Source organism: Adiantum capillus-veneris, chromosome 21 (assembly GCF_014529385.1).
Source record: "Adiantum capillus-veneris isolate H3 chromosome 21, ASM1452938v2, whole genome shotgun sequence".
Taxonomy (NCBI): Eukaryota; Viridiplantae; Streptophyta; class Polypodiopsida; order Polypodiales; family Pteridaceae; genus Adiantum; species Adiantum capillus-veneris.
In genome coordinates, this window is record NC_140951.1 from 130,731,193 (window position 1) to 131,019,550 (window position 288,358).

Here is a 288,358-nt window from a genome sequence, read left to right on the forward strand (position 1 = left end):
CTTCTAGAGGTTGGGATGTCTGCATAAGAGAAGGTGCAACCATTTCCTCATGTTGTCTTATCTTCTCTTCAACTTGGGTGAGCTTCTCAGTATAGATTTCTGCTCTCGTTCCCTACGTTCTTTCATCCTAGCCTTTCTAGCTTTCTAGCTATTCCATTTTCTCTTGGTTTTTTGACTAGGTGTGTCGTTCCTTGGTTCACCCGTCTCTAGACTCGCGTCAGTTTCCATTTTCTCTATTTCTGGGTTCTTATCAGCTTTCTTTTGAGCTTGCGCTCTCGTAACTACATGAACTAGTACGACATTGTCATTTTCCAAGCTATTGGGTAGCTGAATGATTCTTGAGACATTTGTTGTGATCTTTTGACTCGGTTTGGGTTTTTTGGACAATCAGGGATCAAGTGAATTACACCAAAGTCAAGAAAATAGGTGTTTACTTGTGTGATCTCTGTTTGAGGACATTGTTTGACTAAGTGGTTGTCATGGCTCTTGTGACAATCTATCTCTGGTTGAGGAGCTTCTTCTTGCAATTCCTCTTGGCTATAAACAAGCTTTGACCTGCTAAGCCTCTATTAGCAATGAACCACAATGTCCTTTCGTCCATCTTGTATCTTCTTTCTTCAGGTTGAAACGCAATGTCCTTTCGCCCATCTTGTATCTTCTTTCTTCAGGTTGAAACGCAAGAGAGTGGAGGTTGTCGACCTCACCACTCCATGTGTTTCTCTTATCTTCTGTCGCTTTGAAGGGCAGTACCCACTTTGGTTGTTAAAATACATTGTAGCTGGTACTAGTGCTTGTTTGTTGGATGGTTCCATCATCGACGTGTATCTCATGTTTATAGGCATTCTGGCACCTGGCAAGAAAGGTTGTTGTCTTAAGACAAGCTGTGGTCTTGCAACTCCTATTGGTCCTGGTGCATTCCCCATAGCGTATCTAGGTGGAGTAGGTGCTACTGGAACAGGTTGTACATACCTCTCCTTAGCATATTTCATGCATTAGTAACACTCTTCCCTTCTATGGTTTGTCCATTTTCTCTCAATTTCGCACAATTTAAGCTCTCTCGAATCCGAATTTACAAGAGGAGCTAACCTCTTGACCATTTTGTTAATCAATGTTTCTTGATCGATAGGTGCCGTTGATTTTGCAATGGACTCACTCATTTGTGAATCATTGTGCTGAGAGGATGTATCGTCCTCTTGACTCTTACAATCATTTTCTTTATATTTTTCACAGTTATCCACCAAATAAAGAGCTTCTTTGATCAATTCAATGAGCGCCGGGCTCCTTATCATATGAAGATCCTTTTGAAGACTCGCATGTTGTTTGGCGAACGAAATGACGAAGCTACGGTTTCCAAAGAAAGAGTCACATTTTTCAGGGAATCTACATTTTTGCGGAAATCTCATCCTATGTAAAAGAGCTTCTCTAAGCCGAGAACTTGTAAAAAAGAATTTATGATCATTTTTCTGGGAGCAATTATATAGTAGAGAGCCAGTTAGAAGTTTATGAGCTTTTGGCCGGACAAGCCTTTTGTAAAGACCTAAACTATAAAGGTCAATTTTGTAAGTTTGAACATTATCTTTTTTATGAGAAACTGAGAAGACAGTGTACGTTTGAGAGCTTCTTCTTGCTCCAACTTGTAATCTTCGCTATTGTGGCTACGGTAATCCGAATTCAATTTCGTTTATTGCATTGTGTTCCTTTTACTTTGATCTTCCATTCAAGTGTAATCATTCAAGATTTAGTGTAGGTTTTCAACTACGAGTTTGAGACCTTAAATTGCTGTTTTGAGTGTTTAAATGCGTATTTTATGTTGTTTTGACCCTAGGAGAGGCTTTAGGGACCCTAAAACGACCCTTTAAGATCACCTGTTCACTCTTTTGCTGACTTTGAGACGAACAATCGCAATCTTTGTACCTCTCTAGAATGTTGTGACAGTGATAGGATATGCTCCTGATAGTCCCTTGTAGCTTCCCTTCAAGTTTCGTGTGAATCCGACGTGATTTACATGGTAAACGGGCGTGATGACTGTAGAGTTGTGTAGAAGGACATAGACAGATTACTTGGCTTTTGTGTGTATGATTTGCTTGCAGAGTTAGTAGTTGCATCTCATCGAGTTCACTTCATTAGGAATGACACCCTAGTGAGTTTCCATGCCTCATCCTGGTCGCTTCCCTTGTATTGATATTTTATGTTGATGCGTGAGAGCTATGCTATGGACGTCCATCGCAGCGACCCGCAAATATTGGCGCCGCTGCCGAGGAATGCACCTTAGGTGATGAGTGCCGAGTGCGCAGTTAACTTCCTTAAAAGAAGATCAATCCACAAATCCATTTTACACCTCAGTTAGGCTGCTAGACAAGGGTTTAGAGCTTAGTAGAGTCTAGAGTCAGTGGACCGGCTAGATCCTCTCTTAGGAGATTTAGGGAGCTGTGAGTGAGAGTGTTCAAAGCATTTTTTCTCTTCAATTTCTCTAATTCGATTGAGTACTGAAATCTCACTCGAAATCCGTCTTGTTTGTTTTGTTTGATTCGGTTCTTTATGTTCTTTCATTTCTATACTTGGGAGTAGAATAAGTAAATCACATTCCAGTCATATTTGGGGAAAAAGTTAGAGTCGAGAAGCCACAAAACCATAAGTTTGGCAAAAAAGACCATAATACTCTGAAATTTAGAAAATCTGACCAAACAGGGTTGATATTGATTCAAATCACAAAGTGGTAGCACAAAACACTAGGAAACACTTGTCAGAGGGAGCATACAAAATTTCATTAGATTTGGCCCAGGTACTACGATCGCGATCGGTGTACCTCTGTGCCAGAATTGGACAAGATTTGTTGTGTGCATTTCTGATAGGATTCTAAACAAGTTTGTCTAAAGCAATCACACCCAAAAACATCAAAAATCAAGGAAATCGGGCCACTTGGGTAAAACTAGTCTGACAGACCCAGAAAGTGGAAAATCTTGGCTTTTGGTGATCCAAATGCAAAAAGACTTGGGGGGTAGCCTTAAAACATCAGTGTCTACAAGAATGCCAAGTTTGGTCTAATTTGGGCTCAGAACTACGATCGCGACGGTGTACCTAAGTGCCAGATTTTGACCAAATTTCATCTGTGGGATCCTCAGGTGTATACAAACATAAAAGTCTAAAGTACCTAGAGCCAGAAAACTCAAAATACCTGTCAAACCATCTGAACACAGATCCAAGTCAAAAACTACTAAACTGGCATAGAAATTGACTTTTAGTAGATCAAAACTGGGAAGAAACCATAGAGAGGGATAGCATGTACACAGGACAACCCCAGATAGCTTTCAAATCCCAAAACAAACACCAAAATCAAGTCAAACTGACAGATTCAGGAAAACAGACACTTCCAACCAAGAACTGGTAAAAGCTTGACTTTTTGGAATCTGAATACAAAAGTATCAAGTGGGTAGCCTTAAAATAGCCTAGTGAACAAGCTGGTGAAGTTTCATCAAATTTGGGCTCAGAAGTACGATCGCGATCGATGTACCTCTGTGCCAGATCTGACTCATTTTGACCTATTCATAGACCTAGACTATTTAAGATATCAGGAGTTGTCAAAACCCAAATTGGACATACTGTCAATAATTGCAAGCAAAATTGTTGAAGTCATTGTGAAATTTTTGAATGTGCTGACAGTTGGAATGATACAGTGATCTCATAGCCATTAAGTGTATTCATTTGCAGAGACCGATCAAGTAACAATCCATGCAATCGGGAGGTTTGGAAGATAACTCCATTTCCAGGTAAGAGGTTTGGATTCAGTCGGTAAATTCCACTTTCTTCATGTTTTTGAGATCGGGAAAAAAAATCAACAACCAACACCGAAATTTAGCGGATCAAGCAAGTGTTTTATCAACAGAGGAGAGTGTAAACCAAAGTGTAGTACGACCGTTAGAACCGATCCCTGAAGAAAATATTTCCGATACTTCTTCAGAGAGATCTTACGAGTATTTCACGGAACACCTGGGACAGTTAAAACTAAACGAAAGAGAAAACATGGCAGTAGGACCATCAGCCCCTTCGGCCACAATGAAGCTATTGTTCATCAAGCATCAATATGACAACAAGCAAGGTGCCAAAATCTACAAAGATGGTATGGACAGCTACTGTGTGAAAATAGAAGATAGACCAAGTGAGTTCAAGGACTTAGTGCCTGTGAGCTATAGCGGAGATAGGTACCTAGATGACGAAGGTATCATGTACTTGGTAGCCCTGAATCCTAACATTGTGGACAAGTGGGAATTGATGGGCACGAAAGCCAAAGTAGTGAGGAACCTGCGAAGAAGGCACCAACAATGAGCTTTCCTAATGCGAGGTTAAGGCAAGAAAACAAAACTTTGAGAGTCAACAAAGAAAACGTCTACGTGGGGTTACAAAAATATAATAATGGAGAGGAAGATCTCTATTATAGATGCAAGGAACCCTACGTCGATGAGATGACAGAGCGGAAAAGACTTTATGTCTTCACCTACACAGAGAGATCAGAAACGAAAATTGTCACATACTACAAATATGGAAGACGATACGCAACAATCGATAAAAAGGAGTTGAAAGGATATACATAATTTGGTGGACCACTCCACCATTATTATGTCACTCCAATCCCACTGAGACCAGCTCCTACAAGTGTCATGCCAGACCCGATGGCAACAGGTGGAGAGAGGACTCATGTAGCAGATTCTTTTAGTCGACCTCATTATTCTATGCCAAGCCCCATGGGAACATTACATTCCAGAGAATCAATGGCAACGCATCGAGGTAGTGTGGTTCCTATCTCTACACATACCGCAGTAGGTCCGATATTTGCAGCAGCATCATCACATTTGCCTCCTAGTAGTAGATTCGTGGAAGGGGAGCCGACGGGAGCAACCCACGATATCCATGATGTACGAGAACGATTAAGTCAAGACACGTGAGCATTGAGATTGGTCGAAGACAATAGACGGATGAGACCATCCCAGGTAGCGAAGTGCATGTCAAAGAAGTATAGCGGATCAGGGGATTCATATGCCCATGTGTGTCGCTCTTTAAGCAAGTCTTAAGAGCAGAGCAGATCACTGATTTTCATAATCAATATGAAGGATTAGGGGTTGACCTTGGAAGGGACGGCCTTAACATGGTTTCAATCTTTGAACCCTGAAACTTGTCCAAATATTGAACATGAATTGTGGGAGTTCGCGGAGGAATTCTCAAAACGGGGTATAAAGCATAATACCGTATCACAGATATATGCTTTTAAATAAAAGGAGAACAAAAAAGTGAAGGAAGCATCCTTGAGATTCAAGCAATACATCGAGAGGTGCCCAAGGAGAGAATTGCCGCAGGACGAGAGATTGTCTGTGCTCTTTATTGAAGGACTTAGAAACAAAACCTTGAAAAAGGACCTTCACTTGAAAGCCTGCAGCTCATGTGAGCAGGTTACAAGGGAAGCGTTATATCTTATTGATGACTGCAAAGCATATGGGGAAGTGTCAGAGGATGCTGATTCAGTAACCAGTGGCTCTTCATCTATTAAGAGTGAACCCTCTACCAAGAAAGAGGCTCAGGCTTCTTTGATGCTGACCACTAACCAAATGATAGAGGAAGTAACGAAGAGAATGCAGCAACATATGAGATCAAATCCAAGGATGAGACAGCCTCAGATGAGGAAATGTGACATATGTGGAGGGAATCACCCGACGCCGTGGTGCACACAACAGCCGGAAGCACCAGTTGCGAATGGACGAGTACTGAAATGGTGCACCATAGACCAAAAATGGACAAACCATGGCACGGATGAGTGTTTTTACAACAAAAACTATGTGAGAGAAAGGCCGTATGGACCTCCAGCAGGACCACTCGAGCCACCTCCGCCAAGATATCAAGGTGGGCCAAATGTGAATATGGTAGCAGGAGCAGACACACCTCAACCTGTGTTGGGTCAACAACCTCCATTACCACAAGAAAATAGGGCCATGATTAGGTATGCTCAACCTTACGAAGCATCACCAGGAACAAATAGTATGCCTCAAATTTCTTATTACGAGGAACCGAATGAGCCTTACGTAACTGAACTTGAACCACAGATGTACGCAGACTAAGCCTATCAACCATGGGGAAATAACGAGGGTATGGCACCACCAACGTATGTAGCACAACCTTCAAGGGATCAATATTTGATGGACGAAAGAACGCTAGTGTTCATTGCGAACCAGAACTACAAACCGAGAGGATTTCCTAATAGGGCAGGACAACCTATGGGACCACCTCCTCAAAATCAACCACCAATTGGACCGTGCTATAGTTGTGGAAGTACAGATCATTAGGAGCATAATTGTCCTTTCAAAGGCGAAAGAGTGAAAATTTTTGGGTTTTGTGATGGGTGTGGTGTGAATCATATACTGCCCGATTGCCCAAGGAATTCGGACAACAAGGGGAAAAGACCTATAAATATTGTGGGGGTGTTACCAAGTGCAAGCAGTGGATCAGAAACCGAACCCATGATCCAAATCAATGCGGTAACCAGAGCACAAGCCAAGGACTTAGAGAAAAACAAGCCATTGGAAGAAAAGGTCGAGTTGCCAATACCCACAGAAAACGAGAGTTTATCTATGAGAGCCCAGCGGAAATCTTGAAAGGCGAAACAAGACAGAATGAAAACAAGAAGGATAAAAACCCAAATCACCATGCAAAATGAGTTACATGAAACGAAAGAGCAACTGAAATAAGAGAGAGATAGTAAAACTGTTGAGAACAACAACAAGCCGAGGAAAGCATCCTCAAGGGGATCAGTCTTGGTCGAGAAAGTGCTAGAGCCTTTAGATTCTCTATTACGAGCGTATGAAGCGAGGCTAAAAACAAACCAAACCCTAGAACAGAGATGGTTGACTTATCCTCATCCAGAAGTGGAAACGAAGCATTTGGAAATGTGTAAACACCTCATTGAAACAGCCCAGGCATTGATGGAACCTAATGCGATTAGAACCCTAGAACAAGAAGTGTTGATTCACAAAGAGCGAGAAAAATTGAAGATTGATGAATTAGAACAAGTAAACGGACCCGGGCCTGAAACGATAATGTCATTGGATCACCAAGTGGTACCGAACACCACTGATGATGCTAAGTCAATGACTATAATGCCAATTCCAGAAGTGGAAGAACCATGGCCACAACACTTATGGGAAACCATTAAAAATAGAAAGAATGGAAGCGAGACGTTACAGTCTGCACCAATTCCTGAGGTTAACATGGATAACGAATTTTATCCAGGAGATATACAATCGTTGTATGGAGATGCAGGAACGGAGGTTTCGATGGAAAGCAAAGCTCAATCCCTGAAAACCCTGCCTTCATTTATAGGTGAACACGAGGCAAAATCCGAGATAAGATTAGTTCTATCCCAGATGAGAACTATTCCACAAATGATTGACTCAAAAAGTCTTCAAGAGATGCTATCGACACCTGTAACATGCACAATCACCCTGTCAAAACTCTTGAGAGTCAGACCACACTTATGGGAAGACATGGGAAAACATTTGGAGAACAAAAGAATAAAGATTCCTCTTCAGACAAACCCTACGATAGAAGAAAACAAATGGGAAGGTCAACCCAAAGCCCAACCTGTGCCCATAAACAAGGTCGAAGATTACTCTGAAGGTGAGGAAGGTAATACAACCTTACCTGTCGAGTATCGGGATATAAAGATGATAGCTATCCTAGACAGTGGAGCGGGAGTTGCGATTGCTACAAAGAAAATCTGGGAGAAATGGGGCCGTCCAGCTCTCAGAAAGATGAGAATGAAACTGCAACTCGCATGTGGATATGTAGGAATCCTGGACCAAATAGTTGTAACTTCGTGTGGAATTAACTATGAGCACACTTTTGCCGTGGTAGATTTCGGGAAAACGAACAACTTTGACATTATTTTGGGGCGACCTTTTATGCGTCAACTCAAAATGATACAAGATTGGGAGTATGACCACATTTACCTCAGGCATGAGGAGCTAATAACCAAAATCAACATGAAAGATCACAGCTATAGAGACGTTGCAAAAACACCAGTGCAAGAATTTGATTCGACCACGGTGAACGGAAAAGCAATACTTGCATGGTTACAAAACGAAAACACATGTCTGGATGTGTGGAGCATCTGATTGTGGAGACTTAATCAAAGAGGAATGTGTGTTGGAAAGGTCCATAGAAGACGAGGCTTATCTCCCAGAACCTTTCCTAAACATTTATTTGAGCCATTTTGGTGGACTCAAATATTGTCAACCTTGGATGTATGTGTTAATGAATGCACGCCTACAAAATTTTGTGACGATGAAGGATACAATCTAGTAACGTTGCAAATGGCTAGCGTCATCCTTGAGACGAGATCAAAGAGCGAGGAACAAGAAGAACCACTACGTGAGACTGAGTGTAAAAGAACAGTTGATGAGATATCTGCAGTGGACGATAAGAATCGAACAGAGAAAGAATTCACATATTCACTAAGCGGTGACCATCACTGGGTAATGAAATCCAAATGATAGATGTTGATGACAAAAGATCAAGTGGATTAGAGACGAATAGGAAGTACATGTCGAGACCAAACAGGTATTACGAGTTTCCTAACCAAAAACCTAGCTGACAAGAGCGGTGTAGATCAAAGAGAACAAGGAAATCAAGAGCGAATAAGCATAAACCCATGCCTCTTGTCAATGACAAAACGGGATATCTAAGGCTTGTAAAAGCTGACGATTGTGTCAAAGACAAGGTCACTGGCCAGTTTATCAAAACTAAACCATGGAAAAACAACAAGAAGAACGAGCGCGAAAAGCAAATGATTGAGACACATAAGGAGGGAGAAACAGGGTCTAGAATGACCAAAACAAAGAGGAAAACAGCGTACAATAAGCTCAAACAAACCCTCAAAGACATCTGGACAACTCAAATAGAAACCAATGAGGACAGGAATTCTGACAAGATGGATGTGCCGTCCCATTATAAGAAGTATACCATACAAGATAGAAAAATCATAGTGCAACAACCGATGAGGGAATTGAAGGAACCTGGTACATCATATGTTGGTCCTGAAAGAGCCAAACGAATAGATCTAGCGGAGCCAGGAGAAGATCCAAAACCTGCATATATTGCCACGGATCTTACTAAAGAAGAGGAGGAGCTTTTGATAGCTACTCTAAAACAGTATAGAGATGTGTTTGCATGGTCATACAAAGATCTTAAGGGGGTGGATCCAAGTATCTGTCAACACACAATACCCCTTAAGAATGACGCCAAACCAAGCAGGCAACGTCCTTATACTTACAATGAGACGTTTGCAAGGAAGATCAAGGAGGAGATAGATAAGCTGAGAGAGGTAGAGTTTATCTACTAAATTGAGCACACTGACTGGGTTTCACCGATTGTGGTGGTCCTGAAGAAAAATGGAAAGTTGAGGGTGTGCGTCAATCTCAAGAAAGTAAACGTTGCTACAATTCGGGACAGCTATCCACTCCCCATTCCTGATCATGTAATAGAAAGAGTGGTAGGAAAAGAAGCCTACAATTTTTTAGATTGCTTTTCATGCTACAATCAACTCGCAATAAAGCCAGAGGATCAACACAAGATGGCTTTTGCAACCAAATGGGGCATTTTTGCATTCAGGGTAATGGCTTTTGGCTTAACGAATGCACCAGCCACATTTCAGAGGCTGATGGGTCATGCTTTTAAAGAATATCTAAGACAGTTCTTAGAAATTTACATGGATAACTTGTGTGTTCACTCTCTCGTAAGATTGGAGCACATAGAGCATTTGACCAAAGTGTTCGAAAAATGAAGACTGTATCGGATTTGCCTGAATCCGGAGAAATGTGTCTTCATGGTAAGACAAGGCAAAATATTGGGACATATAGTGTCCAAAAACGGTATTTCAACAGACATGGAGAAGATCAGCGTAATTGTTGATCTACCACGACCAGTAAAGGTAAAGGAGATACAAGCATTTATGGACCATTGTGGATATTATCGCAGATTTATCTACTCGTACGCTATAATTGCAAAACCACTTTACGCGTTGATAACTAAATTTGAGTGGACAGATGAGTACGAGAAAGATTGTATGATGGTTCATCATACTGCTTGAGTTTGACTTCACGGTTGTAGTCAAAAAAGGAACTACACACCAAAGAGCGGATCATTTATCTAGAATGGTGCATGGAGAAAACCCTGTAGGAGTTGATGATGATTTGCCAGATGCATATCTCTTCAACATAGAAATGGTTCCAAGATGGAGCGAGGACATAATTCCTTTGTTGACTATTGGGTCATTGAATTTGACAAGACAACCATCTACCATTGCAACATCTAGATCATTGGTAATGCTGACTGGAAGTCTATACAAACAGGGATCGGATCAAATCCTTAGGCTTTGTGTCGAATCAAGTGAACAGGACTTGTATCTACACCAGTCTCATGTGCAAACCATGGGGATTCACAATGGGCATGCACAGACGTATCAAAGATTGATGAGAATGGGTGTATATTGGCCGAAAATGCAACAAAGTGTTCATATGCATATCAAATCATGTGATAGATCTGCACTTTTCAAAAGCCGATAGAGCACGCGACTCTATTCAAATTATTTGTAGCACCCATATGGAGTAGCTACATTGTTGAACACCTCACCACTGGGATACTACCTGAAGGGATGAGTAGATCACGTATCAAAACGATCACGAAAGAGGCAGAAAACTATGTATTGATTGAGGATAATCTTTACAAGAGAGGAAAAGACAATCAATTGAGAATGTGTGCGACAGAAGAGGAATATGTTCCTATCTTAGAGCAAGCACATGGCGGACAAGCTGGGGGACATTTCTCAGCTCTGACAAAACGGCCAAAGCAATTCTTATTGCTGGCATATGTTGGCCCACACTATTCATGGACACCGAGGAGTTTGTGAAACGATGTGACGATTGCCAAAGGACAAAGATTCCTAGAGCACAAGATGACATGCCCTTGAGGCCAATGATGGGGGCAAGAGCGTTTGCAAAATGGGGAATAGATTTTGTAGGACCAATTGCGCCTCTTGGATATAAAACACATGCTCAATACATTATTGTGGCAACAAATTACCTAACAAAGTGGGTTGAAGCAAAAGAAACAACCAAAAATGATGCAAAAACGACAGCACAGTTTTTGTATGAGAACATTTTCACCAGGTATGGCTTACCAATAGAGATACTGAGCGATAGGGAGACTCATTTCGTCAATGAAGTGATCGAATTTCTATTAGATGAATTCATAGTAATTCATAGGAAGTCAGCTCCCTATCATCCACAAGCTAACGGCCAAGCAAAAAGTACGAACAAGATTTTGGTGACAATTCTCACGAAAATTGTTAGTTAATCGAGAGCTGATTGGGATCAGAAGCTGCATTCAGCTTTGTGGGCATATAGAGTAGAGTACAAAACCTCAATCGGAACAACTCCGTTCAACATGGTTTATGGAATTCAAGCGATTTTGCCACTTGAATTTCTTATCCCCACACTTCGGGTAGCTAAAGAATTAGAATGGATGGGTCATGAATTATCCGATCAAATAGATAACCTGGAAAAACTGGATGAAACTAGATTGAGAGCAGTTGCATCAATCTACGTGCAAAAACAAAACATGAAATCATCCTTTGACCAACATGTTATCATCAAGGAATTTGCTACGGGGGATTACGTCTTAATGTATACCCTGAAACAACATTCCCGGAAACTCAAAAAGCGAGGCAATGAACCCTGTGTGATTCATGACATATCATCTAGCGGTGCCATTAAGCTTGCGACATTAGAGGGAGAGGAGATGCCTAATTGGATTAATGGCTGCAGATTGAAGAAGTACAACCTACCACTAACCTCAGAAATGCTTTCCAAAATCCACGCTGCGAAGGAGCGCAATAACAAAGCAATTGAGACAAAAGCTCAAGCACAGGAGGAGGCCAGAATCAGGATTTTAAAGAGGAAACAGAAACAATAACAACAAGGACTTCCTCAACCAGCAGATAAGGCTCAAATTCCTCTTTGTATAATTCACACTGACGAGCAATGGGAAATAGGAATCGATGTTCGCATCAATGTCAGACTTCCGAATGGCAGATATCAACGAGCATTGATTGACACACGAGCAAGAGTCAATGTGGTCAACTTCTCCGCTTACAAGATGCTTACCGATGAACCCCTAGTGCAATCCGCACGCGATTTACAAGCTGCAAATGGGGCAACAATGCCAACATTGGGGATAGTAAACTTACCAATCAATATTGATGGAAATAGTTGTCCTCATCAATTTTTCAGAATAAAAGATGGAGAAATCAGAGAATCACTATGTTTGGGAGTTCCATGGATGAGAATGTACAATGCAGTTACTAAATGGTCAGAACATGCACTGATGTACAAACACAACTCCCCGGGGAGGTCACCTAATAAATATATAACCTATCACGTGAGTTCAACAGAAGGGTATTTAAAGCTCTTAAAACTTACATAAATATATATACAGAAGGGTATTATTTTTTCAAATTTGAAAAAAACTTACAGATTTTAAAAGAAAAGGGTACATTATATTCCTAACAAATTCACAGATAAGGGGTTTTACAAACATGTCTTGAACGCACGTGATATAGTAGTTTTACACATAGTGAACCCCCCGAGCACAACTCTAACACGTACATGACTCCATTCACTAAAACAGATCACTCGTGGCCAATTATCCCCTTCAACAAAAAGCAATTAGCTCATCAGCTAGAAACACCGAAAAAGGCTATTCGAAAAGTTTGGATAAAGAAAAACGTCATGCAGAACAAACAGAGACAGATATGGCTACCCAAGGCACAACTCTTGACAAAAGCAACACCATATCAAAGACCTTCAAGAGCTAATCCAGAGTGGAAATGGCAACAAAATCTGGAGACAACAAAAAATTCAGGGACAAAGATCGAACGGCAACCAAAAAGTCAACACAGGAAGCCACATGTGCTAGAGATAGTAATGTAAGCTGACAGGACATTTATGACACTTTGTTGCCTCTTTTTAGTGGTGGAAATACGAATGTAAGTTCCAATGAGGCAAATGTCCAGCCTATGGGGGTTTCTGAAAATGTTATAGATCAGCCTATTACTAATGCAGATGTACATGATGTACTCGATGAGAAGAGGGCTGAAAATGAGCAGGCTAGAGGTATGCCAAAATGGCTGGTGCACACTTTGCGTGACAGTAAATTGGATGCACCTTTGTCTAGCCGTACTTGTTCAAGCTCTCGCCATGCATCTTATGCATCAGATTGTTATGCTTTGGCTGTGTCTAGCTTACATGATATTGAGGAGCCTCTATCTTTGGATGAAGCACAGAATTCAAAAAATTGGATGGCTACCATGCAATCAGAATATGATGCACTTATAGAAAATGACACATGGACTTTATGTGATTTGCCTCCTGGCAAAAAGGCCATTGGTACAAAGTGGGTTTACAAGTTGAAATGCAAGCCGGATGGTGAGATCGATCGCCATAAGGCTCGACTTGTTGCAAAGGGTTATGCACAGCAAAAAGGCATTGATTATGAAGAGACTTTAGCTACCACTTGTCGTATGACTACTGTGCGTTTTCTATGTGCATTGGCAGCTCATTTTGGTTGGGATGTACATCAATCAAACATTGTTACTGCTTTCTTGAATGGTGACATATTTGAGGAAGTTTATGTAACGCAGTCTCGCGGTTTTGTCATAAAAGGACAAGAGGAAAAAGTGTGCAGATGTAAGAAGGCTTTGTATGGGTTGAAGCAATCTCCTCGTGCTTGGTATGAGAAAGCTGACACTCATTTGGTTAAACGAGGCTTTTGTAATAGTCCAACAGAAAGCACATTGTATGTAAAGCGTGAGGGTGATGTACTTCTCATTGTGGTTCTTTATGTCAATGATTTGCTGATCACTGGACCAAATGAGAGACATATTGTTGAATTTATGGCTGATTTGAATGCTACTTTCAAGATGAAATATTTGGGGTTGTTGCATCATTACATGGGTATACAGTTTAAGCAGTGTGATGGTGGTATTGCCTTGTGTCAAAAAATTTACATAGAGACATTTCTATGTAAGTTTAGACTTCAGGATTGCAAACCTATTGCCACTCCCATGGAAACAAGTTTGAAGTTGAGTCTACATGATGCTGGTGATCCTGCTGATGTCACTCTTTACCAAACTGTTGTTGGCTGCCTCATTTATGTATGCAACACGAGGCCGGATATTCAGTTTGCAGTCTCACAGGTCAGCAGATTTATGCATAGCCCAGGGTCTAAGCATTGGCAGGCTGTCAAGAGGATTTCCGCTATGTAACATTTAATGGCCTAATAACTTGTGTGTAGCGGAAATTAGCATGAACATAGTGGGCATTTCATTAGAATAGATTCCTAATGAGAATTACAAGAGTGCTTGGGTGGAGAGAGCAACAAAAAGCATAACACCTAGTTAGATAGCATCAACAATACTTCAAAAGAGAGAGAAATTAAGCTATTGACAACAATTGAGGACCGGATTTGCATGGAGCCGGTCCCCCCTCCAAAAGGCTTTGTATTATGGTTTCTCCCATCAAGAGAGACATTGTACAATACAATTCTTTGTGTTCCTTCAAGACTAGCTAGTGCAATGAAGATGAAAGCTTCATGCACTAAGCAAAACACTTAATAAACACAACTTTAATTATCCCCGTTCTCAGACCCAAGACCTCACACACCTTCGAAGATGGTGAGAGCTAGCAGGGTATGAGAGTAGATTGAGAGGAAGAAGGAGTATCCTATGAGAAAGATGTACATCTCCTCACATAATCACTCATATTAGCATAGCTTTAGCTTAGTAATTATCTTGGTAGAGGAGATGAGCATGCATTGAAGCTTGGCTCTTGGTTGGATTTGCATCCACAAGCCAAGAGTGTGTCGATGTAGGCTTCTATCTCACAAGCTTGGAGTAGGTGATGAGCTCTCCATTAAAGCTTGGGAAGAGATAGTCTTCTCTTTCTTCACACATGATATTGTGTGAGTGTGTGTGTGATAATGCCTTGCAAAAATCAGCCCCCTCTCTCTCTTGGGCGAGCCCTCTTGCTATTTGCTCTTGCACGCTCCCCATTGGACCTCCCCAAGTCAAGCCAATGGTTATTAAGCAGCATAAGTGATAGCCTTCTGACATGTGTCCCCCTTTCCCCTTTTGTGAGAGATTAATCAAATAAACTTAATTGATTTAAATGAATTAAATACCTAGTGGACCTTTCCCCATTCTGACCAATAGGAATTAAGTAACCCATTGGGCTGCTCAATTCCTATTGGACCCCTTCACACGCTGTCCAATAATCATCCAGGAGACTTAATTTTCATTGGTTCTTTTTATTAAGTGTTTTAAAATTAATTAGGCTAAATTTACTCTAGCCTAATTCTCATTGGTCCACTTCAAGGGTCATCCAATAGGAATTGAGTACCTTGTGGGCATCTGGCCTGGGGAGCTGACATGTGTCCCTCATTCCCTTTGTGTAAAGGGAGCTTGTGTGTGTGTGTGTGTGTGTGTGTGTGTGTGTGTGTGTGTGTGTGTGTGTGTGTGTGTGTGTGTGTGTGTGTGTGTGTGTGTGTGGCCTTCTCTCTCATCCCCTACTTGCTAGGCTTGCCCCCTCCTATGTAGGGATATTCAAAGACTTTTTTTGTCACACACAAGGCATCCAATTTCCCTAGGGTTGACCTTTGGACAGATCCTTTGAATTTTGGAACCTTAGCATTTTGGAAGTCTTAATGGGCTGAACCTTAGGGTCTTTTTAGCCCATTGTTCACATGGCTCTTTTGCATATGGACCCCCCTTTGGATCCCTATTTTCCCTCCTTTGGATCCCTACTGTGGCCGATCTGCTAGCTTAACCAATATTCTAGCTTTTTCTCCCGTGGCACTTCCCCATATTAAATGATCAGTTTAACATGAGAAAATCATTTAGGAGAATTAGATATTGATTATTATGACATTACCTCTCTCTTGAAATCATAGTCGTCCTCGACTATGGTGTAGAGAAGATAAAGCATATTCATGAGTCCTTTTCTTAGCGGGTAGAGGATCCCTATGTTACCCTGCGACATCATTCCACAATGGATGACTAGTCCATTTGGCGCTTGAGATCCTGAGGTACAGTTTCCCTTTTTGGTCTACATAGTGTGCATATGAATTATGTGTACCATACAATACTAACAACATTCTGTTTGATGTGTCTCTTAGACTAGTGAATGATTGCACACTTGTGGTAGTGGATGCAGAATCATTTGCAAACCTAACAGCCTTTTCAACATTTGGTGATATTTGGACACCTTGACCAAATTCACGCAGGAGTTTACTGTTCAAAGAATCAATTTTAAGCTTTTCAGGTGCCTATGCATCTTTATGCTGATTTTGAACTTGCAATGCTTTTACTGATGCTTCTAATGGTAATACATAATCATATGATTGCATTAAAAGTGACAAGTCAGATGCACTTACATCAAGATTTGCATTTTCAATTTTGTATGTACCTTGCTTGACAGTTGATGTGTCCATGTTGTCTAAGTTTCTTGGACAATCTTCAAAAAAATGTCCACCTTTTCGTCCACAATCTAAAGCAGTACACCATGAGTGGTGGTATTTCAGCTGGTTCTGTCATGTCAAGCTCTTGCAGAGGAGCTTCTGTTTCTGTGCTTGTGTGGGACGCATGTCTAACCTCACAATTCTATCTTATTGCAGTATTAGCAAGAACCATGATTAATTTGTCAAACCATGGGACGAAGCTGACTCGACTAGTGTATAGAGGCTACAAGAGGTTGTCAATCTCTTGGAAAACAACTAACAACTCGCATCTAACTCAAGCTACACTCAAGTGATTGAAATCACCAAAAGCCAATCGCTCGTCGGCAAGCAAATCACATCCGTTACAGCATCAAATGACATCCAAATGTAACAAAACTTCTAGGACAAGTTTATAAGACCTAAGCACACATGCTTATGGTCTCAAACCCCACTTTAGGTCAAGTTCCAAAATCGCGATTATTAACAGCAATGGATTTTTGACCTAGTCATTTTCAACCCAGAATGCATCTAAATGCTTAGCAATGATGCCCCAATACCCCACCTATGCTTAGTTTTTGATTTAAAAGTGTAAATTTCTAGTTATGATGAGATTAGGCCGCGGGTCGGCTAACGCCAAAAGCTAAGAAATACTGTGAATGGTTTACGTCAATGCGTAGAGCTCTTACCTGCGGTTGCAATGCAACGCAATTGCAATGTGACAACCGGAGAGGGAGTAGGAAGCACGAAAAGGAGAGAAGTGAGCGCTGTTAGCTCACGCTGTGTTTCTATTATCCAAAAACTTGTAAAAATCTTACAAAAATTGGCTTTTATACCTTAGCCAAGGTTTTTGGGTGGTCAAAACTAATAATCAAGAGTTCTACCAAAGCTGGGAAACGATTGACTGATACAATCTGGAAGCTTGTAGCCCCGGCTCATTAATTACAAAGTTTATCAGAGAAAATAGGAGTTACAATATTCTCAATTTATCAAAATAATAAATGTTTTACAAAGAGAACTCCGAAAAATGGTGTCCATGTTAGCTTGCTGCTAACATTCCCCCTCTCCTCGCCTGTGTCGTCCCCTGACACAGTTTTATGGGCTAAAATAGTCTTCGGGTTGACGACTGCCGAGTTGGTCTTTAAGCGCGTCCAGTGCCTTCTAATATCTGATTCTTCGTTCTTTGTCAGGCACTTGCAGAAATTGCATTGTTACTTTATTCTTCAGCTCCATCGTTGAGTAGCCTACAAACCTGGATGTTAGGTTGCTGATCACCGGCGCAAAAAATCTTCGTTTGCCAGGTGAAGAATCCAGTGTAGAATGCTTCTTCAAAGGCCAGCATATTATTCGATGGCAAGAACATACATCTGGCATAGAATCTGTAAAGGACTTCTTCTAAAAGCTGCCTACTCAGATCGTAGCATAAGCTATTTTCTTTTCAAAAGATTAAGGATACTATCTCTATCTCACAGCAAAGGCAAAAGGCCATTTTCTTACGGGAAATCTTTCTCATGTGCAGTGGTAGACTCCTTTTCTACACCTGCTTCTTTATCAGTCTCTTGTTCAGATCCACTTGCCTTTTCCTCTTCTGTCTTTTGAGTATCTTCTGTTGCCTTCTCCTGTTCCGGCTCGACTTATTTTTCTTTTTGTCCGTCGGGGTGGTTAGTCTCTTGTACAGATTCTGTTTGTTGGGCGGACTCAGAATCTTTCTCTTTCTCAGGCTCTGCTTCTTCATTGGTGTCTTTGCTTACAGGTGATTGTGGCGGGCTAGGCATGGGATGGTCTTGTTGTTCTATATGCTGTGAGGTGGGTCGGGGAGATCCATGACTTTGCTCTTGGCTAGCCGTTTCCTCGGCTTGCCTTTGGTCTTCCACTTCCTTGGCTTTCTTAGCATCTTCTTCTGCCTCCTTCAGCTTTAGAGCTTTAGCCTCTTGGTACATTCTTTCTAAATGCTCTGTTGGATCATCCGCCTCTTTTCTGGTATGATGCTTTGTTCGAGAGCCTTTAAGTCCAACAGGTACCCATTTTTCTAGGTCCTTCCCTTGTGCTTGCCTACTGCGCTGGTACGCATGTTTCTCTCTTTCAAAGTGCGATTGTTTTTGAGCTGGCTCTTCTTGGTGTGCGGCCACAGCTTTTCTTTTCATCTCTTCTCTCCGAGCTCTCTTTTCTTCGTTGTCAAAGCTCTCGCTGCTATGGCGTTCCGGCGAGCTATCAGCTGACTCTTCATCAGATTATATGATCTTTTACCTGACCTTGTAGCTCTTGAAAAGGGTTGTGCTGCCAATATCCATGTGTTCTGATCAGGGGCAGGCGGTAGGTTGTCGGCCATGCCAATGTCATGATATGCTATTTGAGTCAAGACCTCTGGCACACCCAAGTACGTAATTTTACCTTCCTTCTTGATGCCCTTCAAGGTTGTCAAGACATATTGCGCGTGGTCCACTGGTTGTCTTGTTGTCGACTTGAGAACCTGAGTGAATGTGGTGGCCACGGCATGATTTGGTGTAGTGTACCTTGGTGGCCTTTTTGCCAAGACATGGAAGTGTTGGTGGTACAAACGGGCTGGCTCTTCCACTTGTTTGTGGATAAGATCGGCGAATGTAGCCACCGTTGTCTCTTTGGTAAATGTGCCTTCGATTATTCTGTCTCTTGCCCGCATGGTCATTCCTTCAGTGGTCAGTCTGAGTGCCTCTGCCACTACCTCTTTTGTGATCACTAGTTCGACCTTGTTCGCTTGGGTGTCTGATATGTGTGCGGTTCCGTCTTCTTTGATTGTGGATAGAAGCTCATAAGCCTTCAAGAAATCCACTCCGCAAGGCTCTTGTTCATAGAAATCCCTGAGCCCCAGCCTACGGTTAGCTTCCTTGGTTTCTGGTTAGCAGCTACATCATAGACTTCTTTGGGCAGGAGTTGCAACTCCACTCAATGCCCCTCTTCACTTTTGAACATGCTAGTGAAAACTGTAGTGTGGTGCTCTTCCAGCTGTTCTCTAGAAAGGTAGGATGCCTTTGCTGCTTTGACTGACTCGGGGTCTAGTTGCTACGTGGGCAGTTCTTGTAGTTTCTCTTTCTGGTTTAGCTTCTTCTTGGCCCTATCCGCTACTTGCATTGCTCCTGTTCAGTGAATAGAGTGCAAAGTTAGCAGATTTGTTGAAACTTTCTCTAAAATGTCCTTTAGGCTAAAATGCTGACAATTTGGTCCAATTTGCTTCAAATCAATTTTTGAACAATCAAAGATACATGAAAACATGCAAGGAACAAAACTGTATGGTCAAAACAAAAATTTACAACCAAAGTAAATAATCACGATTATTTACAGCTAAGGAAAATTTTCAACTTTTTGAAAACTTGGCTTTATAGGCTTGAAGTATATACCAATTACATGCCCTGAGTGAAATATGGGCTCATTTGGATGCATATGGTGAAAATGGTACCAGATTTTGGCTTTAGGTCTCTAAAACAGTAGATATAATTTTTTTTTGAAATTTGGAGCTCCAAATTGATTCAAATTTGGTTAGTGGGCTTAACACCTCATGTAATTTGGATGTATGATGGCAAAATATCAAAATTCCCCAATTTTGACCAGAAAGTAAATAATCGCGATTATAAGCTTTTCTTCCAATTGACATTTTTTGGTACAAATTGGTTCTAAGCATTGTATGGACCTTGGGTATGAGATATGAAGTGATTTGGATCAAGAAATGTGGTCCATAACCCAAATTTTGGCTTGCAAAGACTTCTTTGCGTTTTTTGACAATTTTCCAAGTAATGGGTGGTCATTTTGGCTCATACTTGATTTTTGGCATGTAATAGGTGTGTACACATGATAGGTGAGATGATTTGACAATTTCCAAGCATAACTGATGCAAAAGTAAATAATCACGATTATTTACAATAGTGATAAAAACTGTTAGAATTAGGGTTGTAGAGAAACGCACACAGGTTGGAGAAGACGAAGGAAGCTCAAGGCACACAATAGAGAGTGTGTTTCTTAGTGTGCAATGGAAAGATAGATAGCCCTAGAGTGATGGACGTATATACAATGCACGGGGGAAAAAACCTCCTAAAGAGGAAAAAAATGCCCCGGCGGTCCTAGTGTGTTCACACACATCACTACCACATGTATATGGTAACAAATCCCCCCTGGAGTGACGGTGAACCAGAGCTGGCACATGAGTAAAAGGAAGTGCCATACCCTAACGACATGATCAGTCCACAAAGGGGAGTAAGCCCAAAGCTTTGCAAAAAGCTTCAAGCTTCTCACGAGACAATGCCTTTGTGAAAAGATTTGCAAGGTTGTCCTGTGTTGGCACATAAGCCAAGCTGATCTCTCCTGCTGAGAGCCTCTCCCTAACATAGTGGTAATGCACCTCAATGTGCTTTGTGCGAGCATGAAAAACTGAGTTCCTTGCAACTGCCAATGCGCTCTGACAGTGTAGATAGTGTTGGCAGTGTCCTGTCCAACACCCAAATCAGCTATAAGGCATCTGAGCCATACACACTCAACCGTAGCTGTGAAGACTGCCCTGTACTTAGCCTCACAACTCGAAGTGTCCACAATAGGTTTCTTCTTGCTCAACCATGATATACATGAACTGCCAAGCATGAAAGAAAAACCACTTGTGGACACTCGCGTGTCAAAACAACCAGCCCAATCTGAGTCCAGAAAAACCTGTAAGTCTGGCGGCAATAATCCCCCCTTGGGATAAAACAAGCCAAGATGTATAGTGCCACTAAGTTAGCGTGTCATAATAATCAATATCTAATTCTCCTAAATGATTTTCTCATGTTAAACTGACATTTAATATGGGGAAGTGCCACGGGAGAAAAAGCTAGAATATTGGTTAATCTAGCAGACCGGCCACAGTAGGGATCCAAAGGAGGGAAAATAGGGATCCAAAGGGGGGTCCATCTTCAAAAGAGCCATGTGAAACAATGGGCTAAAAAGACCCCTAAAGTTCAGCCCATTAAGACTTCCAAAATGCTAAGGTTCCAAAATTCAAAGGTTGTGTCCAAAGGTCAACCCTAGGGAAATTGATGCTTTGTGTGTGACAAAAAAAGTCTTTGAATATCCCTACATAGGAGGGGGCGAGCCTAGCAAGTAGGGGATGAGAGAGAAGGCCACACACACACACACACAAGCTCCCTTTACACAAAGGGAATGAGGGACACATGTCAGCTCCCTAGGCCAGATGCCCACAAGGTGTACCCAATTCCTATTGGATGACCCTTGAAGTGGACAATGAGAATTAAGCTAGAGTAAATTTAGCCTAATTAATTTTAAAACACTTAATAAAAAGAACCAATGAAAATTAAGTCTCCTGGATGATTATTGGACAGCCTGTGAAGGGGTCCAATAGGAATTGAGCAGCCCAATGGGCTACTTAATTCCTATTGGTCAGAATGGGGAAAGGTCCAATGAGGATTTAATTCATTTAAATCAATTAAGTTTATTTGATTAAGCTCTCACAAAAGGGGAAAGGGGGACACATGTCAGAAGGCTATCACTTATGCTGCTTAATAGCCATTGGCTTGACTTGGGGAGGTCCAATGGGGAGCCTGCAAGAGCAAATAGCAAGAGGGCTCGCCCAAGAGAGAGAGGGGGCTGATTTTTGCAAGGCATTATCACACACACACTCACACAATATCATGTGTGAAGAAAGAGAAGACTATCTCTTCCCAAGCTTTAATGGAGAGCTCATCACCTACTCCAAGCTTGTGAGATAGAAGCCTACATCGACACACTCTTGGCTTGTGGATGCAAATCCAACCAAGAGCCAAGCTTCAATGCATGCGCATCTCCTCTACCAAGATAATTACTAAGCTAAAGCTATGCTAATATGAATGATTATGTGAGGAGATGTACATCTTTCTTGTAAGATACTCCTTCTTCCTCTCAATCTACTCTCATACCCTGCTAGCTCTCACCATCTTCGAAGGTGTGTGAGGTCTTGGGTCTGAGAACGGGGATAATTAAATTTGTGTTTACTAAGTGTTTTGCTTAGTGCATGAAGCTTTCATCTTCATTGCACTAGCTAGTCTTGAAGGAACACAAAGAATTGTATTGTACAATGTCTCTCTTGATGGGAGAAACCATAATACAAAGCCTTTTGGAGGGGGGACCGGCTCCATGCAAATCCGGTCCTCAATTGTTGTCAATAGCTTAATTTCTCTCTCTTTTGAAGTATTTTTGATGCTATCTAACTAGGTGTTATTCTTTTTGTTGCTCTCTCCACCCAAGCACTCTTGTAATTCTCATTAGGAATCTATTCTAATGAAATGCCCACTATGTTCATGCTAATTTTTGCTACACACAAGTTATTAGGCCATTAAATGTTACATTGGTATCAGAGCACAAGGTTTCTCTTTTCTTGCTCAAGAAGGGAGGTCCTCAAGCTAGCTATAAATGGTTGGTATTATTAATTGCCAGTGAGTAAGTAGAATAGGGATTTTTCAGCCTTGCAGTGCGCCTGCCTTCGTGCAGTTAACGAGGCATCACCGTCGAGATCTATGGTCTTAATAGTGGAGTCCTACGGGGCTTGCCTACGGCTTAACCACTATTGAGCTATTAGAAGCTTGACAGGAGCCGGTGTTGTTTTGGTGTCGAAAGACCCTCTCTTCTATTCCTTGCAATTAATGGTATTCGAGCCGCGGGTACAGTAGCTTGAGTGCTTTTTCTAAAGGGGTAAAGAGGAGTAGCAACTAGGGCTTGAAGTGCCAAAGTACACCTAAAAAGTTTACACCTAAAAGTTGTTAGAATGGCTGACAATAGTAAAGAGAGTGAAATTAATGTTGATAACTTTGATTTTGCTCATGAGCAAGCTGCTAATGACGCTTCAATGCTTGTTAACTATCTTGTTTCTAGGCTTCAAAAAGCCATGGGCAATCCATCTCTCCAAAGTGAAGTGCAACGGCAGCTCCGTGCTCACGGGATTATCCAAGCTCATCATCATGACGAGAGAATACCTAGGAAGCCTCCTTGTGAGACTCCCAAAAGAAGTCTCTCCCCGATTCGGGAAGAAGAAGAGAATCCATACGAAGGGCTCAAGAATTTACTTCTTGATGATGCATCTCCTTCCCAAAGGAGAACTCAAGAGCCTCCACCGAAGGAACGAGAAATAAGTGAGTCTCCCGCCACCTCGGCGGAGATGGCTCCACGAAGACGGCGGGCTAAACGCTCTCCATCACCACCAAAGCGGAGAAGACCATCACACTCTTCTCCATGCCATAATTCAAAGAGGGATGATAAAAAGCAAGAGAAGAAAAAGGCGAGAAAGAGGACACCCTCTTCTCCATCTTCTTCATCCTCTTCCTCTTATGAAAGTGATGGTGAAGACAACGAAGATCAAGACAAGAAAAAGGCGAGAAAGAGGTCACCCTCTTCTCCACCTTCTTCAAATTCTTCACCTTCTGAAGAAAGTGATGGTGCAACCTTTGAACCATCAAAAAGAAGATGCCATAGGAAATCCTATGCCGCATGGAAGAGGTCATCCAAGCTGAAGAAGTTCAAAGAAGGAGGAAAGAGCATCTCTTTCCTTACCTATGATGGCACCTTTGGTACTACGGACAAAGTCTTGGCCTTTATCCAGCAATTTGATGTGGCGTTTGGAGATGAGGGCTTCACGGAGTCCTCTAAGCTACGCCATGTAGCAATGCACTTTCAAAAGTCCTCCAGGCAATGGTGGTCTAGCCTACAAGCCAACGGTGAAGCTCCACGAACATGGAAAGCTTTAAGAGCTTCCATTATGAAGCAGTTTTTGGCCACCGATGCCAAAGACAAAGTACTCACCGAATGGCGAAGCTTAAAGCTCTCTCCCAATGAATCCATCCACAAATATGTAGACAAGTTTTGGGACCTACAACTCAAAGCCACTGTCTTCAAAAAGCTGGATTTTGGAGAGCAAAAGCAACAATTTTGTGCGGGCTTAACCGAAGAAATGGCGGAGTATGTCAACTCCCAAAGGCCACGTACCATATCGGCGGTAATACACCATACTATGGTGGCCTCTCGAATCAATTTCCAAACGGGGGCTAAAAGAAAGAATAAGCCCCCGGAAAACAAGGGTTCCAACGAGCCTAAGGGGAAGGACAATGTCCAAAAGTCTCCTAAGGGCAACTCCAACAAAGCTAAAGACAAGGGAGTTTACAAAGGTAAAAACAAACTCTCTCCTAAAGAGCTTGAGCGTTATCGCAAGGATAACCGGTGTTTCAAGTGCGGCGAACAAGGGCATACGTACCACGCTTGTCCCCAAAAGAACAACCGCCAAGATCCTCCTAGAGCTTCCTTGGTTGAAATCCAACACGAGGAGACTCACCAAACTCATCACAAAGGATCTCCTCTATGCCATGCTTGGGGAATGTAAGAGAACATGATGCTTTTATTCTCTTTGATCCTGGTTCTACTCACAATTTTATATCTATAGAGTTGGCCACCAAGCTAGGCATACAATCCTACGAGATGGGAGATGTCCTACCCGCAGACAGTGCCTTAAAGGGGCAAGAAGCTTCAGTCACTCCCTTAATCGGGAAATTGAGGCTTCATGTCCCAGGCTATGTGGACAAAGAGGACTTCTTTATCTCTCCTCTCAAGCATGAGGATGTAATCCTAGGGGCACCATGGTTTGACCGCCTGGCTGCCGATGTTAAATTTCCTGAAAGGAGAATCTCCTTTAAGTTCAGGGAAAAAGACATGTATATAGATGCTAAGGAAATGGGTAACACTATCCCCATTGTACATACACCAGCTTTCAACAAGTCAATAAAGAGCTCTATTTTTGTGTACATGATTTTTGTTAAAGATTCTCAAAATGAACCTAATGATTTAACAAAAGAAAATACAAGCAACCAAAAGGAATTAGAGTTATCCAATTTTCTCAAGGGGTTTCAAGATGTTTTTATTGACGACATCCCTTGTGAGCTACCTCCTAAACGAGGTAATGATGACCATGCAATTGAACTTCTTCTAGGAAGTTCACCGCCTAACAAACCTCCTTATAGAGTGTCTCATGCTCAACAAGAGGAGATTATGCGGCAAGTGCATGAGCTAGTTGAGAAGGGCATGGTTAGGCCTAGCTCATCTACATTTTGCTCACATGTGCTATTAGTGCAAAAGAAAGACGGCACATATCGTATGTGTGTCGACTATAGAACACTAAATAGGATCACTATCAAGAATAGGTTTCCCGTTCCATGGGTAGAAGACCTATTTGATAAGCTACAAGGATCGACCTACTTCAGTAGAATTGACCTAAAAAGTGGCTATCATCAAATAAGGATGGTTGATCGAGACATTGTAAAGACCGCATTTCGTACCACATTTGGTCTTTACGAATACATTGTCATGCCTTTTGGCTTGACCAATGCACCAGCCACATTCAACCGCTTGATGGAGAAGCTGTTCAGGCCTCATCGAACCTTCACTGGAGTGTTCTTTGATGATATTATCATCTACTCTAATTCATTAGACGAACACAAGCAAAATCTCAAGGTAATATTTTGAGTTTTAAGAGAGAATAAACTTTATGTTAATCGAAAGAAAAGTGATTTTTTCTTGCAAGAGATTCAGGATTTAGGTCACATTATCTCTCAAGATGGCATCCAAATGGATCCATCAAAGTTAGAGGTAATAAAAGGATGGCCTAAACCAAGGAATCTTCATGAACTAAGAAGCTTTATAGGTATGTGTGCATACTATAGACGCTTCATAGAAAAGTTCTCACAAATTGCGGGACCATTACATGACCTAACAAAGAAAAGCGTTAGGTATACATGGTCTGCTAAGGAGAAAAATGCTTTCAAAAAGCTTAAAGAAAAGCTTATCTCTCAACCTGTGCTTACACTACCGGATCTCTCAAAACCATTTGAGGTCCAATGTGATGCTTGTGGTGATTGCCTTGGAGCTGTTTTGCTCCAAGAAGGGTACGCCATAGGCTATGAGAGTCGAAGGCTCGACCCTGTTGAGCAAGCTCTAGGCATATACAAAAAGGAACTCCTTGCAGTTCTACATGCCTTAGACTCATGGAAGCACTATTTATTGGGGACTCCTTTCATTCTGCGAACGGATCACCAAAGTCTTAAGTACTTCATGACTCAGACCAAGCTCTCCGACAAACAAATGAGGTGGGAAAATTTCCTTTCGCAATTTCATTTTCATATTGCTCACATTGCTGGCAAGCATAATCAAGTAGCTGATGCACTCTCAAGACGGCCGAGAGTGAATGCGGTTTCCATAGCAACTCACAATGATTTATCTTCAATGATAGATGAGTACGCTATTGATCCCGATTTTAGAGATGTGATTTCATCCCTTGCATTAGGGAAGAAAGAAGAACCATTTACTTTACAAGATGGTTATCTTCTCTATGGCAATAGACTATGCGTTACTAACTCACTACGTGAGAAAGTAATGTATGAATCTCATGCTCCACCTTATGCGGGGCATAGAGGGATTCAGTCTACCTTAAAGTGAATTGAAACATATTTCTATTGGCCTACCATGAAACTGAACATACAAGAGTATGTTTCTAAATGTGTGGTATGCCAAAAGACAAAATTTGATAGAGGGACGCAACTTGGATTGCTTCAACCCTTGCCAATCCCTAATTCACCATGGGAGAGCATATCCATGGATTTTATCTTTGGATTGCCTAAGTCTATCCATGGGAATACGGGAATATGGACGATAGTAGACAGGTTCAGTAAACAAGCTCATTTTATACCTATCAAAAAGACTATCAAAGCCCATCAAATGGCAACCCTCTTCATTTCACAAATTTTCAAGTACCATGGCTTGCCAATGTCCATAGTGTCGGATAGAGATCCTAGAATGACCAATAATTTCTGGAAGGGTCTCTTTGAGAATTTAGGGACAAGGCTAAACTTCTCTTCGGCCTATCATCCACAAACGGATGGCCAAAGTGAAATAGCTAACCTAACAATTCTCAATCTACTAAAATCCTATGTAACGGAAGTAGATCAAAGATCCCAATGGGATAAGTACTTACCCTTAGTGGATTATGCTTACAATAACACTGTACATACTTCCATGGGAAAAGCACCTTTCGAGGTAATTGAGGGAAGATCAAAAAGTCCCTTGCTACTTAAAGTACATGGGAAGATCTTCGTTGTAGATGACTATAGCCGAGACCTACAAGAATCTTTTCAAAAGATTAAGGATGCTATCTCTATCTCACAGCAAAGGCAAAAGGCTGCTGACAAGCACAGAAGAGCCCAAGCCTTTAAAGAAAACGATTGGGTCTTGTTAAAGTTTCCCAAGGCTCGATTAAGGCACATGACGGGCAAGAATCCTACGGGCCACCAAAAGTACTATGCTAAACTAGCAAAAAGGTACTATGGTCCCTTCTAGATTCTTGGGCCAATCAATGAGATGGCCTATCAACTCAAGTTTCCCAATCATTGGCTCATACACAATGCTTTCCATGTGAGCCTATTATAGCCTTACAAAGGAGAGCCACCTCAAGAACCAACTATTGAAGACCCACTGGAGATCGAGGACCAAGAGGACGTGTTGCAGCTCGAGTCCATTCTCCGACATGAAGACAAGGTACTAAGAGGCGGTAAGACTATCCGATGATATCTTATTAAGTTTAAGAATTATCCTTTTGAAGATGCTAGATGGATGCAAGGCATACAATTAAAGGATAACCTAAACCTTGTCAATGCTTACAATGCTTCCTAAGAGTAAGCAAATGTAAAAAAATGTTAAAAATGAACAAAGTTTTTTGTCTTATAAGACTCTCTTTTTCTTTATTGTGCACAAAAATGTAGTATGCATGCTTAGATCAAGTTTGCGGAGACGACGTCTCCCAAACACCACGTAGAGCTTGTCACTCTACTATGGACGACTGATAGGACTAATGTGCAGACATGCTTGCGGCAAAAGGATCAACCAATGTTTGAACGGCCCACATACTAGCTCATAGAAGTGTGTCCAGTGATAGATCAGAAAGGATGGTTCATTTAGAGGATAGAAATTATCATAACCCATCCTCTCTAGAGCTAAAGGATATTACCCGAGTGAACCCAGAAATCTGTTCAGAGCCAAACTCTCCTCCATCAAAAATCAAGCTTCGAAGTTGTAACCAAACGAGCATATACTTTGACCAGAACAATCATAGATATAGACAAGAGCCTAAGATCTATCATGACTTGGGTTCAAGAACCATAGAAGCTCATATCATAGGAGACACATGGGATAGACAATATCAAGGCAAAGATAATGCTATCTACAACTTCACTTGGGGAATAATTTGTCATGTTTCACGGAGATACATAGGAAACTATGAAAAAGGTTTACAGATGCCAAACATCAACAATGCTACCCAAAGTGTGCCTTCACAATCTCAAAATGTACTAAACTAGAGCCAAAACAGTTTTGAATTCTCCTAATGAAGCAAGCTATAGTGATCACCCTAAGAAGGGGAGAGCTGCAAATCCATCAAGTTCATCTCTTGTACCAAGAACCACAATGTCAATTAGAAGCCCGAGATCCTCTAACCAGTAGACCCCTTCAAAGTAGAAACCATTGAAAGACCATATGGTTGTTGAAAGTTTCCAATTGACCTAGATTCTATCAGAGTCCATAGATAAATGTCTCTATAAAGATCATCAGGGACAAAGGTATTAGCTGATCTCCACAAGTCAGAGCCAAAAGCCGACAAATCCAATAGTATTCAAATAGTCATGTGACCAAGCTCACATATGCATATCTAGATGCAAATGGCAATGATTATCAGCAGGTTCATGACCTTGTACAAACCCATATGGATGGCCCGATTGAAGTCAAAGACTATCTGAAGATGATGCAAAGCATCAAGATGCCAGAACAAGTGACAGAAAAGTCAAAATCAATGAAAGCTAAAGTCCAGAAGGCTACACAAAGGCCACCATCAAAATCTCCTCCGAAGAGACAGATTCTGCCAGAAAGTATAGTGGATCTTCTAAGATCAAAGGTTAGTCAGATGCAGGCAGATAATGCTCATCAATTGCAAACAAAAATTGTAATATTATAGCCAATGGAGTCAACCTTGATTGAAGCATGAGGTCAAAGCAAAGAAGTTGAAAATAAAGTTCAATCCAAGGACACTGCCATAGCAAAAGCAGTCAATTCAGACATGAATCTTGAGACCATCAAGTGCAACTTTGTTGGTGAGAATGAAGAAAAACTCTCAAGTGAAGTAAAGCTAGATAATCAGCTAGACAAGAACCTCATGTCTTTTCACACTTGAAAAAATTGTGGCCAACCACACCTCGAAGATGCTCCTAAATTTGGGAGCATATCAGGAAACAAAGGAGCAGAATACTGGGGAATCATCTCCACCACCATCGAAGTAAGTTTACAAAACATTATTGCCCAATTCCATGTGATCACAGTAAAAGATGTACCTGATGGCCTCATATTGGGAAAGCCACTATCTCAGAAGGTTTTATAGATAGAGAATGCAAACAAGATGCAGTATTCAGAGACAACCAAGAATGAAGACCAAGACTGGTCACCCTCAGACCACATCACAAAGTCCTCAAGCACATTCAAAATGGAGACTGATATTAAAGCAGATCTTATTGAAGATGATTCATCTCCATCAAATAAAACTTCAGAAGAGCTTGAAGCAAATCAAGCGACAACAACTATAGATCAAAAAGAGAGAAAAATACCATCAAAGCCAAAAAAAAGAAGATCGAGGTTGTAGACAACCAGGAGGAAATAGGAAGTCCAAAGATCAAGACATTGCCAACTAAATCAGCAAATGAAAGTCAGATTGGAAAACAGGGTCTCAAGCCACCCTCCATAGAGACACAGTTAGATCAAGATGAGACCATGGCAAAAGGAGGACAGAGATCTGTAATAGAACCAACAACGAGAATAGCTATAGTCCTCAATAGTGTAAATGGAGCAAGTGTCAGATGCAATGCTCTACTAGATAAAGAAGCAAACTGCAATATGGGTGCAGACATCATCTAGAGCATTCTAGCGATTACTCAAAGCAAGCCAGATAATAGAGAAATCATGGGTAAGGTTACAAGTGAATAAGAAATGGTTGCTACTCTTAGCATCCAACAACATAAAGAGCAAATAAAGTTTCATGTAAAGCCTTCAAAGGAAATGCTTGCACATGTCATCCTTCGACATCAGTGGTTAGACCAACACAAAGCATACAAAGAACACATAATGCTATTACTTTTTTCCAAGTGGTAGCAAGAAACAGTTACGGATACCATTAATGCTAGATTTGGAGTTGCAGATGTCACAAGAATCAAGGAAAAATCTTGCGAACAAAGCTAAGTGGACTTTCCATCGATTAGCAACGAAGGTGTGACAGCATATGCCTCTACATCAAAGAACCCTTATGGATCAAGCCAGGCTTTCAAAACTTCAAGTCAATTGCTGACCCAACTGAACCCTCTAAGGAAACACCCAGAAAAGCAAAGATATTTCAACCAAAGTACTCAAGAAAGCAAAGGAAAGTCAAGCAAGTGTTTGTTCTAAGCAGTTTACTCAAAGTCAATGATCTGGTTTGGATTAAGGACAAGAAATCAACACAAAAAGACATACACATGGGATGGATAGCATCACAATGGAGCTTAAAGGAACATGAGTACTATAGAGGTAATAGACACTAACGTCAAGTCCCTCCCAAGAAAGAAGGCCCACAAGGTATCAACCTCGACAATATCCTAGGATACCTAAGCAGCAGGTATACAACAAAACAACATCAAAATATGCCAAAGTCTACCACAACTTTCAAGAGGATACAGAACAAAGACGGATCTCAAAGAATGTTCCTCTTGGACAAGGATTCTACACAGTATATAGTATTTAGAGTTAAATACATATTAGATCAATAAACTAATAAAAATGGGATTTAAGTATATAATATAAAGAACTATACTAAAATAATATAATCTTATTATAGTATATAATATATTGGTACATTATATACTATACATACTATACGTTTAGTTTGTATTTAAACTATAATGATAAAATATATACTTAATATTATAATTAGGTAATATAACTATAATTACATATATATTTATACTTATATATGGTATATATAGAATATGGAATGTAGTACGTACATAATATAGAATAATAGTAGATAATATATATAGAGATATACTTATACTTATGATATACTTATTAGCTCTAACTAATACTTACATAGAATACTTATACCTATGATATATACTTACAGTTTTAGATATACTTGCTTAATGTAATAGTATGAATATAATAACTATAAGTATAACTTTATAAGTATAAATATAAGTATAACTCTATAAACTATAATTATAAGTATAAATATATAATTATAGTTTTATATATAATAACCTATACTTATAATATATACCACGTTCAATAAATAGTAATAGCTATAGCTATATTATATACTTACTTAATATAAAACCATGAATAAAATATAGAGTATATATTATCTTAACCATACCTACTATATAATTAGATATATAATATAGTATCTTAACTATACGTACTATATTATATTGTAAAGATATAAAGTATACACTTTATATAATTATAGTTTACAAACGTACATCATATGCTTATTATATATATTTATAGGTATCAATAATATAAGATATAATATACTAATAAGATTTTATTATATTCGTAATATATACTTAACTTATAATATTATATGTTATTGTGGTGTGTGGATCCTTTAGGTTGTGTGTCCGACCAATGTGGGAGGACACTTGGTAGTTCTTGATGCTAGCCATCTTGGAATGTAACCCCGCCCTTTAGTATAAGAAGAGGTGCTCTCCTTTGAGAGAGGACACGCTCATTGGGTCTCAATCTTGCTCTACACTTGGGTACACTACATTGGTGGAGGAGACGGGCACGGGTAGTTAGGGATCTTTCTTGTTTTTCTTGATCTTGCTTTTTGGGGAGGATGGCTACCTTTGCCTTGGATACTGGGTGAGAACTGGCCAGCATAGCCCGCTGGTTGATGCACACAGACTCTCAGAGCTATTTCGTGCAGCATCATCCGTCGTGTGCTGCTTATCAGATTACCCTTAAGTCATTTCTTGCCAAGGCCGCTCTGGTCACCTCGACACTGGTGCAGACCCATCTCTCCACAGGCGATACACTCATGTCTGATTACATACAGGCCAGCAAGCTCATTCCTAGCCAGCCAGCGAAACAAAAGCTCTGACACAGGCCTTCCGCTCTGCTATTGGCGTACGCATCAAGGAAGAAACTGAGATTTTGGAAGGTGAGGTCGTTGAGATCCAAATTGACAGGCCTGCAACGGCAGGTGCTGCTTCCAAGATGGGCAAGCTCACATTGAAGACTACAGATATGGAGACGGCGGTCTACGACTTGGGTACAAAAATGATTGAAGCTCTTGGGAAGGAGAAGGTACAGAGTGGAGATGTCATTGCCATTGACAAAGCTTCTGGGAAGGTCACCAAACTTGGGCGTTCATTTGCACGGTCCAGAGACTATGATGCAATGGGGCCACAGACTAGATTTGTTCAATGCCCGGATGGAGAGCTTCAGAAAAGAAAAGAGGTTAGATTGACGTTATCAACAGCAGAACGCAGGGATTCTTGGCGTTGTTCAAAGGTGACACAGGCGAAATTCGCTCCGAAGTGCGGGAGCAGATCGATAGCAAGGTTGCAGAATGGAGAGAGGAAGGCAAAGCTGAGATAATTCCTGGAGTTCTCTTCATAGATGAGGTGCACATGCTGGACATTGAGTCCTTCTCTTCTCTCAATCGGGCGCTTGAGAATGAGATGGCCCCTATATTGGTGGTTGCGACGAATAGGGGAATCACAAGGATTCGGGGCACAAATTACAGGTCTCCGCATGGTATACCGATTGATCTTTTGGATCGGTTGCTGATCATCTCTACACAGCCTGCATTCAACGATCTTCGCACAACCCATTCTTTGGAGATATTATGTTGTCTTGGTTTCCAAGAGGTTTTCAAAGGTCCCTATTTTCCGCATGCTAGACGAGACGGGAGTTGCTGCATCTTTGGTGCAGAGGTGCCTAGTCTGTTCATTTGCAAAAGTAGTAATCGAGCTCCATGATTCAGTTCAAGTTTTAAGGTCTCTTTCTCTGTAGTAGTTTTTTCCTAGTCTTTGTCTTATTAGATCACACCGAACCCCTTTATGGAGATGATGTATGTCGCAAAAAATTTCGCACCCAATCCTCAGTCAGTCCTTCCTCGTCTTGTCCATTTCATTGGGATAGCGACCTAATGTTTGCATAAGCGAGATGTACAAGTTCCATGCCTTGATGATGATCGGCATGATGACGAGTCTAGTCCCCCAAGCTCAGTCCCTTAGCCCCGAAGCCGTTGTATGATCACTCCCCCCAGATGAGGCGTTGGAGTTGATCCCTCTTTTGTCGAGTCCCTTCTCCAACTAATGTTGTAAAAAAGATGTCCATCTTTTTCTCCCTAAGGGGGGAGGTGTGGTGTGTGGATCCTTTAGGTTGTGTGTCCGACCAATGTGGGAGGACACTTGGTAGTTCTTGATGCTAGCCATCTTGGAATGTAACCCCGCCCTTTAGTATAAGAAGAGGTGCTCTCCTTTGAGAGAGGACACGCTCATTGGGTCTCAATCTTGCTCTACACTTGGGTACACTACATTATTATATCATATTATATTGAACGTATAATATATTATGTAATTATATAATACTATCATATATTGTATATACTATTTAACATTATTATCATATACCAATATACATATACTATATTTTATACTTTATAATATACAAGATTTTTATATTACATACTATATATTAACTACTATATAATGTACATAACATATAGATTATATTTATCTATATACTAACTAGTAAACATATATTATATTATATACTATATATATTAATATACATAATGTAGTCATATATTATATAATATATAATATCCCTATAATTACTATAAGATATAGTAAACTAGTATAACTAATATAGATTTTGTCTGCGCATAATATGGACTGGCTCTTAGGGTTGAAGTGTTTTCCACTTGCAGCAAGTCATTCACCTGCTTGAATTGGGAGCTCTTCGTTCTCATTGCAAGGTGTTCGGTTCCCTACTCGCGCACAACAGGCACGTTTCCTTTCTTAAAGCGATGGTGTCCTCTCTCTATCTCTCACAACTCCCATCGCTTGAAGCTTCAAGACACTCCGCCGCCCACAGCCTCGAAATGTGAAAAAAAGGGGGGGGGGGGCTCTGTCCCCCCCCTTTTTTTGCATTTTTTGGTAATAGAGCAGATGAAAATCAACAATTTGAGCATTACATGTTCGTTCAAATGCATATCATCAAGGATTTCCTTCGTTAGGTTCCATGATTCAGCAAAAAAGAGGGGAAGGTAGAGCTCCCCCATTATCCGCACGCGCACGGATGATGGGGGAGCTCTACCTCCCGCTTCTTTTTGCTGAATCAGTGAACATAACAAAGGAATTCCTTGATGATATGCGTTTGATTACAATATTTACGTTGAGATCAATTAGGTGTAAATAAATTATGGGATTAACCACAAATCAAATCGCAAAAAAAAGGGGGAGACAGAGCTCCCCCATCATTTGCACGCGTAAAGTACATAATATAATATATTATTAAGAGATTATATAGTATGTAATATATATATTATATAGTGTATATACTATATATTATGTATATATAATTTAGGGTTTATAATATAATTAGTATATATATAATATAAAGTATATAGAATACATAGTATATTGTAAATATATAGTGTAAAGAATATATAGTATATAGAGCATATAGTAGATAATATAAAGTATATAATAGAACTAGAGAGATATAGTATTTAATATAAGGTATATAATAGAATTAGATAGTATATAGTATATAATATAGAGTATATAATAGAATTAGAGAGTATATATTAGATAATATAAGGTATGTAATAGAATTAGAGAGTATATAGTATATAATATAAAGAGTGTACATTAGATAATATAGGTTATATAATATTATAAGTATACATATAATATAAAGTATGTAGAATATATAGTATATTGTGGATATATACTATAAAGAGTATATTATATAGAGTACTTCATAGAGTAGATATGATATATATATAGCACAAGGTACATTTTATGTAATATAGTACTATATATATTGTGTACTTACATATAATTTTATATACTATTTAATACATATCGTATAGTATACCATATATAGTGTTATATACATTCTAAAGTATATTTTTCACGTTGTGGGTAGTCTACTTTATTTGATATGTACCTAACTTCAAATTATTGGTCTTATATGAACTAAAAACTACATAATATATGTTTTGTAGATAATGGCACCAAAAAGGGTTTGCAAGAAAAGAAAACCTCCAATCTCACTTTTTAGCAACCGTCAAGTGAGCATGAAGCTAAGATTCGGTTGTATACCAAAAGGAACTATCGATCAGGAGGCATCATCACGAATCCGACATTTAGACACTCCCCCCACTAAAAAGAACAGAAATCTTAAAAGGTGTGTTTTTATTGATGATGAGGCTCAGGTTGATGAAGACTCCAACAATGTCGAAGATGATGTAGAGATCACAAGTAAATTATGGTTGTATGTTATAATTTTAATTGCAATGGTGGATGGTTAAATTCTATGGACGTTTGATTTTGTTGAGAAAGTTTGGTTATGCTCAACAATGTGGAAGATTAAGAAAGGGTGTATAATTTTTTATATACATACCATTGATAGTTGCTGAGAAAATACTTAGTACTATTTTTGTTTATGTTTGAGATAAGGTCCTTAAATCTCATGTGAGAGTCCTATATAGGGTGTGAAGGTTTTTTTTTATTTCAAGAGAGAGGTAATGTCATAATAATCAATATCTCATTCTCCTAAATGATTTTCTCATGTTAAACTCATCATTTAATGTGGGGAAGTGCCAGGGGAGAAAAAGCTAGAATATTGGTTAAGCTAGCAGACCGGCCACAGCAAGGATCCAAAGGAGGGAAAATAAGGATCCAAAGGGGGGGCCATCTGCAAAAGAGCCATGTGCAACAATGGGCTAAAAATACCCTAAGGTTCAGCCCATTAAGACTTCCAAAATGCTAAGGGTCCAAAATTCAAAGGTTGTGTCCAAAGGGTTAAAGCTTAGGATGAATTGAGTGGTTTGTGTGCTCTCCAAAGTCAACACACATCCCTACACATGAGGGAGCGAGCCCTAAAGTTAGGGGATGAGAGAGGAAGCCACACACACACACACACAAGCCCCCTTTACACAAAGGGAATGAAGGACACATGTCAGATGCCTAAGCTAGTTGCTCCCAAAATGTGCTCAATTCCTATTGGATGACCCTTGAAGTGGACCAATGAGAATTAGGCTAGAGTAAATTTAGCCTAATTAATTTTAAAACACTTAATAAAAAGAACCAATGAAAATTAAGTCTCCTGAATGATTATTGGACAGCCTGAGAAGGGGTCCAATAGGAATTGAGCAGCCCAATGGGCTACTTAATTCCTATTGGTCAAAATGGGGAAAGGTTAAATCAATTAAGTTTAATTGATTAAGCTCTCACAAAAGGGGAAAGGGGGACACATGTCAGAAGGCTATCACTTATGCTGCTTAATAGCCATTGGTTGAGCTTGGCATTGTCCAATAGGGAGCCTGCAAGAGCAAATAGCAAGGGGGCTCGCCCAAGAGAGAGAGGGGGCTGATTATTGCAAGGCATTATCACACACACACTCACACAATATCATGTGTGAAGAAAGAGAATACTATCTCTTCCCAAGCTTTAATGGAGAGCTCATCACCTACTCCAAGCTTGTGAGATAGAAGCCTACATCGACACACTCTTGGCTTGTGGATGCAAATCCAACCAAGAGCCAAGCTTCAATGCATGCTCATCTCCTCTACCAAGCTAATTACTAAGCTAAAGCTATGCTAATATGAGTGATTATGTGAGGAGATGTATATCTTTCTCGTAAGATACTCCTTCTTCCTTTCAATCTACTCTCATTCCCTGCTAGCTCTCACCATCTTTGAAGGTGTGTGAGGTCTTGGGTCTAAGAACGGGGATAATTAAAGTTGTGTTTGCTAAGTGTTTTGCTTAGTGAATGAAGCTTTCATCTTCATTGCACTAGCTAGTCTTGAAGGAACAGAAAGAATTGTATTGTACAATGTCTCTCTTGATGGGAGAAACCATAATACAAAGCCTTTTGGAGGGGGGACCGGCTCCATGCAAATCCGGTCCTCAACTGTTGTCAATAGCTTAATTTCTCTCTCTTTTGAAAGTATTGTTGATGCTATCTAACTAGTTGTTATGATTTTTGTTGCTCTCTCCACCCAAGCACTCTTGTAATTCTCATTAGGAATCTATTCTAATGAAATGCCCACTATGTTCATGCTAATTTCCGCTACACACAAGTTTTTAGGCCATTAAATGTTACACATTGGGATGCTACCATCAACAGAGGAAAGAGTTCGTCTAAGGGGCTTGCACGTCGAAGAGGTACACAATGAGGAAGAAGGAGGTGCACCAAAGAGGATAAAAATGCAGGGCTCGGGCCCATCTTCTCCCGCTTTGAACTCGTGATTGTCGCCACGTCGGATGGTGCTCCCCCACATTTGAGTTTTTCCAAGCCCTTTGCTTTTCTTCTTTGCGGACGTGTTGTAAAGAACGTGTAATTTTTGAGCTCTTAAGAAGCTCCTTTTGCCTTGCTCTAGGAATAAGTCATCTATAAGTCCATTGATGTAACTCTAGGCTATTGGCTTTATCCTTTCGTCCCATGTGTCTGATGTGCTTAAAGTAACCTGTTCTTGCCATGTAGTGGGTCTTTTCCATGCCTTGTGTGGACCATATTGACAATGAGACATATGTCTTGGCAAAATACGGACCATGGTTGAACAGTATGTGCTGCATTGAAATAAAACAAAATGGTGAGTAGAGTAGAGTTTTAAATGTTGTTTGCATATGGAGCATGCTAACTCACAATGTAATGAGTGATATGCTGCCCACCCCACCCTGCCATGTATGCCTTCTTCCAATCCAACAAGGCTGCTTGAAAGGATGTGAGCTTACTTTTGTCCCAAGAATGTTGCTCAACGTAGTGAAAAATTTTATCGGGTGATTTCCACATGTTTGCCTTGTGATTTTGGACTGCCGCACCACCAGCATTGTCGTTAACCACTAGCACCTCTTAAAGCCCCAAGGGAACAGTCATGGCACCATGGATGTCCCTTTGGTGGGCACCTGCTCCTCATTAAAACCATTTGCCCTTGAGGGCCTTTATAGATACCATAGGACAGGCCCTCTACTGGGCCACCATGTCATCATTGTAGACCATGTCATCAATGGTAGGCACCACAGAATTGTTGCCAAATGGTGACACCCATAGAATGGCAACTCCACCCACAACCGCGCGCACACAGCACTGGGGAAGGATTCCATAGCCACCACGCATGGAACTCCCACGGGACTCCTTGTGTTGCTTGAATGAGGGTGGGTGCTCCACTATATATACCACAGAACTCTCCTCATTTCCTTCACATATGGGATAGACCATATGTCCATGTGGTGATGCTGGGTGCTTTGCCCCCTCAAGACCTCCTGGAACTTCAAAAAAAATCCACCAAAGCATTTTAAAAAACATTCTTTCCCACCAAATCCCAGGTGGTGCCATTTACTGCATAAGAGTCCAGTTGCCAAACCTCAAAAACAGTTGAAAAGTCCACATTGCCAACTTCAACCTCCTCAAACTCTGTTACCACTCGGATTTGTGGTGCCTTCAAATGACGCTCGTCAAAATAGCAAAAAATCATCTAAAGCCGCCCGGCAATTGCGCACAGAATTTGACCTTCAGTATCTTGACCTTTCGGACTTCGTTTGACTTGTTATTTGGACTTGTTCACTTTGCACTTCAAGCTCTACATTCCCAAGCCAAAAACCAGCCATGTGAACGTCCTTCACCTTCTTTCTCATCACGCCCTTCTTGGGGCCCTTTTTGGTCTAAAAAACCACATTATGTATATATCACAGTTGTCACTTGCGTGCCTTGGCCTTCCACACCTGCTTTAGCACCCTATCATGCATCTATCAACATACATACCACTGCTTATTCCCTCTGCTAGGGTCAACAAACTTTGGCTGCACCAACATATAATCTGGAATCTCATGGCCCCAATTAGGACTATACATTTTTAAATGGATAAAAGAAAGTACAAGGTTTTGAATTGATGAGATTTGGGCTCAGAAATAAAGATTGAGTTACAACTTTTAGGCTCCTTTTGATGGGAAGTAGTAGCTATGTTAGCTTGGGTGCTAACATTCCTCCCCTCCTAGTCTAAGTCACTTGCAACATAGCTATCTAATGATGAGATAGTGGGTGGGCTTCCATGCTCTTTGTTGCTTTTGCAATGGCTTCCAAATCCCCTAGGTACTTGATGCATAGTCTTCTCCCCCTTTGTGAGGAATTGGCCATCGATTTTGTCCTTCAGCTCAGTTGTTGAGTATTAGATGAAGGGGGCATGCTTACTAGGACTAGCACATATACTTTAGCCCTTTAAACGTGAATTTGATGACTTGAGGTAGATTCTTCCACTTTGCACTTTGATCTATCTTGTTTTGTCCCCCACTCTTGATAGTGGTGACTCTTCTCACTTTGGAATGCATGGGCTTGTCCCATAAATACTATCCATCTTGTTGACTTTGGATCATTTTGGAGTCAGTTTGCGCGGGCTATAGGTCAAAAATGATGCTACCTTTGAGTCATTTTCTAATGCCATAGGCATCACTTGATGTTTTCTCAAGCTCCCAACTAGTTACATTGTCTATATACATGTAGAAACCCCTTGTGAAGTCACAATATAGTTTTGACACTTTACAAAAATTGAGACCCCACCAGTCCCTGATCAAATGGTCATATGAGCTTATAGGAGTGTTCTATAGGTCTATGCTATGGTCTCATTCAAGTTTGGATTGCTTCGGTGCACTGGACTAGTTGCTATGGTCATTTTTGGGTCTTTTTAACCCGAGGATTCCCTGTTAACCTAGGGTTTTTTTGGGCTACCCATTTGACAGACTCGTGATGAAACAAGCTCATTAGGAGATTTGGAACGTACCCCTCATGTCTTCAGTGAGACTTTGGAATTGGAGTTTGTTGGAACCCATAAACGTATGCAAGAAGTCTTCAAGAGCTCTCCCCAAAGGTGGATAAAGAAAATGAGACTGTTTTTGGCCTACCTAGTATATACATACCTGGAACCCCCAAACCAAATTCTCTTATACCTCACAATTAGTCCCAATAAATTGTGAAATACATTTTCCCTTCAAGAATTCTTCATTTGGACTTTGTTCGCCTAGTTTTTGGAAATTTTGCAGAATCAGGCTCTGTGGGCCTAATTTGGCCGTCTTGTCACCATTGTCACAATTCAACATGATTTAACATACTTGTGTATCATGTCTTTCGGATCACCATCATACCTTTTGTTCCTCAATCTAAGTTTGTTTGCTATTTATTTATTATTTCTCTCCCTATCTCTCTTTCTCTCTCTCTCTCTCTCTCTCTCTCTCTCTCTCTCTCTCTCTCTCTCTCTCTCTCTCTCTCTCTCTCTCTCTCTCTCTCTCTCTCTCTCTCTCTCTCTCTCTCTCCTCCTTTCCTCTCCACCTCTAGCCTTCTCTCTTTGTCTCTACCCTTGTTCCTCTCTCTCTCTTTCCTCTCCACCTCTAGACTTCTCTCTCTATCTCTACCCTTGTCCCTCTCTCTCTCTCTCTCTCTCTCTCTCTCTCTCTCTCTCTCTCTCTCTCTCTCTCTCTCTCTCTCTCTCTCTCTCTCTCTCTCTCTCTCTCTCTCATCGGGGATGACTCTGCGTGGGGGCCGTCCATGTGGCATGGGCACGTGGATTTCTAATCTCTCTCTCTCTCTCTCTCTCTCTCTCTCTCTCTCTCTCTCTCTCTCTCTCTCTCTCTCTCTCTCTCTCTCTCTCTCTCTCTCTCTCTCTCTCTCTCTCTCTCTCTCTCTCTCTCTCTCTCTCTCTCATCGGGGATGACTCTGCGTGGGGGCCGTCCATGTGGCATGGGCACGTGGATTTCTAATCTCTCTCTCTCTCTCTCTCTCTCTCTCTCTCTCTCTCTCTCTCTCTCTCTCTCTCTCTCTCTCTCTCTCTCTCTCTCTCTCTCTCTCTCTCTCTCTCTCTCTCTCATCGGGGATGACTCTGCGTGGGGGCCGTCCATGTGGCATGGGCACGTGGATTTCTAATCACCCATAGTCCATGTGGCTAGTCACAAGGACTACCACACAGATGGGACTAACCCATGGTGCCTCCGTCTCTTACCATGCTGATAGTCCCATTTACATGGCAGTCAAGGTGGATCGCCTTGCAGGCGGAGTCATCTGTAGGGTTAGAGAGAGAGAGAGAGAGAGAGAGAGAGAGAGAGAGAGAGAGAGAGAGAGAGAGAGAGAGAGAGAGAGAGAGAGAGAGAGAGAGAGAGAGAGAGAGAGAGAGAGAGAGAGAGAGGGTGGAGGGGCAAGAGAAAGAGAGAAAAGGGGGGATGGAGAGAGATAGAGGAGGGGGTTAGAGAGAGAGAGAGAGAGATGGAAAAAGTGTTAAGCCATAGAGTGCACTACTCCCTAGGCTAGCACTAAGGTCTAGGAGAAATGAATGTTCATCTATGAGGAGGTGCCAATGGGCATGGGGAACTTATAAAAGAAGCTCTTGTATTGTAATTGAGAAGAGAGATTTGAATGAACAAGTTTGCAATCCTACTCGTGTCTCTCTCTCTTGCATCATCTTCCTCATGCTCTCTCTCTAACCGTCTCTCTGTCTTCCCCTCTTAACACATGGCGATCTTTGTTGTTTGTGTCTTATCAAAGATGGGAATGGGACCTTGACATTGTGGGGGTCATAGTGAGGTGGTTATAGTGACACTGAGAATCTTCGTTGCAAGCGGCATGTAATCAAGTCTACCATGCTGCAGCTTTTGACAAGATGTCGTACAAGCCAATACCCTTTGCTTCAACTTGTGACAAGTAGAGATTGAACACGTGCAATGTGAGCACTGCATAAGGCCAGCCCGTTACAAGGAGGAAACTCGCTGCAGCATATCAACCACACACAATAAGGCAATGTATGAGGCTAAAGAGGCGCAACCGGTGTGAAGTTGTGGAGACAATGCATGTCGATGACACCAGAGATCAAGCCCCACATTGCTGCAACTTCAATTGACTAACATTGTTGCCAACAACCTGTGTTCAACTCGTTATGCTGAGAATTTTGCTGAAATGCTACGCAAGCCAAAAGCTATTTCTTAAATTCATAACAAGGAAAATTGCATTGGAGCATCCAGTGACTAATCGGCTAGGATCACAACCTTTAAGGTCATGCTCTCTGTTGCATCACCTGCGCACCAAGAATCAAAGCTTTGCAAGTTTCTTTTTGGTGAAAATCAAATGCTTACTTAGAGTGTATTCACACTCGGATACAAAGGTACGGCATTTTTTTGCATTTTACAAAAATGTCGTTAGTAGAGCACGAATAAACTTAGGCTCGAGTAAAATTATGCTACAAAGCCTGTTTTGACACAAGTTTTAGAAATTTGAATGAGCATATCGCATATTTGAAATACATCATTAATGAAAAATGACGGCATGGGGAAAAATAATAAGCAGCCTTGTATTTTTTGTGGGGAAAGTAGCCATAAATGGGAAAAGTGTTGCAATAAGCCATTGACACAATGCAATCATGATGACCATAAAGCTCGGCATTGCTCATTGACATTATTGGAGAACTTTTACATCTTGAAGTATGACATTGTACACAACAATTTGCATAAACCCAAGACATGGGTGACCGATTTTGTTGGTGCAATAGAGAAAGCATATGTATGGTTTCACAATCATGGAGGGAGCACACACAATGTGTATCTGCATTTGAATCTCATTAAAGAGATGCACAAGAATACTCAGAATTTGCATGAGTTGCTTCATCAACAAAGGTTTCTTAAAAAATTGTTGAGAGCATGGCATACCATAGCTGAGAAGGGAGTAGATGATTAATTAATTGATGATGACGACCATGATGAACATGGGAATGGTAGAAATGGTATGGGATATTGGAGCAAAGAGAGAGGACCCTATGAGCCAAGAGAGCCAAGGAGAGTCCCCGAGTAGCCCCATACTCACATCTTGCACCATCAACCAAAGAATTGTGGGTCAAATTCCATCGATTTTTTATGGTGAATTGCATAATTTTGATGTCGTAAATGATGATGATGACATGGATTTGTTTGTTGATTATCATGGGATGAATCAAGAAATAAATAGTTGCAATTCTAAAGTAAATGAATACCTTGATGAGCTTTGTGATGAAAAATTGAAGAAAAATCATGACGAAAATGATCTCTCACTTCTTGATGATGAAGAAAATGATGTCATCAATACTTTTATGAATTCCCTTGCATTGGAAGAAGTTTTTTGTGTCTCATATGGTGGTGAAGAGGTGACTAACCAAAATAATTCTTCTTGATGAAATGTTGAAGCAACAAATTGTGGTGTGCGTGAAGCAACCTATTTCACAAACGGATGCTATGTTAAATGAATGTTTGCTTGAGGCAATGTTGTGTGATGGGATATGTGTATTTATCCACACAATTGGTGCCTATGTAAATCATGATGGGCTTGTATGCTTACCTTTGCTAGGAAAGGAGATGATGTTGTGATTTTGAGAAAACTAATTTTTGTGCATTATGATGCAAAGATCTTATGGCTTTTTCTTATTGTAAGCCTAGAAGGAGATCATGTTTGGTGGTTTGAAGTCCAAATTGCATCAAGGAATGAAGTTTCTCTTTGCACAAATAACATGGAAGTAATGGTTTTTGATGTGCTTGTTGAAAGCATGATTTTACAAATTGAAGTCAAAGCACAGAATGTTTTTGAAGAAGTATATGAAAAAGTAAAGGAGTTTTCATTGATGAATTTCGATCCTTGTTTGCAAAACAATGAAGCTTATTTTGAAGTGATTGGCTCAAAGATGGAATCTACTCAATGGAGTGGAAATTTTCTCATTACTTTATGGTCTTACAAGATTGTTTTGTATGAGCTCTCATGGATGTTGATTTACTTGATGGGCTCCCAGTCCTGGCATGTTGCCAATAAATGGTGCACTTGTATTCATATTTTTTGGTGAGAAGGCACACTAAACCCAGTTTGGTGATTGTAATGCAATTTACAGCTTTAGGAAGTGTATTTGTGCATCTTGGATTAAGTTCCAGGCACTGTGCTTTGCATTTTCTAAATGCTTGGTGGGAAAAAAGGGCGGTGCTTCATGGTCTATCGTGGTGTATATGTGTACCTTGGACTAGACTCCAGGCACTGCACTTTGCATTATGGTATTCTATGAGCACTGAGTTTTGGAATCAAGGGAATTGTGGGATTTGAATCATATTTTTGTGCCAAAAACCTTACCACTAGACTGTGCCAGTTGTTAAAGAATAAAAAGTGCACTACTCCCTAGGCTAGCACTAAGGTCTAGGAGAATTGAATGTTCATCTATGAGGAGGTGCCAATGGGCATGGGGAACTTATAAAAGAAGATCTTATATTGTAATTGAGAGGAGAGATTTGAATGAACAAGTTTGCAAGCCTACTCGTGTCTCTCTCTCTCTCTCTCTTGTGTCATCTTCCTCATCCTCTCTCTTACTGTCTCTCTCTTCCCCTCCATCAAAAAGGAGCTTGTAGAGAGGGGAGAGAGAGGAAAGTGAGAGAGAGGGGTAAAAAGAAAGGAGAGTGCATGTGTATAGATAGAGAGAGTGAGAGAGATATAGAGATAGAGAAAGAAAGAAGAGGGGGGGGGGGAGAGAGAGAGAGAGAGAGAGAGAGAGAGAGAGAAACAGAGAGAGGAGGGTGCATGTGTATATATAGAGAGAGAGGGGAGAGTGTGTGTGTGTGTGTGCATGCGTGCGCACGAGGGAGATGCAAGTGTAGAAGAGAGTGAGAGATAGATAGATAGATTTTATTATCATCCTAGGAGGTCAAATATGACCTATGGGACCAAAGTCACATGTGATGTAGTATGTGCATGGCTGATGAGTGACTCTCGATGCTCCAAAATTGTGGTGATGAGAGTCACAATGAAGAGCCCACACTGTGGCTGGGAGAGGAAAGTGAGTAGGTCTAAATAATGGCTGAAAATGTGAGAGAAGCAAGTTCGAATGTGACCAAAAGCTGAGCACTCTAGTAGTTTGTGGTACTCAGACTCTTAAACTTGCAGTGAGTATAATGTGCACACTCAATTGACTCTTCTCCATTCCTCCAACGCCCAGTCTCGCATCGAAGAAAATGGGAGCTAAGCCGAATGGATGCGATAGTGCGTATCTCCGACAAAGGCATAGGCTCAAGCATGTAAGTGTGAGTAAGGTTTCCTCTTTTAGCGAAGAACATGGTTTTGTAGTTGAGGGCAATATGGGTGGTGTAATGTATGAAGCGTGACCCACCAGATTTCTCCCAAGCAATAATACATTAACGTTGTAGAAAGGCTTCATTCACTTGGGAGTTATTTGAAACATCATGTAGCAAGTGTAATGCATCCCATCTCCCAAACCACTTCTTTATGTCTTGCATCCATCCCGTGCTCAAGATCTTGCTTTTATGAATCTTTTGAAATTTTTTGCTTGCTTCCCATGCAATTGTAAGAAGTCGATGTCAGGGGTTTTGACGCATCTTTATCATGTACTCCACAACCCTTTCCATGCACATAACCTCAATTGGAAGAGATCCCGACTCAAGAAGTAGGAGTATATATGGTGTTTGTGTCTTAACTTGGAGAAAGTTTGTAAGAAAACGCTTTTGGCCATTCTCAAACTCTTTCCAAGTAGACTTGGAGATGCTCCCGTTCCACACTTTGTGGATGGGTTTCCTAACCTCACTCTTATCTTATTTCAGACATACCGAGAACCATAAACATAATTGTCAATCCATGGGACAAAGTTGACTCAACTAGTGCATAGAGGCTTCAATAGGGTGTCAATTTCTTGGAAAACAACAGACAACTCCCATCTAACACAAGCTACACTCAAATGACCTAAGTCATCAAAAGCTAGTCACTAATCGGCAAACAAAACATGACCATTACAGCATCAAACGACATCCGAATGTTACGAAACTTATATGACAATTATATAAGACCTAAGCACACATGCTTATGTTCTCAAAGCTCACTTTTGATGAAGTGCCAAAAACACGATTATTAACAGCAGTGAGTTTTTGACCAAGTCGTTCATGATCCCAAATGCATCTAAATGCTTTACAATGATGCCCCAATACCCCGCCTATGCTTACTTTGTGATTTCCAGCTTAAATTCCTACTTATGATGAAATTGCACAGGTCGGAGACGCCAAAAGCTACGGTTTACCATGATATGTTTATGTCAATGCGTAGAGCTCTTACCTACGTATGCAACGTAACAGACAGCACCGCAATGTGAACAAGGAAGTAGGAAGCATGAGAAGGAGAGAAGTGAGCGCGGTTAGCTCATGCTGTGTATTTATTATCCAAAAACTTAAAATTAACTTAACAAAATTAGCTTTTATACCTTAGCCAAGGTTTCTTTGATCAAAAACTAATCTTTTGGGAGCTCTAACTAAGGATAAACTGATACAATTCAGAAGCTTATAGCTCCGACTCATCGATTACAATATCGACTTGAAAAATAGGAGTTATAATGTTCCTTCCCGAAAAATGTTACACGGGTTAGCGTGCTGCTAACATTCCCCCCCTCTTGGACTGTGTCGTCCCTTGACACAGTTTCATGGGCTGAAATAGTCTTCGGGTTGACGGTGACTGGTGAGGCGGTCTTTAAGTGCTTGAAGCCCTTTTTGATATCTGATCCGTCGTTCTTTCTCAGGGACTTGCAAAAAGTGAATAGTGACTTTATTTTTGAGTTCTATGGCTGAATAGCCAACAAACCTTACTGTCAAATTACTAATGTGACTGGCCCAAAAATCTTTGTACGCCATGTGAAGAATCCTGTGTAAAAAGCTTCTTCGTATAAGTATATGGATGTTGTCTACTTGGCTTCGTATCATCTCTCATAGGTATAGTATGTGGACAAATTTTTGGATCAAGACCCTTAAGATCTTTATAAGACCAAGCAAAGATATCTCGATATTCTTTCAATAAGCCTAGCAAAAGCTCTTCTTCTTCTTCAATCAGGTCGTTAGCAATGTATGCCGGTCTAGGCTCTTCTCCTAGTTCAGTTAGATCTATTTTCCCTTATAGGTTGTTCGACTATGATCTTTCAGTCTTGGAGAGTATATTTCTTGTAGTGGAATGGAACACTCATTACATCTTTATTCTCTTCCTCGGTTGTTTTCATTTCAGTGGTATACACCTCCTTTAGAGTTTTCTTCAACTCTTGATATTTTTTATTCCGTTGGCAACCCCTGTCACGGACGATTCCTCATCCTGGTGTTTAGGTTTTGATTGAGTTTTCTTTCTCATTTTCCTTGGTGTTTTTGATGTTCCTTGTTTGTTGTCTGAAGGATATCTACCCGTGATTTTGTCTTTGACACAATCATGTGCAATTATCTGTATCAAAAACTATGTTCTGCTAGAAACTGATGGCATAGGTCTAGATTTCAAGTTTTTTGTGTCTGTTTTTCTTCTGTACCATTTTTGTCTTCTTGTTTTTTGGTTTGGAAAGTCAAAAAACTTTTCTTCTCCTCCTTTTATGAGTACTTTGGCTCTCACATGTTCTTTTTTTGACCCAGAATAATCAGATGTAGCTGAATGTTCTTTAAACTCATGAGTAGCATCATAATAGAGGTCTGGAAAGACTTGTTCAGCTCTCAGTAAGTCCTTGGGTTCTTGAACATCATCTTCAATGTGAATGGTTGAGATCATTTGTATGGGAATTATGTCATAACCATCCTCATTGCAAAATTGAGTAGGCATAGACGTATTCACACATACGTCCATTGTTGCCAAAATTTGAGTCCATTCAAATGGCTCAAACAAATGCTCCAAAAAGGATTCATGTATATATGCTTCATTTGTGCAATCCCTTTCTAAGATACATTCTTCTCGTTTTAAACTTTGATTTTTTGAGGCTCCACACATCCAAATAGGTATGTCTTTGTTTAAGCAAGATGGAAGCTTTGATTTTGCTGAAGAGACTGAGTCAAATTCTTGAATGGGTGTTCTCATTACATCTCTATAAGTGTGATCCTTCATATCAACCCTTGTGATTGATCTCACTTGCTTCAAATATAGGTAATTGTTTTCCCAATCTTGAATGAACTGTGCTTGCCGCATGAATGGTCTTCCCAAGATGATTTCATAGTTAAGTTTCTTTCCAAAGTCTACTATCACAAAAGTATGTTGATAATCGATTCCACAGGAACTAACTATCACTTTTTCAAGCAGCCCTAGGGATTTTTCTATGTGTCCGTCAGCCAATTGTAATTTCATTCGAGTTTGTCTAATGGCCGGTTTTCCCCATGATTTCTATATTGACTTTGTGGCTATGGCTATGCCAGCTCCACTGTCCAGTATTGCCATGGCTTCTACATCATTATATCTCACCAGAAGGGTTGTGTTTTCTTCTTCCCCTTCATAGTTTTCTCCGACTCTATTCATAGGGACGGATCTAATCTCTTTGTTATCCATTTCATGTTTCAACTTTCCCAAAAAAATTGTGACTAGCCCTGTTATCCCCACCTTCTCTAAAGTTTTATGTAAATCATTCCATAAATATGGTCTGATTTTTAATAGTCCCAAGGTAAGAGTACATTGAATGGGCATTGACATGATTGAATGGATGTTCTCCACCTCGAGGATCTGTTCCTCTCTTTTTACCTGAGTGGTTTTACACACTATGGACTCATCTTAATTGTCTCCTAAGTAAGAGGGTAGTGTTTTTAGAGTCATTGGTTTAGATATTCATGATGCTTTACAACCGCAGTCCCCATACAAGGATTGTATATCCATGTCCATATCAGGAGGTAAATTGTCTAACCAAACTTCCCATATAGGAGCTGACTTCAAAGTTATGCTCCCATCATTAATCTCTCACCTTTTTCCCGTAAATGTCCTGGCTAGTCTTCCTCCACAAACATAATTCCATCTAAAGCATCATCACTGTCAGGCACTATGAGTTTTGACTCTTTCGTTTCAAGATGGGGTTCTACCACCACTTTGGATTTCTCTTCATTGGTTTCTACCACAAGCTCCTCAGGTTTTGCCATACTCTCAAGCTTGGGTTTTTGTTTTTCCAACATCTCTTGAGTAATTCTTACCAAATTTTGATAAGCTTCAAGCTTAGCTACTTCCATATCTGGAGAAGGATAGTTTTTCCATTTATTTTCCATGTTTTGGCCTGCTTTAAGCCTCGCTTGGAAAGCTTCCAAGGTTGCATTGATTGGCTCAAAAAATTTGTCTACCAAAATTGATCCTTCAGATTTTATTGTGGTTTCCTTGATTTCACTTTCATTTCTTTCACTTTTTCTTGGAATAGTTTCTTGGTTTTTTTCTCAATTTCATCCTTTTGTTTCTGTTTTTTCATCTCATACCTTTGACTTCTTCTTTTCTTGGTTTTTTGAGAGGAATTTTTTAGTATTATCTGATTCATCAGAGGAGTTATGCTAGCATGGGCTCTATTGATTGGAATAATAGGTTCACTTTCCAAAGAGCTACTAGGTATCACTTAGACTACATTCACCACTGCTTTTCCCTTATGTAACGGATTTTTTGGACAGTCTTTAGGGAAGTGTCCACCTTTTTTGCAACATTGTGTACAAAAAGCTTCAACTGGCTTAATGTTCTTGTCAAGTTCTCGGCATTCATTTTTCCAATGATCATCTGTACCATAATTATGGCAGTTTTGATCCTTGGCTTAATCATGGGTCTTACCATTGGAGGTCTAACACCTTGATTAGCTACAAAGTACATCGGTGTAAGCTCTGGTGTAGCATAAGCCACAGGTTCTTCCATTGAAGGTGGATGTGAATTATACCACTCTCCTTCTACCATTACTGTAGATGGATTAGGCTCAACATAATGTGTAACAGGTATTAGTGCTTGTTCATCCATGACTCCTTCTGAATGCATGTGCTTTACAGGCACTGCATTATGTCCAGGATATGGAGGTTGTTGACCCAACACTGGTTGTGGTCTTTCCATACCCATCGGTGGTCTTTGTGCTGGGGCCATATTAGGCTAATATCTGTACATGGGTTGTCCTTGTAGCCTCATAGACACATATTGAACATTTCCATCATACTTTGGTTGGTAATAGCACTCATTGGTCTCATGGTTGGTCCATTTACCCTCAATGGCACACCATTTTTTTGTGGCTGTCTATTGAGTATCCCTTGTCCTGGTCCTCTCATAGGTGCTTTTTGCATGTTATTCATCATTTCATTCGTCCTTTTGAGTATGTCTTCTATGGCTGTAAGTGGTGCTGCAGCAGCTGTTCCCACTTGTGTTGGTTTTGTGGATGCTGTTTTCTCACTTTGAGTATCCTTAGGGACATTTTCTTCATTGAAAATATCACAATTGTCTCCTAAATCAATGGCATCTGATACACACTCTTCTAGAGTCATATGCTTCTTGCTATATAGTATAGCATGAAGTTTTTTGTTGAGCAATCCTTGTAGAAACAATGAGTTTTGACCAAATTAGTTGTTTTCTCTCAAAGACTATACAATTTTTGCTAACTATTGTGATTGGTCTGTGTATATCACTTCAATCTGAGCTAAGTGGGTCAGCAAATGAGACTTTCAGATTCTACCCTTGCAAAGAGCTAAAGGACTAATCTGCAACCTAAAAACTAAGTTAACATGTACTAATTTGGACCGATGGAACCCAAACTTGATCGGTGGCCTTGTATTATGTTGTTATAACATCGTACAAGCTCAAAGTTCAAAATCTTGTCTCTGGGGCTCAAAAGTAAATAATCTGATTATTTGTTTTCTCAGTTTTCTCATTTCCTAGGCTTGTTTTGCCATATAGACACCTTGTTGGAGTCTCTGGACAAATTTCGGTGAGTTTGAACAAGATTTGCCCAAGTTATCAATTGTTTAGTGTCTGTAGACTCAGTTTTTGAGAATCTGGCGTTTTTGAGAATCTGACTTAAGTCTCACTTTTGTGATCCAACTTTCACCAAATTTGATATGTGGGGCTTCTTGATATGCTTGACCCTGTGGTATACTCAATTGTGCAAAATTCTCAATTATGGAGCAGATGTAAATAATTGCGATTGGTTACTTCTAAAATTTTTTGCAACTTTCTGCCAAAATGTTGATACAAGCAGGTAAAGTAACTCAACTTAAGCCTCCTAGCAAAGTTTCACCAACTTTGATTAAATTCTGCTCAATTTGTCAACAGTTATGTGTCTGCACACTACTTTACAAATCTTGCCACAATTTTCACTTTATAGATCCAAATCTTACCAAATTTGATGTGAGTGCTTAATACAACATGATAGAACTTATCATGGTGTGCTTGGTTGGCCAAAAAAGTTAGAAAATTGGACAAAAGTGAATAATCGTGATTATTTACTTCTGGAAAATTTTAGCATATTTTTTATCATCTAAGCATACACACATGTTAAACACTTCAAACTAAGCCTCTGAATCAAGTTTCACTGAATTTGAACAAGATTTAGCAAGTCAGACTTAATTTCTCGACAATCAATACAAATTTCAGTTTTTATCAAGTTTTTGATCTGTTTTGTGATCCAAATTCTATGAGCCTTCACAAAAGATATTTGTAATCATGCATAGAGTCTTTGGTATCAACCTTGGTCAATTTTGAGCTGAAAATAAATAATCGTAATTATTTACTTTTGGCTTAAAATGAACTTTTTTGTAATCTTTTCAATGGTCAGTCTTTTTGTGATAAGTTTTAAGCCTCCAGGTCAGGTCAAAACTTAATTTGGCCTAAATTCTCAAGAAAATATAAATAATTTGAGTTTTGTAAACTCTTGAAAATTTACCTCAAATGCATCTTTAAACTTACCCACCCACTGGTTCATACAACTTTATGAGCACAGTCTCCAGCTGGTTTCAGTGGTTGACAGTCTTTTGGTGTTGTTTCAAGCCCGGGGCGCCGGTCACTTTTTAGAATGTGTATGATCTCACGTGAGTTAACCGGAGAGGATTATTAAAAGACCAAAATGTATACATACAGTGGGGGGTGGGGGTTTTTTAAATAGGCTCATAGTGTAAGTATAGTATGTATATTGGGGTATTATTAATTACCTCTTGAACGCACGTGATATAGGGGTCTTTTGATAAGTGACTGCCCCAGGGTTTCAAGCCGTAGACCTGATATTCTACAACTTCAACATAAACAACTCACAAATTATTATTTTGGAGTGAGCAATGATTTGAGATTCTACGTTCTTTTGCAACAAGTGTTTGTGGAAGGTGTCTACAAACACTTGTTTTCTTGTTTTTTATGGTTTCTTGAGCATTGATCTTAAGAGTTGCCTTGTCCATCAATCATTCTCAAAACTCTAACCTAATCCTATAATCCTACAAGGTACTTAGCAAGTACAATCTAGATACTTCCAAGCTACCTCTACACAGTAAAAGACGACACTCTTAAGGTATGCGGTTTTTAAGAGAAATTTTAACTCTAGGTGATCATAGAGGAAGTTAAAGGACAACTACACAAAAAGCTCTTGTTTTTTTCTAGTTTAGGTCTATTGATGGGTTTCCTAACCTCACTCTTATCTTATTGCATACATAGCGAGAACCACGAACATAATTTTCAATCCATGGGATGAAGCTGATTCAACTAGTGCATAGAGGTTACAAGAGGGTGTCAACCTCTTGGAAAACAACAGACAACTCACATCGAACACAAGCTACACTCAAATGACCTAAGTCATAAAGCTAGTCACTAATCGGCAAACAAAACGTGATCGTTACAGCATCAAACGACATCTGAATGTTACGAAACTTATAGAACAAGTATATAAGACCTAAGCGCACATGCTTATGATCTCAAATCTCACTTTTAATGAAGTTCAAAAAACGCGATTATTAACAGCACAGCAGTGAGTTTTTGGCTAGTCGTTTTTGACCCCACATGCATCTAAAATGCTTAGTAATGATGCCCCAATACCCCGCCTATGCTTACTTTGTGATTTCCTAGCTTAAATTCTTACTTATGATGAAATTAGGCCGCAGGTCGACGACGCCAAAAGCTACGATTTACCATGATATGTTTACGTCAATGCGTAGAGCTCTTACCTGTGGTTGCAACGCAACACCGTTAGCTCACGCTGTGTATTTCTTATCCAAAAACTTAAAATTAACTTTACAAAATTGTCTTTTATACCTTAGCCAAGGTTTCTTTGGTCAAAAACTAATATTTTGGGAGATCTAACTAAGGATAAATTAATACAATCTGGAAGCTTGTAGCTCTGGCTCATCGATTACAATATCCACTTGGAAAATAGAAGTTACAATATTCCCGATTTATCAAAAGAATAAGTGTTTATCAATAAAGCTCCCGAAAAATGTTACACGGGGTAGCTTGCTGCTAACACACTTCAACTCCATAAAGAAGAACCAGTGTCAAGGTACTTCTTGAGAAACCCAACACTTGATGTTCCCCGCATTACACATATTCTCAAATGCATAATATGCTCTCTTTCCCGCTTCCAAACAACGCATAGCACATTCATGCTACTTGTCATTGGACGGAACCTCAAGACCAAGGTACTTAAAGCTCCCAACAACTTCAAGTGTCTCATTGTTGTACACAATGCATGGCTTCTCCTTATGGTTGGTTTTCACAAGCATAACCGTTAGCTCACGCTGTGTATTTCTTATCCAAAAACTTAAAATTAACTTTACAAAATTGTCTTTTATACCTTAGCCAAGGTTTCTTTGGTCAAAAACTAATATTTTGGGAGATCTAACTAAGGATAAATTAATACAATCTGGAAGCTTGTAGCTCCGGCTCATCGATTACAATACCACTTGGAAAATAGAAGTTACAATATTCCCGATTTATCAAAAGAATAAGTGTTTATCAATAAAGCTCCCGAAAAATGTTACACGGGGTAGCTTGCTGCTAACACACTTCAACTCCATAAAGAAGAACCAGTGTCAAGGTACTTCTTGAGAAACCCAACACTTGATGTTCCCCACATTACACATATTCTCAAATGCATAATATGCTCTCTTTCCCGCTTCCAAACAACGCATAGCACATTCATGCTACTTGTCATTGGACGGAACCTCAAGACCAAGGTACTTAAAGCTCCCAACAACTTCAAGTGTCTCATTGTTGTACACAATGCATGGCTTCTCCTTATGGTTGGTTTTCACAAGCATAACCTTTGTTTTGGATTCATTCACAATCATCCCACTATGCAAGAAAAATTTCTCCAAGGACAACCATAAGCTTTTGTGCATCTCCTAAAGTGTGTGCTAGAAGCACTACATCATCCGCATACAACAAAAGCATGATTACTGTATTGCAAATAGTGACCTCTTCAATGCCTTCTTCTTACATAAAGTCAAGTATAATTTGTTCTGATTGATCGATGCATAGACCAAAGAGAGTTGGTGACAGTGGACATCCTTGTTTAACGCCAATAGTGCTTACAAAAATTTCTCAAATTCCTCTTCCTATGCGCAATTGACACGTCATCTTCTCATAGATTTGCGAAACCACAAGCATAAACTCACTTGGCACTTATAGTTCTTCCATCCTTCTCCACAAATTGTTACATGGAATCATATCAAAGGCTTTCTTAAAGTCCACAAAACAACAATACAATCGCTTGCCTTTCAATCGATTTTCCTCCATGAGAACATGAAGAGTGACAAGATGATCAATGGAAGAAATGCTTAATCTCTATCCATGCAATCATAAAAGGGGGAATCATGATGAGGAATGTAGCAACCGGCTGCAAAAATGGGTGCTCTTTTTGGTGTCATAATTTTCAGCCATACATAACATTTGTACTTGTCATCTTTCACAATTGATACAAAATCTTTCAATCCTTTCTTAATCATACATGCTACCCCTCCTTGCCCTCTTCGTTGCTTGAAATTCTTTGACCACATCAATGAATGTACATTGTAATCCTTCAAGCTGTTAATCCTTTGTGTATCATGCTTCCAAGTTTTGACAAGAAGTACAACATCAGCTTTGCTTGTTAGGTCATCAATGCCAACCCCTGCATTCCATGGGTATCCATTGCAATTCCAAAACATATTTTCAATTGTAACTCGGCCTCATAGGTCGCACATCCCTATTTGATCGAGGGACTTGCCTCCTCCTTGGACACATTTTCTTCGTGAAATATCTCCTTGTTTTTCTTATTCTTTTTCCTCATATACCTTGCGACACATATTTTGTTGCTTAATAGTGCGATCTTCACATACAAAACATTTTGTATCCCTTAAATAGATCCAACTATTATCAAGGATAATCTTTTGTTTGGACTCATCCAGTATGGTGCATACAATTGGTCATTCTCCCGAGTGAGGAGCTCCCTCCTTACCCACTCTATGTGCTTCATAGACCATAACTCCAGACATGCCAAAGTGGGTTTTGAAGAAATCTTCGATAACCATGGCAAGAGAAGGAAGCGTCTCTAAGTTCTCTTTGGTAATTCCACAAATAACAATGTTCTTGGAACGTCATCCCGTTCTTTCAACTCCTCCACATCCACATTCTCAACATTCTTTGTTTGAGCCATACCTTGCATGGCTAAGGAATTAGGTGCCACATTGTTACCACATACATCAGTCCAAGACTTATTTGTGCATACATTTTTCATGTTTCATACATCTCGGCTCATGGTGTTCAATTTCTCCTTTTTCAATACATGATCATGCTCTACTCTGCTCATGCGCTCCTTCAAAGCATTCAAGTCCACAAGAGAGCGTTTACATTCCTTGACTTCCTCTTCAAGTTGCATCAAAGGTGTTGTTTACATCTCAAGTGTCCTCTTGAGATTCTCATTCTCAACCACAATACCCTTAGTGTGCCAATCTTCATTGCAAGTGCCTGTAAGTCTTCACCCTTTTTGTTTACGGTCTCTTGTAACGATACCAAGTATGCCATGATCATCGTTTTCGATGTCGTTGGTTGAGTGGTTATGTTGCTCTCTTCACACTTAAGAGATTTTGGATCATTTTCCACAATGGTTGTGGACCTTGTTGGAGAAGAAGAACCCTTGTGAGTGTCGGAAGACATTGTATGTAAAATAAGAGATGAGAGTCAACTTCCATGAACATGTTCACTTTAGAGATGCTACTACGGAAACGCCTTCCATGACTTCGAAAATTTCTATCTTTACATCAATGTGTAGAGAGTGTCGTGCTCTTTGATTGAGGCTAAATTGGAGTTTGGATGAAGAAGTTATGATCAAAAGAGTGAAATGTTGTCTACTAGGTCAAAAAACGGCTACACTAGAGAGAGAGAGAGAGAGAGAGAGAGATGGAAAAAAGAGTTTGTAGAGAGGGGAGAGAGAGAAAATAAAGGGAGAAAGAGAGATAGAGACAGAAAGGAGAGTGTGTGTATAGATAGAGAGTGAGAGAGATAGAGAAAGAAAGAACAGGAGAGAGAGAGTGCATGTGTGTATAGAGAGAGAGTGTGTATGTGCAAGGGAGATGCAAATGTAGAAGAGAGTGAGAGAGAGAGGGTGTGTGTAGAGAGAGAGAGAGAGAGAGAGAGAGAGAGAGGCAAGGATAGAGAGAATGAGTAAGTGAGAGAGGGTGTGTGTGTAGAAAGGGAGATTTTAAAATAATCTTGTTGTGAACATAAATCTTGGTGTTAAATGAATTGGGTGTCTACGTGTCCTTGTGTGTGTGTGTGTGTGTGTGTGTGTGTGTGTGTGTGTGTGTGTGTGTGTGTGTGTGTGTGTGTGTGTGTGTGTGTGTGTGTGTGTGTGTGTGTGTGAGAGAGAGAGAGAGAGAGAGAGAGTGGAAGCTTTGCAAGAGACAAAGGGACAAAGAGATCTTTATTGCTCAAGGGATCACAATTATTGATTGAGGTGTGTTTGGTTTTCGTGTATGTGTTCTCCCCAAGGAAAGAAATCTATGAAAGAGAGAGAAAGAGGAGAGAGAAAAAAGAGTGGATTCTCAACTATCAATGATTGAGAGAGAGAAAGAATCTTTTTGGAATCTGCTCACCGGATTTCAGAAAAGAAATCATAGAAAACTGCTCACCAAAAAACATTCCCCCCTACACAAGAAGCACTAGCAACATTGTACTCATATATATGATCCCGTTCTCTAATGTTACTATACTCAGCTTTTCAATCGCCACCAATAGACATGCATTCTCAAGAATGGTTTATCTTGTGTTGGATTAGATGCCTCAATCATGAAAACCTTATCCTTAGCCAATATGTCCACCAAATAACATTTCCTACAAGGTTTCATCAAATATAACATAAGTTAATCGATTAAAAGAACTAATGCATTCAAAAGCAAAGAATACTCACTCCATAGAGCTGATGTGTGTACATGCAACCTTAAACACTCTAAAGGGGATCATTTTGCACCCCTTCTCTCCCTAACCCATGAATAAAATACACTTTTGAAAGAAGTTTGTGTCATTCTCTAGATTGGCATTGATAGCTATTTTCAACCCCTTCTGAATGAAGACGTTCTCTATAGTACTTAAACCCTTGTCATAGCTTACTTTGTATTTTGTTTCTCTTCAAAGGTACTCTCTTGTGTCAGTGGTAGGCTCGGGGGATGCACTATATCAGTATCCCATTATATAACGTGTGTTCATGGGATAATTAAAAGACACAATTTTTAACATGTTTGAATGAATAAGATGACCCCTTATTTTAGGATTTTCTCCAAAATGGAATAAAAAACTAATTTTTTTAATGTACTCTATTAATTTTTGTGTAATTTTTGCATTTTAAAACCCCTCTTGCTGAACTCACATGGTACATTAGCATAACTACATAGTGCACCTCCCCGAGTTGGTAGGCAAGTTCTATGTATATTGGTGATAAATTACATTGAACTCCTCCTATAGTATGCTGAGTAAAGGTGGATCAAATTTTAAACAAAATATAGTCAATTCACCCTATGCATGTATACTATAAATTACATGCACCTTCCATAGTAGCTGGGCTAGCAAAAACATTGGTAGTCTAAGCCACCTAGAACAGTTTATGGCAGTACCACAAAGTGCCCTTTCAGCTTTTGCCTTGTTGAACTTTTCCAACAAGGATTGTGGGTCTGCAAGTTCCAACTTTTTCCATCATAAAAATATCGTGGGTAGTGGCATGAGGCATGTGAACTCCTAAGAGCCTAATTTTTTTAGTAACAATTTAGCAACCATTAAAAATTCAAGTGTAGCAAAGTAAATTTAAAGGACCTTACTTGTTGATCATGTCAAGTACTAGTAGAAACTCTACCATCTGCCGAGAATCTAACTTCATGAGCGTGCACTCAACGTTTGGGGTTGAGAATTCATCTAGCCACTTGTGCAATGCCCAATGAGGGAAGCAAGAGAAGATGGGGAGATGAAAGGTAGGGGATGAGGGGGACAAGGAGATAGATTGGAGGTGGGAAAACTTTCCAAAAGGGAGCAATGGAGCAGAGTTTTTTAATACCTCTTGTATATAAATTTATAGTGGATATTTCTTTTTATTACTATGAACACTTGAAGTAAGCGAGAAATAAGTATGCATTTTGTTTCTTTTTTGAGAGAGAGGGAGATCAAGAGAGAGTGGGGAGAGGTAGGTTAAAGAGAGGGGAGGTGGAGCACGAGAGAGGGAAGGCAGGGAGAGTGAGAGAACATCAAGGAGTTGGGCAGGAGGGGGGGGAGGAGGAGGATAAGGGTCGTAGGCAGGGCATGAGCAAGGGGCTATGAGCTTGCATTGCATGGCAAGGGGCCCTATGATAGCTAAAGAGCTATATATGTGTTGGACGGGTGGATAATTATATGTCATAATTAATAATCTCACATTGGTATCAGAGCTTGGAGGTCTTGCATCTTCGCTTGTAGACAAGCTAGGGTAAGAAGGGGAGAAGACAATCTTGGAAGGTTCTGAGATGGATGGATCATGGGTTGGCATGTTCAGTAGAAGAAAACCATAAGGGCACCATGGGGAAGAAGGCCATGCAAAGGGCATGCAATAAGCTATGGGATATGCATGAAAAAAGTTGGGCATTCTTCTCTCTCAAAGTTTCTATGGCATTATCCACCATGGACTTCATGAAATGGTGTACTCATGAGCTCGGTAAGGTCACCCTTAGAAGGGAAACATGAAACGTTTCTGTAGTGCATTTTGAGGAGACCCATAGAAGTGCCAACAACTTCTCTCTCTTTGCTTCGGCATTTGCACTATAGGTTGCCATGGAGGGACCTTGTGTTCACATGGTGTTGAATCCAAGGTCACACAAGGTGCTCAAAGGCTACCAAGAGGCCACTCGCATGGTCTTGAAAACTTGGACCTCAAAGATTTTGTAGTCTCAACTCTCGCAATTAGGGCTTGTATCAATGCCTCAATAAGTAAGCAAGGGCACAAGGTGTTGCAATTTGCAAAGAAAGCAAAAAAATTATTCAAAAGATTCCAAGGTTTTCCGGTCTTTAACCAAAATTGAATTTTCTAGTTCAAGTTTGAATTTGGAGTTAGATTGGCATCATCTTGTACGCAGAAGGGCTCAACTTCAAATAGCCACCATGCAAAGGCTATGAGTTGATACGAAGGTTTAAGGGCTGAGTTTAGGAACTACACCATGCAAAGTCATGAAAGATGCAAGGCCCTTTTGGCGGTTCATATGTGAGAAGGCCACTGGCTAAAGTGATCTTGCATATTTGAAGGACTACTACACCACTGCAGAGGCCTAGAGAATTGCAGCCCAAGATGCTGTCAAAATACTTGAAGCTATCAAGGCGAACCTAGACACGTATACAATAAGGCAAAGCAAAGCCAAGAAGGAGACAAGCTCATTCTCTTCCAATATCATCTGGAAATTTTAGCATGGCAAAAAAGACATTTAGAAAAATAAGTAAGGCAAGAAAGTTGGCATTAAGGAGAGCATTAAGGCAAGAAAAAAAGAGGGAAAAAGAGAGAAAATTTGGTAATTTCTCTCTCCTGCACAACAAAAGAGTAAGAGAAGGCAATAGTGCCTAAATCTACAGATTTCAAGGGGTAGAGAATAGAGCGGTACAAGGAAGTTTAAACCCTCCTTCATGTTCTCCTTGTAGCAGCTCTATCGCTCTTATGCTCGTGTGCACATCAAGATTATTTGTGATATCTCAACGCCATAAACGACAAGTTTTGTAATCCAATTCCAATTAGTTAAACACTATCAATTTTAAGCATTCACGATGTCAATTGTGCCAGCCTCTTGTGTTGTGCATCTTTTCTCTCTCTCTCTCTCTCTCTCTCTCTCTCTCTCTCTCTCTCTCTCTCTCTCTCTCTCTCTCTCTCTCTCTCTCTCTCTCTCTCTCTCTCTCTCTCTCTTCCCATAGTAAGTAGCCCGGTGTTGACCCTGCTCACCTCACAAACACATATCCATCAACAACGCAAGCAATCATATCTTATGTATAAGCACGTTTACTTTGTACTTTTGTGTGTTTTAGGCTTAATACAAAACAAGAATATGTTTATCCACCAACAAGTTATTGGTGAGGTCCAAGTCTTCCATGCCCTCCATAGAGAGCACACCTATCCTACCATAGATATATAACTAGTTTTTAAATTAGTTTTTCCTACAGTGACACATGTTTCCTCTTCTTGCAATGTTTGTAGTTTTGGAGTCCCAATGATGAAGTATTTGTTAATGTATTCTTTGTATTGCTCACATTATAGAGCATTGTTTAGAAATTTTCTTTTTGCATTGTGTCATAGGGTATGAGGTTGTTGAGGTGTTAAATTATCATCTATTCAAGTAAATATAAGTTTAAGATCCTCTTAAATGCTATAAAATAGCTTTGTGTTCGCATTTTCTTTTGTTACCACTCAAAAACTAATGATGTGCATTACTCTCTCCCCACAATGCCTAACAATATTGAGACGTTCATCAAGTCTGTTTGGGATGCCCTTGGAGCCATCCCCAACAGTGGAGCAACATATGGAAAACAATGGTTCAAGCAAGCTATCAATATAACACTAGAAATGTAGGGACTTTATTGAAGCTCAAGATGCGCTCATTTGCAAATCTTGAGCAAAAAGGATCAATTTTCCATCACTTGTTGGACGAGAGTTGGGATCATCACAAAGGCAGATGAGGAGAAACTGAAGGAACAGCTAGGGTGCATGGTGAATAATCCTTACATGTACATGAGAGCACCACTACAAAACCAAGGTCTTTGAGCAATTGATTGTGGGTGCAACTTAAAAAGTGATGCCTTATATACTACAAGTGATATGAAATGTAATGCTTTCTATGAATAATGAATGTTTATCTCAATAATGCTCTCTCTCTCTCTCTCTCTCTCTCTCTCTCTCTCTCTCTCTCTCTCTCTCTCTCTCTCTCTCTCTCTCACACACACACACACACACACACACACACACACACACACACATGAGAAAATTGGAGTATGACCATGCATTGAAAGAGGAGAAATGTGACACTCTATGAGCTAGGATGTACGTGACATGAAAAATGTATGCGCAAACAAGTCTTGGGCTGATGTATGTGGTAACAATGTGGTTCCTAAGTCCTCTCTCATACAAGCTATGGCCCAAACAAAGCATGTTGAGAATGTGGATGTAGAGGAGTTGAAGGAACAAGAGCGATGTTCCAAGAACATTGTTATTCGTGGAATTCCCAAAGTGAAGTTAGAGACACCTCCTTCTCTTGCCACTGTTATCAAAACTTTCTTCCAACCCCACTTTTGGCATGATTTATGGAGCACATAGAATGGGTAAGCGATAAGCTCCTCACTCAAAAGAATGGCCAATTGTATACATCATGCCGGATGAGACCAAATGAAAGATTATCATTGATAATAGTTGGATTTATTTAAAGGATACAAAATGTTTTGTATGTGAAGATCGCACTATTAAGCAACAAAATATGCATTGCAAGGCATATGAGGAGAGGAATAAGAAAAATAATGAGATCTCTCATGAAGAAAACATGCCCAAGGAGGAGGCAAGTCCCTCAACAAAATAGCAATGCGTGACCTATGAGGCTGAATTACAATTGAAAGTATGCTTTTGTAGTTACAATGGATCCCCATAGAATGAAGGGGTTGGCATAGATGAACTAACAAGAAAAGCCGATGTTGTACTTCTTGTCAAGGCTTGGGAGCATGATACACAAAAAATTAACGGATTGGAGGATTACAATGTAGATTCAATGATATGACCAAAGAATCTCAAAAAAAAAAGAGTCAAGGAGGGGTAGCATGTATGATTAAGAAATGATCAGAAGATTTTGTATCAATTGTGAAAGATGACAAGCACAAAGGTTATGCATGGCTGAAAATTATGACACCAAAAAGAGCACCCATTTTTGTAGCCGGTTGCTACATTCCTCATCATGATTCTCTTAATCAATGATATGGCCAAAGAATCTCAAACAAAAAAGAGGTCAAGGAGGGGTAGCATGTATGATTAAGAAATGATCGGAAGATTTTGTATCAATTGTGAAAGATGACAAGCACAAAGGTTATGCATGGCTGAAAATTATGACACCAAAAAGAGCACCCATTTTTGTAGCCGGTTGCTACATTCCTCATCATGATTCTCTCTTCTATGCTTGCATGGATAGAGATCATTCATTTTTTTATTTAGAGGAGGACATTGCTTATTTTAAAGTGATATCATTTTCTTTGGGAATATGAATGCTCGCACAAAAACATTGCAACATGATCTCAACATTATGATATGACATACATTTCATGGGAGTGAAAGGACGTTTTTTGACTTTCTATAATTGCATAAGAAGCGAGCAAAAAAGTTCTAAAGATGCACAAAAGCAAGATCTTGAGCATGGGATGGATGCGAAACATAAAGAAGTGGTTTGGGAGATGGGATGCATTACTCTTGCTACATGATGCCTCAATAGACTCCCAAGTGAATGAAGATTTTCTACAATGCCAATGTATTATAGCTCGGCTTCCTACATTACACCACCCATATTTTCCCCCAACTACAAAACCATGTTCTTTGTTGAAAGAGGAAACCGTACTCACCCTTATAAGCTTGAGCCTATCCCCTTGTTAGCAATACGCACTATTTCAACCATTCAGCTTAGCTCCCACTCCCTTCAATGAGAGATAGGGCATTGGGACAATGGAGAAGAGTCAAATCGATTCTGCACATTATGCTCACTGCAAGTTCGAGAGTCTGAGTACCACAAGCTATTTGAGTGCTTATTTTTTTATCACATCCGAACTTGCTTCCTTCACATTTATCCATGGCTTAGACCTACACACTTTTCTCTCCTAGCCGTCATGTGGGCTCTCCAGTATGATTCTCATCACCACAATTTTAGAGCATTGAGAATCACTCATCAGCTGCACACATACTACATCACATGTAACTATGGTCCCTTAGGTCATATTTGACCTTCGAGGAAAATATTAAAATATCTCTATCTCTCTCTCTCTCTCTCTCTCTCTCTCTCTCTCTCTCTCTCTCTCTCTCTCTCTCTCTCTCTCTCTCTCAATGGAGAGGGTGAGAGAGGATGGTAGATTCATGAAAATAGATAAGGTTGGTCTTTATGATATGCATTATCTCTCCTCCTATATCTCTCACACATCCTCTCTCTCTCTCTCTCTCATATTCTCTCTCTAGAATCTTTTGTGAATCTACCCTCTAGATGACAGAAAGCACTCGTCAAAAATGCTTGTAATATAAGAGAGGAAAACATTGATGTTCTTAAGAAGAGTTGTGTCACTGATGTTTACGAGAATGAAAACTCTCCTTGAGGGGGAGTAGTGTCCGAACAAGGGTAGAACAAGGGAGGCACGCCCCCTAGATTGGAGTAGCTATAGGCATGTAGTCAAGGGGTCTTTTAAAGATAGATCTAAGGGCCTATAAGTTAAGGTGGTTTGGTGGAGATGAGCATGCATTAGCTCCCTTGTCCTCTGTTGGCTATCAAACTAGACGGGTACCCTCCTAGTTGACCCCTTCGTCTTGAGCCCCAAAATTTTGATGTCTATTATATTTTGGAAAGCTTTGTAATTATATGAGAGTCTCTGATTCCATTCAAACCACCTCGAGTCTGTCTGTGCCACACCCGAGTTGTAAAGTTTGTCAATGAGTATGAGCCCTGTAAAGCTGGCCACTTGCCAAGCAAGCCCTATGTATAAAAATCCTTTTTTGTAAATGGGAAAGGACACTTATCATTATCACAAGTTTTAAAGTTTTGAGCATACGACTGAGAGCGGCTACTCTCATGCGCCTTGTAATCAACCTATCTTGAGCTATGGTAATCACATTTCGATTCCAAAACTTGCAATGTATTCCTTCTCTCCTACTCTTTTTCATTCAAGTATAATCATTGTCAATTCTTCTATGGTTTATGAGTGTGTGTTAGTAAGTTTAATCTATTGTTTTGAGTGCGTTAATGATTGGTTTTGGACATTCCAACTATATGAGAGTGTTCGTAGACCATAGGGAGACCTTTTTGGTATGTTTTGTTGCAGTTTTCAAGACCTTTTTCATGATGGATTGTGATTTTGGTACCTCATCAGATTGCGACCAAACTTGGTAGGTCAGTCCTTGAAGTGTCTTAGACCTCCTCCTAAAGTTTTGGAACATTTGGGCTTCATTCGGGTGCCAAAATGGTGTGATAACTAATTGCGGTGACATAGGACATAGGCAGATTTCCAAATCCAAGAGTGATAGATTTGCTAGTGCTAGAGATATTTTCGCTCCATAGTTTCACTTCTTGAGGTTGACACCCTCAAAGAGTCTTTGTTCCCCATCTGAGTCGCTTCCTTGAGTACTGACATTATGTTAGTGCCAGATAGCTATGCTACAAACATCCGTCTCGGCGACCTACTAACATCCTCCCACTGTATGTTTTCCATGGCTCAATGTAGGCAAAGTATGGGTTTAGTTTGCAAGTACTCATCCAAAAATGTGATGAGATGACAAAAGACCAATTTAAGTCATAATACACAAATGCATTCTACAGTGCAGACAAAAAGACATGCAAAATGTTAAAGCAAGCCTCTGCCATCATGGACCCTAACCTCCACAAGGAGTGGTGGAGGTAAGAGAACATTTTAATGCAAGCCATATAGATTTATTATTTGGTTTGACTAAATTTGTTATACATAGTGTTGATGGGGGTGAAATTGGGATAAAAGACCAAAATGGTTCACGGAGGACGGCACCATGCATGATGTTGGCCAAGGTGTAGAACCAAGGACCTCATGGTATGCAAGGGAGTGTACAAACTTGAAACGTGTTAATTATATGTTCACTGAGAGTCAAATTAAGTCTAAATGAAAGAATTGTACAACCACTACTACCTATACTTAGAATTCCCTTCAAAGGAGTTCTCAGAATTTAAAAAAAAAAGAGTACATGGAGATCATTGACAAGAAGAGGGCTAACATGAGCAAATGGGTAAGTGGGTTGCAAGAAATCACTAAAATTTAGGGGTTACTCCTTCTTTTCTTCCTTAAGGTCTGCATGTTTACGATTTGTGCAGTTACAAGGCCGAAAAAGGTGGCTGACACCCATCAAGAAGGATGAAGAGACACAAAGAATTGAAAAGGCAAGAAATAGGAGGAAGTGAAGAATCATTTCATTACAAATTTGAAGTAGATAGTGACAGTCCTTCTCAATCGCCAACTCCAACACAGTGCACCTCAAAACCCACATAGATGAGCTTGATGTTAATTCATTTCTAGGAGTTTCTACTGAAATCAATGCACCTCAGAAGCCACATAGATGAACTTGATTTTAATTCATTTCTAGGGGTTTCTATTGAAATCAATGTTGAAACAACTCTCGTTTGTGCTAGTCAACAAGAGAGCAAGCTAAAAGAAGCATCACAGAGGCACTGAGTGGCTCTGAAAAGCTAGCGTCAACACTTATGATCAAGAAATTGTGAGAGGGACAGTAGGAGGGAGTTTTTAAAAAACCCCCAAGGCACTTGGAATATCTTTCACGTGCTGTCTGTGCATCTTTCATTCATTAAAGATTACTTGTGAGTTGCAAATAACTCTCCGAGATTTTGGTTGCCAAAGACGATAACCCATCTGCACCATAGCCAATGAAGATGCATTTGTGTGACTTGGAGTCCAACTTCTTTCAAAGCGCTTTAGGCACATGTGAGAATGCCTCACACCCAAACACATGTAATCTATCATAATTAGACCTTGCCTATCCACATCTCCCGCAAAATCTTGTAGTTCAATGGTGTACTAGGCGATCTATTGATTATATCCACAACCTCTCCCCAAAACTCTTGACGTGAATTCTCCCTAAATAGCATGAAAGTGGCCCTCTCCTGAATAGTCCTCTTCATATGTTGAGAAACTTCATTTTGATCAAGTGTGTGCGGCATAGTAAATTGCCTCCTAATGCCTCATTTGCTACAGCAGTTGTTAAACTAAGAGTATAAAAATTCTCCTCTATTGTCAGTACACAAGGCCTGTAACTTCTTGCCTGAGTGGTTTTTGCCATAGCTAGGAAATTTTGGAAGACATTAAAGACTTTATCTTTCCACTTCAAGAGGTAGAACCACACCTTTCTAGTGCAGTCATCTATGAAAGTCAAGAAATATAATGTCCCCCCTAGAGACTTATGCGGCATAGGCCCACATAGATCACTATGTACTAAATCCAAAGGATTCCTAACTTTTTGCTCGATGGTGAAGCGGTAAGCCTAGTATGCTTTATATACATGCAAGGCTCACACAAATTAAAATCAGAATAGGTCCACACAGGGATATAGCCAAAATGCTCAAGCTGTCTCATTCCAATCTGATTCATATGATCAAGCCGACTATGCCACAACTCAGTAGAAGGCAGCTCATCTACAAAGATAGAGTTCTCTTTCATAGAAAATACACTGATGAACTAAACTTTTGGCGAGCATGACCAAGTTATCTCTTTTGGTCATCCAAGAACCATTGGCAAACACTATAGTGTATCCAAGATCATCAAGGTTTCCTGCTGAAACCAAGCTCTTAGTTATCTTTGGCACATGTCTAACACCTCGCAACATGAACTCAGTATCGTTGCACATATACAACCTCCAATGCCACATATCTCAAGCTGATAAGAACCACCCAGCTTAATTGTACCATGTGTAGAAGCATAACTAGTGAACCACTCGTTGTGATGAGAAACGTGAAAACTGACACCTAAGTTAATAATCCAATTCTACGCATAGCATTTGTGAAGAGCTAACAACTTCTTTGGACTCAAATCAAAAGTGAATGCTAGTACATCTGACGACTACGACACATGAAGAACAACATCAACATTTGGAGACTCAATGACATTGAGCTCCTCCATCTTCACATTGCTCTTAGGAGGTGGAAAACTTACAACAATGGCTTTACCCTTTTCTCTTTGCAACAAACAAAATCTTTCTTCATGTGTCCTTAAGAGGTGGAGAACTTACAACATTGGCTTTACCCTTCTCTCTTTGTAAAAAACAAAAATATTTATCCATGTGTCCTTTCTTGTGTCAATGATAGCATTCAATGTTTCTCATGTCATGTCTATGTCTCTTGCTACATGCATTCTTGTGATCTTGAGAACATCCACGATTTTGACTACGACCTCCCTACCTTTGATTGTTTCTGTCTACTTCCACTTGCCATATATGCATCACCATGATCGCTAGTGTCAAGAGACTGACGTTGAATCTCTTTTGTGAGCAAAGCACTGGTAACATCACTAGAAACAAGATTACCCATAGGGACGGAGTTACTAATGGTAGTGTTAAATGTTTCCCATGATGCAGGCAAAGAGCATAGCAAGAAAATGGCTTTAATTTCATGGAAATGAAGCCCCTTGGATGTCAATGGAGTAAACACACTGTGTGTGAACTGACATTGCTACCTTCTTTCATGTTAAGATGCATAAGCTTCTTCGTCATAAACACCTTTATTAATGCACTCTTACCATCCCATGATGAGCATAAAGAATTCCACACTTCTTTAGCATTGGTCTTGTCCATAATTGTGAAGAATATAGACTCACCAAAATGCAGCCTAATAGTTTCCATGGCGCTCCTCCCATTGATCACCAGTGTACAAACCTTCTCAGTGCTCTTTCAATGGCACTGCAAAGTCTTTTCTTGACTAGCATATCAAGCATTATCTGCTTCATAGAGTAGAATTTGTGTCATCAAACTTCTTAATGTAGTAATCGTCTTTCTCAAAAGATCTAGCCATATTGTCAAGAGATAATTGCAAGAGAGTAACACGAAGAACTTATGGCAAAGTTTCTAACAAACAATTTATGTAATCTATCTACAAGGAGATCAAAATCTCAACTAGAAACTCAGCAAAACCACTACAATGTCAATGCAAAAGAGTATTGTAAGCAAACTAAAGGAATCACAAGAAAAATGTGGCAGAGTCTCCTCTATTTATGAAGCCAAATCTCAACCCAAATCAAGACAAAATCAATGCATAAAATATCAAGAGTGAGCATAAACAACATAGAACTAGTCAAGTTAACTGACACACATGATTGCTAACAAGGCATCAAAAGAACCTATATCCATCTATACATGTTCTATAGTGAGGTCAAAAATGGGAATCTTTAGCAACCTAATCCACCTCACGTTGGATAGCCCGGGCCCTAGTGTTTGACTTCAAAAGTAAACCTCATGCAATGACCATCAAAAAGGCCATGCAGACACCACTAGCCATAGTCTTAGAAAGGGCTCTTTTGGATCGAGTCTCAAAAAAAAATGGGATTGTCAAAACAAGCCAAAATTGGCTCCACAATGACGTACAATGGCAATATCCGCAACACAACACACATGAATCGTAATTGGCACTGCTAAGCGTAGAAAACACGCTCAAATAGGCATCAATAAGTATGCAAGCAAGATCACAAAACCAACTTCCCATGGGAAGTAAAATGCTCTCAACAGAGCACAAACACTCTCAAGTGCTAGTCACACTTAAACCATATGCATCCAAATCCCGCTGGAACTGTAATGGTTGTCATTGTCAAAGATACTTGCAGATTTATTGTGTCAAGAGAACATGACTGTCCTTGTGCGGGTAAAGCTGTATTTGAGAACTGTCTCTAAGAAGCCATCAAATGCTATGCATGAATAATTAGAGAAAACCAATCTCTAAAACCATAAATAACATACATCAATGCCAAGAATGCATATGGAAATCCAAAACTGCACTCAAACAATGCATGGAAATGCTGCTAACGACAATTTGTAACCTAGTGCTAAGAATCTCTCTCTCTCTCTTGCTTGCTACAATGCCAAAGTGTGTGAAAACTTGTAGTCGATGTTTCTGATGTTGATGCCGATGTTGATGTCGGGTGTCACTCCTCTATGGAAGAGACACCTCACACGTGTACCTCGATGTCAGAGGAGAAACCAATGCCTCTAGCTTGGAAAATGAGTCCTCAATGTCGAGAAAACTGGGCATCGATGTCAACCTCCGACACAAGATGGAAGTGTCGCCTACTCGAAGATGCCAGAGTTGTCAAAGCCAACAATCAGAGTGTATGTGTGTATCCAATGTCAAAAACATCGACTAAAAACTACCTTTTACTGTGCTACTCAAATGGAGATCTTGATAGCATAAACGGCTTGGAAAGGGGGTAAAACTAGAGAACACCTATTGCAAATGCTCCCGGCACGATGAACAACTGAAACCAAAATCCATTCTAAAATTGTGTACGCACGCGGATAGAAATTTCAGCTCTCTCTCTCTCTCTCTTACACCCTCTGTGAGCTCTCCACTTCACTACTATGTCCTGGATTCAAGCTCTGAAGCTCTTTTGTTCAAGCTTTTGCACAGTCTGCAAAAGCTCTGCATAATGTACAATATTTGCTATGTCCTTCACCTAAGGTTGTAAGCCTTAACTTGTTTTGAAGCTTGTGCATGTGCGGGGGAAAAAGATTGATACCACTGGAAGAGTGTGTGGTGTGTGCAGAGTTCGAGGGAGAAGAAAAGCAAAGTGCACACATTCTTGGTGGGGCTATGCATGATGATTAACCCCTCTCCTTTCCTTATTGTTCTATATTACCAAAGAATGGGTAGTGTTAGTACGGTCAGTGTGATGGGTGTCCAACCAATTGGCTTGAACCCTAACAATTTTTGTCTAAGTCACTTAAAAAAGTTTATTGTCATAACAAACAGTAATTATGTGAAAAATCATTCCAGCTTGTTATAAGCCTCAAGGGCAATTTGGCTTGAAATTTTTTAAAAATGCATTACTTAAGAATATTCCCTTCTCGCTCCACCTCCCCCTTGCCCCTAAAAAAAGGCCCCTCCCCTCTCTCATAAGTGCACTAATCCCCTGCCTTCCTCCTCTCGTGGACACACACACACACACAACCTTGCTACTTCCACACTAGGTTCTTGAGAGACGGGGAGAGAGAGAGAGAGAGAGAGAGAGAGAGAGAGAGAGAGAGAGGGAGAGTACTATCGTGCTGCTTCCGTGAAGAGCTACACACACACACACAGAGAATCCCCCTGGATTCCACTCTTTTACGTTTTTTCCAAATCATAGGTACCTAGTGGTAACTATGATATTAAATTAATAGGAGCGAATAAGCCCCCCCCCCCCCCCCCCCCCCCCCCCCCCCCCCCCCCCCCCCCCCCCCTTCACTTGCATCGCTCTTCTCCTTCACCTTCTACCTCCCCTCTCCCGCTCTGCACCTGCTATGCGTCCCTAGCTCCTCCTCCCCTGCACCATGCCCTGTCCCTCTTTCTCTGTTTCTAATCTTCTCCCCTCTATTGTTTGGCAGACAGAGGCAACCACAGGAGAGAGAGAGAGAAGAAGAAGAAGAAGAGAATTTTAACGTCGTAGGAAACTATCCCAAGAGACCTTAAAGATCCATCCGATGAGGAGAGTTGAACTCAAGACTTATTGTGTGTGTGTGTGTGTGTGTGTGTGTGTGTGTGTGTGTGTGTGTGTGTGTGTGTGTGTGTGTGTGTGTGTGTGTGTGTGTGTGTGTGTGTGTGTGTGTGTGTGTGTGTGTGTGTGTGTGTGTGTGTGTGTGTAGCTGTTTAAATCTTAACTAATAAGACATAATTGAATTTTTACATTCAAAAGACAATTGGCCAAGGAACAATGAACAGATAAGTACAAAAATTACTCAGTATTAGAATTATTTAGGTACAATGATTGTAGGAAAGAGATCCTCTTTCAATTAGACCAGTAGTAAAAGGACTTCCCCGTTCCTCAGTGAGTACTTCATTTAAGTAATGTTGCTTGCCAAAGAAAAGAAAACCCTCCAAGATAGGATAGAGCCCTTACCTGCATCCATCCAAACAAGACAACAATTCAATTAGCCTTGGATGTGTTTTACAGGTATCAATGGACCATATCAGTTGTTATCCATGTCCATCTTATAGGATTTAATTACTTTAGACAAGCTAGGTTATTTATTAGAACTTGTATGTTAGCAGTCTTTTCTTATTACTTCAAAAATGAGTGGTACAATCTACTTTCTAATCTGAGTGGTGAAGTCCACTTAGAATCCAAACATTTCAAGAGCCATAGCTCGGTAGCTATGCTTAAGCCAAAAATAGCAACCATATACTTACCTTCAGAATTAGCAATCCCATGGTATCATTGGTATCTCTTTAGACAAAGAGAGGTCATGTCCGACCTTTTCTGTATAAGATGCCTAATCATTTAATTTCTATCTTTTGACAGCGAACGGTATCAGATGAGGGTAATGAATACCTCCTTTAAAACACTAGTATAGCCAGTCAGTAAAGTAGCAAGACTCCCTCTTTTTAATATGGAACCTCATTTTACGAGCCATAGCTTGGAAGCTATGCCAAAGCCGAAAATACCAGCCATATACTTACCTTCATAATCCCAAGATATCCACAAGTCATTAGCAACCCTTAAAGAACGGTAGTGTCCGGCCTTGACTGAGTAAGATACCTTACTTGTCCAACAACCAAAGGTACTAGATGAAATAAATAACACCCCAACCAGTTGCTTCATATGAAATTTCAAGTGCCAAACTGGACCTAAGCCCAACAGCTTATCAAGCCAAGCTAACAAAGACTGTTTTTAACAAATAACTTCCAACCCTGCAAATCATGCCACATGTCATACTGCTTAATAAAGAGAGTAAATTAACGTCCTGCAGTGGCTAAGAACAGAGCCCATTTAACAACCAGTCTGCGCACAAGCGCCAATATTACAACCAGTAGCGCACTACCTGCAGCGGTTGAAAACAAAGCCATAAAAACCAGTAGCTACAAACCTGCAAGGGCTTGAAATAGAGCCAGTACAACAACCAGCAACAACAAACAGTCTGCGCACATGTTTGACAGTAACTCAGCCCCATTTTATGAATAATAGGTCTTAAGGCACAAGCTAAACATGCCCCGGCACAGTAGTTTAATTCAAGACCAATTAACAGTGTTTATACCAACCAGCTCCCAATCGAAGCCAACCATGCATAGTACCACAACCGAAAAACTAAAACTGGTAAAACAAGGCACATGAGATGTTTGAGCAGCAAGCTCCATCGCTCAGCAAGTTCAGAAAGTAACGACACAAAGTAGAGAGAAAAAACCTAATCCAAGGCTAAGTGAGGGCCAAGGTGTGCCCTCACCTCTGTTTAAATATGTAGGTGTGCACGCTTCCAAAGAGGTGGAGATGAATGCACCTGGCCGCCCCTTACTGTGAGAATCCCACACTCGGCCCGCGATTGCCATCGCCTGGGAGGTCCATAGTCAGAGAGTAGAAGAGAGTAGACGGGGCCGCCTTCCCTGTATAATGATATCAATAAGTTCACGCTTCGATTATGCAAGGGCTTAGCCTCACTATAAGGAAAGTATTTATAATGGCAAAGCAAAGAAAGCTCTACAATCCCAATAGGGGGGGAAACCGAAGTGGGGGGAGAAAATTGAAATATAGCAAGCAAAAACCAGTACTTTAGTGTTCTGTGTGTGTGTGTGTGTGTGTGTGTGTGTGTGTGTGTGTGTGTGTGTGTGTGTGTGTGTGTGTGTGTGTGTGAGTGAGAGAGAGAGAGAGAGAGGCTTCGTCCGCACAAGCATACGAGTGCCTAGAGTGAGCCATGCAAAATCCAGAGAGAGAGAGAGAGAGAGAGAGAGAGAGAGAGAGAGAGAGAGAGAGAGAGAGAGAGAGAGAGAGTGTGCTCTGCGTGCCCTTTCTTAAAATAGGGAGTTTAGTGGGAGGATCTTTTCAGATTCCCACTATTTGGGATTTAAATTTAAATAAAATCGTTCTCAATTGCTCTAGTTGGAATCTCACAAAATTCCACTCCATTTGGGAGCAATATAGGCAGCAACAATCCCCAAAATTAAGTAGCGACATCCATCTCGTCACTTGTAGGCAATGAAGAAGCGTTTTTAGCTAACTAGTGCACCACGAGACCGAAGCTACCTGCAGAACGACGCATAGTAATGAAAAAATGTTGGTTCCTTCCATCTCCTCTTGTGTGCAGTCCCCCATGGCCACATGGCTCCGTCGCCCTCCCCACCACTTGCCTGCGCGTCTCGCGGTAGCATGGCCTCCCTTGCCTGTTGTTTGGATGCTCGCCCGCCAAACTGCCATGCCGAAGGACAGCACCCCCCCCCCCCCCCCCCCCCCCGGGGCATTTTGCTTTTTGTTTCCTTTCCTCAGGCTGATTCGCCTCTTGCTTTCTTTTCTCATAATCGGTATCATCTTAGATAAATCGCTCCTACTCGGTCCTCTTTCATTTTATTATCGATAATCTCCACAAATTCCACTACATGGTGACAGAAAACAGGATTCAAAAGGTGGATTCGAACTCATGTAATTCAAAGTAAATTAAGTGTCATTGAACTAACTAGCTCATGCCTGCCCCGGTGGTAATCATAAGGTGCACTTTAGTTTTAAAAGAAATAGCTTGCTCTGCCAGCTCCTCGCAACACTAGCTGGTCTATTCGTGCCTCCTCTCTCTACTCGCTCACCACCTACGATCTATCACCTGCGCTCTTCGTTTGTTGCCTTCCTCTCTCAACTCACTACTTCGCTGTCCACCACAGTTGCCTATGCTTATTTAAACTAACATAATATGGTGGAAGAGGGAACCCTTTACACGTGTTGAAATCTGCGACATGAAGGCTAAACTCCAAAACTAAAAGACGCCTTTGTGCACGCGATAAAGAGGAAGAGAGAGAGAGAGAGAGAGAGAGAGAGAGAGAGAGAGAGAGAGAGAGAGAGAGAGAGGCCGTCGAAGGCGGCTGGCCGTACTAGTTAATTAAAATGCGCATCTCGTTTTATTCACCTTATAGTTTCTTTTTGAACAAGGTGAAATATTCACAAGGGCCTTCAAAAGACAAAAAGGTGACTATTTAGGTGTTAAAAATCCATTTTATAAAGGTAAAAGCTCATAATGATCTCCATGAGAGAGAGAGAGAGAGAGAGAGCTCTAGCACAACGTGCCAAATGGCAGCTCAGCAGCCAAGATTTGGCAGCCAAGATTTGATGCTAGGGAATCTTCCCTTGTTAAGCTGTCAATATTGAGCATAACGTCTCTAGCCGCAGCTCGGCCAGCCAGTGGAAGACCAAAGCACATTGTTGATTGGATGGCAGGAAGCTGTCGCAGTTGCCAGGGGAGGTGGGGAATGGGCTACAACGGCCAGCCAACCACTTGCCAACCAAAAAGGACATGGGACATGTAGGCTGCACTCATTGTGCTCGTTCACAAAGAGAGAGAGAGAGAGAGAGAGAGAGAGAGAGAGAGAAGGTATTGAAACATTTTATTTAATCCTTAATGTAAAGTTATGGAATTTAGTTTACTTCTTAAGCAGTGTTTGAAAAAATCCAAGGTTTAGTGCATTTTTAATCGGCTAGAGTCGCAAAATCCTAGCTAGATTATGAGATGGCCTTGACAAACACCTGTAAATATCTATAAGTTTTAATGTAAAAATCGATAATTTTTTAAAATTTTGACCTAATAACCGGCTAACCTTAAAGCGTGTCCTCAATTTGTTTGGTTAGTAAAAATGCTTTTGGCAAGCCCCGTTCTTAAGTTTAAAATGATTTGTGGTTTTAAAAAATCAAAAGTTTTTAAAAAATTATTATGTTCAAACTTCAAATCATTTGTTGCATCCTTTCCAAAATAAACTAAATGTAGCATAGGGAAAGATCATGTGAAAGGCTTTTTCTTCAATGCTCTTGAAGACTTTTAAGGCTATTTGAGGAACACTTGTCAAACACCAAAAATTGGACGACCTTCATTATATGGACTAGCTTGCGCGACCCGCCTACCAGCGGGTCTCGCTCGCTCTTACTATGACACAAATTAAATTAATTTAATGAAACTTGTTTACATGCTGTCAAATGTTGGTTACTCCATGTTGGGTGCGAGAGAGAGAGAAACAGAGGGGGGGGGGGGGGGGGGGGGGGGGGGGGGGGGGAAGATTATTGTGTATTTGCGTCGTGCATTTTATACGGATTGTCCTTTCTCCCTCTACCTTCAATATGAGAGAGAGAGAGAGAGAGAGAGAGAGAGAGAGAGAGTACACAAAAGCACATCAATAAAGAGAGAGATTTCAAACCAAAAAAGATTTTGTAACTTTGCACAATCAAAAAGATTTCAAAAGTTACATCATTGCCAAAAAGGCTCTGGAATATATCTACATAGCACTCTTAGTCGTGCTATTTCAAGAGGATCAAGATATTGAGTTGGAGCTCGACATACTTCTCGTAAATCTATTTTTTGGATCCAACTCAAATAAATCTTGTAATGACGAATCAACCCAAGCTCTTCCTTTAAGACCATAAGTCTAAGATTGGGAAAGAAATAGGGATCAAGCAACCTAATGTAAATTGTATCCAACTATTCATCTATATGTGACCCCCATGCAGTGCAATTGTGTTCGATCACTTCTCATGCCATTGCCATCCCCACTCAGTAGGTAACAAACTTTCTTCAAAGGCATCAATAATAAGAGTTGTTACACTTGGAAAATATTCACAATTTCGTAAGCCATTTTTTTCATTGCAAGAAAAGAAGACAACGTTAGTGTTCAAAGCTGAAAAGTGTGGAGAGAGAGAGAGAGAGAGAGAGAGAGAGAGAGAGAGAGAGAGAGAGAGAGAGAGAGAGAGAGAGATTTATTAACATGACCACTTGCAAAACATACACTTAAATACTTGGAAAAAAACATAAGCACAATGTTAAAAAATATAAAGAGCTCCATCATGTTAATGTTTACAATTATCTCAGTGTATATGTTTACACTGACTCATATTCTACTCTAGAGTTGGATGGTTGAGGATAACTCCAATAAATCTCATTAAAACTTTACAATTAATGTCAAAACTTCAAGCTCTTCATCTGAAATATAAGACTTATGATTGTGATATATCTTTCGTAATGGAATATCACAACCATAAACATTGACATAATAAACATCGACCATATGTAGTTCTTGTAGAGCTCTCATCATTTTTATCTCGCTCAAGATTTGTGACACTTTACAAAGCGAAATTCTTAAGCGTCCACACTTTCCATACCATCCATCTGCATACAAATAAACCCAATGATACCACCAGCACCATGCACCATTTCCTTGACAAATATACTCATCTTTAATTTTCAAGTAAATTAGCATCTTTATATTTATTGGGAGAATAACCACTACATCATGACCCATGTTAACCTACATTACCAATAAACAAAGTTCACTCTCTCTCTCTCTCTCTCTCTCTCTCTCTCTCTCTCTCTCTCTCACACACACACACACACACACACATATGTGTATGGATGTGTAGTAGATAAAAAACCACTTCATTAAACCGACACATAAAAAACACATGATTCTTGGAATGTAAGACAATGTATCCATTTGATCATTTCTTGAGAGAAGTTTAGCCTATGACAAACTCTACTCGGCACTCTCAAGATCCAAGGTCCCATGTGTCGAACACTCCGACCAAGGCGTCGAGGTGTGTCACCCAAAGAATAGATTCTAAAAATCCATTCATTGATTCCATATGGACATAGGAAATGTGGAAATTTATAGGTTGTTGCGTACCTAATTCTCGTACAGTGACTTGCATGTCATCTATATCAAAGTCTATGTGATAATAACCTACAATACTTCTAAAATATCGTGCTTCGTACAATGCCAAAATAGAATGTCTGCAGTAATATTGAAGCCTGCAATGAAGATAACAACCCATGTAGGCATTAAAAATAACAACTTATTTAATGTCATATTGATTCAAATTGAAGTTATACACACCGCAGGATCTCAAAATCCTCAATAATCCGCACTATGTCCTCAGCATGTACGGGACCCCTCCACAATGGAGGATCTAAAAAGAAAATGCACACGCATAAATGCATAGAATAAAGGCCGTAATTCTATCAAGGTAAAAGTAAATATCAAAGATCAGATTTTTTGTACCTCTAATAAACCATTGAGGGTGTATGAAACCATTGGGTATCATGCCATTCTTTATCTGCTCTAAAAATGGAGCTTTAAAAGTTTAAGAAGGAGAGAGAATGAAATTTTCCAACATAAGGAAGAGAGAGAGAGAGAGAGAGAGAGAGAGAGAGCATTGATAAAATATAGAATGTAACAAAGACAATACAAAAGAGCTATCGTCCAAAGTGTAGTCTGTGACGAGAGACAGCATTAGGTATTGTATAAGTCCAAGGAACTATTATATACATTTTTCAAGATACGGGGGTGTGTTTCAACTTGCGTGAATATTCTCAATCGATATGGTGCAGTGCGGTCTCCGGCAACCCCCACTTGTTGTGTATTAATTGGTCTTTCATCATTCACAAACCAAATACTGACTTGAATTTGTTGAAGTCCTTGATCTAAAAAAGTGGTTACATGGTAGTATCCGAGAACTTCCATAGCCATATCAGTATCTCTATGTAAATATAGCATTTCATAAACTCCTACAATGAAAAATCCTCGATGATAATGATCTCTACAAAGACATCCAATACTATGTAGCGTTGTATGAAAACTTAAAACTACAATTTTGCCGTATAAAAACTCTTACAATATAATATGGGTTGTATCGAGTAAAACATAGCTGGAACTCTTTCCCTCCACTGCGGTGGATCTTCAATAAAACAATTCGATGTGTAAACCATTCTTCTAAAGAAAATAATAGGTCACCTAGAAAATAAAAAGAGAAATACCTCGAATGAATTCAGTGATATGACCCAATATGTACGATGCACTGCGTCGAGGATCCATTTGTGGAAAATACTTTGATCTAAGTGAAAGCCAATATGTCAATATTATACTTGATATTATGAATTTGCTAGTTGCAATACTTCCTTGAATACAATGTTTGGAGTATAGCATGACTCCGCTTGAGTGTCTTCAGTGTTAACAACCATTCTCACAGCAGCTACACTTCGCACACATGACATTGCAACATATAGTTGTCCATGAGAGAAGATTGATGATGCAAGATATAGACCAACAATTCCCAATGTTTGTCCTTGTGCTTTGTTGATGGTCATTCCAAAAGCTAGCCTGATTGGAAATCGACGACGCTTCATTTGGAATGGAAGTCCCTGATGAGTTCCGACAACAAAATCTATCCTTGGGATAAAGACTCTATCTCCAATATTTAATCATGTTATTATCTCTGCCTCAATTACCTTGCGATTGAATTGTTTGCATATCATTCTGGTTCCATTACATAATCCACGTCTTGGATCTGAATTCCGCAATAACATGATAGGAGCATTTACTTTCAAGACCAAAGCATGCGGTGGAAACCCACCACCAAGTGTAAGGCTATTTAAGTATTCCACTGTATACAAACTTGTGTTTTCCTCAGACATGCAAATTGAATCTGCACTAAGATACTCTTTTGAGTCTCCATACATTTTTTGCAATGCATAGTCATTGATTGAATCAAGCTCTTTGTTCTGAGGAGCAAGTATTGCTCGTTCTTCGAAAAAGCTTGCATGATCTTGTACACAATGCAAATCTCCATATATAAAGTTGAGAAGGTCTGTCAAGCTATTAGTCGAAAGCATCATGTCTGAAGGTATTTTGACTCTATGGTCTCCTCCCTCATCCACATCCCCATTGCCAATGTCCAGCACCAAATGTGAAAAACTTTGTTGAAGCAAATTTGTTCCATAGTCAAGTATACGCATGTTTATGGTAAGCCTCAATATCTTTGTATATTCCATATATGAGAATGACAAAGTGAAGCATTCACAATGTCTGCACGACTACCTTTTCATACAACTGGTAGTACTTGTCGAAAGTCACCTCCAAGCAAAAGAACTTTTTCACCAAACAAAGTGTCTTGCTACGTAATATCCCTTAAGGATCTATCCAATGCCTCAAATGCATATTGATGTGTCATGGGAGCCTCATCCCATATAATTAGAGCTACTTTGCTTAGAACTTCAGTAAGTTGACTATTTACCTTTATATTGCAAGTTGATTCAGAATGAAGCTCCAAAGGTATCTTAAACCTAGAATGAGCGGTTCTTCCATTACTCAAAAGCAAAGCTGCAATACCAGATGAGGCACATACAAGAGCAATTTCACATCTTCCTCGTACTCGTAACAGAAGTGCGTTATACAAATATGTTTTTCCTGAGCCACCGGGTCCATCTAAGAAGAATATCTTTCCTGAATGTGTGTCAATAGCTTGTAGCACTTGGTGATAAGCATCTCGTTGATCTTCATTTAATGAACTCTCCATACGATCTGCTACATTATACTGCTCATCAACATTGAACATTGTTTCTTCAGCCATAGCACCAGTTCCAGTTAAACGTGCCATTGTTGGGTCTATTACAGGCAAGATATAATCAGAAAGCCACTTGCCATGTTGTTGTAGGAAGCATTCTATGTGAAGCAAAGCTTCATTTTTTGCCACATCAAGTCGTACACTTGTTAGGAATACACATCCTTAAAGCATAAACATAGTCCTCACAAAATTCGTTACAAAATTAGTCCCATAGAGAACTTGGATGTAGTGGCTCACAAAAGACCAATATGATTGCAAAGAGCTGTCTCAATTGCATTCCATTTTGAAAAAAAGAGGCCTCCCGGAGGCAAAGTAACCATTCTTCATCATCTTGCAACAATCCTCTAGCTATACATGCCTCCTTATATGTAGCATAAAAGTGGCCATCATATGTCTACAAGTCTTCAAAGCATTTACATTCCTTGCAAATATTCAATAGCATTCGCAAGTAATAAACTTCACCAGTAGTTGGGACAATATTATACATCCTTCTAATAGAAAATCCATGTTGTCTTGGAGACCATATCTTTTCTGTTTTATTTCAAACCCAAGCACTTGGAAAATCTACATATGTGAGGCTATTTGCTTCTGGATAGTTTTGATTTGCAACAAACCATTCTGTCAGGGTAGTTTTTTTATTTCGCTCATTATCCAGTAAGTCTGATATATCATCACAATCTTGGAATGTAACCATATTCTGTGATGGAAGGTGTACTTGGAGTCATTGAATAGATGGCTTTTCATTGTGCATGTCAAAGCCAAATATTCTCCACATAGCCTCGGATGCAGAAACATAATGTGCATATTGATTTCATCAATAACTCCTTCAGAATCTTGAAAAATGACAGTGGCCCGATCATGTCCCTTATAAACATACTTATAAAGGTATTTTACAGCAATGATAGTTGAGCAAATTTCAACATTAATATGGGCTTTGTACCTCAATGATAAGAGAGGGCTATAAGGAACAACCCAACGATTATCCAAATTGTAATCTTTTGATGGAACAAACCTTCCATCATCTCGTCTTAGATACACTGCATATCCACTTTCATTTATAGTCGTAGACTTACTAAATGTACATGAAACTTGAATCTACATTTTCCATCAACCATGCATGGAGAATTTGGGTTCAAAAGGACCACATGGTCCATGAACATTACAGTGGCTCACTATATCAAATAATTCTGGAAACACATTCTTATCAGGGAGCTCAGCACAAACCAATTTATCATAGTGACTTGTATCTACATGCTTGTATTCCGATGCGAGTATCAACAATATATGAGTATGAGGGAGACCTTGATTTTGAAACTCTATCACCGAGATATGCCAAATGACCTCCCCAAATAAAGCTTGCTTGATGAGTAAATGCATCATATCTTGAAACTTCTAATAAAACACACATGCAATGACATCAAGCCGATCAACAGCATTCTGCCCAGGTAGTATAGCACAGTTAACTGACATACCCTCCCGCTCATAGTAACCAAAGGATGGTAGCATAATTTTTCTCACCCAACGAGAGAGAGAGAGAGAGAGAGAGAGAGAGAGAGACAGAGAGAGAGAGAGAGTGAACATGAAGAGGAAAATGTAGTATCCTATCAATCACACACATATCTCTACCTATCTATCCCTTTTGAAATCTCTTTTTTGGTTTTAGGATCCCAAGTGTGAAATGTTGATGTGTGAAATGTCCTCTAGAGCTCTAGAATATTAGAGCTTTCTAAGAATGTTGGAGCTTTCTAAGAATTATGCTTATAAAGTGTGTACATATTTTTCTTCTACATATCAAATGGCACACTTGCCTAGCATTGCTCAAGAGGTAACAAAGCATTGGAAATTTCTCCTCTCTCTCTCTCTCTCTCTCTCTCTCTCTCTCTCTCTCTCTCTCCCCCCCCCCCCCCCGCCCCCCTGTAACAGTAGCTAGAGAGCGAACAAAGCATTGGAAATTTCTCCTCTAAGCCTCCTCATCCATGTTGCACTTTCTAGATATTATTTAGGAATAGATTCTTAGTTTACTTCTTTCTCACTCTCCCTTTGCCTATGTGGTTCATCATGGAGAAGACTTTTGAAGACTTTAATATAAAAGTTCATTTCAATTCCTCTCTCTCTCTCTCTCTCTCTCTCTCTCTCTCTCTCTCTCTCTCTTATATAGCCCATTGGGCACCCATTATATCGGTGATCACACATATCCCACACAGACATGGTATTAGATTCACCAAATTGTAACAGTTTGGTCTCAATTATACACGCAATTTCAGTGATGAAACACACCCCACATAATTTCAAAAAGTAGCAACCCTACATTAATTATGGCATCACATGTTTTTAAGCGCATACATGGTATCAGATTTACCAGTATGTAACGGTTATGTTGCATTAGGAACCCATACAGTAGGTAATCACACATACCCTACACAGCTATACACACATGATATTGAAAGTGTAGCAGGCTACAGTGTCACTTTCACAGGACAGTTACTACAGCTACAGTGTCACTTTCACAAGACAATTAGTACAGTTTGGACTTTACAATTCGTCTTTGGTCTGGTCGGTTCACACTGGACGGCCTCGTTGGGCAGTGACACGTGGCAGGGATACGATGGTCTAGTGGATATATGGGCCAGGTCACCACCACCACTCAGTGGAGATAGACTTAGATGTTGTCATTTATGAGCCGTTGGTGGTGTTAACCCTCACGGCTCACGGACACCATATCACCTACGGCGGACGTTGTATTATTTATTTGGTAGAGTCAGGTACCAGGCTTGTCAGTCCAATAGAAAAAGGGTAAGAGTGATCGCCAATGAGAGGCGTACTCTAACTCGAACATTCAAGGGATTAGTTGGCTAAGCATGGGCACCCAAGTGTGAATGGGGCGAACTCATATAAAAGTCAACTAAACCTAAAATTCACTCATTTTTGCAATTGAAGAGTGCTCTTGCTCCATCTCCATCTTCTTCTTCTTCATCTCTTTGTGTGTGTGTGTGTGTGTATGCGAGAGAGAGAGAGAGAGAGAGTGTGCGATCGAGCATTGCGGTGGCACGACGGCGGCGAGGCGGTTGAGCACGGCGTAGCGGCGTCTCCCTCTTCTTTGTGGCGAGGAATCCTCCACAAAGCAAGCGTAGAGCGGTGAGTGACACACCATCGTCATCTTTGAGCTTACTAGTTTAGGCTTGTTATGTGCTAATGCCATACACTAAGCTTGAATGGCACTCTATGCTTCTTTTGTGGTGCAATTTCAATTGTAGGAAAGGTATGGAAGGAGTGTGTGTGTGTGTGTTGAGAAGAAGGATTTCGTGTTGTAATGTGTATTTTTTTTGTTAATGGAGTTTTCAAAGGTACTGTGTTTATTCTCTGTGTATTAAGGTTGTTAGTTTTCTGTGTACAGTAAGTAGGAAGTAGATCTGTGAGAGCTAATAGAGTGTGTTAGTGTGTAACAGTAGGTGTATTAGTTAGAAGTAGGTAGATAGAGTGTGTGTGCTCTCGCATAGGCCACGGCGACCTTATCCTTTATTTTTTTTAAATTTTTAAAAATAAAATAAAAGGTAGGATCGGGATCGAGAATATCTCCCAGACCCAAGCCTAGACCCAATCCCAAGCTCACGCTCAGGCCTAGGCCTCAGTCGCCTTTTAAAATTACGAATTTTAGCTTCACACGTAGCTAAAAATCGATTTTTTGAGGACCAACGGAACTTCAGATGCCCGAAAATTGTGTTGTAAAGCACATAGCGACCCTCTAAGTGATACGCTCGTTTCGAGCTATCACACACTGCAATAAAAAAAAATCAACATTAAAAAAACATTAAAAATGTAAAAAACACGAGTGAAAACGGACGCTTAAAAAAGGTAAGCGGTTAACCTTCGAGGTTATTCACCGACGCTTGTAGGATGCCAAAGGCACATCCATCTGCGCTCCTGGTCATGTGCTAAAGACAAAGCAACTAGAGAGAATTTGGACTTACGCGAGTTCTCATTATCCACCTACTTTAGGTTACGGGCCCTCAGCGGGGACCCAAGGTAGTACAAACCAAGACCCGAACATAGCGGCTAGTGACTCTTCCAAATGCCTAATCCCGATAGCTCAAGCTAATACATGCATGCCATGGGCCCACGGTCCGGGCCGAGCGTGCTTAGCCGCCTGAAGTAAACCTTTAGTAGAGCCACTCGCTCCAAACATGGAGCTAATGATGTAAATGAGGGGGGTGGGGAAGTAAATTCTCCATTCGTGACCAACATAGACCCTGTGCCCTTAGAGAATGTGCATGTGAATACTTCATTCACTGCACCTCCTAAATCTTCAGAGCTATTCCCCTCCGAGGTCATATTACCCGATGGTAGAAGCCTTGCCGAAGTGCAAGAGGTTGAGCGATATATCCTTGCAGCAAGGGAAAAGGAAATTGAGAGCTTACGCAAGGTGGAGCAACAAAGAGAGTTAAAAGCGAAAGCCCCTATGTCAATATCCTTGCTAAGAGAGCAATCAAGTGCTCCTGACTTAGCAACCGCAAGGGACAACCCCTAGAAAGAAACATTGCACCTAGCACCTCAATCCTAGAAGGAGTGTTCCTAAATGAGAACTGGGAGTACGAACTACAAACGGAAACTCTGATCGACCTATACACAAGTGACACCTATCACGTGGGTTGGTTAGATGTCCTACAATCCACAATGGGCGCTACTAGTGTGGAGGATCAACAACAAAGAGTTTGTGAGGTCATCCATAGGGTCATTGAGTTAGAGAGACAGAACAAGGGGATCAACATGCCTTCAACGGGTCTCATGAGATTCTTGGATACAGGGAAGGCTAAACAACCGACCTTATCGCAAATGGAGACTCCCTCGCTAAGTCCGATGGATCCTCCATATGTTGTTTCTCCAGGGGTCTCAGTGCAATCTGAGCCCACAAGTGATAGCTTCACCTTTCCAAGTCTAGCTCATCTTTCCCTTGATGACACCACGCCTACCATGCCTACCCCAATGATGGGCATGCCGAGAAACACGCCATGGACCTCATTTGTTAGTAAAGCACCGCTACATGGTAGCTCAATTCCTGCAACAGTACCTACAAGTGTGTACCAATCGTATACACCCATGGGTCCTTGTACTCATGTAGTCCCTACCCCTCCCATTGTTTCAACTACCTATGCTCCACAACCACCATACCCAAGTTCTTATTTCCATGGGACTATATCGGCTAGCATTAGCATGTAACATCCGACGTCTGCTATGCCTAGGGCCACACATATGAACTTTGGGCCACCACATGGCACAACATCGTACCCAACGTGGAACCCAAGGGCTTCCTATGCGCCAAGCCCAATGCCAATACCTACTCCACATGTAGTCTATGGAGCGCCTTCATCCATGGTGCCTGCTCACTTAGGTGACTTGGCAACATTTGCTCAAGCTATTGGTCGATCTATTGCTGAGAATATGCGTAACACGCCTGATAGAGAGCCTAGAAGTAAGGCAGTACAAATAGCCAAGCTCACACAAAAATTTAATGGAGATGGGGATGTGAGAAAGCATATCGAAGTGTTTGAACAAATATGCGATTCTCTAGGAGAACACAATGACCTGCATAAGAGCAATGCTTTAAGACTAACCTTAAGTGGGAAGGCAGGGGATTGGTATAGAACCCTAAGGGTGGAAGAAAAAACGATTTACCCTACTCTTAGGAGACTGTTCTTGAAAGAATACATACGAGAGGGAGTACTTTGGGGTGTAGCCTCTCAGCTCCAGAAAGCCCAACGAGAGGAAGGAGAGTCGGTAAGAGACTTTATTAGTCGCTTGAAGCATTTGAATTCTCGTTGTAATCCAAATGAGCGCTTCAATAATAACCAATTGCTTGATAGATTCATTAGGGGGTTATGACATGAGGATATCTACAATGGCCTAGTCATTAGAGGTATCACCACTTGGGAATCAGTCACCACCAATGCGATCCAATTGGAGGATAATTTAATGATTCAAGGAGAAAGAGTGTCTATTGAGTCTAAATCTATTAGCTCACAAGCATCGGGGTATCAGCCAATGACCCTAAAGCCTATTGCTAAGGAGCCAAAGATATCTGAGATGACTTTAGCAGATCTCACCAAGGCTATTCAAGAGAGTCTTAGAGACAATCGTGCTCTGCAGAACAATCATATGTATCCAAGAAGGGAGCAACAATGGTGCTCAGTATGCTATGGACCGCATAGTACCAGTGAATGCCCTACTTTTAGAGTAAAATTCAATGGGAACTGCAATGCCTGTGGGAGGTATGGTCATCAAGCTAAGGATTGCATAGTATTTAAGCGTGCGATGGCCAATAGACCAACCTTAGCATGGACAGACATACCTCGAGTGCCTGCATTGATGCCGGCCCCACCTCTTGAACAAACAGCACAACACATGGTACCTAGGACCCAAAATGTTGTTCAAACAACACCTTTACCACCTCCAGTGCTAGGACCACAACCACCACATCCGAGAATCACTTGTGTGAATCAAGTGGGTTGTGAGTCATCTATTTCTTGTTTGGAAGGCTGTGAGGAAGATATAGATCCTAATATCGCCTATGGGATGGATGTGCTTGAAGAAAGTCCACAATACTACATGGAGGAGTATTGGGGACAAGTCAAACCTGTCTATTAAGTAGCTGCTCTTGCGGCAAGAGGCCAAAATATCAATTACACCGCTAAGAGACCACCTCTTCAATCCTATGAGTGTGGAGGCCCACATCGTGTAGCTGAGTGTCCTATTAGGCTACAAAAGAACGCCACACTAATGCAAACCAATCAAGAGAGCACGTCTAGAATGCCGATACTCATGTGTAATCGATGTGGCATAGATCATTTGATTGTCCAATGTCCAAATAATCCAAATGCACCGAAGATCACGCCATTAAACTTGATTGAAGTTACCGAGGAGCCATCACAAAGTACACATGTGGTACCAGTAAACGTACTCACACGATCGATGCTCCAAAAACAAAATTATATTCTTGAGGAAAGAGACACGTCATCAATTGCCCAATCTCAGAAAAAGAAGAAAACACAAAGGAAGAGATCGCAAAAAGCAGCGAAGTCAGACTCCAGTTCAAAGACCAACATAGGGACTGGTGACGACCCCATATATATAAATGATGTTGAAGAGGATTCTGATTCAAGAGAAACCATGGAGACCAAAACGACCACTAAGATAGAAACCAACAAGGAAGATCTTCATGAGCCACAATGGCCAGGATCCAAGAAGAAGATAGGAACTTATCCAAACCCTACAGAGGAGATTGAGGGAGTCAAGCAATTAAGGAGTTTGGTAGAAGATACCCAAAGGGATCTAGAACCAGCACCTAGGAAGATCCAGATTACAGACACCGTGTTCCCTACGCAACAACAACCTCACCAAGACCATAGACCCTTAGCCATACCTAGTGTCATCCAAGAAGAAAGTGACTTAAAGTCATGGGAAAGTGGGCGTACTCACTTCTTGATGGAAAGAATGTTTACAAAGGGACTACTTGATCCTATCAAAGAAATGGAGATCCCATCTTCCCCACATCAAGGGACTCAAGGCCAAAAGGTGCCGTTAAACATTGCCAAATTGATGGATTTCATGTCTTCAGAAGTTAGAACCACCATCATGTCCAAACTATATAAAGACCCTGAGCTAGTCTCAGCTCTTCGAGCCTTCCTCAATGGAGAACTCAAGTTTGGGCTACCACAATTTGCACAGATGGATGGAGCTGGGGAGATGCCAATAGAGGAGGAACACTTAGATCCACAACCCAACCTAGATGAGAACCTTGTTATAGAAATACCTGTCAACAAGTTGGGACAATACTTTGAGGGTGATGAATCCAATGCGACCATATCAATCACTACTAAGGGATTAACTGTGAAGGGAATCCTTGATGGTGGTGCTGGAATTAGCATTGTGACTAAAAAATGTTGGGAAACTATGGGAAGACCTCACCTTGCGACCACAACCATAGTAGTGAAGATGGCCAATGGGTCTATTGTTAAACCTATTGGGATGCTAGAAGATCTCAAGATCAAGGTCTTTGGACATAAAATAAGGATTACCTTCATTGTTATGGATTTCTCCAAACACACTATGGCATCGGAGATGATCTTAGGACGTCCTTTCATGAGGGAAGCAAAAATGGTGCATGACTGGTCTAAAAACCATGTCTACCTGCAGTTCCAAGATTCTGTCATTCGAGTGGATCTTGTGACAGGTCGAGCACATCCTCTAGGAAACAGGTTTATAATTGATCATAGATCTGACACCACAGTACACTCGGCCCCATTGCAGTATTGTTACACATGTAAAGCGGACACTGATGTTGGGGAAGATTCTCCTTATATGGATGTCCTACCTGGGATGACTGAGTCGGACAATGTGGATTGGGTCCACCTAGTAGCAACCATAGACACTTGGGGAAACAGGGGGACGACATGGGTAACACCTGAGGGGGATAAAATGCATGTACCCTTAAATATGCTACAAGCAATGTATATAGCTTCTGGCAAGACTCATCCTAATGTAACAAAGAGAACATACAAGTGGGTCCCTAAAGCTTCTTTAGCGACCATATCTAGTGCTAAAAACAGAAGCCTTGTAAGAAACGTACCACTCGCTCCAAGAAAAGTAAGAAAATGTGGCGTTGGATTCCTAAAAAACTATTGGAAGCCCAAGGCTACTATCAAGGAAATGATCAAATTTGGGTACCAAAATGTAGATTGTGTTCTTACCTGTCACCTGACCCATGTGAGCCCAATCCCGTAGCTCCAAAACGAATCGACAATCGCGGAAAGAAAAAAATCACAGAATGCTACACACCCGTTCCAGAGCTAGTTTGGGTACCAAAGAAAGAACGATTTGTTCCACCTAGCTCAAGAAGGGGGGAGTCCCATGAAGCTTCTAGCTCCTCATGTAATTCATCCATAGAGGTAAAAGCTTCTCCACACCCTCTGCCTACAATAGTGGGCCTCCATAAAGCTACAAAGGAATCCACATCTCCCAGTGTTCAAGAATCACCTGATGAACCACTTCAAATTCGATCATGGGAGAGTACCTTACCACCCTTGCAACTCGACGAGGCACCTAAGGTAATAGAAAACTACTGGCAAAAATTATCACCTATTACCAACTGGAACAATTGGTTTCCAAGGGTGACGAGCACATTTCAAATGGTATGATCTACCCAAGGAAGGGGGGAGTGTTTGCTGACAGTCATCATTCACTCACTCCCCTCTCAACCTTCTTTCCCTGACATCTCAATCACCAATCTTAGGGAATGTATATATAACGTCTTATACTGACAAAAAACAAAATTAATAAAGAGCAAGAGCAATTAGCAAACGCGTATGCACAATAAAAGTCAAAACATTGACCTAGACCTATACATTCACATCCGGTACATAGAAACAAAGACCTATGTCATTAAACACCTTTGATCCTCGTCACTCGAGTGATGGAGGGTAGGTAAGATTAGTACGATAGGAATGTTTCTGTTTTAAAGTTGAGTGATTAGCAAAGTTTCTTTTTTCCCACTGATGTGCCTCCTAGAGGTATTCTTTGTGTTTCCTAGTGTGTACAGGAACGTGTTGCTGTTGTTAGGATTTGGACCTTCATGGAATCTTTCTCTCGTTCACACTTCAAATCAAGCGCGATCATCAACACAAACAGGTGTTTCTTGTCCATTAGCATTGCCCCTTATCTTTTTTGCATCTATGTTTGTCTGCTTTGATTGTGATTGGTAGCATAATATTTAGTGCCTTTGTTTAGCACCAAACATTAAATTCAATGTAATTTTTTGTCATAATCACTTGTCTATTCTTAAAAATCATGCAGTCCGATTAAGCTAGTTTGACCAAGTTAGGCGTTAGAGATCTTCTCTTAATACCATGGGGAATGCCTTCCTAACAATCAATGGTTACTTAGGTTCTTAATCCGATTTAGGCAGCATTGTGTGAAATGTACTAGGGCTTTCTAGTGGGCTTAGTCCCTATTGACCTTTAGCTTAAGTATTATAAAGGGAGTTTACTAGTGTGATGAGCCTGGGGAGGTGTAACAGTGTTATATGCCCCCCCAAAGTTACAAAATTAAAATGTTGAAAACGAACTAAAATAAAAAATAAAAAAAAATCAAAGTGCCACAATGTAAAATCTTAAGCTGAAAGAGATATCTCAGTTTGATTGGGTACTTCACTCACATGTATCGCCTATGGTACTAGAGCCCTAGAGGTTCCCAGTGTGGGCGCTTTCCCTTGAAAAGCAAAAACTCCAAGGCATACAAAATAAGCACACACATCAAAATTGAATCACTGTGAAAAGGCTTTGGGGGGTCAAAGAAAAAGTAATCAGTCAGGCGATGATTTCATGAGAAATTCCTTTTATTGTAGCTTAACTACAAGGTCTTCTAGGTATAGCCTCTAGTCAGCCCTCAAACATGAAATACTTGGCTCTCGCAATTAAACAACTTAATTGACCAGAGAAAATTAATAAGCTTACCCATGGTATTAATGGTCAATCTTTAGTGCCTTTCGACTGTTAAATTAGCGACCCCAGACTTGTTTAATTTTTTACCTTTACAGCTGTTTATGCGTTTGATTATATTGCAATTTAATGTTTATTGCTGACAAAAGGTTTAAAATTCTGTTACCAATCAAATTGTCTTCCTACAACTGCATATGCTTTTTAATCGCTTATGAGAATGCAATTGTTGTGCCAATGTTGTTTGATTTTGCAGTGACTGAAGAAGGCTAAGGACATTCATCTCAAATTCTCTTCCACCTCGACGAACGAGCTTCAACTCAATAGCTTCCGAGGATGGAATCTACATCAGGAAGGGGGGCATGTTAACCCTCACGGCTCACGGACACCATATCACCTACGGCGGACGTTGTATTATTTACTTGGTAGAGTCAGGTACCGGTCTTGTCGGTCCAATAGGAAAAGGGTAAGAGTGATCACCGATGAGAGCCGCACTCTAACTGGAACATTCAAGGGATTAGTTGGCTAAGCATGGGCATCCAAGTGTGAATGGGGCGAGCTCATATAAAAGTCAACTAAACCTAAAATTCACTCATTCTCTCATTTGTGCAATTGAAGAGTGCTCTTGCTCCATCTCCATCTTCTTCTTCTTCATCTCCTTGTGTGTGTGCGTATGCGTGAGAGAGAGAGAGAGAGAGAGAGAGAGAGAGTGCGATCGAGCATTGCGGCGGCACGACGGCGGCGAGGCGGTTGAGCGCGGCGTAGCGGCATCTCCCTCTTCTTCGCGGTGAGGAATCCTCCACGAAGCAAGCGTAGAGCGGTGAGTGACACACCATCGTCATCTTTGAGCTTACTAGTTTAGGCTTGTTGTGTGCTTGGAGCCATTTGTGGCTCGCACGCGGTGTATCAGCAAGTTCCTTGCATTGACACGTGTGACATACGCGCACAGGTGGCTCTTTATGGTTGTATATATGAGGAGTAGCGGTTTGGTCATGGGGATCTTTTTACGTAGTCGTCTAGAGAGAGTCTATACACAGAGCACGTCTTCACCATCCCTACACATCTGAGCCTCGACACCCCATTGTACCTGAGAGTCCTGGATTGGAGCTGAGTGTGCTGCCACGCCAAAGTCTGTATCAGTTCTTTGAGATAGGCGAGTCATTTGTTGTGTTCTACTGTTGCTGTTGTGTCTCTGTGAGCTCAGTTGTTGTCTATTGTTTCCTCTTTTCAATCTGTTTTGAGTGAGATTGTCACGCACATTGCACTGAGAGCACCCACTGTAGAGAGCACGACACACTATCTGTGCTACAGGTGCTCTCATTTTGGCAATCACAGTGGGACCTCAACTGAAATCTCACTCTCTGAGGTACAAATCTTGAATCTAGTTGGTTCTATCTAGCTTCCCCTACCTTGCCTTGCATTGTTCTCCTCTCGCCTGGTCCAACTGGTCTAGTCCTCTCTCACCCTGGTCCAACCAGTCCTCGTCCCTGGTCTAGTCCTCCTCGTCCCTGGTCCAACCTGGTCTAGTCACTTACCTGGTCTATTAGAGTCTAGACTAGTCTTCAGCCAATTCAAGGTTTTCTTGCCTAAAGCTTGGTTGGATTGGTGGTCGTTGCATGACACATACAAGGCGGTCATCGAGTGTCAAAGCGCACTACTGAGTCCTCTGAAGTACTACACAGAAGACGACCCTTGGTACCTGTTAGAAGTCCATCAACCTCATCACCCATACCTCCACACAGGACATCCCCCATTCCTCCATCCGGTTCCACATCTTCCAGATCACCTTCTCTAGTAAAGCTCTCTCCTATTCTGCTACAGCAGGCTATTGAGCAGCAGGCTAATGATCAACGGGCTCTTGAGCAAGGGTCCATGGAGGCTTTGGCAAGTGTTTTGGCCAAGGTGAACATCAAGTTCCCTACCTTCAAAGGACTCTCTTCAGAAGATATTGACGACCATGCAAGGAGGTTTGTATCTCTCTGTAGGGATCGTCGTCTTTTTAGAGAGGATGCTTATTTGGTACTCTTTCCATCTACCTTGGATGGCTTAGCAGACAAATGGTACAGCCAATTTGCAGAGAACCATTTTGCAACTTGGGCAGCCTTAAGACAACAGTTCTGTGCAGCATTCAAGCCAGGTTCTGGGCACGAAGACAAGGATTGCTACTATATCAAGGGATTGCAGCAAATACAACAAAGTCTCGGTCCTTCTCTCCAACAAGGGCTAGCACCTGCATCCAACATGGTCTCACCCTATGGCCATCAAAACCCGTTGCCACCTCTGCTAACAACACCTCTTATGCAGCAAGGTATGCAGAACAACTTTGCATCTCCCAGCTTTTATCATGCTAGTACTCCTTCAGTTCCCCAAATCTTTTACACGTCAGCATCCGGCCCCATGCAGCAAGGGCAGAGACCACCTCACCCCTCCAATAGGCCAATTTTGTGCTACAGGTGTGGAGAGTATGGACATTATCAGAGCAAATGTTCATTGCCAGAAGGGTCCCCGCCTTGCCGACATTGTCCAGAAGCTAAGGATCACTATAGTAAGGACTGCCCAAAACAACGAGCATCCACATCTGCAAGCACAAATGAGAACCAGCAGGAGGTTACATTCCCAAAGCTTAACCTCATCACAGTAAGCACCATTCCATGGGCCCCGCCTTCCACTCTTGTAGTTGCCTCTCGAGATGGGTTGAAGCAAGTGGAAGAGCCGGCTGGTGTGCTCACACGGGCACAGAGAGCTGCTCTTGGCCTCAGCCTCCCTGGTCCAATTTTTCCATCTCCTGTCACACAAATGAGTCAAACTCCCTTAGTAGCTGACAAACCAGTAGATAGTGTCAAGAGCCAACCTACCTCGCTTCTATCAGAGATTGATGGTGCTTTCATGGAAGCAATAGAGGACTTGCAGAAGCTTACGATACCAGAGAAAGATCTAATCAAAGGAGTGAAGCCTACAACAAAGTCTATCTTAAAAAACACCTTTCAGCAAGTGTCACTGTACGACATGCTTCGACTTGATGCAAATTTTAGAAGTGACACCCTTTCCATCATCCAATCTCTGTACCCTGGTGCAGGGCCTAGTGGCGGGCACCTACTTGTGCAGCCCTTAGAGCCCTACATGATTTCATACCCAGCTACTCCCCTCACCGACTACAAAAGTCCTCGTCTCACTGTGTCTATTCTTGGCATCAATTCTCAGGCGTCATAGCGGATGGTGGATTTGGGATCAATCTGATGCCAGAATCTACTATGTTGGCCTTAGGTCTGCAGCCTACCCGCCCTGCTCCATTCACTGTTACATTGGCAGACCAGAGGACAGTCTACCCTGTGGGCATAGTAAAGAAGGTGCCTCTGATGGTACAAGACTTCACATTTAGCTTGGGATTTTGTGGTGGTCAGTCTTCCTCAGGTGGAGGGAGGATTTCCTTTGTTGATTGGTAGACCATGGTTGTGGCATACTAAGGCACTTCATGATTGAGGAAACAGCGCCATGTAGATACATACTCTTGGCTCCCCCATGCAACCAATTCAGCTCAAAGGAGGTATGGATCCAGTGGTTCATCACAGCTCATTGTCAATACAGTCCAACCCCGACCTTGAGCAGCCCATCCCACCTGACGGGTCTGACGAAGACCTGCTCCAGTGGTTGGAAGCTACCACCTCGATGCCATGCTATGTGGTCTCAATTCAAAACTCACCTGTGTCAATAACACTCTCTCTCCCATCTCCTCAGGAGGACACCAATGTCCCAAGTCCTACAGCAGACAGTAGTCTAGTCGAAGAAGTAAGTGTGTTAGTCCTTGATTCTCATGATTCAAATGTTCCTCTAATAAAAGCCATCGGCCTCGGAGAACCTATAACACATCACCGAAGGGGGAAGAAATCTCCTCTGCATGAAATCTACAATGATTCCTCCCTTCCTCTAACATCTCCCAGGTCAGATGCCCCGCCCCCTCAAAAGCACTCTGTTATGTCTGTGTCTGAAGATTTATCCTTCGAGGAGCTTCCACCAGGATGGCTACAAGAAGAGTATGCGGAGTTTCGAATTGATCAAACACCAGCACATGATGTCTCGAAGCTCCAAGAGGCAGCTCATTTCTCAACTTCTGAAGTACCCTCCACAGTTACACCTCCTGACCTGGTCAAAAAAGTCACCCTGGGCGACCCTGACAACCCTCAGCACGTCCTCTTAGCAGCTTGATTATGGGAGCATCCCGCATTACTTTGATCAGGTAGTTTCTTTTATACACTCTTTTAAGGATGTTTTTGCTCCTTCCTTCAAGGATTTGGAAGGGATCCCACCAGAATTGGGTCTCCACACAATCCCTCTGGTTGAAGGGGCTAAGCCTATTAGAGGCCGAGATTACAAGCTCAACCCAAAGTATGCAGAGGCTATCAAGTCAGAGCTCAAAAAAATGCAAGAGACAAGGATCATTATACCTATGGAGCACTCTGAGTGGTTATTACCCATGGTGATAGCGCCCAAGAAGCAGTCCAATAAAATCCGTGTGTGCGTAGATTACCGCGCTCTGAACAAGGTAACTATCCCAGATGGGTTCCCCACACCTTTCACTGAGCGTGTGCTCGAAGATGTAGCAGGGCATATATTGTACAATTTTATGAATGGGTTCAGTGGATACAATCAGTTGGGCATCCATCCAGGTGATCAGCTTAAAACGGCCTTTGTGACTCCCTGGGGTATTTTTATCTACCCTAGGATGTCGTTTGGGTTGAAAAACGTTCCACCTTCCTTCAATTGAGCAGTATATCTTACGGGTCATCTTCGCATCTTTATGGAATATTTTTCGACCTTCTCAGGTGCCCAATGTTCAACCCCAATGGAAAATCTAGAGGAGCACCTAGCTCAGCTCTCTGTTGTCTTCCTCATGTGCAGAGAGGCACGGCTAAAACTCAATCCTAACAAATGTTACTTTTTGGTCACTAAGGGCACACTTCTAGACCATGTGGTGTCTGCCAAAGGTTTAGCACCTAACCCGAAGAAGATCGTGGAAATCTTGAAGTTACCACCTCCCATCAATCCGAAAGGCGTTCAGAGATTTGTAGGCCAAACAGGCTATCATCGCAGGTTCATACGAATGTATGCATAGGTGGCTCAACCATTGACCCGACTCACTAGTGCTACAGTACCCTTTAAATGGTCAAAACCTGAGGCTAAAGCATTTGAAAACCTCAAAAAGCGCCTCACTGAAGCACCTATTTTAGTGGCTCCAGATTGGTCTCTCCCTTTTCATGTGCATAATGATGCCAGTCAACTGGCTATGGGGGCTATGCTGACTCAGCCAAGTAAAGAGTACAACCTGGATCGCCTTTTTCACTATGCAAGTTGCCTGCTCACCAAAGCAGAACGCAACTACAACACCACAGAAAGGGAAGGTTTGGCTATGGTGTATTCTTTACAAAAGTTTGTCATTACTTGTTAGGGGTTCACTTCACTATCATCATAGATCATCATGCACTACGCTATCTTCTGAATAAACCCCAAGTTGCAAGAAGAGTCTAGAGGTGGCTACCGATATTCCAGGAGTTCGACTTCAAAGTAGTTCTTAGTCCAAGCAAGTGGCACGTCATGGCCGACCAGCTCTCTTGCATACACACAGGTAAGCCCGATACTGGGGTTGATGATGACTTTCCTGATAGTCATCTTTTTAAGGTCGACACAACCCCAGAATGGTATGGAGATGTGTTACATCTGCTCTCTACTGGCCTATATCCTGAGAATGCTTCTCCCTTGCAAAAAAGAAGACTCTTGCTGAAGTCTAGACCCTTCTCTTTGATTGGCGGACATCTCTACAAATCTGGGAGGTGCGTCTCCCCTCATGAAGTAGACCACATTCTGGAGGATGCACACAGTGGTCCTATAGGTGGCCACTACCCTGGTCACATCATGGCGCAAAAAATCTTATAGACATGCTTATGGTGGCCCTATATATTTAGAGATGCTATTGCTCATGTCAAGATTTGTGATGTCTACCAACGATGTGCGCCCAAGCCTAGCAAGCAATCAAATCGCCCTCTGTAGGTATCTATGGCATGGTTGCCCTTTGAGCGATGGGGCTTGGACTTTGTTGGTCCAGTTACTCCATCTGCTCAACCTGGCAATCGTAAGTATCTACTGGTAGCAATGGATTATGCAACAAACTGGGCCAAAGTGGTGGCTACCATCGACTGTACAGCCGCCACTGTCGCAAAATTTTTGTATGAAAATATTTTTTGCAGGTTTGGGTGCCCTCTGGAAGTCACCAGTGATCGAGGTAGTCATTTTGTCAACGAACTGATTTCCATACTTTTCATCGCAAGTCTTGCTTTTACTATCCTAGAGCAAATGGGCAGGCTGAAAGCACTAACAAAGTTCTAATCGCGCTTCTCAAGAAAGTTTGTCACTTGCATCCAACATCGTGGGCTCAGGATATCATCGGCACAGTTTGGGCTTATCGCACCCCCTTCAAGGAAACCACTAACTACACCCCATTCCAGCTAGCTTTTGGCCTAGAAGCAATTGCACCATATGAGTCCAACTCAGGTTCAGCAAGAGTGGGAAGTGTTTGTGTCACAACGGGGATCGCTTTAGCAAACCTCTCTAGTCTTCAATGTTAGAAGAAAGTAGGAGGTTAGCTTCACATGCTCTCTAAGCCGAGCAACTTCGTCGCAAAGCGTGGCATGATCGCCATCTTCGAAAGCCGAAAATAACGCAGGGTTCCCTGGTGCTACTCGATCAAGCTAAGTTTCTGAAGAAAGCTAAGAAGCTGGTCCCAGCCTAGCAAGGGCCATTCATGGTACAAGAGATTTTGCCACAGGGGGCTGTCTAGTTAGTCACTCTGGCAAGCGTTCCTTTGCCACTGGTAAATGGATCAAGGATTAAGTGCTATCACTCGCCATACAAATCTAATGATGATATCCATCCACCACCGTTGATTATCCCCTCCTCTGCTCTATATTTCTCTCTGGCTTACCATTTTCCCCTCTTCACCAATCTTCCTCATGACAGTTCTTATCTTTCAAAACTCCCCTTGTTTCACAGCGTGCATCATTTTCTCTCATCTTATTGAGATAAGTGGGTCTTTGGAGTACTACTATAATCCAAATTTATTGTTGTTCTGTCTCCATTGCCTCTCTGTTCTTATAATTTTTGAGGTTCAAGTCTTGTCGGATAGATCTGTGACTATTGGATATTGTTCGACGTTTAAACCTGCTCGGCTGCATCTCCCTTTTCTGTCTCTAACTTATAATGCACTCTCACACGATCACATCTTTCTCTTTGCCTTTCTGGTGCTATGTCTTTTGTAATACTCCTCAAGATGCTTCAATCCTAATGCCTTCCTCCTTTCATTTCATTCTCTGTTCCCTCTCTCTCACACACGTGCAAGGCAAGTTTCGCGAGGGCGTGAATTTCCTCTAATCTTTCGGATAGCCCCCATCTGGTCAATAGCCCCGTCTCTGGTTAATGAGAATCCATAACCTAATAAAGATAACATCTAAAATTTTTATTCTCTATCTCTGGAAGCCTTTATCTCTCGCTCTCTATTATCTCTCTATCTCGGTCTTTTTCTTTCTTTTTCTCCCTCACTCTTTTTCTTTCTTTTTCTCCCTCACTGTCCCCTTGCTTAATGTGTCCCATATCATCTCTTACCCTCGCCCCACCTCCCCTCCCCCTAATTCCTAATTCCCCTCGCCCCCACCCAGCCCTCGCCCTTTCCCCTCTCTACACCTCGCCCTTACCTCCCTCACCCTCGCCACTAATTCCCCTTGCCCCCTATCGACCCCTCGACCCCCCCCCCCCCCCCCCTCTCTCTACACCTCGCCCTCGCCTCCCTATCCAGTCCTCGCCCTCTTCTCCCCGCCCCCCCCCTATCAACCCCTTGCCCCCCCTCTCCCCAGCCCTCGCCCTCACCCCCCTATCCAGTCCTCGCCCTCTTCCCCCCTATTCAACCCCTCGCCCCCCCTCTCCCCAGCCCTCTCCCTCGCCCCCCCCCCCCCCCCCCCCCCCCCCCCCGCCCCCAATGGACCCCTCGCCTCCATATCCAGCCCTCGCCCTCGCCTCAACTCCCCCTATCGAGCCCTTGCCCCCTCTCCAGCCCTCGCCCTCGCCCCCCTATTGACCCCGCGCCTCTTCCCTTTACTTATCCAACCCTCACCCCCCCTTTTTTTAATCCAACCCTCGCCCCCCTATTGACCTTGCTCTCGCACAGAGCCCTTGATTAAGCCTTCGTCTCCCTCCCTCGCCCTCGCCCAGAAAATTACCCTCGCCGCTAATCAACATCGTCCGCCGCCTATCTTCTCCCTCCACCTATTCAAGCAACAACCAGTCTGCACCAAACTGTCAAAGGCGTATGATCAACCGCTTTCACCTACCAGTTTCTCAGAAGCACAGATAGGAAAAGGAAGTTTGCAGATTTGCAACTGTATTTGGGATTGAGTTGCAGTTGAGTAAGAGACACAATGATGTATGTGTTGAGAAATGTATGCACTGGGGATATTCTCTACGTATGATCTTGGGGACTTTACAAATCTACTCTGCAATGAGTTTGCTATAAGCTGTTGGGTTTTATAAAGGACACTACTACAGTGCGTACAGTCAGCAACCAGTAGCTATGGCAGGAGGTAAAAAATTGTTGCCAAGGAAAAAGGCTCAACCACACAAGGAGGAAATTTATGAAACTGAAGAAGAATCAGTTTATCAGAACATAGTAGCCATGGGTCACGAACATGACGTCTAGTGCTCCATTCGACGAAAGTTACAGGGCCTTGGCGTCAGAGGCAGAGTCCAGTTCAGACGTGGACAGTGATAGCGCCTCTGACAACGGCAGCTCAAGTGATAAAGAGAAAGATCCAAAAGGAAAACGAAAATCATGAGTCATATGATTAGTCATGAGGTTGCGAGGCCTGAAAAAACAAAACACAAAACAAAGTTTTCACTAAATTTTCACATGCAGCAACCCAAACCATCTCTTATAGATATTCTCTCACAGGACCAATTGGATAACTTGGGTATCAAATCACTATTTGAAGCTATCCTTCCTGATGACATACCTATCGGCATGGTTCATTAGATGTTGAAAATTTTTCCAAAAGTCAGAGGTCACACTTTGACAGCTGCGCGTCTAGGACATGCAATGGGGATGACCAACTTTCCCTCCCTGGAGCCTAGTACCAGGTCTTACTCAAAGCTCTCCAAAGTTGATACCATAAAGGCATGTAAGGCATTGTTCGAACCCGATCATCCTGAACTGCAGCATAACAAAGCTCTCTTAGTAGTTTTCAGATATTACTTTTTGGTGAGAGATGCACAAGGACCAAAGGGGAAAGTAGAAGTGCCTACCACGTTCCCACTATGTGATGGTCTTTACTGCTTAATCAAGAACATCCCTTGTGGGTTTCATCAGATCCTCTTTACATCATTGCAGACAAGGACGAAAAGGTTTAGAGCACAAGTGCAGTCACCTCAATCCAGCTTCCAATGTTTTGCCGCACCACTGTTGGCTTGGGTGATCAACATCTGTATCAACCCTTTGGAAGTGGATGAGGATACAACAGTACCACTGCAAGTAAAAAGGAAGTCTCTCGGCACAGATGATCAGAAGAAGAAACAGAAGAAAAGAGTCAAAGTGGTCAAAGATACGGTAGAGACACTACGACCTCTGCCATTTTCAGAGAGTCAGACTAGGGTGACAGTTCCTCCACGACGTTCTTCTTCTACCCCCGTTCTTGTCTCTACAGTGCCAGAGGCTGTTGTGAGCTCTGTTGTTCTTAGTACGCCCACTCCTGCTACTGAGGCGGTCTCTCTTCCACAGGTATCTCTTCCCAGTGGTACCATCTATACTATTGCCAATGTTACCACACCATTCTCGGCAGCACTTGTGGTACCCTCGTCATTCTCTCCCATCTCCAACCCACCCACTGAACCTACTACCATTGTCACCCCGATCACCCCTATCACCTCGACCACTGCAGTGCCTCTAGGAAACCCTGCTACTACTACACCTCTAGGTGCTACTACTGCTTCTTCTAGTGAAGGCGACTCTTCTTCGTTGTTCAAAATCTCTGAAGAAAACCTACAGGAGTCAAGAAATGCCATAGCAATGATTGAACTTGGTGCATAGAAATTAGCAACCACCCACCAGAAGCACTCGGCCACATATGCGGCCATGGAAGGCTGCTTGCGAGTTGCAAAGAGTGCCATAGCTGATAGAGATGCTACAATTTTTTGCCTTGTGTCAGGCTCTGCACTTAAAGTCACAGATAATTGATGACCCCAAAGCTCAAATGCAAGGATTTCGGGACATGCTAGTCCAAAGGGACATGCAGTTTCAGCAGCAGCCTCAGCCTACCATGGGGTACGAGTGGGTTCGTCCAGCTAGATCAGTACAGCCGTCCATGGGATATGCTGAGTATAGTCATCGACAGTTTGGGGGAGGTGCAACTTCACAGCAGTAGTTTGACTACTACCCTCAGGGATTGCAGCAGTCTGACACCTTTGGCTCCTTACCGCACATGTCATCCTCCTAGACGGCTCCCTGTGATGGCTTCACAGGTGCACATCGACATGGGTGTGCGAGTCGGCGGCCTCAGTACACTTCAGGCCAGGTACTCCCATCCGCCGAGCAGCAGGTGGCTGCTCCTTTCGTTGAGAGTCGGTTTGTGGATAGCCCTCATAGAGTACAAAGTTTTTCCATCGATCTGATGGCTCCACCTCCAGAGGCTGATACTTTGGGTGTAGCAGTGGACACCACTCTATCTCTTGGATGACAGATTCAGAAGCTCACCATTGTACATATGCAGTAGCTAGTGATTTTCTTCCACAGTTTTTCAGTCTTCCTCTCACCGAGACGGTGAGCGGTCTTGTGGCAGGCAACCTGTAGTAGCAGGCTACAGTGTCACTTTCACAGGACAATTACTACAGCTAAAATGTCACTTTCATAGGACAATTAGTACAGCTACAGTGTCACTTTCACAGGACACTTAGTACAGTTTGGACTTTACAGTTGCTGGTTGGTTCACACTGGACGGCCTTGCTGGGTAGTGACACGTGGCAGGGATGCGGTGGTCTAGTGGACATCGTGGCCAGGTCACCACCACCACTCAGTGGAGATAGACTTAGATGTTGTCATTTATGAGCCATTGGTGGCTCTTTATGGTTGTATATATGAGGAGTAGCGGTTTGGTCATGGGGATTTTTTTACGTAGTCGTCTAGAGAGAGTCTATACACAGAGCACATCTTCACCATCCCTGCACATCTGAGCTTCGATACCCCATTGTACCTGAGAGTCCTGGGCTGGAGCTAAGTGTGCTGCCACGCCAGTGTCTGTATCAATTCTTTGAGATAGTCGAGTCATTTGTTGTGGTCTACTGTTGTTGTTGTGTCTCTGTGAGCTCAATTGTTGTCTATTGTTTCCTATTTTCAGTCTGTTTTGAGTGAGATTGTCACGCACATTGCATTGAGGAGCACCCATTGTAGAGAGCACGACACACTATCTGCGCTACAAAAAGAACACACATTGTACCAGTGTGACACACACCCAACATAGTTCCAATAAGTAGCAACCCTACATTAAATATAGCATCTCCTTTGTAACAGTTATGTTGCACTGGACACCCATACAGTAGGTGATCACACATACCCCACACAGCTATACATGGTATCAGCTTTATTATAGCGTACTCGGGCTGCTCTCTCTTTGGTTTTTTATAATGTAGATTCATTTAAGGATCTCTTTTTTGTTATACGCAGACATGGTATCGGATTTACCTCTCTCTCTCTCTCTCTCTCTCTCTCTCTCTCTCTCTCTCTCTCTCTCTCTCTCTCTCTCTCTCTCTCTCTCTCTCTCTCTCTCTCTCTCTCTCTCTCTCTCTCTCTCTCATACAGCATTGGGCGCACATGTATCAGTGATCACACATACCCCACACAAAACCATACATGGTTTAGGGTTCACCATTTTCAAAGTGGTTTGGTCGCCTATGCAACACCGACCTCTTTAAGATGTTAATATTCCGTTTCATTTCTATAACCATACATAGTTTAGGGTTCACCAGTTCGAATGGTTTGGTCGCCTAGGCAACACCGACCTCTTTAAGATGTTAATATTCCATTTCATTTCATTATCTCTCTTTTTTAATAATTTATGATCTCTATTTTCAATTCTCCCTCTCTCTCTCTATCTCTCTCATACATAACTGCTAATATGACATTTCATTTCATCTCTCTCTCTCTCTCTCTCTCTCTCTCTCTCTCTCTCTCTCTCTCTCTCTCTCTCTCTCTCTCATACACAACTGTTAATATGACCTTTCATTTCATCTCTCTTTCTCTCTCTCTCCGAATGAAAAAAAACACAAACATATTATCAGATTCACAATTTTGTAGCGGTTTGGTCTCATAGGTCATTTTGGCTTTTTGAAGACGTTAATATAATATTTCATTTCATTTCTCTCTCTCTCTCTCTCTCTCTCTCTCTCTCTCTCTCTCTCTCTCTCTCTCTCTCTCTCTCTCTCTCTCTCTCTCTCTCTCTCTTTCTTTGAATAAAAAAAAACCAAAGCAACATTTTAATAAATTCATCTCTCTTTCTCTCCCTCTCTGAATGAAAAAGAATCCAAACATGGAATCAGATTCACAATTTTGTAACAATTTGGTCTCATAAGTCATTTTGGCCTTTTGAAGACGTTCATATAACATTTCGCCTGGTTGAACCGACGACGGTGAATAGGGTAGCTAGTTGGCCTAGTTGTCGAAAGCACGCGCGATGCTGCCTATTGCATCTGCAATGAGCGAGAGAAAACTCTCTCTCTCTAAAAACACACTCACACACACACACACGAAAACAAACAAATAGTGCTCTCTCTCTCTCTCTCTCTTTCTCTCTCTCTGGCTGTGCCATTGTGGGTGAGAAGATGATTGCTCTCTCTCTCTCTCTCTCTCTCTCTCTCTCTCTCTCACACACACACACACACACACACACACAGTGCAGTCTCTCTCTTCCTCTCTCTCTGTGGCTGCAGAATGAGTCGTGCGCTCTCTCTCTTTCTCTCTCTCCTTGGCTACGCAATGAGAAACACGCTCTAGCTGCGCCATTGTGGCAATGCTGAACATAGTGCTCTCTCTCTCTCTCTCTCTCTCTCTCTCTCTCTCTCTCTCTCTCTCTCTCACACACACACACACACACACACACACACACACACACACATGTAAAAGTAACTTATGATTATAATAAGTGTGGACTTCCTTTCCACCTACCTCTATTCCCTAATTCCCACATGGACCCCTTTTTACCTATGCAAGTCTCAACATGTGTCTATTCCCACCTACCTATAATTCCCATGTGATGGATAATCCTCACTCCCTCAACTTGTATATAATCCCATTAGCTGCCCTCATTTGTAACAAGGTCTTCACTCTCCATTCAAGTGCAATCTATTGTCATTGCTCTATTTCTAGCTTGCACTCTCTTATGTATTGACATTAGCATATTAATTAATAGTGATATTAATCACATCTAAGTTAATCTCTAAGTTCTCACATGGTATCAGAGCGATAGAGCTTAAGATTAATTTTTTTAATTAGCGCTAAGAAGATTCCATCTCTCTAGCCCACACTCGAAGCCTCACTCTCCATTCTTTTCAAGGAATCCGGAACCTCGAAAGATGGCCGAGTTAGCTTCTTCATCTTCCGCATCCACCTACAAGCCCCGCTACATTATCGACAAGCTTAACGGCACTAACTACCAAGTGTGGAAGATTCAGATGGAACTCTACCTCACCCAGCCGCAACTTTGGGACATCACATCAGGAGTCGAAGAGCACCCTGACCACCCCGAAGACCCCGAAGACAAAGATTCAACATACTTCATCGACACCTATAATACTTGGCATAGTAGAAACAATAGTGCCAAGATGGAGCTCATTCTCCATTGCCAAGATCGGCAAGTCCAAATGGTGAAAAAGCTAACTACTGCTAGCGCCATTTGGAAGTTCTTCAAGAAGAACTATGAGCACACTGACCTCGTCTACCAAGTTTCCCTGATCAAGAAATTGGTAAACACTACCATGCAAGAGGGTCAGTCATCCTCCAAGTTTTTGGAGATGTGGCAAATACTTCTAGATGAAGTACTTATCTCAGGGCTTGCCATCCCTGAAGAGCTTCAAAGTATGCTCTTATTGGCTTCTCTACCTGCATCATGGAGAGCCTTTATCACTACACAAGCCACTACGGCTAACTTGCAGCTACAAAATCTTGTAGCCAAGATCCATCAGGAGGAAACGCTTCACGACCACACTAGCAGCTCGCAGAAGTCCACAACACTTGTCACTATGACAAGAAACTCACGCCCTTACAACGGAAAGAAGCCTCAATATTCGGGCCCTCCTCGACAACACAATAATTCTGGAAGAAAGTCACAATTTCAAAGCCACCACAATCACCAAAATTCAAAGCAATGTGCCAATTGTCATCGCTTTGGACACCTCACAAAGGACTGTCGGCAACCACGCAATCAAGGTAATCGTCCTATCTCTCACCCTAATCTATATCCTTCTTACTCTCAAGGGGGAACACGCCATGGCCAACCATCTCCTTTTATTTATGGTCAAGCTCATTATGCTGACATATCTACTTATGATAGCCCATCTTATCCTTTGCAACTATATGCCACCACTATAGCTACTTCATATCCCAATATCTGGCTACTTGATACGGGCGCCACCCATCATATGACATATCAAATACACTGGCTATCCAACATCACTTATCTAGAACACCCTCTAGAAGTATGCCTCGGTGATAACAACATCCAGCTCGCCAAAGCCTATGGAGATGGTGTCATTAACCTACCTAATGGCCTACACACCACTATTTCTCACGTATATTATGTCCCTGGTCTCAAGAAAAATCTCATCTCTGGCAGTGAGCTAACCGACAACGGCATCATCATCAAATTCGTGTGAGAAGGCTGCCACATTTCGGCACTAAACAAAGATGGTCAGTATGTCACACTTTTGGTCCCCAAAACTGGGCGTCTTTATCCATTGGGTGACTCATCGCCTGCACATGCATCTGCATCATCCATAAAAACACAAGAAAACACACTCAAATGGAATTATAGACTAGGACATATTTCTCAACATGTTTTGCACCAACTCACTCATAGCCAACTTGCACTAGGTCTTTCCAAGCACCTCACTCACATCACACTTTGTGAGGGCTGCATTCTTGCTAAAGCACATCATGTCCCATTCCCCACTTCATCATCACGAGCCACTGCACCTCTCGACCTCATCCACTCTGATGTTTGTGGACCATTGCCCGTCAACTCCCTCACTGGCAATAAGTATATGCTTACTTTTATAGATGATTTCTCAAAATACACAACTACTTACTACATGGCCGAGAAATCCTCAACCTTCTCTCATTTTTGCACATTCAAGGCATTAGTTGAGACTAAACATGGTTGCCACATTAAAACTCTCCACACAGATCATGGTGGGGAATACACTTCTCATGCATTCAAAGATCTATGTCTTTCTGCTGGTATTCGACATGAATTCTCCATCACCGACCACCCACAACAAAACGGTCGTGCCGAGCGCAAGAATCGCACACTATTTGAAGCTGCTCGTGCCATGCTTCTTCAAGCTAGCCTCCCAGAAACCTATGGGGAAGAAGCTACCGCCACTGCATGCTACATTCAAAACCGCATTCCATCCACCCGCAATCCTACTACTACACCCTACACCCTCTGGCACGGTCACCCACCTCATCTTGGCCACCTTCGCATCTTTGGAAGCATTGCATACCCACTTGTGACGCAACCTTTGTCAAAACTATCACCACGTGCTCAACGCACAACTTTTGTCGGCTATGGTGATCGCTTTGGCATCAAGGCATACCGCCTCTATATCCCAAACCATCACAAGTTTATCTTTGCCCGCACCGTCGTCTTTGATGAAGAATTCATCGTCTCAGGCAAATCTTCTCATCAATCTTTGTTGACGGCCTCACCCACACACACACACACGCAAATTTCCCACCCTTCTAGGCACAATCTTGAGCCTCCCTTAACCATCCAAAGGCCTTTCCTCATTGCCCATCCACCTCCTCGTGTCTCGCATTCTCATGCACAGCCAATCGGCAACACTCTTGCACCACCTCTTGCACCCATCTCCTCACAGTTGACACCATCACCAACACCGTCCATCCCGACTGCCGCTACTTCCATCACACCGTAGACACTCAGTGCTCCACCTCGTGAGCTCCCATCACCTTCGCTACAGGTCTCACCTTTTTTCCGCAACTCCCACAAAACCTTGCCAGTTACTCCCATCCCAGCAGATGTCGACGAAGTCGAGCCTCATAGCTCTACTTCTGCCACCTTGCCATCGCAACACACTTCGGCTATACACTTAGACCAAGCCGCCTCTAGCTCACATGGCCGCACCCGCTCTCTTCGCGAGATCTATGAAGCCACCAATTTCTCTGCTGTTCTCAGTGATGAAATGATTCTTGAACATCCACCAGAGCCTCTTGAAGATGCCCTTCCCCTCTCTGTTCTCGATGCCCTTGCTTCTAGCGAGAGCAAGGAGTGGCATGCTGCTATATTGGATGAACTCAAGCCCTCAAAGAATCTAACACTTGGGAGCTTGTGCCACCTCCTAAGAATCATAACATTGTCTCTTGCAAATGGCTCTTAAAGAAGAAATACCACCCCAACGGCTCAGTTGATTGCTACAAGGCACGCCTTGTCGCTCGCGGCTTCACTCAACAACAAGGTGTGGATTACTTCGACACCTATTCGCCAGTACTGGGTATGACTGCATTTCGGCTTCTTATTGCACTTGCTGCTAAGTTTAATCTTCTTTTACATCATCTTGATATAAAAACTGCCTTCTTACATGGCTTGCTCCAAGAGCTCATCTATATGCTACAACCTCCTCATTTTGAAGACCCTCACCACCCTGATTATGTATGTAAATTGCATAAGCCCATCTATGGCTTAAAACAATCTCCACAAGAGTGGTACATCCGCATGCACCACTACTTGCTCAAATGTGGCTGGGAACGTTTTATGGCAGACTACAATATCTACATATGGCAGACCTCTAAAGGCATGGCTATCTTAGGCCTCTTTGTGGATGACATTCCTCTTCTTGGCACATCAGAGTACATGTTGCTACAAGTAATTGATTGCATCTCTCATGAATTCCCGGTAACCGACAAAGGACCTATGACTTATTTTCTTGGCATTGAAGTCATAAGAGATCCAGTAGGTAAATTTATCCAATTATCTCAATCCAAATACATTGAAGAACTCCTCCTCTTCTATGGTATGTCCTCTTCAACCCCTGAGTTTACCCCTTTTCCTGTTAAGCACAAGCTTGCTCCTGAATTTCATGATTACACTTACACTGATGCACTCTACTGCCCATCCTTTCATTTCCCAAAATTTTGCGGACAATTACGTTATCTTATCTCTTGCACCCGTTTCGATCTTTGCTACACAGGCCATATCCTCTCTCGCTCTATGTCAAAGCCCTGTAAAGTGCACAAGCAAGCTGCAAAGCGCACCCTTCGCTACTTACGCACCACTCAACACTATGCCCTCACTTACTATTACGACCCCACTAGCCCCATCTCTATTTCAGGATATGTTGATGCCAACTGGGCTGGCGACGACCCTCGATGTTTTTCTACAGGAGGCTATGTATTCACTTTGGCTGGTAGTCCTATCTCTTAGCAAACCAAACGACAATGTTCTATTGCAAGTTCTTCTACTGAAGCTGAATACGTTGCTGCTGCTCTTGCCTCCCGCGAGGCTCTTTGGATCTCTGAATTGATCAATGAATTGAAGCTACCCTTCAATATCTTGACTGATCCAATCACTCTTTTTTGTGATAATCAGTCTACCATCGCACTTACAGAATCACCTTCCTTCTCATCCAAGCTCAAACACATTAAGATAAGCTTCCATCTCTTGAAAGAATTAGTCGCAAATGGCTTCATCAAGCTAGTGTATGTTCCATCTGCAGAAAATTGGGCAGACTTTCTCAACAAGTCTGTGCACGCCACTAAACAAACAGCTTCATCGCATAATTTGAGTTTGATCCCTACCGGATGAACTTCTCATTGAGGGGGGATAGCATGTATCTATGACATGGCTACTTCACAAAGCTCTTTTGTTCATCAATCTCAATGTTACAATGAGAAGTCCACCCTTAAGGGGGGATGTAAAAGTAACTTATGATTATAATAAGTGTGGACTTCCTTTCCACCTACCTCTATTCCCTAATTCCCACATGGACCCCTTTTTACCTATGCAAGTCTCAACATGTGTCTATTCCCACCTACCTATAATTCCCATGTGATGGATAATCCTCACTCCCTCAACTTGTATATAATCCCATTAGCTGCCCTCATTTGTAACAAGGTCTTCACTCTCCATTCAAGTGCAATCTATTGTCATTGCTCTATTTCTATCTTGCACTCTCTTATGTATTGACATTAGCATATTAATTAATAGTGATATTAATCACATTTAAGTTAATCTCTAAGTTCTCACAACACACACACACACACAGAGTGCAGTCTCTCGCTGCCTCTCTCTCTCTCTCTCTCTCTCTCTCTCTCTCTCTCTCTCTCTCTCTCTCTCTCTCTCTCTCTCTCTCTCTGTGTCTCTGTGGGTGCGCAATGAAAACGTGCGCTCTCTCTCTTTCTCTCTCAGAGCACATACGACGCCTGGTGCAGGGGCGCGCGCAATGAAAATGTGCGCTCTCTCTCTTTCTCTCTCAGAGCATGGACGACGCCTAGTGCATGGGCGCACACAATGAAAACGTGCGCTCTCTCTCTTTCTCTCTCAGAGCACGGACGGCGCCTGGTGTAGGGACGCGGTGCAGGAAGCTCGGGCTGCTGGCGGCTGGTGTAGCGTGGCCAAGGGATGGCAGTAGTGCTGAACAGCATGGCCAAGGGATACTGAACATGGCAGTAGCTCTCTCTCTCTCTCTCTCTCTCTCACACACACACACACACACACACACACACACACACACACACACACACACACACACAGAGTGCAGTCTCTCGCTGCCTCTCTCTCTGTGGCTGCAGTTTGTGCAGGGAGCTCGGGCTTGGCCAAGGGATACTGAACATGGCAATAGCTCTCTCTCTCTCTCTCTCTCTCTCTCTCTCACACACACACACACACACACACACACACACACACACACACACACAGTGCAGTCTCTCGTTGCCTCTCTCTCTGTGGCTGCAGTTGGTGCAGGAAGCTCGGGCTGCTGGCGGCAGGTGTAGTGACGTCGACTGGTGCAACATGGCCAAGGGACGGCATTAGTTGGGTAGGGTCTGCTTGGTCGCAGCGGGGTGCAGTTGGCGTGCGCGGCGGAAGGCTCCATGACCTGCAAGATTAACTTGCACATGCGCACTCACACACACACCCTAAACCGGCTCACCTGCTGGTGTTGGCGATGGAGATGGCAATGCTCTCTCTCTCTCAGAGCTTCGACTGGCTATGGAAATCTCTATCTTTCTCTCTCTCTCTCTCTCTCTCTCTCTCTCTCTCTCTCTCTCGTCGAAGTGACAATGAGGTTGGGGAGGCGAAGCTGGAACTGTTTATCAAAGCTGGAGGCAAAGGTTTCAATCATTAAAGGCTGCCAAAGAATTATGGGCTCCAATCATTAAACATTGGATATTGCTCTGACGACGACAGCTAATTCCAATTGGCCTATAGCCTTCAGCTCGCATTTTCTTACACGTGTAAAGGTAGCCCGGGCTGCTGTTATAGATAGAATACAGATAGATACTAAGGCCTTTAAAGGCCAAAAGTAGTGGCACCAACTACTAGGAATTTCCATAAGAAAATACAAGGGTATTTTGGTAATTTTTTCCTATTTAAAAATTAGACCAAATCGAATGGACAACGACCTGCGGCCTCCCGATGCCTAACATGCGTCGCTGCCATTGTAAGATATGACTCTCTCTCTCTCCCCCCTCCCCAGCCCCAGCCCCAAAGCGCAGAGAGAGAGAGAGAGAGAGAGAGAGAGAGAGAGAGAGCGCAATCTCGAGGCCCATTCTCACGGTAAGATATTCTTGTGAGCATTGTTTGAGCTCGGATGTCAGATGCCAGACTCGGGTGCTGGCTGCGCTTGGCCTCTTATACAATACGATTCAAAGGATGTATTGTTCTATTGTGGAAAACCCACAGGGAATAATGGCACAAGCGTGCAGAGGAAAGGAGGATGAAAAACCACACATAGAAAGCGTGCAGAGGAAAGGAGGATGAAAAACCACACATAGTGTTTGCTAAGATTTTGGTTCTTTTAGTGTCTTCCTGGAGTATTTCTCCTGAGTTCTGGATTTTAGCAGCCATCTTCAACAAGTGGATTGTCTTCTACCTCAGCTGACATCTCCTTGACTGCTCCAGATTACGCCATCCTTCTTGGTCTCCTTTGTTAGATTTCTTGGCGACACCAACTGCTTCTTCTCTATCATCTTCATCATCGACTACTCACTGCCTTCTGTTTGTCCACAGCCCTTGTTTTCAAAAGGTAGCATTTGGAGGGCTTTGCCATCTGCTTGCTCCGGATTATGCCATCCTTCTTGATCTCCTTTGTTAGATTTCGTGGCGACGCCGGCTGCTTCTTCTTTATCATCTTCATTATCGACTACTTTCTCCCTAATGTTTCTCCACAGCCCTTGTTTTCAAAAGGTAGCATTTGGAGGGCTTTACCCAACATCGAGCTCAAGAATTCTCTCAGGCCACTTTCGGCAAACTTGAAAAATAGTCGAACATGCCTCGAACCATCGGACTGGGCCGTCGAGAGCTATCGGTCACGAATGAGGAGCACCTCGGGTGCACATTCGTGAATGTGCATGGTTGAATTCGAAGAGGAAGTCGAGGCCTCTGCACCGAGTATCTAAATGTCCAAAACGGTCAACCCGTCCGCATGTAGCGTCGAACCGACGTTCGTCGATGAGACGAAGAGCTGACGGCCCAGAAACTGGATCTATGGAGTCTCCGTGCGAGGCGGACTCCCCCGATATTGTTAGACTTCGCTCGAGAGAGGGTCTCCAGGGTGACAGTGGGACGCGACCACCCGATCTTGGCAAACCACGGCTCGATGCCGCGCGGCGTACGATGGATTTGATTTGGGTACGACGGACGATGGGACATAGTCCTTACCTTCATTTCTTCTCAACTCACCGTTCGGCTACTCACCGTTCGGCTACTACGGATGCGTGATCGGGTATGAGAGCGTCCGGTAACGGGAGTGTCCCCCTCCATTTCGCAACGTGGAGGTATCGGGGGAGTGCGCCTCGTACGGGGACTCCATAGACCTAGTTTCAAGGCCGTCGGCTTTTCGTTGGCAGGTCTCATCAGCGAGCGTCGGCTTGACGCTGCACGTGGATCGGTTGTCCGTTTTGGACGTTTAGGTACTCCACGTGAAGACCTCAACTTTCTCTTCGAGTTTAGCCATGCACATTCATGAGGCGCGTCCGAGGCGCTCTTCGTTCGCGATTGACGACTGTAGATAGATTCGATCCACGGTCCGAGGGATTTTCGGCTATTTTTCAAGTTTGCCCAAAGTGGCTTGAGAGAGTTCTTGAGGAAGCACAATCTCGAGTGCCATTCTCATGGTAAGATATTCTTGTGAGCATTGTTTGAACTCGAATGTCAGATGCTAGACTCGGGTACTAGCTACGCTTGGCCTCTTATACAATATGATTCAAGGGATGTATTGTTCTATTGTGGAAAACCCACAGTGAATAATGACACAAGCGTGCAGAGGAAAGGAGGAGGAAAAACCACACATAGATTTTACTAAGATTTTGGTTGCTTTAGTGCCTTCCTGGAGTATTTCTCCCGAGTTTTGGATTATAGCAGCCATCTTCAACAAGTAGACTGTCTTCTACCTCGGCTAACATCTCCTTGACTGCTCCATATTCTGTCATTTTTCTTGGTCTCCTTTGTTAGATTTCTTGTCGACGCCAGCTACTTCTTCTCTATCATCTTCATCATTGACTACTCTTTCCCTTCTGTTTTTCCACAGCCCTTGTTTTCAAAAGGTAGCATTTGGAGGGCTTTGCCCGACATCGAGCTACTACCATGGCGGTTGCTCCTTACTCCACATCACTGTTGGCGGCTATTTGGTGGTCTTGGTCTTTGACATGTAGTTGTAGAGAAAGCTTTTGGTGGGAGTGCCTCCCTTTCAAAGGCCGCCGTCATCCTCTCCCCCCTTAGTTTTCCAGGGCATCTCTGTTCTCTTTAGGAGAGGTTCTTTTTTCTTGGCTTTTCATTCTTTAGTTTGCAAATTTGCCCACGTGACCAATCTTATACAGTTTCTCAGATGTTTCCTTCAAGAATGCTTTGTAAAAAGTCTTGTACTTGCCCTTAGAATTGGCACCATTTGGGTGTTCCGAGGGGCTTTTCAAGTAATAGAAATCAACTACTTTTCCTTGCAAAAAAGAAGAAGAAAAATCAACACGTAGAGTTTGCTAAGATTTTGGTTCTAGGCATATTGAAGGTGGTCCATGAGAGTGCAAGATGACTCTAATTTATGCTTATGCCAGCTTTGTCGTGTATGCACTTAATGTTGAATTGACCTATACTAGTGTGGTTCCTCAAAGGTCCTTGTAATGAAAAATTAAGGAAAGCCGACACTAGTACACAGATTGTTTATTGCCTTGTTTAACTTACTCTTATAATTAGTGTATTCTCTTGATTTTGTTTTCCAAGCCTCTTTGCAAAAGCCTTTTAGTAGGTCAAAAAGAAGAAAGACTAAAGGATAGCCTTAGTATCTTTCATAACTTTTGATTGCATGCAAAGTTAGTTTCTAGATTTTGAGTCTTTCATTCGTGATGGTCTCTTGTATTTTCGTCACCATCTTTGTGTGATACCGTGTCATAGAAAAGCCATATTGCACGATGCACATGATTCACTCATGGGGGAGCATAGAAGTATGAAGATCACTTTAGAAAAGGTAGAAAGTTTGCATTTAGAGAACACACAAAGTTGCATCATTGTTGATTGTGTCAAAAAGTTTTGAATGCTTATTTTGGAAGGATACAGTCACAACAGAAGCATCAACACAATTGTCCATCAAGAAGCATTGGTATTCTGTTTGTGGTTTGTCAGAGTCGATAGTTTTAGGTAGAAAAGTCAAGTTTAGATGATATTGTTGGCAAGCTTTCTGTGGACAGTTTGACACTTCATTCCTTCCACATTCTTTTAGGAAGGATAGTCCATTTTCAGTGAAAAAGGCAATAGACGTGCCTATGAAATTGCGGTTGTCTAACTTTTGATCGGTGCACACCATTTTCCGTGTTTTTTGGTTAGCATTGTTTTAAGGAGATCCCTTAAAGAAGATTTTTGAAGAGGACGAACCGAAGATTGTAGACAAAGTTAAAGATATGGAGCCGAAGCAGATTATTTAGCATTGCTTTCGGCGCGGCTCAAAGAAGCAAGGATCGTTATTGAGCACTTTTCTTGAGCATTGACCATCAATCACTTCAGTTGTACATTGCAGTGGACTTAATTTCATTTTGAAAAATACGAATACTTTTACCTGGTAAACACTCATAGCACCATAGAAATATAGAACTTTTTGTCAGAATAAGGAGCAGAAGATGCAATGAATACAAGAGGCCCCACGCGACACTTATAAGTTGGTGGGTACTAGGAAATCAACTCAAAAGAGGTAAAGTGGACACTTGGCGGCCTATGTCACAAACTGCTGACGTATTAAGTCACTGAAGAACGGAGCCAACATTGAGATCCCCGCCGAGGGGCCTAAACCCTAAGAAGCAGAAGCAGAAGTGGAAGAGTTCACACCAACTTATGAGACCCTGTCCAATGGGGCCCAAGTGACTAAAGTCATTAAAATAAAGCATCCAAAGAACTTTTGCAGAAGATGATGACGTGGCAACTGTACGGACATGCGTGATTTGCGTTGGTAGTGCCACGTGTCAGACTGTACGGATTTTCAAAAATTGCGCTGATAGGCTTTTGCGTTTGACGCTGACCGTTGACATGGCAGAGCGGTACGGATTTCTGCTTTTGCGCTGGCAGCTTTAGGGCATCTATTTTTGGCCAATTACTTTTGAGTTTGAAAACTTTCATGTAATCTGCTTTTTATGGCTAAGGGCCTTTAAATATGAGCAAAGCGCTCATTCTCTGGCATGCTTCAGTACGAAGGTGTAGAGGGTGGAGTACCGGCATTGTACTGAGTTCAAGCAATATAAAGAAATACCGAAAGGGGCGTCAAGGTTTGGGGCCAGTGTTCTCTTGGGGTGGAATTCCGCCACTCCCCGTCTTGTGTCGTGCGTCTCTTTCAGTTCAGTTGTTATTTGAAGTGCTTAAAGTTGTTTAGTCTGTTCTTTTCTATTGGCACGTGGTGCCCATCTCGTGACACTGGTATTAGAGCTTTAGGTGTTTGTTTTCTGAAAGCATAATGGTCCCACCAAAGAGCAGACAGAGCAAACGGCGTTTCTGTAGGGTAGACAAATAGGTGAGGTACTTCGTTAAATTTTTCCTTTTCCAAAAGTTCTTTACTTGGTTCATTATTTCTTCATATTGGGCTTTGCTCACTCTATAAAGTGGCTGGTTAGGTGGCGTACTGCCAAGAATCAGATCAATCGTGTGATCTTCGGGTCTCTCAAGAGGTAGCTCCAAGCAAACCCTCAAAGAAATAATTGTCTTGAGATTGCATGAAATCTTGGCGTTCTGAATCTAAATATGACCATTCGAACCTGTATGGTCTTCCAAATGCCTCAAAAAAATCAAGTAAACAAACAGATTGGATTTTATTGATTTCGAAATAGCCGAAGGTGATACAAGTGGGACGGACTCACCAATTAACTCTACCCTTATCATTTTTATGTATATTTTCTTGCCCGATAGTCAACCACGACACTATTCTTGTGGTACCAACGTATCCCTATCACACCCCTCAAGAGGCATGATTTTGAAGTCCTCATGTCCTAAATATCCTTGAATTGCAACGGAAATTTGCCAATACCGAAGTGTGCCAATGACAGGTGTAAGGGCGACATCATGCCCTAGTGTTGCTAGAATTGCATCCAACTATGGTCCCATTTCTTCAAATGTAATTCCAAGTCAAGCCTCCAATTCCGGTGAAATGAAGATAGCCTTGACTCCTCCATTGAAAGATATCAGGGCCTTCTAATCTCATACTGTGCCCCATGCTCTATAGAGCTCAGTACTCTCATACCCTTGGACTAAAATCGCTCCCGCAAAATCCGGAACAAGTCGTGCTTCTTGGCCGCGTTAGAACTCTATGGTTTATCCTCTGGCTTCTCCTCCTTTTACTTCTTTGGACACTTTTAGCTCTCCTTGTATTCTATGCGTCACTTTATTGTCAATTTAGGCCCTGTGTATTTCTTCGTTTGCTTCTTCTTCTCTTGAGAAGAATCTTTCTCCGATGCCTTGGACACTGGCTCGTTCGTGGCATATGTCAAGGAGCCTGAATGCATGGAAAAACTGTCCATTGAATGCTCCATAAGCTGCTGAATGCTCATGGATTTCTGTTTCAAGCAGTATTGTTGGATTTCTTTGGGTAATCCACAACGATACTGCTCCATCTGCTCTATAAAAGACACCTTCCGAAGCAACCGGCAAAAGGGTATCCCAAAATGTTGACTGTAGGTGGCCAAAGTATCATCTTCCGACATCCTAGATGGTTCTGAGCTATAATCACATTGGCCTTGCATTGCTATGTCAATCACATTGAAGAAAACAATTTCTTGAATTTGACCCACTTGGTCAGTGTTTTGCCTTAAAGCAGAAGAGTGTATCCCCCCTAAAAAGGATGCTGCCTTTTGTACTTAAGAGGCTTTTGTGAAGTTGCCACGTGGAAAAGCGGTGTCAAACTGTTGTATGAAGGAAAAAGCTTGAGAAGAGTCTTTATAGCCCGAACAAGTATCAAACTTCACTGTTTGGCCACCATTCTTGAACTCCTTTCTCCCTTTCTTCTTGTTCTTCTCCAAGTTCTTGTACTCGGAAGCTTGTAGTAGATGATTCTTCTTCTTGCCAAAAATCGTACCAAAAGTGTGGGTATCACTTGTGGAATTGTCAGATGTTTCCTCCATTAAACTGCTAGAATGATTTTTGTGCTTTCTAGACTTGCTTTTTGTCACAAAATGATGATGTGGCATGGGCCTAAGCCCTAAGGAGATGAAGCAAAAGAAGTTGTTCCGACTTATGGAACCCGGCTGAAGGGGAAAAAAAAATAAAGCTAGGGCCCAAGAATTGCACGCAAGGAGATGACGTGGAAGCTATACGGACTTCCGCGAATTGCGTTGCTAACGTGGCAACTGTACGGAATTTCTGCGATTTGCGTTGGGGACTCTCAAGCACTTGCTTTTAGTCTTGATGCTTTTAGAAGCATAGCTTTTCATGTAACTGGTTTTGAGTTTGGCCAAGGGCCTTTATAAGTGTGTCGAGGGCCTCACTTTTGCTAAGTTTTGGGTGGGAACGTTGAGAGGAGGAGGACCCCTCGGACATAGTGCTAGGCTTCATTATGGCCGAGTCTGCCCTTGATCTCCGGAGTCATGACAGAAACTCAGCACGCTGAACTTTGTGTTGATGTATGCTCATGTGTGTGTGTGCGTGTGGTGTGTGTTGTGTTGGGGAGCATATGTTAGTACCTAGTTCTACACCCACTATTGGGCACTGACGACGTTAGTGGGGATGTTGTGGTATTTAGTCAATACTATGCATGATGGAGCTGATGGTTATATTGTCTTGTGGGTGACTACCATGGGTCTATACCTTGCACTTTCCTTCAAGGGTGAATCTGGGCTAATACTGGATTCATCTAGGTATATATTGTACTTTGAGAAGCATAAGAATAAAGAAATACCGAGAAGGGGCGCCAGTGTTTGGGACTAGTGCATCTGGGTGCGGAACTCCGCCATGCGTGTCGTCTCTCCTCTTCTCTCCCTCTATTTGAAGTCCTGTTCAATTGTTTCCAGTTTCTCACGTGTGTTGCTGCAGTTTTGCGTGGGAGCGTTGAGAGGAGGACCCTCAGACTTTGAGAAGCATAAGAATAAAGAAATACCGAGAAGGGACGCCAGTCTTTGGGGCTAGTGCGTTTGGGTGCGGAACTGTGACAGTCTTCTCTCTCTCTCTCTTTGTTTGTACCCAGACTTGGTACTAGACTCACCATTGTAATCAGTTTGGTCTCATAGGTCATTTTGGCCTTTTGTAGATGTTAATATATCATTTCATTTCATTTCTCTCTCTCTCTCTCTCTCTCTATTTTAAGTCTTGTTCGATTGTTTAATGCGAAAGACAATGTTGTGTGTTACTCAAGGACTGAGGAACAAGGTTTTGAGAGAGTCCCTTACTCCACCTTTTGTTGGGCATAGAGGCATTGAAAGCACCTTGAAAGGTGTGGAGAAATATTTCTGTTGGCCAAGGTTCAAATAGGATGTGGACGAGTTTGTTCGCAGTTGTTTGGTGATTTAGAAGGTCAAGTTTGACCGACACAAGGCACCTGGACTGCTAAAACCTTTACCCATTCCTCATCGACTGCGGGAGAGTATAGCAATGGACTTCTTTTTTTAATCTTCCAAAGACTGAGAGTGGGCATGATGACATTTGGACAGTCATTGACCATTTTTGTAAATAGGCTCACTTTATTCATGTAAAGAAGACAGTTGAAGCTGACCATTTGGCTTAGTTGTTTGTCTTGTAGATTTTTAGATTACATGGTATGCCTGAATCTATAGTATCAGTAGAGATCCGTGCTTCACAAGTTTGTTTTGGAGAGCAATTTGGAAGAATATAGGCACGACTTAAATTCTTATCCTTGTTTCATCCACAAACAGATGGGCAGTTGGAGATAGCCAATTCAGTGGTCCTAGACTTGTTAAAGTCATACATCTCTGATTAGAAGACTCAGCGGGAGAAGTTTTTGTCCTTGGTGGAGTTTGCGTACAATAACACAGTTCATACATCTAGGAGGAAGGCACCAATTGAGATTATTGAGGGTGTCAGGAAGGTTCCACCCATTCTGAGCACCAAAGATAAGATTTTTGAAGCAGATCAGTATACATAGAATCTGGACACTGCTTTTGCTAAGGTACGGGAGGCTTTGGAGAAGTCTCAACCACGGCATAAGAAGGCAGCAGACAAGCATCGACCTAACTTGCAACTGAAGGAAGATAATTGGGTGCTCCTCCCGTTTGAGAAGGCATGATTACGAAAACGGAGGACCTTTTTAGATACAAGAAAAGATGAATATCCTTCAGACCGTAGTTACCAAATACTTGGAAGATTCACAATGCATTTCATGTGAGTTCTTTCAAAGGTGAAGTGCTCTCGTGGACAGGGAGTCAGACGAGTAGCCCAAAGTGAAAGAGACAGAGGAGATTCTCATTCCCGAAGAGGTCTTGGCTCACAAGGAAAGGAAAGTGAAAGTGGATGGAGGAGGAGGACTTAGCAAATACTCCTCAGATACTAGAGGTTTACCTTGAAGCTTTTGGTTTAGCACCAACTAATCCAAGAGTTACCAGCATGTTGCATTTGGTGCTGTGCGGACTACCGAAAAGGGAAGTTACTCCGCTCCTTTGTCATAGGTTACCTCGATGGGAATAAAGTCATTGAATTCTTTTGAGATTTTAGGGATATTGATAGGTTGATAGTACTTTTCTGAATGACTTTATGTAAAGAAGTGCTTTAAATGGGAATTTCTAACATGAATCTGTTACATGTGCTCCCTCATGTGTGTATGGTTTGAGTGCATGTTTGAACGGAATGACTGTAGCATTTTGTCTTGGTCACCTGGGGGTGATGTGGATGTGATAGTAACAAGATTTAGTAGATCAAGACATCCGTGAAAAGATCAACGTGGTTTGGATGTGATAGTAACGAGATTTAGTAGATCAAGACATCTGTGAAAAGATCAACGAGGTTTGGATGTGATTGCTAAATAAGTTACAATGATCATGATTCTCATCTAAGCTCTCAACGGGATAGGGATGTGAATGTTTAGTGACTGTCGTCTTTGTGCAAGTGTTGGATATGTGTGGTCTATTACGTCCGTACTTAAAGTCAGTGTCTACTAAAATTGTTTTTGTCCTATGTCTGTTTGCAGGCGTAATTGAGGGCGATTACAATTCTTTCAAGAGGGGTGTATGTCACAAAGTGATGATGTGGCATGGCCTAAAGGATAAGAGCCCGGACAGAAGGGGCCTATACCCTAAGGAGATGAAGCAGAAGAAGTTCCAACTTATGGAACCCGACCAAGGGGCTTAAAGCCTTTTTAAAAGTAAAGCTAGGGCCCAAAATTTGCACGCAGGCTGATGATGTGGTAGCTATACGTACTTCTGCGAATTGCGCTGTTGACGTGGCAGCTGTGTGGAATTTCCGCAATTTGTGTTGGGGATTTTGGGGCACTTGCGTTTGGTCTGATGCTTTAGAAGCACAACTTTTCATGTAACTGCTTTTGAGTTTGGCCAAGGACCTTTATAAGTGTGCTCAGGGTCTCACTTCTGATCAGTTTTGCTTGGGAGCGCTGAGAGGACTACCCTCGAACACTGTACTTTGAGAAGCATAAGAATAAAGAAATACTGAGAAGGGGCACTAGTTTTTGGGGCCAATGCGTCTGGGTGCGGAACTCTGCGGTGTTGCGTCGTCTGTCTTCTTCTCTCTCCCTCTATTTTACGTCTTGTTTAGTTGTTTCCAGTTTCTCTTACAGGTGTTTCTGTAGATCTTCGGCTTGGGGTATCCAAGTCTATTACCCTTTTCTTTGATTTGCTTTTCTTATGCTTTCTTTTCTGGACCGGCTTTTCTCATCCTTGTTGGAACTGGAACTCGAAGTAGAGCTAGAAGAAGACGAAGAAGAACCTCAAAGTGGACAGGTCTGCAACGTTTCTTTGATCCCCTTGCCGCAAGATCCTCGAAGGTAGATTTTTGACCCAGATAGCCGGCATAATTCTTTAACTTGTGACCCTTTCAAGAATGCTTTCTAGATTTCATCAACTCGCTGACTTTAATCTCAAGAGCTTTATCAAACTCTTCCTTGGAATAAAGATTGTGCTTTTCTGCACTTGGCTTCTGCTAGGTAAAGGCGGTGTGCCTCATTGTGCTTTGCCGTGTTCGCTTGCCAGTGTCCGGCCGTCCATATTTATCTCCTTATTCTTTATACATACAAAGAAATAAGGAGCTCTCACTCACATTCTCACATGGTGCTCACACAGTGAGATTTGGGAGCTCCACCCAACATCTTGTGTTGTGCTCTCTCTCTCCCTCTCTCCCCTTCGCACTCTCTGCACACGCTCACCGCATCCGCGAACTCACAATTGGTATTAGAGCTTTGGCTTCGCGACACATGGAGTGCTACAGAGAAGTGAGCGTTCGGCTATGGTGAGCTCGCTTTCGGTGGAAGCTCGAGATCGGTGAGCAACCACCAGATCTGTGCTCATGGAAGCTTGAGAGACATTCCGAAGCTTGAGGGAAGAGTGTATTGCAAGTGTGTATGTTTTTTTTTTTGCAATCATATTTGCAGGAAGAATGCAGATTTTCTTCTCCGCAGGTCATTTTTCGGGCTCCAAAACAGTGTTTTTTGCATAACTTTTGCATACGGAATGCGATTTATGCAAGGTCAGGGTGTAACCTGGGGTTTTGGCATGCTCCGGATGCAATGGTAATGTCCATTTGAGCTGATTTTGACCTCTGAAATTTTTGCTGCAGCAGCAGCAAGTTTTTGCTGCGTTTTTGGGCCGAAAACAGTGTTTTTGACATATCTTGCACACTCGGACTCAGGTCTATATGATCTAGGGGTCTACCCCAGGGTTTGTCGACGTTCCGGACGCAATGGTGATATCAGAATTTCAAATATCAAAATTTTGAAATTTTGATCTCTCTGAATTTTTTGCAGTAACCTGCATTTTTTTGAGACGCACAAGATTTGACAGTTAAGGGCTTGTATACTGCAAATCGTTGTGTAGATTACGTCTGGGGATATGTACGTCACATTGTGGAGTCCATTGGGTGCTGATTTAAGTTGCAGTTGTTGATTTGGGATGTGGTTCTTGGACTAAGGCACATCCGTATGCAGTTTCTCGGCACATGGTTTTGTGTTGATGTATACTCTATGTGGGGACAAATGTGGAGATGTGGAGCCATCATGGCTAAGTATTTTGGATGCATGGTTGATGCTCGCAGTTGAGCACTTGTTTATGAGCATCCATTGAAGTTTGTTTATGCAAACAGGTTGACAGGTTTTGTCAATATTCCGTTGAGTGTACTCCGACTAGAGCGTGCTTGCTCTTTGTATGACTTTGTGAGGTGATTCCGGACGACTACATTCCCGGATGTGGCCATTTGGGCATTTTGTGTTGTCTCCATTTGCGGTTTACTGTTGAGTTTTTGCTCCAGTTACAAGGGAGACTGCCAAAATTTTGTCAAATTTGTTTGTCTATTGTAGAGGCTTGTGAGCTTAATAGTTTGCTCACTTTGTCTGCTTGAGATAGTGGTTTGCTCTCAAGTGAGAGTTTTGTGATCTCGAGCATTGTTTGCCATTGTTTGGCATGGCCATGAGAGACGATTTTTGTTCACGGCGACTGACATGTTGGTATTGTGGCCACAAGGGGCATATTAGGCGCCGTTGCTTCAGGCGTATGAGGCAGCGGAAGAGGCAGATGCATGGTGCTACTACGAGAACAGATGCTAGAGAGTATGCATGTGACGGGCATGTCACTTTTGAGTCTAGCTTGTCTTCAAACTACTTTGTATCTTGGGATAGCACATTGTCTACGCGTTTTCTACTAGACGAGCATGCAGTTTTTTACGTGACGCCACGTCGTGATTTGTTTTGCTCTTTCTCTAGTGGGAGACTTGGTTGTGTGCAGTTTGCTGATGGTTCAGCATATGACATAGAGGGTGCTGGAGATGTATGCATGTCTTTACCTAGCGGTGCATTACTTACACTACGAGATGTACGTTATGTACCAGGGCTCAATCAGAGTCTCATTTCAGTGCGTCAGTTATAAAGTAGTGGTCATTATGTACTGCTTGGAGAGCGGTCATTTAAGATGCATAGGGGATCACTGGTGATAGCCAGAGGTGCTAGGAGTGCTCTGGTATACCCTTTGCATATTTCTGACACACGAGGTAGTGTAGTCTCTGTGTATTTGCAGCCATGTTTGGAACGAGAGACGAGACGTGTCTCTTTTGTGGATGTGCTACATGGAGAGCAGGTTGTGCATTTGTCTTGTTGTGATGTTCACGCAGACAGTGGTATCTCTGGGGAAGCACACCTTGGTCAGTCATCCGTTGAGATGACATTAGTTGAGCCAAAGACCCCGATGCATTTTTCTACGATGCATCTGATACGTTTGAGGGTGACAGTGTCCTTCAGACAACTGTGTGTGATTGCAGTGGTGCTGATTTTTCGGTTTTGCAGTCATTCTCAGCGGACATACCTTTGCCAGATGATGCTGACATGGTGATGCATAGTCAGGTGGTTCCTGATGAGGATGCATATGGCACTGAGGTTGCTGACAGGGATAGGTTGTCACACATAGTGCATGTTTCGTCGGCTTTCGGGTCTCTCATGTCTGACCTTTTGGTTTCGAGACCTGATCTTGCTTATGCGGTTGGTGCATTTGTAGTGGGAGTTGTCAGTCGTGCGATGACTGACACTGGCATTGTGCATTGTGGAGCCATGCAGATCGTCACTTGATACCTGCATCATGAGTGTCATTGTAGCTCTAGCCCTAGTAGTATGCATGTTGCATCTACACTAGAGCGGTTACGGAGTGAGCTAGTGGGCATAGGTTGAGAGTCGTCTTCTCTCACCTCTTGTATATACTAGTTGTAGGCTAGTCTTCTCGCCACTTATCGGCACACAGCCTTTAGTGGGAGAATGTTAGGTAAAGGCGGTGTGCCTCACCGTGCTTTGCCGTGTTCGTCGGCCAGTGTCCGGCCGCCCACATTTATCTCCTTGTTCTTTATACATACAAAGAATAAGGAGCTCTCACTCACATTCTCACATGGTGCTCACACAATGAGATTTGGGAGCTCCACCTCACATCCTGTGTCGTGCTCTCTCTCTCCCTCTCTCCCCTTCGCACTCTCTGCGCACGCGCACGCGCACTCACAGCTTTGCTTTGCTCTTCATTGCTGACTCCATTGGTGTTTTACCGGCCTTCTGCCATCTGTCATAAAGCCCTGGAATAGGATGATTTTGCAAATACTTCGAATATTTCCGTTCCTTAGTATCTGACAAGTCACTTAGATTCCGACCTGTTAAGAGCTTCTGTTGTAGGCATGTCATGTCAGCAATATGGCAAAAACTTCCACATCATCAAGTTTGTGCACTGCCATGCTGCCAAAACTGTCTGCCCTTGTCCGGTCAATATTGCCACATCATCAGGTTTGTGACAACATCAGCACCCTGCTGCATCAGCATGCTCTGCATAAAGGTGGTGAGCTGGATGCCATGTGGGCTGCAACATCAGCAATTTGGTGACAGAGGCAGTTTCACATTCTGGCAAACAACCTTTAATGGTCAATGCTGTTGTAGAAGGAACAAAATTGCATTTTCTATTTCTATCCACACAATATACTTACCGGAATCTAACACATTCACATGGCATGTTAAGATGTAGACATGAAAGTATTTCTTGAAGGGGTCTAACCTGCCGCTTAAAGGCTATTTACCTCCTCCTATTCTCAAAACTTTGGTGCACCCATCTATCAAATCAGAACATTTCTAATTACTTTAACTAATACATCCTGCACGAAAATGGCATCGCTTCTTATTTGATGTAATGGCATAGCAATTACCATTGACATGGATATTGATTTGCCTTGCGTGTGTTGGCATCATCGATTGCTATATTCATCAATGTCAGTATTTATTTGTGAAAAATACTAGCGGCGGTTTTCCTTAAAATTAATTTTTTCTCTTCATACAATATCTTGAATTTCATACTGTTATTTGATCACTGTTCCAAGTATTTTTCAAAAGGGCCAGTCCCAAGGGCAAGGCAGATTCTAAAATGGCGAAGAAACCCTTTGCCTTCATGTTGGATGCAATTTTACCAATATTTCTATTGGCAATGAACTTCTTTTACAATAGTGATGCTCTGGTATCAAATAAAAGGAATGCTAGCCTTCAAGGACTACCTATGTTTGGGTGAGACTGTTAATCTCTTCGAATGATGGAAACTCTGTTTTTTCACTTCTTGAAGTACGTTTCAATCTGAAACTAACTTTATATAAACCTGCACCTATGCTTGGGCATCATGACTTGACTAGGGATAATATAGTTGTCCGAACTATGCATGATTATGTTCGTGACCTTCCATTTTGTGTTTTTTTAAAGTTGCACATGTCAAGGTTTAAGGATGATGATGTAGTTGGTGCAGCTGACATTTACATTGGCTTGTGGATAACTACCATTTTGTCTCATCTTTATGCTGTTTTTATTAGGTTGTATTGAGTCAAAGATAGCTGCATTTTGATTTTTCAGTGGCTTTTCATTGCGTATTTTGTGTAAGTATTCCAGTTTTTCTTTGGCTTTTTTAGTAGTTCTTAAGGTAACAAAGAATTTGCATTTTTATGTCATAACGTTGTTATCGTAAATGCATGAATTAGAAGTTAGAACTTGCACACTCTTGTCTCATGTCCTTGATAGTCAGGACTTTTGAGTTTTCGGTAGACATAGACGAAGGTCATTCAGTGAAGCTTTTGTAATCATTTTTAACTGTTGTTGTCAATTGAAAACATACATTTATTCTTTCCGAGTTTGTGTCTTTTAATGGCTAATAATTACAGATCTTTCTAATCTCATGAAGGTGTATATTGGTGCATCCAGTTTGAAAGTTTGGAAGTCTGTGTAGATAAGGGAGTTCAAATGACACAGTTCCATATGAACCACCTCAAGGCTTTTCCTATTAAAGGGTTTTGGTGATAACGAAAGCACCTAAAGTGATGGATTTCTAAACAAAAGTACAGTAACTCTAGCCTGAATCAACCTTTTCTTCCTTTCGGAGAGACAAGGACTTCGACTATGTTTTAGAGATCTCATGGCTCCCAAGAAGGTTCAGCTTTTCAAACTTTGTTTGTTTTGCAGAAAATTGATGTCTCAAGTTAGAAATAGCACTCTCTCTCTCTCTCTCTCTCTCTCTCTCTCTCTCTCTCTCTCTCTCTGTGTGTGTGTGTGTGTGTGTCTCTCTCTCTCTCTCTCTCTCTCTCTCTCTCTCTCTCTCTCTCTCTCTCTCTCTCTCTCTCTCTCTCTCTCTCTCTCTCTCTCTCTCTCTCTCTCTCTCTCTCTCTCTCTCTCTCTCTCTGAGTGCACACATTTTTTTTTTGGTGAATTAATGTAGATGGCATGGCATCCTAAAATGGGTGAAGCCACACCAGAAGGCTAGAAACAGTCTTAGAAAACCTCAAACTCCTGAAGTGAAATGTTTCCCAATTGAAAACAATCACGAAGAGACTGAAGGAACTGAGTACAAAAGTATGGGCAGGGTAAAGCTGTAAACTCTGGCCATGGCGAAAAGCTTGCTGAAGATGATTGCGTGTATGATAAGGAAGCTGAAGGGGCTCGAACTGCACCCAAGCAAGAAAATAGTTATACTCTGATAATGGTGGATTCAATTGGTCAAAACGCTAGAAGAGTCTTCCAAAACAGCAGTGAGGGAAACAGTATTGCAGCCTTTGTGTAGCCTTTCGAGTAGTATCATGGGCATGAGAACGATGCCAATATATATGAGGTTTTTTCTCATAGCGTTGGTGGCAACAACAACATAAAGAGGAAGCAATGCGGGAATGTGCTGGAAGGACTTAAACAGGAAGCATGCCTATGAGACAACGCCAAAAGAAATCCCTTTGTTTGAGAGGCAATTTGCAATTCCAACTCCTTTTGTAAAATTCTTTTCCACCATCGAAGAGGTTTGCGAAAATTCCATATGATCGATTACCCTTCTCCGAAATCCATTGCGAGGGAATGAGCCAGCAATAAGCATTGGAAGCAAGAAGCACATGAAAACCAAAGGAGTAGTAGCCTGGGCAATCAAAATACCAATCTTGCAAACTCTCTATAATCTCAAGCGGAGGAACTGGCTGAAAGATGGAAGAAGCAATAAGCATTGGAAGCAAGAAGCACATGAAAACCAAAGGAGTAGTAGCCTGGGCAATCAAAACACCAATCTTGCAAACTCTCTATAATCTCAAGCGGAGGAACTGGCTGAAAGATGGAAGAAGCTGACTAATAGGTCGATAATGCATTCCTTGATGGCATTTTAGAACAGCTGCAGGAAAAGAAAGAACTCTATCATCTTCAACAACCACATCATCAACATGATGTAGATTATAGGCTTTTCTTGGCTAGGCCAAAGCTAATGGCTATAGAAAGGTTCTGCTCCAATGAACTGAACACGTGTGGCGGTCCTCTAGACCACCATCGAAGAGGTTTGCGAAAATTCCATATGATCGATTACCCTTCTCCGAAATCCATGGCGAGGGAATGAGCCAGCAATAAGCATTGGAAGCAAGAAGCACATGAAAACCAAAGGAGTAGTAGCCTGGGCAATCAAAACACCAATCTTGCAAACTCTCTATAATCTCAAGCGGAGGAATTGGCTGAAAAGATGGAAGAAGCTGACTAATAGGTCGATGATGCATTCCTTGATGGCATTTTAGAACAGCTGCAGGAAAAGAAAGAACTCTATCATCTTCAACAACGACATCATCAACATGATGTAGATTATATGCTTTTCTTGTCTAGGCCAAAGCTAATGGCTATAGAAAGGCTCTGCTCCAATGAACTGAACACGTGTGGCGGTCCTCTAGACCAATGGAGATAATGCCATGCACTTTTTTTTGGTAAATCACTTTTGAATTACTAGCAGAAAACCACAAAATGAGGAAAATTCATAGAGTATATCTTATACAAGAAATGCCCAAGTTCATAGTGAACAAAGGCAACATAGGCATAGTCAATACACATCTGAGAAAAGGGCATACAATGATGGGTCAATCTCTTGTAGGGATTGACAATCATAAAGAGACTGATGCAAAGGTTGTCTGAAAAGGAAAAGGTCAAAATTGGCGACTCACCCAAAACAGACTAATTTCTTGCTTGCCAAATCGTCCACATAGCCCAGTATTGGAGCCAATAAAAGAAAGGTCAATACTGTGTGAGAGTAGGAGCAAGGAGGTAATGTGCAGCGGAAGTGAATGATGGTGTATGGCTCAAGATGAGTGATCAATGGATGCTCAAGGTTCCTTTTACTGATGGGAAGGGAGAGCCTTCCTTGACTTAACGCGAGAATGTGCAATGACCAAACAAAGAGAGTGGAATGCAAACTGTGAGTGAGTGTGCAAGAGAGTGCTAGAGAGAGAGAGACAGAAGAGACGACACCAGATGGGGTCCCAAACCCCCCTCCAAGGCCCCCCCTCTCTATTGCTAGAGAGGTATTTTCTTGAGATTGCACAAAGTCTGGTACAATGCTTCTAGATGCTGTGGTACTTGACAACGACGACGACGACGACGATGATGACTGTGACGATGACGATGATGGTGTCGACGACAACGACAAGGTCAATGCTGAAATTTGAAATACTAGATGCTCTGCTATGGATCTGCAACCGTGGTGGTACTGCGGGGCTGATCTGCAACCGCTGAGTCGTGCAAGGACTGAAAAGTAAAAACGCTGGCTGATCTGGGCTGAACTGCAAAACGCTGGCTGAATTCTGCTGAATCTGAAAACACCAGGCTGATTTGGGTCGTGAGGGGAAGTGGCTGTGGGCTGAAAACGTTGTTTCTTGATGCTGAAAACGTTGGGCTGATCTTGAGAAAACGTTGGGAGACTTGCGTATCTGATGCCTGTGCTCTCTTCCTGTCTTTTGCTTGTCTCTAGCGCCAAGGCGCTCCTTTCATATGCACTTTCAACTGGGTTGAAGGCTCCACGATTTGGTTAATGCAAAAGTCACTTATTTAAATTATTAAGTGCCTATAAGAGGTGGTTCCCACTCGTGGCCGGGACTGGTTCATGCATGGGAAATGCTCATGCTATGGGTACTGGGTCATGATGCTAATGATTCTGGGTTGTGCAATCAGAGGGTATGCACTCTAGTGCTTGGACATGCACGGCCTGCGCACAGGCTCACAAAGGTGCCAGAACACTTGCTAGGCTTCCCAAACCCTAGAAGTAGGAACAACTTGTCCACGTACACATAGGGTTAGATGTGCACGTGACATACCCTCCTTTTCAAGGTGAGATATTGGTATCAAGCTGTATGGCGTTCGTGAAGTCCGCCAACAACTTCTGGGATCCTGCGAAGTACTCCTCGCCGGCCCACTCTGTTGCGTGGGTCGAGCGATACTTGAACTTAATGAAGGTCTACAATGCTTGCTTCATTGCCTTGCCTAAAGCGACACAGAATGATCTGCTGCAGCTCCAATGCTCCAACTTTGTCTATGATTGTGGGTCCACCTTCTTCAAGAATCTCCAATGAGGAAACTTCTTGAAACCACTTCAAACACAAATTATAAACATATCCGTTCCATGTAGAGTGACTGGAAAAATACTATTCTCCCTAAATGACTATGCATGCAATGCAGATGAACAAAGTGACGGAGTGCCAAACCGTTCACCAAACACTCGCAAAAAGTGAGATCGAACTTGACCTTTCGACCTAAACCTATCAACTGTGGCAAAATACAACGGAATTGCTAATGCTTGATGGACAATCGTGCTTGTGCTTTTTCTGTGATTGTGTCATGTCAAGGAATGAACATGCAAAAGCGGCTGACCAAACGGATAATCGTGAGACATTGTGAATCCCTTGAAAGCAAAATTTCTTTCTTTTCTAGAGTGATGCGCATACATCATACTCATCCGTGAGTGAATCATGTGCATCGTGCAATACGGCATGCCTGTGAAAAGGGAACACATAAAGACGGTGACGAAAATACAAGAGACTGTCACGAATGAGAAACTCGAACAATACGTACTGACTAATGATGCGAAGACAAAATACTTCCTGAATGGGTTCTTTGGACCTCGACTCGAGAGCCAAGATCGGTCCAGCGGGACGGAACGTATTTGCAATGAGGTTAACTTTTCTAGAAACATCTTCATCTAAACCACCAAATTGCTCCTTACAAACAATCACATCCCTATCATGCAAAAAATGTGTGCCATGCTTCAGAGAAGACATGACAGCAAGAGAGTTCTGTTCATGCAATGACTCATGCTTTTCTAGACTGTGGGACTGTGTACTGAGAGAAACAATCATACTATGTGTTTTAACCTCTTTCAAATCATGAGAGTGAGAGACTAATGGCGAAGAAATGTTCTTGTCACGGCAAAGGACCACGGGAGGTGCTCTTTCAACTGTGAGATGGAGAGTGTTTTCTTTCCAATCACCTTTAAACCACTTAATGCCAAAAATCAAATCACATCCTTTGAGAGGAGAAACCACAAATCGACGACGAAAAACGACATTTTGAACTAACACTGTCACGTCAGGACATTCATGCCATAGTTACCCGGAACGGGAATGGGGAACGGGGACGGGAGGGTCCAGAACTGGACGGGAACGGGGAGGAGGATGGGGGGCCGGAATGGTAACGGGGCTGGAACGGTCCACCTAAAGTAAGGATTGAATTATCTCCATTTAGCTTAGTCCCAAATAAACTCCTAAACAACCCCAAAACTGTCCCCAAATCTGCCCCCTAACCTGCCCTCAAACTGCACCATATATGTTCCCCGAGCAGCCCTAAATCTGCCCCCAAAAGCCCACTTTTTTCCCCCCAAATGCCTACTTTTGCTTGTTCTGCCCCGTGTTTTGCCGTTCCACCTCATGTTTCGCCCATTCCGGAACACCGTTCCAGTTACACCTTGTTTCGGAACGGCGTTCCGTTCCCATCTCCGTTTTGGGAACGGGACTCGTCCGGAACGCCGTTTCGGAACGTTTGAGCTGTGTTCCCCCCGTTCCGTGTTACAGTGATTCATGCATGAAAGAAGAGTGCATGCTAGGAGCAAAACGAGAGATCACAATGGGATCTATGGGGAGAACTTCTAAACGTGCACTCTTCACGAGAGAGTCACTAATCACATCATGCATACTACCTGAATCAAACAAGATCACAATGCGTGTACTATTCACATGACCATAACACAACATGAGAGACTCATCTACATGATCATGAGAAACTTCAGACACATTAGTGTGCTCATTGAGTGCATTCACAGATGATGTGGATTCTATGGGTTCTTTTGTGGGTTCTTTAGGGTCTTCTTTCTTAGGACAATCTCGTTTCATGTGACCTTTAGTGTGACACTCAAAACATCTTTTGTGTCGTGCATATTCGGCTCGTTCTTCAAGAGTTAACCAACCTCCTATAATTCCTTGAGCAGATTTTTCATCCGGCGTCAACTTAGGGGTGTCCTGAGTTTTAGCCTTTCCTTTATCATCATTGTGAGACTTTTGTGCTCTATGTGTAGAAGAAGATTGAGAAGAAGAATTACCGTCATGCTTACCGATGGTCTTACCGTGCTTACCATTTGGTTGGTCTTGCGAAGTACTCGACTTGTTTTCCTTCGGCTTGCCTTTGTTGTGCTTCATCTCTTGTGCTAAGGCGATTCTGACGGCGTCATTATAGTCCTTAGGGCTGAAAACTTGCACATCGAACTTGATGTACTCATCTAACCCAAAGAGGAAAGCCTCCTTGCAATCCTCATCCGACTTACGCAATTGAACGCCAATCTGCAAAATACGGTTAGAAAAAGACATAACAGGGGATCCATTTTGCTTAAGACCACGCCAATCTTCTTTTAATCAATCAAGGTACTGTGGTGGCATGAAGCGAGCCTTGAGCTTGTCTTGGAAGTCGACCCAATTGAAAGAGGGTACGCCTTCCTTGGCATGCTCAAGATGCTCAGCCATCTGTGACTCTTGCCAAGCTTGATACCAATTAATGGCATCACCTGCTAGGTACATGGCAGCAATCGAAACTTTACTGTTACTTGTTTTCTTGACAGCCGCAAAGTAAGCATTAAATTAATGCAACCAAGAATAAATCAAAGAAGCATCTATCTTACCATCATACTTACTAAACGTCAACTTCTCAGTGACTGGATTGTTGGAATCTTCGTCTCTACCTGTGCTACCTGATGGATCGCCAACCTCCTTGAGTGGCTCGATCTTTGAGGAGAGTACATGTAGGACCAACTCCTGCATGCGATGGTCTCTCTGCGCCTCTCGCTCTTAACTCCATAGCCGTTCGCTTCTCTTCGGCCGCTATGCGTTGAGCCTCGCGTGCTCGCTCACGCTCAAGCTCCTTAGTTGCCCTTCGTTCTACGGCCGCCAGGCGCGCTTGCTTACGCTCACACTCCATGGCTGCTCTTCTTTCTTTTATGGCGGCGCGTTACATTTCTTGTTGTAGCATCATCTCCATCATCGACTTGACCAAAGCCTCCATAGGATTTGGTTCAATCCGTGGCATAGATGGGGATGGGGGAGGATCGGGGAACACTTCTCCTGGTGTAGAAACTTCTTCTTCTCCAACTCCACTCTCATCACCTTCACACAAAGTATCCATTCCGCTTCGGGTGATGATCATGCACTGAGTTCTTGGTTTTCTTAGGTTCTTGAGTTCTTGAGGTTCGTGGCTTGCAATCTGCGTTTAAGAAGGCTTTTCTCTTACCCAAGCTGAACTCCTTCCTGCGGGTGCACCCCTTGGCGGCATTGCGCTCACACCAAGGTTGCTTGTTCCCACCTCACCTTAATTGGCCTACCGCTAAGTGCAAGGTCCCCTCTGAATGAGTGGAAAGAGGAACGAGGGGAGGCTGGACAAGCCCTTCTTTCTTGGGTTACCTGCCACTCTTCAAAAACACAGATTAGGGATCGACAAGCCCAAGTGGTCTTGGGTTACGTGTGATCACAACAAGCAAAAAGAAATCTTGTGGTTGTTTATGCTTCTTCTCTTGAGTGCTGATACCAAACACTGCCAAAGAGCTCTGATAGCTATGTAATGTGCAACGGAAGTGAATGATGGTGTATGGCTTAAGATGAGTGATCAATGGATGCTCAAGGTTCCTTTTACTGACGGGAACGGAGAGCCTTCCTTGATTGAATGAGAATGTGCAATGACCAAACAACGAGAGTGGAATGCAAACTGTGAGTGAGTGTGCAAGAGAGTGCTAGAGAGAGAGAGAGAAGAGACGAAACCAGATGGGATCCCAAACCCCCCTCCAAGGGCCTCCCTCTCTATTGCTAGAGAGGTATTTGCTTTAGATTGCACAAAGTCTGGTACAATGCTTCTAGATGCTGTGGTACTTGACGACAACAATGATTGTGACGATGACGATGATGTCGACGACGACGACGACAGGGTCAATGCTGAAATCTGAAATGCTAGATGCTCTGCTATGGATCTGCAACTTTGGCGGTATTGCGGGGCTGATTTTCAACTGCAGAGTCATGCAAGGGCTGAAAAGTAAAAACGCTGGCTGATTTGGGCTGAATTGCAAAACGCTGGCTGAATTCTGCTGAATCTGAAAACGCCAGGCTGATTTGGGTCGTGAGGGGAAACCCGGCGAGGATTTGCAACCAGAGGATGTGGAAACTGAAAACGCTGATGGCTGTGGGCTGAAAATGCTGTTTCTTGATGCTGAAAACGCTGGGTTGATCTTGAGAAAACGCTGGGAGGCTTGTGCATGTGATGCCTGTACTCCCTTCCTGTCTTTTGCTTGTCTCTAGCTCCAAGGGGCTCCTTTTATATGCACTTGCAATTGGGTCGAGCAAGGATCCTGAAGACTCCACGATTTGGTTAATGCAAGTCACTTATTTAAATTAATAAGTGCCAATAAGAGAGTCAAAGCGTGAATAACTGCTAACATCTCTTTCTCATAGAAACGACTGGAAGCAAACTTTAGTACTTAAATCACAACTTGAGAGAGAGAGAGAGAGAGAGAGAGAGAGAGAGAGAGAGAGAGAGATGAAATGAAATGAAATGTTATATTAACATCTTCAAAAGGCCAAAATGACCTATGAGACCGATCTGTTACAAAATGGTGAATCTAATACCATGTTTGGGTACAAAAGAACTAGATACTACTACTAGAATCCATCCTCATCTGTACTCTGGCTATCGAGAGTATGGCTCGAATCCTCTGCTGTAGTCTCTGTCGATGCTGTGTAGCCCCTCTCCTCAACCGTGTCCGTCTAGATCTCCATAGCTCCAGTGCTCGATCGATGAGAGTTCCGGTAGTGGTCGAATGAGTGTGGGCCAAGCTCTACAATGATGATTGCTGCTCTGGCTGTCCCATATCTAGTGAAAAGAGATTTGTAATCTGTCTCTGGGACTGTCTCTCTCTATCTCTCCCCAGTAAAGTGTCTCTATATCTGTGTAACTCAAGTAGATAGAGCCCCGTATCTCATAGTACATTGTGCAATGACATATGTAATGTAGCTGAGAGAGAGAGAGAGAGAGAGAGAGAGAGAGAGAGAGAGAGAGAGAGAGAGAGAGAGAGAGAGAGAGAGAGAGAGAGAGAGAGAGAGAGAGAGAGAGAGAGATCATACTGTAGACAGAAGACTCGAGACTCTGAACCCGGGAAACCCAAGGAACGGGGGTCCCACGTCATGCCAGGCTACCGGGTGAGCAACACCGTGAAATGCATTTCCGTGAACAGGTACGTCCACCTCAAATACGGCCAGGCACAACCACAAAACAACGCTCACTTCCTAATCTGCTGCTGGGAGATACTGGATCTACCACCGGACAGGAAACTGAACTCTCTCCCCCTCTTAGCTCCTGGACAAGAAACGAGTTCAAGGGAGCTGGCGTGCGAGGATAATGTCGCGTATGAAAGATTTTTGGTGAAGATGTCAGGAGGGTTATGCGAAGTCGGGATGTACTCTAGTCGGATAGAGCCATCCTGGGCTTTTTCACAAACAAAATGGTACTGTATCTGTGTATGCTTGGTCCGGGCATGGAACAACGGGTTCCTCGCAATGGCTATACAACTCTGGTTGTTAAGAGTACATGATGGTTGTCTGCTGGGGAAAGCCCATCTCCAAAAGTAACCTTCGAATCCACACTGACTCACATGTAGCACTACAAATAGCTTGATACTCTGCCTATGTGGAGGATGAGGCAACTGTTGGCTGTTTCTTGTTGCTCCATGAAACTGCTCCTGAGCCAAAAGAAAAAGATTGACCTGTAGTCAACTGTCGTCCATCTGGATCTCCACCCCAATCCGAATCACTCCATCTTCGAAGAATGATATGGGAGTCTATACCTCCAGCCGCATAGTGTATGCCTAATGACTTGGTCGCCTTGATATTGCAGAGTCTGAAGAGCCTGCTCCAAATGTGACTTGGCGGGTTTCTGCATGAAAGAATTGAGAAATCCCACTGGGAAACTGACATCAAACCGGGTGTTGAGTACCCAAATGAGAGAACCGACCAGTTTCTGCTGATATTGTGTAGCATCTGCTACATTGGGGATGGAAACTTCTGATTGGGATCCATAGGGGTTGAGATAGGTTTGCACTCGGTCATACCAAATGCTTCCAACAATTCTTGGATATAGTGCTGTTGGAAGAGAAAGATGGTCCCCTTTGTCTGCCATATCTCCAATCCAAGAAAGTGATGAAGCAAGCCAAGATCTGTCATCTCTGAAGTGCGCGTGCGAGAGCGTGTGTGTGTGTGTGTGTGCAGCAATGGAGAAGAGAGGAGAAGAGATGAGACACAGGTTTGGGTGGGACTCCAAACACAATAGTGTTACGGTTATGAGTCCTTATTCTTTTATGTAGAATGAATGGTCAGTGTTAGTTCCCGGTTCGTCTCCGGGTGCCCAACACTTAGGCGCAGCACATTGGGCTTTACCACCCCCAACAACCTCCCACTTAAAGGACAATGTGCCTTTAAGCTGGGGTGATAATGTATATATACATACAATACAAGTAGACAATGACCATGATCATCTACCCAATGCCCATGAGTGCTCGACAATGTGCAAACCGCTCTGAAGGTAATCCCTTTGTTAGAAGATCAGCAGGATTCTCAGTGGTGTGAATCTTGGCAAGCTGCAATCGCTTGTCCTCAAGCACCTCACGAATGAAGTGATACTTCACATCCACATGCTTTGTCTTTGCATGAAACACTGGATTCTTTGCCAATTGTATAGCACTTTGGCTATCACAATGTGACACATGCATCTCAACATTGATTCCCAAGTCTCCTACTAGCCGACCAAGCCATATAGCTTCCTTGTAAGCTTCTGAAGCTGCAACATATTCAACCTCTGTAGCAGACAAGGTAACACAATCTTGCAAACACGATCGCCATGAAACTGCACCTCCAGTGAATTCAAAAACATAGCCTGAAGTGGACCTTCTCTTGTCCAAGTCTCCTGCATACTCTGCATCCGTGTAACCCATTACACATGCTTCCTTTCTTCCAAAGAAAATGCACATGTCTTTTGTACCATTCAAATATCGCATAACCCCTTTCACTGCCTCCCAATGTTTCTTGCCTGGATTTAACATATATCTGCTAACAACTCCCACTGCAAAAGCAATATCAGGACGTGTAGCAATCATAGCAATATCTGCCAATCTGACCATCTCAGTCAAATCTGGCTCAGAACTCCACTCATGGAAAGCACTCTGACACCCGCTCCGATCCGTGGAATCCATCCTCGTGTCCATCGCATGCGCATGTGTACTCCACTCATGGAAAGCACTCTGACACCCGAACTCCGATCCCTGGAATCCATCCTCGTGTCCATCGCATGTCACATGCGCACCAAGAGCATCTGGCTGTCCTGAACCCTGTGTGGTAATAGCAATGCCTAGCTCTAACTCATACACATCAGCCTCTGGCCTAAGCATATCCATGAATGACGGAATCACGGCTGAATCCTCAGCACTCAAGTCATCCGTATCTGTCATCATATCCACGAATGACATGCCTTACTGCACAACTGGCTCAACATGCTCACAAGCTGGAGCATCATGCAACCTATCCGCAAAGGAGACATGCCTCGTCTCTCTGCATGGTTGCGTACTCACAAAGACTGTGCCGTCTCGTACGGGATGTACTCGCATCGCATAAATCGTGCCAACACTAGCATCTCTCGATATGACTAGCTGTCCACGATGCAATTTGAAACTGTGCTCATCCAGCACTACTTGGCATCCACTGTCTCGTAACTGACTCACAGAAATCAAGCTCTGGTCAAACCTGGCACATGGCGTACATCTTGCAACACGTATGATGCACCACTCGGCAACAGTAGTCTGACATCTCCTGCACTATCTGTGTCATGCACTGAAACATCAGCTAGACACACATGTCCAAGCATACCACTAGTATATGTGCTAAACCACTCACGACTCGGCGTGACATGAAATCTAGCACTCACATCTAGTATCCAATGCGAAGGTAATGTGTCTTAAAAAACCGATATAAGAAAGTAAAGAGTAAACAATCTCAAACTCCTTAGCCAAGGTCTCCATGGTACTACGGATGTGCTCAACATGGCTACCTGTAATCACAAGATCGTCCACATAGAGGATAACAAGTGTCACCAATCCTCTATCATGGTAAATGTATAAATCTGGGTCTGTAGAAGATCGTCGAAAGAAGTGTCGTAGGAAGAAAGATTCTATCTTCTGGTAACACGCTTGAGGGGATTGCTTTAGGCCGTAGAGAGCCTTTAGCAACCTACAAACCATGTCTGCGAAGTCTGGATCCTCAAACTCTGGAGGTTGCTCCACATACACCTCCTCCTCTAGATCACCATTGAGGAATGCCAAAACAACATCCATTTGAAAAACCGGAACCCGAGAGCAAGGGAAAAAACAATCCGAATGGTCGCCATTCTTGCAGTGACTGCAAAGGTCTCGTCATAGTCTACACTAAGTTTCTAAGAAAGCCTTTGGCAACTAGTCTTGCCTTGTGCTTGTCCAAAGAACCATCAGATTTGTACTTGGTCCTGTAAACCCATTGGACACCAATCACTTTCCGCTTGGGAGGCTGCGGGATCAACTCCCAAGTGTTGTTCTTCTTGATGGAATCAAGTTCTTTCTGTAGAGCCAACTTCCACTTTGGTTGTGAAAGTGCCTTCTCAATTGTAAGAGGATCTCTCTCCTTGATCACTGTAGACATCACAACATAGTTCACCGTAATAAAGTCCCATCCACCTCAGCAACACGAAGTCGCTGAGATCGTCATGTAGTACTTATTGGCTTCATGCCAATCGGGTGGAAAATTTGAAGTTGCTGAATCTCGCAAAGTCTCCAATAGCCACTTTGGCAACTTGTTTGTCTTGCTCCCCGGGGGAGGAGCTACTGGTAAATCTGGATCCAACTCTGCACTACGATGAGAACCGCTGTCATCTGCATCATCTGGAAGGGGTGCATTCTCCTCCCAAGCTTGAGGGACAGGGGTAGGAGAACAAGGTTCATCAAGAGGCAAATCAAAATCAGGGTCTTCAAGTATTTGCAAATCAGGGGTTGTTGTGGAAAACTTGGGAGTGGAAGCCCCTCTCAAGGTAAAACCTGGTCGAAGGCAACATCACGGTTGAGTACAATATCCTTCTTCTCTGGATCATAGAGTCGATATCTTTCGAAAAGAGAGTTGTAGCCGACAAAAATCATTCTCCAAGACTTGGGGTCAAACTTCCCCCTTGCTCCTTCGGTACGTGGACATAGGCATCGCTCCCAAAAATTTGAAAGTAGGAGACATCGGGCTTCTTACCAAAATAGGCTTCAAATGGGGTCTTCTTAGCCCATTTTTTTTTATTTTCTCTTTCTTTGGGGAATTTCGTTTGTTTTACCTTTTGGAAACACCCCTCTGGAAATCTAACTGCCCTGCATTGCATAGCCAGTGTGGAACTGTTCAGAGAGAGTCCAGGCTTGAGGGCTAAAGAGCACTAAGGTTGGACAAGGACTATGGTTGGGGTCATTGGCCAGCCAAAGCGAAAGCCTTTGCTACATAGGCTACATTTCAGTTCTGGGTGTGGCTGCAGTGTACAAAGAGGGTCAGATGACCTAGAAGAATGTAATGGCAGAAACTCCTAAATTTTAGGGACTGCTATTTTTGGATGGCAAAATGTCTTCGCGTCATTACGTGCAGAGCGGAAAAATGCACAAATGAGTGACACTTGGCACTCTGAGGCCAGTTTACTACTTAAAGAGAAGGCAAAAACGTGATTTTCAGCTGTGAGCTCGTTTTTGAGTGCTGTCACAGGTGGGAGAGCTTCAATGGAGTGTTGGCTTACCCTCTATGTACAGTGAGGTGCAGGATGTCATGACCTGCACACCTCTCACTGCTTTCTCTCTCCCCTATTCTTTATGGTTATGCCCCTCTAGTGGGCTCATCAGATTGACCATGTACAGTCTTGTGGTTTGATGCTCTATTGCTGAGGCAAGAGCCTCCCTGAACAGGAACAGGAGTAGCTAACTGCTACTCCAAAGCAGGGAAACGAGAGGGTGATAACCTCTCAAGTTAACACACAAAAGTCAGCACTGTTTTATTGCTTATTTTGGGTTGTTTGGGGACTGTTTTGTGCTCGGAATCATGCCAGAATCCAGGGGCACGTAGTCCAAGGCATTGGGAACAGTGCAGGGACAGTTGACGGCTGAAATTAGGTAAAAAACAGGTCCTAACCAGAAAATACAGCGGTCTGAAATTTACTGTTTTGCAGCCGTATGGATGCCATATGCATTGGGAACAGTGCCCAATTGTCAGAGAACACTTCTGGGAAGTGTTAGGGCTCAAAACAAGTGAAAAACCAGAAATTCCAGCGAGCTGTAATTGCTCTTTTTGAGTTGGAATCAGAGGGTTTATGCCAGTGGAAGTGAGTTCCAGCAGGGAAATTGGTTTCGCGCAAGTTTTGGAGCCGTTGTGCTGCCAAAATTTAGCCAAAACAGGTGTTGTATTGCTAGATACATGTTAGGATTCCCGGAACTCTGATTTTTGCAGGTTTGGGGCTGTTTCGATGCCCTAAATCGTTCCAGATTCAAGGGGCAACTAGTCCAAGGTGCAGGGAACAGTGCAGGGGCTACAGGGAGCTGAAAACAGAGAAGACCAGTCAATAACCAAAAATTACAGAGGCTAGTTATGCTCTGTTTTGGTCAATTAAAGGTGGAATCGGGACAAGGACACTGGTCTCCTTAGGATTCCCTACTTGCAAACTGTTTTGGGCAAGGTTCTGCGTCGTTATGTTGCCCAAATTCCTCCAAACAGGATAGAAACTGTGGGATACAGGTTAAGAACTGCGGGATACAGGTTTAGTGCTATAAGTACTCTTTGTACTTCCTCTTAACTGTAAAAGAATAAAGAAATACCGAAAGGGGCGCCAATTTAGGGGCCAATCTAGTGTTTGACTCGCATACAGATGCATTCTAGCATCTGTATCCCATTCCCTTCTCTTGTGTCATTATAGCACAGGTAGAATAGACGACTAATAATGGGTGAAAGCTAAATCAAGGTTTGAAGTAAAGTCTACCGCCCTTTTTGAAGTTAACAGGCCGGTTACACCTCGCGCACAGACATAATATGAAATCCCTACTTTGGAGCATAAAGTACCTTGGTGGTATGCATACCCCCTCTGCCGTCGGGAATGAGCTCCATGGATCCCTCCCTGTGATTAGGAATCTCAGATTTGTCGCCAATGAAGATGGCATCACAGTGTTGTCGCATGTTAGACAAAAGCTTCTTTGAAGGTGTCATGTGCCGTGAAGCACCACTATCAAGAATCCAATCACGATCATCTCGACCCGGAAAAGTCAACTCAGCCTCTGATGTCCCTGGAGAGGCCTTTGAGGGGAGAACCTCCAAATGAACAAAGGCTAGTGACTGCACCACTACCGCCGAAGAAGTCGAAGCATCTCCAACTCGCTTTGGACACTTCCTCCAATAATGTCCCTTCTCACCGCAACTGTTGCAATGCCGTTCCGCCTTCAAGGCTTCCCGCTCGGCATCAGTCTTCTTGTCTTTGGTGTTGTTGTTTTTCGTCTTACCCTTCTGCTTCTTGTTGTTGGAAGAACCGGTCAACGCTTTGGACACTTCCTCCAATAATGTCCCTTCTCACCGCAACTGTTGCAATGCCGTTCTGCCTTCAAGGCTTCCCGCTCGGCATCAGTCTTCCTGTCTTTGGTGTTGTTGCTTTTCGTCTTACCCTTTTGCTTCTTGTTGTTGGAAGAACCGGTCAAGGCTTCGGAGCCTGAATTCTTCACTGTATTGAACCACTCCTCTTGGTCCAATACCATTGGAACAATCTCGTCCCAAGGGATAGTATTCAGCCGGCCACTCGTAATGGAAGAATAGAAGTTGGAGTACTGTGGAGGCAATTGGACCAAAAGTTGGATGGCCATATCCTCTGAATTGATAAGCTTTCCCATATGAAGTATGTCTTGTTGAAGCTCCTGCATCTTGTTGATGTGATCCCGCATGGAAGAGTTCTTCACATCCAAGGTCCTCAACTGCACCTCGAGGGCTATCCGCTTCATTGGAGAAACTCGATCATAAAGTAAAGCAAGCTGATCCCAAATCAACTTTGTATCTTTCATCAATCGTATGTGGCTAATAATTGATGGTGTCCTGTTAAGGATAATGAAAGACCGGATTTGACCATTGACACGCTCTTATAGCTTCGCTCTCGCAGGGTCCTTCGGCTTTTGAAAGTTGCTCGAGAAAAAAGCTCCAAGCTCGTAAGAGTCAAAGACCGCTATCATGGTAGCTGTCCAAATGGTATAGTTGTCTCCATTCAATTGCCGAACCCAAAGAAAGGTAGGGAGGGTAGGTATCTCGATTGGTTGATCACCTACGCCGGATTAGAACAGGGACCGATCTCCCCAGTCCATGACGACCGTTGGTTCACCGTCACCGGTCTCCTTCTCATGATGTACTTCGTTGTTAGGTGCAGCGGAATGAATGTTGTATTTTCTCAAGATTAGTGATCTTTATCGCTCAAGGTTCCTTTTAGTTCTTCAGGGAAAGAGAGAGCTTTCCGTCTTGTAGAGTGCTGTGGTCACGAACAAAGTGAGTGGATATTGTGCGTGCAAGTGAATGAGACTGAGAGAAGGAGAGAGAAGAGATACGACACCCAAGAGTTTGTAAAACCCTCCTCCGAAGGCCCCACTCTCGTCGGTGAGAGTGGTCTATTCTTTGATTGCACAAAGGTGTACAATGCGTATGCAATGGACTATGCAACTTGGTCTATGCCGATGACGACGACGGTGACAACGATGACGACGACGACGATGGCTGAAATCTGAGATCTTCTAATCGCTGAATTTCGGGACTGTTTCGGTGGCTGAAAATGACTGTTTTGGCTGCGTTTTCTTGGCTGAAAAATGAGGTTTCTTAGGGCTGAAAACTGATGGTCTTTATGGGCTGAATCTGCTACACTTCAGGTGAATGATGCCGGTCTTAATTTGCTGCTGAAATCCAAAAACGCCAGGGGCTGAAATTGGTCCTTCTGTCGTCGGGGTTCTGCAAATGCAAAAACGCTAGGCTGATCTACTGTGTCGTGATGACGCCGGGGCTGATCTGCTGTGCACAAATCGCCAAGGCTGATCTGATGCAAAAACGCTAGGTCTTCAGTGGAGAAAACGCCAGAGTAGGCGCGGGGGTTGGTCTTGCTGAGAAGTTGCCTGTTGAGCAAGGTGCTCCTGCTGCCTTTTCTGCCATTTAGTGCTAGCTTGGGTTTGCTTATATAGAAACTTAGCAAAATTTCCCTACCTACTTTTGTTGGAAAGTCGCTTAAAAATAATAAGTGAAAATCCCAATAAATAGGAAAATAGGCTAAATGCACTGGAAAATTCCCCTAACTGATGCTAATGGATTCTGATGGGAATTCTGATGATCATGCTGTGTGCAACGGGAGGATATGCATCTATGCTAAGTGACTGGGCATGCACGGTCTACGAATAGACTCACAAAAGTGCCAGATCACTGCTGAGACTTATTTTTAGGCATATAGAACTTCAACAAGTTTGTGTTGGTTATCTCTATCTTTCCATAGGTCTAGGGATGAAAAGAAGAAGAGAACTTGACCATAGTTCCCACATTCTCACACACTGCTCTCCAAAATAAACTTGTAAATGGAGGGTCTCTATTAGACACGATAGGGTGTGGCATTCCATGCTACCAGAAGATGTGTGAGACAAACAAATTTGCCAAATAATCTGCCTTGTCTTCTTCATGGTACAAAATGAATCTGTTTATTGAATCTGTCCCAAATATCATCGTGCCCCCTCTGAGTCTTGGGAAGATAAAAATTAAAGTCCATTGCTATACTATCTATGGCTTGCAAGACAACGCATCTACCACTACATTCTTCTTTCCTTCAGATACGCTGTTTGGAAATGAAATTGCAACGAAATGTTCGCCCATCTCATATGCTTCTCTGAAAGCTTATCTTGGGACAAAAAGCATCGTCAACTTTGATGGGCACTGCAAAATCTGGCCAGAGCAAGTAATGCCGCCACTGAGTCAAAGCTTGAATGACTGCCACGAGCTCCTTTTCATAAATCTGTGAAACCCTCTCAGGCTTTGACAACATTCGACTCTCGTAAGCTATGACATAGCAATCTTGCATTAAGACCGTTGCTAGAATGCTGCCACAAGGGTCACAATAGACCTCAAAAAGTTTATGCAAGTCTGGTAACTTCAACACTGGTTCAATAGTCAAAGTCTGCTCGAGTCTCTCAAAAGTTTCAATCTAGGGAGGTCCCCAAGTGAATGGTACCCCTTTTTGAGTCATGGTATGCAACGACAAAGCAATCTCCGCAAATTATCGATTGAACCACTTGTAGTAAGTCCCAAAAAGCTTCTTAATATCATATAGATATAGAAAAGAATAGACTGAACAGACTTTTAGCACTTTAATAACAAATGAACTGAGAGAGAGAGAGAGACGACACGCGACACGGAGTGGCGGAATTCCACCCCAGAGAGTATTGGCCCCAAACCTTGGCGCCCCTTTCGGTATTTCTTTATATTGCATCAACATAGTACAAGCCGGTACTCCAGACTCTACACCTTCTCCAGGAAGCATGCCAGAGAATGAGCCCATGGCCTCATATTTAAAGGCCCTAGGCCCCAAAAGCAGTTTACATGAAAAGCCTTCAAACTCGAAAGCTTCTGGTCCAAAAGCAATGCCAAAAAGCTGCCAGTGTAAATCACGAAGATTCGTACAACTGCCACATCAGCACTGTCAGCGCCTTTTGCAGAAATTCGTACAACTGCCTCGTCAGCAATTGGCGGAAAATCCAAGCTATATATTGGTGGGTCCTGCTTTATTTTAATTCCTTTATGTCACTGGCGCCCCATCGGACGGGGTCCCCATAAGTTGGTAGGACGACTTCTTCTGTTACTTGTTCTTCTTAGGGTTTAGGCCCCTCGACGGTGATCTGAAGGTTGGCTCTGCTCTGACTTGACATGTCAGCCGTTTGTGACAAGATTCTCAAAGGACGCCAATCTTTTTTTTTTCCGAGAAAAAGATCCTTCTATTAGTTAATGAAAACTGCCCATAGGGCTACATCCACCTCTGCAGGAGAGGGCTACAACAAGCATGATGGGGAGACTCTCCCAATGAAAAAACAGCATATATACAATGGGGCTAAATCAAGAGATGGGAGGAGGGAAAATCCACACAGGTGGACAGTAGTGCCATCTGAGCACCCCTTGGACCATGGTGTAAAAAGGCCTAGGGCGCCAGAGTCGAAGGAAAGCCTCTCGGCGCTCCCGCATGCGGTCGGAGCTGCCCTGTAGTCCCTCAAGCTGTCCTCTGAGAGTATGGATCAGCTCTAGCCAAAAGTCACGAACAGTCTCTGCTGGTGGCACAGGGCGAGCCTCAAAGATGCGGAAACAGCGGGCCCGCCAGATGAACCAGAGAGCTAAGCCGTTGATGAGCTCCCAACACTCCTCCCTCTCACTGCTCCACTCCTGTGGAGTAAGATCTGTAACATGCTGGAGTGTAGGTCGCCCCCCCTGTATCACTATCATCCTGCTGGTGGAAGATAGCTCAAACTGAAGTGCCGGGCCCGTGAGGGTGGACCAAGCTGCTGCCCCCCAAGTGTACTGTCGAGCCGTGGAGAGGGCAGGCATCAGCCGAAGAACTCGTAGCCACACCTGCTGGGCTGAGGGACAATCCCAAAGACAGTGACGCTGACTCTCCACCAATTGGTCACAGGCTGTACATGCGATCGAGAGACCACTATGCACAAGCCAGCTCCCAACTGCTGTGGCTCTGTGCAACCAACCACTGGAACAAAGTGACGCGCCTCGGCTGTTTGGAGTCCCACAGCCTCTGCCAAAAAGCTGCCAAGAACTCAACTGTGAGGCCCTCCTCCTGCCAATGACGTGCTGCAGCGGGGCGGGCCTCTCTCTGCGCTGCAAGTATATGACGTCCTAGCCGAACAGTGTACTGAAAGAAAGGGACTCCTGGGCGGTCTGCAGAAGAGAAGGGGTCCCTCCATAGCCACTCACCAGGATCCCACTGCACTCGTGCCAATGGACAGCACTCCCAAGCCCATAGCCTCCAGTGCCCTGTCTCAAGAGCTGCTGGGTCAGGGTCTATGACGCAAGTCCTCCCACAGATGCCCACAACACGGATCCTCTGGAAGCAGCACTCTGCTACCTGCGGGGCCTCTACTGCAACTCGCTGTAATCGTCCCCCACCCTGAAGCTCGAAGAACAGGGTTGGGACAGTCTCTGAACAGGCCCTGACTGAGATGAGAACCTCCAGTCGTGTGAAGGCTCCCATCCATCGGGGTGCTACTGGCTCGAGAGGTGTGAGCCACTCAGCGGGAACTGACTCTGAGATGTCCTGACACATGCTCTGAACCCCTCTCATGCCCTGTAGCTGGACAGCCTGTACCTCCGCTGACAGACCTGTGAACTCTAGCCAGTCACCTAGAGAGCGCGCTGGACCTGCTGCCATGGGACCCCAAGAAACATGAGGCCTACTCCCAACCAAGTGGCCTCTTTGGGTGCTAACCATGGGGTTCCAGACGAGGGGCTGCCGTAGGCGCTCCTCCGTGCATGTCGGCTGTCTCTGCTCTAGGCCACGCCGTAAGAGCTCCCAAGAACGAAGCAAACTCACAGCGAATCGGTCCTCCAATCTCCTGCTCAAACCAACTCGGCGCAACTCTGTGAAGATCCATCTGGTCGAAAGTTGCCAAGGTCCTCCTGACTGAGGCACCCTGGCATGAAGCCTCTGAAGCAAGAACTCCTTCTAGGGCTCCTCGCCTGGAAGAAGTCCTCTGACGACGAACTTCCCAAGAAGGGCTCTGCTCTGCTGTGCTGGATCAATGATCCCAAGCCCTCCCTGAGAGCAAGGGAGTGTGATGACCGACCAAGCCACCTTGGCTTGGGCAATCTGAGTGTCGCGTCCTGACCAAAGGAAGTTCCTGATCAGCCTCTCTACCTGGCTGATACAAGAACTCGAGAAGATCCAGCAAGAAGTGATGTACCACATAGTTGCCAACAACACCTGGTTGGCAACTACTACTCTACCAGCAAGCGAAAGTCGTGCTGAGCTCCAATGTAACAGCTTTCTCCTGATGGACAGGAGAAGCGGAGCAATCTGCTGCTCGGGGGACAAATCCAAACCAACCTGACAACCCAAGTATCGAACTGCAGTCCCTGGAGGAATCCACCTGAAACCCTCTCCTGGCATCCACTCTGGCACAGGAGCATTACCAACCAAGATAGCCACTGTCTTTCTCCAGTTGATCAGTGCGCCCGATGCACAGCAGAAGGTCTCCAGAGCCTGCCCACACCTGTGTAGATTGGCCTCCTGGCCCTCTAAGTACAAGGCTGAATTGTCGGAAAACTCAGCATCCAGAAGCTCATCTCCCCGTATAGGGAGTGCTAAGCCCCTCAAACCAACCTGCTGTGACACCAAAAATCTGCTCATCGCCTCCGCATAGAACAGAAAGAGAAAGGGGGCAAGAGGACAACCCTGTCTGACCGATCGTGTGAGCATGAAGCGCTCACCTCTACCTCCTGCCAAAAGCACCTGACTGTGAGCCTGTCTGTACAAAGCTGACACCCCTCTGATCCAAGCATCTGAAAAGCCCATCCTGCGAAGCGTGCCCTCTAGAAAGTCCCAGTCAACTCTGTCGTATGCCTTCTCAAAATCGAGAAGAAGAATCACAAGGTCCTCCCCACGGAGACGTGCTAGGGCAGAAGCCTCCCAGAAAGTGAAGATGTTGTCAAGCCCATCCTCACCGGGACAGCTACCACGAGGAAGGGCCCTAAGAGCCGTGTGCAGCTCCTCAAGCTGAAGAGGTATCTCTAGCCTCTGGCGCATCTCCTCAATCACAAGACAAGGCATCTGCGCCCAAACCTGCTCCCTGCATGCATCGTGTCTCTCTGACTGAGGCTCAGCCGACAGTAGCTCACGGTAAAAGTCAATAGCAACTGCACGCATATCCTCAGGCTCACAAACAACTGACCCATCGGGTCTCCTCAGCTGTTTGACCTTGGCATGCGAGTGCCGAGGTCCCACTGTCTCAAAAAAAGCACCTGTCACTCTTTCACCTACCTGAGTCCACTGAGATGCCTGTCGGTGAAAGGCAAACTCATGGCGCCTCTCCTCTGTGCAAGCAAGCTCCTGTCGAGCCTGCTGTAGCTGCTCCTCCAACCATGGATTGTCTGGATGCTGCTCCTGCATCCTCTGTAGTGAAGCAATGCCTCGTCTGAGACGCTGCTCCTCCTCTCTCGCTGCAGCCCGTCGAGCCAAAGACTCCTGGAGAAAGAAGTGGCTAAGTTGAGCTAGGCCTGAGGCCACTCTGTCTGCCGGTAGAGCTTTGCTGTCCATGCCCTCTGTCCAAAGAGCCTCGACCCTCTCTCTGAGTGCTGAGTCCAACAAGACCCGTTCTGGGATGCGAAGCATCGTGCTCCCACTCCTCTGCCTGTCTGCCACTGTGAGGATCACTGGTGCATGGTCCGAGAAGGATGTCCTTGCCAGGATGCCCACTGATCCCCCCATGTCACTGAAGTGGTCACTAGTGTAGAAGCGATCTATCCGCGATAGATTCACTCCTCCCACTCTGCGGTCCGATCTAGAGAAGGCAAGACTCTCTGAAGGCCTCACAAAGCCTGAATGCTGCCATGTATCCGAGACCCTCAAAGTCATACACAACCTCTCCCAAGCTGCTAACTCGACTCCATGCACAGTAGCATGGTTGCCTCCGATCCTGTCAGAGGGGTCCTCCAACATGTTGAAGTCCCCTCCTACACACCAATGGTCAACCTGTGGCAGAGACTCAAAAATCTGTGACCAAAACTCTGCACGAGCACTCGCCACATTGGGCGCATAAATGTTCAGGAAGCCCACAAGGTCACCCTGAACCTGCAGAGTGATCCACTGAGCCCTGCCTGGCACAATAATCCCTCTGCCCACAATGGACTGCTGTAGTGAGTCCGCAATAGTCATACATACCCCACCCTGGATGCCTCCAGGTCCAAAAGCATCTGACCAAAAGGTATCATAGTGTCCACGCAAAATCTGACCACATCGCCGAATGCGGCTCTTAGACAAATGGTGCTCCTGAAGCATAAGGAGATCAATCTCTCCTCCCACAAGGCAACGCTGCAGCTCCTGACGCAATCGGCCCCACTGTCGCTGAAACTGGGGCCCACCTAATCCCTGCACATTCCACGAGACGATCCTCATGGGGAGCGAGAGAGAACAGATGCTGCCGTAGCAACAAGACGGGCTATCTTCGAGGCAGGCTTGGATGGGGAGTAATCCGCATCCGAGCGTCCTCTAGATAGGCGAGCCTGTAGTGAGTGTCTGGCCCAAGCCCAAGCAGAGCGAGCCATGCGTAAAGCAACCTCCTCTGTCCAGGAGTCCTCATGTATGTATACATAGCAAGGCAAACACTGCGTATCAGCAAAAAAGTATACCACAATGTGCCTACATCCTACTGAGTCTGGGGGTGTCACCGCAAACTTGGCCAGTGGTCACAAAGTCTGCAGCAAATCTGTAACTCCAAGTTCTCCCATGTGGCGAGAGAACTCGAGAACCTGTGTATGCAACCATCCCTCCACTGAGTCAAGGGACCACTCTGTCTCGGTCCTACCACAGAGGGGAAAGGAGAAACCAACTGCCGAGTCCAAGGCCTCTGTCCCCCTAGTGGCGAGGAACAGAGCGTGGACCCTGAAGCAGGCTGCCTCGTGGTCTGCTGCGGAATCGCCGAGAAAGCGAGTGAATCCGTAATCGAAGAAATCCCAGCGGCGTCGGAGGTCAATGCTCGTCAGACCACGAGGGATAGTTGCAAGGGAAGATGTCTGAATCTGCAGAGGGGGCCGCAAGAATGGCTGACCCTCTCTCGCTAGGCGACTCGTGGCAAAAGCACTGCCAAGAGATCTCCTAGCCGCCGGCGAGGGACCAATCTCCTGGGTCGAGTGAGGTACTGGAGCAGGAGGAGGGGGAGCAGGAGCAGGGGGGGGCGGAGGAGAAGAGAAGCGGGGTGGGGCGACAGAGATAGAGGGGCGAGGTGGGGAGTTGGCGGGAGCAGAGGGCGGAGGAGGGGATGAGGAGGAAGAGGGGAGATTTGGAGGTGGGAAGGCTGGCGAGGGTGAAGCGGAGGTGGAGGCTGGCGTAGGGGACTCCTCCTGCTCAAGAGGACCAAAGCGGTTCCCCGTGGGAACCCACTGCTGCTGAGTAGGCACCTGAGGGCCACTCTGCGTGCCAGGCTGTCGCTGTGGCCCCTGGCGTCGACGGCCACAGGCCTGCTGCCACCCCTCCTCTGCTGGAGCCCCAGGCTCGGAGGGTGGCTCAGAATCTGTGTGCTGTCGCTGGCTGAGGCCGCGGCCCAGCCTTGGCAGGCTGGGGCTAAGGCTGAGGTGCAGGTCGTAGCCTCCTCCGTGGACAGGCCTTCGCTAGGTGGCCCATCTGTCTGCAAATGAAGCACTGGTTCGGGAGACCCGAGTACTCCACACTCTCTCAAAACCAACCCCCACTCACCCGAGGCAAGAGGATAACCTTCGGGAGCGTGTGGGTATCTCTGACCAAAACTCGAACTGAAGGGATGCCAGCCGCCTTGGCAGCTACTGATGCTGCTGTACGAGGTGTCTCCAGAACAGTCCCGATGGCGGAGCCAATCCTGGAGAGAAGTGGAAGGTACTCCCTCCGTAAACCCGGAAAGCAGACTGAGATGGGGATGTCTGCCTCCTCTACTAGCACATCCGAAGTCGGGTCAAAACCATGTCGCCACTGTCGAAAGTGGGAGCATCACCTCGAAAGTGGGCGCGTGATGCTCGGATAGCCAGTGGACTCATAGCTATGACCTTGGAGGCCATCTCAGAAGTCTCGAACTCAATCTGGTAGTACCCCCGTCCGAGGATTTGAACATCCAAAATCTTGCCCACCTCTGCGAGAAGGCGGGCTTGGAGAAGGTCTCGCAGCTCTCCTCTGCTAGGACGGGTGGCGAGAACCTTGCAGATGACAGAAGTCGCCTGCAAGCGCTCTACCTCTGTGGCAAGGCTCGCTTGCTCTGTCGGCGAAAGAGCAAGTCGAATGGTGGGCTCAGCGGGGTCGGGCGAGGGGGCTTCAGGCGAGTCCCTCTGTGGCGTAGCTGGAGCCTCCATCTGTGTCTACTGCTGAGTCGAAGAGGCGGACGGAGAAGAACAATCTGCAACCGAGGACGCCGAATACTTGTCCGAAGAACAAATGTTGCAGAGCCAGGCGCAAAGAAACCTTCGGGGATAATGCGGACAAAGGGGGGGGGGGGGGGGGGCGAGGGGCGGGCTAGGGGGCAGCTAGGGGGGGAGGGCGGCGGGCAGGGCTGGGAGGGGGAGACAGCGCAAGGCGGGAGGGGGTGGGGGATGCAGCGCGAGGGCGAGGGGGGGGGGGGGGGGGGGGGGGGGGGGGGGGGGGGGGGGGGGGGGCGGGGGGGGGGGTGAGGGGAGGGGGAGGAGAGGGGGGGGGCGTGCAGCTGCAGCGAGCGACCAAGGACGCCAATCTTGAATAGATGCCACCTTAGATAAATCCATACCAACACCCTTAGACGAAACAATGTGTCCCAGAATGTGTACCGTTAGTTAAACGAACTCAATTTTCTTCCCATCGATAACCAATCTGTGTTCTTGTAAACCTTGAGTACTTGCAACAAATGCTCGCAATGTTCTACTTCGGATTTGAAGAAAATAGTGATGTCCTAAAAAAAAGTTTCCACAAAATCGTTGATATTCTCTAAATATCTGATCCATCACGTTGTAGGAGCATTCACGAGACCAAAAGGTGTCACTGGATACTCATACAAAGGATGTCCTGAATGTGGTCTTGTATACATCGTCAAGAGCGATCTTGATCTGATGATAGCCCTCTTAAGATCGATGTGGGGATTGGACACTTGTTCTTGATGGTAATCTTATTGAGAAGCCTATGATTGACAAACATCCTTCAAGCTCCTTCTTTCTTCTAAACAAGCAATACCAGAGAACAAAAATGTGAGCTGTTGTGTTGAATCAAACCCTTTTCCAAAAGGTGTTGTACTTGGCTCATGATTTCTTCGTGTTGAGCTTGGCTAACTCTGTAAGGAGGTATGGATGACTACTGCTAGGGATCAATTCTATGGTATGATCCTTTGGGCTTTCTGGAGGCAATTCATTGGGCAAACACTTTGAGAAACAATTGGCATGAGCTTGAAGAAACATTTGCTGCTCTGACTCTACTCTGACAAAGTGAAATCCTTGCTATCATCCGCATTATTGAGAAAGTTTGAGTAAAGAGTAAGACTTGATTGTATTGATTTCAAAATGGTTGAAGCCGATACAAGGGGGATTGATTTGCCTTGAGCTTTGCATCAATGACTACTTCTCAACCCTTACTAGTCTTTGATTGAATCTTTTTAGCCCCGTAGTCTACCATGACATTGTTCTTGTGAGAGTGCGTGTGTGCGGAAGCATGAGAGAGAGAGAGAGAGAGAGAGAGAGAGAGAGAGAGAGAGAGAGAGTAGATCACAAACGCAAGATATGGTGAAGAGGGGGCAATCAGCCCCTGTAACAGACTTGGACACTCCAAGTCGAGAATCTACCGCGACACCACAAATAATCACTTCAAACAGTTCACAGTTCACAATTGATTCGACACTGGCCCGGCGGAGTTCCGTGCCAAAAGCAGAGCCCAAAAGCTTCCAAAAGTTGTCCATAAAAAGCTTTAAATAAAAAGCACTTGAAAAATAAAGCAAGAGAACTCTCTCTCTCTCTCTCTCTCTCTCTCTCTCTCTCTCTCTCTCTCTCTCTCTCTCTCTCATGCTTAATGATAAAGCAATCCCAAAAAGCTCCAGCGTAAAGAAACTGCGTAGCCAAAAACAGCTCCCAGCTTTCCGTAAAACGCGGAAGTTTGTACAACTGCCACGTGTCAACTTTTCCGCAAATTGCGGGCTTGTCCGTATTGCAGCGCCATGTGGGCAGCCACGTCATCAATTTGTGACAGCCCCCGATGACTACCATGAGCAAAAGACCCGATACAATGATCAGATAGTGGTGGAAGTGGGCACCCCCTTGGTCCCATAATCGGTGCCCAAGGAGAGGTAGGGAAAAGCTTGGAAAAAATCCCGCACGACCCAACATAAATGATATATGGAAATATATATATGGGCGCTCAGACAAGGTGGGCGGCCGGCCCCAAACTCGGGCGGCCGGACCAGGTACAACCTAGACTATGGGTGGCCAGCAGCCCGAAGACATACTAGCTGTACATGTATGCCCTAGACTTGTGAAGTAGCAGAGTGGTGTAAGTCTAACACCCCCTCTCAACACTGGATGCTGAACAAACCGACTACTGTAGAAGCTACCGTAAGCTGCAGCAGTCACTGATAGACAGCACGGACCACCACCGGATGGTGTCTTGTTAGTAGGTAGGGTAATCCAAGATGAGGGGAAAGGAAGACTCAACAGCCTGCATTGTGAAGGGCCTCTGAGAAGAGGTGTGGTCAGACCAAGCTGTCTGCACGGTAATCATCCTGTATGAAGAAGGGAAGCCAGACTGAGCAGTCTACATTATGAAGATCCTCTGAGAAGAGGAAAGGCCAGACGGAGCTGTCTGTGCCGTCTTGCCTGTATCTCTTGCCTCCAACCCTCCAGTGTCAACCAAAAAAGAATCCACGCCAACAACGCCACCAGACCGCATCTCGGTGTGGCTCTCAATGTGAATGAGCTAGGAGTGGCCTACTGCCGAGGTCGGGGGATAAGTCTGCTGTAAGGTTACTGAGGGTGAGTGTAAGCAACTTTGAAGGTAGCAACCCAATTAGGAGTGTAGAAGAGCAACTGCACTACCATCCAAGCCAAGCTCCGAGTGACTTCGGATGTAGTCGCGTAATGATGCCTCATCTCCCGCATCTCGCGGGTAACCTCTCCAAGAGAGTCTAAAGCACTGAAGTCCAATCCAGTCTGTAGATCCAAGCAATGAACATGTCCAGGAAGAGATCCAAGATCCTATCCCTAAGTCCATCTAGATGCTCCTGTGTAAGCAAGTGATCTGACGTGTCGAGGTCAAGTGGTAAGTGTCTGTCCACCCAACTTGGTGGTGTCTTCTCTGGGAATGTCGTGATCCTATATGCCATGAGCATGGCCATATCTCGCGTGAACTCCTCTGATGAATGCATAGGTGTGTCCATAGCAAACCACAAGTCACGACACCCTTTGAAGTGCGCAACCGCCGAATGGTGGCTGGAATGAATGGATCTCCCAAGGAACATACGCCCGTAGATGATCAAGCGGATGTCGAAGATACCGTATAGTGCAACAGTCACTGAGAGACCGCACGAACCACCACTGGATGGTGTCCTGGCAGGAGGTAACTTCATCCTCTGTGAAAAAACAAAAACCATGTGGCTGCTGTCCACCCAAAAACGCAACTACGAGGTGATGAAAACTCTGCTGTCCAGCCATTTTCAGCGTGCTCGTACACTCCAGTCAGGGTCCGGAGCGGTGCAGAGGAGTATGGGAAGGGTGGTGAATCACTGTCACTGCCCCAGATGGGCTGAAAACAGAGAAAACAGCAAGGGGTAATGGCTGAAATCTGATGAAGACGGAGAGGATACTCACCGACAATGCACCAGATGCAAAGCCGGGTAGGTGGTGGCGAGATCCAGAGTCCAGAAGCTGAGCACTGCCCTCCGAATGCAAAAACGCAGCACCTTTCCAAAAGCGCAGATGAAGATAAAACACGCAAATGGAACTGGAGGGGTTTTCCGCGACAAAAAAGTCCAGAAATGGTAACGCTGGCAGCCAGCAGGTGATTGCCATGTGGAGAAGAGCAGAAACACAGGTGGGAATGGGATTCCCGCGACAGAAATGCTGCTGTCCATCGCGTGCCTGGTCTTGGCAAAAACGCTGGCAGATCTGCATGAAAACGCTGCCCTGGCTGATCCAAAAACGCAAGCTGATCTGCTTCTTGGGAGGGGTACCTGATGTTGATGAAGCGCTGGTCCCATGGAGAGCCTGAAGCTACTACTACCATGTGAGAGTGTGCGTGTGCGGACGAGAGAGAGAGAGAGAGAGAGAGAGAGAGAGAGAGAGAGAGAGAGAGAGAGAGAGAAGACCACAAACGCAAGATATGGTGAAGAGGGGGCGATCAGCCCCCCATGACTACCATGAGCAGAAGACCCGATACAATGATCAGGTAGTGGTGGAAGTGGGTACCCCCCTGGTCCCATAAATAGGTGCCCTAGGGGAGGTACGGAAAAGCCTAGAAAAAATCCCCTACGACCCAACATAAATGATATATGGAAATATATATGTGGGTGCCCGGACAAGGTGGGCGGCCGGACCAGGTACAACCTAGATTATGGGTGGCCAACCCGGAGACATACTAGCCGTACATGTATGCCCTAGACCTGTGAAGCAGCAGAGTGGTGTAAGTCTAACAGTTCTGACTATGCCAAGGAATTCCTAAAAAGTTCATCACCCTTTCAAAGGCTTAATGTTGAAGTCCTCATGCCTGAATAACCCTGACAATGAAGCCTCTCGCGTTACTGCGACTTCATGCGGTGGTGTCACTAACACTGCATCTATTTGTGGTTCCATGTCTTTAGGCTTGATTCCCAAGCAAGCCACCATCTTTGTCGAAATAAAGTTGGCCTTGGATCCATTGTCAAAGAAAATTGGGCTGTTTGAACGTGTACTTTGCCCCACGCCTACAAAGCTGTACTCGCATCTTCGTGATCCTTAGGCATCCCCATAAAATCTGGTACAAGTCCAGCCTTTGTTTTCCCCTTCTTAGCTCTTTCCTCTACTACTTTAGAAGTTTCCAGTTTGTCCTTAGGCTCTCCTCTTTCTAAGGGCACTTTGCTAAGATATGGCCTACTTCATCCCACCCGAAGCAGTTCCTTGCTTATAGTATTCTGCCTTCTGTTTGGCATACATGCTGGAGTTGTGGATTTCTTTTCAGTGCCAAATTCTTGGCTTTCTTATTCCCTTTAGAATCTAGATATGTCTTTATCTGTAGCTTTGGACACTGACTCTTCCATAGCATAAGTCACTGATCTTGGCATCATAGAGAAACTGTCCATAGCATGATCCAGAAGGTGTTGGATACTCACAGGTTTCTGCTTTCGACAGTATCGTTGGATTTCTTTTGGGGAGACCGCAACAAAAGCTTTCCATTTGCTCTTTCAAAGACACTTTCCGGAAAGAAGCAACGAGTTAGAGAGAATCCCATTATCTTTGATGGTAGGTTGAAAGGTTATTGTCCTCTTTCATCCTAAAGTGCTTAAATGTGGTCAAAACATCTACTTCAATCTGGGAGTCAAGCGGATAGATGAAAACAACTTTTTCAACTCAACCTAGTTTCTTGGCATTTTTGTGTGTAGTAAAGTGTAGACCACCATGTCTGTGCATTCTCTTTGAGATTGCCTCTGGAGAAAGTGGTGTCGAATTACGGCACAATTCTCCGCTCCAAGTGGCCGTACTTTGGTTCGTGAATTAGATGATTCCTCTTTTTGCCAAAAGTGATCCCGAAGATGTAAGAGTCATCGTCAGAAGAAGATCTTTTTGTGTTTGAACAACATGATCTTGTGGAGGTCTTTCCGGATCTATTTTTTCCAATGTCGTCGTTTCTTCGATCTCCATCTTTCTTCCTCCTTGGAATTAGAAGAAGAAGAAGAAGAACTGGAATCGTCCTCAAAGTGAACATGTCGGTGGTGTTTCCTCCTTGATCCCTTATCTACTAAATCCTCGAAAGTTGATTGTGTATCAAGACAGCTGGAGAAAGACTCGAGATTTTGATGTAATATAATATTTCATTGATCTTTGGCTGCACTGCTCGATCAATTTTCTAGACTTCGGCTTTGCTTTCACTTGCATTGCCGACTTGAGAGAAGCCACCTCTCGAGAAATTTTGGAATCGGCTGCTGCTCTAGAACTTTCACATATTTGGGATCCTTGAATACTTCATCAGGTGCTCAACACAATTGCTAACTTGTAGTTTCTATGAAAGATATGCAAGTTGTGGATCCTCGATTAAAGTATTTTGGAGTTGGTCATCCAACTCTTCGGACTCGAGATTTTGATGTAATATAATATTTCATTGATCTTTGGCTGCACTGCTCGATCAATTTTCTAGACTTCGGCTTTGCTTTCACTTGCATTGCCGACTTGAGAGAAGCCACCTCTCGAGAAATTTTGGAATCGGCTGCTGCTTTAGAACTTTTACATATTTGGGATCCTTGAATACTTCATCAGGTGCTCAACACAATTTCTAACTTGTAGTTTCTATGAAAGATATGCAAGTTTTGGATCCATGATTAAAGTATTTTGGAGTTGGTCATCCAACTCTTCGTCAGTCGATCTGTTGTTATTCCCCTTCCTGATCAGATTCTTTGTCAAATCCATAGCGTGTGCTGCAAAAAGTGAATACTGGATTTTGTCTATGATGTAGTGAGCGAAGCTTGTGTAATCTTGATCATGACACTCGCTGCTTGCTGTACTCTCCATCTTCGCTGGTAATAGAACACCACCCCCCCCCCCCCCCCCCCCCCCCCCCCCCCCCCCCCCCGCACGTGCGTGCGCTCTATTCCAGTGGCATTGATCGCCTTTGTTTTTCTCGTACGTTGTCGTCTTCCTTTGGCACTGATTCGCTTTCTTCCTCTCAACTCGCATCTTGCCATCGACTTATCACAATAGCAGACACAGATGGAGGCTCATGCTCTACCCTAGAGGGACTCTGACAAAGCCCCTCGCCCGACCCTGTAGAGCCTACCTTTGCTCGCAATAGACCCCCCCACCCGCGCGCGCTATTCCAGTGGCATTGATCGCCTTTGCTTTTCTCGTACGATGTCGTCTTCCTTTGGCACCGATTCGCTTTCTTCCTCTTGACTCGCGTCTTGCCATCGACTACTTAGGCGGCTACTTAGATCGAGCCTGAGACTCGAGATGGCATCCAAGGTCATTGCATGAGCCCCGTGGCCATCCAAGCAATCAAAGCTCACTTTTGATAGTGGTGCCATGGCTTTGATCCGGCTATTGGTGTTCTTGTCAAGGAAGCAAACCTGTCCATTTCAATCTGCTTCCTCGGCTTGAGGAGAGAGTACCTCCCTCTACTTTCCAGGATGGATTCTAAGATTGGGACCGTTTGGGAGACACGTCACATGGCAACTTCAATTGCTGCTAGGGCAGCAAGCCTACCTATGGTACGTGTTTTGGCTCGAGACACCCACACCCTTCCGAAGGTAGTTTACTTCCTCGGGGTAAGTGGTGGTTGGCTTTGACAGAGCGTGGAGTATATCAATGCTTCATTTGCAGATAGATGGGCCACCTTGCGAAGGTGTGTCCACGGAGGAGGTCCTGACTTTCGACACAAACCCAAGCCTACCAAGGCTTCTAGGTAGAGATATAGGGAGCATACCCGGGTACCTCTTTCGAGATAGGTGCCCAGGCAGATGAGGGTTGGCAGCAGGTTCGCGGCTGTCGTCGTCAAGGATAGGTGCGCCAATTTGGCGCCCTTGGTGGTCGGCTTGCACCGGACCCCAATAGCAGTGGGGAACCGTTTTGACCCTTTATATCAGGATGCAAGGTGGAAAGGTACGTAGTGTACGACATGTTTTAGGTATGTACGGAACGTACTACCGTACTGAACCACCTCTCAGGTACGTACCATTTGTGAAAAACCCATGTTTTAGTGAAAAACCCATAGTCTTTGTGCTACTGTCTGTGAAGTTCTCTGCAGAAACTTGCTCTTTGGAATCTGGAAATCGTTACGTGCAATAAGTTTTTAGTTGTAACCCTTGGCTATTAGGCTTCCAAACCACCCAAAAGCCCAAAACTGCTCGCGTTCCCATTTCCCACCTTATCCCTGCAATTTCACTCAAATTTGCCAATTACCACCGTACTAAACTGTACCGTACGGAAAGCTTCCATACGGAAAGGTTCCGTACGTACGGATGTAACCTTGGCAGGATGAGCCGGCGGATATCCCCTCCACCTCAGCTTCACCACCGACAACCCCTCCCCCTCCGCCTACCGTCCCCACTTCTCCACCTCTATCTTTCCCTCCACCTGCCCCCTCAGCCTCTCCCATCCCTCTCGCTAGTCCTTCTGCCTCGTCTCCTGACCCCTCCCATACCTCGCCACTGGCCGAGGGAACCGGCCACTCTTCAGCCGCTCGGAGGTCTCTTGGCAGTGCTTTTTTCAGGAGCTGTCGAGCGCGAGAGGATCAACCCTACCTGCAGACGTCCCTCTTAGTGCATGCGTCACCCTTTGCGACAGTCCCTCGTGGGTTGACCAGTTTTGACATCCGCCGCCGTTGAGACTTCTTTGACTACGACTTTACACGTTTTCTCGATGACTCTTCTCCTGACCTCGCGACAACTTGTTTCATAGTACATGTTCTGTTTGTGGCAGCCAGAGGGGCAAAGGCCATGGACACAACAATTGGTTTCTCCTCCCCATTGTGTGGAAGTGATTAGACTGAGTGGACCATGCATACAGTGATGGACTTGCTCCAGGTTAAGGCTCTCGAGTTCTGTCACCACACGAGAGACTTGGGGGTGATAGACTTGATACAGACTTTGTGGCCATTGGCCAAGTTCTCTGTGACACCACCAGATGCAGCTGGATGTAGACACATTGCGGTATACTATTTTGCAGACACGTAGAGTGCACCATGCTGTGTATATGTTTATGAGGACTGTTGGATGCAGGATGTAGCTCTATGGACTGCACACCCCGCTTGGGTATGGGTCTGATAGAAACTGTAGACACGGCTCTTGAGGTCACTCGAATGCGGATTACTCCCCATCCAAGCCTGCCTCAAAGATTGGGAGATTGATTGCGATGGCAACATCGGATTTTTCTCACTAAACCCATGAGGATTGTCTCATGGAATGTGCCCCAGGATGAAAGATCACAAGAAAAATTGCAGTTCCTACAACAATTCAACAACATCTATGCTTTGGGAAACTATACAGAAGAATCCAAGATTTCTTGAGCAGCAGGATTTCTTAAAGATGATTTCTTAAAGATGATGCGATGCAGTGGTGGAGTTCAATTGCGACACAACCGCATGCTCCAAGGACCTGGCAAGCTTTCAAGACAGTCTTTGCATGCAGTTACATGACCTCTCTCTCTGAAGTCCAGATTTTGGCAGTGGCGCAACTTGAAAATGCTTGCCACCAAAACCATGGACGACTATAACCAAAGGTTTCTCGACCTGTACCTTCCGGTGTCCTTCTTTAGGTTCGTTCCCTTGGAGGCCCAATGCGAGTGATTCACCATTGGACTACCATCACCATTGCAGGAATATTGTCTCTCCAAGCAAGTCTCCACCATGCAAGAGCTTATGGACCATGCCGCGGTCGGCTACAAAACGATGAAGGGAAAGCTAGAGTTTACCACAGAAGAACCTCAGGCCACTAACCACAACTCTTGGAAACAACGAACAAATTCTTGAGAATCTCGTGAAAATTAACCGCAAAGGTCTCGTTTGACGCCTCAACAACGAGACACCTTACTACAAGAAGGCCGATGCTTTGGATGCTTTCAAACAAGGCATAACCATTCTAGTTGTCCCCATCTCACTGATAGACTAGCGGAGCCGACGCCCGCACCAACGGTCGACAAAACCCCCTCGCCACCTCTAGCTAAGAGAGCTAGACCTTCTATTGGACTAGTACCTGATGTCTATGGCATACGCCTTGAAAGTACAAATGAATTGTGTCGAGAAAATGGCAAAGTTAACGGCTTCAAAGCCCTAATTTTCTTTGACCCAGGAACTGCAGAGAACTTCATCCATCTAGAATTCTTGAAGCAGATGCACTTTGATTATGATGCAGAGGGTGGAGAAATTGAAGCCGAGCTAGCCACGGGACAAACTCAGAAAGTGGTACTGCTCATTGGTGCTCTTCCAGTGACTATCCAAGTTTATCATGGAAAAGCCGATTTCCACATTATGAAGCTGGGAAATTGCGACGTTCTCTTGGGCATGCCTTGACACGATAAGAATGATGCGACTCTCCACATTTGGAACCGAACTATTACCCTCATGCAAAAGGACAAGCGAGTCGTCCTCAAAGTTCGGCTGTCTGAACAAAAACTTGAATGAATTTTCTAGTTGTTTTGCAGCTAGATATTGTTGAACTCTGTTTGAGGAAATAATGTTTGAAATTTGTTTGAAATGGATGGCATCTGTTTTAAACATGTCTTGGTGCCAATTTGAACTTTTTGACTCTAGTTTTAATATTGGTTTCATTGATTGGTGATTTTACTCCTGCGTGGAGTAATGAGAAATGTTGTTTTGGGAACCTCGTAACGACACAGATGGGATGTCTGGAGAGCGTTTCATTGTATGTTGGAAAACCTCCGAACGACGCAGACGGGATGTCTGGGGAGCGTTTGGTTGTAGGCTTGAATCTCCAAGCGACACAGGCTGCGGTCTTGGGAGCGTTTGGTTGTACCAGTCCTTTGAAGTCATGGCCCGTACCTATTTAGGTTATTTGCGGGGGGAGTGACGAGGTAGTCGTTGAGTAGCTTTATACTACCGACCGTCTGCCTCGGGGAGTGCTCACGAGCGCTGTTTGTTGTGCCTTGTAACATGCATATGTGAGCATTTGTGTTGCATTGTGATGTGCCAACCACTAATATTCCTTACTGGATGAAATACTTCTGGGAAGCCAACGACCCAGGATATGAAGAGTTCCGATTTGGAATGAGACTCCTTATTGGATGAGATTCTTTTGGAAGCCAACGACCCAAGAAATCAAGAGCTCTGATTTGGAATGGGAAAATTGATTGTCGCTCTGATTATCCCTCGGAATATCCCTCGGAACAACCCTCTGAAATTTTTGAGCTAGCTTGAGTTGTTTTGCAAATATATGGTAGTCACGGACGATTACTTTTTTTCAAGCAGGGGGGAATCACGAACTGCTGATGTGTCAAGCCACTGAAGAACGGAGCCAACCTACGGATCCCGACTGAGAAGCCTAAACCCTAAGTAAAGAAGCAGAAGCAACAAAAGAAGTTTACCGACCTACAAAGTCTTGTTGAGTGGCCTCTTTTTAAAGAAGAGTTCCCACCAACTTATGGGACCCCGATGAGGCTTAAGTGACCTAAAGACATTAAAAATTAAAGCAGAGCCAACACACACACAAAGCGAAAAAAACTAATGACGTGGCAGCGTGTACGGAATCCTGGATTTCTTGCTGACATGTTGACATGGCAGTTGTATGGACGTTCGCAATTCGCGTTGACATGCTGGCGTGGCAGCTATACGGATTTCTGCAAAACACGCTAGCAGCTTTTGGTGCTAGTGCTTTTGGGACCAGTTTCTTTTGAGTTTAACTACTTTTCATGTAATCGCTTTTCAAGGCCAAGGGCCTTTAAATTTGTGTAGAGGGATCATTCTCTTGAGTGTGAAGGTGCAGTGATTGGAGTACCGACATTGTACTCAATTGAAGCAATTTAAAGAAATACCGAAAGGGGCGCCAATGTTTGGGACCAGTACAGTTACGTTGGCCGACCAGCGGACAGTCTACCCAGTGGGCATAGTGGACAATGTGCCTCTGCAGGTACAAGACTTTACTTTTAACTTGGATTTTGTTGTGGTTCGTCTTCCCCAGGTTGAGGGCGGATTTCCTTTGCTCATTGAAAGACCATGGCTGCGACACACTAAAGCACTTCATGATTGGGGAAACGACGCAATGTGGATACAAACTTCTGGCTTCCCGATGCAACCCATCCTCTTAGAAGGAGGTATGGATCCAATGGTGCAGAAAGTTTCTTTGTCAATGGAAACCAACCCTGAACAGGAACAGCCTACTACACGTGAAGGGTCAGACAAATATCTGCTGGAGTGGTTGGAGGCAACCAAATCTATGCCTTGTTATGGAGTCTCTATTCACTCTTTGCCTAAAGGAACACCCTCTTCAAATGATTCCACAGTAGCTAAATCTAATGTGCCACCTGAGCCTAAGAAGCAGAGAAGCAGGAAGGAATCTCCTCTACAGGAGTTCACTACCCCTCAAACATCAATCCCTTTGGTGTCTCTTTCTTCTTCGACCAGAAGAAAGCTCTCCTCTGTGTCTAGCAAACTCTATTCTCAGAGCCCGTCCTGCAAGATGAATTCCAAGATCTTGATAGCTGTCTTGCTCATGATAGCTGTCTGCTCCTTACTTGTACCTATCTACCCTTACCCCCTCGAACTTACCCACAATCAGAATGCCCACATCCTTCGGATTCACAATTGTGGCAAAGAGATCATCAAGAGCGCCGAACATTGTTGTTCCCATCATCTACATGAGAGTCACCAAAACAATAGAGAGCAGGCACTAATGTTCTCCCCTGCTACTGCTACTGTAGGCTCCTGGCGGCAGGCCCTCCATTGGTGCTGGCTCCTACAGAATCCTCCCTTGGTGCAGGTTCCTGTTGTTCAGCAGATGGAATTGTCGACCGCTTGTCTACCCCTAGCCCTCTCCCTACCAACCCCTCGCCCTCGCCCTCCCCCTCCCACCTACCTACACCCTCGCCCTAGCCCCTCTATCTACCCCCTCGCCCTAGCCCTAGCCCCTCTACCTACCCCTCACCCCTCGCCCCATGCCCCTAGTCCCTAGTCCCTCGCCCCTCGCCCCTAGCCCATAGTCCCTAGTCCCTCGCCCCTCACCCCTCGCCCGTAGTCCCTAGTCCCTAGTCCCTCGCCCCTAGTCCCTCGCCCCTCGCCCTAGCCCCTAGCCCCTAGTCCCTCGCCCCTTGCCCCTAGTCCCTTGTCCCTCGCCCCTAGCCCCTAGTCCCTAGTCCCTCGCCCCTAGCCCTAACCCTACCCTTCCCCCTCGCCCTCTCCCTTGCCTCCCCTTGTCCCCTATTCCATCGCCTCTCGCCCCTACCCTCTCTTGCCCTCGCCCCTACCCACCCCCTCTCTTACCCTCTCGCCCCTACCCTCCCTTGCCCTCGCCCCTACCCACGCCCTCCCTTCCACTTACCCCTATCTAGCCCTCCCCACCCCTCTCAGCCTCAGCTAGTTTTTACCCCCCACCCCTCAAGTTCCCCCCCCCCTCCGCATGATCAACTAGCTCTCAAGATTTCACTTGGCTGCCATCCTGTTGCTGTGAGGGCTTTTTCGTTCTGCCATCATGATGGAGCTTAACCCTATTTGCAGTGTTACTCGGGCTTATGGTCATAGCTCTTTTCGAGAAGAGTATTGTTGCAAAAAGTGTGGCAAGGTTAATCTGCAACCAGGTCATTTTCCTATCACTATGGTTAGGGAAGATAAAGATGCGCTGGAATCAAACTGAGCTTATCTCTTTGCTGTAGAGCCTCATCTTTTGCCAATTGGAATTCTTAGGCTATGCAATCATACATACTGGGTTCCTGCCTAGTTAGAGGCTTAAGGCGATTGCAAGCAGTGTAGTGTTTTTAACTCCACTTTTGAGGTATGTATGGTCATGGGCCTAACACCTACTTCACCTACTTCAAGAAAGATCTACGGATGCAGTACCTAGTGGTTTTTCTTCACAATTTTTTTAGTATTCCTCTCACCGAGACGGTGAGCGGTCTTGTGGCGGGCAACCTGTAGCAGGGCTACAGTGTCACTTCACAGGACAGACAATTGGACAGTTGGTTACACTTGGTCTGGTTCACACTGGACGGACCCTCTGGTCTCGGGAGTGACACGTGGCAGGGTACCTACCGACGGTGGTCTAGTGGACCTCGTGGCCAGCTCACCACATGGCTGACATTTATGAGCCGTTGGTGGCCCTTTATGGTGTTACATATGAGTAGTAGCGGTTGGTCATCGGGATTATCTTCATCACCTTTGGTCCAGCATCGTCTCTCGAGAGCAGTGAGTCTATACACAGAGCACGTCTTCACCATCCCTGCACATATGAGCCTCGACACCCCATTGTACTTGTGAGTCTTGGGCTGGAGCTGAGTGTGCTGCCACGCCAAAGTCTGTATCGGTACTTTGAGATAGTCGAGTCACTTGTTGTGGTCTACTCTACTGCTGCTGTTGTGTCTCTGTGAGCTAGGGTGTGTTTATTGTTTCCTGTTTTCAGTCTGTTTGAGTGAGATTGTCACGCACATTGCACTGAGGACCACCCACTGTAGAGAGCACGACACATTATCCGCGCTATAAACTGTCCGACTGTTATGTCTAGATTCCTCCTGTGCTTGTTTGCAGCTTTCTTATGCTTTTCCTGAGAGCGTAGAATAGCTCTCCTAACTTGCCCGTAGGGTGTGTCCAAATCCCGGACAAATTCATCTGCTGCAAAGATCTTATCCTTAGTTAAAAGGATCGGTGGAAGCAAGGGCTTACCATAGAGAATCTCAAAAGGTGCTTTCCCCGTTGATGAGTGTATGGTATTGTTATACGCATACTCGACAAGAGGCAAATATTTCTCCCAGTCAGATTGCCGGTCTGACACATAAGCTTTTAACATATCCAATACTGTGGAATTGGCTCTCTCACTTTGCCCGTCCGTTTGAGGATGGTAGGCAGATGAAAAATTCAACTTCGTCCCAAGATTATCCATCAAGGCACGCCAAAAATTTCCTGTCATGCGAGGATCTCGATCACTCACAATAGACTTAGGCATTCCATGATGCTTAAAGATATGTGCCAGAAAGACCCTAGCCATATGATCTGCTTTGATCGTTTTCTTGACTGGTATAAAGTGTGCTTGCTTGCTAAACCTGTCCACAATGGTCCAGATCGCGTCATTTCCAGTCTGAGTTCTAGGGAGGTCCATGATGAAGTCCATGGCAATACTTTCCCAAGGTTCATTAGGCACAGGCAATGGTGGTAGCAACCCAGGCGTCTTATGCCGATCATACTTCACTTTTTGGCAAACCAAGCATTCCCTGACATACTTATCAATGTCTGCTTTAAGGCTAGGCCAAAAGAAATATCTTTCCATTGCTAAGGTCGTAGAGAGAATACCCCGATGACCCGCATAAGGCGAAGCGTGTGCTTCATCCATGATCTTCTTTCTTAATGGTTCCGCCACACATATGGCCTGATGGTGGTAGAGATAACCGTCCTGAATGGAATAGGGAAACTCATTCTCTCCATGATGTAGCTTTCCCCAAACGGTGGAGAAGTCTGGATCATTCGGATACAAATCCGGTAGTGCTTCTAATTCTTGGTGATACACCGAAGTGATAGCGTTCACCCTTGGCCGCCTAGACAATGCGTCCGCGACCACATTCTTTCTCCCAGCCGTGTGAAGGATCTGGAAGTGAAACATAGACAAAAAGTTTGCCCATCTCATCTGCTTCTCAGATAGTTTCCTTTGCGTAAGAAAATACCGTAAACTCTGGTGATCAGTCTTGATCACAAAATCCGCTCCTAGAAGATAGTGCTTCCAGTTGGATAAGGCGTGAATCACAGCCGTGAGTTCCTTTTCGTAGATTGATGCATGCAACTCTGCATCCTTAAGCCGTCTGCTTTCGTAGGCCACTGCATGGCCTTCTTGGTTTAACACTGCTCCGATGCAATCGCCTGAAGCATCGCAATGAACCTCAAATGGTTTCCTTAAGTCAGGCACTATCAAAATAGGTCCATGGCTTAGCAAGTACTTGAGCCGATCAAAAGCTCCTTGTTGTCTCGATCCCCATCTGAAAGGAATCTTCTTCTTTGTCAAATCATGAAGTGGTCCTGCTACATGGGCAAATCCTCGGACAAACCTTCGATAGTACGAACATAATCCCAGGAAACTACGTACATCATGTACCGTAGTGGGAATAGGCCAATCTTCTACCACTCGGATCTTGGCAGAATCCATACTCACTTGATTGTGAGAGACTATATGGCTGAGATAGTGTATCTCTCAGAGAAAGAACTCGCTCTTCTTTGCATTCACATGCAACTCATGCTTTCGCAATTCTTGAAACACAGGTCCAAGTGCTTTTGATGTTCCTCTTCTGACTTAGAGAAGATGAGTATGTCGTCAAAGAATACTCCCGTAAAATCTCGATACGGGCTGAAAATGCGGTCCATCATGCGATTGAACGTCGCAAGAGCATTGGTCAAGCCGAAAGGCATTACCAAAAATTCATATAGTCCAAAGGTTGTGCGGAAAAGCAGTCTTATGGACATCCTCAGGGGCGATCCGTATCTGATGATACCCACTCTTTAAGTCTATGCGACTAAAGACACTTGCACCCTGCAACTTATCAAGTATATAATCAATCCGAGGGATCGGAAAGTGATTCTTGATCGTGATCTTATTTAAAGACCTATAGTCTATGCACATTCGAAACGTGCCATCTTTCTTCTGCACCAGTAGAATTGGAGAGCAGTAGGGTGAAGCACTTGGCCGTACTAACCCTTTCTCTATAAGCTCGTTGACTTGCTTCAAAATTTCCTCTTGCTGAGCAAGACTCACCCGATAAGGGGGTTGATTGGGAGGCAAGCTACCCGGTATGAGATCTATGCGGTGATCTTCCGGGCGTACCGGAGGTAGTTCATCAGGGAGTGTTTCCGTGAAACAATCTTTGTACTTTTCAATAAATTGAAAACGTTTAATGTCCAGACTAGAGAGTGAATTCCCACTAGTTTTATCCTTCTCACGTGCAAAAATCAAGTAATCAGAAACACACTTCTTCATTTCTTTCTTAATGGAGATATGACTTACAATTAGGAACTGCCAATCTCCTACATCAGCATGAATCTTTATTTTCTTACCCCCACGATCAAAAGTGAGGGTCTTTTCCACATAATCGGGAATAGGTGTCATGTGGAAGTGCCATGGCATACCCAAGATGATATCACATCCCTCGATGGGTGCCATCAAAAATGATTCGCGGTCCTTGTACTCGCCAATCCGAAGATTGAGCTGTCCTTGCACGGGAGTTGCATTGGTTGTCAACCCCTCAAATGCCGATCCGGATGTAACCGGTGTGCCAAGCTGAGCCGGTGTGAGGCACAAACGTTCCGCAGTATCCAGGGAGATGAAGTTATCCGTGGATCCTGGATCATAAAGAATCAGTACTCGCTGGTTGTTCAAAGACCCCCAGCCCTTCAGAAATTGACGCTTCCCTTTCTCCGTTTCTGTGTTTCCTTGAACATCTGGAATTGAGTTCGAGCTTGATGGGGCGGGTTCCTTCCTTGCTTTCTCTTGCCTGGTAGAGGCTTGTTCTTGCCGTTGCTGCTTTAGCGGGCAATCCGGTTTCATATGTCCTTTCTCGCCACAGTAGAAGCATCTTCCTTCCTCTTTGAAAGTTTGAAGTTGAGTAGGAGAAAGATACTTAGTTCGCTTGCCATTGCCCTCTGTCTTCTTAGAATGATCATAGTCCCTAGATGAAGGACGTTTTCTTCCTTGGCCCCCTTGGTCATCGTAGACCCCTCTTTGTCTTGCACGGTAAGTGCTATGCTCCATTTTTCTAGGCGTCCCAGTTGAGTGCAAATCCTCAGCAATGATTGCTGACTCCATCATCCTCTGAAGAGTATCATGCGGATACACTTTCATACTCTTTCGAAGCTGCGGTTGGAGACCCGCTTCGAACTTTCGTTTCTTTTCCTCGTCGGCAATCTTCATGAAGGGAGTGACCTTCAGAAGGACCGACCAATACTTGTCCACATAGGTCGTTACTCTTTCATGTTCCTTCTGGGCGAGCCAGTCCCATTCCTTCGGTATGTCCTGCTCGAAGTCAGGCGGAAGAAACTGTTCATAAAATTCAGATTTGAATCTCTCCCAAGTTCCGGCCTGAGAACCTTCCAGAATCTTGGCTAACCACCAATTACTGGCCGTTTCCTTGAGGTGCATCCCCACATGGCGCAATTTGGATCTTTCTGTGAAGTGCCCATTGGTAAAGGCGACTTCAAACTGTCTGATGAAGGACAGTGCTTTGGAGATATCTCTCCGTCCGTTGTAGGTTTCGAACTTGATTTCCTTGTCGCCCGATTTGAAGACTCTCATGCGATGTTGAGACTTGCGACCATGCTTCTTGAATCGTGGCTTATCTTTAGGTTGATGTAGGGTAGTAGTAGTAGCGGCTTCCTTCTTCTGACGAGACGATCAAGAAGTAGAAGTATAATCAGGAGAGTAAGATGGAGATGAGATAGAGATGTCCTTGCTCTCGTCTAACAAAGAGAGCACTTTTTCCTCGCCTTTCCTTGGGGTAGGCCGTTCATTCCGATCCAAAGATCCTATGTGCACCTCGGCACGTTCTTCTTCTCTTTCCTCCTGTGGTCTCACACCAACAGTGTGGTCTGGATGCCCGGCTGCATCGGTTCCATTCGTTTTCTTCATTCCGCCCAAGAGCTTTTGGACATCTGGCAATAGTAAGATTTTTTGCAAATCCACAAGCTGAGCTTGCACTTGTTGAAGCTCCTCTTCAACGCTTCTCCCTTGGCTCGACATGGTTCTTCCCGTTCTTCCCGGAATCGTCCTTCTTTGCAGAGAAAGAAACGACACCGAGCTCTGATACCACTGTCACAAAACGGGAGTGTACACGAGCACTTAGAAATCTGAAAAATAAAATACTTTACAAATGTGAGAGAAGGGAGAAGATCGACACAGTATTGGGGACCAGAAGATGGGCTGGTCCCCCCCCCCCGTCAAGAGTATTCTTTATTCAGGGAGAATTCATATACAAGCACGAGAACCCGAGGAAACCCCTCTGTTCTGTAATCTTAGACCCGAAGGTCGTGCTTTCCCATAAAGGGCTTGGGCACAAGGCCGTTCTTTCCCGTAAGGGACTTAGGCGCGAAGCCGTACTTTCCTGTAAGGGACTTAGGCGTGAAGCCGTACTTCCCGTGAGGGGTTTTCCCGTAAGAAGGGAGAGTCCTGCAAAACAAACCACACAAAGCAACAACTCTCAATGCGTATCAACACATTATACCTGTCGCTCCTTGCTCGGAAAAGCGACCTCCGTACTCAGTCGTCACACGAACACTTGCAGATTTCCGTCGCCAGCACTTTCTCAAGAATCCTCAGCACTAACTCCTTCTGCTGCTCCTGGCGTGCATAAAACTGGAACGCTGGCTGCCTTTTTATAGGCCCGGGCACCCGGCGGAAATAGGGCACAAAAAGCACAAGCTCGGGCGCTTCTAGAGAGAGGAGAGAGAGAGCTCGTTGTTTCTGGCGCTTCTAGAGAGAGGAGAGAGAGAGCTCGCTGTTTTCAGCCCATGCGTAGCTTATTAGCGTTGGGTTTTTAAAGAGCCTTGCTTTATTTTATTTTAAGAGGGCTGGTCACTTAAAAGTGACCGGCCACTTTATAAAATAAAGTGTGAACCTGTTCAAACTTTAAAAACTCAGTTAGTTAGTGAAAACAATGCTACACGAACACATTCCAGGCGTCCCTGGGTGCAGAACACGGGCACAGATGCAATGCAGACACAGACTCCTCACGGGAAAGCATCTGCCCTCCCGCGAATGTTCCTGCTTTTCGTAAAAAGCTTCTTTGAACCCATCTTTATTCTTGTGCTTGCGTTCTTACGCGTATTTTCTTACTCAGTTCGGATTTCCTCCTTAGCCTACGGAATGCCCCTTTCTGATGCACCCGTCACCCATCATGTGACGCATCAGGGGCACTCGTAACCCGGCCCTTTCCACCGAACTTACGGAAACTCCTTCTCGATGTTTTACCGTCACCCATCAAATGACACATCAGAGTTGTCCGTTCTTGATGACAGTTACTGTAGCTACAATCTTTTAACAGTTCTTCGTGTACACAATAAAATATCCTTGACAAAGAAATTAATCATTAAAAATAAGAAAATAGTCCAATTAGCAACAACAGGGAAGATGCTTATTTGGTACTCTTTCCATCTACCCTAGATGGCTTAGCAGATAAATGGTACAATCAGTTTGCAGAGAACCATTTTGCAACTTGGGCAGCTTTAAGACAACAGTTCTGTGCAGCATTCAGGCCAGGTGACTACCAGGAAAAGGTGTTGGATGAGTTAGCCAACATGGTGCTCCAGCCAGAGGAGACTTTTGCAGAACTTATGACTAAAACCAAGTCTCTGGTTGCCAAGCTTCCCCAGAAACCCCGTGCATTTATGGTTAAGAAGTGGGTGGCGAAGGCTCTTCCCAAAACTTCTCAGCAAAAACTCTGAGAGAGTCTCCGACCCGACGCCACTCTGGAGGAGTTTGTCACGGCTACTACTAGGATAGAGGGAGCTAGGAAGTTGTTGACCAACTCTCCTCAGGTAGAGACCCCTTCAATGTTTTTGGAAAGTCCTTCTGATCCTTTAACTTCTTTACACAGGGAACTGGAAGCCTTAAAGTTACAGCGAGCTCTTCAAGAGGAGAGGTCCTTCTCTCTTAGACAGGAGAAGCCTCCACATCACAAGGCATTGGAACAGATCAAGCGCGAGCTAGAAGAGCTCAGGTCTCAGCAGGAGACTAAGGCTATGGTTTGGTGTAGCTCATGCCGCTCTCCAGGGCACCCTCCCCAGGAATGCCCCCTTCGGGTTTACTGCCACTTCTGTGAAAAGTCTGGACACGAGGACAAGGACTGCTACTACCTCAAGGGATTGCGACAAATACAACATAGTCTTGGTCGTACTCTTCAACAAGGGCCAACACCTGCATCCAATATGGTTTCTCCCTATGGCCATCCACACCACATGCCACCTTTATTGTCAGCCCCTCCTATGCAAGGTATGCAGAGCACTTTTCCCTCTCAGAGCTTTTATCACACCCATGCTCCCTCCCCACCTCACAGCTTCTATGCCTCCACCTCCAACTCCATGCACCAGGAGCAAGGACCACCTCGTCCTTCCACTCGCCCATTGAATCGGCCCATTTTGTGCTACAGATGCAGGGAATATGGTCATTACCAAAGCAAATGCCCTCTATCCGAAGGGTCCCCTCCCTATCGTCATTGCCCTGAAATGAAGGATCACTATAGTAAGGATTGCCCTAAACTTCATGCATCCACAGCTTCGAACCCAAGTGAAAGCCAGAATGAGTTTACCTTTCCCAAGCTCAATCTGATAGCAGTTAGCAACGTTCCTCAGCCGCCCCCTTCTACCCACGTCGTTACCCCTCAAAATAAGCTGCAGTTGGTAGAGGAGCCATCGGGTGTCCTCACTCGGGCCCAGAGAGCTGCTCTCGGTCTTAGTATTCCAACATGTTCAACTCCCCACACATTCTTCCAACAGTGGATACCCTACCTTCAGTTGCTGACAAGCCATCACTGTAACAGACTTGGACACTCCAAGTCAAGAATCAATCGCGACAGCACCAAATAACCACTTCAAACAATTCACAGATCACAATAGATTTACACTTGCTCGGCGGAGTTCCGTGCCTAGAGATATTGGCCCCAAATACTGGCACCCCTTTCGGTATTTCTTTTTGTATTAATCAGTTCAAAGTACAAGAGAGTGGGTCGGGTTTCACTCTCAGACTCTACGTCCAAATGCTCTGAGAAGTGAATGCCCAAACCACTTATTTAAAGTTACAAGGGATGCCCAAAAGCAGAGCCCCAAAAGCTTGAAAGCAAAAGCAATTTGTCTCTCTCTCTCTCTCAATGAGAGTAAAAATAACTTTTTCTCTCTCTTGGCCCAGCGTAGAGAAAAGCAAAAACAGCCAGCACAATTTTCGGGACTGCTATACTGCCACGTCAGCAGGCCAGCGCATTTTCTGGAATTCTCTCCTGCTGCCCTAGGGTTAGGGTTTCCAGGAATTAGGGTTTGCTGAAAATTAGGGTTTTTGGCAGATTTTAGGGTTTCCAAGAAATTAGGGTTTTCTGGCAGAAATTAGGGTTTCTGCTGTCCGTAGCCACGTCATCACTTTGTGACAATCACCCAGTGGCAAGCAAGAATCCAGATCTTTGCTCTCCGATCTTGATGAAGCTTTCTTGGAAGCAATTTCCGATCTACAGAAGATCAAGGTACCCGAGAAACCACTGGTAGAACAGGAAAAGCTTACAGCAGAGATAGTCTTGAAGAACACCTTCCAACAAGTGTCCCTCTATGACATGCTGCGACTAGATGCGAGTTTTAGAAGTGACACCCTTGTTGTTATTCAGTCACTTTACCCCGGAGCAAGTCCTAGTGGCGGGCACCTCCCAGTGCGACCATCAGAGTCCTATATGATATCCAATCTCGCTGCTCCCCTCACTGATTATAGAAGCCCTCGCCTGACAGTGTCCGTCTTGGGGCAGCAATTTACAGGAGTAATTGTGGATGGTGGATCTGGCATCAATATGATGCCTGAGTTCACTATGATGGCTTCAGGCCTGCAGCCTACTCAACCTACCCCTTTCACAGTAACATTGGCCGACCAGAGGACAATATACCCTGTGGGCATAGTGGAAAAGGTGCCTCTGCAGGTACAAGATTTCACTTTTAGTTTGGATTTTGTTGTGGTTCGTCTTCCACAGGTAGAGGGTGGATTTTCCTTGCTCATCGGCAGACCATGGCTGCGACACACTAAATCACTTCATGATTGGGGAAATGATGCCATGTGGATACATACTCCTGGCTCTCCGATGCAACCAATTCGCATAGGAGGAGGCATGGATCCCGTCGTGCAACATAGTTCTTTGTCCCTAGCAACCAGCCTCGAATTGGAATAGCCTACTCCACCGGACGGGTCAGATGAGGATCTGTTGGAGTGGTTGGATGCTACCAAATCTATGCCTTGCTATGGAGTCTCTATTCACTCTTGGCCTGAAGTTACACCCTCTTCCAATGTTTCCACAGTAACTAAACCTAATGAGCCACCTGAGCTAGCTCAAAGGTTGCAGGTCACAGAGAATACTCCTAATGCGCCCTTGGTGGAAGCCTTTGAATTTGGTGAGCCTATGAAGAATCATAGAAGTGGAAAGAAATCCCCTCTACAGGAGTTCACCCCCCTTCACCATCAGCCCCATCAGCCCCTGTGCCTGCTTCTCTGACCAGAACAAAGCTCTCCTCTGTGTCTAGCTTCCACAAGACGAGATACAACCAAAAGGATGTTGCTTTCAAGTTTTATGAATTCCCTGCTGATGATAGTTGTTTTGCTCATGATACCTCCTCATGCTCTCCATCAGTTGCTGCGCTCTGTAGCATTTCCCTCTTTCAACCAGTGGACCACGGAATTCATCTACAGTGGAACATGAGCTCTTCCGGCTATACTTTGCATTGAAGATGAATGTTTGTTGTCTCCTATCCCCTCTCTTCCGGCTATACCTTGCATTGAAGATGAATGTTTGTTGTCTCATATCCCCTAGCCCCCCTACCCACCCCTCGCCCCCTACCCACCCCAGACCCCCTATCTACCCCTAGACCCCCTACCCACCCCTCGTCCCCCCTACCCACCCCTAGACCCCCTATCTACCCCTCGCCCCCTACCCACCCCCTACCTAGGCCTCGCCCCTACCCACCCCCTATCTAGCCCCCCCTCGCCCCTATCTAGCCCTCAACCCCCCTACCCACCCTTTCCACTCTGCTCTGCTAGGGCTAGCTTTGGAGTTTCTGAAGCAGGTCTTTTGGTGTTTCATAGCAGACGAGCAAGATGAAAAGCCTTTTAGCTGTTTCCTTGTTGGCTTTCAAGCATTCACCTGGTTTCCATTCAAGTTGCTATAAATGCTTTTCGTTATGCCATCACGATAGTGCTTAACCTTATTTGTGGTATTACTCGAGCTTCTGGTCATCCCTATTTTCGAGCAACTTCATCTGCAAGCATGGACCAGGTCATTTTCCTCTCACTATGATTATGGAGGATAAAGATACGCTGGATTCAACCAAGTATATCTCTTTGCTGTGGAGCCTCATTCTTTTTTGCCAATTGGGATTCTTGGACTATGCAATCATACTGGGTTCCTGCCTATTCAAAGGCTTAAGGCGTTTGCAAGCAGTGCAGTGTTTTTAACTCCACTTTTGAGGCATGTAAGCTCATGGTTGGGCCTAGCACCTGCTTCAAGAAAGACGTACAGATGCGGTACCTAGTGGTTTTCTTTCACAGTTTTTTTTCAGTATTTCCTCTCACCGAGACGGTGAGCGGTTTTGTGGCGAGCAACCTGTAGCAGGCTACAGTGTCACTTCACAGGACACACAGTTAGTACAGTTGGTCTGGTCTGGTTTACATTGGACAGATTCTTTGGGCTGGGCAACGACACGTGGCAAGGATACGAGGGTGGTTCTAGTGGACATCGTGGCCAGGTCACCATCACCACTCAGTCTGGAGATAGACTTAGATGGCTGACATTTATGAGCCGTTGGTGGCTCTTTATGGTGGGACATGAGTAGTAGCTGTTGGGTCATCGGATTATCTTCTTCATATATGGTCCAACGTCGTCGTTTTGAGTATCGAGTCTATACACACAGCACTGCTTCACCATCCCTGCACATCTGAGCCTCGACACCCCATTGTACCTGTGAGTCTTGGGCTGGAGCTGAGTGTGCTGCCACGCCAGAGTCTGTATCAGTTCTTTGAGATAGTCGAGTCATATGTTGTGGTCTGCTGTTGTGTCTCTGCGAGCTCAGTTGTTGTCTATTTGTTCCTTTGTTTTCAGTCTGTTTTGAGTGAGATTGTCATGCACATTGCACTAAGGAGCACCCACTATGGAGAGCACGACACACTATCCGCGCTACAATAGCTATCAGAGAGTGGGCATGAGAGAGCATGGTACTCACAGGTCAGAGCATGGTTTGAGGCACACGGTCTTGATATGGAGATTCTACCACCCTTCCAGTATGACCCTGACTCACCCTATGTTCACCTCTCTCGCAACGAGAGGAACCTGGTGTTGAGACATGAGCTTTGGCAACTATACATCAGGAGAGTTTGGGAGTCACTGGGCTTGGGGATGAAGTTGTCCGACTACGGAGACCAATTCCTTACCATACTACCTGATGGGTTCATATAGAGACCATGCTACATGGACACATACATGCCACATAGCTCACGGGTGGCGATTGGTCAGTTGAGAGTGGCATCACACAGGTTAGAGATTGAGATCGGGAGACATACTGGTGTCCCCAGAGAGGAGCGAGTCTGCAGAGCATGCACAGAGGAGGTGGAGAGCGAGGAGCATTTTGTGTGTCGATGCAGCGCATATACTGAGATCACAAGCAGGTATGAGGCCTTATTCAGAGGGCAGCCCACTCTCCGGGAGATCATGGATTCCCGAGATCAGAGACAGCTAGGGAGTTTCTTACTAGATATACAGAGCCACTGGGACATACTACTACAAACACACACAGCTACAAAGACAAAGGGGAGACAGTTGCAACTCACAGACTTCTTTCAGAGGGTTAGAGTCCGCCCCTCATCTGACACTCAAAGGGGAGTGACACTCCCACAAGCCGAGGCGAGCCGAGCCAGACGATGACCACCAGTCAGTGGCTATAGGGGTGTGAGCCTCCACCATCGACAGATTGAGGAGATCCAGGCCCGAGAGCGACGTGCCATTGAGGAGCGAGTGGCTCAGATGAGGGTCGACCCTACAGCTTTCATCTTGGCAGCCCTGGCACCAGACCCACCCCATGTACCACATATTACCCCCCCCCATTAGTACAGGATGGAGCTAGATAGCTTGATGCACTCTCATGATTGTACTACCTTGAGCACATAGACATGCATATACCCTTAGAGATAGAGATCCATCCCTCCTCATATATCTCCTGGATATATCACCATCACCATCTTCAGCACATCACTACTTATTTTCTGTTCAGTTCAGTTTTGTATCAGTTTTATTTCATTTGTCTTTCTAATAGACGGATGACATACACACCATGTATATCTGATTTGTCCATAGGCCGATTTCGGCTTGACATAGACGTAAAAAATCTCTCTCTCTCTCTCTCTCTCTCTCTCTCTCTCTCTCTCTCTCTCTCTCTCTCTCTCTCTCTCTCTCTCTCTCTCTCTCTCTCTCTCTCTCTCTCTCTCTCTCTCTCTCTCTGCGTGCAGGGAAATACAGGGGGTTGTTCCTTCAGGCGCAGCAGTGTGACCGTCTTGTGATGGAGTTCATGAGCGCAAACCCAACACTTCTTGAGAGCTCTAGCCCATCCCACTTGAGTGGTTTGCATGCAATGGCATCACTAGCAATGAAGAAATCAACTTTTATGACTACCAGCAAGAGGTTAGCAAACATGGAAAAGAGATGAAGGCGTACAAGAAAGAGATAGAAGAGTGGAAGGTGGAGAAGGCGGTCTTTCTTCAGTGGAAAATCAGCGAGGCCAAGCTTCGAACTGTGGAGAAAATGGAGCATCGGGCCGAAGTTGAAGACCTCAAGAATCAGATTTCAGCCCTCAAAAGAGACCTAGCTGAGGCAAGAGCCAATGGTGGACTAGAAGAGGGAGAAATCCAGCCCTCGGTGATAGAAGAACTTAAGGTAATCAAAGAGCAAATGCAAGCCATTAAGGAAGAGGAGAAACAACAGGAAGCAGATATGATTACCAAAACCCGTAAGAAAGTGGAGGAAGCAGAGAAGTGGATTTCAGTCGCAAAGAAGGGCAAAGGCAAGGAGGTATCAATCCCCACTCCCACCATCATCAACATGACACTTGAGGAGGAACAACGAAGACATATGAGGGCCTTGCATGTGAGGGTTACTGGCCTCAACGATCGGGACAAAATTGATGAGGAAGTACAGGAGCTCATGGTACTAATGGGGATGCAAAAAGCGACATACACAAGAGCATGGAGAGTTGGTAAGAAAAGTGGAGGCACGGGGGGGACATCAAGAGGCAGAGCTCTCATACTGCGCTTTCCCTCTATTGAGGAGAAGGACTTTTTGAGAAGGAGGCCCACTCTCAAAAAGACTGGTATCTTCCTTGGCAACGATCTCACCCTCCCACAGCTTGCCCACATGCAGGAAGTCATGCCAGAGATTAGGGCCGCAAGAGAAAAAGGGAAGACAGCTTTTTACAGAGAGAGAAGAGTGGTCGTTATGGAGAGACGCCCTACATGACGGTGCCAGACCTATGGGACCACACTCAAGATGGCGGTTTGGAACTGTAATGGTACGTATAGACTTGATGTGGGGGCCTTTGAGGACAGCTTCAAAGATAGAGACATTGTTTTCAGAGACTCATCAGGCTCCAGGACAGTTGATGCCGCATATATCAGGATACAGATGGGAGACAGCTTGCTGGACATGCACCAGATTTGAGCATGGGACTAGAGGATCAGGAGGTGTAGCAGGGAGCAGCTCGAGCCACTACTGCATATAGTTCGGAGAGATGATCAGGCCAGATACATGTGGGTGAGGCTGAGGGCAGAGACAGGACATTTCTTGTACATCGCCATATGCTATTTTCCTCCCAGCACTTCAGTATATGCTTCACCCAGAGGACAGTCTCCTTACTCTTTACTTGATGATGATATTTGGGAGTTCTCCAAGGATGGAGACATCATACTATTGGGGGATTTCAATGCCCGTACAGGCAGTGCACAAACGGTTTTCTATGACACCTCAGAGGAGATGCTCAGAGAGCTAGAACCAGAGGAGATGGGGCTTGAGAGATGCTCACACGACAGAGAGCATACAGAGTATGGGAGATACCTCAGGGAGATGACAACTACTCACAGTTTAGCCATACTGTTTGGCTTACCGACATTCCCATCATCTACAGGTTTTTCTTGTTTTCCACACAGACATGGGGCCAGTACTGTAGACTATGTTCTGACACATCCGAGCTTTATCTCTCACTTTCAGGATTTTACTGTGGAGCCCAGACCTGTTGGGATAGCAGTAGATCATGCACTTTTGACCTTATCAGTCTCCTTTGAGTACAATACATCTCAGGCCTCACGGGGTGGTAGACATCCACGCTATACTTTAACACCAAAGACTGACTCAGTCTATGCAGAGGAGATACGTAGACTTTTATGTACATCAGAGCCAGTATACACAGTGGAGGAGATTACATCTATGCTGGCAATGACATTACATGGGGCAGCGACAGAGGCATACCCACACACTCAGCTTGGTCAGAGACGTCGTTCTGGGCACATGCCTCAGAACAGCTGGTATGATGAGGAGTCAGATCTCAGATCCAACGGAAGCTTGCATTGGGAGTGATCACCTATAGACAGTCTCATATTGCTACACGACGACTAGTACGACGAAAGAAGCGAGCTTTCTTGGTCCAGATGGAGCAGGATTTATATCAGCTCTTCCTTAGTAGAGATTCAGGAGAGGCTTGGCGTCTGTTCCATGAGCAATCTCCCCCACCAGGGATTACTTCTACGGAGATATGGGGGCAGTATGCAGCATCATAATACAGTGTACCTGGACAGCCACCACTACCGGATCCATGAGCAATCTCCCCCACCAGGGATTACTTCTACGGAGATATGGGGGCAGTATGCAGCATCATAATACAGTGTACCTGGACAGCCACCACTACCGGATCCACCATAGCCATGTCAGGCTACAAGCACCTTCTTTACCACTGAGATGGTAAAAGGAGGCCATTGACAGGATGAAGACCAGACGAGCACAGGATCATGAGGGTTTGGTAGCAGAGCACATTATACATGCTGGGGGCTTGTTGGCAGAGATGCTTGCACGGTTATTCAACCGTGTCATGTGCGAGGGCTTTCTTGAGTCTTGGAGATTGTCTATTATTGTACCTATCTTCAAGACAAGAGACCCCACAGTGCCGGGGAATTACCGTACTATCATGGTAGGACACACATTGGCAAGGTTGTATACATCCATTCTTGAGCATCGGCTGAGTAGTTGGGCAGAGATTATGGGCATACGGGCACTTGGACAGGCTCGTTTCAGGCGGGGTTTCTCAACACTAGATCATGTCTTTACACTCAGAGCTATCATTGTGGAGGTTCGAGCACATGGTAAACGGATATATTGCAGCTTTGTGGACTTCCGCAAAGCTTTTGACTCAGTACCGAGGGCCAGATTGATGCACCGACCTATGGAATTGGGGGTACCCACAGAACTGATATGGGGGGATTATGGCATTGTACATTTCAGTGATGGGTCATGTACGCACACCAGAGGGGCTATCTGACATAGTTCACTCCACCATCAGAGTGAAACAAGGATGCCCATTGTCCTCTAATTTATTTGGTATGTATGTTGATGAGGTCTCTAATTATATTGACAGAGGAGGAGATAGAGGTGCTCAGCTTGCAGGGACATGGATCCCTCTTTTATTGTATGCTAACGATATCGTGTTGATATCAGACTCACCAGAGGGTATGCAGAGACATTTGGACGCATTGCATAGTATTGCAGGGGATAGTGGATTGTCTGTCAACTTTGGTAAAACCAAGGTCATGGTATTTAATACCACGCCACAGTGGGTCAGGAGATCAGCACCTACATTCACATATGGTCAGGATAGTATGGAGTACACTAATGCATACACATATCTTGGGGTGGTCTTTAGTGGACCGAGGTTCACACTGAAAGTAGCAGCAGACACTACATTGACTCGTGCCTATGCAGCCCTAAGCGGTTTACAGAGGATTTGTTCGTAGGTTCAGTTCCAGGAACCTCGAACAAAGCTCAGGCTCTTCGGCACTTTGGTTGCTTCAGTTATGCACTACGGGGTTCAAGTTTGGGGACCATCTGTTGACAGTGTTGGATGGAGTAGTATGGAGAGGCCCTTGGTATCTATGATTTCTAAGCTGATTAGAGCCAAGACCTCAGTTCCACATGACATCATACGAGCGGAGCTGGCTGCCCCACCTATGGAGATTGAGGCACTTACCAGATCATTATCATTTGTACACAGCTTATGGGACACCACCAAGGACAGATATGCTAGGCTTGCTCTTGATTCATCCAGACAGCTGGCATTACAGGGAGATACATCATGTTGGTATGCACAGATGAGCTCATGGTTTCAGAGGCATGGTTTCAGCATGGACAGGCTGCCCCCTTTCCAGTATTCTCCTGATGCACCATGTTTGGCTCTTACACGGATGGAGATTACTAGACTCATTCGGCAGGATCTTATCAGCTGAGATGGATCGGCTACCCCCATTTCAGTACTCTCTGGATGCACCCTCCATCTCCCTCACTTTGGCAGAGATTACCAAGCTCATCAGACAGGACTTGATTCAGCTGGATACAAAGAGGACCTACACATGAGCTAGCTACGAAGATGACTTTCTATAGAGAGCATCTTCTCCAACTTAAGGAGGATGGTTTTGTGATCAAACCAGGATACATGGACACTCATCTATCCCACGGGATACGATGTGCTATTGGTCAGATACTCACATCCTCACATTAGCTAGAGATCGAGACAGGCAGATTTAGAGGAGTACCCGCTGAGTCCAGGATTTGTTAGGTGTGCCAGATAGAGCCAGAGACAGAGCTACATTACATATGTCACTGCCCAGTATACGAGGCCGCTTTCATTGTCTTTTCAGAGAGGGTTTGGGGCCACTTTCTAGAGTCATGATATACCAGGATCAGAGATGCCTCGGATTATACTTACTGGAGATTCGCAAACACAGAGAGGACCTCTTGAAGAGGGGCACAATGCAAGAGATCCAGCAACAGCAGAAGATTACAGATTTCTTTCAGTCACAAACAGAGGAGTCCGAGAAGCCCCAACAACATAACAACACCAGAGGCACTAGAGGCATACTGCTTGATCGGGCGATAGAGTTGGGGCGGTCCCGTCGTCCACGGATGAGGGGGCCCTCTCGACATCGACGCAGACTGCGACAAAGGATCCATACCATACTGGCATGACATAGGAGCCGTCCTGACAGAGTACCTACCTTGGAGGACATTGAATCTATATAGCCTTTGGGATACTGATGTATATGTATATGATGCCTCGACTGTCAGAGAGCTCCATTGTATCAGCTCACCCTTTGTATTCCCCTTGTATCAGCTTTCACCCCACCCCTACCCACTATTTTCTTTTCAGTTCTTTGTACTTTTTGTACCCAAAATTGGTATTAGATTCACCACGTGTAACCTTTTGGTCTCATAGGTCATTTTGGCCTTTTGAAGACGCTAATATTACATTTCATTTCATTTCATTTCATTTCTCTCTCTCTCTCTCTCTCTCTCTCTCTCTCTCTCTCTCTCTCTCTCTCTCTCTCTCTCTCTCTCTCTCTCTCTCTGAGATGGTACCGAGAGCTCGATTGATGTGCAGATTGCAGGAGATGGGGTGCCCATAGTGTTGATTTGGGGGATTATGGCTCTATACAGATCAATGATGGGACATGTACGTACCCCGGAGGGGATATCTGATTTAGTTCACTCCACCATTGGGGTGAAACAGGGTTGCCCATTGTCTCCTACACTATTTGGTATGTATATTGATGAGGTGTCTGATTAGAGGTGCCCAGCTGGCAGGGACGTGGATCTCATTGTTGTTATATGCTGATGATATTCTGTTGATCTCTAACTCACCAGAGGGTATGCAGCGACAGTGGGATGCATTACACACTGTTGCAGAGGATAGTGGATTGTCTGTAAACTTTGGTAAAACCAAGGTTATGGTGTTTAACACCACACCACAGTGGATCAGGAGATCAGCACCGACTTTCACATATGGTCAAGAGATTGTAGAGTATACAGATGCATACACTTACCTTGGGGTTGTCTTCAATGGGCCGAGGTTTTCTTTGGGGAGCGCAGCAAAGACTAGACTGACTAGACCTTTTGCAGCCCTAGGAGGCTTGGAGAGGATGTGTTCGTAGGTTCAATTCCAGGAACCTCAGACAAAGTTATAGCTCTTTGATACTTTAGTAGCCTCGGCTATGTTGTATGGGGTGCAGATATGGGGACCTTTTGTAGGTCAGGATGGTTGGAGACGTATAGAGAGGCCCTTGGTATCTATGATCTCTCGACTGATCAGAGACAAGGCCTCTGTACCCCACGCTATCATTCGAGCAGAGCTAGCTGCCCCTCCTATGGAGATTGAGGTTCTTACCAGATCAGTCTCCTTTGTGCACAACTTGTGGGATACTACTAGAGACAGATATGCTAGATTGGCCCTTGACTCTTCCAGACAGTTAGCTCTTCAGGGGGACACTTCATGCTGGTATGCACTGATGACATCATGGTTCCAGAGTCCATACGCATGGCTTCACCATGGATAGGCTGCCCCCTTTCCAGTACTCTCTTCAGGAACCCTCGATGTCTCTTACACGAGTGGAGATTACTAGACTCATTTCGTCAGGACCTGATTCGGGTGGATACCAGGAGGACATGGAAAGAGCCGCCACAGGAGTTGGGCACGAAGATGGCTTTCTATAGAGAGCATCTTCTCCACCTCACAGGAGATGGGTTTGTGATTCAACCCAGCTACATGGACACACATGTGAAACCGGCCCGTGGGGCGGAAGGCGTTGACTTTCACCCGAAATTCTTTACCTTAGACACACACAGAGAGAACGTGCAAAGGAACCCTGCGACCGGAATTAACACTTAAGCACACACACGGCTCGAAAGCTAGAATGCTTCCAGCAAACGCCGACAACCTGTAGGCCCCAAAATTGGCGCCCCTTTCGGTATTTCTTTATTCTTTCACAGAGGGAATATAACCTGTGATTTCCTACCAGCTGTCCCGCATAATCCGGGCTGAAATACACCTGTTCTTGCCCGATTTCGGCAGCATAACTATACTAGGACGCTTCAAAGTCAGTATCCCCACGCAATAGATGACTTTCCCGACGCATACGGACACTTTACAAAACCTGGCCAGAATCTGCAGCACACTGAATTCTCTGTTTTCTGCCCCGAAAATGCGCCAGTTCACCTCTACAGCAGTCGCATCGCGTCCCCGAACCTCTTGGGGGTATTAGGGACCGTTTAGGGCCGAAACCCTAAACCTGCAAAAATACACAGTAGGCTGTAATTCCCTGTTTTGGGCTCCGTTTCGCGTGCCGGTCGCATCCGTAGCAACTCCTCGAGCTCCCGCACCTGTAGGGCTACTTGCCCTTTGAATCGGACGAGATTTCTCACGTGAAACCTCTCCGAATTCAACTGTGCATGCGGGGGATTAGCCACTAGCTAATCCAGTATGTGTGCAAGAGACTCTTGCCTCGGCAATCGCGCATGAACCCACACAACTGTACATCAGTCAAATGAAAACCCCTCTTGTGGGGCATCACATAACTACACGTAGGGGAGAGAGAGAGAGCAATGTGTAGTGTGCAGGTCATCACTACTAGTGTCTCCATAGCTCTTAACCTGTGACAGTTTGCATAATGAGGCCTCTCCCAGCTTAAATTTCAGCGCTATCTCTTCCTTTGTGAGGCAAGTGCACAGAAATGTGCCACTTGGCGCATTTACAAGCATTTTCCCGTTTCGGGTTTGCCGCCTAAAAATCTCCCGACTGGTTGCTCAGTTGACTTCGCGGTAGAGTTGTACAATGTTTCCCTAGTCATACCGGAGGTAATGACGCGAACACATTTTACGGCCCAAAATAGCAGTTTCGTAAATTTTAGGAGATGCTTCCGTGGGCCCCCCATTGGTCTTCTGACCATCTATCCTCATTGGGACCGCATCCAAAAGTGCAATGTGGCCCAACTGTCGGATACTTTCAGTTGGTAGTCCCACCTTGACTTTATGCCTTTATTGAGTTCACTTCCTAGTATCCACCAACTTGCTAAGTGCGACGGGGGGACCTACAAGATCTTTCTCTAAGCCTAGACATTCTCTTATTATACGAATTCCAGTGTCGACCACTTCCCGTTTGCGGGTGAAACTACCGTTCACATTGGCCATACAATGTCCGACCGTCTGCTACTTCAAAAAGAGGGTCTCAAAAATAAAACAAAAATCATTGGAAAGAAACCAACAACTAAGGTTAGCAGTTGCCACGTCCTTAACAGCTGCCGCGTCCCCGTGACATACCCCCCTCTTGAAATCGCAAACGTCCTCGATTGCATACCATAAATACACACCACTGATGATCTTGTGCTATCAACACTCTTTTATCATCGCATGTATCCGCAAGAAAGGTTGTAACACATAGATATAAATGACTTAATGAGACCTTCATACTTTTGTCATTTCCATCTATTATGTTGAATTTATATGTACATTTGATGTACTAGATCTATCATTACCCCTCCTTTGCACACGTTGGGTTGGGGCATAAGTAGGTTGTAACCCAAAGGCTTCAAGGTAAAGATGCAATACATTTGGTGACTCTGACAGTTCATGCTCTTCCATCCACTTTGCATCCATAGGCGGATAGTTCTTGAACTTCACCAAATAACGTCTTGCAACCTGTCCTTGTAACTTTTCTGTCCTTATATGCCAAAACTTGCTCAGGTATCAGGATCTCATCAAGTTCCTCAACTTCTAGCTGATCCTCATCTAGTATATCTTCTGGCACATCACCCACGAAGGGTCTTAGAAGACTCACGTAAAACGCATTATGAATCTTCCACGCATCAGGCAATTTCAGCCTGTAAGCCACATCGCTGATCTTGTCAAGCACGTGAAAAGGCCCATAGTAACGCATGCTGAGCTTAGGAAAGAACCGTTCCTTGCCCTTCATCTTCTTTAACCTTGCCTTTTCGAACCTTAACAGAACCCAATCACCAGGTGATAACAGCAATTCACGACGGTGACGATCAGCAGCCTTTTTCTGTTTTGCCCGAGTCTTCTCCAAGGCAACTTTTTTTCTTGTACATTTAATCCATGTTCTCAACATATCGATCTGCCTCAAAGATCTTGTCTTTTGTATGCAAAATGGGAGGAACCTTTTTACCGCCTTCAACAATCTCAAAAGGTGCTTTGCCAGTAGACGAATGCACCGTATTATTGTACACATATTCAAGCATAGGCAAATAGTGTTCCTACTTGCCCTTATTATCTGACATAGCATTTTAGCAGATCTAAGACAATAGAATTAGCCTCTTCTAACTATCCATCAGTTTGTGGATGAAACGAAGACGAGAACTTGAGCGTAGTGCCCATGTTCTCAAACAATCCTCTACAAAACAAACTGGTCATGCGAGGATCACGATCACTGATAATCGATTGTGGCATACCATGGTACTTAAACACATTGTACATAAACAAGCGTTCCATCTTATTAGATTTTATCTTCTTCCTAACAAGGATAAAATGGGCCTGCTTGATGAACCTGCAGATAATGGTCCATATACCATCATTCCCTGTTGTGGCGTTCTTGGAAGATCAAAGATAAAGTCCATAGCAATGCTTTCCCATGGCTTATCCGGAATCGGCAGTGGTTGTAACAACCCTGGTGCCTTTTGCCTGTCAAACTTGACCTTTTGGAAAATTATGCATGCTCGCACAAAGGCATCCACATCTCTCCTCAAGGTAGTCCAATAGAAGAATGTCTACCGCTTTAACTGTCGCATCAATACCACGATGCTCTGCATACGGTGGGACATGACTCTCTTCCATGACCTTATGTTGCAATGGCCTAGTGACACAAAGTCTGCCATGCATCATCATAAAACCATCTCTTAGGAGGTAGTGCTCATGATGTTACCCCTCTTGCAACTGTTCAAAGATCCTTGCAAACTCTTCATCAGTAGCATACTGTTCCTTCATGTCATCTAACTCATGATGATAAGGAATTGACACAGCTAAAATTTGTGGCTTCCTTGATAACGCATCAGCCACAACATTCTTCTTGCCTTTCACATGCATAATCTGAAAGTGGAACATAGAAAGAATGTTTGCCCATCGCATATGCTTTTCGGATAACTTTGACTGTGTCAAGAAGTATCGCAAGGTCTGATGATCTGTTTGGACAACAAAATCAGCACCTAAGAGGTAGTGCTGCCACCTAGAAGCGCATGAATCACGGCCAAGAGCTCTTTCTCATAGACTTGCATAGTCCTCTCTGGCCCTTGCAAAATTCGGCTTTCATAAGCTACTACCCGTCCATCTTGCATTAGCACTACTCCGATGCTACTGCCACACGCGTCACACTGGACCACAAATGACTTCCTGAGATCTGGCAAAACAATTACAGGATCTGAAGTCAACTTTTCCTTTAAGACACTAAACGCTGAAATCTCTTTTTGGGCCCATTTGAAAGTGACCTCTTTCTTTTGCAAAGCGTAAAGAGGCGATGCTATCTCTTCAAAATTACTAATAAACCTTCTATAGCAGGAACACAATCCCAAGAAGCTTCTGACATCGTGCACAGTCTTCAAGTCTGGCCATGTCTTAATAGCTTCAACCTTTGAGGGATCCATTCTGCACCATCTTTTGAGACTATGTGGCCAAGAAAGTGGATCTCTTCCAGGAAGAATTCATTTTTCTTAGGATTGACAATTAGCGTGTGACTGCGCAGCTCTTCGAACACAATGGTCAAGTGACGCCTATGCTCCTCTTCATTCTTCGAATAGACTATCATGTCATCAAAGAATGTTCCAACAAATTGCTGATGCGAGCGGAAAATCCGGTCCATCATTATGTTGAACGTGGTAAGAGCATTTGTTAGACCAAACGGCATCACTAGAAACTCATAAAGATCAAATGTCGTTCTAAATGCAATCTTGTGCACATCCTATGGCCTTATACGAATCTGATGGTACCCACCCTTAAGGTCTATCCTACTGAAAATTGCAGCACCCTCTAAACGATCGAGAATATCATCAATTTGTGGAATATGAAACCTATTCTTGATGGTATTCTTATTCAACGCACGGTAATCAATACACATGCGCCATGAGCCATCCTTCTTCTGCACTAGGAGCACTGGGGAGCAAAAGGGTGAAGAACTAGGCTGATTCAGCCCCTTCTCTAATAACTCCTCAACCTGGCCCATAATCTCTTTCTGCTGCGCCGTACTAACCCTGTAGGGAGGTCTATTTGGTGGGCTACACCCTGGCACCAAATCTATCCGATGGTCCTCGGGTCTCTCTGGCGGTAATTGCGACGGTAATGAATCAGAAAAACAATCACTAAACTTTTGCAAAAATGCTGACCTTTCTTTATCTAACACAATAAATTCGACAGATCACTATCTGAGACATCATGTGCAAAAATCAAGTACACAGAAAGATGATTCTTTATTACAAAAGTGATAGCAGAAGCAGATACAATAGGGACTGACTCTCCTTTTAGCTTTACGTCCAAGATGTGAGTTTTGCCCCTATGCTGTACAGTGATCTTTTTGTTGTAGGCATCCAAGACTCCATGCACTTGGAACATCCACGGTATCCCCAACAAGGCATCACATCCTTCACCAGCGGCATGATGTAGAACTCTTTTGTGTCCACATACGACTGAATATGCAGACGCAGCTTTCCAATGATGGAAGTAACACACTTTGAGTGGCCAGGACATGCCAACCCTGCATGTGCTGTGTACCCCATCTCTTCAGCTCTGATGCCCAGCTTCATAGCTAACTCTGGTGAGATAAAGCTGGCTTTGGCACCTGGATCAAAGAAGATGAGTGCCGTCTGATCCCTAATTTTACCCCAAGTCTTGCATAACTCACTGGCATCTGTACTGGGCCTGTCACCCACCATGTCTGGCACCAAACATGCCGTGGGTTTAGGCTTCTTGCCTTTCTGGTCTTCTTTATCCTCTAAGTCAGCTGGTCCTTGGTATCTATGATCTCTCGGCTGATCAGAGACAAGGCCTTTGTACCCCACGCTATCATTCGAGCAGAGCTAGCTGCCTCTCCTATGGAGATTGAGGCTCTTACCAGATCAGTCTCCTTTGTGCACAGCTTGTGGGATACTACTAGAGACAAATATGCTAGATTGGCCCTTGACTCTTCCAGACAGTTAGCTCTTCAGGGGAACACTTCATGCTGGTATGCACAGATGACATCATGGTTCCAGAGTCCATACGCATGGCTTCACCATGGACAGGCTGTCCCCTTTCTAGTACTCTCTTCAGGAACCCTCGATGTCCCTTTCACGAGTGGAGATTACTAGACTCATTTCGTCAGGACCTGATCCGGGCGGATACCAGGAGGACATGGATAGAGCCGCCACAGGAGTTGGGCACGAAGATGGCTTTCTATAGAAAGCATCTTCTCCACCTCACAGGAGATGGGTTTGTGATTCAACCCAGCTACATGGACACACATATGTGAAACTGGCCCGTAGGGCAGAAGGCGTTGGCTTTCACCCGAAATTTTTTACTTTAGACACACACAGAGAGAACGTGCAAAGGAACCCTGCGACGGGAATTAACACTTAAGCACACACACGGCTCGAAAGCTAGAATGCTTCGAGCAGATGCCGACAACCTGTAGGCCCCAAAAAAAAAAAAAAATCCGAGAAAAAGATCCTTCTATTAGTTACTTAAACTGCCCATAAAGCTATAACCACCTCTTCAAGAGAGGGCTACAACAACCATGGTGGGAGACTCTCCCAATGAAAAAACCAGCAAATGTACAATGGGGCTAGATTAAGAATTGGGGGGAGGGAAAGCCACACAGGTGGTCGGTAGTGCCATCGTAGTACACCCTGGACCATGGTGTAGAAGGGCCCAGGACGCCAGAGTCGTAGGAAAGCCTCTCTGCGCTCCCGCATGTGGTCGGAGCTGCCTTGTAGTCCCTCGAGCTGTCCTCTGAGAGTGTGGATCAGCTCTAGCCAAAAATCGCGTATCGTCTCTGCTGGTGGCACATGGCGAGCCTCAAAGATGCGGAAACAACGGGCCCGCCAGATGAACCAGAGTGTTAGGCCACTGATAAGCTCCCAACACTCCTCTCTCTCGTTGCACCACTCCTATGGAGTAAGCTCTGTAGCAGGCTGAAGTGTAGGTCGCCCCTCCTACATCACTATCATCTTGCTGGTGGAGGATAGCTCAAATTGAAGTGCCGGGCCCGTGAGGGTGGACCAAGCTGCTGCTCCCCAAGTGTAGTGTCGAGCCGTGGAGAGAACAGGCATCAGCCGAAGAACTCGTAGCCACACCTGCTAGGCCGAGGGACAGTCCCAAAGACAGTGACGTTGACTCTCCACAAGATGGTCACAAGCTGCACATGCGGCCGAGAGACCACTATGCACCAGCCAACTCCCAACTGCTGTAGCTCTGTGTGCGACCAGCCACTGAAACAAGGTGACTGGCCTCGGCTGTTTGGAGTCCCACAACCTCTCCCAAAATGCTGTCAAGAACTCAGCTGTGAGACCCTCCTCCTGCCAATGAGGTGCTGCAGCGGGGCGGGCCTCTCTCTGTGCTGCTAGTATATGACGCCCCAGACGAACGGTGTACTGAAAGAACGGGACTCCTGGATAGTCTGCAGAAGAGAAGGAATCCCTCCATAGCCACTCACCAGGATCCCACTGTACTCGTGCCAGTGGACAACTCTCCCAAGCCCACAGCCTCCAATGTCCAGTCTCAAGAGCTGCTGGGTCAGGATCTATGACACAAGTTCTCCCATAGATGCCCACTACTCGGATCCTCTGAAAACAGCACTCTACCACCTGCGGGGCCTCTACTGAAACTCTCTGAAGGCGTCCCCCACCCTATAGCTCGAAGAAAAGGGATGGAACAGTCTCTGAGCAGGCCCTGACTGAGATGAGAACCTCCAGTCGTGTGAAGGCTCCCATCCACCGGGGTGCTATTGGCTCGAGAGGCGTGAGCCACTCAGCTGGAACTAACTCTGAGATGTCTTGGCACATGCTCTACACCCCTCTCATGCCCTGTAGCTGAAGACCCTACACCTCCTCTGACAAACCTGTGAACTCTAGCCAGCCACCTAAAGAGCGCGTTGGACCCGCTGCCATGGGACTCTAGGAAACATGAGGCCGACTGCCAACCAAGTGGCCTCTCTGAGTGCTAACCATGGGGTTCCAGACGAGGGGCTGCCGTAGGCGCTCCTCCGTGCACTTAGGCTGTCTCTGCTCCAAGACACGCCGCAAGAGCTCCCAAGATCGAAGCAAGCTCACAGCGAAACGGTCCTCCAGTCTCCTACTCAAACCAACTCTACGCATCTCTGTGAAGATCCATCTGGTCGAAGGTTGCCAGGGGCCTCCTCCTTGAGGCACCCTAGCACGAAGCCTTTGTAGCAAGAACTCCTTCCAGGGATCCTCACCTGGAAGAAGTCCTCTGACGATTAACTTCCCAAGAAGGGCTCTGCTCTGTTGTGTTGGATCAATAATCCCAAGCCCTCCCTGTGAACAAGGAAGAGTGATGACCTGCCAAGCCACCTTGGCTCGGGCTATCTGAGTGTCACGTCCTGACCAAAGGAAGTTCCTGATCAGCCTCTTGACCTGGCTGATACAAGAACTCGAGAAGATCCAACAAGAAGTGATGTACCACATAGTCGCCAAAAACACCTGGTTGGCAACTACTACTCTGCCAGCCAAAGAAAGTCGTACTGAGCTCTAGTGTAACAACTTTCTCCTGATAGACAGGAGAAGGGGAGCAATCTGCTGCTCGGGAGACAAGTCCAAACCCACCTGACAGCCCAAGTAGCGAACTGCAATCCCTGGGGGAATCCACCTAAAACCCTCTCCTGGCATCCAATCGGGCACAGGAGCACTACCAACCGAGAAAGCCACTGTCTTTCTCCAGTTGATCAGTGCGCCCGATGCACAACAGAATGTCTCTAGAGCCTGCTCACACCTGTGAAGGTTGGCCTCCTGGCCATCTAAGTACAAGGCTGAGTCGTAGGCAAACTCAGCGTCCAATAGCTCATCTCCCGAATAGGGAGTGCTAAGCCCTGTAGACCAACCTGCTGCAACTCCAAAAACCTGCTCATTGCCTCCGCATAGAACAAAAAGAGGAAGGGAGCAAGAGGACAGCCCTGTTTGACCCAGCGTGTAAGCATGAAGCGATCACCTCTACCTCCTGCCAAGAGTACCTAACTATGAGCCTGTCTGTACAAAGCTGACACCCCTCTAATCCAAGCATCTGAGAAGCCCATCCTGCGTAGAGTGCCCTCTAGAAAGTCCCTGTCAACTCTGTCGTATGCCTTCTCAAAGTCGAGAAGAAGAATCACAAGGTCCTCACCATGGACTCGTGCCAGGGCAGAAGCCTCCCAAAAAGTAAAGATGTTATCAAGGATACTGCGTTCCTTGACAAAACCTGTCTGAGTCCCATGTATAACGCTCTCTAGAAGTGGTTGAATCCTCAAACTCAGAGCCTTGGCAAGAATTTTGTAGGTTGAGTTGAGGATGGTGATGGGGCGCCACTGTCGAATCTCATCCAAGGAGCCACCCTCCTTGGGAATGAGGTAGACGAGGCCCTCACTCATGCTGTCAGGCATCACTCCTGTGTGCAAAATGTACTGAAAAGCACTACAGAGATCTGGGCCAAGCAGGTCCCAGTACTCCAAGAAAAAACTGGGAGTCAACCCATCCTCACCTGGACAACTACCACGGGGGAGGGCCCTAAGAGCTGTGTGCAGCTCCTCAAGCTGAAGTGGCAGCTCAAGCCTCTGACACAAGTCAATAGCAATTGCACGCATATCCTCAGGCTCAGAAGCAACTGACCCGTCAGGCCTCCTCGACTGACTGACCTTGGCATGCGAGTGCCGAGGTCCCACTACCTCGAAGAAAGCACCAGTCACTCTATCACCCACCTGGGTCCACTAAGATGCCTGTCGGTGAAAAGCAAACTCATGACGCCTCTCCTCTGTGCTAGCAAGCTCCCGTCAAGCCTACTGTAACTGCTCCTCCAACCAAGGACTGTCTGGATGCTGCTCCTGCATCCTCTGTAGTGAAGCAATGCCCCGTCTGAGACGCTGCTGCTCCTCTCTCACGGCAGCCCGGCGAGCCAGAGACTCCTGGAGAAAAAGCGACTAATCTGGGCTAGGCCTGTGGCCACTCTGTCAGCAGGAGACTCCTGCGTGTCTAAGCTCTCTGTCCAAAGAGCGTCTACCCGCTCTCTGAGTGCTGAGTCCAACAAGACTCTCTCTGGGATGGGAAGCATCGTGCTCCCACTCCTCTACCTGTCTGCCACTATGAGGATCACTGGTGCATGGTCCGAGAAGGAGGTCCCTGCCAGAATGCCCACTGTCCCTCCCAAGTCACTGAAGTGGTCACTAGTGTAGAAGCGATCTATCCGTGATAGATTCACTCCTCCCACTCTGCGGTCCGACCGAGAGAAGGCAAGGCTGTCTGGGGGCCTCACAAAACCAGTGTGTTGCCAAGCATAGGAAACCCTCAGAGTCATACAAAACCTCTCCCAAGCTGCCAGCTCAACTCCATGTATTGTAGGATGACTGCCACCAATCCTGTCAGAAGGGTCCTCCAACATCTTGAAGTCCCCTCCTATGCACCAGTGTTTTTCCTGCGGCAGAGACTCAACTATCTGAGACCAAAACTCTACACGATCACTCGCCACATTGGGCGCATAGATGTTTAGGAAACCCACTAGGCCACCCTGAACCTGCATAGTAATCCACTGAGCCCTGCCTGTCACAATAATCCCTCTGCCCACAATGGCCTGCTGCAAAGAGTTTGCAATAGTCATACATACCCCACCCTGGATGCCTCCAGGTCCAAAAGCAGCTGACCAAAAAGTATCATATCGTCCACGCAAGAGCTGACCACAACGTCTAATGCGGCTCTCACACAGATGGTGCTCCTGAAGCATAAGGAGATCAATCTCTCCTCCCACAAGGCAGCGCTGAAGCTCCTGACGCAGTCGGCCCTGCTGACGCTGAAACTGGGGCCCACCTAGTCCGTGCACGTTCCATGAGACGATCCTCATGGGGAGCGAGAGAGAACATATGCTGCCGCAGCAGCTAGACGGGCTATCTTCGAGGCTGGCTTGGATGGGGGGTAATCCGCATCCGAGCGTCCTCTAGATAGGTGTGACTGCATCGAGTGCGTGGCCCAAGCCCAAGTAGAGCGAGCCGTACGTAAAGCAACCTCCTCTATCCAGGAGTCCGCATGAATGTATACATAGCATGGCAAGCACTTTGTATCGGCAAAGAAGTAAACCACAATGTGTCTACATCCTGCTGAATCTGGAGGTGTCACCGCAAACTTGGCCAATGGCCACAAAGTCTGGAGTATGTCTGTAACTCCTAGTTCTCCCATGTGGTGAGAGAACTCGAGAACCTGAGTGTGGAACCATCCCAACACGGAGTCAAGATTCCACTCTTTCTGGTCTCTGCTGCAAAGGGGGAAGGAGAAGCCAACTGCTGAGTCCAAGGCCTCTGTCCCCCGAGCGGCAAGGAACAAAACATGGACCCTGAAGCAGGCTGCCTCATGGTCTGCTGAGGGGTCGCCGAGAAAACGAGTGAAGCCGTAGTCGAAGGAGTCCCATCGGCGCCGGATGTCAATGCTCGTCAGACCACGAGGGATAGCTGCAAGGGAAGATGTCTGTACCTGCAGAGGGGGTCGCAAGAAGGGCTGTCCCTCTCTCGCTAAGCGACTCGTGGCAAAGGCGCTGCCAAGAGATCTCCTAGCCGCCGAAGCAGGCCCTACCCCCTGGGTCGAATGTGGAACTGAAGCAGGAGGGGGGGGAGAAGGAGCTGGGGAGAGTGGTGGAGAAGAGGGGCGGGAGGGAACGGCAGAGGTAGAGGGGCGGGGGGAAGAGGCGGCGGGAGCAGAAGGCGGGGGGGAGGATGAGGAAGAGGGAGGGAACTCTTGGGGGGGGGGGGGGGGGGGGGGGGGGGGGGGGGGGGGGGGGGGGGGGGGGGGGGGGGGGGGACCAAACCGGTTCCCCGTGGGAACCCATTGCTGCTGAGTAGGCGCCTGAAGACCACTCTAAGTGCCAGGTTGACGTTGTGGCCCTTGACGTCGTCTACCATGGGCCTGCTGCCATCCCTCCTCCGCTGGAGCCCAAGGCTCAGAGGGTGGCTCTGCATCTGTGCACTGTTTCTTTGTCTGTGTCTACTGGCCAGCCCTTGCAGGCTGGGGCTGAGGCTGTGGTGTAGGTCGAGGCCTCCTGCGTGGACAGGCCTTCGCTAGATGGCCCATCTGTCGACAAATGAAGCACTGGTTCGGGAGGCCCGAATACTCCACACTGTGTCTAAACCAACCCCTACTCACCTGAGGCAGAAGAATAACCTTCGGGAGCGTGTGAGCCAAAACGCGAACTGAGGGAATGTCAGCCGCCTTGGCAGCTACTGAGGCTACCGTGCGAGGTGTCTCCAGGACAGGCCCAATGGCTGAGCCGATCCTGGACAAGAGTGGTAAGCACTCCCTTCGCAAACCCAGAAAGCAAACAGAGATTGGGATGTCTGCCTCCTCTACTAGAACATCCGAAGCAAAGTCCAAACCATGTCTCACTGTCGAAAGTGGACACGTGCTACTCGGATGGTCAATGGACTCATGGCGATGACCTTGGACGCCATCTCGGAGGTCTCAAACTCGATCTGGTAGTAGCCTCGTCCAAGTATCTGCACGTCTAGGATCTTGCCCACCTCTGCGAGAAGGCGGGCCTGGAGAAGGTCACGCAGCTCTCCTTTGCTAGGTCGGGTGCCGAGAATCTTGCAGATGACAGAAGTCGCCTGCAATCGCTCTACCTCTGCGGCAAGGCTCGCTTGCTTTGTCGGCGAAAGAGCAAGTCGGATGGTGGGCTCAGCGGGGTCGGGCGAGGGGGCTTCGGGCGAGTTCCTCTGGGGCGGAGTTGGAGCCTCCATCTGTGTCTACTACTGTGGCGAAACGAACGAGCGGTGGAGAGAGTGTGTAGACGAGCGCCGAGCACTTGCCCAAAAGGACTTGTAGGCCCCAAAATTGGCGCCCCTTTCGGTATTTCCTTATTCTTTAACAGAGGGAATATAACGTTCGATTTCCTACCAGCTGTCCCGCATAATCCGGGCTGAAATACACCTGTTCTGGCCCGATTTCGGCAGCATAACTGTACTAAGACGCTTCACAGTCACAGTATCCCCACGCAATAGATGACTTTTCCGATGCATATGGACACTTTACAAAACCTGGCGAGAATCTGCAGCACGCTGAATTCTCTGTTTTCTGCCCCGAAAATGCGCGAGTTAACCTGTACAGCAGACCCATCACGTCCCGAACCTCTTGAGGGTATTAGGGACCGTTTAGGGCCGAAACCCTAAACCTGCAAAAATACACAGCAGGCTGTAATTCCCTGTTTTGGGCTCCATTTCGCGTGCCGGTCGCATCCGTAGCAAGTCCTCGAGCTCCCGCACCTGTAGGGCTACTTTCCCTTTCAATCGAACGAGATTTCTCACGTGAAACCTCTCCGAATTCACCTGTGCCTGCGGGGGATTAGCCACTAGCTAATCCAGTACGTGTGCAAGAGGCTCTTGCCTCGGCAATCGCGCATGAACCCACACTGTACATCAGTCAAATGAAAAGCCCTCTTGTGGGGCATCATATAACTGCACGTAGGGGAGAGAGAGAGAGCAGTGTGTAGTGTGCAGGTAATCTCTCCTAGCACCACACTGTACATAGAGGGAAAGGAAGCACTCCATAGCTCTTAACCTGTGACAGTTTGCATAATGAGGCCAGCTTAAATTTCAGCGCCACCTCTTCCTTTGTGAGGCAAGTGCACAAAAATGTGCCACTTGGCGCATTTACAAGCATTTTCCCATTTCGGGTTTGCTACCTAAAAATCTCCCGACTGGGTGCTTAGTTGACTTCGTGGCAGAGTTGTAAAATGTTCCCCTAGTCATACCGGAGGTAATGACGCGAACACATTTTCACGGCCCAAAATAGCAGTTCCCTAAATTTTAGGAGATGCTTCCGTTGGGCTCCCACTGGTCTTCTGACCATCTATCCTCATTGGGACCACATCCAAAAGTGCAATGTGGCCCAACTGTCGGATACTTTCAGTGGGTAGTCCCACCTTGACTTTATGCCTTTATTGAGTTCACTTCCTAGTATCTACAAACTTGCTAAGTGCGACGGGGGGACCTACATGATCTTGCTTTGAGCCTAGACATCCTCTTATTATAGGAAGTCCAGTGTCAACCACTTCCCGTCTGCGGGTGAAACTACCGTTCACATTGGCCATACACATCCGACCGTTTGCTACTTCAAAAAGAGGGTCTCAAAAATAAAACAAAAATCATTGGAAAGAAACCAACAACTAAGGTTAGCAGTTTCCACGTTCTCGTGACATAGTTAACAACTGTCACGTCCCCGTGACAATATGTCTCATTATTTGCGGTGTGCCATTGGTCAAATACGCACATCCTCACATCAGCTGGAGATTGAGATTGGTAGATTCAGAGGGATACCAGCAGACAACAGGATATGCCGCTTATGCCAGCTAGAGCTAGAGAGAGAGCTACATTATATATGTCATTGCACAGTGTACTATGAGATACAGGACCGTTTCTATTGCTTATTCAGAGAGGGTTTCGGTCCTTTCTCTAGGGTCATGAGTTATGACAATCAAAGATTTCTTGGGCTATATCTACTTGAGTTACACAGATATAGACACACTTTAGTGGGGAGAGATAGAGAGAGACAATCCCAGAGACAGATTACAGATTTCTTTTCTCTAGATATGGACAACTAGAGGAGCAGCCATCTCTGCAGAGCTCGGCCCACAGTCATTCAACCTTTACCTGCACTCTCATTGACTGAGCACTGGAGCTACGGAGATCCAGACGGCCACGATTGAGGAGAGGGGCTACACAACATTGATGGAGACTATAGCAGAGGATTCGAGCCATACTCTCTCGACATCGAGAATGCAGATGAGGATGGATTCTAGTATAGTATCTTTGTTCTAGTTCTTTCTGTTGTACCCAGACATGGTATTAGATTTACTATTTAGTATTTTGTAACAGATTGGTCTTATAGGTCATTTTGGCCTTTTGAAGACGTTAATATAACATTTCATCTCTCTCTCTCTCTCTCTCTCTCTCTCTCTCTCTCTCTCTCTCTCTCTCTCTCTCTCTCTCTCTCTCTCTCTCTCTCTCTCTCTCTCTCTCTCTCTCTCTCTCTCTCTCTCTCTCTCTCTCAATATAGCAGGCTGGTCCAGGGCGAGGGGCGAGGGACATTTCATCTACTGGTCCTGTGCGAGGGGCGAGCTGCTGCTCCTTTGTCGAGGGCGAGCTCCTGGTCTTGTGTCGAGGGCAAGCTGCCTGCCAAGGGCGAGGGCGAGGGTCCTAACCTTTGAAGGACAAGGGCGAGCTGCCTGCCAAGGGCGAGGGCGAGCTGCCTACCAAGGGCGAGGGCAACGACGAGCCAGCCACGGCGAAGGCAGCCAGCCAAGGCGAGGGAGAGGGCAGAAACCAGCCAGGTCGAGCCAAGGCGAGGGCGAGGGCGAGGACGAGACCAGCCAGCCAGGACGAGGGCAAGGACGAGAGCAGTCAGCCAGGACGAGGGCGAGGGCTTGGTGACGAGGGCGAGGCCAACCAGGGCGAAGGAGAGACCTCTGCTGGTGAGGGCCTTGACTCGGTGCTCGCTTTGTTCTTCTCTCTCGGATGGACCAACCAGCCGAGGATGGTGATGCAAGTGGCTTCACCACCCCACAAAAAATGAAAGCGACATTCAAGCGGAGGAACAGAGATAGTATACTCTCGCCAAGCTCCCTGCGGGCAGGGAAAACCGTCAGAGTCCAAGATGATTTAATGATGGAGAGGGTTCAAGTGATGATTAAATCGGAGCTCAACTTTATGCGAGAGATCAGGAAAGAGATGTACGCAAACGCAAAGAGTTATAAGAATTCTATGTATGCAGATATGAGGAAATAATTGGATAAAGCGATGCTTGGTAAGCATGATGAGATGTATCTATCTGTGAAAGGGGAGATGCAGGCTCTAATGCGGGCAGAAGTGAATGTAATGGAATGTATTATGCAGAAAAAGTTGGATGAGGCAATTGCAAGCTTTGAATCTTGGAAAACCAATGTGGAAAAGTGCATGAAGGAAAAAGATGTAGTGATTGAAGAGCTTAAAGGGGAACTTGCAGCTTGCAAAATTATGCCCAAAACGGAGGGGGGAAATCAGCCCTCGATGTTAAAGGAGCTCGAAGAAATTAAGGAGCAGGTGAAAACTCTGCGCGAAGGGGAAGAACAAAACTCGAAAGAGGCTTCCTCATGGGCGGAGTGCCTTTTTAAAACACAAGAGAAAGTTGACGAAGCAGAAAAATGGATTGAAGGTGCAAAGAAAGGGAAGGCCCGGATGCCAGAAGCCGCACAGACTTCTACCATCATCAATATGACCATTGAGGAGGAACAGAAGAGGAGGACTAGAGCCCTCCATGTGCGTATTACTGGTATCAAAGACACCGAAAATGTAGAAGATGAAGTGAAGGAACTCTTGCAGCGCATGGGCATCCCGGAACCTATGCACACAGGTGCTTGGAGAGTAAGAAAGAAGGGAGTGGATGAGAAGGGAAACGTCAAAGAGAGAGCACTTATTTTGCGTTTCCCGACTTTGGAAACAAGGAAGGAATTCCTGAAGAAGAGACCAGCACTTAAGAAAACTGGAATATTTATGGGGGATGACCTTACTTTAGCACAAATAGCACATATGCAAGAGTTGATGCCAGAGGTCAAGGGAGCAAGGAAGAAGGGAAAAATTGCCTTTTATAGAGAAGGGAAAGTAGTGGTTTTGGAAAGACGCACAACATGACGGTGCGAGACATATGGGACCACACTCCGGATGGCGGCATGGAATTGTAATGGATCATATAGGCTAGATGTGGGTGCCTTTGAGGATAGCTTCAGAGATAGAGACATTGTCTTTTACTCAGAGACACATCAGAAATCTGGACAGTTGATGCCAAGTGTGACTGGTTATTTATGGGAGACAGCTTGTCGGCCAGACGCTAGATCCCAGCATGGGAGTCGAGGTTCAGGAGGGTAGTAGTCTTATTCAAGGAGGAGTTGCAGCCGCTATTACAGATTGTCCGGAGAGATGACCAGGCGAGATACATGTGGGTGAGACTGAGAGCTGAGACAGGCAGATTCTTATACATTGCCATATGTTACGTTCCCCCTAGCACATCAGTCTATACCTCACCTAGAGGGCAATCCCCTTTCTCTATACTTGATGATGACATATGGGAGCTCTCTAGAGATGGAGATATCATTCTCTTGGGAGACTTTAATGCTAGGACGGCCAACTCCCAAACGGTATTTTATGATACCTCGGAGGAGATGCTTAGAGAGATGGATATATCGGAGATGGGGCTTGACAGACACTCACAGGATAGAGAGCACACAGAGTATGGGAGATATCTCATGGAGATGATGACTACGCATGGTTTAACCATACTTAATGGTCTAGAGATTTTTCCTTCGTCTGGGGGATTCACATGCTTTCCTCACAGACATGGGGCCAGTACAATGGACTATGTCATGACTTCACCGAGCTTCATCTCTAATATTCAGGATCTCAGTGTGGGTCCTAGACCTGTTGGAGTAGCAGTAGACCATGCTCTCCCGACTTTTTCAGTCTCTTTCCAGTATAGTGCCTCTCGGACACCACGGAGGATTGCACACACACGGTATACTTTTACACCAGAGACGGACTCAGTCTATGTGGAGGAGATTTACATACGGATGTGGGCAGCCGAGCCTGTATATACCGTGGAGGAGATCACCACTTTATTGACGGAGATCTTGCATGGGGCAGCAGCAGAGGCATACCCACACACTCAACCAGATCAGAGAAGACGTTCTGGGAACATGCCTCAGAATAGTTGGTATGATGAGGAGTGCAGAGAGATGAGAGTTCAGATTCAGAGCGAGCTTATACTTGGAGTCATTACATATAGACAATCTCGGATTGCCCTTCTGCGTTTAGTACGTGATTTGTATCAGCTCTTTTTGAGTCGAGATTCAGGTGAGGCCTGGCGTCTCTTCCATGAGCACTCACCTCCTCCAGTGATTACTTCTCCCGAGATTTGGGGTCAGTATGCAGCATCATTATATACAGTACCTGGGCAACCACCATTACCAGACCCTCTAGAGCCATGTCCAGCCACTAGTACCTTCTTTACCATTGAGATGGTGAAGAACGCCATTGACAGGATGAGGACTAGGAGATCATATGATCATGATGGTTTGGTGGCAGAGCACTTGATACATGCTAGAGATTTACTGTCAGAGGTTCTTGCGCGGTTGTTTAACCGTGTCATGTGTGAGGGACTATCCGAGTCCTGGAGATTATCTACTATTGTACCTCTCTTCAAGGCAGGGAACCCCACGGTGCCAGGGAACTACCGTACTATTATGATAGGGAACACATTGGCACGGTTGTATGCATCCATTCTTGAACAGCAACTGAGTAAATGGGCAGAAAATGAGGGCATACGAGCAGCAGGACAGGCCGGATTCAGGAGGGGTTTCTCCACTTTGGACCATATTCTTACACTCAGAGCCATTATTGAGGAGGGTCGGGCACATGGGAGACGGATGTATTGTTTCTTTGTGGACTTCCGCAAAGCATTTGACACATTGCCAAGGGCCAGATTGATGCACAGGCTACTGAAGTTGGGAGTACCCACAGAGATCATATGGGGGATCATGGCTTTATACCGCTCAGTGTGACTGGCCAGGTACGCATTTTTGAGGGGATTTCTGACATTGTTCATTCCACTATTGGAGTGAAACAGGGGTGTCCTTTGTCCCCTACACTTTTTGGTATGTATGTAGATGAGGTCTCTGACTACATTGACAGAGAGGGTGACAGAGGCGCCCAGCTAGCAGGGACATGGATCCCTTTATTATTATATGCTGATGATATTGTGTTGATATCAGAGTCGCCAGAGGGCACGCAGAGACAGTTGGATGCATTGGACAACTTTGCAGAGGATTCTGGACTGTCTGTGAACCTTGGTAAAACCAAGCTTATGGTGTTTAATACCACACCACAGAGGATCAGGACACTGTGGAGTACACAGATGAATATACATATCTGGGGGTGGTATTCACGGGACCAAGGTTTACTTTGAGGAGAGCAGCAGAGACTAGATTGTCCAGAGCCTATGCGGCATTGGGAGGGCTAGAGAGGATGTGTTCGCAGGTTCAGTTTCAAGAACCACGAACAAAGCTATGGCTCTTTGATACTTTGGTTGCTTCAGCTATGCTTTATGGGGTCCAGGTTTGGGGACCATCTGTGAATCATGACAGTTGGAGGAACATGGAGAGACCCTTGGTATTCATGATATCCCGGATGATTAGAGCCAAGGCCTCCATACCACATGCGATTATTCGAGCGGAGGTAGCCGCCCCTCCTATAGAGATTGAGGCTCTTACCAGATCAATGTCCTTTATGCATAGTCTATGGGATACACATAGAGGCAGATATACTAGATTGGCTCTTGAGTCCTCTAGACAGTTAGCGATGCAGGGAGACGCATCATGTTGGTATGCACAGATGACCTCATGGTTTCAGAGGCATGGTCTCAGCATGGATAGATTGCCTCCTTTTCAGTATTCCCTGGATGCACCCTCCCTGCCAGTCACACGGACGGAGATCACTAGACTCATTCATCAGGATCTTATACAGTTGGACACCAGGAGGACTTGGGTAGAGCCGATGCAGGAGTTGGGCACGAAGATGGCTTTCTACAAAGAGCATCTTCTCCAACTTTCGGGAGATGGGTTTGTGACTCGTCCGAGCTACATGGACACTCATTTGTCTCATGGTGTGCGATGTGCTATTGGTCAGATTCGCACATCCTCACACCAGCTGGAGATTGAGACGGGTAGATTCAGAGGGATACCACCGGAGTCTAGGATATGCCAAATATGCGGTAGAGAGCCAGAGACAAAGCTACACTACATATGCCACTGCACTGTGTATTATGAGATACGAGGGCGCTTCCATTGCTTATTCAGGGAGGGTTTTGGACCCCTAGATAGAGTCATGAGGTATCAAGATCAGAGATTCCCTGGCTTATATCTACTTGAGCTACACCGACATGGAGATAGTATGCTGAGGAAACATGGAGTACGACAGTCACAGAGACAGATCACAGACTTCTTTGGATCGAGGGAGCGAGGAGACCAACCACCAGCACAGGGTTGTACCCGCATTCATACCAGAGGCGCTCTCATTGACAGGGCGACTGAGCTCGGGAGATCGAGACGACCACAACCGAGACACAGGAGCACACTCCATCAACGGAGACTCCAGCAGAGGATCAGAGGCATTCTAGCACGACACCCAGATTGTCATTGAGGGCCTATTCTACATTTTCACATTTCACATTTCACATTTCACACTTCATTTTCAGTTTTCATTTTTTACATTCAGTACTTGTTGTACTTGTACTTCAGACATTGTATTAGATTCACCACTTTGTATCTGATGGTCTCATAGGTCATTTTGACCTTTTGAAGACGTTAATATATCATTTCATCTCTCTCTCTCTCTCTCTCTCTCTCTCTCTCTCTCTCTCTCTCTCTCTCTAGGCTTGTGGGCACCTTATGGGGGCTGCTTTCAGCTTGACCCACAGTCCAAAACCCTAATCCAACGATATGGAGAGAGAGACTTTTTCAGCTGCTGTGAAGACGGGAAGTCCACCGGTTCCACAACCCCTATCAGCACCTTCACATTGGGAGACCTACCTGCTCCAAGAACTTAAGAAAATGCAGAACGAGCTTGCTCTTCTCAAAGTAAACATCGCCGTCAAAGATGAGAAGATTATGCAACTAGAAGTACAATTACAAACCAGCCAGGAGCACACTACCAAAGAGGAAAATACCCAAGCAGGTACCAACCCAGTCCAACAACAGGTAACAAACCAATTAGTCCACAAAGTCATTTCAGAAATGAAGGAAAAAGAGCAGATACAGGAAAATAAGAAGAAGATAAGGATTGGAGGGATGCCGGATAACTGGACACAAGCTGTCATAGAAGAGGAAGACGAATACATGTTAGATACTACCATATGGAAACTGAAATTGCAGAAAGCAGTCCCTTTTGTCGACCTCGGAGACCCGGTTTACATCGAAGTAAAAGGCAAACAAGCAGTTGCATCTTATGATACTATGGAGGAGAAAATAAAAGTCATGAAATAGACTAAGTCTCTTCAAGGGACTAAAGTGTGGATTTCAGATGAGCTCACCCCTTTGCAGCTTAAAGAGAGAGCCAATGAATTAGCCAAAGTACGTGAAGCAAGGAAAGAAGGCAAATGGGCAGTATACAGAGGAGGAAAGGCACTCATTAGGGAATTTAAGACTCCCACACCTCCAAAGTAGAACTTGGTGTATATCTCCCCTTTTTATCTATGATGAAGACTCATGGATTATTACCCCCTTTTTTGTAAAAAAAGCTTTTATGAGTCATAAAATCCTGGAAGTACCCCTGTATAACAGTAAGCTCATGATCATGGAGCTCTGAGCTACTGTACATTTTGTTTAAGATGGATGTATTTTAATTTGTCCCATGGGCCGACTTCGGCCTCCAGTGGACGTTAATACTCTCTCTCTCTCTCTCTCTCTCTCTCTCGGTGGATGCTTGGAGATGGAAAATTTGAAGGTCGTGAAGGAGAAGAATGCAACAGAAGCGGACGTCCCTCTTCGAGGAACCACTTCAGGAGACCCAAGAGAGCCCTCTAAACCCCCCTTTTCATTGCTACACTTGGTATTTTTCTTTCTTCTAACACCTTATATTTCATTCATGAATCTACTATGAGCTTGAAGTTTTGTTCTTTGGCCTACACAGTGCTGCGAAGCATATATTTTGCTAAGCTATTGAAGGACTAATTCAGGCTTCACTATCATATGTCAATTTCAAGATTGTGAATGTCTCCCCTCTTGGGAGAGGGTTCTTTAGAGTGCAATTCAAGCCTATAGATGGAGGTCTTAACAAAGAGCCGTGTGGACTTTCATTTTGCTATAGGTTTTCTCGCTAGATGGACACAAAGAATGGCAACGGAAAAGAACAAACTTTAGACACGCGTCTTCAAAACAACTGAACTGAAAGAAAGACACTTCACACAAGACACTGAGTGGTGTAGTTTCATCCCTAGAGTGCACTGACCCCAAACCGTGGCGTCCCTTTCAGTATTTCTTTATATTGCTTCAACACAATACAACACTCAAGGCTTTGCTCTGCATCTCCACGCGGTAGAATGCGAGAGAGTGAGCGGTGAGTTCATCTTTGACCATCCAAAAGCAATTTACATGAAAAGTATTAGGTCTAAAAGCATCTGGTCCCCAAAAGCTAGTGCCAAGGACAGCAAGCGCAATTTGTACAACTGCCACGTCAATATGTCAGCAGAAATTGTAGATGTCCATACAGCTCCCTGCCACATCATCATCCTTCAACCTGTCTTGAGTGTGTGTGTGTGTGTGTGTGTGTGTGCGCCTTTTATTTTAGGCCCCATCGGACGAGGTCCCATAAGTTGTGGGGGGTTAGGATTTTTAATCTTATTCCATTTTAATAATGGGCCACTCCACGAGGATTTGTAAGTTGGTGAGGATTTCATCTTCTTTCGCTTCTGATAGGGTTTAGGCCCCTCGGCCAAGATTTGCAGGGTTGCTAGGGTTAGGGCTAGGGAGTCCTAACCTTCTGGGTTTCTAGTGGCGAAGTAATGGGACGGCACCAGCAGGTGCCAACTGAAAAGAACAGATTGAACAGACTTTAGACACTTCAAAACGACTAAACAGAAAGAAAGACACTTCAGATGAGACACAGAGTGTTCCATCTCTAGTGCTTTGGCCCTAAATTGTGGCGCCCCTTTCGGATTTCTTTATATTGCTTCAACACGGTACAACACTCGAGGCTCTGCTCTGCATCTCCACGTGGTAGAATGCCAAAGAGTGAGCCTTGAATTCATATTTAAAGGCCCTTGGCAATCCAAAAGCAGTTTACATGAAAAGCATCAGGTCGAAAAGCATCTAGTCCCCAAAAGCTAGCGCAAAGGACAGCCAACGCGATTTGTACAACTACCACGTCAGCGTGTCAGCGAAAATTGCAGACGTCCATACAACTGCCTGTGCTATGTCATCATCCTTCACGCTGTCTTGAGAGTGTGTGTGTGTGTGTGTGCCCGTGTACGCGCGCCTTCTATTTTAGGCATAGTCACAAGGGAAGCATTCCGGTACGGGGAACGAGAGACGCAGGATGGGGCTCAAATGGATTTTTATTGTAAAAAAGAGGGTAGGACGGCAAGTGGGGACGGGAAGCCCGGAAAAGGGCGTCCCCTGTGACTATGATTTTAGGTCCCATCAGACACAGTGGGTAAGGATTTTTAATCCTAACCCATTTTAATAATGGGCCACTCGACGAGGATTTGTAAGTTGGTGAGAACTTCATCTTCTTCTGCTTCTGCTAGGGTTTAGGCCCCTTGGCCGAGATCTATAGGTTGGCTAGGGTTAGGGCTAGCTAGTCCTAACCCTTTGGGTCTTCAGTGGCTTGACACGTCAAGAGTTTGTGACATCCCCCTTGAAAGAAGAGCAATTGTCCTTGATTATATCTACAAAATAATTTTAGTTAGAAAAATAATATGAGAGGGTCATCCTGTTTTCTCATTCCATATCGGAGCTCTTGATATTCTGGCGTAGCAAAATTAGCCATCACACCCAGACCACGTTGATCTATAACGGGTGTCTTGATGCACTTTACATACCGGGGCAATCTCACTCAAGTAGGATGGCACATCACTATGCAACACAACTGCTTGCATATATATGTTACAAAACACAGAAACATAAAGTTGTCGATGAACACTCCCCCCGCAAATAACCATCCAAGTCCGGGCTATCACAAACTGTCACAAGACGAGCACCACGTGCCCATAGAAAAGAACAGACTAAACACACTTTTAGCACTTCAATAACAACTGAACTGAAAGAGAGACGACACGCGACACGGAGTGGCGGAATTCCGCCCGAGAGTATTGGCCCCAAACCTTGGCGCCCCTTTCGGTATTTCTTTATATTGCATCAACTCAGTCCAAGCCGGTACTCTAGACTCTGCACCTTCTCCAGGAAGCATGCCAAAGAATGAGCCCTAACCTCATATTTAAAAACCCTTGGCCTGAAAAGCAGTTACAGTGAAAAGCCTTCAAAACTCAAAAGCTTCTGATCCAAAAGCAATGCCAAAAAGCTGTCAGCGTAAATCATGGAAATCCGTACAGTCCTACAACGTCAGCGCTGCCAACATAAATAGTGGAAATCCGTACAGTTTTGCCACGTCAACGCAGCCAGCGTGAAAAGTGGAAATCCGTACAGTTCTGCCACGTCAGCAGTCAACGGAATTTTCGAAAATCAGTTGTTGTTTCTTCTGTTGCTTCTGCTTCTTCTAGGGTTTAGGCCCCTCGGCCGGTAGCTGTCACAAAGTGATGACGTGGCTACGGACAGCAAAAACCCTTATTTCTGCCAGAAAACCCTAATTTCCTGCAAACCCTAAAATCTGCCAGAAACCCTAATTTTCAGCAAACCGTAATTCCTGGAAACCCTAACCCTAGGGCAGCAGGAGAGAATCCCGGAAAATGCGCTGGCCTGCTGCCTACTGCTGACGTGGCAGTACGGCAGTCTTGAAAATTGCGCTGGCTGTTTTTGCTTTTCTCTACGTTGGGCCGAGAGAGAGAGAGAGAGAGAGAGAGAGAGAGAGAGAGAGAGAGAAAAAAAATTGATTGCTTTTATTTTTACTCTCATTGAGAGAGAGAGAAAAATTGCTTTTGCTTTCAAGCTTTTGGGGCTCTGCTTTTGGGCATCCCTTGTAACTTTAAATAAGTGGTTTGGGCATTCACTTCTCAGAGCATCTGGACGTAGAGTCTGAGAGTGAGCCCCGAGCCACTCTTGTACTTTGAACTAATTAATACAAAAAGAAATACCGAAAGGGACGCCAGTCTTTGGGGCCAATATCTCTAGGCTCAGAACTCCGTCGGGCCAATGCAAATCTATTGTGATCTGTGAATTGTTTTGAAGTGGTTATTTGGTGCTGTCGCGATTGATTCTTGGCTTGGAGTGTCCAAGTCTGTTATAGTGATATCAGAGCACGGCCGATTTCTCTTCTACGGGAAATCCGATCCCCAATTTTTTTTTCCGCGGCACCTATGGCTTCACGCAAGGATCAGTCACTCCCTCTGCATCTGGAGATGTGGGTAGGGATCACAACGAAGATTCCGACAGAGAGTATGGTCCGCCTCAGCCTACTCAGGCGGAAGGTTGCTTCCCCTTTGCATATCTTGATACAGAAAGGACTCCCTTTTCTTGTGGGGATCCACAGAGGTGACTGCCTTTCAGACATTGAAAGAGAAATTGACTACAGGACCAGATTTGACTTTGCCGGACTTGCAGAAGTCATTTGAAGTATTTTGTGATGCTTGTGGTCATAGTCTGGGTGCGGTCTTGATGCAAGAAGGCCATGTCATTGCTTACGAGAGCCGATTGTTCTCTAGGCCGGAGATGACAGCACAGATATATGAGAGAGCTTTTGGCGGTTATCCATGCTCTTACTCAGTGGCGGCATTACCTACTCGGAGCGGATTTTACTGTCTTTACAGACCATCAGAGTTTGTGCTACTTCTTGTCATAGAAGTAGCTTTCGGAAAAGCAGATGCGGTGGGCTAACATCTTGTCACAGTTTCACTTCCAGATTGTCCATGTTCAGGGACAGAAGAATGTGGTGGCAGATGCTTTGTCTCGGAAGCCGTTGGTTCTGGCTATTTCCGCAATACATCATAGGAGCTTCGAGGATATAGTCGATCAGTATGCCACATATACAGATTTTGCAAATATTTTCACACGGATACGGGATGGGGAGACAGTAGCTGGATACTCCCTTCGAAAAGGTTACTTGATGAGAAAGACTATGTTGTGCGTTACACAGCCGTTGAGGGAAAATGTTATAACTGAATGCCACTGTCCACCTTTTATGGGTCACCGCGGCATTGCTACCACCATGAAGGGGATAGACTGATACTTCTTTTGGCCGAGACTCAAAAAGGATGTGGAAGAGTTGTGCGCAGTATGCCAGAAGGTCAAGTTTGATAGGCATAAGGCACACGGATTGTTACAGCCTTTACCCATACCCACCCGCCCCTGGGAAAGTATTGAAATGGATTTCATTTTTGATCTCTCGAGAACACAGAATGATCACGATGATTTTCCGATTACATGGCACGTCTGAGACGATTGTCTCCGACAGAGACCCCAGATTTATGAGTTTGTTTTGGAAGGCAATGCACACAGTTGCAGTTCTCGTCATTGTTCCACTTGCAGACTGACAGGCAATTTGAGATTGCCAATTCAGTGGTTGTAGATTTATTGAAGTCTTGTATCTCGGATCAGAAGACTCAATGAGAAAAGAACTTACCTTTGGTGGAATTTTCCTACAATAACACGATACACTCTTCGACGGGGAAGGCGCCATTTGAGATTGTTGAAAGTGCTGCGAAGGTTCCATCCTTCCTAAGCACGAAAGATTAGATATTTGAAGCGGCGAGAGTGCTGCTAAGGTTCCATCCTTCCTAAGCACGAGATTTGGATACGGCTTTTGCCAAGGTTCGCGAGACTCTGCAGAAGTCTCAAGAACGACAGAAAAAGGCAGCAGATCGCCATCGTCGCGACATGAAATTGAAGGAGGATGATTGGGTGCTCTTACGTTTTGAGAAGGCACACCTACGAAAGAAAAAGGGAAAGGAGAGGCTTTTTCCAAAGCTTAGTATGCAATACTACAGACCTTTCTAGATCACTGAAAAGATAAATGATGTCTCCTTCCGATTGAAACTGCCAGATACTTGGAGGATTCACAATGCATTGCATGTGAGTCTCTTGAAACCTGTTAAGGGCGATGTGCCTGATGATGGGGAGCCTCATGAGCAACCCGAAGTGGAAGAAAACAAGGAGACCCTTGTTCCTGAACAGATTTTGGCACATAGGGATACGAAGAAAGGTAAAGTCCGAAGGCGGTTCTTGGTTAAGTTCAAGAACTTTCCTACATTTGATGCGAAGTGGATGGAGGAGGAGGACCTAGCAGATACTCCTCGGATTGTGAAACCTTACCTCGATGCTTTGGTTTAGCATAGTCTACTCCAAACGGAACCCGGAAATTTAGCTTGGCCGAAGATATGGTGCAGTAGGATGCACAAGAGGGGAGTTACTCCGCTCCTTTGTCAACAGATGCCTTGATTTTGATACTAAAGTCACTGATGTCTCTTTGAGCTTCTTGGGATACTGAGAGCTGACAGTATTCTGTTGGATGACTTTATGAAATGGAATTCCTGATAATGGTACTGATTTGTTCTTGACTTCGTTTGAGTGCAGGAACTGATAGACGAAATGACTGCAGCATTTTGGTCTGATTGATCTCGAATAGACAGTGTTGCAATAGGGGTTAGTCAATCGGACATCGATGAGGTCCCGATTGGACCTAGATGTGATTGCTAGCTACATTGCCGATAAATCATGCTCTAAGATCCGAATGAATGTTGAATGTAATGTGATGTCGTGTGATGTCTAGTGATGTCCTGTGATGTCCTGTGATGTGACTGTCGATTTTGGTACATGTGCTAGATGTGTGTTCCTAGTATGTAGGTACTAACAGTCAGTGTCTGCTAAGACGGTTTATGGCTTTTGTCGGTTTTGTTTGCGTAATTGCGGTCAATTACAATGCTTTCAAGAGGGGGGTATGTCACAAAGTGATGACATGGCTATGGACAGCAGAAACCCTAATTTCTGCCAAAAAACCCTATTTCTTGCAAACCCTAAAATCTGCCAAAAACCCTAATTTTCAGCAAACCCTAATTCCTGGAAACCCTTATCCTAGGGCAGCAAGAGAAAATTCCGAAAAACGCGCTGGCTTGCTGACGTGGCAGTACGGCAGTCCCGAAAATTGCGCTGGCTGTTTTTGCTTTTCTCTACGCTGGGCCAAGAGAGAGAGAGAGAAAAAAAATTGATTGCTTTTATTTTTACTCTCATTGAAAGAGAGAGAAAAATTGCTTTTGCTTTCAAGCTTTTGGGGCTCTGCTTTTGGGCATCCCTTGTAACTTTAAATAAGTTGTTTGGGCATTCACTTCTCAGAGTATCTGGACGCAGAGTCTGAGAATGAACCTCGAGCCACTCTCTTGTACTTTGAACTGATTAATACAAAAAGAAATACCGAAAGGGGCGCCAGTCTTTGGGGCCAATATCTCTAGGCTCGGAACTCCGTCGGGCCAGTGCAAATCTATTGTGATCTGTGAATTGTTTTGAAGTGGTTATTTGGTGCTGTCGCGATTGATTCTTGACTTGGAGTGTCCAAGTCTGTTACAGTAGCTCTGTTCTTCAGTAGGTCGACACTTCAGCAGTTTGTTACACAAACTGCTGACATGTCAGCCTCTGAAGAACGGAGCCAACCTGTAGATTTCGGCCGAGGGGCCTAAACCCTAAGTGAAGAAGCAGAAGCAGCAGAAGAAGTTTTTACCAACTTGCAAGTTCTTGCCGAGTGGCCTATTTTTAAAGAGGAGTTCAGCCAACTTATGGGACCCCGTCCAATGGGGCCTAGGTGACCTAAAGGGATTAAATAAAGCAGGACCACACACACACTCACACTCTATTTGCGTAGCAACTGATGACATGGCAGACTTGTACTGATTTCTAGATTTTGCGTTGATGACGTGGCAGCCAGTACGGATTTCCGCGTTTTACGCTGGCTGTTGACGTGGCAGAGCTGTATGGATTTCCGCAAAACGTGCTGGTAGCTTTTGGCACTAGTGCTTTTGGGACCCGTTGCTTTTGGGTTTGACTGATTTTCATGTAACTGCTTTTCTCTCTCTCTCTTTCAGTTCAGTTGTTATTGAAGTGCTAAAAGTCTGTTCAGTCTATTCTTTTCTATTGGCACGTTGTGCCCGTCTTGTGAGAGTGGTATCAGAGCATCAGGCGTGTGCTTTTCTGAAAGCATACCGGTCCTAAAAAAATAGCAGACATAGCAAACCGGCGCTTGCAAAGGCTATTGGAATTTTATTTGAAGAATCTTCGTGTCCCGACCTCGGACTTATTAGCCACTCCCACCCTTGATCGCGCATCAGGCGCGCTCGTGTTTTCACCGCTGTCTTACAGAGCATAAGCCATATAAAACCCAAGACATGGCGTTCATGGATTCAGCAGAATATTTGCAGTTTCTTCTCGACGAGCTTTGCGACATTCTTTCACGGCATCTTCAGCAAAATCTTCCGATGCTACAAATTTTTCAACAATTTTTGAATTACATGTTACCCCCTCTAATGCCCCAGGTGGTACCTCCTCCTCCAGCACCAGAAAGTATGAGAGCTTCCAACCGGCAACCTTCCTAGTCATCTGTTCCGATCGGGGGAGTCTTCAGGACTATGGTGCAGCCATCTGACCCCGATCCAGTGCAACCGCCTTTGCCCCCACCTCCCCTACCACCACCACCACCAAGCTACAATGGTTGGAGCCCATATGGATACCCTTATTATCCGTACTCGGGATACCGCCTAACCAACCCAAAAATTTCAAGGATGGCGGCATGACAATCAAATTTTTCACTTTTTTCGGGGTGAAAAATGGAAAGAAAGCATTGCAGTTCCTACAGCAATTCGACAACATCTATGTTTTGGGCAACTATACAGAAGAATCCAAGATTTCTGGAGCAGCAAGATTTCATAAAGATAATGCTATGTAGTGGTGGAGTTCAATCCAAAGTTACACAAAACGAGAACGGGAACGCGGACCTCCGGAACGTTTCCAAAACAGGGGACCCTCGGAAAAGTGGAACGGGAACGGGGGCCGGAACGGTAAGCTTAAAATATGCTCAAATAAGGTTGGATTTAACCTATACGTTTGTAGAGAGGGGCCCATTCCGGCCGTTCCCTATTACACTGTGTGGCCATCTACCATGCATGCATTGCCAATGTGTCAACATGCCATACATGAACTGCATGTATGTCTGAAATGGCTACAACTTCTTCATACTCCTCTTCTTGATGGTTATTGGTCTACTTGGAGTTCTCCATAGCTACTGAAAATGGCCATAAATATAGATCAGATTTCCACACAAAAGAGAAATCAGCTAGGCTTGGTACCACTGTAACTGGCTGGGGGCTATTGCCCAAGTGGTGGAAGAGAGCACACATAAGTTTCAGCATAAGGGACAGAGTGAAAGAGAGTTTTCAGCTCAAAGACGAGTGATAGAGATTGGAGCTCACAACTCCTAGCATTACACAGTAGAGAAAGAGAGAATTCAGCCCATAAAGAGTGTAGAAGAGATGGAGATGATGAGGTAGAAGATGAGAGAGAGAGAGAGAGGGGTCAGATTTTTGAAATTTGAAACAGGCGTTTCGCCCGGCCGTTCCGGTTACACTCTGAGCCGGAACACCGTTCCGCTCCCATTCCCGTTCCGAGGCAAAATGCCTGTCTAGAACGTGTTCCGGGAACGGGAGGAGTCCGTTCCGGCCGTTCCCTGTTACTCTGGTTCAATCGCGACACAACCGCATGCTCCAAGGACCTGGCAAGATTTCAAGACAGTATTTGCACGTAGTTATATGACTTCTATGTTTGAAGTCCGGTTTTTGGCAGAATGGGGCAATTTCAAAATGCTTGCCACAGAGACCATGGACGACTATAGCCAAAGGTTTCTCGATGTATACCTTCCGGTATCCTTCTTCAGGTTCGTTCCCTTGGAGGCCCAATGCGAGCGATACACCATTGGACTACCATCACCATTGCAGGAATATTGTCTCTCCAAGCAAGTCTCCACCATGCAAGAGGTTATGGACCATGCCGCAGTCGGCTACAAACTAATGAAGGGAAAGCTGGAGTTTGCCACAGAAGAACCTCCGGCCACTAACCACAAGTCTCAACAACAACGAACAAATTCTTGGGAGTCTCGTGACACCCAACCTTAAAGGCCTCGTCTGACACAGCGTCAACAAGAAACCATTTTACAAGAAGGCCGATGCTTCGGATGTTTTCAAACAGGGCATACATTTACTACATGTCCTTAGCGAGCCTCGACGTCTTTAGAGCAACCTCCTGCTCCCACGATAGAACGACCCTCAGGGCCACCTCCAACCAAGAGAGCTAGACCCGCTATTGGACTAGTCCTTGATATCTATGGCATACACCTTGAAAGTACAAATGATTTGTGTCGAGCATATGGTAAAGTCAACGGCTTGAAAGACCTTATTTTCTTTGACGTCGGAGCTACATAGAACTTCATCCATCCAAAATTCTTGCAGCAGATGCACTTTGATTATGTTTGCAAAGGGTGGAGAAATTGAAGTTGAGCTAGCCATAGGGCAAACTCAGAAAGTGGTACGCTCATTGGTGCTCCTCTAGTGACTATCCAAGATTATCATGGAAAAGCAGATTTCCACATTATGAAGTTGGGCAATTGCGATGTTCTCTTGGGCATGCCCTGGCACAACAAGAATGGTGCGACTCTCCAGGTTTGGAACCGAACCCATCACCGTGATGCAGAAGGGCAAGCCAATCGTCCTCAAAGTTCGGTTGTTCGAACAAAACCCTTAATAAACTCTCTAGTTGTTTTATAGTTAGATACTCTTGAACACTGTTTGAGAAAGTATTGTTTGAAATTTGTTTGAAATGGATGCTATCTGTTTTAAACCTGTCGTGGTGCCGATTTGAACTGTTTGACTTTGGTTTTAATACTAGTTTCATTGATTGGTGATTTACTCCCGGGAGGAGTATTGTCTGAACCTCGAAATGTTGTTTTGGTATTGTCTGAACCTCGGAATGACGCAGACGGGATGTCTAGGGAGCGCTTCGTTGTATGCTGGAAAACCTCCGAACGACGCAGACGGGATGTCTGGGGAGCGTTTGGTTGTATACTTGAACCTCCAAGCGACACAGGCTGCGGTCTACGGAGCGTTCGGTTGTACCAGTCCTGTGAACTCATTGCCCGGACCTTTCTAGGTTATTTGCAGGGGGAGTGATGAGGTAGTCGTTGAGTAGCTTCATACCGCAGAGCATCTGTCTCAGAGAGGTGCTCAACGGCGTTGTTCGTTGTGTCTTGTAACATGCATATGTGAGCATTTGTGTTGCATTGTGATGTGCCAACCACTAAATATTCCTTATTGGATGAGATATTTCCTGGGAAGTCAACGACCCAAGATATCAAGAGTTCCGATTTGGAATGAGACTCCTTATTGAATAAGATTCTTTTGGGAAGCCAACGACCCAGGATCTGTCTGCTCTTGAAGGACCGGTATTCTTCCAGAAAAGCACGCGACTCGAGCTGTGATACCACTGTAATGGGAAGAATGCCACACGCCAACGAAAAAGAATAGACTTTGGATGCTTTAAAACAAGTGAATTGAAAGAAAGACATGTCACACGAGACACACAGTGGCGTAGTTCCACCCCCAAAGTGCACTAGCCCCAAACTGTGGCGCCCCTTTCGGTATTTCTTTGTATTGCTTCAACACGATATAACACTCGAGGCTTTGCTCTACATCTCCACACGGTAGAATGCTAGAGAGTGAGCGTTGAGTTCATATTTAAAGGCCATTGGCCATCCAAAAGCAGTTAACGTGAAAAGCATCAAGTCTAAAAGCATCTAGTCCCCAAAAGCTAGAGCCAAGGATAGGCAGCACGATTTGTACACCTGCCACGTTAGCATGTCAGCAGAAATTGTTGACGTACGTACAACTGCTTGCGACGTCATCATCCTTCATGTTATGTCTTGAGAGAGTGTGTGCGCACGCGCCTTTTATTTTAGGCCCCATCGGAACCCATTTTACTAATGGGACAATCGGCGAGATTCTGTAAGTTAATGAGGACTTTATCTTCTTCTGCTTCTGCTAGGGTTCAGCCCCCTCAGCCGGGATCTACAGGTTAGCTAGGGTTAGGGCTAGGGAGTCCTAACCCTCTGGTTGTTGAGTGGCTTGACACGTCAGGAGTTTGTGACAAAGCAAGAGGCTTCATGCAAATGGGGGGTTGGAAGGTGTTTGTGTAAGGAAAAGAAGTGAAGTAGAAAAAGCTACGAGCATAGAAGCGAAGAAAAGAAGACGACAAGCTTGGAGGATAGAGGCTCCAAAGCTTGTATATAGACCTAGAGCTCATGTTTCTCTTCCCTCTTCAGATACTTCTTCAACACCTCTGCATGATCCACCACGTGATCCTCAAGGCACTTATTTGGACATCAGCAGCAGATTTGAAGGCATAAATTCATTCCCTTGTTTGGCAGAAATTGCTTAGAAGTCTGCCGAGGAGAAGGCTTTGAAGACCTCTAAGCCTAGGAGTTCGTCCAGGTGTAATCACTATTCCTAGCCTAATTTGAGGCAATCTTGTACTTTAGCTTGCCCTAGGACTTTTATCTTTTGGTGATACCATTTATGGTTGATTCTCAATGGTATTACTTTGATGTAATTTTACCTTAGGTTATGTGCCCTTGGGAGGTGATTTTTTAATGGAAAGGTTTCCTTTTTTTTAGTTAAAAAAATGCACCAAAACCCTCTCCAAGAGGGAAAATAAAGAGAAAAAGATAAAAGGAAAGGGAAAAAAATTATTGTATGAAACATGTAAGCTCTTGACTCATTCTCTTTAAATTGGAATTTTCATAGTTCAGCAAAAGGAATTGGAAAGACGATCATTTACTTTCTATGTATTTGTGGACAAGGATTTCTGTATGGATATGTTTTTCAATGGTCACCTTGGTCATTAGTTTAACGTAAACTTCATGCACCTGAGTTCACTTACTGTGTGCTTGGTTTAGAAGTTGAGCATGATGTCTAGCTTTGAAATGAGGCTGGAATAGTATAGGAGAAAGTTCAGCAAAGATTAAAGCCAAGGACGAAGTTAGTAATATCAGAGGTCTTCTCAATAGGTTGAAAGTATTCCAGGTTTAAACGCTGGAATCTTCTCCTTGCATGTTTCATCTCCTTCACTTTTTGGGGCCGTCAAACTCGGAAGGGAATTTATGCACATCTTGTCCGCCGGAAAAACTTGGAAGGGAATCTAAAGCAAGTTTTTCTTGCAATGGTATACAATTTGGGTGGAGTATTCACCAGCACAAGTGAAGAGGATCTATTTCTATGTTTGGAAACAATCTCATACTTGTGTAACGTTTAGAAAATCTACTTGGATTGAATAGCCTTGTAGTAAACAATCCTCCAATAACTGATTTTACTTTCTCCTAGTGGAATATTAATCAGTAACCTTTGTGTTATCTCCTCCCTTGGCATCCCCTTGTTACGAGTCATTGACACAGAGGGTAGTGGTTCTAAGGTGTTTTGCGCAGTTAATGTCTTTATTACTACTTCCAACATTGAGCTTGTGATGGTATACCTTGTGCAGAAAGGAAGAAAAAATTTCCACTTCTTGGCCATGTAATTCATGTGCTTATATGCATAGTTAGCTGAGAATGTTTGGTTTTTGTTTTGAAATGTGATTCTCTGAAATGTAACTTTGATTTTTAAGGTATTGAAAGAGATCATTTTGCTCTTGACCATGCAGGTTTTATGGAAGCAAAAGCTTTTTTGCATGGTTGTTAGGGTTGTCTTTTCTGGCTATTTACTGAAAGTGAAACAAAAGGGAGAATGTGCAGTCTTTATAGGTGTCATTATTCAGATATGAAGATCCTGTGTGCAAAATGTATTGAACCCTTCTTTGATGCTTAGGATATGGAGATGGAGTTTCAAGACAATGCACAGAAATTTGAACAATCTTTTGAGCAGGAATCAGAGCACATCAGAACAGCTCATGAAAAGCAAAAGAAGGTAGAGTTGTCTTATTAATAGAGAAGATACTTCTCATGTTTGTGTGATGAATTTTGATCCATTCATCCCCTTTGCACTACATTATTTTTCTTGGAGCTAGATTCAGAGCCCTTAAGAAGGATTAGAAGCTTCACCTTTGTAACAATTTATGGAAGTCACTTTTTGTGTTTTCCATTAGTGTCAAGCATTTGGCTCTTGACACATACATGTTTGTTTTTGAATTCTTGAAACAGTGTTTCTTTCTCGAGTTGCCAATTAGCAATTTAAATTCTGTTGGAAGTCTCCATGGATGTTAATACCTGTTTTGGCGGGTAACATTTAGAAAGGAAACTTTTACAATCCTTATTGAAAGACCCTGGTATCTAAGTGCCATCATGATTCTTGTAGTCCAGCGTATTTCAATAGTTTTGCTTTTTTTTCTCCATTCAGCCTACAATGCCCTAAATATCTACTCCTAGTCAACTGCAAAAATTATTATTTTCAGAGATATGAATAATAGACCAATCATAGTGTGCAAATTCTTCCTATTCTTAGTGGTGCGCACCTTTTCTGTTGCATTAGTTGTTTCTATCTAAGCTTTTTTCTAGTGCTAGGCTTCATCGTGGTTGAGTCTGTGCGCACCTTTTCTGTTGCATTAGTTGTTTCTATCTAAGCTTTTTTCTAGTGCTAGGCTTCATCGTGGTTGAGTCTGCTCTTGATCTCCGGAGTCATGACAGAAACTCAGTAAGCTGTACTTTGTGTTGATGTATGCTCATGTGTGTGCACGCGCGCGTGCGCCTGCATGTGTGTACTTAGTTCTACACCCACTTGTAGCAGGAAAAGTGCGTCATGCTCTCTACTGTGGGTGCTCCTCAATGCAATATGCATGAAACCTCACTCCAACAGAATGAAAACCTATAGAACAATGGAACAAAGCAAACTCAAAAGACACAACAGTAGACTCCAAACTCAATGGAACTCGACTAACTCATGGAACCAGTACAGACTCTATCTGGTAGCACACTCAGCTCCAAGCCCAGGGCTCACAGGTACAATGGGGGTGTTAAGGCTCCAACTGGTGGGGAGAGTGCAGATGTGCAGTGCTAGATTGGACACAAGACTCAAGACTTAATGACTCATAAGACGTACATGATTCTCCCGATGACTAGAACAAATCGAGCATATATACAACCATAAAGAGCAGCCAACAGCTAACAAAATATTATTGATAGTCGAGCTACGTCTATCTCCGAACTGTGGTGGCGGTGAACTGGCCATGGTGTCCACTAGGCAACCACTTCCGGTGTCTACCACGCGTCCCTGCCTGGACGAGAGTCCACCCAGTGTGAACCCAAGACCAACTGCAATTGCACGTCCAGTGCAAGTGACATTGTGGCCCTACTACACATAGTCACAAGGGACGCGTCAGGGGACGGGGGACGGGGCTCAAATGGATTTTTAGTGTAAAAAAGAGGGCGGGACGGCAAGTGGGGACGAGAAGCCCAAAAATGGGCGTCCCCTGTGACTATGCTGCTACAGGTTGCCTGCCACAAAACCACTCACCATCCCATTGATTTGTGGTAAGCTATGTATTGTGACTCTGCAAGAGCACTGGTGATATGTACTCTGCGTACATTCAATTTAGCGTGGAGTGAAAGAGAAAAGTAGATATTTCTATTAGGATACTATTTCCATAATGTTGGATTTAGATAATACTAAAGTGGAATAGCTTAAAGAAAGAGAAACATGTGTCAGCACAACGGCCATAGCATGGAGTGTTGTGTTGGCATCTTTGATTGAGAAAAATGAAGCTAGATTGAATGAGTTCAATGAGTTGAAAGAGCTGGAAGAGAAAGAAGCAATGGCAAAGTACTAAAGCAGAGGCTTTGAATGGGAAATTGTTCAAAAAAAGGTGGACCTTGAGGAGGCCTTAACAGCAGCAAAGTTGCAAGAGATGGGGTAGGCAAGCTGTCACGAGAACGTGGCAACTGCTAACCTTAGTTGTTGGTTTCTTTCCAATGATTTTTGTTTAATTTTTGAGACCCTCTTTTTGAAGTTGCAAATGGTCGGACATTGTATGGCCAATGTGAACGGTAGTTTCACCCACAGACGAGGATTGGAACTCATATAGTAAGAGGATTTCTAGGCTCAGTTCAAGATCATGTAGGTCCCCCCGTCGCACCTAGCAAGTTGGTGGATACTAGGAAGTGAACTCAATAAAGGCATAGTGCAAAGGTAGGGTCACCGAGGGAAAGTACCCGGCAGCTGGGCCACATTGCATTTTTGAATGCGGTCCCAGTGGGGATAGATGGTCAGATGACTAGTGGAAGTCCAACGGAAGCATCTCCTAAAGTTTAGGGAACTGCTATTTTGGACCATAAATCTGTTCGCATCGTTACGTCCGGAATGACAAGGGGAACATTTTAGAACTTTACTGCAAAGTCAACTGGGCAACCAGTCGGGAGATTTTTAAGCGGAAAGCCCAAAACGGGAAATTGTCTGTAAATGTGTCAAGTGGCACTTTCCTTGTGCAGAAGAAGAGGGCGCTCGATTTCTTGCTGGGAAGGCCTCATTTGCAAGCTTGTCACAAGTTAAGAGCTATTGACTGCAAGCTTTCCCTCTCATGTACAGTGTTGTAAGGTGCAGCGGAATGAATGTTATACTTTTCTCAAGATGAGTGCTCCGTACTGTGCTCAAGGTTCCTTTTTGTTCTTATGGAAAGGAGAGCCTTCCGTTGTTAATGAGAGAGTGCAATGATCACTAACAAGTGAATAGACACTGTGCATGAAAGTGTGTGAGACTGAGAGAGAGATCTGTGCAAACTGCAAACTCTCTACCATAAAGAAAATGCTTCCAATGCTTAAGAGAGTGAATGACAAACAAAAGTTCTTTATCATAAACTGAATAATTCTTTTTCGCACTATTGAGCTTCCGGCTAAGGAAAGCTACAGGATGATCATGCTGCTAAAGCACAGCGCCTATGGCAACATTGCTCGCATCCGTCCATACCTCAAAGGGATCATCCCAAGAGGCAAGGATAAGACACGGTACTTCTATCACCGCAACCTTGAGAGCTGCGAAAGCCTCAATGGCTGCTTCGGGCAAGTCTACGCGGTGATGGCAAGTCTTTACCCCTTTCAAAACATCCGTCATATGTGCAGCAATGCGTGCAAAATTCTCTATGTGCGAACTATATGCTTGACATAAACCAAGAAAAGAACGCACATCATATGCAGTTTTGGGCAAATCCCAACTACGAACCTATTCCACCTTCGCGGGATCTAGCTTGACGCCTTCTGCAGAAATGATATAACCCAGATAAGTGACTTCAGTAAGAAAAAATTCAGACTTCTTAGCTGCAATGTACAACTGACACTCATCCAAACGGGTTAGTACCCTTTCGACATCCCTTTCATGTTGTTCCCACGATGTAGAAAAAATGAGAATATCATCCAAAAAGATGAACACACATACACCGACCATATCGCCGAAACGACCTACCATGAGACGATTAAATGTACCCACGGCACCTGTCAATCCAAAAGGCATAACAATATACTCCCATTGCCCTCGCTCAGTGCGAAAAGCGGTCTTGAAGAAGTCGCCTTTGAATAGCCGTACCTGATGGTATCCACTCTTGAGATCGACCTTGCTGAAAACCTTTGTTCCATTGAGCCTATCTAGGATATACTCAATGCGAGGCATTGGAAACTTGTTCTTGACGGTCATCTTGTACAATGCCCTGTAATCAACACACAAACGAGACGAACCATCCTTCTTGCGAACAAACAAAATAGGAGCAGCAAAAGGACTTACACTAGGACGTATGAATCCTCTAGCCACCAACTCCGTGAGTTGTCGTTCCTCCTATGTCTTGTTCAAACGGTAGGGAGCCTTACTGACAGGCTGTGTCCCCTCCATAAGCTTGATGCGATGGTCCTCTGGCCACTCGGGTGGGAGACGAGGTGGAAGATCATCCTGCAAAAAGAGATGCTTAAACTTGGTAAACAAATCTGAATACTTAGCTGGAGCCTGAATGCTCTGGGAAACTGGAGCAGCATAGATGAATGCCGCTTGTGCTCCTCGTCGTAATTCACGCTTTACCGGCACATGAGAGATTGAGAGGCAAAGAATGCAAGCCCTCCTCAGCAGGAATGATGAGGGGGGAGTCAGTTTTGGCATTTAATGTGAGAGTGTTAGCCTCCCAATCAATGAGAGGGTTATGCTCACGAAACCATCTTATGCCCAAAAGCACATCACATCCTGAGAGAGGAGACACAAGAAATTTCCTACGGAAAGCAGCTTGTTGAACGGTAAACATCACATCAAGGCACTCTTTCGTGATGAGAGAGTCCATACCAGGAGCGAAGCCAGAAACCTCGAGAGGAGATTTCTGACTAACCTCTAGGCGAGCTCTCTCAACAAGAAAGGCACTAATCACATCATGCATACTGCTTGGATCAAACAATATGTTAAAACGTTGACCCTTTACATAACCATAACACTTCATTAGAGATTCATCAATGTGTGTTTCAGAGACATGATAAGATTCAGCTTGGTGCATTAAAGTGCTTGTGGTTGCTGTGGGTGCCTTTGGTTCCTTAGGTGGGACTGTCTTAGGACAAGCCTTCTTAATGTGACCCTTGACGTGACATTGATAACATCTACCTTCCTTAGCATAAATCACTTCTTCTTCAGCCGTGATGTATCCTCCTATAATTCCTTGTGCAGCTTTTTCATCCGGGGTTAGCTTAGGTTTTACAGGTACTTTAGCTTTACCCTTAGATTCATTGTTAGAGTTTTTTTCCGAAGAATTAGAGGAAGATGGGCTAAAAGAGTTACCATTCTTACTGTTCTTACCATTCTGCGTGTTCCGAGAATTCTGAGGGGTTCCTTGAGAAGTCTTGTTTTCCTTAGGCTTTCCCTTGTTGTGCTTCATCACCCGTGCGAGAGCAATCGCTACCGCCTTGTTAAGATCGATTGGATCAAGTACCTCCACATCATACTTGATATACTCATCCAATCCGTAAAGGAATTCCTCCTTGCGCTCCGCATCCGATTTGCGTAATTGAGTGTCGAGCTGCAAAACACGATTAGAGAAATACATAACCGGCATACCATTTTGCTTGAGAGCGCGCCAATCGTCCTTCAATCGTGCGAGGTACTGAGGTGGCATAAACCGCGCCTTGAGCTTGTCTTGGAAATCAACCCAACTAATGGAAAGGGGCGTGAATTCGTCGGCTTCTTCTAGGTGCACGGCTAACTGTGCCTCTTGCCATGCATGGTACCAATTGATGGCATCACCAGCAAGGTACATAGCTGCCGTCAAAACCTTGCTATTTCCTGTCTTCTTAGTTGTCGCAAAATAAGCATTAAATTGATGCAACCAAGAATGAATAACCGTAGCATCCATCTTACCATCATACTTACTGAAAGTCAACTTCTCTGTGACTGGGTTGTTGGAGTCCGAATCGCGGCTTGTGCCACTTGAGGAACTACCAACGTCTCGAAGCAACTCTTGCATGCGTTGTTCACTTTGTACCGCACGCTCGGCGTGTCGTTCTTCAGCCGCCAAGCGCGCTTGATCATGCTCACGCTCCAAGGCGTCCTGTCGTTCTGCCTTTCTTTCTAGTTGTGCCATCGTAACGCGAGTCGTTTCTTGTTGTTGTGCCATCATCTCCATCATCGCCTTGACCATTGCCTCCATAGGATTTTGTACAACTCGTGGCGTAGATGGGGAAGAAGGGGGAGGGTCGGGAAAACCTCCTGGTGGGGAGAACTCTTCTTCGCCACTCCAGAGTTCTCGCCCACTCCCATGCTCACCACCTGTATGCGAAGTATCCATTCCGCTTCGGGTGATGACCATGCACTATGATCTTTGGTTCTTAAGTTCACGAGGAACTTTAGTTCTTGCGGGTCTTGGGTTCTTGGGGTTCTTGAGGGTCTTCTTTTGCTTGCAATCTGTGTTAGAGAAGGATCTTCTCTTCACCCCAGTTCTGCTCTTTTCCACGGGCACACCCCTTGGCGGCCTTGCGCTCACACCAAGGTTGCTTTTTCCCACCTCACGTCGATTGGCCGGCCGCTAAGTGCACAATCCGCTCTCAATGAGTGAAAAGAGGCACAAGGGGAGGCTGGACAAGCCCTTCTTTCCTGAGATTCTTGTCATGCTTCAAAAACACAATTAGAAATCGACACGCCCAAGCAAACTTGGGTTCGTAAGACCTCAACAAGCAAAAAAAAAATCTTGTGATTCTTGTGGTTCTTTCCTTGAGTGATACAAAACATTACCAATGTAAGGTGCAACGGAATTAATGTTATACTTTTCTCAAGATGAGTGCTCCGTACTGTGCTCAAGGTTCCTTTTTGTTCTTATGGAAGGGAGAGCCTTCCGTTCTTAATGAGAGAGTGCAATGATCACTAACAAAGTGAATGGACAATGTGCATGGAAGTGTGTGAGACTGAGAGATAGAGAGAGAAGAGAAATACGACACCAGAGACGTTGTAAAACCCTAGCCAAAGGCCCCACTCTCGTTGGCGAGAGTGGTCTACTATTGATTGCACAAACTGGTACAAAGTGGATGCATGTTACTGATGCAAGTCTAGGCTATGTCGATGTCGACGACGGGGATGACGAGATTGACTCAAGGGCTGAAAACGGATGCACTTGATCTGCTGTCCAAAAACGCCAGTGGCTGAAATCTGCTGCTGCTGAAAACGCTGTTTTGTTGCTCATAAAAACGTTGATTTGCAGCCTTGAAGTTCTCCAAAAAAAAACGCTGATCTGGCTGGTCCGGAATGGCTGAATTCTTGAGGCTTTAGTCGCTGATTTGCTGCTGCTGTGCACTGCTGAAATTGCCAAGTAAGTTGGTGATAATGATCTACTGAAAACGCCAGCAAAGGGGGGACCTGTGGCGATGAGGCTGAGAAAAAACGCCAGCAGATTGGTGATCTATGGCGATGATGCTTGGCTGAAAACGCTAGGTACTGGAGTATGGCGATGAAGACTTGCTGATGAAAACGCTAGGGGATAGGAGGTCACTTGAGAGGAAATTGCCCAAGGGGGAAAAGTCTTGTTGAGAGAGGGAGGGGGAACCTGCTGCCTGTGGCCTGTGTTCTCCTTGCTCTTCTCTCAAATAGTGCTAGCGTTGGGTTGCTTATATATTATCTTACCCAATTTTCCCTACTCAGTTCCCAACAAAAGTCACTTAAAATAATAAGTGAAAAATGTCAAAATAGGAAAAATAGGTTAAATACACTGGAAAATTCCCTTAAAGGATTCTGATGGATTCGGATGAGAATGCTTATGGTCATGCTGTGTGCAACCAGAGGATATGCATCTACACTAAGTGCCTGGGCATGCATGGTCTGCGAACAGACTCACAAAAGTGCCAGAACACTTGCTAATCTAGACTGACTGGACTGATAGAACCCTTGTTACGAAGTAGCTTGTCTACGGACACATAGGGTTGGATGTGTCACGTGACAAGTGTAATGCAAGAAGTCATATCGTGCACACCCTACACTGCTCTCTCTCTCCCCTACGTGCAATAATGTGATGCCCCATAAGAGGGCTCTTCATTTGACTCATGTACAGTTGTGTGGTCATATGCGTTTTTGCTGAGGCAAGAGCCTCTCTGAGCAGGACCAGGACTAGCTAACTGCTGCTCCAAAAGCAGGCACCGGTGAGGGTGATAACCTCATCGTAAAGGTGCGTTGTCAGTGCTGGTTATGCGCTGAATTTGGATTGTTTTTCAGTCATACGGATACTAGAACCATTGGAAATAGTGCCCCACTATTAGAGGACAGTTTAGGGACTATTTAGGGCTGAAAACAACGCAAAAACCAATAAATACAGCGTGCTGAATTTTTACTGTTTTTGGGCAGAAATCAGAGGATTTATGTCAGTGGAAGTGAGTTCTAGCGCAGGGGAATTGGTTTTGGGCAAGTTTTGGGGCTGTTATGTTGCCGAAATTTTGCTAGAACAGGTGGTATCTAGCTAGATACAGGTAAAGAATTCCGAGGACTCTTCTTGTAATTTACCCTCTTAAAGTATAAAAAAATACCGAAAAGGGCGTCAATTTTGGGGCCTACAGGTTGTCGGGGTCTGCTCGGAGCATTCTAGCTTCCGAACCGTGTGTGCGCTTTAAGTGTTAATTCCCATTGCAGGTTACCTTTCCAAAGTTCTCTCTGTATGTGTCTAAAGTAAAGAATTTCGGGTGAAAGCCAAAGTCTACTGGCCTACGGGCCGATTTCATGGTTCCGTTGCCGGGACATAAATCACTTTTTCCTCAAGAAGTGAGCCTCGGTTGTTTGGGGTAAAGACACAGAGTACAAGAACGCGGGATTACACTATGGCCGACAAAGGGAAAGGCATTATGGAAGAGGGTTCCTCTCCGCAAGACAGGCAGGAAATTCCTATGGTGTTTGAGGTTGGCGAGAGTTCACGGCCACCCCTGTCTGCATCTTTTCCTAATGAGAATGCTCCTCCAGTACAGGGCTTTATGATTGGGCAACTTGAGGATGATGCGTTCAGGACTCAGTTAGTTGCCGCAGTGAATGTTTTTTCGCGACTGGTGCAGAACGCAAGGTTAATGAAGTTCATGCAAGCGCCACCAGTGCCACAGCAAAATAGGCAACCTACACCGCGAATAGAGCTTGTTGAGGCTCAAGCCCAAGTACTTCATGCGTCCCAGCAGGATAGGGAGCACTCTCATGTTGCGGAGTCAGGGGCTCCAAAACAGGTTCCTCCCGTCCTTGAGCAGGTGGTGAGGACGCCTATTCCACAGGCTATGCAAGTTCAGCCCGCCACCTTTCAAAGCCCGCATGTTGTCTTGAATGGATAGGGAATTGGCTACCAAGCAATGTATGCAATTTCTCCCACCACCCACGGTACATCCTGGGATTTCGGGGGTGGATCTATGTTCCAGAGCATGGCTGGTTATGCACCTGGAAGCCAGCCGTACATGCCAGGAACAGTGTTTGGGGGAATGCAAGGCATGATGCCAAACCCCATGTATGGTAGCATTGGCATGCAGCAAGGCTTTTAGAGCAACCAGGGCCAGTTTGGGGTGCCACAGGGTCATTTTGGCATGGCTGGTTTTTCTGGACAGCAGCCAGATATGTACCTATGACGTAAAATGTGAATGGCCAAGACGTGCCGATGATCCCTACTACAATGCCCATGTTGCAAACAATTCCTTTTGGGGGCACTGGAAAAGCCGAAAGCTTACAAAGAAGGTGATGCAGTTGTAAAGTTTAGCACTTTCAGCGGCCTCGACGATAAGGCAAAGGCTCTTACTTTCCTCTAGCAGTTTATACAGCTTATGCAGGAGGGAATTTTACAAAGGCCTCTTAAGGTCAGGAAAGCTGCCATCTTCTTGAAAGACAATGTGCTTACATGGTGGACGACATTGTTAATGCAAGGACAGGCACCCGTCACATGGGTCTACTTCAAGCAAATGTTTGCATTTGCTTGGCTGTCAAATGAATTTGAAGCCGACGTCATGACAGATTGGCACCAGCTTACTTCGGCTACTTGTAAGAGCTTGCTGGAGTACAATCGGAGGTTTTGTAAAGCGCTACTCTCAGTGACCTACAGATTTATGCCATTGACAGAGCAAATAGAGAAGTCCTGTTGTGGGCTGCCTAAAGGGCTTCAAGACTACTGTACCAAGAACAGAGTGGCTACCCTCACCCAGCTCATGGAAGTTGCTAACATTGGTCTTGCCTTGTTGAAAGGAGAGGACAGTGGGTTTCCGAGCACAACGAAAAAGGAGGGCAGCAGAAGAAAAATTCAGCGAAGAAGCCCTTTGTGAAAACGGTTCCTGAGGCGTCACAGGGGTCAGAAAAGGCCAACAAGGATAAGGATTCAGCCGGGACTTTGGAGCGCAGGCAAAGAAATAAAAAAGGAAGCCTTTTGTGCGTAAGTCGCTCGAGGAAAAGAAGGTCTTAATGGATGAAAATAAATGCTTTATATGCGAGCAGCCTGGTCACTTTGCTACAAATTGTCCACAAAGGAAAAGACCAGCTGACTCAGATGATAAAGAGGACTAGAAAGGCAAGAAGCCTAAACCCACGGCAGGTTTGGTGCCAGGTATAGTGGGTGACAAGCCCAGTATAGATGCCAGCGAGTTATGCAGAGCATGGAGTAAAGTTAGAGATCAGATGGCACTCATCTTCTTTGATCCAGGTGCCAAAGCAAACTTTGTCTCACCAGAGTTAGCTATGAAGCTGGGCATCAGAGCTGAAGAGATGGGGTACACAGTAGAGCTGAAGAGATGGGGTACACAATAGAGGCAGGGTTGGCATGTCGTGGCCACTGTTACTCCCATTATTAGAAAGCTGCGTCTGCATATGTAGACACAGAAGAATTTTATATCATGCCATTGGAAGGGTGCGATACACTACTTGGAATTCCGTGGATGTTCAGAGTACATGGCGTACTGGATGCCTTCGGCAAGACGATCACCCTTCAATATAGGGGCAAAACTCATGTTTTGAATGTAAAGTTCAAAGGGGAGTCTATCCCTATTGTATCTGCTTCGGCTATCACTTCTGTAATAAAGAATCATCTTCTGTGTACTTGATTTTTGCACGTGATGTCTCAGATAATTGTCAATCAAATTTATCTACGTTAGGTAAAGAAAGGTCAGCATTTTTGCAAGAGTTTCGTGACTGTTTTTTTTATCATTACCGTCGCAATTTCCGTCAGAGAGACCTGAGGACCATGGGATAGATTTGGTGCCAGGGTGTAGCCCACCAAATAGGCCTTCCTACAAGGTTAGCGCGGCGCAGCAAAAAGAGATTATGGGCCAGGTTGAGGAGTTAATAGAGAAGAGGCTGATCCAGCCTAGTTCTTCACCCTTTTGGTCCCCAGTGCTCCTAGTACAGAAAAAGGATGGCTCATGGCGCATGTGTATTGATTACCGTGCGTTGAATAAGAATACCATCAAGAATAGGTTTCCTATTTCAAGGATTGTTGATATTCTTGATCATTTAGAGGGTGCTGCAATTTTCAACAAGATAGACCTTAAGAGTGGGTACCATCAGATTCGTATAAGGCTAGAGGATGTGCACAAGACTGCGTTTAGAATGACATTGGGTCTTTATGAGTTTCTAGTAATGCCGTTTGGTCTAACAAATGCTTCTGCCACGTTCAACAGAATGATGGACCGGATTTTCTGCTCGCATCAACAGTTTGTTGGGACATTCTTCTCGATGACATGATAGTCTATTCAAAGAATGAAGAGAAGCATATGCGTCACTTAACCATTGTGTTTGTAGAGGTGCGTAGTCACAGGTTACTTGTCAATCTAAGTAAGTGAATTCTTCCTGGAAGAGATCCACTTTCTTGGCCACATAGTCTCAAAGGATGGTGTCAGAATGGATCCCGCAAAGGTTGAAGCTATTAAGACATGGCCAGACTTGAAGACTGTGCACGATGTCAGAAGCTTCTTGGGATTGTGTTCCTACTATAGAAGGTTTATCGGGAATTTTGAAGAGATAGCATCACCTCTTCATGCTTTGCAAAAGAAAGAGGTCACTTTCAGATGGATCCAAAAAGAGATTTCAAGTAGACTTCAGATCCAGTAATTGTTTTGCCAGATCTTAGGAAGTCATTTGTGATCGAGTGTGCCGCGTGTGGCAGTAGCATCGGAGCAGGGCTAATGCAAGATAGGCGGGTAGTAGCTTATGAAAGCCGAATTTTGCAAGGGCCAGAGAAGACTATTTAAGTCTATGAGAAAGGGCTCTTGGCGGTGATTCATGCGCTTTCTAGTTGGAAGCACTACCTCTTCGGTGCTGATTTTGTTGTCCAAACAGACCATCAGACCTTGCGATACTTCTTGACACAGTCAAATCTATCCGAAAATCATATGCGATGGGCAAACATTCTTTCTATGTTCCACTTCCAGATTATGCATGTGGAAGGCAAGAATAATGTTGTGGCTGATGCGTTATCAAGGAAGCCACAAATTTGAGTTGTGTCAATTCCTTATCATCATGAGCTTGATGACATGAAGGAACAATATGCTACTGATGAAGATTTTGCAAGGATCTTTGAACAGTTGCAAGAGGGGCAACATCATGAGCACTACCTCCTCAGAGATGATTTTATGATGATGCATGGCAGACTTTGTGTCACTAGGCCATTGCGACATAAGGTCATGGTAGAAAGTCATGTCCCACCGTATGCAAGGTATCGTGGTATTGATGCGACAGTTAAAGCAGTAGAGACATTCTTCTATTGGCCTACCTTGAGGAGAGATATGGATGCCTTCGTGCGAGCATGCCTGATTTGCCAAAAGGTGTCTGACAAGCAAAAGGCACAAGGGCTGTTACAACCACTGCCGATTCCGGATAAGCCATGGGAAAGCATTGCTATGGATTGCCCAAATGGCAAAAGTATTATATTTTTAGACACACAAACGGAAGTGCTCGCTACTGCTCTTCTCCCCCCCCTACTGGCTTTGCGCCCCCTTGCTCGCCATCGCCCTCCCCCCCTACCTACTCACCCCGCCTCCCTGCCCGCTGTCGTCCCCTGCCCGCTACCCACCCGCCTGCCCTGCCCGCCCTGCCCGCCTGCCCTGCCACTTGCCTGCCCGCTGCCCGGCCCCCGCCTGCACATTGCCCCTAGTCCATATCCTCGCCCTCTTCAGTCCTGCTTGACTAGTCTCGACAGCACCTTCGACGTGCTTGGTCCAAAAGGAGGTCTCCGTTCGCTGACGCCTCTTTGCCCTTTCTTCACAACAGCAGACACAAATGGAGGCTCAAGCTCCGCCACAGAGGGATTCCAATGAAGTCCCCTCGCTCGACCCCACTGAGCCCACCATTCGACTCGCTCTCTCACCAACAGAGCAAGCGAGCCTAGCTGCATAGGTGGAACGCCTTAGGTGACTTCCATCATTTGCAAGATTCTCGGCACCCAGCCCAGCAGAGAAGAGATGCGTAATCTTCTCCAGGCTCGCCTTCTCGCAGAGGTGGGCAAGACCTTGGATGTTCAGTTCCTCGGACGCGGCTACTATCAAATAGAGTTCGAGACTTCCGAGATGGCGTCCGCGATGAGCCCCTTGGCCATCCGAGTAGTTCGAGCCCACTTTCGACAGTGGAGACATGGTTTTGATCCAGCTACAGATGTTCTGGTAGTGGAGGCAGACCTTCTCATCTCCGTCTGCTTTTCCTGGTTTGAGGAGGGGGTACCTGCCACTTTGTCCAAGTGTAGCAGGCTACAGTGTCACTTTCACAGGACACAAGTTACAGTTGGCCGAGGCTGGTTCACACCGGACTGGACGGACTCTCTTGGCTGGGCAGTGACACAGGACACAAGTTACAGTTGGCCGAGCCTGGTCCACACCGGATTGGACGGACTCTCTTGGCTGGGCAGTGACACGTGGCAGGGATACGGGTGGTCTAGTGGACATCGTGGCCAGGTCACCACCACTCAGTTATCAGTTGGGGATAGATTTAGATGGCTGAGTATGGTATGATGTCTACAAATAGTTAAAGCTATATATTTTCCAGAATGGAAGTGAGAGATTGGAGCAAGAGTGTTAGCAAAGCGTGTTCCCAAACGACCCTATTCAAGTTTCATCGCATGAACTTAAATGTAAAACTGAAGAGCTATGTTGCAACTTGTATATGTGACTCGAGCACTTGCTTGGAATGGCGTGTATTTTCAGGAACTACATGACATGATTCATGCAATGCAAAATGAATGTAAGGAGGCTGAAAATGAATTGCGTCAAGATTTTGAGGCCTCACGAGAAGAAATTAAGGTTCTGCTAAAACCTATTGTTTATATGTTAATTTCAATAAGAAACAAATAATAGAAACTCCCACTTAAAACTGTTCAACTTGTCAAGGTGTCCTACAGAACAAGAACACAGAAGAATACAATGTTCTTAAGATATCTCTGGAGAGATCAATTGAAGATCTTGAATGCAAAATAGAGGAGATCCATCAGGTTACTTGATTTTAAATAGAAAAGTGCTGCTTACTTATTGAACCTTCAATGAAAATTTTGTCTCCATTACTAGGAATGAGGAAAGCTCTATTTGAATAATCATGGTCCATTTTTTCAACCTTCTTAGGCTTATCTGGAAAGCACAGACTCCAAAACACAAGCCTTCAAAAGAATGATGGAGAAGGACAAGGTCACTGCTCATTTGATTGAACAAAGGATGAGAAAGCTGCTTCATTTGCATGAGAGTATTGCATACAGAAGAGCAAAAATTGCGACCGATAGGTGCGCTATACTTCACTTACACGAATGCTGATTTTTATTTGCATGTTTGGCAAAGCAAAACCTCTGAAATAAATCTTAAATTATTTCGTCTGGTGTGAATGGAGCAGTTAAATTTGATTAAATTCTTGAATGCCCAGAGCTCAGCCTTAATATTCAAAACAGCCCACTATTTCATTGCAAATTGACCCTGTTTGGTACAGGGATTGGGTCCAGCATTTCAACAGCATGTCCTCTCTAGCAAAGGTCCACTTGTTATGCAGCTGGCGAATAGAATGCCCATCTCACTCTTGCATGCCATTTTGAGCATGTTTTGGGTGGGGCCCCCATTTCATCTCTTCCCTGTCACATTGTAATTGCTCTTTTCTTCTTGAGGATATGGTATCTCATGGGATCTGTCCTCCGATGTCAGGCACGGGCAAACAGAGAAGCTATTCCCTAGTTTGCATTTCTGAAAGCATGAAGATGTACAAGCTTGTAGACAAGGGTACTAGGACAACCATTTCATTCTTCTGCTAGTAGATTGAAGGTCATGTGCTTACATCTTCCTGATGGACATTACCTGGTTGGGCAAGCATTGGCGAATAATTCTTTTACATTTCTAAAATCTTGTTTAACAAGAAAAACTTGCAGCAGTTATGGATACTTGGTCTACGAATTCTTTAGTAAACGGGCCATGTTTATTGTTTATCTAGGAACAGATTGTTTAACGATAACAAGATCCGACAATGGTTAACGTTCTAACTAGTATTGGCAGAGAAAATTGCATAAAACTCCTCACGAAAATCCGAGCAGTGGATATTCCAAGGTTGACCTTTTCATGCTAATGGACTAAGAATGGCAGCTTTATGGCTTGTTTTTCTTTAGTGGACAGTTTTTGCAATATCTAGGAGCAGATTCTTTGAGACTAACTATTTTGTCTAGCATTTGAGGTTCTACTTAATGTTGGCCAAGTGGGTTGCCTAATCTCAAGGAAAAATCAATGTATTGGATCCCAAATTTGGCTTTTTCATCTCAGTAGACTTAAGGATGGGCAGCTTATTGTGACATGATTGCGGTGAACTGATTGCCTTCGTGGCTTGTGAGAGAAAGCATTGACTTCCCTCATGTGCTCAATCAATTGTGAGCCTCAAAAGAAGTATGGAATTTGAGGGGACTCTCTTGAATCTTAAGAATCGCATCTTAACACTGAAGCAAATGTGTCGGTCTAATTTGTTGGGCATGGACTACACTCGCAAATAGGTGGATGCCATTCCAAGCTATGTTCATGCAACTGGATATCTGGTGTTTTGTTTATTTCTGTATGCAATAAGGAATCCTTAAAAGAAAAGAGTAGCTGTGTCGTTCCTTGGAAAGTAATAACTTATTGGGAGTTTTAAAAACATTGCTTTAAGTAAATACAAAAAATATTAGTTCTGTCTACCCTCATCAAACATAAACTGGATGCTGCAGCCGGGAATGGGAAAGTAGAAACAAAGCTATGCGAGATCAAAAAGATGGGATGAACAAGCACTACCAAGGGCTAAAACGCAAAATATCAAAGCTGCGCAGCCAGGCACATCAGGACCTCAAGGTGAAACCCTTTGAATGGGTTATCTTGGTTGTAGAGGACTAAAAAGCACTTTTACACCATAAGGAGAATTTGTTCCTTTCTTCATGTTGTGGTCTGCTTGATTGATTGGGGATATTGAAAAAACTGCATCTCTGCCCATGGAGAAAACTGCATCCAGAAATATTGCTTTCAATGCATATACAAGGGTAAAAGTGGTTCTAAAAGAGCCGAATGTCAATATTTTTGTCCCCTGATGCATGTGAAACTTCTTCATGGTTTTAATGACAATATCTGCAGGCTGTATCCAACCTTAGTGATGATGTCCAAGCAGATTTTCAGAAGAAACTGGACATGGCTGGGACCATTGTTAAGCTAGGACAGCTGAACAGCAAGGTAAGAGTTTCTTTTGCATCTGAATCGCTGACCCTACGTTGCTTTGGGTTTCGTTACAAGATGTTAGCTTGAGGTTTGAACTTCTTTTGTAGCTAGAGCTGGAACACGAGAGAGTTTTTCCTTTTGATCCGCTACACCTTTCATCCTTGCATCCAAGTGTGATGAATATGAGAAGTTTCAAGCTCAACTGTGCTACTGATCAAGCAAGAGGTAATCAAAATTGTTTCTCTACCTGAGGTTAGTAACAGATTAAGAAACTTTGGGAGTCAGAGAAGATTACCTCCTGAAAACACAAAAAGTAGGCTTGTGGGCAAAAGGTGGTTATCGAGTGCCTTAGTTAATTGAAAATTTGAAAAAAAACAAATTTGGCAAGCTGTTTACCTGTGATAAAACAGGGCATGCACAAGGATGCTGTCAAGTTGCAGATACTGCATCAGATACATGCTCAAGTGATTCTTACCATGCACCCGTCGTTACTGATGAACTAGGAAAGGAAGTCCAAGAATTTGACTACTTGTCCAAGTTTCATTGCAAATACAACAAGGTTGGAGTATCTTCAGTCCCTCATTGTGACAAGCAATGTCTCAGTCTTTCTTATTTGTGAGTGTCGTCACTCTTGTAGTATCTACTCTTATTTGCAGGTCTTGCTTGACAAAATGGCCTTAGAAAAACAAAAGAAAGAGCTTGCTGACCAAGTTGATAAATTAAAGTTTTCCCTGAAGGGCTATGTTGAGGGCTTTGCTGCGAGTAATGATGAGACCATGAAGAAGCTAAAGCCTTACATGGTCTCTCTCTCTTCCATGAGCACTCCCCTCCCCCAGTGATTACTTCTCCTGATGTGTGGGGCCAGTATGCGACATCGTTATATACGGTTCCTGGGCAGGATCCCCTTCCAGATCCTACAGAGCCATGTCCACCTACGAGCACCTTCTTTACCACTGAGATGGTAAAGAGAGCCATTGACAGGATGAGGACCAGGAGGGCTTACGATCATGACGGTCTAGTAGCGGAGCACTTTATACATGCTAGGGATATGCTGATGGAGGTTCTTGCAGTGTTGTTCAATCGTGTCATGTGTGAGGGATTACCTGAGACTTGGAGGTTGTCTACTATTGTGCCTATATTCAAGGCAGGTGATCCTACAGAGCCTGGAAATTACCGCACTATTATGGTTGGACACACACTGGCACGATTGTATGCATCCATTATTGAGCAGCAGTTGAGTAACTGGGCAGAGGGTGAGGGTGTACGGGCAAAGGGACAGGCAGGTTTCAGGAGGGGTTTCTCCACTCTTGACCATATTCTGACACTCAGAGCTATCATTGAGGAGGGCAGGTCACATGGGAGACGGATTTATTGTAGCTTTGTGGATTTCCGCAAAGCATTTGACATGGTACCGAGAGCTCGACTGATGCGCAGACTGCAGGAGATGGGGGTGCCCACAGTGTTGATTTGGGGGATTATGGCTTTATACAGATCAGTGATGGGACATGTACGCACCCCAGAGGGGATATCTGACTTAGTTCACTCCACTATCGGGGTGAAACAGGGTTGCCCATTGTCTCCTACTCTATTTGGTATGTATGTTGATGAGGTGTCTGATTACATTGACAGAGAGGGTGATAGAGGTGCCCAGCTGGCAGGGACGTGGATCCCATTGTTGTTATATGCTGATGATATTGTCTTGATCTCTGACTCACCAGAGGGTATGCAGCGACAGTTGGATGCATTACACAGTTTTGCAGAGGATAGTGGATTGTCTGTAAACCTTGGTAAAACCAAGGTCATGGTGTTTAACACCACACTGCAGTGGATCAGGAGATCGGCACCGACCTTCACGTATGGTCAAGAGATTGTGGAGTATACAGATGCATACACTTACCTTGGGATAGTCTTCACTGGGCCGAGGTTTTCTTTGGGGAGAGCAGCAGAGACTAGACTGACCAGAGCTTATGCGGCCTTGGGAGGCTTGGAGAGGATGTGTTCGCAGGTTCAATTCCAGGAACCTCGGACAAAGTTATGGCTCTTTGATACTTTAGTAGCCTCAGCTATGATGTATGGGGTACAGGTATGGGGACCTTATGTAGGCCAGGATGGTTGGAGACGTATGGAGAGGCCCTTGGTATCTATGATCTCCCGATTGATTAGAGCCAAGGCCTCCGTACCTCACGCGATCATTCGAGCAGAGCTAGCTGCCCCCCCCATGGAGATTGAGGCGCTTACCAGATCAGTGTCCTTTGTGCACAGCCTATGGGATACTACTAGAGACAGATATGCTAGACTGGCCCTTGAGTCTTCCAGACAGTTAGCTCTACAGGGGGACACTTCATGCTGGTATGCACAGATGACTTCATGGTTTCAGACGCATGGCTTCACCATGGACAGGTTGCCCCCTTTCCAGTATTCTCTTCAGGCACCCTCGCTGTCTCTTACACGGGTGGAGATCACTAGACTCATTCGTCAGGACCTGATCCAGCTCGACACCAGGAGGACATGGATAGAGCCGCCTCAGGAGTTGAGCACGAAGATGGCTTTCTATAGAGAGCATCTTCTCCACCTCACAGGAGATGGGTTTGTGATTTGACCCAGCTACATGGACACACATATGTCTCATGGTTTGCGTTGTGCCATTGGTCAGATACGCACATCCTCACATCAGCTCGAGATTGAGACTGGTAGATTCAGAGGGATACCAGCAGACAGCAGGATATGCCGATTATGCCAGAGAGAGCCAGAGACAGAGTTGCACTACATATGTCATTGCACAGTGTTCTATGAGATACGGGGGCGTTTCCACTGCTTATTCAGAGAGGGTTTTGGTCCTCTATCTAGGGTCATGAGTTATGAGGATCAGAGATGTCTTGGACTATATCTACTTGAGTTACACAGGTATAGAGACACTTTACTGGGGAGAGCTAGAGAGAGGCAATCCCAGAGACACATTACAGATTTCTTTTCACTAGATATGGGACAGCCAGAGGAGCAGCCACCACTGCAGAGCTCGTCCCACACTCATTCGACCACTACTGGCACTCTCATCGACCGAGCATTGGAGCTACAGAGATACAGACGACCGCGACTGAGGAGAGGAGCTACACAGCATCGACGGAGACTACAACAGAAGATTCGAGCCATACTCTCTCGACATCCAGAGTGCAGATGAGGATGGATCCTCACCATTTCTTCCATCTTTGTTTCACACACTGTTACATCCAGTTTACCGGGTACCTATTGTATCAGCTGCTACACCCACGTAGTTTTAGATTGTAGTAGTAGTAGTAGTATTTTGTTCCACTTCTAGTTCTTTTCTAGTTCTTTTGTACCCAGACATGGTATTAGATTCACTATTTTGTAACTGATTGGTCTCATAGGTCATTTTGGCCTTTTGAAGACGTTAATATAACATTTCATTTCATTTCTCTCTCTCTCTCTCTCTCTCTCTCTCTCTCTCTCTCTCACACACACACACACACACACACACACATACCACACATATTTGTCCCATATAAGAAGCCTAGTATATGGTATATTTATGGAATGCTGTTTTGATGGTTGCACTCAAGTACAATGCCAACATTGCCACTTTGAATTGAATTGCAGGATGAAGCAAATGACCATCTTGAAGCAACATCTATGCCAAGCAATGTAGATTGTTTGATGCGTGCCATGAGACAAACAACAGTGATCATCTCTTAAGCAAGAAGTCATTTTAGTGTAAGAAGAACAAAGGTGCAAAAACTGCTATACATATATACTAAACCTTTTTCAAGCAAACCCAATATTTGTGTAACTGTTTTCCAAGTGTCAATTATGGGCATAGGTTCCTCACATTGATTAATCCAATAACACTTGGAGAGAGAGAGAGAGAGAGAGAGAGAGAAGTCTAGCTAGGTGGTTGAATGATGCAAGTCAGCACTAAAACTTAGCCAAAGTAGTAAATTCATTCCTCTTGGGATTTAGGCATGTTTAAATTTTTGGTATCTCTTTGATCACAAAATCCGATTCAACAAATGTTCATTAGACACAATGGCTATAGTCAACATCACATGTTACATAATGTGCCCAATCGACTAAAGAAATGTTCAAATGTGTTTTAGTGATTCTCTCTCTCTCTCTCTCTCTCTCTCTCTCTCTCTCTCTCTCTCTCTCTCACACACACACACACACACACACACACGTGCAAAAAACTCTTTCCCAACATTTTCCCCCTCTTGTGTGAGAGACTTTCCTTTTCCCAACATTTTCCCCCTCGTGTGTGTGTGTGTGTGTGTGTGTGTGTGTGTGTGTGTGTGTGAGAGAGAGAGAGAGAGAGAGAGAGAGAGATTACTTGAGTGCTTGATATCATTGAAAGTATTAGGGGGTTTTGTATATAAATAGTAAGGGCTTACATCTCAAAAAGTGGAAAAGAATTCGAAGGGTTTGGTTGATTCAAGAAAATTTCTCATACGCAATAAGTGTTCGACAAAGATGGCCACAAGAAGAGGCTAAATGTGCTTCATGTAAGAGGTGAAGAATATGTATTGTTTCATTAACCTAGCCACAACATACCATGTTCAAAGCTAACCCAACAAATTAAGTGTTTTGCTCCCATCATGATGGGTCTTGTTAGACAATGTCTTTGTGAAAAGAGCAATGATGTTGTATTTAGTTGCCACATATGCCACGCTAATCTCTCTTGAAATAGGGTCTCTCCTTGAAATAATGGTAATGCTCGTTAATTGCTTGTTGCAAACATGGAGCACTTGGTTCCTCACAATTTCCAACAACTTTGAAGTTAAGGAAATTATTGAAATACCCCTCAAATTTTGAAACGTCTTTCAACACCCTCATATTTTTCCAAAAGTTCTTGAAATTGCCCCACAATTCTCCATCAATCCTTCTCTATCCCCCGAGCATCTCCAAAGACATGTTTTTGTGCACCTCTTCATAGGAAGCTTGGTTCTTTCACAATAGAAGATGATAGAACTATGGTTTTTTTTAGTATTATAGGAAATGATTCAATATTTCTCTACAAGAATGCCTCTAATTGTGAGACCATTTGTTGAAATTTTTGTACTTAAGAACTTAGATAGATCTCTATTGTCAAAAGGAATAAACACTGCAAAATCCATCCAAAATTGGTACAAGGATGTCTTTGGAGTTTTTAAAGTTGGCATGTTAAGGGAGTTTCCACAAATTTAAGGGGTATTTTGGTAAAGTTCCCTTGAAGTTAATAGTGGCATTACATTATCCAACAACATGAGCAATAATATTTATAAGTCAAACACATTGAGCTATAGTTGGAAAGATTCTATGTAAACTTCACATATATAAGTGTTTATATTAGGCTACTCCCTGCTCACCTACAATCTGCATGAGTTGATAACCATTTGTGAACTCAAGTGTTGGATTGTCATCCCGTTCCCCTTTTGAAAAGATTCACATTTTCTAGCAATTATCTGTAGGCTCTCTTAAGTAGAAAAATATGTGTTTCTTGCCAATGGCTAGTCCCTTGTGATAAAAGTCAGCTCAATTATGAAAGTGTGAATCGAATGTTCCATGAGTGTCTCACCTTGTAATTCATATATGGATCCTTTGGAATAGCATGTGGCAATAGACTATTGGAGATGGATAAGCTCGAGAGAATATAGTATACTATTATTGCTTATTGTCTAAATATAAAGATAGGGATGTCCTCAAGTGATGAGATATCCACGCCTGATGGAATTTTGGCCAGTACGGTCGGCATTTCATTTTAAGTGTTATACTACCATAATATGATAAAGATAAAGACAATACCTCTTAACACTTCTTAAGCCATCTAGGATGAGACTAATGGGAGTTAAGTGCTAGTGCACTAGGCTTTCTTGTTGTCAATTTTTTGTGAGGATAGACAACACAATATCCTGCATTAGATCCCCATGAAGAATGATTTCCTATCCATCAAAAATACTTGTGCTTTAGTAATGGACTACTATGATGTGTAAGGAGAATCTTTGCTTATAAGATAGCTACATTAAGTGAGAGATGAACTAATGGAGCGGATGATAGGATGCAATGGAAATACGTGAGGACGGTGTTAGATAAATTAGAATGGGAGATAAGGTAAGCTTGTAATGGATTATATTTTCTACCCACTTGAAATTTATGTTTCTCAAATAATGATTGCTTGATACTCCAGATAGCCCCAACAAAAATTCATGTGAATTAGAAATATGAACACTATAAAGTGTGTTATGTTTTTGTTAAAACAAGAGATGCAGATCTTCCCTTGAGGGTTCATAGTGATGATAATGATCCCTTTTCCACATTTATAGCATCAATCTCCCATTGTAGGGATTTACGTGATGGGGAAATTAGCTCCAATTAGCCCTATTCTGAAATTATGTTCCTCTAGTTTGAGGTAGCTTTTCGGATAAAAATTGCTTATGTCATTTTGAGATCATTTCTAAGCCCCCTTCCCTCTCTATAAACTACTACCAAGTGCAAAAGACCATCAAATATGGACCATTAGTCAAAGAACTCACAATGAGCTTATTGTGTGTGTAGAGGTATGTATATGTTGAATAGGGTAGAGGGGCTCCATGTTATTTTCAAGGGAGGACCTAGGCTCCGAGTGTCAAAGTCGACAATGCAAACATGTAGAGTAATGGGGAGAATACACGCTCGCGAGAGAGAGAGAGAGAGAGAGAGAGAGAGAGAGAGAGAGAGAGAGAGAGAGAGAGAGAGAGAGAGAGAGTTGAACCAACCAACTGGGAAATGAAATAGTGAGTATAAAATGGGGCAAGGTTGTGCTTATATACTAGCCTGGGGGCCCTTAAATATTCCCCTTAGTAAATTGCACTACCCAAGAATTTGACAAATAAGTAAAATAAATACCTAAATATTGGGATCACATTGGGATATTCACTTGAGATGCTATAACTTTAACACCCTCTCTGCAGCTCATAGAGGACATATGTAGGAAGACCAAGTCGATGAAGAAGCTACCATGGACACCCCAATAGTACGTCTACTATTGTATACACCTCAGTTATGCAGCCAATTCCATCTTGAGCATCGTTTTCCTCATAAAAATTTGAATTGTAGACCACACTACGTCCAAGAATACGTGAAATGTGAACACATCGCGTACACATTCCTAGACAATGAACTTTGAAACACATCCTTTCCATAATCCGGCCAACAAAAATGGATTGTCTATAGCACATCCATAGTGTTGTGTATATGTCATGTTGATTCCTTGCTAGATAAATGTGCCTTGAACTCCGACCCACGGGTTCAAACTCGATAACTTGAACTCCAACACATGGGTCCAAATTATTTATAGGGAGCTTCTTTTTCCCCTCTGCCGCTCAGAAGCCTCTCCAAAGCTAGTTGTGGAAACCACCAACTTACTAGAAATTTGGTGTCATGGCCGATCTCCTCTGTAAAATCTTTACCACTATCTTTCTCCAACTTGTCTTTGCCTTTGTCCTCTTGTGGTTTCCTACTTTTGCCTTTGACTTCCCATTCCCAAGTCAGACAAAGCGTCTTCTCGCATTTATAAAAACGGCTCTCGAACCTCGTGGGTATCGAGGCAGCTAACTCAACACTGGTCTTGTCGTCCTCATCAAGCGTGCCTTGACTTCTTTTGTTTGCGAGATTTGAACCTTACCTTGGGCATTACAACTCCAAGGAAAATGGGTTGCAAGATCTCTTGAGAACTTAGTACGTGTCGAGGCCACTAATCAAGTACTAGCCATGTCGTCCTTGTCAAGCTTACCTTTGCCTCTATCCTCTAGCAAACTTGTGCATTTTCTTTTATCTTCCCATTCCTGAGCCAAACAAGTTGACTTCCTTGAGAATTTTTGTTTAGCATAAGCTGCTAGCCAATACAATTTCCATAGCAATTTTTTGGTCTTGGTTCATCGTTATAGGCTGATGCTCGAGCAAGGGGAGGGCCATTGCGCAGGTACCTTAGTAAGCCGAGTTTGATCCTTAGCAAGCCTAGACTTCCACCTCACACTTAAAAAGGCCTCCGAAGGTCATCCTCAATTTGTGCAAAAAACAAAGCTCTCCTCATTTTCATGAAGATTCTTAAGGCACAGACTACCCTAGACAACTTGGGTATATGGAGTAAGGTAGAGCAGCCGGTTTAGAGACACCCAAATCTTGGCACCTCTAAAACAAGCTGTGTATGGCCATTCTGGGCGGAGGAGGATGCATCTGATGCATTGCAACTTCGTGCATCTACAGCAAAAGACTATAGCGAGAATGGTGCTCCACAGCTCGAACGCGACAAGAAATTCAAAAGGCTTTATTAAAGCAATGGGAGGGGGTATTATTTCTTTAACAAGACCCCAGTTTTTTACTAGCACCTCTACCCTACACCATGTGCAAAAGGCTTTATTAAAGCAATGGGAGGGGGTATTATTTCTTTAACAAGACCCCAGTTTTTTACTAGCACCTCTACCCTACACCATGTGCAGGTGAAGTGGCCAACGCTCGTGAGGGGAAAACTAGGCGAAGAGGTTCCAAGTTCAAGCCTCAGCTTGCGAGTGGGTTGGGGAACCTTTGTCCAACCTTGTTTTTATTGTTGCTCGAGTTTATCCCGCCTCGAGATCTCGCACACCACTTCCATGTTGTTGATCACCTCACCTCTCTCATTTAATGGTGTTACTTAGTGTCGAGGTAGGACAATGTCCAAGGGATGTGTGTCATAATAAAGAGCGTTGGGTAAGAACTAGTTTAGATGGTGGAGCAGCAGAAGAAGCCTCCTTTCGGACTTTTCCCCAACCCCCCTAGTTCACACATAGTTATGGCAGCACAAACATCAAAAAATGCATGCAAATCTATGGTGTCGAGGGCTATGCTCGATTTAAAGAAAATAGAGTTTGGTGGGCTAGATGGACCTCTCTTGCAAAGCAAAGACAACTTTTCTAGTCAATTATATTCTTCAATGGAAGAGAAAGTTAAGCAATTACACATGCACATTACATGACCTCTAATAGAGTGGGCCAATCCATTCTTTGAATGGTATGCAATGAATGAACACGTTGGAATCTGCAAGCGGCGTGTGAATGGCAGGTTCCATTGTATACATTGGAAAGGCAACCTGTCTAAACTTCCTCATGGAAGAAAACTTGCATGTTCTTTTTGGCTTTCTAAAAAAAGCTTTAGTGTTGTGTTGGGTTAGGTGGACTTTCATTGTTTTCAGTGCCATGATGGAGACTTACCTTAAATGTTATTTCCATTTTAAAATATTAAATGAATCTTCCTTTTTCAGCTTTCATTTCACATCCTTACACGGCTTGACTTCACTTGCATTCTATTCTTTTAGAATGCTAAAGTGAAGCTTCACTTTGGATAATTCTAGTAAACTATATACATATACATACATACACACATACATATATTTATTTATTTTACACATACACACACACACACACACACACACACACATATATATATATATATATATATATATATATATATATATATATATATATATATATATATATATATACTAAATAAGAAAACCATCGTAAAGGGGAAAAAAATGGTGAAATATGTGAAAACTTAGTTTAAAATCCTTGCAAATTCCAAAATTCGACTATTATTTCCGGTTTGCTTCTTTGCAAGGAGGAAACTCGGTCCATTAATAAAACAGATATTCTTGAACAATGCTTTACCTTATATAATTCTAGTTAAACTCGACCTAATGCTTTTATCATTTTCTTGTTATTTTAGAAAGCCACCGTAACCCTTTCACTTGTTTTGTTTTATATCATAGAAAAAGAAAGAAACACACAACAATAATAGTCAATTAAAAAACTTTTGCAACAACCACCTAGATCACTTCTAACAGTTTCCACTTTTTCTTTTCAAAATATGTGTAGCGGACACAATTATCTAACACAACACACAACCATAATAATCTACTTAAGCAACTTTTCCAAAGAACATAGTGGACCGCTTCTAATCGTTTCCACTTTTTCTTTGCAAGAAAAAATGCATAACAAATATGATTATAAGACGACACTTGTAAGGCAAGGTGGCGTGTCATTGATGTATTACCATCCTAAATATAATTTGTTTGCAATATTAGCTCTTTTTTTTTGGGGGGGGGGGGGGTCATTCTAGCAAAGAAAAATTCAATAACCTAAAAGATTCCTTCTCTCACCCACGGAGATTCCCCCTCCACTCTCTCTGAAATCATCTACTCTTGCCCCCAATAGGCCATGTTTCTCCAACAATCTTTGTTTTTGGGTTCAGCTCAACTGGTTGGACACCCACTACTAACCCATCACTAAACCACTATCCTTATTCATTGATATACAATAGAATAAGGAGCTGTGAGACATCATTTTCCACACTTTGTGGTCCACTCACTCTGTGTGTGTGCTCCCTTGCATACTACACACACAGTGAACTCTACAAGTGGTATTAGAGCTTTGGTCTTCCTCCCCGCTTTCAACGCATGCAGCCCCTCTTGGAGTGGCTAAGGTTCACTCAAAGCTAATTGGGATTAAGGTCTGTCTGGAGAAAATTGACTATCGACAATAGATTGTGTAGCAGGTGAAGTGAAGCTTGGAGTATGGTAGCTTTGTGCAGAGAGTTTTCGAGCAGGAATAGAGAGAAAGCTCATAGCAGAGGTCTTGTGGAGAGCTCAGAGCAGGTGAGAAGAAGAAGAAGAAGAGATTTTTATCGTCCTAGGAAACTATCCCAAGAGACCTTAAAAATCTATCACACACACACACACACACACACACACACACACACACACAGAGAAAGTTGAAATTCGTGTCCATGTGCACACACGGGTTTCAGTTCCAGTTGTTGTTGTAGCTTCTTCGTCGTACCAGGAGTATTTCCACTAGGTGTCATGGTTTCTTTTTCCCTTTTGGAGCCGTTTACACTCTCTAAATCTACATTTGATCAACACAGCAGAAGGTAGTGTTCACCCAATATTTTAAACATCAGATTCAACTCTTGATGGTTTTCGACTTACGACATCGATTCGTTTTTTTGACAATCAATATCCTTGCATCCCATTGATCTTCGGTATCCCTCGTGTCCTCACCATCAACTATCTACCTGTGACAATCATCATACAATATCGACATCACACTTGTAAATATTCTTCGTATTCCCCATATGCAAACGCTTTCGCAACTCTAATTAATATTGAAATTGTATAAAAGTATAAATTGTATATTTTTTGCATAGACCCCTGGGAGGGGTATCGCCATAGTCGAAGGTTATGGTGGGGATAGCCTGAAGCTTGATACTAGTCGCATTAGTTATGCATCATGCACGCATTCTATTCATGATGCATCTATGAGTGACATTGATTGGTGATACCTACCTGACTTGTTTTCTTGTATGGGTTTATGTGGTCTTGGGCTACGATGAAGTGATTGAAGTGTTCTACAAGTGTATTAAGAATTTCTTTGAATGTTTGTTTTGATTTGAGTCCAAAGGCATTATTGTCACTTGATGAGTGCTATGCACAAAATTGGATCATTGACTCAATTACAAGTTTCCATGATACTCCCCATAGGGAATGGTTCTCCAGTTACGCTTCTATGTATGGCTCAATCAAGCTTGGTAACTCGTATCAGGTTGATATTGATGACATTAGAGCTGTGAAGTTATGCATATGTAATGGCACTGATTTCATGCTTCAAGGTGTTATACATGTGCCAGGACTGACTAAGAGCTTAGTGTTAGCAAGTGAGCTTGATGATTTAGGCTATACTGCAGTTTTCGGCGATGGTTCCTAAATAATTTACAAGAAAATTTTGATCATTTTGAAGAGCCACAAATTTGGCTCATTTTACTCTTTGTATGTCTCTTTTGTGAAAGAGAATTCTATTTATGTTGTTAAGTTGCCTTCTATTCAGTTGTGGCATTGCCGACTTGGTCATATAAGTTGAAACAAATTTAGCATTTGGGCTACTTATCTGTCTTAAATTATTCTAATTTTCATTTGTGTGAGCATTGAATTTATGGCACACACACTAGGGTTACCACTTGGTACATAGTGATCTATGTGGGCATATGCCGCATACATCTCGGGGGGAGGGGAGGATTATATTTCCTAACACGCATAGATGACTCTACTCGAAAGGTGTGGGTCTATCTCTTGAAGAAGAAAGACAGTTTTTTCTACATTTCAAAAATTTCTTAAAATGGTAGGGAATCAATTAGGCAAGAAGTTGAAGGCTTTGCGCACTAACAACGAGGGAGAGTACGTCTCCACTAAGTTCAAGAATTTTTGTAGCAAAATAAGCATTAAGCGACAGATTACTACGTCGTACATACTTGCTCAGAATGGTATTGCTAAGTGTATGAATAGGACAATCCAAGAGAGATTCACAGCCATGTTTTCTATGGCTAACCTACCTCCAAAGTTTAGGGGAGAAGTTGTTCTGACAGCAATTTACACTATTAATCGATCACCTAGTATGCCATTGAACTACAAGATTCTATAGGAGATGTGGATTGGCCAGAAGCCAAACTATAACAAATTACGTATATTTGAGTGTGAGGCATTCTTACATATCCCGAAAAATATTGAGTATTCCAATGCATGCATATGCAAAACTTAGCAAGAATGATGCTCTCAAATTACGTGTATTTGGATGTGAGGCACTCTTACATGTTCTTAAAGATATTAAGTATCCCAATGCAAGCATATGTATAACTTAGCAAAAATGATGCTCCCAGATCTGATACTGATAAAGCAGAAATGGCCAAGGTGCCATATTCTTCAACAATGGCAAATCCTAGCAAGAAGCATTGGGTTGCATTGAAGCGCATTTTGAGATATCTTAAGGATACAACAAGTAAGTGCTTACAGTTTGGGACAATGATCCATCCATAGTGATGAGAACTATACGGGTTGTGTGGATGGTTGAAGATCCACGTCTGAGTATGTATTCCTATTTAATGGAGCAGGGGTCACGGAGATCATGTCTCTAAGATTTTCACTTCATCTTCCACCACAGAGGAGAGTATAGTGAAATTTCTCGTGTAGCAAAGAAGTTATATGGTTGGCTCATCTAGTGGGAGACCTTTGCATTTATCAGACTCAAGTGTTGAATTGTGATAGTCATAGTCTATTGCGTTAGCAAAGAGCCCCGTGTTTCACTCTGGCTATGGCTAGCAAGCACATCAAGATAGTCAAGATCCATACGGATGACAACCCTGCAGATGTTCTCACAAAGAGCTTAGCCTCAAAGCGGTTTGCACATTGCATTGAGATGATGGGTGTAGGGTGAAGCCACTGAAATACTTCAAGTTGTACAAGTTGTACATACATAAGCCATTTGGTCCACGTTGGCCACCTTCAATTGGGAGATTTGTTGAGGTTCCGGCCAAGTGGGCGGACGCCCACTACTAGCCCATCACTAACTGTTAACCTTATTCATTGATATACGGTAGAATAAGGAGTTGCGAGGCATCGTTATAGTCACTCTATGCTCCACCAACTCTGTGTGTTTGCTCTTCTCCTCCCTTGCACTCTGCAAGCACCACATACTCTGCACCCTTAGCAACAATCTCGTCGTGATTTCTCATGCCTCCCCCCCTCCTCTTCTCACAACCTGTTCGCTAATGGAGAGCAACTCTCACCCTTGCGACAGAAGCCTTGCCTCCATCTTTTGTGATAATAGCCTTGTCATGAAATCGAGAAAGACACATAGGGTAAAGGGGCCAAGTTAGTGCCTCCTAAGGTGAATCACCGATTGCGTGCAATATACTTCAACCTACGTCAATTGAAGGGGTGCGATCAAAAGAGCATTGCAACATCTATATGCAGTAGAAGCACCATCGCGAATGAAAAACGGCTAGCTATGCAAGCAATAACAAAGTTTTCATGTGTAATAAAATTGACCAACAAAGCAAAACCATTCAAGGGGGGTATTTAGTGCCATCGCAGCCAGCAAGGCTCAAACTAGGATCTGACGGACATGATTCACTTTCAACTATGCTAAACAAAGGATTAGAGGCTTCTTGTTGTCTCTCATCTAGAGCAAGCGCGTCTTAGGCCCCTGTCAAACTGGGGCACTCATCCCTCTCTCACTCTTCGAAGGTGGGCGGATGTACTGCTGTCACACCAAAACACGAAAAGGAAGATGGCCATGCTCTACAGCAAATCGCAAGGCAAGACGTGGTGCAACCTCCGTCTCCCACGCTAACTGTCATACTCCAACGCCCATCATCTCTCTTCATGCGTGAAGTTTTGCAGATGGTCGTTGTCTATCGAAGTTGGTCGAGGGTGCAAGGCCGTCCCTTTGACAAGGCTACAAGCCATGTTTCCCTTTTACCTCCGCAAATGAGACGCCCCAATGTGACACGAGCCTTAGCATTGTACCTGGTTCTTTAATGGCCCCTTTACCAGAGAGAGAGAGAGAGAGAGGAAGAAGAGGTCATCCCAAGAGACTAAGAAAGGTAGAGAGAGAGAGAGAGAGAGAGAGTCTTACGTCCCCTCCTCCCTCGCACATCAACAGCCCCTGACCTCAATCTCGTCGTGAATTCTCACACAGAGACGACACAACCGCCCTCTCTTGCTACAGATCAACCACCCTGCTCGTCTGCCCATCGCCTTGCCTGCACCTGCTCATGCTCATGCTCATGCTCTCCTGGTCTGCGTACTGCGTCGCCTGACACCCATTGCGCTATGATGCTATTAAGAGGTTTAATGCCCGGGGAGAAGAAGAGAGAGAGAGAGAGAGAGGGAGAGGCGCAGAGACAAAACTCCATCTCCATGCCCAATGGAATTTGCATCGAAATAGGGAGGGCCCAAATTGGGAATTTGAAGAATGAAGTGAGATCTGTTTAGACGCGAAGGTTGAATGGGAACGGCAAATTACCATCTTTAAAATTTAGCAACTTGCACTGTTATAAACAACTTTCTTCCAAGCACTGTTACGAAAACAATGATTACCATCTTATTGATTAAACATGGTTATCGATCGTACATAATTGATTCAACGCTCTTCTAGGCATTGATACTTTTCTTATGATAGAAAGGTCAGAAAGGTCTCCTCAGCACTCAGTAGCCCTATACTTAGGGGGGGGGGGGGGGGGGGGGGGGGGGTTTATGGGATCAAGGGCGAGTAAGTCCACACACAAAGGCTGGGGAGATCACAATCGTAGGCGCCAAATCAAAAACTAAACCTAAACACGCCCTAAACCTGGACAACCTGGAGAATGCATGTCAACTTACAATGTAAGGTCATGAAAATGTTTGTACATACATGATACATGTGCAAGTGAGGTGGTTAGCCTATGTGACCCTAAACCTGGACTACGAGGGTGCCACGTGCTTCGTTTTTTCCGCTGGCCAGGTTTACTATGCTTTGTTTTTTGCGTGGCCGTGTTTAGTGCACCTCGTTATCCCGTCCCCCAACCCTGACCATCGATCCCATTACTTCCCCCCGCATTAAATATGGGTGTTACTTAGTGCCAAGGGAAAGCTTTGAGCCTTGGAATTATAAGAGGAAAAACTAAATCACTTTTTGTGAATGTAAACAAAAAATAGAATAAAAACTAACCATACTTTACTTGGAAATTCTTTGACAAAAGGCTTAGTTAGAGAAGTTTACTTGACTGAAACTTTGGAACAAGTACTCAACTTTAAACAATCAAGCACAAGACAGCACAAAGGCTTCCTGTTATTGATTATACAATCAACATTGTATAATTGCCGTTACAGCCCACTGCACCGACCTTCCTATCTTGGAATCATAAGCCAAACTCTCCATCCCACAAATCTTCAAGAGTTCTGTATGGACCAGATACCAGACTGCAAAGGAAGCTACCATCAATATTCTTCTTCTGCTCGATCCCGCTAATACTTTGGTGGTCTTTATCAGTAAGATGCCAACCAAAGACATCCAGATTCTCAACCATCCTCTTTTTGTTGAAGCTTTTGGGAATTACACTCACTCCATTGTCCAGCCCCCACCTCAACACAACCTGAGATTAGGACCAGAAAAAAAGCTCCCCATCAAAAAGTTGTGTAAAACACCGGCGTAACAATGAAAAACTCTAGATTTAGATTCGCCATCCCGTTGTTTTTTTCTTTAGTGCGAGGGTTTGGGAAACAGAGCATTTTCAAAGTATATCAATTGCTTGCTATCTGAATTAAACATGCAAGAAAGACAGCAGCACAGAAATATACCTGTGCTGGAGCCTTGCTATGATTTAACGCAATGTCCTTTATAATAGGATTATTTAGAATTTCAGGAGTACCCCAAGACATGAGGGGAGCCCCTAATGGAGACCATGCAGAAACATGCACATTTGCCTTCTTGCATGTCTCTCTGAGGAGCCTCTGCTGCCATTTGGGATGCATCTCCACCTAGCCACAAAAGCATTTTCATCATTTGGACAAAACAAGAGGATAAGTAGTGCATAGAAGTGATGAAATCCTGAAAACAATAGCCTCAATGTACCACAGACACTAAGGCCAAGTTGCTACCACAAGGGATGGCATGCCATATCACAGCAACCAACAATAAGGACCAAATACAGCATCATGTAAGATAGCTCACAAACGAGCCCATAGGTCCGTATCCAACTTAAGTAAGCTAGCATGCACCTCTGTTGATCACAGCAGAGAACTCATAAATGGTTCTGTTTGCTCTCGCCTGTCTTTGAACAAGGATGGATGTTATGTTCTCATCTTGATATTTTTGAATGGAAAGAATCGGGTCAAAAAGCAAAACAACTTTCTATAAGGGGGGATCCCTAAGCTCAGAAAGAGGCAGGGAGTAAAAGCAGTTTTTTTGCCGTCGCAGAAGTGACAGAACCCCACCAAATGAATGTACACCTTCACAAGGTCATCAGAATATGAAATTTTGTATTTTATGGACTAGGGAATGGTCGCCTACTGGCCATTCCCGTTAATCATGGGCGACCGGCAGAGGCCGGGAGCCCTGATTACAGGAATGGTCAGTAGGCGACCATTCCCGGCCATCAATGGTCAAGGAGGGGGGCCAATCATCGTAAGGAGACGTGTGCCTGCCAGTCACGTAGTTGCACTCAGTCGTGCCGGCACTCAGTCATGATGCTCTGATTACGACGCCAATGATTGGCTGCCCTATTACAGTTACACATGCTGAGGTGTCAACACCTCATCGTTTTCTGAGAGTTGACTTGCCGTTACCCCATTGGAGGCTCAAGGTCTCGATTCCGTGTGCTGACGTGCTGTGCATCTGACGGCTGCAGCGGAAATTCCGGACCAGAATGTGCTGCAGATGGACAGCTCACACTCGCTGCTCCCTGACTCTCAACCTTGACGGTGTATTGAAGACAATGTAAACAGAGGAACTTCTATTTTAAATTGATTATAAGCTTATTCAAAATTTTGAAGCAACTAGAGAATGGAAAATATGAAAAAAATTAATCAATAAATTTTCATAGAAATTTAACTTTGAAGTTGGTTCAACACCATGTGCAAGATTTTGCAGGTGTAGCCAGGGGTGATTACTTTTCACCTTTTTTTTGTTACATGGCATCTTTTTACGCTAGGAGCTTTCCAAGCGTCAATTATGAAAGCCTTGACTTTGCAAGCTTTTTAGTCAGATATGGAAGCACTTGCCTTTTGCGCCTTTAAGCACATCGTAAAGCAAGAGGCTACAAGATAATTAGATAAGTAAGATATCCACCATCTTACTTATCTAATTACTGCCACAAAACCTCAAAAAGAAATCGGATTTGCTATTTTGTGGAACAAAGGACTAAAATAATCAATGCATTCTCACACAACTAGCTTGGATGCAAAGAAAGTACCATCTGAGAGTTTCCACTATCTTAAACATTACTGTTTTCCTTGACCGTTTACAAACTTTGATAATTTGGATCTTAACGGACTTTTTTCAGCAGAAAAGCAAGCCCCCATACCGGTGTTCTTAGAGCTATAAGGTGGTAAGATATATACTGCTGATAGCTTGTCTTGTGTATATCTGGAAAATTATGGGGACGCTCCCACAAGAGAGTACCTTGGAGGACGGCCACCCATCTTTCCAGCTTTTTTCAGCAGCAAAGAAAGTGTTGATACCGATGTTCTTAGTGCTATAAGGTGGTAAGATATATACTGCTGATAGCTTGTCTTGTGTATATCTGGAAATTTATGGGGATACTCCCACAAAAGAGTAGCTTGGAGGACAGACACCCATCTTTCCATCTTTACTCCATACAATTTATAGATATAATTACCTCCATTCCAATACCTAGATATGATTACCTTGATTTTTCAGGCCTCATAAAATATGCCCTGCATTCTTTCTTTCAAAGCCTACTCTGGAGCCTATTCACAGAGCTTTTAAAGCAGCCAAACTTTTTTACCTGATTCACAGCTGGCAGGATCTCGGCAAACTCAAGCAGCTCCATAATTTTCTTAGATGAAAAGTTGCTGACACCAATGGCCCTCACAAGGCCTTGCTTCACACATGCTTCCAGGGCTCTCCATGTGCCCTGTAAGTCCAATGCCATGAGCTCATCAGGTTTTGGCTTAAGAACAGCACCTTCCTTAAGCCGGATTGGCCAGTGAATAAGATAGAGATCCAGATAATCCAGCTGCAGCGCACTGCAGGAACAAAATCACCAGTCATGACTCACAACCTATGAGTTGAAGCTTGTAGACATGACGAAAAATATCAGCGAACAGAAAAATTAACATTAATATATCATTGAGACGAATAGGGAAGATAAAACACAGACACACAAGGTGTGTGACACACATGAAAGGACACCAGATATGCCGAGATGTGCACGCAAACGCATAGTCAGTGAGCAAGTAGCCAACTAGCTAACATGGGGGCCTGGGGCCATACAAAATAACATACAAGACTTGGGATTCTGAACCCCATCCACTATAGGTGGGTCACGAACTGGAAAAATGATTGTTCAAAAATCACTTATAATGTGTGACCATCAACGCTGTCACATCCAACCCAGACAAGTTAATGAAGTTTCAGAAGCTAGACAGGACACAAATGTAATGCAGGGGTAAACAATGCAATACCAACTTAGCTCTGCAAGAATAAAAACATCGTTTATTCACTGCCAACCTTGCTCATGAAGTAGAATATTTGCATGAACACTGAAGAAACAACACCTCTCTAATGATGATTCAGCAATTCTATAAATGGTCAAACAATGATGCACAATGGCAGAGGACCACAATGTGTCATGCAAGTCATGTGGAAACACACATTCAAGGGATTCAATACATGAATATCACAATCAATTGTCAAAGCAATCAAACTCAGAAATTACAGCATGAATGTTTCAGCCATGGTCTGTGCAACCAATTCGGACGTGAAAACATCCTGCTCTCATAAGCTATGACATGGCCTTCTTGCATCAAGGATGCTCCCAGACTGCACCCACTTCGAATGGCTTTTGCAAGTGGCAAGGCCAACACTAATCCCATTGTCAGCTTTTCCTTGAGAGTTTGAAAGGCTGCAATCTTTGTCGGTCCCCAAGGAAAAGGAACTGCTTTCTGAGTTAGCATATGCAAAGGAGAAGCTATCTCTGCAAATTTTCGAATGAACCGCCCATAATATAAGCCCAGAAAACTTCGAACTCATGAACATTTGTCAAATCAGGCCAATCACGAATGGTCTCTACTTTGACCGGGTCCATCTTTACCACTTCTGCCGAGACGACATGTCCCAAAAAGTATATGTTTGGCACGAAGAACTCGCTCTTTTTTTTCGCATTTACAACTAGTTTACGTTGCCGCAGTGTCCAGAAAACTTGCAACACATGGTGTCTGTGTTCTGCTTCATTCTTGGAGAAGACGATGATATCGGCAAAGAAAGAGCCCCCAAACGATCGGTACTCTCTAAAAATCCCATCCATCATGCAGTTGAATGTGGCCGGAGCATTCGTAAGGCCAAATGGCATCACCAAATATTCGTACAAACCCAAAGTCGTCCTGAAATCGGTCTTGTAGACGTCTCCAGGAGCAATTCGGATATGATGATAACCACTCTTCATATCAGTTTGGCAAGTAGAACCCTGAAATTTGTGGAGTAAATCATCAATCCTCGAAATGGGGAAATTTGTTCTGGTTGATTATTTCTTTATTTTGGGCTCGGCTAGGTCGGTAAGATGGCCTGTTTGCTGGTGTACTATTGGGAATCAAATCAATCGTGTGATCTTCAAGACTTGAAGGAGGCAACTTGCCTGATAAGCCCTCAGAGAAACAATCAGCCTGAGCTTGCAGAAAATCTAACGTATTTGACCTTTGATCATCATTCAGTTCTTTCAAGAAGATTGAATAAACAAAAAACAAAAATGGATTTCATCAAGTGGGACGGACTCTTTGCCCTTCTCATTCTTCAAGATGGCTTTCCCTGTCCTATAATCAACTACGATATTGTTCGTGGGGAACCAAGGGATTAGTCGGAGGACGTCACATCCTTCCAAAGGTATGATGTAAAAGTCCTCGTACCCTAAATACCCCTGACAATGCAAACGTAGTTTGCCAATGGCAGGTGCAACATCCCGTCCGGGTTCTGCTAGAACAACCTCAGCCTGTGGCCCCATTTCCTTGGGCGTAATTCCAAATCGAGCCGCCAATTCGGTTGAAGTTGGCCTTGGCTTCTCCATCATAGAAGTTAAGGGCTTCTTGGTCTCGCACTTGCACCATGCTCTATAAAGTTCGGTACTTTCGTTCATCTAAACAAGGTCGACGGTCCTCACAAAATCTCGTATTACTCCTGCTTTTGTCTTTCCTTTTCTTCCGCGCTCATCGGCTGCTGCTTTGTAACTCTCCAACTTATCTTCTAGGGGTCCTCTAGTTCATCTTCTTTTCAAGAGTTTTGTCCAACTGTTTCTGCAAGTACAGGTTTCGCTTTTCTGCACTTGTCTGTCCTTTCAGCTTTCCTCCTGATCTGAGAGGAGAATCAAGGGCCTCATGCCATCTCAAGTAAATCTCATGAATCGGGTAATCTAGAGGTGCTTTGTAAATCTTGGGTCTCTAGAGTACTTCATCAATCTTTTCACAGATGTGCCAACCTATAGCTGAGATTTGTACTCCGCTCTGGCAAACTTTTCCACCAAGAATTTGTCTAAATCTTCATTCTTTTCTTCAATTCCCATGCTAGATTTCAACTTTTCTTTGCCTACCCACCAACAGATGTTATCTCTGTCAGACTCTCCACAAGAACCCATGCGTAATTTGGGGTTCTTTATAGCTTATGCCCTGTAAGACAAAGCGATGAAGACCAGAGCGCGCCCGATGCGCAATGAAGTAAGGATGGGAGTGGCTAATAAGTCCGGGGTCGGGACACGAAGATTATTTCAAAAAAATTGCGGGTTGCAAAAGGATCGGATCCTTCGTAGAAGAAGAATCTTTCTAGGCTCTAATGCCACTGTAACAGGCTTGGACACTCAAAGCAAGAAATCAATAGCAACACACGAATAAAAACTTAAAGAGAGAGAGAGAGAGTCGACACTACCGGGCGTAGCTCCGTGCCCAGAGGTATTGGCTCCAAAGTCTCGCGCCCCTTTCGGTATTTCAAGGGATGCCAAAAGCAAAGCCCTAAAAGCAATCAATTCAAAAGCTTCAAGTTCCAAAAGCATCTCGTCCAAAAAGTGGCGCCAAAAGCTGGCAAAGCAAATCACGGAATTCCGTACAATGCCACGTCAACAACAAGCAAAAAACGCGAGCCTGTCCATACAACCTGCTATCAACCAGTCCATGCAATTGTTAATGAAAGCAACCACCTTGGACGTGGATGCATAAGAGGCTCTATCCAAGGTAGTTTGCTGAAATCCTTCAAGAGGTTGTTAAGGCAATGTGCCATGCAAAAGGACACCGTGATGTGAGGATAAGCGCCTTCCAAAATAGCTCCGTCTGCCCTGTTTGATGCCTTCCCATCGGTGACTCTCTCTCTCTCTCTCTCTCTCTCTCTCTCTCTCTCTCTCTCTCTCTCTCTCTCTCTCTCTCTCTCTCTCTCTCTCTCTCTAGAGAGGCAGTCCCAGAGACACATTACAGATTTCTTTTCACTAGATATGGGACAGCCAGAGGAGCAGCCACCACTGCAGAGCTCGTCCCACACTCATTCGACCACTACCGGCACTCTCATCGACCGAGCATTGGAGCTACAGAGATACAGACGACCGCGACTGAGGAGAGGAGCTACACAGCATCGACGGAGACTACAACAGAAGATTGGAGCCATACTCTCTCGACATCCAGAGTGCAGATGAGGATGGATCCTCACCATTTCTTCCATCTTTGTTTCACACACTGTTACATCCAGTTTACCGGGTACCTATTGTATCAGCTGCTACACCCACGTAGTTTTAGATTGTAGTAGTAGTAGTAGTATTTTGTTCCACTTCTAGTTCTTTTGTACCCAGACATGGTATTAGATTCACTATTTTGTAACTGATTGGTCTCATAGGTCATTTTGGCCTTTTGAAGACGTTAATATAACATTTCATTTCATTTCTCTCTCTCTCTGTGTGTCTCCTTTCTTTGCTTCATTCATTCCTTCAACTACCTTCCTCATGTCACTTATTCTCAAGATTGTGCTTGTCTCTCCTTTGGGGAGTTGCTACAGTGTCTAGTTTCAGACATCCAAAAGGCTAGTCTAGCATTGATATAGAGACCCCTCAATTGCAACAAAGCTTATTGTTATCTATATAGATGGAGACAAGGGATGGATCTAACTAGCCTTGGTGCCAATCTTTCAATTACAAAAGATGTCGAGGTCTCCCCTCTTGGATTTCAAAAAAATAACTATCTTTGAAGATCAAAGTTTTTTTTTTTTTAAACCAAGAAATGGAAATCATTTTTTTGTTTATTTGAGATTGTGAAACTCGTATGTGCCTTTTGGTGGATTAGTCATGACTTGTGGTTGATGATTTAGTGAAATCTAACAATCAGCAATTGTGTACAATGATGATTTTCAAAAATAGATGTTATATTTTATGATAATTCTTCTCTATTTCTTTGTCTCGAAACTGCAAAGAGTGTCTGTGCTATAAATAACTTCTCAAACTACAGATACTGTTAGGATTACCAGTGCCCTATAATAATATGCGAATTTATTTACCTTAATGTGTACTAGGAATTTTGGCATATCTAAAAACCCATACCATTCAATACTGCCCACCTAACGTACTGAGCACTACTAGACTTCCACCTGGAATTACTGATAGATATTGGACCCCCAGTTTCAAGGTGCACATGAGGTGAACGCAAAGATGAAACACCAATAGGGGCACAGGTTTGACACACTGGTATTACATTTAGTCCATGAGATAGAACAGAAAAACCTGAGGCTATTGCGCAGGGCAGGGAGTACCCCTTCCGGATATGCATCAGTGCACCAAAGCTTGGAGGTGACAAAAAGATCTTCTCGTTTTACTGAGCCAGCTTCCATGGCCTCCTTCAAAGCCTCCCCAAGAAGGCCTTCACTATTGTAGACCTTAGCGGTGTCAAAATGCCTATATCCCACCTGCAGGAAGAAGGAATATCTCTCTCTCTCTCTCTCTCTCTCTCTCTCTCTCTCTCATTGTGTGTGCGTGTATGTGACAAAATGTGTGTGTGTGTGTGTGTGTGTGTGTGTGTGTGTGTGTGAGAGAGAGAGAGAGGGGGGGGGGGGAACCTCTATAGCTGCAGAGATGGCTGCCTTCCTTTGCTCAAGGGGTAAGGCTCCGTCGGAGGCCGTGCCGAGGCCTACTAAGGGCATGGAGGCCCCTGTGTTGAGAACTGCGTACTCCGCCATTGCGAAGTAGAGAGACGAACTGAAAGGCCATAGCTCAAGCTTTGTATATAGCTTTGTGTCGACTGAAACTGTCTTGGGCGGCTGGATCTTGGCAGCTAGCTCAGACAGCTCGCGTCTGCCCTCTATCTCGTCTAAGTCGCATTAAAGAAAGGGGGGAATATCACCTCCCGAGTCCCCTTGTAAGTGCCACGCGTCCCAAAGTTGAAGGGACCAAACCAATGGTCCCAATTGACAGACGGGATGGCGATCGATCTGAACCATTGATCGGTTAAATCTAAACTCGGGCTATTGACTTTAGATTTCACAAAATTAATCTCGGGAGGTCAGCCACGTGGACCTGTGAGGGATATAATCTCGGGACGCCCTCGCTTCTCTACTCGGGTTTTGAACCATCACCATCAGCTTGAGAAGCACACGTCTTGACCAACATGTCCATGTGTGCCTCGTTGAAATAGATGTTATTTCACATCAATTTGAAGGTAAACTCCGGATCTAAACATAAAAATTAAACTCAGGACTCCGAGTTTAGTTTTTGTGGACCCCACCATAAAAACTAAACTCGAGATCCCGAATATAGGTTTTACGCACTAACGGTCAAGAACTGCGAACGCCCTTGATTTTGCACAAGGGCCCTTGATCCCATGGATGGGACCTCATGGTACTTAAGGGGATATTAAGGGTTGGGAAGTCCGCGGACGAGGACCGAGGAGATCGTAGCCGCAAACGTCTACTCAAAAACTAAACCTAGTCATGAATTAAACCCGGACAGCGCCTGTAAGTTAACAATAAAGGGTTATAAAACTGCACGTGGGTACAACATGCGTGTGCGGGTGAAATGGCTAGCCCATGTGTCACAAAACTCGACGGCAGGGTCCTGGGTTCAAAACCGGACGACGGGAGGCGCGATTTTTTGCTCATTCCGGGTTTCGTTTCGCCTTGGGATTCCACCTTGCACTTCCCAATCGATCGTCGATCCCCTTAACCCCCCCCCCCCCCCCTTTTGATGTCTTGTGTCACTTAGTGTCGTGGCATCACTATTGAGAGAGAGAGAGAGAGAGAGAGAGAGAGAGAGAGAGAGAGAGAGAGAGAGAGAGACCCCTATCAGACTAGACCGGACAGACGCGATGTAGGCTGAGCTGGCCCAATTACTTTGATTGCCTTGTTTCTTTGTTGATGATGTTGTACCCTCCACGCAAATGGTCTTTGACTCGTACGTGCCTACTAAAGTGTCCCTGCCTAATGTTTCAGTGGAGCCTACATCTCAATGCACAATCACAGAAAGGTCGCAAGAGCGAACGAAAGGCACAAGAAAAAGCAAGCTCCAAGCCCAAAAAAGCTCATAGTGGTAGATTTCATTGGGATCTACGTGCCCAGGTAATTCTCTTGGAGTGCAAGAAGCATTACGACGACAAACGCTGCTCGATTGACTTGTATCAGAAGATTAAAACCAATGAGGAGCAATGGATTGATATTGCGGCGTCGTGCTCATCGCGAGGTCTAATGGTCGACTGGCATGCAAGCATACAAAAAGTACAAGCGTCTAAACGCATCATATGGAGAAATCAACGACTGGGAGAGGAACATGCCGAGAACACGCTGTTGTTAGAACTATTTTGCCTACGACTGAGCAAGCTCGTTGGGATGTAAGAGATGCGCAGGCTCATGCATTGATAGCATTGTTTGTGAAGCGCACTATTACTCCTCACATTCGTTCAGCAAAATCAACAAAATAGTCTTGGGATATTATGGTTGGTCTTTATGCAAGTCGCAATGAGCCAAAAAATTGCATTGTTGCACTTGAGTCTGTCCCTCATGGGAATACTGTCACTTGTGTCAACAATGCCTCTTATTTGATTCAAGGAGTTGGAAAGATTGTGCTCGCTGCTACAATGGTAGTTCTTTCACATTTGTTGATGCATTGTATGTACCTGGGATCAAGAAGAATCTTTTGTCTATAATTGCACTTGCTAGACTTGGTCTTGTAGTCAAATTTGTGGATGACAGATGTACAATACACGATCTCAATTTCGGTGATAAAATTGTTGCATCAGGTATTTTATGCCATAGGTTGTATAAGCTCACTTTGTATGACAAGTGTGGGTAGAATTTGCAAATGCAATTGTGCATTCAAAGGCTGTCTCAAATGCAAAACTTTGGCATGTACGTTTTGGGCATCTGAATTTTGCCAGTTTGCTGCGTTTGCAGAAATCTGATATGGTTGCTTCTTTGCCACCTCTTGAAGCACATGTCAAACATGTTTGTGAAGGTTGTATTTTGGGTAAGATGTAGCGTTCGAAGTTTCCAAAGGATGGTTCAGTTCGGGCCACATGCAGGTTGCAGCTTCCGCTTGCATTGTGATGTTTGTGGACCCATGTAAACTCCGTCCTTGGCAATAACCTTTACTTTGTGACTTTCATTCATGATTACTCCAGGCATGCATGGGTGTATCCACTTAAAGCAAAGTCCGAAGTGTTTATGTACTTTAGGCTATGACTGAAAATGTCTTTAAATGTACTATGGACACCCTTCATTCAGATCGAGGGGGGGAATATATGTCTCATGAATTTAATGCATTTCTTGCTAGTCGTGGGATAAATCACCAAATTATAGTGCCATATGCACCTCAACAAAATGGTGTTGCTGAGAGGAAAAACATGTCACCTACCAAAATGAAACGATGTATGGTCAAAAGTCAAGCTTTGCCACATTTGTTTTGGCTTGAGGACATCATGTGTGCCACTTATGTACTTGACAGGTGTCCTACAAAATCTTTCCAATCTATGACTCTATATGAAGCATGGCATGATAGAAAGCCTTCTATTGAGCACATGCGTGTTTTTGGTTGTTTGGCATATGCTTTGCTGCCACAAATGCAACGCAAAAAATTGGATGATAAGGCTATCAAATGTATTTTTGTTGGTTATAGTGCTAAAAGTAAGTATTACAGGTTGTACCATCCGCAAAAAAAAAGTGTATCTTGGTTTCATGGGATGTTGTGTTTGTGGAACATTTTATTCAATCCTAGTTGTTGTAAGATCACGGGACATTTATGACAATTTATTGCCTCTTTTCAGTGGTGGAAGTTTGAATGTAAATTCAAATGAGGAAAATGTACAGCCTATGGGGGTTTCTCAAAATGTTACAGATCATCCTATTACTAATGTAGATGTACATGATGTACTTGATGAGGAAAGGGACGAGAATGAGCAGGCTAGAGGTATGCAAAAATGGCTAGTGCATACTTTGCATGATAGCAAATTGTGCATCGTTGTCTAGTCATACTCATTCGGGTTCTCGCCATGCATCTTAAGCATCAAATTGTTATGCTTTGGCTGTGTGTTGAGGAATCTCTATTTTTTTATGAAGCACAAGATTCAAAAAATTGGGTGGTTGCCATGCAATCTGATTATGATGTACTTATACAAAATGACACATGGACTTTATGTGGTTTGCCTCCTGGCAAAAAGACCATTGGTATGAAGTGGGTTTACAAGTTGAAACGCAAGCCAGATGGTAAGACTGATCGCTAGAAGGCTCAACTTGTTGCAAAGGTTTATGCACAACAAAAAGGCATAGATTATAAAGAGACTTTTTCTCCCACTTGTCATATGACTACTGTGTATTTTCTATGTGCATTGGCAGCTTATTTTTGTGGGGATGTACATAAGTCAGACATTTTTACTGCTTTCTTGAATGGTGACATATTTGAGGAAGTTTATGTAACGCAACCTAGCATTTTTGTCATTAAAGGCCAAGAAGATAGTGTGCAGATGTAAGAAAGCTTTGTTTGGGTTGAAGCAATCTCCTCGTGCTTGATATCAGAAGGTTGACACTCATAATAGTTCAACAATAGAAAGCACATTATATGTAAAGTGTGAGGGTGATGTACTTCTCATTGTCGTTCTCTATGTGGATTGAGAGAGATATTGCTGAATTTAAGGCTGATTTGAATGCTACTTTCAAGATGAAAGATTTGGGATTGTTGCATCATTACTTGGGTATAGAGTTTAAGCAGTGTGATGGTGGTATTGCCTTGTGTCAGACAAGTTACATAGAGACATTGCTATGTAAGTTTGGACTTGAGGATTGCAAACCTATTTCCACTCCCATGGAAACAGATTTGAAATTGTGTCTTCATGATGTTGGTTATCCTGCCACGGTCACTCTTTACCAAACTGCTATTGACTACCTTATTTATGTATGCAACACAAGGCCGGACATACAGTTTGCAGTCTCGCAGGTCAGCAGATTTATGCATAGCCCAGGGTCTAGAGGATTTTTCGCCACTTGAGTGGCACTTTACATCTTGGCTTGTTTTATCCCAAGGGAATGATCCGCCAGATTTACATGCTTTTTTGGACTCGGATTGGGCTGGTTGTTTTGACACTCAAGTGTCCACAGGTGGTTTTTATTTCATGCTCAGTAGTTCATGTATCTCATGGTTGAGCAAGAAGCAACCTACTGTGGCCACTTCTAGTTGTGAGGTTGAGTACAGGGCAGTCTTCATAGTTATGGTTGAGTGTGTATGGCTCAAACGCCTTATGGTTGATAAGGGTGTTGGACAAGACATTGTCAATGCTATCTATACTAACAGTCAGAGCACATTGGCAGTAACCCATTTTTCATGCTCACACAAAGCACATTGAGGTACATTACCACTATGTCAGGGAGAGTCTCTTAGCAGGAGAGATTAGCTTGGCTTATGTGCCAACACAGGACAACCTTGCAGATCTTTTCACAAAGGCATTGTCTCGTGAGAAGTTTGAATATTTTTGCAAAGCTTTGGGCTTACTCCCCTTGTGTGGATTGATCATTTCCTCAGGGCATGGCACTTCCTTATACTCTATGTGCCAACTCTTATTCACCGCATCACTCTTAGGGGGAATTTGTTACCATATACATGTGGTAGTGATGTGTGTGAACACACTTAGGGCCGTCGGGGTATTTTTTCCCTCACTAGGAGGTTTTTTTTCCCGTGCATTGTATGTACGCCCATCACTCTAGGGCTATCTTACCTTTCCATTGCACACTAAGTAATACACTCTCTGTTGTGCGGCTTGAGCTTCCTTCATCTTCTCCAAGTTGTGTGTGTTTCCCTACAACCCTATTTCCAACAGTGTGGAGCTGTATGAATCATGGATCAACTATTTGGGACAAACAAAGCAATCAACCCTATCGCATCTATTGTGGACACTAGCAACGATATGTTTCTTGTGTTACTTCAGTAATATTCTTTGAACACATTGGGTCTTTGTGTACCTTAGATCACGCCATGTCATAGAAAATTAGGGTTATAATCAAGAAACCGAGAGTAGAGTATCTTATGAAGAGAGTGTAAATCAAGGGAGATCGTTAGAGACCATAGTTGAAGAAGTGTCTGGTACTTACTCCGACTCAAGTTCCAAGATTTCTTCCTTTTCTACTCAATTGGGGATGGAATCTCTCTCAAATTCAAACACATATTGACCTTTTACAAGACAGACGAGTATGGGGCTCATATTTATCTAGATCCTAATGAAAAGTATGCAGTTAAGAGTCGATGACCACACAATTGAATTTGAGGATGAGGTTAGAACCAAGAAACAAGATATCTTCTATATGGACCAAAATGGAGTGCAATATCTAAATATAGAAAATCTTGACACTGTGGACCAATGGGTTTTGGAAGTTGACACGTGGATTCCAAACACGGCCACTAAAGAAGGACCACCAATGTTAGAATTAGATGGGCATGACTAAGTAGACTTCAAATCTCTCAAACGCATATCAACTAGTAATTCACGACTTTAAGAGCGTGTGAATGTGGTGCGTCTGCAAAGAGAGAGAGAGAGAGAGAGAGAGAGAGAGAGAGAGAGAGAGAGAGAGAGAGAGAGAGAGAGAGAGAGAACACAGGATGTGGGTGGAGCAAAATCACCACACAATGTGTGAGAGAGAGGCCCTTATTCTTCTACCTAGTAAAGAATAAGGTGTGTACAAGTGATGGACGGTCGGATGCCTCTAGCTCATTCAACTAGGGCAAGAGGCACACTGCATCTACCCCAACCATCTCCCACTTAAAGGTAATTGTATTGATAAGTGCTATTACTATAGGACCTAGCAATATATGTACAAGAGGTATAGGGAGGAAACTATCTCAACTTATGCCCACTCACTCTCTCAAAGTTGATGCATGCCACTGTATAGGCTCTAGCAGTGTATGGAAGCGTAGATCCCTACTAGAATCAAAATGCCTGCAAGAATCACTACTCCACGATGCATCATGCTAGCATCATGCATCACACGACTAACACTCCCACTGCAAATTCTCCCAATGTAGTTGTTATGTCACGTCTCGACACTAAGGGATCATACATGAGAGTCCCAAAGACTGATGATAAACGCGTAATCTTGTCAGCATATTCGGGCCAATCTTGTCAATGCCATGTGCAATGACCTCTGCCAGTCTATCCGCAGTAGGTATCTCAATGCTCACTACATCACCACTAGAACTAGTCATGCATAGATGTGTTAATCTTGACTCTAGGATAGTCATCACTCCTTCATCATCCATGGGGATTGTATCCACATGTCCTGGCATCACCATATCACCCTCTAGCATGAGCATGCCAAAGAACTCCATATCATTCATCTCCATGGTAGGAGGCATCTATGTTCTAAAAGGATAAATCTGTTGTGTCTTGCTAGAGCATGGCCGCATAAAGCATGGCCTCTCTAACTCTGCATCTACAGACATGTCATACATAACACTTTGGAGCTCATCCGTGAAAGATATGTGTCTAGTCTCTCATTGACATGACTGTAATGTAATTTGGACTATGCCATCTTGCACCTTTGATATATCCATGGGTAGACCAAGACAATCTTGGCTCCTCTGGAAATGACTAGCGAGCCGCAATGCATCTTGAAAAATTTATCTCTAAGCAGTACTTGACATCCACTGTCTCTTAACTGTCTCACCGAGATCAAACTCTATGAAATATCAGGAAGATAATGCATATGTTGTAGCATATAAGATGCACCACTAGGTAATGACAAGCATACATCTCATGCACCCTCTATGTCAACTCATCTAGCAGCCATCGAGAGCAAGTGAAATTTCTATCTGACATAAAAGCAAGAGGAACACTAGAGGTAAATGTGACATCACTGTCACTAGCATACAAAATCGCCTCTCTAGTTTGTGTCAAAACCTTTTGTACATCATGCATACATCTGTGCCGCTATCTCATGCATCTAAAGCAATGGCGTCTAATGTGCCCTATCTGACCACAATGCCAACATCTCAAGTGTCAACAAATGAGACCGCTATCTCACATGAGTCATTGTTGTAGACTTAGAACTACCACACATATCAACTGCGTATAAGGGAAATGTGCATAAACCAATGCCAAAGAGAAGTGCACCAAACCTGGAACAAAAGGAGCTCCCTATGGGGAGAAAACACTCTCAAAAGAGCTCACCAACACTCGTAGTGCTCAAGCGCATCAACGAATAAAATCTCCCACACTAGTGTAACCACATTGTGCTCTACAATCGTCACATTGATGCAATTATCAACTACCAAAAGTACATGGAACCTGTAAGTAGTGACTACTTGTAAATTGTATGCAGTAGATTTACGATTGGAATATTTGTCAATCAGAAATAGTGCACACCATAAGTCTACTTGTAGCCACTCTGAGTATAGAAAAATCTCACTCTTGCGAGAGTGGATACAAGAACACCAATCTGTGTCCCAAAACAACCATATGCCCCAACGTGGGAGAAAAGTCAACCACAACAAGAGGAAATCGCCGTCTCAATCCAATGACTATAGATGTATCCAAAAGTGTATGGAAATCAAGCCAAAACTATGGCAAAAATCTAGGGAAAATTGGATAGTCCCCCCTGCAAAATGAGCAAAAACTCAATGCAAACTCTCAAACCATAAATTGCATCCAAGATGCTGAAGTGGGAGAAGCTCTCGACCACTGCAAGCATACAAAATCTATCAACAAAAGATATGGCAAAGTGGGAGTGAACCTCGACCACTATAGTCTCCAAAAGAGGACTCAAAACCATAAACCACTAATCCATGCCAATGAGTAGAAATGCCAAAACGGCTCCAGAATGTGCATACCATGGCAATCCACACTCAACATACATAAACAAAGAGATCAAGCATAAACAAGCATTTAAAGTGGTGCAATAAAAAAAATTAATCAATGCAGAAACAATGCTCTCAAGAGAGCTCAGTGGCACTCAAAAGTGCTTGCCAAATTCATGTACATTGGGCATCAACCATGCGCCATAACCATGTGCAAATTGTAAGCAAAGACCATGAATTGAAGCACATAATCGCTACCAAAATGTTCTTGGAAAACCTGTGAAAGAAGCTCTACCTATAGTGCCAATGATGACAACTTTGCTTCAATCGAAAATGAGTATCCACCATCGGCCAAAACTACCCGCTTCTTCTTTACCCAAATCTACCAAACACCTCAAACGTCAAGCTTTACCCAAGTTGAATTTTATCTTCAACTCAAAATTTATGCACCCAATTTTGAGCACCTACTGTGCTTGCAAAAGTGCATCAAACTTGCACACTACATGAAAACAAAAAGCCTAATTTTTTTTACATACAGTCAGTCTGAGCTAAATATTAGCAAAACAGTGAGAAATTTGCAAAAAGTTTCTTCTGCAAAGTTGTAGACCACGACCAAATGGAGGGGACTAGCAATAAGAATTTTCAGATGCTGGGTCTTAAGATAATCCCAAGTTGCAGCATTAGGATCAATATTGTTTTTTTTGCAATGGTCTCTCCACCAACGCTTGGTTGTTTTCTCTAGTTTGAACTTAGCAATGATAACTCTGTTTACTACTGATGAATGGGCTAAGTCAAAGTAGTCATCCATGTGCTCAATCCAGTCTTCAAGAACTTTGCCTACATCCTTGCCTTCCCCGCTAAAATTTCTAGGTTGAGACTTGCAAAGCATAGCATCGATGTCTCTATCGATGATGATGTGTTGAGGAACAATAGGTGCATTTGCGTTAACACCAACCGCATTTCCTCTAGGAAGAGGCATGGTAACTAACTACACCATATCAACCAAGGTCACACTTAGTAAAATATTCTATTCCGCTCAAAGTCCTCAAATCAAATAAAATAGACATTTAAAGATAAAATGAGAAGAAATAGGAGAAAAAATAATGTGTAAATTAATCCAATTCCTATATCACAAAACCTTGAGTTTTCAAAAAGTCCACAAAGTGTCTTGAAAGTTTCTAATAAACCCTAATGGCACTAACATAATACACTCAGTAATATCCATTGTGACATCCTTCCACCAATGGAGTATAGTTGTCCCATTCCTTGAGTATGTCTGATGGTTGATTCCAATAATCCTTTACAATCTTTGGCTATAACATTTCTTGGTTGGCATGTGAGTCATACCATTCTTGAGTAAGAGATTTCTTGGTTACAGTGATTCCCATTTTGGTATGGATAATCGCCTTCCTGTACCCGAAGTAGTCATCAAAGAAAGCAGATTCTTTTGGAATCACATCCAGTGTGTCCCATCCCACTGAACTGTGTATATTTGCACAATCTACAAGGCATTGGGGTCTATTGTACGAGGTCAATGACTTCCCAAATAAGTCAAAGAATAACTTCCAATGTACTGGGCTAAAGGAATGTTAGTCATTGTTTTCCCACTGCTGAGGTGGTCTAAACTCGAGGTTCCCTGCAACATAATGATACCAAGCTCGGAAGGTATTTGATACAATGAAATTCATAGACATCAACCTTTTCTTCTCTTCCCCGTTATGCGTGGTAGTGACAAGTCTTTGTACTTCCACTCCAGTTTGAAAATGCTCCTTCACCATAAGGTGAGAGACTATATCCGCCCATATCCCTCGAGGTAAGATGTCAGTCATCGACACACACACCCCATCACTCAAGTTAGTTAGAATGATAAAATCAAGATTCAAACTCAATTATTATATCTTAAAAACAATATGTGTTATATCAAAATAAAATTTTTATAACCGCAAAATATCAAAAAGATACATAGTGTTTCTAGGGAGATACATAAATACGAAAGGGTCCAATAACCAGTTTTTGGTGCCTACAACTGAGGCTCTACCCCTATACTTGTTCATATTTTGGGTGTCAAAGTTTAGAACTTCAACTTCTGCACTAAAAGTCACGTCTTTCTTTTCGTACCATTCTTCCCCCCGTGATACATCCTTGGGTGATAATCCAATAAAGCAGTTTACATGAGCATGTCGTTCATTTATATCATTTTTGTAGAAGTATCTACTCGAGTTCACTGCCATTGGTTGTGCTTGGGCAAGGTCACCAATACACCTTGGTTTCTCATAGTCATCAAAGGTAATGGTAACATTGTGAGGGTTGTATTTGAGGATAGGTCCATAGACTCTATTGAACCAATCCTGGGGTACATAATAGAATTGATTGCCGCCATTTGACTTCTTCCACACTCTGATTATGACCTTCTCACAAAATCCATATCTTTGGCTTAACATAAGGACCTTCTTACTAAGTATGACTTCATGATTTGGTATGTCCAAAAGAGAGCATAAGTTAAGGTAAAGAACATATCCTTCCACTTTAACATTGCCTTCTTGGATCTTTTTCCTTCACCAAAATCTATGGATTGGTCATAAACCTATCAGGTACTTGTGTTCAATGTTCAGGCTGAGCTTCAACATATAACTCCCATGCTAACGTAAGTGTTGGGTACAAGATAATCTCTAGTCCCCTTTGAAACTCGAATCACTTTAATTCCCCAATGGAGACTAAATCCAATGGCATAACTGAAAAAAACTCTTTGTGCAAAGTCATCAGGATGCAACTACATAGCTAGTCAACTCAATAGTTTTCTGGTAGAATGTAGAGAGGATTGTGACAATGGCTAAGCCATTTGTAGAACTTTTGCAAATTGTTGATAAAGACTCTTTTATCTTTGGCTGGATTTATTGATATGTGTCAGAGGCCTTACGCAAGGTAAGAGAGCACATTGACTTTGGTGCAATGTTGTCATAATCACATCTACCAACAACTATAAACAATGGTTGCAATTGCATACACTGCTGCATGGTGTTTCATTTGTATTGGATCCTAAATTCCAAATGCATCAACAGCCTACCAACAAAGAAGTCATGACCGACTTCAAAACAATGTGCTCCCAACTCTCGGGGCAGGAGAATGGGAAAGTAGCTTTTCATCAACGAGTTGATTATGCAAACAGAACTCCATTATGTTTCAGGATCCATGGTATATAGATGCAATTGCCAAAACAAGTGCACCTCTATGGTGAAAATAATATGGTGGAGAGAAGGTGGAGTTACAACACATTGCAGTCAGGGTTTTATCAGTTATTGCAAGCTGCGAGAGAAACTAGTCGCCATTCGAATTTATTCATACCAAAAAAGAAAACCGGCTTCATCATAAATGGACTGTTGATTTGGTGTATGTTTTTTGCAATATGAGACTTATCCATAAGCCTCAAAAGATTGCAACAAGAGTAGTACAAAAGCACTATGGTGTCTTCCAAACCCATGAAGCTATCATTGCAAAAGTTGATGACGATGATGATATGGAGTGGGACATAGCCTCATAATGCTCAGATATGGATGAAGTAGACGATATGGTTGGTGTGTTTGAAGCTGATGATGATTTGTGATCTTCACACCTTTGTAACTTTTGCTTATTTTGCTAACAGTGCACGATGGAATACAATACTATGCTACTTGATGTTCACATCTCTCTCTCTCTCTCTCTCTCTCTCTCTCTCTCTCTCTCTCTCTCTCTCTCTCTCTCTCTCTCTCTCTCGTTTAACAAAAAGTAATGCAATAATATTTGTTGCAATTACAGTTTGATATAACACGTTTTCTTTTTTAGAATATAGATAAAAGGAGGTGAGAGGGTAGAATGTATTTGTGAGATTACAAAAAAATTGAAATAACAATGGCTTCTCTAGAAAATAGATCGAGGGGGTGGGGGGGGGGGGGGGGGGGGGTAGTTTTGGCTTTTGATACTTGAGCTATTGACTGTTCTAGTTCATCTAGTAAGTCATCTATGTGAAACTCAAAACTCCTAAGCTCAAAAAATTGTTATGCAGGTACTTGTTGCAAAGCACCACACTCATCTGGTAGGGGTTCGTACAAGGAGGCATATCATTGAAGCTTTGTCTCTTTTTCATTAAGCCTCGCCTAAGCTTGTGCTAGCTCTATCTCAAGCTCAAGGATTTGGTCATGCAACATGTTAGGTGTCCCTCCTTGGCTGGCTAATTCAATTAGTGTCGCTGAATCTTCGGAAGTAGAAACTATAGGGTGCTTTTGTGAAGGCATTGGATTATTTGCATTTCATGCTACCAATTTTTTTGTAATGTGGGCATGGCCATTGCTAGCACTCTGTGGGTGGAGATCCAACCAATCCACCCGTCTCTCTAGGATATCATAGACATAGCATTGTGGTATGAAGTAGATTTCCATTTGGTCATTGTTTGGCATACACCTCTCTTGTCGTATGAATCTTTGTAGCAATACTCGTGCAGCCCTTTGTGATGAAAATATGACAGCTTCACTAGAGATGCATCTTTTGCATTGCCGCTGATTTGAAATAATTGTTGTCACACAAAGTGATTTGGGTAAAGCTTCCTACAGTCCTTGAGTCTTAGTGGCTCACCTTGCAACCAAGATTTATCCTCTTCATCAATGTTGACCATAGCTACAAGTTCTCGTCTCTCTCTCTCTCTCTCTCTCTCTCTCTCTCTCTCTCTCTCTCTCTCTCTCTCTCTCTCTCTCTCTCTCAATATCACCTAGGCTTCAGCGTGGTTAAGTTCTTCTTCCATATCTACAGATCAAGTTAACATGTCATGATTAGAGTGCTCAATGATCAAGTCAACATGTCATCATGGTGAAACCACTTATTCAGTTATGTCTAACATCATGTTGCAAGATAGAGATAAAATCACTTATTCAATTATATAATTTACATTTTCCACCAAAAGTGAGACAAAGATCAAATCATGATTTTCGTTTATTATAGATATCAGTTGGTCGTAGATCAGAAGTCATTTACAATGTTGTAACCCACTCTATAGGCACCATTTAGACAAAGAGAGAGGACAAAGGCATTAGGCCAGGCTGAGAAATTATTACACTTGCCACTTCAAGGTGTGTAAGCACATTGCTCAAAAATTCCCTCTTGCTTTGCTCATGGGGCACTAGCATGCACTTTAAGAGCCGTTTACAAGTATGGCACATGGCTTTAGTATGGGGGGGGTTTAGTAGATATACATTCAGGGGTGGCCCATCTCTCGCTTTTTTTTCTAGTTTCTTTATACAAATTGCGGAGAGGAGGAAAGTGGGATGTGGTTTTGTCTTTGTGCATGACCCCCAATCCACAATGCTTGCGTAGACACCCTTATCGCCAAAATGGAGCATCATGTTATGAGAGTGGAGATCATTGTGGATGTATTCATGTGCATGCAAATACTTTAGGGTTTGGAGAAGATAATTGATAATCTACAAAATGTTATTTTGAAACAGCTCTATTGTTCCTTTAGTGGTTATGTAATCGCGAATGGCAGGAGAATTTCCATCTACATTGCACTCTTTTATCCATTGCTCTACATGGCCGTCGTTCCAAAATTGTAAGAGCATCGGAAGCTTCACGTGACAAACCATGGCAAGTGGATAGATAATTCCACGATGAGCAATGTCCAAAATTGTAGCTTCATCTCGTAACCTACTAACCATCGTGGGTCCATGCAAGTGTACTTTTAAAATTTTTGCAATGTATAGTGGATCTTTAAAGGTAGGTTGGGTGACACCCACCCGCTTCATGTGTGCCCATCTTCCCTCTCCCAACTGCAAAGTCTATATGTTGAAGATGGCGGTATCTAGCAGAAGATGTAAAACCATTAGGAAAAATATGAACCTCAAAAGGGCCTTGTAAGAGAAACCAATCCCATTTTAGTCAATAATAGAACATAAAAGGGGGGGCATGGATAACCCATATCTACATGCCTCAAAACTATATCATGTAGCATATCAATGGAAGGAGCTCAGCAATGTGATCTAAATATGTTTGTTTGACAAATTTGAAGTTAAAATGCTCAAGTTATGGCCATTCAAAAAATGCAAAAATTGGTGGAACCGTGGCCACAAGCCCATTCTCATTGGTGTAGAGAGTATATTCCAAAAGCATACTTGACCCTAAAGGGCCTTTGTGGGGTTCATATTTCCCCTAATGATAGCAGGGAGCTAAGAGTGGTCTAAAGCGATAGCGGGTGACACAACAGGCTATGCTCTAATGACGACCCTCAACAACATTGGAAGATCTGGCTTCCGCTATTGCACGCTTTGTTCATCTTTCAAGCTTCTCCTTGATCTTGAACTCTGTATACAACTATTTCACAAGTTGTATACGAGTAGCTAGGCTCTTCAAGGTAGTAATATCATGATTTTTTAGCTCTTGAAAGATCGTCATCACTTTCCCAATAGTGGCTTGACCATGTTCAACAATGAACCTGATACCATGAGTGATATGTCAAAAGCAACGGGTGCAAACATAATTTGGAGCTGCTCGTAGACCAACTTGGTCTACGGGAAGGTTTGCAAAAGATTTCTCTCTAATCTTAAAGATATACATGATTTTCAAGGGTATCAATAGTTGTCCTGGTTTAGCATGTGTTGTCCACAACAAATCCATAACCTCATTATCCTCTCAATAATAAACTCCAAGTTTGTTGGGGTTAAGGCGATGTGCCTCTTGCCCTGGTCCGACGAGCCAAAGGCATTCGATCGCCCATCACTTGTACACACCTTATTCTTTACAATATAGAAGAATAAGGGGCTCTCTCTCTCACACACTGTGGTGAGTTGCTCCACCCACATCGTGTGTTCTCTCTCTCTCTCTCTCTCTCTCTCTCTCTCTCTCTCTCTCTCTCTCTCTCTCTCTCTCCACACACACATTGCATTTGCACAGTCTCAATTGGTATCAGAGCACATGGCAATTGCGGAGAGCATGGTAGTGTCGAGAGCTTTGAGGCAATAGTTTGCTTGCTCTTGATGGTGGAGAGATCAAGAAAGCTTGGAATATTTGTGAGAGTGTAATGGGAGCTTGTGAGCTCAGCTAAGAGTGATATATGCTCTTGTGGAAGCTCAAAAGATAGTGTGTAGGTAAAGGTGCTACACTGTGTGTGTAGTAGTACAATTTTTTTAAAAAACATTCTCCTTGTACAAAGTTTAAGCAGAACTATCAAAACAAGGTCTATCATTCAGACTGTATGAATGAGTTTCTTAACCGTACTTAAGGAACCAGAGACCTGGAATCATACTATCAACATTTCTTAACCCTTGTCAAGTATGCTCTAGCAGGGATGACTCAAGAGGTCAAGGTAGCTCGAATCATGTCAGGATTATATAATCCTATGAGGACTAGAATCCAGAGTCTTCACCTTACCAATTTTGCAGATGTCATTGATGAAGACAAACCCATGGAAATAGAGTTATCTACTAGCTACCGAGAAGAGGAAACCAGAACCTGTCCCTGTTCGTGAAATCAAAAGACCTTATCCCAAGGAGGAACAAAGATTTGGGAAGAAGAGAGAACTTATTACGTATGAAAGCTAGACAAGATCATTTATCTTACACTTGTCTTGATCTTGGTCATCAATCCAAGGATTTTCCATTTAACAATTCAAGCTTCACAGGATTGGTGGACAATTATGAACATAGAAACTTCAATCCGAATCGGAGCTTTGGAAATTTTAGACCCGAACCATCCGCAATTCAAAGGAACTTCAATCAACAAAACTTTAACCAAAACCAGAGACAACCTCAAAACCAAGGGAATTTTAGACTAGGCAATCCACCTTTTGTTCAGAATGGACCGCCTGTCAACAATAACAACAACGGGAATATTAAACGTCAACTTTGTCTCAGTACCTGAATTTGCAGAACTTAAGGAGCAATTAACTCAAGTCCTTGAACAAGGCTTTATTCGACCCAGCGTTTCTCCATGGATTACTCCTGTTCTCTTTAATCGGAATAGGGATGGTACTTTACGTCTTTGTATTGATTATCGTGGATTGAACCAGGTAATAGTCAAGAATAAGTATGTAATACCAAGGATTGATGAATTGCTTGACAGATTACATGTATCTTCTATCTTCACAAAGATTGATCTTAAGTCATGGTAAAAACAAATCCAAATCAAGGAGGATGACATACCAAAGACAGGATTTAATACTCATTTTGGACATTATGAATTTACAGTTATGCCTTTTGGGCTTACTAATGCTCCTGCAACTTTTAATCGTCCCATGATCAACATATTTCAAGAATATCTTGATGATTTTGTTCTAGTCTTCTTTGATGATATCCTGGTTTACTCAAGAAACAGAGAAGAACATGAACTTTGCCGTCAAAATCAACTTTATGCCAAACGTAGCAAATGCACCTTCTTCATTGACAAGGTGAAAATATTTGGGATTTATTGTATCCAAGGATGATGTTTCTACTGATCCAAGTAAGATTGAAGCTGTCATAGCTTTTGGCCTACACCAAAATCACTACGAGAAGTACGTGGCTTTCTTGGTTTGACAAGATGGTATCATACATTTACTGAAGGTTATGCTAAGATTGCATCTCCATTGACTAATACACTTAAGAAGGCTAAAGTGATTACTTGGAATGAACGTGCTCAAGCTAGTTTAGAGAAACTCAAAGAAGCCTTGGTGAATGCTCCAATACTATAGCTTTCAGACTTCTCAAAGACATTCATTGTGCTCAGTGATGCAAGTGGACAAGCAATTGGTGGTGATCCTGTCTCAAATCTCGTAAGTTATGTATCACGAGTTAAATTATCCTACACATGACTTGGAATTATTGACCGTTGTGCATGCTCTTAAAGTATGGCAACTTAATCTTCTTAGAAGGAGATTTGAACTATATACCGACCATAAAAGCTGAAAGTGGATCTACACCCAACCTGACCTTAATATGCGGCAACGAAGATGTTGGGGTTAAGGCCTATGTGCCTTGACCGGTCGCCCAGGTCATGGGCGCCCGCCCACTATTACCCTATACATATAGTGAGTATACTGTATAGGGAGAGCTGCCACTTCACAGTCTCCCTACCCACATCGTGTGTGTGTCTCCTTCTCTCTCTCTCACTCTCCGTCTGTGGTGCTCCCCGATCCCCTTCAATTGGTATCAGAGCTCAGATCGAGTCTCGGGGCAGCATTTGCAGGTAGCCAGAGTCACCTACTCATATTGGAGTGAGATTCGACAGGCGAAGACATGGCTCCAATTCCTATGGGAAAGCCGTAAGGGCTTGGTGTACTCAGAATTTCATTCTGAGGTTATCTCGGCCACCGTTCGGCTTCGACAAAGATCTGCGCAGGCCATTTTCGACTACGTGGTCTCGGCGGGTGCAGATCCGACTCTGCAATTTTGGGGTTTCGGCCTACAACTGCAAGTGCTGAGGATATCTACACTTCCAGAGTACTGATTTGTGGCTATCTACACAACGAAGGACGGCTTACAGTTCTTGGAGGCGTGTCACATACGACACGGGCGCACCTACACACAGACTGTAGGCGACATCCACTAGTTCATTAGGTAGCTTGTGTTTGCTGCTTGATATTCCAGATTTCATCCTGACATTGCAGGTACTTCCACATGGGATGTATTGTCAGAGATGATGTATGTCTGTTGAGGGTTTGCTGGCTGTGAGTCACGCAGCAAACAACCGCCGCAGCGGTTACAACATACAGTGGGAAATTTGTGGATGTATGACTTTATGGGAAGTCTATGTACTGTCAGATTTACTGCAGCCTTTGTTGAGGGTCGAGTGAGGTTTTATTGAGCTGGGGGATTCTCGAATGTTGAGATCCTTTCGGTGATACAGGTCTTGGAGCGAGTTCACCATATCGTCGTGCTCTTCTTCTTGCACTCTCTCTCGCGTCGCACTCTCTCTCGCAACAACAATTGTTTATTGTGTGTCGAGGAGATGTGAGAGTGATATTTGCTGCAAGTTTCCTCACAGGTGGGAGGATACAATGTATGCCTTATGTGGTTTGATGCTCAGGGAGACTAATGTGATTGCATTTTGAGCTCGGAAATGTATGCCTCGAGCATGTTTTTTGGCAGTCACAGGTAGAGCAGATATTTGTGTACTAGATTTGCAGGTGTTTGCAATGATGTATGCAAAGTGTGGAGATTGGTGCATGCATTTGGAGTGCGATTTGATGCGCTTTGGTTGCTCATGGTTTTGAGCGTGCAGTCAGTTTGGTTACTGGTTTTGTGGCTGTTTTACTGACGAAACTCTGGCGAAATTTTCCCAGGAGTTTTATGCGTATCATTTATGCGATCTAGGTAGAGATTGCGGGTTGCACTTAGCATTTGTGTGCGGTGTTCTCTGCAGGTGGGAGATTTGTGCGTGTGTATGCATCGATACCGCACATTGTGGGCTTGGTGATTAGCTCACAGATTGCAGTGTGATACTATAGCAGGTGAGGCTTGTATTGACATTGCGGGAGCTCTATTTTGGAGTGTGTCTCACAGGTTTTACATTGTGTTTCTGGCCATATTTGTAGACAGTTTCCAGGTGTTGTTGGTGAGGTGGTTTTGCTTTCTAGTTTGCTACATTGTGCTCATGGCAGAGACAGGTGATTGCTCAGATTATGATCTCTCCGAAATGTGCATGTTTGATGGGTCAGACTTTGCAGCATGGAGAGAGTGTATGCTTGATGCATTAACACAGCGAGGGTTGCATCGACCATTGAGTGGTGATGTAGGTAGACCTTCAAACATGTATGACGATCAGTGGCAAGAGCTAGAGGAGATGGCACTATCTACACTCTCTTTGCACCTTGCGGAATCTGTATATGCTCTTGTTATGTATGAGACTACTTCGAGAGCACTTTGGCGCAGATTACATGATATGTATGATAGATCTGAGTCATCACGGACTCGTGTGAGACATGTACATTCACGAGCACGCCGATAGGTGACATGTTGGTATTGTGGTCATTCTGGACACGTTAGACGGCATTGTTTTCGTCGTATGCGACATCGCAGGAGACATGGCAGTCTCAGAGATGTGTGTAGTGATGCCATGGACTCAGTTGCTTTGACAGTTGAGGCAGATGTAGTGTCGGAGTATACTAGTGACGGGGATGTCACTTTTACCTCGAGCTATGCACGAGATGCTATACATGTGGATAGTGCACTCCCTTCACAGTGGTTGCTAGACGCAGATGCTATGTTTCATGTCACGCCGCATCGTGAATGGTTTTGTAGCTATTCTAGCGGGATGCTTGGCAGTGTACATTTGACCGATGGATCGGTGCATGCGATAGCAGGTGCAGGAGATGTGAGACTGTCATTACCGAGTGGTGCATCTTACTTGTTACGACATGTGCGCTATGTACCAGATTTGATAGTGAGTTTGATCTCGATTGGTCAGCTTAGAGATTATGGATGTCAGATTTCTCTACGAGAGCGAGATTTTGTGATGCATTTGGGTTCGCTAGTGATTGCGAGAGGTGCCAGGAGTGGTACAGGTTACCCATTGCATGTGGATCACGGGAGAGACGGTGTTGTCTCTGTGATCATGCATCCAGGTAGAGAGCGAGAGAGCAGGCGAGTCTCTTTTGCTTGTGGGTTGCAGGATGCTTTGCATGGAGTGCAGAGCAGTGACCTTGTTGTGCAGATTGCGTCTACGGATGCACAGGTAGAGCAGGACAGCTCTAGTGAGTCACAACAGGATGAGTCATCAGAGGTGATGACAGAGATGACTCACATGGATGTTGAGATGTCGGCTATTGTGGAGTCATTTCTTGATATGCTTATGCCAGAGCTTGATGCAGATTCAGGACAGATGGATACTCTTGGTACACATGTGATATGTGGTGGGCACGAGGAGTCACTCCAGAGCTCAGAGTCAGAGTGCCATGGTCTCTATGATAGGGGACATGATTGCCATGAGTTGAGTTCTGAGTTGGAGGTGGCAGAGGTTGCCAGGGTTGCATCAACGTTCGGTGTCCTCATGTACGAGATGCTAATCTCGAGGCCCGACATAGCAGCTGCAGTGGGAGCATTTGCAGTAGGGTTGATTAGTTGTTCGATGACTGATCTCGGCATAGAGCATAGGGAAGGTTTGCAAGTATTGGACCGATACTTGCAGGAGTGCATGAGCTCTTGTAGACTATTTGCAGAGCTTGGAGCTAGCTCTGTGTGGCTTCCGCAGCGGGATGTTTGTCTATCAGTAGAGCCGGATGCACTAGCTCATCGAGAGTCAGTGGGCATAGGTTGAGAGAATATCTCACCTTCTATTAGTTGTACACTAGTAGATCTTGCTTAAAGGCACATTGGCCTTTAAGTGGGAGGTTGTTGGGGTTAAGGCCTATGTGCCTTGACCGGTTGCCCAGGTCATGGGCGGGCCACCCACTGTTACCCTATACATATAGTGAGTATACTGTATAGGGGGAGCTGCCACTTCACAGTCTCCCTACCCACATCGTGTGTGTGTCTCCTTCTCTCTCTCTCTCTCCGTCTGTGGTGCTCCCCGATCCCTTCAGAAGATGGATAGAGTTGTTATGCGAATATGATTTTGGAATTGAATATAAACCTGAGAAGGAAAATCTTGTGGCCGATGCTTTGAGCGAAAAGAGTACTATAGAAGCTGTCACAACCTCTACTACTTCTTTAATTGACATTATTTGAGAAGGTATGACTAATGAGCCGTACTACTAAAGAATCTTGTACTTGATGAACTTAAATAATCGTATAGAGAAGCAAGAAAGGCAAATCAAAGGCTTTCACATTGGAGAAGATGACCTTTACTTCGGTAAGCATCTTTGTACTCCACATCAAGGTGGAATCAAACTTCAGATATTACTAGAAGCTCATGATATACCTATAGCAAGACATCCAGGATACATTAAGACTTACTCTACTGTAAGTAAGAGTTTCTTTTGGCCAAGACTAAAGTGCGATGTATTGAACTATGTTATAAGATGCTTAACATGTCAACGTATTAAAGCTGAACGAATTTGATACCCTGGTAAGCTTCAACCTATTGATGCTCCACAAACGAAATGGGAATGCATATCCATGGATTTCATTACAGGACTTCCTACATCTCTGGGATATGACTCTAATTTTGTGGTTGTTGATATGCTTACCAAAATAATCCATTTCCAGTCAAGACAACATTTATGACTAAGGATATAGCTCAGGTCTTCATGAAAGGTGTTTTCATGTATCACGGTTTACCTCGACGCATAATTTTTAATCGTGATGCGAAGTAGACCTCAAATTTGTGGAAAGACTTATTCTCAGCTACAGGAACCCAGTTAGCCTTTATTACTGCTTATCATCCTCAAACTGATGGGCGGATAGAAAGAACAAATCAAATCATTGAAGACATGTTGAGAGCTTATTGTGTGCATGAGCAGAGTAAATGGACTCTATATTTGTATTTGGTTGAATTTGCGTATAATTCATCATTCCAACGCTCAATTGGAATGTCTTCTTTTCAAGCATTGTATGGACAAGAGTGTCTTACCCCACTCAAATGGAAAGACCCTCTCATACGAGTTCAAGTATCCAAAGAAATGTTGAATGAAATGCAACTACAAATCGATCTTATACGACAGGATATTAAGACTGCTCAAGATAGACAAAAGAGTTATGCGGACCCAAAATGATCTGCCAGACTTTTTGAAGAGGGCGATATGGTATTTTCGTGAGTGAAACCCAAACGTAGTTCTTTATCAATGGGTAAGTGTAAGAAGCTAAGTGCCAGATATTGTGGACCGTTTGGAATCACAGAGCGGATTAATGATCAAGCTTACAGACTCTTGCTACCGCCACACATAAAGGTACATGATGTTTTTCATGTCAGTTTACTCAAGAGGTATGTACTTGATCCACAACATACTTGATGATTCTCTATTATCTACATCTACTGACGGAACTTTTGAAGTATATCCCAAAGTAATATTTCAGAGCATAACCAAGCCTCTACGTAACCGAACCATTATTGAACACCTTGTTAAATGATCAACGTATCCTCAGGAAGATGTAGCTTGGGAACTTGATGATGTAATGAGGCTAAATTATCCAGATTTCATATCGAGGTGAGGACACCTCGAATTTTTCAAATGTGGGAGAATGTAAAATCCCCAATTTTTGGGTCTCTTCTAAAAATAAGAAAAAAATAGCTTTCAATATCTATTTGCTAAATTTTGACTTAAGATGCTTGATTGCCAGTATTGGAAGGTTCTAAAGTAAAAAGAAAGGTCGTTTTCATGTTCCAATAAGTTAAACAGACGTTTGGTTCAGTTTTAAAAAAATCCGCTATTTTTAACTTTTTCATGCTTTTCGTGCTTTTGGGTGCTTTTTTGCAAAAAGCAAGGTCGGATCCTTAATCTAAGTGTTCCAGGGAAGCTATGGTTCAATTTTAGAAAATTTTTCTTCTTTTTTTGCTTTTTACGCTATTTGTAGCTTTTTGTGCTTTTCGGCGTTTTTGAAAAGCAATGTGCTTTTTATGATGATCTAAACCTAAAAATATTATATTTAGTTTTCATCGGATTTAAAAATGATCACCCGAAGCAAAAATGAGACCAGACGGGATTTTTTTGAGAAATATCTTTATAAAAAGTAGTACCATAAATACGTCGGGGCAATACGGGAAGGTCATCGGGATATTACGATGCGACATAGTCTAGCTACGGTTTTCATGAGTTGGCCAGATACTGCTCAGATGGCCAATTTTGCTGTAAAAATTGAATGGTAACTGGGAGAGTTGACCACCAAAAGCTGTGCCATGTTTTTATAAAAGACTGGAGTCTTTTCCCAAAAGCAGGAGGCTATTCCAGGCTGAAAACTAGCGCTATCTTCAACTTGGACATCACTCTGACCAACTGCAGAACTGATAAATTGAAATAGAGTGCTCAATTTTTGATGCCGTCTATTTCATCTACTACTGCAAGGCTATACATATCTATTATACGGAGTGGTACAAGCTCTTCATCATCATCTCCATAAGCTCTTTTTGCTCTCTCTCTCTCTCTCTCTCTCTCAGGACACTCTCTCTCTACTTGCTTATTATCTTCTCTCTCATTTCACGACGCGCTCTCCAGAAGGTTACATGGCGGATACCCCTACGTAGCTCTCGTCACCGCTCTCTTGCAGCAAAACAAGAAGCTTTTCAACAGCCCCTAATCGATTCTAAAGCACGATGAGAAGCTTTAAACTCCATAGCCATCATCTCTCTCTCTCTCTATCGTTTTTCTGAGTAGTCACCCTCTCGGTGAGATCGTTTTTTTGCATATGAGTGCATGTATGGATCAACCGAGTACATACAAAGTTGCTCCATGATTATATCATCATGTTTAACACGTTGATTTAAGCACATGATGCGTTTATGGTCACGTGCGTCACTACAAGAGGTACTTCATATTAGCGACGCTCGTAGTGCGACGCTCAAAAGTGAAAATCCACGGCGTCAGTATGAGCGTCGCTATTTTATTTGTTACATAGCGATGCTCATAGCGACGTCCATAGCGACACCGACAGGGATAAAAAATAAACCTAAAGAGCCCGAAAACTCAGATTTCAGATCTGAGTTTTTGGCTCTCAAGCAAAGAGGTAACACGCGCTCTTTCTCTCTCTCTCTCTTTCTCTCTCTCTTTCTCCACCCCCCCCAACACACACACACATACACGAGGAGAGGAAGGAGAGCCAGGTATGCTCCTTCCCTCTCCTCTCTCTCATGTTCACTTCCCCTCTTTCTCTCTCTCTCCCTCTCTCTCTCTCACACACACACATTGTGTCTTTGAAAGAGAGAGAGAGAGAGAGAGAGAGAGAGAGAGAGAGAGAGAGAGCACATGCATAAACAAAACACACACACACACACACATGCATAAACAAAGAATGCATACACACACACATTGAGAGAGGAAGAGAGAGAGAGAGAGAGAGAGAGAGAGAGAGAGAGAGAGAGAGAGGAGAAAACAAAGAGAAAGAGAGAGAAAATAAAAAACCAAAGAGAGAGAGGGGGAGAAGACGAAAGAGAGAGGTAAGGGGAGGAAACAAAGAGAGAGAGATTAGGTTAAAATTTAAATTAGATTAAGTTAAATTACATTTAGATTTATGTTTATGTTGAGTTTAAGATTAGGTTAGATTTAGATCTACGTTAAATTAAAATTAGGTTAGATTTAAAATTAGGAAAGTATTAAAGAATAGCTAGCTATGTTAGATTTAACTTAGATTACATTTAGGTTTAGGATTTAAGATTGGATTAGATTTAGGTTTATGTTGAGTTTAATATTAAATTAGATTTAGATTTAAGATTAAAACAAGAGTTAAAAATAACTAGATTAAATTTAGATTTAAGCTAGATTACATTTAGGTTTAGGTTAGATTTAAGATTAGATTAGATCTAAATTATGTTCAATTTAAGACTAGATTAGATTTATGTTAGATTTTAGTGCATGTCAATGAAGGTGCGCTTTGCCCAAAGAGCAAACACTAGTTACACAACAATATATTCCCAGCAGAATTTGACACCTATTAACTCACACACTAACCATATTCAATTAGCCGCGAATCATCACATTTTCAATTAAGTTAGATTTAAGATTAGATTTTTGATTGAGTTTTTATATTAGAGTCTACCTTTGGGATTACGGTAAAAAAATTAGAGTTAGCGAACGGTGATCCCTCTCTTCCTCTCTATGGATGAGACCTTAAGTTGGAAAGCTTTCAACGGCATGATACTCAGATTGGAGGCCAACATGTAATGTGCTAAGTAATCCCTCGAACAAAGATCTTATGTGAAGAGATGTCAAGATGCTGTGAAATGCTACAGAGGCAAAGGGGTTTTGTCCACTACGTGCACTATCATGTAGACATGGGTATATAGATTTCTTGTACCCACAAATATAGGCATTGACCAATAAAGATGAGATTATAACCCGATGGTTCTGATCTCTGTGCACCTCTAGATCGAGGTGTGCGGGGATTGGACATGACTAGAGAATGTGAGGTAGTTTACAGTGTGAACACACACACACACACACACACACACACACACACACACACACACACACACACACAGAGAGAGAGAGAGAGAGAGAGAGAGAGAGAGAGAGAGATAAAAGACGGAGGATGCCAATAGAAGATTAAATTTATGTTCAGGTTATAAGGTTTTTACCCTCATTATTATGAGTAGTGACGAGGATGTGGGGTCGTCCAACCGAAACACCCATCTCTCAACAAGGATCTTATGTCCTTGTAATCAATGCAAGCATGCTGTGCGACGGACAAGACGCGTTTCTTTGCAGCACATTTGCAAATTTGGCGAGTTCGATCCATCTATTATAGATCGAGTTGTTGCCAATTATAACTCGTCGGACTTTGACACTGACCAACAGGCAGCAATCTTGCAACCCAATAGACGTGTTCGCAGGCGCTTTGGTCAAGCAGCATACGTGAAGCCACAAGATGTAGCCTCTGACAGCTTGGAGGATGATCATGCAGACCACATTCCCAACGAGGCAATGTTTGAGCCAGAGATCGATGAAATGATCGAGACGATCATGGATTCAGAAAGGCTTCTCTCTCTTTTATGAGTCTTCTCTCTCTCTCTCTCTCTCTCTCTCTCTCTCTCTCTCTCTCTACTTGTTCATGTTTTCTTCTCCATTCATTCAATATTAAGATTAAATGTTCGTGTGTTTAATGCAGGTATGGATGATGATGAGTTTCTTTCTTCTTTGTCACCCCAGTAGAGGCAGTGGTACGAGGATCGTCATCGCTCTCTGGAGCAGCATCACACGTTCCTACTCCTTTAGCGTCTCCCTCTATTTCGGAGCATTCAGCGCGCTCCGAAGCTTCGGTGTTGATGAGACGATCTTCACACTCATCTAGGCATTGACGCTCTAGTGGTGGCGGCGATGGTTGTTGTGGGGATGCCGCCGTCAACGCCTCGACACCGCCTCATGTTCGACGAGGCTCTTTACCTTCCCCTTCTTTGCCCGCCCCCACACCAGCCACAGCATCGCCATCTATGCTAGGTTTTGCACAGCTGACAGCCATTCCTTGGAGCTACACACCACTACCTACTCCTCCGGGAGTCATCCCAGTCGACACTCCTCGCTTCGGGGCCCAGACTCCAGTGGAGACACCTAACGTTCGTACCCCCATCGACACGCAGCTAGAGACCCCTTCCGGGACACCCAGGTTCACGCGTCACCAACGAGAGGGCTTGCCTTACTCCATCGACTTCAGCGGCGGCATCATCTTGGATAATGAAGGCAAGAAGGTGATCTTGCGCATGCGCGGTCTTTGCTCTCAAGTGTTTAGACACTACATACTAAACACCTGGAGTGAAGTACCAAGTGATTTAAAAGACAGAGTCATCAACATGTTGCATGACAAGTTTCCCATTTCAACACGGGATGACCGCTTCAATGAAGACTTGATGAAGGTTCGAATGCCTGAATACTGCAAGCACAAGCGTTCTGAAGTGCAAAAAGCAATAAAGCAATAAAGCAATAAAGCATGGGTGGAACATACCAGATTGGCTGGCGAAAGAAGATTGGAAGAATGCAAAGAAAGCAGCGCGCGAGAATCCTGACAAATGGAAGCAACAAAAGGAGGCAGACAAAGCGCGATTAGAGGTAGGGAGCTCGCAACACTTGGGGAGCGATGGGTGGGCATCATTTGAGGTCGATTTTGTACGTGTTTTCGCATTGCTCTTTAGGTTTGATAGTTTAGGGTTTAGGGGTTTTTAAATTCTAACATAATGGATTCTTTGTATGTTTTGACAGTGGTCGATGACAGGATGTGACCCCACACCGTATGAGCGCGAGTACGTAGGCATGAAGGGCTTAAACGCCCTGATGGACATTCTGAGTTCTCGTGGCGGCATTGTTAGTATTAGGGTTTACTCTTTTCTATTTGTTGTATTGTTTTGTAAATTATATATTTATACTTACAGAAAGCTGTCTTATTGTTTTTTTTTTGCAAAATCCGACAGATACATCGCTTGGATGCAATGAGACTTCTGATTAGACGACGTCAGTCTAGCCGTAGCTAGATAGCATTAGTTTCCTTTTGTCACAGCATATGTATCATGAGATGATGTGTATACGTCTTTTTGTAACTATTGGAAAACCATGTATATTTTCTCAATAATGACAACTATTACATTTGGAAAGTTCAATAATCAAGTGATTTTGCCTATGATGTGTACAATCGTCATTGATTTACTTTCATCAATTTACTTTTGTCAATTTTGTATCTTTATTCTGCAAACAATACTATGGATGATGGAGTTAATGGTTATATTGTCTTGTCGGTGACTACTTTGGGTCTATACCTAAGCTTGCACTTTCTTTCAAAGGTGAATATGGGCTTATCTTGGATTCATTTAGGTTTACTCTATTATTGAAACATTCAATATGGTTGATGGGTGGCATTCAATGCCCTGCCACACCAAATTCTTTTACTCTCGGGCGTCGCTATATAAGGCTCGGCAGCGTCGCTATGAACGTCGCTATAGGTAGCGTGTAAGCGTCGCTATGGTCGTCGCTATATGCGTCGCTATATAACGACGACCATAGCGATGCATATAGTGACGCTCATAGCGACATTCCCGTATCGACGCTGTTAGCAGCGGTCTTAGCAACGTCGGGGAGTATAAAAACCCAATGTATCTCTGTCGCTAACAGTCTCACAAGTGCACACAACCTCTTGTAGTGTGTGCATAAAAAGCGCTTTTTGTTTCATGTCATAGAGACGGTTGGAACACTGTTTTGGTCGTAAATCACAAAACGGTATGAATCAGCCCGAACCCTTTATCCTAGAGATAAAACAAATCATTTAAAACAATTTCTCTCTTTAGTGTCATTTGAAAAACACGCACGAGCTAAGAGATATGGTAAAAAAACAGCTTGTTGTCCACTACACAATCAATTTTTTTGACTCCAGGCTCCTTGGAGAACCACTACATAGATTTTCCGGATGGGAAAACCCACTTAGCCAATTGAAAAGGTTGATGAAAATTGATGATAAATGAATTTAGGTCTTCATTATCACCTTCGGAATGCGAGTATTAATCGCTCTATAATCGGTTTTACCTACACGCGTAGGGGTGCTACCAAGGGGGGTACCATATGACGTCATGAGTTTATCGAGCTGTTTTTATATGTTATATGGTTTGTTTTGGTGAGTTTATTTCAATCATTAGATGGCCATAAACTTATGTGAGAGTATATGGTTAAACATCCCGAATCGCATAGGCAGATATGAATAAAGTGGCTTTCTTTTGGGGTTACTGTTTGTTGTGTGAGTACCATATGTGTGAAAGATGTGATAAAGTGATAGTCTATATTATGGAGTTGAGCTTGATGCATTGGTTTGAGGTGAAATACTTTCAATTGCATGTTTTGAATACTCCCGAAAATGCCAAAAATTTGTTTTTTACATATGTGTGAAGTTATGGTTTATGGTTGACCTAAAGGACGGAGCTGTTTTGCATTATGTTTATGGTGATGGAATGTTAACATATGATGTATGGAAACTCATGGATTGATGTGGATGCCTCATATGCATGGTTGTGATCGCTTTCCACCTTCCTACATCAAAACTAGCTCTATGTGCTAGGGAGGTGAAGTGCAGATGTGATGCATCAACTTTGCATGGTTGGATGTTGTCAAGATTGGATTTTTATATCATGAATAGTTGTTGATTGAACTCTTTTTATACATGAAAGAATCATGTCTTAAGGGTCACATATGTGTGGAATCCGATTGATTGCAGGGGATGTGTCAAACTCCAAGTGTGGGAGTTGGTTTAGTGTGATTATGATTCATGGTTAAGGGTTGAGATTCCCTTATGAATTATGGTTGATATTCTATGGTGTAAGCCGGTGTGGCTCATGGTTTTTTTTCTGGATATGGTTATGCTGCCAAAATTTTTGGAGCCATGTTATGTTCTAAAGTGGTTATGCAAGATTGGTCGTGCCTCACCCAAGTTGGGTGGAGTGCTCGCCCGTGTGACATGATTGGATTATGGTTTATAGTTTTGGATTGGATAATGAGGTGATTTGGATGGTTTATGGTAGACGTGTAAGGGTAGAGACCTTGTACAGTCTAACTGCTTGGAAAAGATTGTTTGTGCATATGGAAAGTGCTATTGTGATTGGACTCACGTGTTATGTTTCTCATGGCAGCGTCGCTACAAGACTAGGATCACCTACATCGCTTAGCCTTAGACTAAAGGGTCGATGACCTGGGGCTTTGCTGGATTGGGGGTGTTGCCTAGGTCTTCTTCTTTTTGTTAGGCTCATCTACATGGTTAGTGCGTTGGGGATTGAATGACCTACATGGTTAACGCGTCAGGGATTTTGCCTTGGCTTTGCCTAAACACCCAGAGTTGGGCATCAAAGAGACGTGCCGCCTAAATTGGTATGGTTACCCTACCACCTACTGGTACTTGGGATCCTTTCAGAGCTCGGGTTCATAATGGAGGGAGGCGAAGCGGCCTCAGCCTATGTTTGGCTCAGGTAGGTTGGAGGTGTTCTGGTTCGCTCCTGGCGAAGTGAAATTCTCTCTGTCCATAGTAGAGTGGAAGTGGATGGGTGGACCGGTCAATCCCTACACAGGGTCCGATGCTCTGCTAGTTATTTTGTCATAAACTCTTTTTTTGATGTTATGGTATACCGAGATTTTTTGCATTAATACATGGTTGCTTGTTCCATTTAGATGGGCATTTAAAGATTCTCTATTGTCATCTTCTCATGTCTCTGTGCACTCTATTTCACCTTCCACTATATTCTCTCTCTCTCTCTCTCTCTCTCTCTCTCTCTCTCTCTCTCTCTCCGCAACGCTGTGTACACATATATTCACCCTCCACAATGTTATATTTATCTTGAGTACGCTTTCATTCATAACATCCATTCAGGGGTAGCACTAGTCTCTAGGTACCTCTAGATGCAGTCCGGCTCATGGCCTAAACTCCATGCTTGGTCGGGCACTGAGAACTCCTCTCCTATGCAAATGCTTCCGCAACTCTGGTGTATATTGAAAAATTGTATAAAAGTGTAAATTGTATATTTTGTGCATAGACCTCTGAGGAGGGGTATCTCTCACCCTAGCCCTTTCTCAAGGCCTAGAACTATCCTCTAAAGACCTTTCTCTGGAAATTTTCCTTGTCTTAAAATGTATTAACAATTTGGAAGCATCACAATTGATCTATGAATCAACCTCGGCTTCGAATAAAAAATCCTCTATTTTACATTTACTATTTTTTAATGATTGGGTCAAAATCTTGGCCACTTTAGACAAAGATGGGATAGCCTTGATCTCCCAATATATTGCTCAATTTTTTATACTTTCTACACAATATAACTAAGAAGTAGCGTAATTTTCTTCATATGGAGCAGAACTATCCAAATTTCTCAAGAAGCTTTGTGGCCTCAATCCCACTTTTATTAGTGCTCCTTCTACCCCTGCTATCCACAAAACAAGTGGTATATTTTGCAGAGACAATGCTATTCTGTAGGTTGTCAAAGAGTTTCAAAATAATCTTTGCTCCCTCAATGATGCTAACCTTTTGGAGATGGTGCCTAAAGTTTCTAAAGTGTTTCCTTTCTTATTAGTTAGATAGATTGAAGTTGAATCATTTGGTGTAGACCATCAAATTTGGGTCCTCCCTAACAAGGCCTTCTTGTCCCCTATCCTTAGTGAAACATGGGTAAACCTATCAGCTTCCACAATGGAGGATTGCATGCTCAAGGTTTCTAAAGGAGGACTATTCTTGGACAAAGGAGAACTTATCAAAGCCCCTTTTAGCCTCAACTTTTTTGACCAGTCTAAATGTTCCTCTACCACTGGCTTATACATAAAAAAAAAAAGGAAAATATGGAGTTTGCCAAAAGCAACCCAAACTTCTACACAGAATCCATTTGGAATGTTTTTTAGCCACATCTAAAGTGTGCATGCAAATTTTTGGACCCTAAAGCCCCTTGTGAATCTAGCATCATGTAGTTTGACCATGCTATCTAATATATCCTCAATCATCTAGAACAACTCTTCTCCATAGAAACCTGCAGATTTTCTTCTTTTCCTCATTTGCTCTTGGTTGGGTGGGCAAGCCAAACAGCTTGTTATAGCTTGAATTGCTTTCAACATTTTTCGAGGTCTCATGTTGCATATTCTTAAAGAACTTAAATTTGATGAACCTGGCACACATATTACTACTTTTGCCAACTACAAAGGTGTCAAAATCATCACTGCATTGCTCAAACCATGCATTGAGGAGGGATAAAGAGACAGAGAGAAGGAGAGATAGAGAAAGAGAGAGAGATAGATGCAGAAAGAGAGAGATATGGAGATAGATAGGAAGGAGAGAGTAGCAATATAAATTGAGACAGAGATAGGGAGAGATAGAAATAGAGAGGAAGAAAGAGAGAGAGAGAGAGAGAGAGAGAGAGAGAGAGAGAGAGAGAGAGAGAGAGAGAGAGAGAGAGAGAGAGATCAAACAAAGTGTTTAATGATTGCTTTTCATCGAGAGGCATATGCAGAAATATATTATGAGATTGTAAAGGTAATATAGAAACAAAAACATTTATCCAAAAAAAAGGAGAGGGATAGAAAGAGAGAGGGAGAAAGAGAGAGATAGGGAGAAAGAGAGGAAAGAGAGAGAGATAGAGAAAGAAAAAGGGAGAGATAGAGGAAG

General features: G+C 43.8%; 3 protein-coding genes across 9 annotated transcripts; 1 reads left to right on the forward strand and 2 right to left on the reverse strand.

The window, feature by feature from the left end:
* Positions 1-79,980: 79,980 nt before the first annotated feature.
* LOC147431735 (uncharacterized) lies at positions 79,981-80,463 on the reverse strand. The gene has a single exon (XM_086493702.1). The coding sequence runs from the start codon at positions 80,461-80,463 to the stop codon at positions 79,981-79,983; it is 483 nt and encodes a 160-aa protein (XP_086349828.1).
* A 29,688-nt stretch (positions 80,464-110,151) lies between these two features.
* On the forward strand, positions 110,152-236,897 carry LOC147431736 (dynein regulatory complex subunit 2-like). Of its 6 annotated transcripts, none has more exons than XM_086494242.1 (9): positions 110,152-110,888; positions 125,775-126,000; positions 216,601-216,699; positions 230,766-230,920; positions 232,370-232,490; positions 232,767-232,862; positions 232,955-233,072; positions 233,258-233,406; positions 236,463-236,897. In XM_086494242.1, exons 2-9 carry the CDS (start codon positions 125,986-125,988, stop codon positions 236,556-236,558), a joined length of 849 nt encoding a protein of 282 aa, XP_086350368.1. In that variant the 5' UTR covers positions 110,152-110,888; positions 125,775-125,985; the 3' UTR covers positions 236,559-236,897. The 6 variants fall into 6 exon arrangements, with proteins under 6 accessions (XP_086350368.1, XP_086350365.1, XP_086350364.1 ...); XM_086494239.1 differs by lacking the exon at positions 236,463-236,897 and adding an exon at positions 233,504-233,716 and having other exon boundaries at positions 125,755-126,000; XM_086494238.1 differs by lacking the exon at positions 236,463-236,897 and adding an exon at positions 233,504-233,716.
* Positions 236,898-248,423: 11,526 nt separating this feature from the next.
* Positions 248,424-256,719, reverse strand: LOC147431737 (NADPH-dependent aldo-keto reductase, chloroplastic-like). Of its 2 annotated transcripts, XM_086494245.1 has the most exons (5): positions 256,469-256,717; positions 256,137-256,318; positions 251,184-251,424; positions 249,016-249,195; positions 248,424-248,810 (listed from the first exon to the last, which is right to left on the reverse strand). In XM_086494245.1, the coding sequence occupies exons 1-5, from the start codon at positions 256,586-256,588 to the stop codon at positions 248,577-248,579; spliced, it is 957 nt and encodes a 318-aa protein (XP_086350371.1). In that variant the 5' UTR covers positions 256,589-256,717; the 3' UTR covers positions 248,424-248,576. The 2 variants fall into 2 exon arrangements, with proteins under 2 accessions (XP_086350371.1, XP_086350372.1); XM_086494246.1 differs by lacking the exon at positions 249,016-249,195 and having other exon boundaries at positions 256,469-256,719.
* Positions 256,720-288,358: the final 31,639 nt, after the last annotated feature.

Excerpts from the sequence above, each read along its gene's own strand:
- LOC147431735 (XM_086493702.1), bottom strand. The coding sequence starts at position 80,463 with ATGGCACGTTTAACTGGAACTGGTGCTATGGCTGAAGAAACAATGTTC.
- LOC147431736 (XM_086494244.1), top strand. The coding sequence starts at position 230,298 with ATGTTGCAACTTGTATATGTGACTCGAGCACTTGCTTGGAATGGCGTG. Across the intron at positions 230,921-232,369 it reads GCAAAAATTGCGACCGATAG|CCGGGAATGGGAAAGTAGAA; the intron begins GTGCGCTATACT and ends TGGATGCTGCAG. Across the intron at positions 233,407-236,462 it reads TTCATTGCAAATACAACAAG|GATGAAGCAAATGACCATCT; the intron begins GTTGGAGTATCT and ends ATTGAATTGCAG.
- LOC147431737 (XM_086494245.1), bottom strand. The coding sequence starts at position 256,588 with ATGGCGGAGTACGCAGTTCTCAACACAGGGGCCTCCATGCCCTTAGTA. Across the intron at positions 256,319-256,468 it reads CCATCTCTGCAGCTATAGAG|GTGGGATATAGGCATTTTGA; the intron begins GTTCCCCCCCCC and ends TTCTTCCTGCAG. Across the intron at positions 251,425-256,136 it reads GCCCTGCGCAATAGCCTCAG|TGCGCTGCAGCTGGATTATC; the intron begins GTTTTTCTGTTC and ends TTGTTCCTGCAG.